This window comes from Crotalus tigris, unplaced genomic scaffold (assembly GCF_016545835.1).
Source record: "Crotalus tigris isolate CLP2741 ecotype Arizona unplaced genomic scaffold, ASM1654583v1 scf7180000024437.13266115, whole genome shotgun sequence".
Classification (NCBI taxonomy): Eukaryota; Metazoa; Chordata; class Lepidosauria; order Squamata; family Viperidae; genus Crotalus; species Crotalus tigris.
The window spans coordinates 6,513,071-6,755,765 of record NW_024100606.1 but is presented as its reverse complement, the minus strand read 5'-3'; the positions used below and the strand labels follow the sequence as shown (position 1 = coordinate 6,755,765).

At 37.8% G+C, this 242,695-nt stretch overlaps 5 protein-coding genes and 1 non-coding gene across 20 annotated transcripts; 3 read left to right on the top strand and 3 right to left on the bottom strand.

Annotated features, from left to right (window-relative positions):
- Positions 1 to 27,761: 27,761 nt before the first annotated feature.
- Positions 27,762 to 39,570, top strand: RNF113A (ring finger protein 113A). 3 transcript variants are annotated; one of them, XR_005555182.1, is made up of 11 exons: positions 27,762 to 27,939; positions 28,664 to 28,740; positions 28,837 to 28,941; positions 29,348 to 29,455; positions 29,964 to 30,073; positions 30,646 to 30,752; positions 30,881 to 30,970; positions 31,839 to 31,932; positions 32,233 to 32,339; positions 36,095 to 36,230; positions 37,973 to 39,570. XR_005555182.1 is itself a non-coding variant. In XM_039331363.1 (10 exons), exons 1-10 carry the CDS (start codon positions 27,840 to 27,842, stop codon positions 34,175 to 34,177), a joined length of 969 nt encoding a protein of 322 aa, XP_039187297.1. In that variant the 5' UTR covers positions 27,762 to 27,839; the 3' UTR covers positions 34,178 to 34,251. The 3 variants fall into 3 exon arrangements, 1 of the variants encoding a protein (XP_039187297.1); XR_005555181.1 differs by having other exon boundaries at positions 36,095 to 36,425; XM_039331363.1 differs by lacking the exons at positions 36,095 to 36,230; positions 37,973 to 39,570 and adding an exon at positions 34,107 to 34,251.
- On the bottom strand, positions 34,684 to 67,171 carry STRADA (STE20 related adaptor alpha). 8 transcript variants are annotated; one of them, XM_039331355.1, is made up of 14 exons: positions 67,002 to 67,171; positions 61,559 to 61,644; positions 59,255 to 59,312; positions 55,152 to 55,180; positions 50,933 to 51,035; positions 44,724 to 44,845; positions 44,205 to 44,313; positions 41,548 to 41,671; positions 41,160 to 41,331; positions 40,731 to 40,835; positions 40,325 to 40,566; positions 38,079 to 38,121; positions 36,953 to 36,960; positions 34,684 to 35,631 (listed from the first exon to the last, which is right to left on the bottom strand). In XM_039331355.1, the coding sequence occupies exons 2-14, from the start codon at positions 61,592 to 61,594 to the stop codon at positions 35,403 to 35,405; spliced, it is 1,380 nt and encodes a 459-aa protein (XP_039187289.1). In that variant the 5' UTR covers positions 61,595 to 61,644; positions 67,002 to 67,171; the 3' UTR covers positions 34,684 to 35,402. The 8 variants fall into 8 exon arrangements, 7 of the variants coding, with proteins under 7 accessions (XP_039187289.1, XP_039187290.1, XP_039187292.1 ...); XM_039331356.1 differs by having other exon boundaries at positions 61,583 to 61,644; XR_005555180.1 differs by having other exon boundaries at positions 35,495 to 35,631; positions 36,831 to 36,960.
- A 2,831-nt stretch (positions 67,172 to 70,002) lies between these two features.
- On the bottom strand, positions 70,003 to 127,894 carry POLR1A (RNA polymerase I subunit A). The gene is made up of 34 exons (XM_039331349.1): positions 127,701 to 127,894; positions 126,057 to 126,261; positions 125,688 to 125,837; positions 125,512 to 125,619; positions 124,747 to 124,832; positions 124,535 to 124,644; positions 123,146 to 123,232; positions 117,442 to 117,544; positions 117,178 to 117,340; positions 116,646 to 116,819; positions 114,936 to 115,058; positions 112,211 to 112,438; positions 108,407 to 108,661; positions 104,701 to 104,892; positions 103,614 to 103,763; positions 102,794 to 102,977; positions 100,435 to 100,517; positions 100,184 to 100,342; positions 98,023 to 98,121; positions 97,683 to 97,835; positions 97,410 to 97,492; positions 97,092 to 97,257; positions 95,920 to 96,144; positions 95,588 to 95,802; positions 94,281 to 94,448; positions 93,060 to 93,195; positions 92,031 to 92,188; positions 87,786 to 87,921; positions 84,807 to 84,914; positions 80,639 to 80,902; positions 80,055 to 80,255; positions 78,674 to 78,791; positions 77,822 to 77,986; positions 70,003 to 70,302 (listed from the first exon to the last, which is right to left on the bottom strand). Exons 1-34 carry the CDS (start codon positions 127,772 to 127,774, stop codon positions 70,202 to 70,204), a joined length of 5,130 nt encoding a protein of 1,709 aa, XP_039187283.1. The 5' UTR covers positions 127,775 to 127,894; the 3' UTR covers positions 70,003 to 70,201.
- A 13-nt stretch (positions 127,895 to 127,907) lies between these two features.
- Positions 127,908 to 183,994, top strand: PTCD3 (pentatricopeptide repeat domain 3). Of its 5 annotated transcripts, none has more exons than XM_039331351.1 (24): positions 127,911 to 128,078; positions 129,454 to 129,503; positions 129,840 to 129,873; positions 135,747 to 135,792; positions 136,370 to 136,438; positions 154,907 to 155,011; positions 156,889 to 157,012; positions 159,235 to 159,338; positions 159,717 to 159,781; positions 161,259 to 161,346; positions 161,435 to 161,495; positions 164,268 to 164,350; positions 165,933 to 166,077; positions 167,068 to 167,118; positions 167,686 to 167,775; positions 169,303 to 169,331; positions 169,754 to 169,860; positions 170,687 to 170,765; positions 170,857 to 170,947; positions 171,503 to 171,588; positions 180,215 to 180,360; positions 181,842 to 181,883; positions 183,042 to 183,200; positions 183,627 to 183,994. In XM_039331351.1, exons 1-24 carry the CDS (start codon positions 127,945 to 127,947, stop codon positions 183,664 to 183,666), a joined length of 2,028 nt encoding a protein of 675 aa, XP_039187285.1. In that variant the 5' UTR covers positions 127,911 to 127,944; the 3' UTR covers positions 183,667 to 183,994. The 5 variants fall into 5 exon arrangements, with proteins under 5 accessions (XP_039187288.1, XP_039187285.1, XP_039187284.1 ...); XM_039331350.1 differs by having other exon boundaries at positions 159,717 to 159,811; XM_039331352.1 differs by lacking the exon at positions 129,454 to 129,503 and having other exon boundaries at positions 127,918 to 128,078; positions 159,717 to 159,811.
- Positions 164,025 to 164,169, top strand: LOC120302821. Its single transcript, XR_005555235.1, has one exon. It is a non-coding gene; the product is annotated as a small nucleolar RNA SNORD94 (small nucleolar RNA).
- A 13,676-nt stretch (positions 183,995 to 197,670) lies between the features above and the next one.
- Positions 197,671 to 241,540, bottom strand: IMMT (inner membrane mitochondrial protein). Of its 2 annotated transcripts, XM_039331304.1 has the most exons (14): positions 241,384 to 241,540; positions 235,389 to 235,462; positions 231,995 to 232,184; positions 231,413 to 231,536; positions 229,345 to 229,467; positions 217,434 to 217,538; positions 216,774 to 216,910; positions 215,676 to 215,779; positions 214,242 to 214,377; positions 212,902 to 213,031; positions 208,127 to 208,350; positions 204,152 to 204,283; positions 201,869 to 201,998; positions 197,671 to 199,119 (listed from the first exon to the last, which is right to left on the bottom strand). In XM_039331304.1, exons 1-14 carry the CDS (start codon positions 241,423 to 241,425, stop codon positions 198,512 to 198,514), a joined length of 2,259 nt encoding a protein of 752 aa, XP_039187238.1. In that variant the 5' UTR covers positions 241,426 to 241,540; the 3' UTR covers positions 197,671 to 198,511. The 2 variants fall into 2 exon arrangements, with proteins under 2 accessions (XP_039187238.1, XP_039187239.1); XM_039331305.1 differs by lacking the exon at positions 229,345 to 229,467.
- Between the last annotated feature and the right edge of the window lie 1,155 nt (positions 241,541 to 242,695).

Below are 242,695 nucleotides of genomic sequence, written 5' to 3'. Positions count from 1 at the left end.
ACTCAAAGCACTGAACGATCACACCTACAACTTCTTTTAATCACTTTTTTATTGATTTATTTTATTACATTATATTCTCACTAATGTTTTTTCAGGGGCTTAAAGAAGTATGTATAGTTAGCACACCTTCTTATAATTTTTTTCCACCCCACAACCCAATCACTTCCATGACTGAGGGAGGACTTAAATTGGGATCTTCCTGGTCCTAGCCCAATACCTTTACCACTACACTGCATTGGCTCTCAATGTTTTTAAAACCCAGTGCTACTGTCTATAAAAGTCCAGTTATTTGTATATGAAATGAAAAGACACAACACAAGTCTTTCCAACATCTCTGAAATCCAAGAGAAAAATGGGTTGTCCAGAGAATGAATACCTGTGTAATTTCTCTAAAATTACACCATCATGTTAACTATATATAAGAATTTAAGATGTATTCCTGGCTCAGGACATATATGATATAAAATTTTACAATCTAAAACACGTGTGGAGGAACAAGATAGGGAATTTGAATTTATTTACAAGTTGAATTAAAATAAATTAAAATTAAAATAATCACCACCATCGCACCCAAGTTAGCACTCTCCAGTTCTGTGGATTTTATCATAATTACAGCCACCTCACACCAGCATTGTTATCAAGTGAGATATATGCACTTCAACCAAGTATCAAAGGCTTTGACGGGGCATATGAACAATATAACAAGGCTCAAAAGCACTGCTGACTGCAACATTATTCAGTTGTTTCGCTATGCTGATTGAATGCAATATTCTACTAATAGGCAACTGCACCAATATGCGCCTTGATTAAATACAGTAGCCATTGTATCTATCTGATCCTTTCCGATTCAGGTATTTGATTAAGTTTTTCCTCTAGTATGCTAATAATTTATGTATCTTAGTTTATCCTAACGGTAATCTTAATATAACGTTATTGATTTGGGCTACATTTTTGCCATATTTGGGAAACTATCTCACCAAGGAGCCATAAACTCTTTCCCTTGAAAGACACAGAAACAGAATTGCAAATATCTCTTTCCAAAACTCACAATCTCTGAAAAAGTTCGCTATCCAATAGCAGAGCCCTCCACACAGATACTGGTGACTTTCTTTCTAGGAGAATATCATTAGCTAGGTAGTATGCTTTGACTATTCTTATACTTTAAATCCTGTAAATAAATAATCTTTCTGCTATAAAGCATGCATTGTTCCAGCCAAATTCCCACTTTCAGAAATGCTCACACAGAATGATTCAACCTCCAATATCTCCTTTTTGCTTTATACTTAATTGATTCATCAGCAAAAGCAAGGTAGAACCGTAAATGATACAGGCATTTTTAAACATTTTGATTCCTTTTAAAAGAGAGAAACTATGTTCTCCATATAAAGTGACTACAAGTCTTGGTTTATTAAACAATTCTGTGTGCTACTTTATATGTTGTCTGGCAGTGTACTTATGAACTGTCCAGATTTATACTGTATTTCAATTCAGTTAACAAATCATTTATCAGTGAGTGAAATCCTAGTATGGACGAAAGACCAACCTAATAATGCTGAGGAAGGAAGTAGCGATATTGCTACAATGCTCATATCTTAGCAGTCATAGCTATCAGGAAAAGTACATACTGTATCCAGAAAAAGGGACAAAAATTATAGGATGCCTTCCTCCTGTGGTATTCATGGGACCTTGCCACCAGCAAATAAATCAGCACTCCTGAATAGGAATACTGCTGATAGAATCTGGACACATTTATTTAAGAGAGGGAGCCTCCACAGTGGTACACACAAAAGGAGGAGAAAAGAAGGTCCAGTAGAAGAGCAGCTGGCAGAGAATAAGGGAAGATCGAGATTGAATATAAACTGGGCAATTAATGTATATAGACACTGAATCTGGATGCTTAGTAGGTGTTGGGAAATGAAAGAGAGAGAGAGAGTTTAGCATCACAAGTGTTCACAAATAGCAAAGGAGTGGGAGGGAGACAGCTACCACTGCTACATTCAGCAAGAACTGTGCTCTCTTATCTGTTATTTTAGTTTTGGTGGGGGTGGGGATGGGGGTGTTGCTCAGTCTAACATCTCAAGTTCTGGGGCTAACACAGTACCTGAAACAAGGATAACCCTGAATTTACAACCATCTCGCCAGTCATAGAACTAATAATAATAATAAAATAAAACAGAAAAGAATCCTGCACAGTTTCCATCTCTACAGTCTAGCTTGCTAATTCCAGCTGAAACAAATCATTCAGATTTTCTTCATCCAGTAAATGTGTTAACATATATATCATATTTGTATATTTTTATACATATCTGCAAAAATTATACTCCAGAAAAGGACAGGGCCAGAGGGAAAAAAATGAATAATTGATTATAATGAAGTGCCTGTAGTTAAAAAAAAAATCTCTTTATAAAAGTAATTGATCTCCCATCTGCCAACCATTCCCTCTCTCTCAAGCATGCACATTACTCTTACATACAGAAATGTGCACAAATTCCCTTTCTTCATTTATCAGAAAGAAAGTGGGGTGAGATGGGGAGAAGAAATACAAACAAAATTGAGATGTTCTAAGATAAAGGAACAATTACATGGGAAAGGGAAAAGGGGGACCCAGCTGGATAACAATATGTTACAAAATGTGTTAAAATCCTCTAGGGAAAATGCCCTACCCCACAAGAGCTAGTCTTCAGGGTAATTTTTAAAGCATCCATCCTTTTCAGAAGATTACAGTAGTGTATAATTATTTGCCCTAACATTTCTCTATCCATTTTTCTATTGATGTGAATGTGCTTGTTTGCTTGACTGCTGGATATAGGCTTAATCACATTGTACATACCGGTATTATACATCTCCACAAGACTGAGATTTGTTTCATGACCACATGCAAATTGAGTTACCTCTCTAGGGTTAGAGCAGGGGTAGTCAAACTTTTTATACCTACCGCCCACCTTTGTATCTCTGTTAGTAGTAAAATTTTCTAATCACCCACCGGTTCCATAGTAATTGTGATTTATAAAGTAGGGAAGTAACTTTACTTTATAAACTTTATAAAGCAGAGTTACAGCAAGTTAAAGCATATAATAATAATTACTTACCAAATACTTTATGTTGGACTTTTGCTAAGTTTGGTAGAATAAATCTTTATAAAACAATTTACTGTAGTTAAATCTATCTTTTTATTTATACTTTGCATACATAGAAGCATAAAGTCTGATGAAATTACATTTAATTAATTAAATTATTAATGAGATCCCTGAGGCTGATGCTGTGAAACTAAATACTGGATATCTGGCTCAATTTTTGTAAGGAACAAACGAAGATCTCCTCTTTCGGAAATATTCAGGCGGTTTCTTTCTTTGGTTATAATATGATTAACAGCACTAAAGCCTGATTCCACAAGATATGAGGTAGAGAAAGGTATCAATAAACTGAATATCATTTTCCACATATTTGGATATAAGACAGGCATTTTTTTACTTTGTCATAGGTTTTCATGTCAAATTTATGTTTACTTTCTTCATCATATCTAATTTCTAACAGTTCCTCTTGGCAAGTTGTATCAGCCTCTTCAATATTTGCAGTAAAAGGATTTTTCATCCAGTCATACACCTTCAATTTCAAAATATCTTCAAATCGTTTTTCCATGTCCAATTTAAGTTTGTTGAGGTGGCTACTGAATCTGTCAATATCCTTTGGAGTTACATCATCTTTTATAGATGATAATTCAGGAAACTGATGAAATTCTCTCTTCAATAGATTATAATGAAATAGTTCAAGTTTGTCAATAAATAATGACATAATACTTTGGCAACCTATAAGAGTTTTATTAGCTCCTTGAAGCTGCAAATTGACATCATGAAATCTCTTGAAAATATTTGCCAAATAAAAGGCATCATTCATTACTGTTTTTAACTGTTGACACAGATTGGTCTCATTGTTATTTTCAAAAAATTGTATGACACTATCATATAATGCTACAAAACGAGCCAAAGATGTACCCTTTGACAGCCACCGAACTTCTGTGTGCAAAAGTAACGTAATAAAATCTTCATTATTGTCCTGGCAAAGCTGTCCAAACATTCTATCATTTTTTGAATTGGATTTGATCTTGTTTATGGCTCGAATTATTATAGTTAATGATGAATGGAGACTTGTACTTAGATGTTTTCCTACAAGATGTTGTCTGTGCGCCACATAATGAATACATAAAACATTTGGCACTTCTTCCTTCAAATAAGCAACAAATCCATGATAGCGACCTACCATTGATTGTGCTCCATCAGTAGCGCATGCAACAATATTATTCAAAGGAATATTATTTTTTGTAAAGTATGATTTCACAGTAATAAAAATAGATAATCCTCTTGTATCTGTAATGAGATTTATTGCGAATAGCATTTCTTCTCATAATGTATTGTTTTCATCAAAATAACATACATATGCCATCAATAAAGCATTATTATCTGCAATGGTAGACTCGTCCAATTGCATGGAAAATGAAGAGTTTTTCAACATTAACTGCCATTTCTTCAATTCATTGCTTTACCGTGCTATTGCTTAGGGGCAACTTTTTTAAAATTTCAGGTATATCCTGATGCATTACTGTTGAGATAAATTCTTTTATAGAGGGTATTATTACAGTTTCTCCAATATTATAGCTTTTACCACTTTTTACAATTAATTGTGAAATGCGATATGCGGCAATTAATCCATCTTCATTCGCTGCATGTTGTTTCTTAAATGATGCAACGATTGTTGAATGATTTTGAAATTTTTTATATATTTCCTGAAAATATTCAATGGGCTTGTCCTTATCATTTGGATGCTTTGTAGAAAGATGTTCTCGCAATCGACTTGGCTTCATTGCCTCATTGGATAATGTTTTATGACACAATAAACACATTGGATGTTGTTTATTTACAACAGATTCTATGAAACCCATCTTCAGATACTCTGGCAAATAGCCATGAGCGTATTTCTTTTTTTGAGACATAGACTCACAATATTTTGTTTGAAGCTGTAGGCACGTGCTCACTCTCGCAAATCTAACTGTGTACTGACCAGTGCAACCGCAAACAAAAGAGCCTGCGCCGTATATCGTTGTCTGCGCATGCCTCTCGCGCATCATGGATTGGGTTTGGGGGGGGCGGTTACCAGCTCTGCTTACAGCTGGGTGGTGTGGGGAGAGATGCGCGAGCTATTCTGAAACGAGGCTTTTTTTGTTTCAAATGGTCGCACGATAGCGCCATTTAGTTTCACTTACGTAACGTGAACTAAACTTATGCGCGGGCGATACAAATAGTATATTTTCAGAAATTTAAATTGTCACGGGGAATTTTATGAAAACCTAATGAAAATGTTTTTAAATAATGCTATGAATTTTTTTTAAAAAGTCAATTAAATTAAAAAAAAAAGAAAGTGTTTCAGTATCGGACAAAACCCCTACCGCCCACCATGAAAGCTGGAACGCCCACTAGTGGGAGGTAGAGACCAGGTTGACTACCACTGGGTTAGAGTTTTAAAACAAACTGCAAACAAGGTGAAGTGTGAACTGAAGCTGAAAAAGGGCATGGTTTGCTCTTGTAATCTCCTTGGAACTTGAAGAAACTGGATAATCAAAATGGAAGAACATTTTATTCAGAAGACTTTTATTCTGTAGAAAGAGATAAAATATCTAGGCTGGAATTTGCAGGTTTCTGGATTTTATTTTCTGATTGATGCCAAATCTCATCTTGTAGTTATAGTTCTCTACAGTTTATGAAATCAGGTGTTCAATACATGCCTTCTGATATATTTTGGTATGTGATGCCTCAATATCCCTAGTGATTGATATGCTATGGTTTCACCCATATTGAACTGATGACTCATATTCAGTTTGCAATTAACTAGCCCAGATAGTTCTCAAATTATGACCATAACTGAGCCCAAAATTCCTGTTCCCAAGCAAAATATTTAAGTGAGTTTTGCCCCATTTTATGATATTTCTTGCTAGAGTTGTAAAGTGAATCACTGTAATTGGTAACACAATTTAATCACTGCAGATGTTTAATGAATCTGGCTTCCCCATTAACTTTTATCATGTGACCATGAGGATGCTGCAATGGTTGTAAGTGTGAAAAATGGTCATTAGTCACTTTTTTCAGTACTGTTGTAATTTTGAACCATCACTAAATGAACTGTTATAAATTGAGGATTACATAACTAAATACAATTTAGTTATTGTGAATATTGAAACAATATATATCAACATTTCCCAAAATCATGGATTTCAAGCAATCAATAACATCATCACTGAAGCTAACATAGTGTAATGTGATTGTTTATTTGCCCATAACTACTTTGCCTTTGTACCTGCAAGTCAGAGACATAACCATGGCACATACAGCTCCTAAATATATCAAAAGTGACCTAAAACAACACTTTCTTAACTCTCACCCCTGAAGCCCCTCTTTTACTTAAGATTCTGTTATGACATTTTAATCAACTGGACCCTAGAAACAAATGAGCGCAATAACTTCTATCCTACTATGTTCTTCCATTGTGATGATAGGAATAGTCATGTGCCAGCAATGCTCCTCTGGATTCTATTTGAGATAAATGAATCAAATGTTGACATCTATAGTCAAGCCTAAGGTTTAACATCTATACTTAAAACAAGGACAAAATAATATTAGGACATTTCAGCCTCTCAGGAAATTCTATAGCAGATCTAAGTGATTGTTTTGGAAAGGTAGAACCTAAACAGTATCTTCAAGGGAGAAATGGTTACTTTCTCATACATCTAAACAGTTCAGATTATCTTAGATGTAATATCCCAAAGGCTATTGGGATGTTTTTCTTTGAAAACATTTCGCTTCTCGTCCAAGAAGCTTCTTTCGTTCTAACTCAGTTCAGTGGGACTCACGTGTGGAGAACCAAAGGGCTTCTGGAGGTAGAAGTTTAAACTTCTAGCTTACCTACCTACAGGCTTAGCTTTCTGTGACTAATTGTGTGCCATCAAATTATTGTTGATTCTTAGTGACCACACAAAGAAATTTTCTCAAAGACATTCTATTTCTAATACAGTCTTTCAGTTCTTCCAGTGTAAGTGAGTCCAGACAGTGTAGCTGTCTTGTTAGACCCATCTTTAGTAAACATTTTGCAAGGTCAACAAATTCACCTGCTTGCTTTTATTTTTCTTTTTTCTTTTTGTAAAATTTTTATTATTTTTTTCCATACAATTCCATACAATTCAATAGTGCTTATTCACTATCATTATCATTCACTAATATAAATTTAATTCCTAATCCTTTATTCTTTTCTCCAGCCATTGATAAAACAAGTCCCAAGTCTGATGGTAAATGAACAGATTTACCTCATAGTAAATCTGTCCATTTCTGAACATTCTAATATTTTTTTAATTATTTTTTCTTCTGATGGTAATTCTTCCTTTGCCTATATTGTGCAACTATGATACTTGCTGCTGTTATCACATGTAAAATCAAATATATACTTTGTTTATCAATCTTTTCTGGCATAATACCTAATAAAAAAAGTTCAGGTTTAAAATCTACATGTTTTCCCAATATCTTTTCTAGCCAAGTAGGTATTTTTTTCCAGTACTTCTTTGCTTCAATACATGTCCACCATACATGATAATAAGTATCTGACTTATGTTTACATTTCCAACGTCTATCTGACATATTTTTAAACATTTTTGCCAATCTTACTGGTGGCAAGTGCCATCTATAAAACATTTTATATAAATGTTATTTATAAGAAGCTGCCATTGTCAGTTTATAATTTCTTTCCCACAAGTTTTGCCATTTTTCTAATTCTATGTTATATCCAAAGTTCTTTGCCCATGTTATCATTATTTCTTTAGCTTATTCATCTTCCATTTTCAAATTCAATAAAAATTTATAAATTTTCTTAATTAGTTTCTTATTAGAGGTTATTAATGTCTGATCAAACAAAGTCTGCTCTTTATAAAATCCATATAATTTGACCTCTTTATCATATCTAACTTGCATTAATAAATATGTTTACCATAATAAATCTACACCCTGATTTTCCATCTCTTGCTTAGATTTTAAATTGCCTTCAGAATTTAGAATATCTCTATATGCCCATATTTTCTCAACTATTTTAACTAAATTTGGATGTATAAATGCTTTCATTGTTGAAAGCCATCCTGGTATTTTCAAATAAATTTTGCATTTTATTTTTTCCCATGTTAATAATAATGTGGTTCTGAAAGTACTTATGCATTTTATTTTTCCCATACCATAAAAAGGCATGCCAACCAAGTTGTAAGTCATGTGCCTCCAAATATAACAACTTTTTGTTTCTGAGAGTTATCCATTCTTTTACCCATGTTAATACAGATGCTTGATAATATAAAACCCACTCTGGCAAGCCAAAACCTCCATTTTCCTTAGCTCCTTGTAGCATAATCAATTTAATTCTAGCTTTCTTTCCTTGACAAATAAATTTCAAAATTAATGAATTTAAGTCTTCAAAAAAAAAATCTCTAGTTTTATAGGTATCGTTTGAAATAGAAACAGTATTTTTGGTAGTATATTCATTTTCAAACCATAGCAATTCTTCGTAACATCGACAGTTGCAAGTTTTTCCATTTTTCCAGGTCCAATCTTATTTGGTTCAATAATTTTATATAGTTATCTTCTTTTATCATTGAACATCTTGCTGTTAAATATATTCCCAAGTATTTAACCTTTTTAACTATTTGTAGTTCTATTTTTTCTGACATTTTTTTTGCTTATCTGTGAGATAACTATCACTTTAGTTTTTTCTATTTATTTTCAGACCTGCTGTCTCTCCATATTGTTCTATCTTTTCCAATAATGTAGGAATCATCTCTAAAGGTTCTTCTAAGATAAACATCAAGTCATCTGCAAATGCTTGCAATTTATAAGTTTCACTTTTTACTGCTAGTCCTTTAATTTCTGTATCTTGTCTAATATTTCTATTTAAATCTTCCAAAGTTAAGATAAATAACAGTGGAGATAATGGACATCCTTGTCTTATACCTTTTCTCATCTCAAAATTCTCTGTGAAATCTCCGTTCACAATCACTTTTGCTGTTTGTTTATGGTATACTGTTTCAATCATATTTATAAACTTTTGTCTGAAGACCATTATTTTTAGCTGTTGAATCATAAATCGTCAGAAAACATTATCAAACACCTTTTGGGCATCTAAAAATATTAATGCCAGTTGTTTCCCTGGATGCAGTTCATAGTATTCCAATATGTCCATTATAACTCTTAGATTATTTTTAATTTGTCTCTTTGGTAAAAATCCATTTTGATCTGGATGTATAAATTCAATTAAAAATCTTTTCAGTCTCTCCACTATTATTGAAGTAAAAATTTTATAATCCACATTTAGTAATGATATCAGTCTATAATTTTTTATCTGAGTCAAATCTGAATCTTCTTTTGGTATTAAAGTAATATTTGCTTCTGTCCATATACTTCAAAGTTTAGGTTCCAACAAAAGTTCATTACACACATCCTTCAACGGTACATTTAATGTGTCTTATAGGTATTTATATAACTCTGCCGGTAGCCCATCTGGTCCCGATGTTTTTTCATTTTTTTTTTGTCTTCTTATAGCCTCTGTTAACCATCATTATTTTTTCATTTAACATGATTTTAAAGTTTTCTGAAATTATTCTTTTCCAAATACTAAATTGTTTTCTCCCATGAAATTTCTTCTATATCATATAGTTTCTCATAATATTCTTTAATTATCTTTTTTATTTGTTTGTTTTTAAATTGTAAAGAACCTTTTTCATCTACTAAGTTATTTATCAGTTTTTTTTCCTTCTGTTTTCTAAGTTTATAGGCTAACCATCTTCCTGGTTTGTTTGCATTTTTTTAAAAAATTGTTTTGTTCTTTTAACTTGCTGTGCCAATTTTTCTGATTCCATTAAATTTAATTTATGTTTTATTATCTCCATTTGTTTTTTCAATATTTTATTTTGTGGATTTATTTGTTGATCTAATTCTAGTTTTTTAAATTCTTCTCTTAATAGTATAGATTGTTGTATTTTTTCTTTGTTTTTTTCTGTATATGTTATAGCTACATCTCTAAAGTATGCTTTGGCTGTATCCCATACATTTTGTAATGTATCTTCTTTTTTGTTTTCTTTAAAAGAGAACTCCATTTCTCTTGTTGCTAATTTTATGAATTCTTTTTCTTTTAAAATGGATTGATTCAATGTCCATCTCAATTTTTTTTTTGTACTCCTTTCTATGTCATTTTTAAGGGATAATGATTTGCCCATGTACCTAATTCTATCTCAATCTCCTGCATATTGGTCCTTAGTTCAGGTGTCATCCAAATCATGTCAGTTCTAGACCAAGATTTATAACTATTTGAATAGAATGTATATTGTAATTTTTTGGATTAGTTTCCCTCCAAATATCTTGTACTCCAATTTCCTCTATCATATTAAAAAAAAGTTTTAGGTAGTCTTTTTCTTCCACTTTTTTCTATTTTACTGTTTTTATAGTCCAATGCCCAATCTACTTGTGTTAAAGTCTCCTATTAAACAAATATTTTGGTATTCCATTTCTATTATTTTTCTATGCCAGTTTTGATAGAATTCTTGTTTATTATTTGGTGCATATATTGTACTAAAAGTATTTGTTTGTGATGTAAAAATATGTCTACCATCACAATTCTACCTTCTTCATCTGAATAAATCATTTTAGAATCTATTGTCTCTCTAGCATATATAGCTACTCCTCTTTTTTTCTGTTGTGCTAATGTATAATAGAGATTCCCAATTTTGGGGTATTCCAAGAGTTTATAATACTGTTTTTTATATGTATCTCTTGCAAACAAATTATATCAATAAATTTCTGTAATTTTTGAAGACTTTATTTCTTTTTGATGGAGAATTAAGTCATTTATGTTTACTGAAAAAAATTATGTTTTCTTTTTCCATTTTGTTTACTTACATTTAGGTTTTGTTGATCTCGAGTCCTCTATTCTCTTGCTATTCCCTCACCCTCTTGGTCAGGCTTCTCTTTCTGTTCTTCTGTTTGTATAGTTGTTTCCTCTATTGTTTGTATAGTTGTTTCCTCTGTTGTTTCCTCTGTTTCTGGCCTGTTCTCTTGTTGATGTTGTACTCTTTTCATTTAGGAATGCTTGGTTTTTTTCATCAAAATCTTGTGTCTTCCAAACTGAGTCCAATCGATATCTTGTATTGTTCCAGTTGATTAAGATCCCTTCTGGCACCAACCATCTGAAGTTTACATCCTTTGTAATTAGCTTTGTAGACAAGAAGTGATATTGTCTTTGAGTGTCTCTTATTCTCTTAGGGATCTGCTTTAACACCACAATTCTTTATTTTTATATTGTAATGGTTCAGCTCTAACTCTTCTCAGTATCTCATCTCTTATTGTTTTCTTTATAAATCTTACATGGACTTCTCTGGGTAATTTGTATTTCCTTGCATAGCCTGAATTCATTCAAAATATTTCATCTATTTCCATTTGTATCTCTGCTCTATCTGTTTTTAAGGCCTCCTGCAGTAAATTAATAATCACTTCCACTATATCTTCTTCTTTATCTTCAGGTATACTTTGGAATCTTAGATAGTGTACAGCTTTCCCCATTTCTAAAGCTGCAACTGCTCCTTCTAGGCTTTGATTTGCTTGTTCTAATTTTTCATTTTCTTGCATTAATGCCTCCATTTTTATCAATATCTTGTGATTTATTTTCCATTTTCTGGATTCTTTGTTCATTTTTAGTAATCATTTGTTGATGGGCATCAAATTCTGTCTTCATATCCAACATTTGTTCATCTCACTCAGGGGTGTCAAACTGCCAGCCCGCAGGCTGGACGTGTCACATGGAAGCCACGTCCACCCCATTGCTGGCAATGGCAAAACAGTCTCGATACGTGACGCGACATCGTGAGTTTGACATGTCTGATCTAACTTGTCAAGTTTGCTTTTTATCTCTTCATGATTTTTCTATATTGATTCTTGAATTAACCGTAATGTGATTTGCATCTCTGTTTGAGCAGTATTTATTTTTTCTCACTGCAACATTGTCTCAATAGATCCCTGACTTGCTGAACTAAGTGTTCCAACAGAGGGTGCAGAAAAAGTTTTTTTCATAATTTTAGTGAGATTTGGTGCACTTATGCATCATCATTTTTCAATTGAATGAGTTTTGTAAATCCACAAGAAAAAAAACAAGATAAAAAAAGCCAATTGCCTTAGGCTATAATCCAACCGTAAAATGAGCCAACTAATTTAGGCTAATCCAAATGTTCCAGTTAGTTTAAAGATGTAAAAAGCCCTCTGTTTCCAAATAGTTTCTATTATAGTTATGACCAGGGTCAAAAATATGATTGTAGAGACTCTTTTCTAAGATAGAGTCATGTAGAGCTTTTTGTTTACACCAAGTGTTATTTCAAGGTCATAGGCTTCTCAGGTTCTTTTAATGTTTTGGTATTGTTGTAATATCTCCTTTCACCACTAGATATCCTTATTTACTATATTGTCTATATCCAGGTTTAGAAGATTTTTAAAAAGTTTTCTTTTAAAGTTCTTTTTAAATTATTTCTCATAGAAACTGAATATAAAAAGATTTTCCATACCATAGGGATTAACTAATTTTTCTCTAAAATATATATATTTTTCTCTAAATATATATATATATATATATTCTTTTGTATTCCTTAATTTCCTTCCCCTATTTGTAATTTCTCGCCGCTTTTAACTCCCTTCCCGGGGTCTTTGCTTCAGAATTTTTTTTCCAATCATGGGATCTCTATTTCCAAGTCCATAAGGAAGAGGAATAAAACAATCTCATCCAGTTTTCAGCACTCTGTTGACAGTCAGCTGTTTGGCGGTGTGGCGTGGCTCCTAGCTTTTTTCCCAGTTGACCATGACTTGGACTGCCTGTGTTTACAGGCAGCCTTTCTTCCATCTGTTTGAAGAAGTTCTTCGGTTCATTTGAACCAACCGCCATCTGGTCCAGACTCCCAAAGCTTCTCTTCTTCTTCGTTGCTTCTCCAGGGCAACTTTCTGACCCCTTGGGGTCACCAGACAGAACCAAATCAGGCTAAGAAGCTGGAGCCTCGATTTGATCTACCCGTCTTGTCATAGCATCAGACAGGAAGTCTGCTTGATTTTATTTTTCATCATGTATGTACAGAACTTGCAATTGTTCCATTTCCATTTTTCCTATTATCTACTACTACCTTTTTGATATATTAGTTTTTCTAATCATAGCTCTTATTATAACTGTCTAGCACAGTGGTTCTCAACCTGTGGGTCGGGACCCCATTTGGGGTCAAACGACCATTTCACGGGGGTCGCCAAACAAGGCTGTCCACCATTTTTCCCCTTTTTCTTTGGCCACGCCCCTGGCACCCAGTGATGTATAAGTGGTTGGGGGTCACCACAACATGGGGAACTGTATTATGGGGTCGTGGCATTAGAAGGGTTGAGAACCACTGGTCTAGCATTTGCTGCAAATCATTCAGGTTTCAACTAACAACTCAGCATTATCTGCATACATACATACATACATACATACATACATACATACATACATTCAACCAATACACTTCTGACACCACTATCAGTATTTCTTATATAATACATTTGTCCATAAATTAAACTAAATGAACATCACATATCCTTTCTTTACTTCCTGCTCAGTGCTGAACCACTGGAAGAAGGTCTATGGAAATTCTCAGTCATCCAGGTCATGGTTGTCCTAAAGGTGCTTTTTCAAGAGGCAACTGGACTTTCTTGTTTTTCTTTGAAGACATTTTACTTCTCATCCAAGAAGTTCTTCAGCTTTTGAAGAAACTTCTTGGATGAAAAGCGAAACATTTTCAAAGAAAAACAAAGAAGTCCAGTTGCCTCTTGAAAAAGCACCTTTGGGGAATTGGAAGAATGCCATTTGTTCTCATACATGTTTTATTTCCAACATATATCTTCTACTCCTGCATAAGTCCATACTCATTTTGTCTGTACTTTCTCTAAATCCCCAAACGTAATAAATTGTTTCTCATATTCAAACATTTCCTAATAATTTGTTGAAAGGCAAAATTCTGCTCTGCCTGCCTGAATCTTAAATGTATTATATTTATTTTAAATTTTTCTACATTGTTCATCTCACCAAAGTGACTTATCTCATAGGATATTATTTCCATGCCTATGCTCTAGAACAAGAAAAAACAGGTCTTTATCTTCTTCTGATTTATAGTCTTTACATGTATTTAAATACATGAAAATTTAGTTTTCAATCTCCTGATTATCCATTTTGCCTTTCTCCAAACCTGTCATTTTGTCTCCTTCTGAAAACGTGGCAGTACTTAAAATCATGTCCAATCATTGCAGAACTACTGCAAGTAGTACTGCTTTCCATAGTTTGAAAAATCTGTTTGAAATTCATTTCCTTTTTTGCAACCATGTTGAATTGCTGACTCATATTCCCTTTGCAATCAACAACTGTTCTTTTTTATAAATAAAAATTACCACATCATATATCTTCCCACATATTTGATTTCTATTTTCTAATTGAAGAACTTTGCATTTGTTTTTACTAAATTCTACCCTATTAACTTCATCTCATGAAATTAACCTCATGAAAAGGATCAAGGGATCCATTTAAATTTTATTTCTGTCTTCTAGAATATATGCATCCTCCTTAACTGATTTTGATAAGTATTCTTTTATTAGGTCCTACTCCAACAGATTTTAATACATTGCTGTAAAATACAGGACACAGCACAGCACTGAACCTTGTGGCTCCCCACTAAGTGATATACTTTGATTTGATTAATAATAATTGATTAACATTCTGTGTATGATTTTTTTATCAGCGGTGTGGATTTCAACAACATTCTCATTCCAATCAGCCCACAATTAACTACTTCGAAATTAGAATTTTATTCTTTGATCCCGCTAGCTAGTTTTTCTGATACCATGCTGGGTTATTTGTATATTCTGTTCCTAGAACCTAATTTCCTAATGTTAGACTACCTAAAACAGCCAGGCTGGGAAATTCAGGAAGCTGAAGTCCACACATCTTCAAGCCGCCAAGGCTGGGAAATACTGCTCCATAGAGAAAAGCTTACTTAAGATTCTGCCTCCATGTGATGTGGGGAGATATTGATTAGAAGGCAGGCCTTTTCAGTTGGGGCCCCTATACTGGGGAACATTCTACTCTTGGAGAAACATTTGATTCCTAGATGGTTTGACTTTGACTCCATATCAGTTAGGAAGAAGATGTATGATCTGGCTTACAATTGGAAGTAGTTACATCCAAACCCTAGATAGAAAAACTCCTTGTTTTCTGAAAATAAAGCTAATCTATGCTGGGAAAAGCAGCCTCAAAATTATCTAACACAGTGGTTCTCAATCTTTTTAATGCTGTGACCCCCAACCGATCGTAAGTCGAGGACTAAATCGGTCGTAAGTCAAGGACTACCCAACGGTCGTAAGTTGAGGACTTTCCCTGCCCGGGAGCGCCGCACATGTGTGGTGCCGCCCTTTGTGCCGGCTGAGGCGTAGCTGGCAAGCGGCAGAGACAGAGCAGGTCGACCACCGGCTGGGCCACCAGCTGGCCCAGCCCAAGGGAGGTAAGGCACCCGCCGGAAAAGGGGAAAAAATGGTGGACAGCCTTGCTTGGCGACCCCCGTGAAATGGTCAATCGACCCCAAATGGGGTCGCGACCCATAGGTTGAGAACCACTGATCTAACACAATCTCTGATGGATCATCTGGAGGAAGGATCCAAAAATAGCTGAGGCAGAGAGAAATCTGTTTCAGCAACTATTACTTCAAGAAGGATAAGTAAAATTGTCAAGCAAGTTATATTGAATATTCATTTTTTTCTCTTGATACTAATTCTAAATTTACAAAATGACCTCTTCCTGGAGATATAGATCATTCCAATCCTGCTGGCATTTTATAAAGAAGCTCAAGCTGTTTTATTCTAGCCCATAGATTACATTAATTTAACAGGCAACTGTGGTGTTTATTATTAGCCCTTGATATTACTTTGATTGAATATACTGAATTTTTACTTTTCTTTTTGTCTATTGCACTTGACTTTGTTATACTTTATTCAGGGTCCGCTTTGAATGAATGAATGAATCTCAATTTTGTATGTGAAATGAATTTCTCAGAGTTTAGGAAAGAGAATGTTTGCAAAATATTATAGGGCTGTAATAGAGTATCTTTACATTCCTCCCAGATCAGAAAAAAAAATAATGATTTTCCCATTGCTTCAAAGTTGGTCAATAAGAGGATCAAAGAATCCTTGCCCTAAGAAATTTACACATAAATTTTGGGGGACATATATCTGCTAAGGGACACACATCTGCAGTTTTCCAGATTATCTAACCCAGTGATGGCGAACCTTTTAGAGATCGAGTGCCTAAATTGCAACCCAAGACCCACTTATGCATCATCAGGTGCTGGGTGGGTGTGCCCAATTGGGTGGGTGTGGCCCATTGGGTGGGCGTGGCTGCAGTGGTAACAGCAGATTGGGTGGGACTAAAAAGTTCAATCAATTCCAACTTTGCAAGATCTTTTTCCCCCTGCGAGAAGCTGATTGATTGAACCTTTTTTTTTTTGCACATGGCGGCAGAGGCCTAAAGCAAAAAGTTTTTATAAAACCCAGCTGAAGGCCTAGGACTGGGACGATGGTGCGCGTACCCACAGAGAGGGCTCTGAGTGCCGCCTCTGGCACCCGTGCCATAGGTTCGCCACCACTGATCTAACCTAATCTCTTTTCTCCTTTCAGTTATTTGGTTAATAAGTCTTTAAGAATCTAGGCTTCTTGGCTGAATGACAACTAAAGGCTTGACAATATATGATGATACCTCTAAACAACAGATTTGATCTTTCTGATCTAGCCCAAATTTATAGTATTTCCCCTCCATAGTTTATATGACAGATCCTTTTAAGAGGTAATTTTAGTGGCTATATCTTTATTTGATCCACCATTTATTGTTTTGATCTTTTCACACCTACAGTTAACATTATTTTTTTACATTAATTCCTTTTTCCTTTTCTTAATAATGTTGTTTTAACATACTCTGTAGTGTTTTTCTGGTTTCCAAATGATGGGTGCTGATTTCTCTAGGCATTTTTGAAAGCCTCTTTTCCTTATATTTGCCAGTAAGACACATAGGTTTTGAAGGTCCTATATTATACACCATAATAGGGTAGGAGGTTATCACTTATAGACATTATTCTGAAAGACAGATGATACTAGCAATAACAACTACACACTTACATTAAGGCAGGAATGTAAATCATGGTGTGCAAAAACAAGGAATTCAGAGAAAAAAAGAGACCTCCAACTAATCTACAGTCTGAGTTCTACACTACAATTATGATCACAATTATGATGGCAATAACATTACCACTAATTATTTACATTCCGTATTATGGTACAATATCCTCATTTGTACTGTATATATTTAAAAAATAAGAAACTTTGTAGATGTAGTGAAATGTATGATAATGTGAATAGGCTTAAGTTATAGAATGCCATGCACCAATGCAGAGGTAAAAGTTGGTTGCTGGATATGATAACATATGATGACAGTAAAGAATGTATGAAAATAATTGAAATGCTTAGCTGATGGTTCAATATTTAGCAGAGAATAAGATAAAGAAGTATGATGGCCACCTGATTGTTTAATGTGTTTTTGGATAATTATGTTAGGAATTTTTTGGAAAACAATAAAGGACTGTTGCTTGGAGATACACATGCTTTTAATAGCATCATATTCTGAATAGTTTGTAATAAATGTGTGATAAACTATATGATAAATTGAGGCGTACAAATGTGAACATTGATATCAAAAGCCAGGGAAGTTGCCTTTGACAGGGAAAAATAGAAAAACAATTGCAACAACAAACAAGTTATACAGAAATGGCAAAAAAGTGAATAAGTAGATTATTCTTTAATTTATGCATCTTTTTAAAAGGTTTACTAAAGATGGAAATGGAGATTTTTAAGACATAAAGATGTTGGTAAATGTGGAAAAAGGTGAGAAGTGTAAGAATGAAAGGCAATGTGTGAAGTATTGTATAAACTGGTGGAAACAAGAGTGATTTGTAAGGATGAAACATCTATTTAGGTGAAATGTGTAGTATAAACTATTTTTGTTATGTTTCTTTTTCCTATCTAAAACCTTGATTTTCTTTGGTTTACTACGTCTTACTTTTCTGTACTCTGCATAATGGTCTTTACACCAAAAGGAATAGTATGATCAGTACAGATAGTCCTTGACTTATAACCATTCATTTAGTGGTCATTTGAAGTTACAAAAGCTCTGAAAAAAGTTAGTCACACTAATGACTGCTGCAACATCCCAATGATCACATGATCGAAATTCAGATGTTTGGCAAGTGATTCTTATTTATGATAGTTCTAGTATCCCAACGTCATGTGATCATCCCCTTTTGTGACCTTCTGACAAACAAAGTCAATGGAGAAGCCAGATTCATTTTACAGCTGTGTTATTAACTTAACAACTGCAGTGATTCATTTAACAATGAGGTAACGAAGGTTTAAAATGGGGCAAAACTCAAAAAAGTTATTTTACCCCCTTTTAAAATTGGGGAAAATAACAAATATCTTTCTTAGCAACATAAATTTTGTGCTCAGTTGTGGCCCTAAGTTAATCGTAAGAAGCCCCCTTCTCCCCAGAATAAAATATTCCACAGAATAAGAAAAGAAGCAGAATCTCCTCAACAAAGGCAGAAAATAGTCCCAGTCTTTCCTCCACTAAAACAGCCTGCAGCAAGGCTTAAAGAAACAAAGTTTCATTCATAAAACAATATATACAGTTTAAAACTGGTCTTTACCAAAGCAGTCTCCAGATAGATGACAGAATAGACCAGAAATTGAAACTGAATATGCAAACAAGATTAAATCAGGAAAAACCCTTAGGATTTACATTTTCTCTTTGCTCTTAAGGAGTGTCATGACCCTACATGCCACAACAGAAAATCTTGCAACGAAAATTAAAATACGATATCTAGTCTAAAGAACATAGGAGGAACACATTTCCATACAATTGCCAACACACCAATAACAAAGAACTCAGAAACATATAAAAACTTATTAACTCACAACCCCAATTTGCTAGCTGCCCTCAGAAACATTTGCTGTTGTCACTGCTGTTACTGGGCCTATAAACCTTCTTTCCAATTGCAGCCTACCTCGAACTTATTTTTCCTTTGCTGCCTCTCTATCCTGGCTTGGAATAAGACATAGACTGGACTTAACTTCCAATACAATGATTACCTGTATGCATGCATGCATGCACCATTTTAAAATCATTTAATAATAGCAGTATTATTATAGAATAGAGTAGAGCTGGAAGGGACCTTGGAGGTCTTCTAGTCCAGCCCCCTGCTATACCATTTCAGACAAGTGACTGTCTAGTCTCTTCTTCAAAACCTTCAGTGATGGAGCACCCATGATTTCTGAAAGCAAGCTTTCCACCAGTTAACTGTCCTCACTGCCAGGAAGTTTCTCCTTAATTTCAGGTTGCTTCTCTTTTGGGTCAGTTTCCAATCATTGTTTCTTGTCCTTTGGAGAATAGTTTGATGTCCTCTTCTTTGTGGCAGCCCCTCAAATAGTTTTATTTTTAAATTTTATTGTATAATTATTTCACATATTTTATAATTAAAAACAACATGCTAGTAGTATTGCTCTATAGAGATCACGTATGATACCATTATTCTGTCTTAGGCCCAGTACTCTTCAATATTTTCATAAATGATTTAGATGAGGGAATAGAAAGGGAATTCATCAAATTTGCAGATGATTTAAATGAAAGAATAGAAGGGAAATTCATCAAATTTGCAAATTTGCTGGTAGGAATAGCCAACACCCTAGAAGACAAGTTCAGGATCCAAAAAGATCTTGATAGACTTGAACAATGGACCCTATCCAATAAAATGAAATTTAATGTGGAGAAAAGCAAGGTTTTAACCTAGGCAAGAAAAATCATAAGAATAAGTACAGATTAGGCCAGTGATGGTGAACCTTTTAAAGATCGAGTGCCCAAAAACTGGCCCCACCCCTGCTCTGCCCCCCATCCCCTGCCCCACCTGCCCACAGGACCAGGGCCAGCCACAAATCACCCAGGCAGCCCAGCAGCGCTATGGCGGCCACACCCTCTGCCCGCACCCTGCAGCATCAACTGCATGATGGAGTGTGAGCGCAGAGTCTTGTCTACGCTGCCTGGCTGCCATGTCCTTGGCTGCGCTGCTCCGTGTGGGCCACGCTCGAGGCCGACTCTCCTTCAGGGGGGCTGCTGGAGAGGAGGGGGTTGTGGGGGGAGGCAAGGCTGGGGAAACAGCACATGTGCCCACAGAGAGGGCTCCGAGTGCCGCCTCTGGCACCCATGCCATAGGTTCGCCACTACTAAAAACCTGGCTCAAAAATAGTAACTGTGAGAGGGATCTTGGAGTCCTAGTGGATAATCACTTAAATATGAGTGTTAGAAGTGAAGTCTTCATCCTGGTTCATCCAAGCCGGGAATAAATAAGCAAACATGGTGACTGCTTTGGGAAGAAGATTACAGTTTATTGCAGAGAGATGGTTCTTCAGGAAAGTGCAGAGGAGAGAAGGGGGCTGAGCACATGGTGTAGTAGGTTTTTATATCCCCTCTAGCCTTTTGTTTGGAATAGTTTCCTGTTCCTGTGGCATGAACCTTGAGGCTGTTTCTGAATGTTTGTCTAGGCCTTGATATCTGTGGTTTAATCCTATTATCATATCCTGCTTCCCAGGTGATGGGGCTAATGATTCCTAGAGTTTGGGTGGGGTATGCAGATCTTCTCTTTTGTCTTCTTGATTGCTCTGGCTCCAACTTTCTGATGGTTTTACATCTGCATTTGTATGGGGCTAAAGTCTTGCTTGGGGCAGAGAGATAGATTTGGGGCCAGGTTTGGTTTTAAAAAATCCTTGAGGAAAAATATATTTTCCTTTTTAATATTTCCTTCTGGGGGGGCTAACTTCCATCAGTCCCCACTTTGTGCCCTAAGTGTGTAAATGTATGACACACTTATTGGCACAACATTAAAATTGATCTGGTCAGGGAAACTTAGTAAACAAGCTTTTAAACTATTAAGCAAAAAAAAAAAAGACATTAATGGAGGCAGCAGAAAAAGATCCCTTTAGTGGCTCCCAAAAGGGGAGCTTGCACCCATAAAGTTCTAAAAGTCAGGGTAAAATTTTGTTAGATAGAAAAGAAATTTATAGTGTCCAATATTCTGTGCCAATGATTTTCAAATGTTGGATATCACCTTTAGCTTCCAGTCAGGTTTGCATACCTCCCAAAATTCTTCACAGCCATGGTTTTCCTTAGTACATGACCACTGGCTGCCCAATTTCAAGGGTTGTTTCCTGCCTTAGCTCTTAATTCAGTGCATCCAAGTTTGTAATGTCCAATATGCCAGGCTATTAAATTTTCTTTAAATTGCACATAATGAGCTCTAGGAATCCCAATCTGAGCCCAACAGTGCAAGATATTCAGGGCTGAAGTTTGGAATTTTTCCTGTTGCTTCCTTAGTCAGGGCATATAAATTGCAAATCACCTGAGGGGGCCTAATTCCCTCCCCCTTGGAATCTGTTGGAAGTTGGTCCCACAAAGCTTTGGTGCAATAGAGCAAAAATCAGCCTGGGGAACTTTACTAAACGTAGGTGGAAGGGATAGACTCAAGTGTGATTCTGAATGGTGTGTGTGCATGTATGTGCAGCTACTTTTATAAAATAGTCAATACAAACATTATGGATAAATTTTCCCTCCCACCAGATAGAAGTCCAAGGTGTTCAGTACTTGTTCTGCCACCTATTCCCAAATGCCATCTCTCCATTAATATATTTCAACTGGCTTGTTACAATACAAATGGGACAAGAAAGAAAAGTTTACAATGAGTTTCCACCCTCCCCTCACAGTCTAATTTTCTCTTCTGAGGCTTCACATGGCACCAGGAATCCTTCCTTCTGCAGCTCTCACAGGCATCTGGGGAATGGTAGGACTTGGGAAGATTTTCCACTCAGATTGCATGGTGGCTTTTTAGTGGATGGCTGGATTCAAAACCCAATTCCATGGCTCAAATGGATGGAGACAGCATCTGGGTCTGTGTGTTCTGCTTCCAAAGGTTTGGGGAGGATTGCAGGGCTGAAAGATACAAGAACAAGGTCTCCCCCCCCTTTCTGGGTGGACTCTCCTAGGAGAGGCAGACAAAAGGTATGAAGAACAAAGGGCAAGAAAAGAATTGGGAAGGGGGGGGTAGCTTGAGAATGCTTATTTGTTTCAGAAAAGTTTCATAGTAGCTTCACCAATTAGTGATAGGATAAGAAAAGTAACTTAAGAAAATTATTTCCCCACACAAGCAGACTTGAGCTTCAAAAGGCTCTTGTAGATAGATACATATCAGGAAAAGGATAGACAGATAAAACCCATTTAGGACACAAACTCATTTGTAACACGTTGCAGAATGATTTTCCAGAGCTTGGGGCAGGAACCCAGTAGGCAGGACACCCCCTCCTCACTCCAATAAAATTTAACACTGGATTTCCCCCTGGAACAAAATTAACACCTTTTAGACAGAATTGAGAAGGAAATTAACCCAACAACAGACACTGACCAAAAAAATCAGAAATGACAATTTTGGAAATCTTGAAATGGTATTCCAATGAAACAATGTACAAGAGAAATGGTTTACATCCATCAAAGAAAGGGACTGAGTTACTTGGCAATAAACTCACAGATTTTTCTGGAGGAATATTTAAACTAAACAAGGGACAGTGAGTTAATTGAGATCAAAAAATTACAGGGTTAGCAGTGCAAGTAACATAGATGTGTGTGGACAAGAATATCAACCTTGCTATCAAGCAACATCAAGCTTCTAATAGTGAGTGTCACACAAAGTGGACTAACACATAGGTGTCAGTCATAAAGAATGAGGGCAAATATGATATAGTTGTCATTATAGAAACATGGTGGGATTAAACCCACAAATGGAACACTCAGCTAGAGGGATTTCAATTGTTTAAAAGAAACAGGCCAAATAAAAGAGGAGGCAGAGTTTCTTTCTCTATATAAGGAATAACTGCATATCTACAGAATTAGGGCACAATAAGGATGGAAACTGTCTTGAATGCATTTGGATCAATATAAAAGTGGAAGGGGAGCACATAACTACAGCAGAATATTAGCAAATAGTCTGAGCCTGCAAAGATGAGGTGAAGAAAGCCAAGGCTCAAAATGAACTAAGGCTTGTGACCATAGTCAAAAATAATAAAAAAAGCAACAGTCCAACTTATCAAAAACAGTACCACAAAAAAATAGATTAGAAGCACAAGTTAAGTTAGGCAAGAAAATGGTAAGTGAGCACTTATCCAGCCTAGAAGAGTTCAAATCACCAAGACCAGATGGATTACACCCCAAAGTTCTCAAGGAACTAGCAGATGTGATCTCAGAACCACTGAACTATATTTATCAAAGACCCTGGAGCACTGGGGAACTACCAGAGGACTGGAAAAGAGCTGATGTAGTTCCCCTCTTCAAAAAAGAAAAAAGAATAGATCTAGGAAACAACAGACCTATCAGCCTGACCTCAATATCTGGGAAGATCCTGGAAAAGATAATCAGCGAGCACCTAGAGGCAAACAAAGTCATTACTAAAAGCCAACATGGGTTTGTTAAACAGATCATGCTAGACAAATCTTACTACATTCTTTGACCCAGTTACAAAATTAGTGAAGTAGAGGAATGCTGTGAATATAATTTTCTTGGACTTCAGTAAGGCATTTGATAAAGTTTGTATAGGGTTTCCTGCCTGAGCAGGGGGTTGGGCTAGATGACCTCCAGAGTCCCTCTAGCAGATGAACTTAAAACATTCCCTCCTGCTAACTTAAGGCTGTTCTTAAGAGGGCACAGAGAGAAAGAGGAAGACAAACAAACAAGCAAGCACTTTTTTTTTCTTCACTCTGTTTGTTGGCCAGACAAACAGAGTAAGGTATTTCCTTTTTGTGGCTTATTAAGCAGAATTTCTAGCAGAATTTAAAATTCTTTTTTCTTTGGATTTGAAACAATTAACAGTCACATTTACGTCTCACACACAGACATTGACAAACATATATACACAAAGACAAGAGAACAGAAGTCTTAGATTTACACATCCTAGTCATTCCCACCATAAATTTCAGATAACTCAAGTTAGGGAAGACACATATTTTAAACATACCACGTGGTTGCATAGAGAAGCGAGCGAGCGAGAGAGAGAGAGAGAGAGAGACTATTTCTTATTTTCCCTTTTAAGTACCTTTATTTAGCCAAATTGGTTTCCCAGCAAGGCCCTAAGCAAAGTCTATTTTTTTTTTCATATAGTTTCTTTACCTACCTCTTTTCCATTCTGGCCTGGACAGGAAGCTGGTTCCTGTCCTAGGCTACGAGCAAGCTTCAACTGGGAAACCTACCTCAGCCCTTGAATTGGAACCTCCAATTCTTATATGACGGGATATTCCCTTGACGCTAAAGGGCACTACACAGTCAAAGCCTCCTTTTGAGACTTCTTTCTTCCACCACGATTCTTTGTGAGTCCGGTAAAAATGGGACTCACGGAGCACTCTGGATCCCTCACAGAGTTCGTGGGACAGCTCCTCTGAGGGATCCTGCCGCGTTTTCAGACCAAAAAGGGGTCTGCAGAGACACTTCCGGTTTCCTCATTAGAAGGTACGGGCTACTCTTCGACCGGCCGGCTTCACACCACTGTTTATGGACGCCTCCAATGTCCGTGGACACCTCCACTTGCTCTCGGAGGTAAGTGGCCGCTCCCTTCTTGAGGCTTAATTTCCTAACTTTGCTTTGCTTACAGGGCCTTACCAACTAGTTGCCCAAATCCAATTCTTTCATTCACTCATTCCATTTCATTTTCACACAGCCTCTCCGTTTTCCCTAACAAAAGGTCCTGCGCTCCAGCCAAACCCCCATGCTTTCCAGGGTCTATCAATTAAACAGATCCTTTCTGCGGCTAGGAAAGACCAGAAGCAGCAAAATCCAACTGTGATTGGGAAAAAAAAAGTCTTCTCACTCACCCAAACAGAAATACACACATTTTCTTTGTTCCCCTGGGCTTTAAACTTAAAATTTAGAGGTACTCACCTTCATCTTCTTCCCAAAGCAGCCCTTGAGCTCAAACTCTCAAAACTCCCTTTACTACCCTAGCTCCACATGGGCAAGGCCTGGGAGACCCATCCACAGACACAAGGGGGTCTGCTGCCGGCAAGATGCAGCTTACCAGTCTCAGTCCATTGGAGAGGTTAGCTTGGAGTCCCATCTGGGGTGCCAAATTGTTAGAAGTAAAGTCTTCATCCTGGTTCATCTAAGCCGGGAATAAATAAGCAAACATAGTGACTGCTTTGGGAAGAAGGTTACAGTTTATTGCAGAAAGATGGTTCTTCAGGAAAGTGCAGAGAGAAGGGGGCTGAGCACATGGTGTAGTAGGTTTTTATATCCCCTCTAGCCTTTTGTTTGGACTAGTTTCCTGTTCCTGTGGCATGAACCTTGAGGCTGTTTCTGAATGTTTGTCTAGGCCTTGATATCTGTGGTTTAATCCTATTATCATATCCTGCTTCCCAAGTGATGGGGCTAATGACTCCTGGAGTTTGGGTGGGGTATGCAGATCTTCTCTTTTGTCTTCTTGATTGCTCTGGCTCCAACTTTCTGATGGTTTTACATCTGCATTTGTATGGGGCTAAAGTCTTGCTTGGGGCAGAGAGATAGATTTGGGGCCAGGTTTGGTTTTAAAAAGTCCTTGAGAAAAAATATATTTTCCTTTTTAATATTTCCTTCGGGGAGGGGGCTAACTTCCATCATGAGGCAGCAGTGTCTGGCAACAGCCAAAAAAGCTAATACAATCCTTGGTTGCATAAACAGAGGCACAGAATAAAAACACGAGAAATATTAGTACCACTTTATAAAACCTTAGTAAGACTGCATCTAGTTTTGGTCACCACATTACAAAAAAAAAAGATGTTGAGACTTAGGAAAAAGTGCAGAGAAGAGCAACTAAGATGATTACAGTCTTGGAGACTAAAACATATGAAGAATGGTTGCAGAAATTGGGTATGGCTATTTCTAGAGAAAAGAAGGACTGTGGGGGGGGGGAGAGACATAATAGCAGTATTCCAGTATTTGAGAGGCTGCCAGGGGATCAACTTATTTTCCAAAGCACCAAAACGCAAAAAAAAAAGAAACGATGGATGGAAACTAATCAAGGAGTGAAGCAACCTGGAATTAGAGAAACTTTCTAAAATTGAGAACAATTAGCCAGTGGAACAGTTTGCCTTTAGAACAGGCGTCTTCAAACTTGGCCCTTTTATGACTTGTGGACTTCAACTTCCAGAATTCCTTGCCAACCATGCTGCCTGAGGAATTCTTGGAGTTGAAGTCTACAAGTCATAAAAGGGCCAAGTTTTTAAGATCCCTTAGAACTTGTGGGTGCTCCAACACTGGAGGCTTTTAAGAAGAAACTGGACAGCCACTTGTCTGAAATGGTATAGGGCTATAGGCTCTCCTGCTTGAGCAGGGGGTTGGGCTAGAAGACCTCCAAGGTTTCTTCCAGCTCTATTCTGATTAATAATTCTGACTTGATTCTGTAGAGACCTGCAGCTGAGCCAAATGGGGTGGGGGACCTTTCCTGTGTCCCATCAAATATCTGAGCAGAATTTAGTACCATAAACTCTGCTAAGATTTTGGACCACCTACAAGGGGCCCATGAACAGGGGATCAGGAGCACTGTTTGATTCTTTCTGTTCCTTTCTGGGTGAGTGATTCCAGTTGGCTTTGATGGGAAAGGAGAGATCAAGCCCTTAAGCCAGTGCTTCTCAACGTTTGTGTGACGGCGACCCCATCACACAAACGTTCTGCGCATGCGCCGGGTCGCGCGCATGGGGGCAGCCCCCCCACGCGCAGTGCGCGTGCACGGCGATGCCCCCATGCGCAATGCGCATGCCCGGCGCTCCCCCCATGCGCGGCGCGCGTGCACGGTGCCGCCCCATGCGCAGCACGCATGCATGGCGGTGCCCCCATGCGCAGCGCGCACGCACGGTGCCACCCCCATGCACAGCGCGCGTGCACGGCACCACGAAAAATGGCAGATCACCGCCTTTGGCGACCCCTGAAAAATGGGCGATCGACCCCAAATGGGGTTGCGACCCATAGGTTGAGAACCGCTGCTTTAAGCACTGTAACATCAAGCGCCCTGTTTTGGCCCTCTCACCTACACATCTCAAAGTTGCTGAGACAGCTTGCTGAGATTGAGAAATACTGTTCCAGAGCATTTGTAAAATTCTCAAATAAAGAAACATCAAAATAAATTTTCATCTGAGCCTCTTCCGAACTATTAGAAGAGTTGTTTACTTTATCTTGGGCTTCTCCTGCATCTTGCCTTGCGCGCAATTCAGATCTTGAATACAGATCATTCGGACAACCAGTCAATGGCTGAAATTGCTGTCATTTAGAGATCACGTATGTCCTTACTTGGGACAGCAGAAACGTTACGTTTTCTTCTTATTTTAAAGAGTGGGACATGCCGTTGCCCAAGGTAGCGAAGGAAAACGGCACAATCAGCAATCCCAAGTGAACTCGGAAGTTTCAAAATGTGCTACTCTAAAGGTACATGTCTATAAGGCATTGCATGACAGCGAAGGATAGAGCGCCGCCTGGCCAGGCGGAAGGGTGGCCCGTAGTCGCGGAAAAGAGGAGGGGCCGAATTGAGCGCGCTTCGGAGTCCTTCTTCCGTGAAGGATTTGATCACCATGGCAGAGGCTCAACCTGTTTGTAGCTTCCTCTTCAAAAAGCGTCGCTCCGCTCCCGGGAGGGCTCAACGTAAGAGGCCGAGCAGCGACCAGGACCCCGGTGAGAAGCACAGCCCGTCACTGCATTCAGTCTCCAAATATATTTGCGGCGGGATGGTGACACGGGCGGGTGGGCCGCGGTCAGCTTGTGCCCTGAAATCTCATGCGGAAGCCACGGATCCTGAACAAATGGAGTAAGAGGTTATGTCGCTTTGGGGATAAGAGTCATAAAAGCGTTGCCTCGCTTTTCCATGACAATTCGGCATGCATGTCTCTTTCCCCGACAAAGAAGCAGCTTTCCCGCTGGGTCTTCCCAAGCTTGTCCCACAATGTATAAACGTGGTTTTCTTTCATCCCTGTCATTGCGTTTTTATTATTTGGTACTTAGGGTGTGTTAGAGTGGATTGGCAAGATTAGATATTCCAAGCCTTATCAGTTACTTTGCCCCCTTTTAAAATTGGGTAAATTAGCAAAAGATACCATAGTTTTAACTATGTTCCATATGGAAATGCACATTTTATTGTTCTCATTAGTTTTAAATTGCTTTAAAGAGATTGAACAATTACCTTCGTTGTCTTTTATGAGAATAAAGGAAAAGTACAATCTCTGGTAGTAGAAAAAAAATTGTTTGGCTTTGTTTATATGAATTTGAACTTGTTGTAACTGAATATAAGGATCTTTTTGCTAAGGATGAGTTTGGAATCTAGAGAGGCAGCTGCATTCTGCTAGGGTTCCCTGTTTAATATATTATTTTCCAATGCTGTGCGATTTCCATCTACTTAAAGGTAACAGCAGTGATGAAGGCAGCACTGTAGTCAGGAAGGAGAGACGAAAGGAAGTTTCCAATCCCATGATTCAGAAGGTGATGTATACTGCCTATCAATTCTCCCAAGTATACATGGATTGCCTCTTGAATATTTATTGATATGATAGTCTTATTCACTCTCCCGTCTTCCAGACGAAGAAAAGTATGAAGACAAAGACTTCCTATGAGTCAAGCAGTAACGATGATGATGACAAACCTGAAGGACTTGGAATTGCATATAAATCAACACGATCCGCGGTATGAATATCCTTAAAACATTGTCCGCTGTAGTAGATTGATGAGAGTTTTGTTTCCCAGCAATTAAACAAGTGCAGGAAAACTTGGGTTAGCGTTAATGGGTTTTCACAAGATCTTTGCTAACATCTGGTGACCATTTTTAAAATTTTGTAATGTAACTTGGATGATACATATTTGTACAAGGTGAGATTGCCATTTGGCTTCATCGTCTGAATCAAAGATATCTCATTTTACTCTTCTTAACTGCTATTAGAATTTTTATTAAAAAAAGAATTAAATCATGTAACTCTGAAATTTAGCTATTCATCTGCTAGAGTGCAGCTTTTTGGTAATATATTCAATTATGTTAATAAAAGCTGAGGTTCATTTTCCTTTTTGCCCTACTAATAGAGTTTTCATATTTCAGAAACCTGTGGGTCCAGAGGACATGGGTGCGACAGCTGTATATGAACTGGACACAGAGAAGGACAAAGATGCCCAAGCCATTTTTGAACGTAGCCAGCAAATACAGAAGGTAGGTATCTAAACAATTGTCTCCATTTTTTTCTTTGCTTGAAGTCTTTATGTATTGACAAACAAGCAATGGGTAGAAATGTCATACTGGTTATCTGTGTTGATGTTAAATATTTTTTCTTTAGTATTTCTTCTACTTAGAAGTCTACTACCAGGATTTTCAGATGATTTGTGTCATATCTGTCATCTCTTTAATCTTGTTTATACTTTTATTTTTGTTTCCATTTTTCACTATGTTTCTGTTGTTGTTGTTCCAACTGTTGTTACCTGGTATCTATTTCAGTCTCCTTTAATGAGCAGCATAGTAGAGAGATAGGTCTCTGAATTTGCAGAAAATATAGTTATTTCTTCTTCATTATCTTGAAGCATGCACAGTTCATTTATTTATGATTGATTTAATTTGTATGGCCTCCTATCTCACCTATATGACTCTAGGTCACTCAAAACACTTAGTGGATGATCATACGGGAGCATGAATTGCCTTGTCACTGATTTTTTTTTCTGTTCAGGAACTTCAAGGAAAGGAAGATGATAAGATATATAGAGGGATTAATAATTATCAAAAGTATGTAAAGCCAAAAGATACATCCATGGGAAATGCTTCTTCAGGCATGGTAAGGTAAGGAGAAAATGTAATGTTCATTCCAAGAAAAAGCATATGTACTTAGCTACCTAAGGATACATTTTATGCTATGTGAAAATTTGTCAGTTTATTTCATTTTTCTGTCTGCTAATTATTTCTGTTCTCAGTTTGAAATGGACCATGGTATCTTAAGAAGTCTTTTATTAACCTGATAGTTTACTTTTAAACAGCTTTGTAATATTTGTAAGAATGAGCTTCACATTCAAAGAAGAAACTTGATGTTTCCAGTTTTAAACACATGAATGTAAATGTAAAACCAGAGATTTCCTGAAAATGTTGCAGAAGGGGCAACCTACATGACTGTCTAGTATGTTAAATTATGTTGCAAGATGGGAGTTCTCATTTTTATGTGTGGTGACCCTGCTATTCAAAAGTGTCCTTTTGTCTGAAAAAAGTGAATCTGTGTTGTCAGACTAATTGTTCATCAAACCATTGTGGTCTCCCTCAAATCTTATTACTTTGGTGACATTTGTGTATTGCTATAGGCGCAACCATTTTTAGCGCTTACAAGTCATTTCATCTTTTCTTGTTTTTGTTGTTTATTTCAGGAAGGGACCAATCCGAGCCCCAGAACATCTCAGGGCCACTGTGAGGTGGGATTACCAGCCTGATATATGTAAAGACTACAAGGAAACTGGATTTTGTGGCTTTGGAGGTAAATGAGTTCTTCATATACTTTCTGATTATTTATTGATTTTTATTGATAGCAGATTATTATTGATTGATAGCAGAACAGAAAGTGTTGACATCATTGTTAAGTGTCCTTTTTTTTCTTCCTTACAGATAGCTGTAAATTTCTGCATGACCGATCAGATTATAAGCATGGGTGGCAAATTGAACGGGAACTGGATGAGGGACGCTATGGACTTAATGGTATGAGCAATCCACTTTCTTCCACTGTTTAGTAAATGTAATTTGTTATGATGAAAATAATGTCTTTCAAATTCATATGTGATATGACAAATAGCAGATACAAGATTGGATTGAGTTGATCAAATATAGGAGTGATCACCTCAGAAAAAAATGTTTCCTTCTATTGAACACTGGTGTCTGTGTGTGTATATAATTGTAGAGTTTGGGTGTGTATGTATGTATGTATGTGTATATATATATATATATATATATATATATATATATATATATATATGTGTGTGTGTGTGTGTGTGTGTGTATACACACACACACACACACACACATATATATACACATACATACAGTGGGGACTGAAAGTTATATGTGTGCATTCATATTGATTGAAAATGAAAGAAGAATCTATGTAGGGCAAATATACATTTCTCATGTTTTAATAGGAATTTTAATAAAGATTTCATATTTTTAAACTCATAATTAAATATAAATATTGTAGCACAACTGCATAACCATATTAGTATTCTCTGGCGTCTTGATGGATTGTATAATGTTTTCAGAGTATCAATTTTCAGACTTCTTCAAGAGCTACGGTCAGCTGTGAACTGTTTTTCTTTGAGCATATGGGCTGCCTTGACTTAGAACAGTTGCCTTACATGTGTAATTTATATCAACTATTTTGATAGCCTCTGATGACAATATGAAGTATATTCTCAGCAGAGGACAAATATGTGCCTTCCTTCTTCATGTGAGAATTGTAGGAGGGAATAGAAGCAATTGTCTTGAGTGATTATTTTAGTAAAATTATTTTTATCTAACTTGTTAATGTTACCCCTTTTGGCAAAAACAACTTCCTACTTTTTCTTTTGTTCAGATGATGAAAATTATGAAGTAGGTAGTGATGAAGATGAACTGCCTTTCAAGTGTTTTATTTGCAGAAACTCCTTCAAGAATCCTGTGGTAACCAAGTAAGATTATTTTTTTGTTAATATTGACATTTTAAAATGATCTTTAATATTGCAGTTTTGAGATTGACAGGTTATCATCATCTGTACGATCACATGTAAAGAAATACTCTAGTATTTATATATAATTTACTATCTTAAAAATATTGATGGACCTAAAGAGATGCTGATGCTGTTCTTAAGAAATGTAAATTTAAAGTGACTAAAATGTAAGATTTTCTTGAAAATTAAATAACTCCACCCAAAAATAAAAATGCTAGTTCTCTGCTAGAAACCTGCAGCAATTGTCTTATGTTGTCTTAGGTGTAAACATTACTTTTGTGAAAACTGTGCCCTACAACATTATCGCAAGTCTCAGCGATGTTATGTATGTGACAAACAGACTAATGGTGTCTTCAATCCAGCCAAAGGTATTTGGCCCATATTTCATTTTTAACTGGAGTGGTGGGGAGTGACTGGACTTGATTTTATGAATTTTTAATGTCAATCATTAAGAGAGTGCTGCAGGTGTTAAGTGAATGCTGCAGTCATTAAGTGAACCTGTCAGGGAATTGTGCAGCCGGTGCCCAAATAAAGTCAAAGATGCTGAGATGAAACAGTTTTATATAAATAAATATATTTTCATTAAATAAGATAGGCAAACAGGAGCATCGTCAGGTAAATCAACACAGCAGGAACATGAGGTAAATCAGAGCATGCACAAGAAAATTCCCTTTTCACTCACATCAACCAATCACTGCTCAGATTCCCTCATGCAATGACCAGTGTTCTTACTCATTGTCCAATTCTTCACTGCTCCTGTTAGTAAATTTTAAATATATTAATAGAACCCATTGTTTTCTAAGGAGCAGTTTTTGCCAAAACCAGGAAATAAACACTGGTTTCTGGAAAAAAGTCATAAATCAGTCATGTGACTGCGGACTCTGCAAACAGCTATAAATGTGGATCAGTTGCCAAAATGCAGTAACATAACTGCAGGGATGGCCAATGTTGGAACTTTGAAACTGAGTCATTAGTAGCTTTGAGGGGGAGGAGTCTGTCATAACTTTGTACAGTCACTAAAGGACAAACCTATGCAAACAAAATATGAAAATATTATATAATATTATATAATTATAGAAATCAGATTGTATATTTTATATATTTATATTTAACTTTTAAAAACATATATGTATGTACCGTATGTAAAACATATTATCAAAAATTTTGGAAAAAGGCTTCAGATTTCTGTATTTCTCAATCATGACACAGAAATAGGTCTAGGAGCAGGTTTGCATATTAACATTTACATGAGCTCAAGGGACAGATTAGTAGGAGAGACCATCTCCACATTCCTTAAAATAATTCTGGTCACTGACTGTAATAAATGATTTGATGCGATTTATTTCAGTCAAGACATATATTAAAGATAACAAAATGCTATTTTCCATACTAAGATACAAGGCAGATAATAGTGAAATTAATTTTGACTCTCAAGTCATGGGTGTCCAGCCTTTTGGCTTGCCTGGGCCACACTGAGTGAAGAATTTTCTTGGGTTGCATATAAATCACGTTAAAGGTTTATGATCTTATGGGGCCACATTACTAGCTGTCCAAGGCTACATGCATCCCAAAGGCTGGACAGTCCTGGTCTAAGTGAATGTTAAGTAGTATAGCTAGATGCTGTTCCAAATAATTGTTAAATGGGATAAATCAGCACTTTGGGTTGCTAATGTAGGCAAACTCAATTTTAATAATGTATTTTTATTTTATGAATATTTGCTTGAAAGAATCTTTTAAAACATTTTCCCCTCTTCTGGGGGAAAAGCAGTCCCCACTGCTTTATTATTGTAAACCTATTTGAAAAAGAGGATTGGGAAATACATAAGCTAGTCTTACTTAAATATCAGCCATACTATTTTAAATGCACATTGCTCCTGAGCTTAAGAGAACTAATTCAATATGAATTTAACTCTTAGGAAAAGAATATTAGAATTACATCTCCAAATCTATGGAAAGTCTGCCTAACTCATTTAGTCATTTTTTTTCTGCGTAGGGAATTGTGTCAAATACATAGAGTTCAGTTTTATCTCTCATCCTGGGCTATGTTCATCAGAATATAGAGGAAGGGAGTTCAATAATTTGTACGGATCATGTTGTGAAGTATTACTTTTTTTGCCTTGGATTTTGTTTTACAGAATTGTTAACAAAACTGGAAAGGCATAAGGCTGAAGAAAGTCTCCCTGAAGATGCTGGAGAGCAAGAATAGCATTTTTTTTTTAGCATTTTCATGTCTTATATCCTTACATAATGTGATTGCAGAATAAATAATTTATAGAAAAATAAGTTGATCCATCATCCTTTGTGCTTCAACATACATTCCAAACAACTTTATTGACCAAGATATATTTATATTACAGATAGTAAAGAACATTATTAAAACAAAGCAATTCATTATTTTTATTGCTTTAATATACTGGAAAAGGGAAAAAACAAAAAATTAACAAGAACAAAAAAAGTACAAAAATAGCAGCGCAAAAACTTTGTATTTCTGAAAGTTAAAGGAAATAGTTCTTCCTGTGCCCGAACAACTTCTGTATTCTAAAAGGAAATAACTAGCAGAAATTAAATTGACTGAACATCTCTTATATTGCTTCTCACAACATCTGAAATTGGTCTTTTGAAGCATGGTATAAAAGAAAGAGTTCAAGACATTTCAGACAGTCTGAAGTAGTTATCTTGTGATTGTAAGTTTTGTTTTAAGTCTGTTTTTTATTTATTGGGGACTGTACTAATTCCAAACCTTGTAATAAATATTTCTACTATGTTGCCTTTCAAGTTTCAATGGCAAATATATCGATTGGGCTTACTAGCCTAATTTAGAGGCTTCTATTTTGTTTTAATTACAGGGAGTTCATAAACGGCAGCATTTATTGAAGAACATTGTGAAAATGTAGAAATCTTTTATTGGCAAGAAAACTATCAAATACAGTTTAAGACATGAGTACTTAAAATCTGCAATGGTACAGCTTGCCAGAAAAGATTTGGCTCAATGTTTGATTGAACAACGATTAAGAAAGTATGTAGAAGAATGAAAGATTACTACACAATTTGGGACAATTCACTATAGGAAGGAATGCCAAAGAAAATACCTTTGTTAGATACAAATTAAATGTGTCTTCATATTCTAACCCTATGTCAATATGGTTATTTGCTGCTACTAAGCAATTCTAAGTGGATTTTTATTGGGGTTTTTTTTTTTTAAAGAATGCATGGCACTCAGTTCCTTGGATCTATTAGTAAACCTACAATAAGACTAGGATTTGGGTTTGATTAAAAAACAATTGAGCCATGTTCCTTTGACTAAACACTGTTATCTCTTAGCATATATATTATTTTATTGTCTTGGAACCAGAATTCAATACAATATTGTTATTTTTTTCCTCCCAAAGTCCAGGCTTCATTTCAATGCATATGTCAGCTAGATCAACTTCTTAAGAAAGACAAACTGCAGTGTAATCAGCAGATTGCTTTGTAAAAAATATTTCACAATGTTCCTCTATTGGTATCCTAGAATTCCCAATCATCCATCTCAAGTTGCTCCATGTTGGAAGCCAATCCAAATAGATGGCTAGGATCTTGTGTCTGTATCCCTTCAAAACTGGTAATTGGCATGACAGGATATAGCAGTTCCGGAAGTGCTTCAGATGCCCGATGTCTGATCTAGAAAATGGAAAAGTACTAGAATTAAAAACAAAATAATGTGATTAGATGCAATTTAACTCAGTCCATGTTTATGTACAACTCCACTACACAGTGTCACTTTTAAATATAGGTAGTCCTTGACTTGTAAACCCACAATTGAACCCAGAATCTTGGTTGTTAAGCAAAAAGCATTAAGCCTGACATTACGTGACTGTCTATATGATGGCTTTGCTCAACAACCACAATCCTGGCATTTCCAGTTGCGGTCATTAAGCAATCCTACAGGTTGTGAAGTAGACAGAGTCCCAGTTAAGGAACATGAGATGCTTGAGTGGGTGAGACCCTGAAATTGAAACAGGATTTTCAGCCCCTGAGCAAAGAAACATTTGTCCGTAGCCTGTGCTGAGGTTCTCCCACCTGCCCGAGGCACCCTACATTCCTAATTTTACCACACCATCTTTCCATTCTGCTTGTATTTCAGCTGCCGTTTGTTTATAGGAGCTAGCTACCAAAGGATGCACAGAAGGAAATGTCTTTGGTGGAATGCAGGACCAGAACTTGGATCCTGAATATCTTATCACCCCACCCAAGGAGATCAGCTCCCTTGGGGTTTGGAAGTAAGTCCATCAGTATGGTACAGAAACAGTTCAGATCATCAGGATTTCAGCTCTATTTCTCTATCCCTTAGAAGGCATTCAACTCCCCTTGGCAGATATCTTTTTCAGCCAGCCCCAAGAAGTGAGAAGGAATCCTTTTGACAAGTGGCAACACCTTGCAATCCTCCCTGTTGGCTTCCCCACTGATTTAAGATTGTAAGTGCAAACAGACTGATAAACACCCTCATTGCAATCATATAACTGTGGAAGGAGAGATGTGACGTTTTATATAAATACCCTTTCCATGGCCATCAAGGTCTACTTATATCTGGATGTTCTTTGCACATTCAGGAATAGGAGATAATTTAGCATCCTAATTATGTTGATAATCACTGAACAAATAAAAGCAGAATGTTACCCCTCATCCTCTCATAACTACTGAAAAAAATAGAGGGGTTTCATCTTTTCTTAATGACTTCTTTGAGTAGCATCCTCTTGCTGAGAATGCTAGATTACATTACAACTGTTTACTAAATAACAGGTTGTTGAAACCAAAAGGCACTTTAGCTCTTGGAAATTCTGCCAAACTTGTGGATTGGGTACAGTCAGATAAAATCAAACCTTTTCGATTGTTGTGAGTTTGAGAAGAAAATCTGCAAAGACCTTTGGGAAGGGATGAAAGGATGGCATACTAGTTCTTACTCTTCTGCATAGCCTGCCATTCTTCCCAGTGCTTTCCTTACCTCCATTCCTGAAAGAGCAGAGAAAAATGGGCCAATTGGATATGTTACATCTGAAACCAAGGACAGTCCTTCCTCTTCCTCAGACCTTCCTTAAAATCTTTCTGTTAGTCTTTCCCCAAAACCATTTTTGAAAGGAAGCGGCATAACTGGTCCTTCTCTCAAATGGAATATAAATATTTCAATCCAGATACAGGCCACTAGAAACTAGCTGTTCTGTATCAGAATGTAAAATTTTATAAGAACCAAAGACTAAACTTAGCCCCTATTTCCATTCCCTACAGAAACTCAACAGACAATAAGGACTCAATGATGGAATTTCCAAAATTCTAGATCTCCAAAATGCTTGCATTTTTACAAATGCAAAAAGGCACGATTCTGCAAAAGCATAATTCTTATTTTAAAATTATCTGGGTATTGTTGCCCACTGCCCCAAATCAGCAAAAGCTGACTACCAAACAGATAGACATCTGGCCCACAATATGCCTGACGTCACGATTACGGAAAAGAAAAAAGTCTAGTTCATTGATATTGCAATACCAGGTGATACACGAATTGAAGAGAAAAAGCTAGAAAAAAATAACAAAGTTGAGTGATTTGCAAATTAAAGTTGAGTGACTATGGAGAAGAAATCAATAGCTGTACCAATAGTAACAGGAGCCCTTGGAGCAATACCCAAAGGGCTGACTAAATACATGGAAATTTTGAACTTATTAGATCTGAATATCCCAACTTTGCAAAAAAATGCCTTACTCGGAACTGCCTACAGTATATACTCAAAAGGCTACCTTAGTAGCTCTTAAGTTCTTGGTTAGGATTTGAACTGTTAAGTTTTTACCAGTCTCAGACTGTGAACTGAATTGAAGATTAAATCAATATTAATATTAATAGTAGTAGTAAAAGTAATAATAGTAGTAATAATAATAATTCCCAGACTGTAAATTGAATATTAACCATGATAATGCAAATTAAATTCAAAATTTCAAAACAGAGTTTCATACTGTTTTGTTTATGTATTCACAGAAATGGTTCCAAAGCAGCAGTACATTCTTGTTTCTCCTACTTACACTCCAACAACACAAGAGTGAAAAAAGGATAAAATATGTCAGAGCAAGTGGCTGAAACTTACCTGTTTGAAAAAAGAATGGTTCAGCAATGCATTTGCACTTGGCCTGCGTATGAAAAAAATGAGAGGTTGTACAGCAGCATGTAAAAGATGCAGAGATTGGAGAAAGGCCAGAAACTTCTCCCTTCAGAATATATATACGATTCAAATATAAAAAAATATGGCTGAGAGAGAGAAAAATGCCAGCATCAAAAGCCAGGATACTGATTTTGCAATGGCAGGCATGCCTATGTTTTTTCCCTCCGTTTTTTTGCATGAATGTTTCTGAGCTTTTCCAGGAAGAAAAGAAGGTGGGCTGTTGGCTCATGGAAAAGTAAAATAAGAGACCTCCTTCAGTTTTGGAAAGCCAGTGTTATGCTCTATAGCAGCTGTTACCTGGCAGTATGTTATTTGCCCTCAATCAGTAGAATGAATAAAAGGGTATTCTCTAAAGCAATGATATCACGAGAGCCCTTCATTCAAGCTCACATATTGATTGGATAAGCAACTGTTTTTCCTAAACATAAAGTTAGTGCTTGCTGGAGATTTTTGTCCAGACACTGGAGGAAGAGTGAGATTTAGTCTTATCCTCTGCTGGTAGTGACCTGACCAATTTTACTATGCACAATAAGGAATAATTCACCTCTGAGCCAGGCACTGTCTCACATTAGCATAAACCCATAGGTCACATAAGCTAAGAGATATTGAATGGAGGCAAACAAGTAGTTCAATTCTGTGTTTATCTAATTACTAAACAACCTCATTTGCAGAGGGATTCATTTGAAAATTCTACAATGAGTGGGACAAAATATCATGCATAAAGTGCATTTGCACATCTAATTTCAGCAAGCTAATAACAGTAGAATTTTTCCCCTGGAAAATGAAGTTTTGGGCTAATTTCAGGAAACAAAACATCACTATGTTACTTGGTTCCTTTGTGATATACTAATATTTATTTTTCTCTTTAAATCTTTGGTTAAAATTATTCATGAAGGAAATCAGACTGTTTTGGCATAAGGCCTGGATATCTGAGGGATCACCTATCCTCAATTGTTTCTCCCCATCTGATACATTCCAGAATAGTGGATGCATTCCAGGTTGCCTCTGATAAATATTGTCATCTTGTGGGAACAAGGAAGTCTGTCTTCTCTATTATGGTACCCACCCTATGGACAGAATTCTCCCAGAAATGCAGCCAGTGCTTCCGTTATGGGATTCTGAAAAGCTCTGAAGACCCATGGTTAATGCGTTTCTGGGGGCCCTATTGTGGCTTTTGCCACTGTTATGACTGTTTCAGTCTGGGCTGCCTAAATTGGTGCAGGTTTTCAAGTATTGTTTTCGTTCTTGGATTTTGCTCACTGGGCAGCCGCAAAAATAAATAAATAAATGGGGGTGGAACCCTGTATTCATGCTGATTTGATTACTTTGGTATATGCATGCACATTGTTAGTGCAGTTATACACTGATGTCATTGTTAATGCTTTTTGCTGCAAAATATATAAGCCTGTTGATTTGACAATTTACTGCAATTCTAAATCCTTTAATTGTAAAAGTGATTCTTTTTTTCAATTCATGGTCATCATTTTTGTTACTGTTGGTGTTGTTGAGCTAAAATGAGTTTTTAAAGATACGAGTGCAGGCAGTTCAGACTTTGAAGTTTTTTCTTTTCAACATACCCTGAGAAATATGATGCTTTAAAGTCCTTTGAGGTAACGATAAACTGCATCCATTTTTTCTAAAGGAAATATTTTAAAGGTTTAAAAATAATTTCTTTGGTTGATTTTTTACTACAAGTTGGTTAGTTGACAGCACCATGGTCTATAATGTCATATAGACTTGCCATCACATGAAAAGCAATGAGCCAAAGGGCTTATTTTGCATTTCCATTTTTTCTACCATTGCTGAAACAATCAGAAAAAAAAGGTTTTCTCTTTAGTTGCATCACTAATCTGAACCTGCTTTTTCATTATTCAAGTTCTTTATCTGACAAATGTATATTTTCATTGATATTTTCAACACTGATTCCAACAGCAACTAATTCCACAAACATATAACACGTTCAATCATCCCAAACCATTCAAAGCCTGCTCATTTGGCATGGAGAAATTGATTTAACAGGGAGATAATAGTTACATCTTTTGCAACACTACATATTATGCTTCCAAGTACCACTGAATGCTGAGGAATATTTTAGCTCTAACTTTAGCTGCACTACTTCACAGTCACCAACAGATTATCATATCCTTTGAATCTCACTCTTTTCACTATACCTCAAGTCCGGGTTCCTTTGCAAGCACTGCTCTACAAAGTTATGAAAATATGATGAGAAGGTACGATGGTAAGGATGCAGTGCTGCTTCACCATTAGAGGCTCTAGTATTGCTGGCTGCCATGCCTTCTCCAAGACTACTGCTAGCTCCAGAGCGTGATGGCTTCATAGTCAGCTCCTCTGGAGGAATAGTAGTTGTGTCTAGTAGACAAGGTACAGTTCCATTGAGTTTCTCCAAAAGCATCTGAAGCATGAGAACACAAAGTTTGGTGAAAAATATCACACTACTGTAGAACAGTTAGTGTTATAATAATTCTAGTGGCCTTGCTGTTAATAATAATTCTAGTGGTTTTGCTATCATATATACAGTCAGGGACTGAATTGAAAGGGAAACAGAAAATCTCCTACCTGTGTTGCAGGCATATCTTTGAACGGGACATGGCCATTTGCTAGCTCACAGGCTGTTATTCCTACACTATAGATATCAGATTTTGCATCATAGCCTTGCAGGTTCTAAAATTAGAAAAGCAAAACAATATTGAATTTCAAATGCTATTCAATGAAATTTAAACTGAAAAATAGACAAGCATATCACAATTACCCCCAAATCAATCCATTCATCAATCAGACAATGCTTTTTTTGCAGAATCAATGTCAGAAAAAAGGTTTTCTTAAGAATGAAGAAAACATATTGGAACTTCTACAGTCAGAATACCAAATAATTTTAGAAAGTCATTATTTGAAGCTGTTCAGAAATAAATTGTAAAATAGGTGGTGAAAACTTATGCCATGCACATTTAAAGGTTGAGAAACATGATACCAGGAAAACTAACATACCTGCTGCAAGACCTCTGGACTAAGCCATGGTAGAACTTTGATGCTAAATTTGGGGAAATCATGAACTACTTTGAGACGCTGACCATGGCTGATCATGCTGAGGTTACTGCGCAAACCAGAAAGATATACTTTTCCATCTGCAGAAATCAGGATATGACTGGCTTTCACACTCCTGCATACAAAAAGGACAGAGAGAAAACAGCCACAAACCCCCACCTATCCAAACCAACTCATTTTATACCAAGAAACAAAATCTCTGGAATTTGATACAGAAGGTATTTTTGAGAAATTCAGCAAATATTTACACAGTGGCAATGCTAATCTGAACAAAAAGCCAAAGCTAGAAATGATTCTTTTACTAGTTAACATTTGCAATGATCTTTCTTACCTGTGAACATAACCCATATGGTGTATATAATCAAGAGCTTTCAATACCCCTTGAAGGATGTAAGCCATAGCTAGTTCACTCATACCATCCATAAAATGTGTACGTATTAAATCTTTAGCAGAACCTTTAAAAAGAAAATGAATATAATATTATGATTTGATACAGTCCAGAAAATCTTAATTCTTCTATTTATAAACATCAAAAAGATGAGAAGCCATTAGATGTGAAATTGTAATTCTATTTCACAAAAGACTTTAAGGTTTCTCATTCTTTATGAAAGCTATTTTCTACATCAGCAATGATGAGAATAAGGAGAGAAACCAGAGACTTCCATGAGGAACAAGAACTAATGGGCTATAAAATCTACTACTGGACTAAGTTCAGGAAGACTTAGGTTCAAATTACTATTTAATTATGAAGCTAAGCTTTGTGAATTTGGACCAGTCACTATTATCCTAACATTACTGTTCAGAGTAATTTTTCAAATCAAAAGGAAAAGGAAAGAACCATGTACACTGAAATGAGGTCCTTAGAAAACATGTAACATATATATTTAATCATTTAGTATGATAGTTAGAATATATTTTTCCTGGAAAGTTCATGTGCAGAATTCTCCCAAGTATAGATGAAAATGGGGGAGCTGCAGTTGTCCTTAATAGATCTTCCTTCCCCATACTGACAACACAAGAATACATCTTCTTGTTTCCTTCACTCTAACCTCCTATTGTCAACATGATTCACAACCAGAACCTTCTTAGTTTGGATTACCAAAAAGTGACTTGGTATCTTGGTAATAGAGGGCATTCTGTTTTTGCTTTCACTGCTTTAGAAATATCTTTGTTTTAAAATACTTGGATCTTTCAAAAGAAAATTTATCTGCTTATCAATGTACATTAATTTGAATTTACTTAGTTAATAACTAGTTCAATAATAAATTCTAAAACACAAATTGACTTAAAAATCATTATAACTGTCTATGTTTAGGCAGTTAATGCAAAATTAGTATATGGAATAGAAACATAGCTTTACGGGTCTTTAATGTTATTTTAATGCTGCAACTAATTATTATTAATGCCTGAATATGTTTTCATTACATCATAAAAACAAATCCTGTATGAAAGAGCCGAGGTGGCGCAGCAGTTAGAGTGCAGTACTGCAGGCCACTTTAGCTGACTGTGTTCAGCAGATCAGCAGTTCAAATCTCACCGGCTCAAGGTTGACTCAGCCTTCCATCCTTCCGAGGTAGGTAAAATGAGGACCCAGATTGTTGGGGGCAATGTAAATATATGTATGTATGTATGTATGTATGTATGTATGTATGTATGTATGTATGTATATATATATGTATGTATGTCTTTGGTTGTTCGGGTTTTCTCCCACGTAAAATTGGAAGTGTCTTGGCGACGTTTCGACGAAGTCCCATTCGTCATCTTCAGGCTGGTGCTTTCAACTTCGTGCCTCGAGCAGCAGTGTGTGGTCTTGGCTGTTTCTTCCTTTTAACTGCCAGTGGAGGTATGAACTGATTGGGTGGGAGCTTGGCTGTGTTCTGATTGGGTGGAGGTGTGTTCTGATTGGTTAGGGGCTTGGCTGTGCTCTGATTGGCTGGGGGGTTGGCTGTGCTCTGATTGGCTGGGGGGTTGGCTGTGCTCTGATTGGCTGGGGGAGTGTTCTGTTTGGTTGTGCTCAGGTTAGTCTGAGTTGCAGAGGGATTCAAGATTTTGGGCTGCCCCTGCCATTCCTTGGCTTCGCGTTCGTGGTCGTGCTTCCTCTTCATGGAGGGTGTCAGTTTGCTTCATGTATGGATTGGGGGGGTTTAAAGTGGCTAATGATGCAGCTGTGGTCTGGCTTCTGGTTTGTGGTCGTGCCTCGTCATCGGTGTGGCTTTGGGTTTGTTTTTTGCGTGGATGTGTGGTGGTGACCTCCTGTGTGGTTTTTGTGAGTGTGGGTCTGGTATCATTTTTTGTGTTAGGGAGTCGTTTGTCAATAAGGGCGGGTTTCCAAATGGCTGGTAGGCGGGAGGTATCATCTCGCTTGTTCATGCTGTGTGGGCGTTTTTCTATCTCGATGGCTTCTCTGATTATTCTGTTATTAAAATGTTCACTTTTGGCAATGGTTCTGGTATTTTTAAAGTCAATTTCATGTCCTGTAGCTTTAAGGTGTTGGACCAGGGAAGATGTTGGTTCCTCTTTTTTGACTGAGTTCTTATGTTCTTCAATGCGTGCACTTATTCTTCTGTTGGTTTGTCCGATGTATGTGGTGGGACAAGTGGTGCATGGGATTTCGTATACTCCTTGATATGTATGTATGTATGTATTATGTATGTATGTGTATATATTATATATATATATATATATATATATATATATTATATATTATTTGTTTTCTGAGGTTTTCGCGGGTATTTGTATATAGTCTTTGGTTGTTCGGGTTTTCTCCCGCGTAAAATTGGAAGTGTCTCGAAACGTCGCCAAGACACTTCCAATTTTACGCGGGAGAAAACCCGAACAACCAAAGACCTATATATATATATATATATATATGTATATCACACATACATTGCTTACTGGTGTACACCGCTTAGAGAGTGCTTGCACTTAAAGCGGTATATAAGTCTCATAAATAAATAAATAAATAAGTCCTTTCCTACTCTTACTTACCATATGCCATGAATGATGTAACAACCCATAGTTCATTGTCAGCTATGAAGGCTGCTTTATATGGCACTAAATTAGGGTGGCTGAAGAATTTTGAGACGTGAAGCTCACCCTGAAACCAAAATTTAACAAGATATTCTTGGAAAATCAGACTTGTAAGATATGGAATAAGATATGACAATCCAGAGTGAATTAAATAATAATAATTAGCTACAAAATATAGTATTCTGTTAATAATATAATTTATTCATTCAGATTTTTAACTGGCAATCACAATTCATGGAGACGTTAGTGACTAACAACAGAGGCAGGAAGTACTACTGAAAGGAATAAAATACTATTATACTTTTTGGGGGTAATATCAAATTGGCCCCTGTGGGAACAGAATATAGGACCAAATGGGCTTCACTCATAATAATTCTTATGTTCTATGTACAATTGTCATATATTAATCTGGGTAAGAACTAAGAACACTTCTAGGAGGAACACACTGAACAAATTTGGCACGATTGCTAATTTTACCTGCAAAAATGCTACCATCTCATTGGTGCAGGCTTCTAAGTTGACTCTCCGGACAGTGACAAATTCCCCACTTGGTTTATATTGTGCCAGATTCACAGTCATTAATTCCTCAAAACCTTTTCCTGAAAAAAATATGTAGCACCTTTACAATACTAGTTCAACCAAAATGAGACAGGAAACAATTTTTGGGATTTATCCATTTTGATGGTTTTAGTTATAGTAGAATTCAGAGAAGTCATCTCCTTAATCTATATTTTAAAGTTGCATTTCTTCAATCACTTTTTTGCTAATAAATTAAGGCATTCATTTATATATTATTACTTTAATGTTTTGATTTTAGTTAATAAGGTAAATCAATAAATGGAGAATAAAATAAATTCTCAATACTCTCTTAATTGTCCCTTTCTTTCTCCTATTTATTTCTTCTTCTTGGGGTCACCTATTCTTCGGTATTCTTCATACAAGTTTTCTCTTTTTTTAAACAATTTTATTTTATTCAAAAGATTAAAACATAAAATCCAATATAAAAAACTGAACAGAGACAAAATAAAACAAAAACACTGAAAAAATGTGAATTAAAAAAAGGACAAAAACAAATTATCTCCCTGAGTTGAACACAATAATAGGTTGCAAAGCCCCCTTGCAAAGTAGGTCCAAAATTTATAAACTTCTACATCTATTTGCAACCCAAGTGACCTGTCATACATAGGTAAAAGAAAAAATAGTTAACGGGTTAAACAACGTTAAAATTCAAAGCATTCTGTTCACAATCTGTTATTGTAATTTACTCATAGAAAGCCTACATGGTTTCTTATTTACTACAAATCACCCCAATAATTATCTCTCAGTCCAGGTTCAAATCCCTTGTTTCCTTCTTAATAGTGAAACCTTTCCTTAGACTTTTAACTGGGGATTTTCCCAACAATTGCATTACATTTTCAAAGTTCATAAGTCTCTCCTGTAAATATCTCTGCAGCATCCATTGTTGAATAATTATCCTTGGCAACATAGTATTCCTCTTGCCAAGAATTCATACTTCATCAACTAGTGATAAATCAAGAGATTGTAAAGCTTCAATTGTAAAGCAATTAAAACCTAAGCGTGCTTAAGAAAAACGAGCAGCTGAAGGGAAAAGATGGCAAGACACTTAACAACTGCAGCGAATCACTTAACAACTGTGGCAAGAAAAGTTGTAAAGTGGGACAAAATCCATTTAACAACTGTCATTAGTCTGAAATGATATAGGACAGTGATGGCGAACCTTTTAGAGACCGAGTGCCTAAACTGCAACCCAAAACCCACTTATGTATCGTCGGGTGCCAGGTGGGCCTGGCCATTGGGTGGGTGTGGCTGTGGTGGTAATGGCAGACTGGGTGGGACTAAAAAGTTCAATCAATCAGTTTCAACTTTGCAAGATATTTTTTTCCCCGCAAGAAGTTGAAATTGATTGATTGATTGAATCTTGTTTTTTTTTTTGCAGACGGCCTAAAGCGAAAAGGTTTTATAAAACCCAGGTGAAGGTCTAGGACTGGGGCAATGGCACGCATGCCCACAGAGAGGGCTCTGCGTGCCACCTGTGACACACGTGCCATAGGTTCGCCACCACGGGTATAGGATATCCTGCTTGAGCAGGGGGCTGGATTAGAAGACCTCCAAGGTTCCTTCCAACTCTATCCTGATTCTGTGACCTTCCAATAATTCCTTATTGAGAATTATGGGCATCCAGACCCCTCTTCTCTATTGTCTTTAGGTCTTCCTACTCTCCCCTTCAAAAACTGGAGTGCAAAGCGACCAAATAAGCAGCTTTTGTGGTAAAATCAGCTGTTAGTTGGCAGGAGAAAAATAAACACCTGTCCATTCAGCACACCATGATGGGGGAGGGGCCTCTTTATACAAGTTTTTAATGATGCGTCTCCAACAAGGAATGTATTTTATGTACCCACTGGTGGCGGGGGCGGGGGTTAGTTTTTTTTTCTGAAGGAGGAATCCACAGTATGTTGGAGTCCACTTCTTTAGTGTATTGTTCACTCAACATTTTTTTCTCTGATTCTCCCACCCATCAGAGTAGGCTCATTTCCATCATGGCTTGATCTAAAACAATATGATACTAAAACAATACTGAAGGAAGACAATCAGGTGCACTACTACAAGCAACCCTCAACGTATAACTGGTTGCCTAACGACCATTCAAAGTTATGATAGACTCCCCAGAGCAACTTATGATCCATTTTTGAAGCTATGATGATAGCTTCTCCCTTGCAGATATATGAGTGCCTGGCAACTAGCTCACCTTTAAGGCTATTTATAGTATCCAATAATCACATGACTGTAATTTGCTATGTTTTTTACGAGTTTCCAGCATTCACTTTTTCTGGCAAAAAGCATCCACTAGGAAAAATTGATTCACCTAATCACCACAGCATTTGCTTAACAACCACTGCAAAAAATGTCAAAAACTTGGGTCATGTGATGCCTTAACTTACGACCATAAGAACTTAATCAATGGTCTCAATCATAAGTTGAGGATTACCTGTATTCAAGTGAAAGGTAAAGTGTCCAACTATAGGGAACAGTGCTCATCTACATGTGGTCATATGCCCAGCATGATTATATACCAAGGCACACGAAACACTGTTACCTTCTCACCAAAGTGGTACCTATTTATCTAGTCACATTTGTACACTTTTGAACTGCTAGGGCAGGAACTAGAGCAAGTAATAGGAGCTCATCCCATTGCATGGTGCTTGGGTCTCGAACCTGGATTGTCAGCTTTGTAACTGACAAGTTCAGTATTTTTAATCCCTGAGCCATTGCGCCTCTGTGTATTCAAACTAAGAGATGTGTTAAGACAGGGGTTCCCAACCGGGAGTGCTCGCACTCCCTGGGGGTACGAGATGATATTCCAGGGGGTGCAAAAAGTTGGGTTTTCAAAATTATAGTGTACATCCATAATTTTTTGCCATTATTTTGAATTTTTGTAAGGGGTGCGAGAATATATAGAAGCATTCTACAGGTGTGGGGTATAGAAAAGGTTGGGAACCGCTGTGTTAAGAGATGATGATGATGTGGCACTTGGTAGTTCACAATCCTAACACAGTTTTTCCCTCATTTTTTTCTTGTCAACTAATGTAGGGATAGAAGGCATTAGGGTACCATGTTGATATTCTTGATTACAATTCCTACATAATTTCATGTTATTACCATACCATAATTTAGGGCACAGGTCAGCAACCCGCGGCTCCGGAGCCGCATGCGGCTCTTTGGGCCTTCCCCTGTGGCTCCCAGCCTCCTCTGCCTTTGCAGAGAGAGACAGAGACAGAGAGAGGCAATTGCGCTTCCCTGCTTCTCTCTCTCTCTCTCTCTCTCTGTGTTTGTGTTTTTTTGTGTGTGTGTGTGTGTCTGTGTGTATGTGTAAAAGAGAGTGCACTCACAGTATTCTCCGAGGAGCTGAAAAGCTTACTGGGCGGAGCTCCTCCCTTTGCTGCGTCTCTGCAGGAAGCAGGAAGGGCAGGAGAGAGCTAGCTAGCCCAGCTAGGCTGACTCAGGAATTCTGGGAGTTGAAGTCCATGAGTCATAAAAGAGAGGTTGCTTGTTGGACAACAGCTTGAAGCTTGCCAGGTGAGCAGCAGATAGGAGGGGGGGGGGAGAAAGAGAGAGAGAGAAAGAGAGGGAGAGAGAGCGGGGGGGGGGAGGGAAGAGGAGTGGCAGACCAAGGGCAGATAGAGAGGGAGGGAGAGAGAGACAGAGAGAGAGAGAGAGAGACCCTTTTGACATCTAAAATGAAGATAACACTGCATATATCCTTTTTTACGTGTGTGTGTGTGTGTGTACACATACATACATACATACATACATACATACATACACATATATATATACACACACACACACACACACACACACACACACCTATAATAAAGGTAAAAAAGGATATATGCAGTGTTATCTTCATTTTAGATATCAAAAGGGTTTTGCGGCTCCCAGTGTTTTGTTTTTGGTGGGAAACGGGTCCAAGTGGCTCTTTAAGTGTTTTGGGTTGCCTACCCCTGATTTAGGGGATTAATTTAAAATATCTGAGGGGAAAATAAGTTACCTAACCTTGTGTCCCAAATGTGCTTTTTCAAAAGGCAACTGGACTTTTTTATTTTTCTCTGAAGACCTTTCACCCAAGCAGCTTCTTTAGCTTTGACTGGATGGTGAGGAATGGAAGGATTTATATTCCTTGCAGACAGCTGGTTATGTGCACTCTTTTAGAGAGTTATTGAGACCACTTGGAATTTTATCTGTGACCTCAAGGTCACCTGAGTAGTACAAATGGGTGTGGGGCTTTCTTGGAATTGCTGAAACGACTGTGTTGTAGACCAGAGATAGATGATGTTGTATTCCTCCCCAGATATCCCTCTATCTTCCTTAATATGTATCCCCTAAGGTACACATTAAAGAAGACAGAAGCCTTAACACTGACATTTACAGACTCAGGCTCCATCCTGACAAGACCGAGTGGCTTTGGATGTTGCCTCCCAAGGATCATGTTAACTGTCCAGTGTTGACTCTAGCAGGGGAAAATATACCCCCTTCGGAGCGGGTTCACAACTTGGGTGTCCTCCTTGATCCACAGCTGAAATTGGAACATCATTTGACGGCTGTGGCTGGGAGGACCTTTGCACAAGTTCATCTGTTGCACCAGTTGTGACCCTACCTGGACCGGGAGGCTCTCCTTACAGTCACTCATGCCCTCATCACCTCACGCCTGAACTACTGCAATGCGCTTACATGGGGCTACCCTTGAAAAGTATTCGGAGACTACAGTTGGTCCAGAATGCAGCCGCGCGAGTGGTTGTGGGTGTTTCTCGGTACACCCACATTACACCTATCCTCCGTGAGCTGCACTGGTTGCCTATTGGTCTCCGAGTCCAACTCAAGGTGTAGGTTATTACCTTTAAAGCTCCATATGGCTCAGGGCCAGGCTATTTGCGAGATCGCCTACTACCTCATAGTTCCCTTCGTCCGGTTAGATCCCACAGGTTGGGCCTCCTTCAGATCCCGTCGGCCAAGCAATGCCATTTGGCTGGGCTGCGGGGGAGGGATTTCTCTGTGACGGCGCCCACGTCTTGGAACCAGCTCCCCCCGGAGATTAGGACCGCTCCCACCCTGTTGGTTTTCCGCAATCTGCTTAAGACCTGGCTTTTCCAGCAGGCCTGGGGTTTATAAAATCCGACCCCTGGATGAATGTTACTGTATTGTTTGTCTTGTTAAGTTTTATTGTGTTTTTATTGTTAGCCGCCCGGAGTCCTGCGGGAATGGGGCGGTCTATAAATTTTAATAAATAAATAAATACAGAAACCCCCTCACACACAGATCAATATTTACATTTTGATTCTCACCACCCACTGGAGCACAAAATGGGAGTTATCAGATGGGAAAGAAAAAGAACTAAAACACATCAAGGAAGCCCTCAGAATGTGTGGCTATCCCAACTGGGCCTTCATCAAATCCCAAAAAAGACCCAGCAGGAGTTCCTCAATAACAGACAAAGAAGAAAACAATAAACAAACCAATGTTGTCATTCGATACATTGCAGGAATATCTGAAAAGCTCAGGAGGATCTTCAGCCAATACAACATATTAAACCCAAGAATACACAAAGGCAGCAGCTTGTCCACCCGAAGTATAAAACATCGAGACACAAGCTGAGCAACATGATATATGCAGTACAATGTGGTGAGACATGTGCAGATCTGTACATTGGGAAAATAAAACAACCACTTCATAAATGCACGGCGCAACATAGGAGAACAAACCCATCAGGACAAGATTCAGAATCTATTTGCATTTAAAAGACAAAGGCCACTCTTTTGAAGACAGCAAAGTTCACATTTTGGAGGTTTAGTTTGAAAGAGGGGTCAGAGAGGCCATCTATCTCAAAATTGAACAACTCTCTTTCAACAGAGGGGGAAGGATATGACATCATCTATCTCTAGTCTACAACACAGTCCTTTAGCAGTTCCATTCCCCAGCACCCAGTCAGAACTGAAGAAGTTTCTTGGATGAGAAGCGAAACGTCTTCAAACAAAAACAAGAAAATCCAGTTGCCTCTAGAAAAAGCACCTTTGAGACAACTATAATCTGGATGACTGAGAATCTCCATAGACATTTATCTATTTGTCTTCAGATTTATCGCACATTTGGGATTATAGGACCAACATTACCTATTATGGTCAGTAACTCATAACAACTGATGTCAGGCAGGTAAGTGCTCATGGTGTCCCTCTTTGGGGAAGATGTTATTGATTCTGAACTTGCCTCATTGGTCTAGAAGATAAAAAATAAGATATAGAAAAATATTATAAAATCTGTAAAACAATATTGTATATATTTGGCACTATTTGTATCAGTAAGGAGAAATAGAAAACATATCCTTTGCTGAAGGTGGTATCATCTCTAAAGCATAATTTTTGGAAAGGGCTATCCACACTTGTAAAATGCTATCCAAGTCTTTATATAATTGGCTGTATTTTTTGCTGAATTTGTCACAAGAAGCATTTGTTCTGCTACAAAATTATCTGTTACTTCTAAATACACATACACATCTTTATTATTGCTCAAAACATGCAATTCAGTATTTCTAAGTATATAATCCAGGGGTTGACATACTATATAGCCTTCAAGAATACCAGAAATTTTTTTCTGCTCAGTTCTGTAGAATATTTCAAGTTCAAACCTTAGCATTTTAAGATAAAATTACTCAGAAAGCAGGATATTGAAGATTCTCAGTGTAATGTAGGAAAACCACTAACCACTGACCACTCTCAGCTAGATGGAAAAATAAATTAGGAGATTCTATCATTTTCATTATATTTTCTTTGCAATACAACAGAAAAAAACTCAACTGTTTTCTTTTAATCTCTCTTCCTTTTTTGAAAAGCACAACATATACTGAGTGCACTTAAGAAAAATATAATAACAATACTTTATTTAAAAAGAAAATAAAATACTAGAAAGGAAAACTTGAGGAGCAGAATAGATATTGTCTAAAAGCTCAATTTAATAAGTTTACTCAAAGTTTACTGAGTCCAGTAAGGCTTAATCTGGTAAGTATATGTTCAATTCCAGTTTAAAACTCTTTTAAGATGCAGTATTCACACTAAACAAATATAATTCAACTTTTGTGCTGCACAAAATAATAAACATAGCATGGTGTTATTTAGAGGAATATAACTTCCAGTAAATCTATTAGGTCTTACAAAACAGCATAAACTAATTTCTAAATTGCCCATGAAAAAAATAACTGCTTGAAAAATTCTATTCATGCAGAAGAAAACTACTGAAGTTTGATGTTTTACAAACATATTAAAAATCTGAAATTAAAATTTTATAATTCCTCCAAATAAATCAAATTACACTGTTCCCCAAGGATTTCAACACTGGATCATTTTTGGTGTAAAATGGCAAACAAATAAGCAAAGGAATTTCAAGTGTCAGCTTTTTATAATATAAATTTGTCTGAATTTATATTTTGATAAAACCTGTTTGGAAAATATGATGTGGTAAAAATGACTAATGTGTTGAAATACCAGATCAAAAGCTAGGGGAAAAATGATACACATTTGCAATTTTTAGGATTGGGCAAATGCTACTTCAGCATCATCTCACCATTCTCTCCCCCCCCCCATTGTCTTCCTATAATTATATTATAATTCCCTCACCTAGATTTTTCTATCAGTTCTTACAGCAAGAGCTCTCTAGTCTTGACACATTAAAATGTTCTTCAGTTTCAATTTTACTTTACCCAGCATGATTTTTGTCCTCATTAAATTTTCTGTTGTTGCTATGCACAATTTTGTTTTATTTTGTCTTTCCTTGATAAGCATATATTTTTCTATAGAACAGCATCCCTTCTTTCCTATAGACACTTCCTTGCTTGAGGTTTCTGTCAATGAATTTTATTTTCCTCTAGTTTAAGCTTCTTCTTTTTATCATTTGTGGTGGACATGTGATAAAATAAAGAAATATTGGAGTAGGATTCATATTCTAATACAGAAGATTCTTAAAGTTAATATAAAGATAAAACCAGAAACTTTGGGGGGGGGTGTAATGGAAAAAGACTTGGAAAAAATGTTTGAATTTTGATGTTATATATGTTGACAGCAGCAAGACTACTGTATGCACAAAAATGGAAGGACACTTCAATTCCCACAGTGGATGAATGGCTGCAGAAACTGATGAAGTTAGCAGAGGTGGCTAAATTGATTGCTTTGATAAAAGAAAAAAAGATAATTACTTTTGTTTCTACTTGGAAATCTCTTCTAGACTTTGGACTTGAGGTGGAAAAAAATGAAACTTTGATTTTGAGTTTTACCAATTAGATTTGCTGATATAGAAATAGATAATTTATACTATTATGTAAAAGAAAAAAGTTGAGGTTTGATGTTACTATCTTATTCTACTGCACCAAAGGGAGTCGGAAGTCAGTCAGTTTGCACCAGTTCGGCAGAACACCGGGATAAATATAGAAACAACTGTTTAATAAATTAACAACTGTTTGATAAACTTAGCTTTCGTCGGCAGTCAGAGTGGAATGCTGGAGGTTTGAAAGCCTGCTCATAAGACTGGCAGTTTGTGCACTCTGCTCATAGAACATATCACCAATCTACCCGCCCCAGTTGACCATATTGCTTCTAATAGTCTCACATCTGTCTGTATACTTGTAAGCTCAGGGATCACCACCTCTCTTATTGTTGCTCTCTTTGCCCGCTTTGGACGTATATGGATACACTTTGCTATAGGATGGTCCCCCAATGCCTCCTGTCCTGTGGCCACCCCCCCCCTTGTTGTGAGTGTGACGATCAAACAGCTTGGAACTAGGATCCATGAACACGAGCTGGCCATTAGACAACATGAGCAACGTTCACAGGTGTGGGTCCATATGGCCAGCAACAATCACACGTTCGACCTTGTCGGGACAGAGGCCATCGCCCAGGATGTCACCAAGGGCGGCCGGTTACTGAAGGAGGCTTGGCTGTCGGATGAACATTCAATTAATCGCCACATAGAGTTACTGCCTGCTTATCAGGCACTAAGGAAGTGGGAACAACAGTGTAACAACAACAGGCGCAAGTTACGCAAGACCAGAACTGCTGTCTCATGCAACAGCAAAGAAATACGACCGGCAAAGGGGAGAAATCCCCAGCATAATTTGTACAGGAGTCAATGATGGGAGGTGGGGTCCCATCACAAGGGGGGGGGGTGGCCACAGGACAGGAGGCACTGGGGGACCATCCTATAGCAAAGTGTACCCAGATACGTCCAAAGTGGGCAAAGAGAGCGACAATAAGAGAGGCAGTGATCCCTGATCTTACAAGTAAGATGCGAGACTATTAGAAGCAATACGGTCAACTGGGGCGGGTAGATCGGTGATGCGTTCTATGAGCAGAGCTTTCAAACCTCCAGCATTCCACTCTGACTGCCAACGAAAGCTAAGTTTATCAAACAGTTGTTAGTTTATTAAACAATTGTTTTTACAGCACAACCTATCATTTACTTTGCTCTTTCTGGTTTTATGATCATAGTTCTGTTGCTTTTTAGGTCTTCTTGATAGCCCTTTCCCCCCCAAACAATTCCACTTATTGTTCCTATGGGTATACCATGGAAGATTTCTCTTGAAAAAAAGGTCTTTCAGAAACTGAAGAATTATCAAGATTGAAACTGATAAATGCTTTACCCTGAACACTGATTTTTTATTGATGACATCTTTACAGCTTATCACTGATGAAAGAATAATAATGACTGCAAACAAGGCAGCAAATGGCTTTATTATAAACATATCTATTCACAATTAAGTGATACTAAACTGAATGTTGATTTCTCCCATATAAATTTATATCACTTATTTAAGAAGAAACCTATTTGAAATCAATGAAATTTCTGAGAAGGCAAATCTGAAGTTGCACCATAATCTCTTAAATATTCTATGTAATTATTCATAAATGCACAAGTACTATTCCTAACGATTAGCAAACAGGAGTTTTTCTGAATCTGGCCAGAATTATGAAAAGTTACAGTAATGTTAATTTGTTTGGGCATGCCTTATTTGGATTTGAATTTGAGTTTTTATTACTTTTTTAAGAGCAGATCAACTATTACTCTTTTATATTTTACTTTTTAAACAAGCATTACACCAATTATCAATATAAAGAAGACCTCATCAGATTAGTCATTTGAGAATCCAAGATTCTTGACCAAAATAAAATACATATGCCAATCACCACAACTTTATTTCCAGGGTGAAATCTTGTGTCCACACATATAAGGCTAAAATATTTGATGTATAAATAAGATAAAATGAAAATAAATTTAAAATATTTACAAAGAATAGAATAAATTTCCATGCAATAAGCCACAACACCACAGCCTATGAAAGGCACTTACTTTTCTCCGAGAATCACCCGGAGGCTGCTCTGAAGTAAAGAAATTTATAATTCAACTTTGTTTTTTAAAACAGATACTCATTAAAAATAAATTTGAATCAATTCATAAACAAGTAAAAATAACCTCAAAATATCTGGTTCCAAATTAACATCTGTGATCAAAAACAGCAAATTCTTGAAAAATATGTAACTGTTATGTGTGTATTTAATAACAACAACAACAACAATAATAATAATAAAGTTGGAAGGGACCGTGGAGGTCATCTAGTCCAACCCCTTGCTCAGGCAGGAAACCCTATACCATTTCAGACAAATGCCTTGTCCAGTCTTTTCTTAAAAACTTCTAGTGTTGGAGCATTCACCGCTTCTGGAGGCAGGTTGTTCCATTGGTTAATTGTTCTAACTGTCAGGAAGTTTCTCCTTAGTTCTAGGTTGCTTCTCTCCTTGATTAGTTTCCATCTGTTGCTTCTTGTCCTGCCTTCAGATGCTTTGGAGAATAGCTTGATTCCCTTTTCTTTATGGCAGCCCCTGAGATATTGGAACACTGCTATCATGTCCCCACTCGTCCTTCTCTTCATTAAACTAGACATACCCAATACTTATGTATACAAAATATACATACATTCACATCTGTATATATGTGTGGCTGGGTGTGTAGGAAAGCGGAGAGATTGTCTACAGAAAACACTTGCTTTTTCTTCCCATCCCACCAATTCACAGAATGTAGAGATTAAAGAGAAAGAGACTTCCCAGAGAGTAAGCTGTTTGCTTTACTACACATTAAAAGCAATGTGATTGTGCAAGTAGCAGGAAAGAATCAGGTAAAGAGAGACTGTCTGCAGAATTTGGTTCCCCTAACCCCACCCCACAAACAGCAGAGAGATTGAAGAAAAAGAGATGAAGCTGTTTGCATAGTGCACCCATAGTTCCAACCCCAGGTTGCCAGCCCGATTACATTGGTTTTAATGTGCAATAGTGCAAAAAGCTTACTATACTTATCTTGAAATCTTTTTCTCCCCAACCTTTCTGGCAGGTGAGAGTGGGGGAAAATCACGCAAAGGAGAAATTGCCTAAAGAAATCTTTTGTTTTTGTTCTACCCCCACCCCCTTCCCAGAGCACAGCATTCAATGTATTGAAGAACTGCTTGTTTTTTTACAATCCCTTTCTCTCCTATCTCTCTATTCTGCAAAGGAGAAAAAAGAAAAAAAGCATAGGTCAGATATACAACTATATGTAATCACCTGCAATGGTGATCATGTCACTGAGGATGCTATGAAGATCTTGAATGGGCTATAAAGTTCTTTTTCCAATACCATCATAGCTTTGAATGATTGCAGAACAAAAGTCAGTAAATGTCAGCTCTACACACACACACACACACACACACACACACACACACACACACACACTTTCCCCAAAGTAAGGCCTACCTTGAAAATAAGCCCTAGCTTGATTTTCAGGGGTGGGCCTAATATAAGCCTACCCCAAAAATAAGGCCTATTTTTGAAGTGAGGCACACACTTAAAAATCAAGCTTGGGTGGGGTGTGGGGCTGCCCCATGTGCCCCGCCCCCACTTACCTTGCAGCCAAGCCTCTACTTACTGGCCCACTTCTTCTGGCCCACTTCTTTTGTGGAGGTCTTTTGCAGCCAGGCCTGCATTTTGCAGTCAAAGGCCTGCAAGACCTCTGCAGCCGAGGACTGAACTATGGACTGAATCCATAGCTTGGTACTCGGCTGCATAGGCCTTCCAGAAAGGCCTGACTGCAAAATGCAGGCCAGAGCTCCATTCCCAGCTGCAGAATGAAATTGCTCCTTTGGCTGCTGAAGAAGTGGGCTGGCTGGGCAGGGCTGTAGGTGCCAGAGGTGAGTATAAAGACATTCCCCGAAAATAAGACCTGGTGCCTCTTTGAGAAACATGGTATACACACATATATACACACCTCACATTTTATCTCCCATAAAGCATATACATTTTCAAAGTTGCATTCTTTCTTTAAGGGAGAAAATAGTTTAAGGTTTCCGCTTGCAGACTTCAAACACCAAAAAATAATCATCGTCCTTAACTGAGGAAGAAAGAAAGCTGCACACAGTAAACATATGAGAATCCCAGGTTTCTGTCACTGAGTTATTAGACACAAGCATGTCCTTTACCCTCTTTTTGTATATATGTGATTTAGGCTAGATAGTTGAGAGGAAGTTACAAGACACCCTAAAACTAATAAGGAAAAGATACTTTGGAAGCTTAGCCAGTTCTTCAAATAATAATAATAATATGTAGGTTGAGAAGTCCAAAATTAATTACATGAAAGAAACATCTATTCCATAACAGACTCTAGCTTGGTGTTAAAAAGTTATTAATCAATGGAAAAAAACAAGGAAAAGAAAAAAGAAAAAGTATCAGTTGTTCCCCAGAACTTATGTTCAGTAGTTACTATTTCTAAACCTGAAGAATCAACACTGCTCTTATAGTAGCCACTGGTGGATATATCCTTCAAAATCTTGATTTCAATTAGAAAATATAAATTAGTGACTTTGTACCCATTTTTGGCAATGAAATCCACAATTAAAGTATACAACATACTTGGAAACTGCTTTATGAAATATATTTTTGTTTGGTTATCTGATTATTTTCATTGAAACTACTCAAGCAGGGTTATTTTCAATCCTTTTGAACAGAAAATGTTAGGAAGCATGGCCAATGCTGCTATCATCATTGCTAGTGAGAAATATCAATTTGTTTCTATTCTCTTCTGTGTTTTCAGCAAAATTAATTTATTTAATTTGTTTATAAGGCCACTCATCTCAGTACATGACTCTCTGGAGCTCACAACACTAAAATAAATATATATACAAATACAAAATTAATTAATCCAACTCAGGACTCATTCTTCCCACATTTGTTAAAAGTACTCAAAAACCTTTGCTGTCAGGTTCATTAATACCTCCCGAACTACCCAAAACAGATGACCATTATCACTTTTACATTTCTAAAGATTAGTAGAAGAGATATTTTTGTAGGTATGATATTATTAGGCAGATATTCTATGATCTGCTTAGTAATTTCATTTTTAATTAAGTTTTAGGAACAGCTTCTTAATTTTCTTTAAAGACTTTGTAAAATTTATAGATATGACTAATTTGACTAAGTTTGACATATGGGGGTAATATGGATTATAAACCAACAGAGGTAACAAAATAGTATAGGTGATTCTCAACAATCATTTGTTTAGCAACCATTCAAAGTTACAAAATCACTGAAAAATGACTTATGATTGCACTTATGGTCATCACAACATCACTACAGTCATGTGCTTGGCAACCGGCATTTATTTAAGACAGTTGCAGCATCCCAGAGTCATATGATTGCCATTTGCAATTGTAAGATTGGAGTCCAAGGACTGTATGGGTTGATGGATTGAAGGTGGAAAGCGAGGCACCTGGTTTTCTTGTTTTTAATTTCATTAGTGTTGTGAGCTGCCCAGACTTGTTTTTTATTTAACAAATGATATAAATAAAGCTTAAAAAGGACATAAATAATTTAATATTAGGGTTTTCTGATCTTCAACAGTTTCAAGCATTCATGAACAAATATCTCCTTTTTCACCATAATGCCCCCTCAGGAAAGACTGCTAGGGGAATTTCTTTTTTTTTAATGAGTATCAGTTTCCCATATTCATGTTGACCTTGTCTGAAGACATTTTTCCTAAATATTAGACTAAATGTATAGATTACAACTTTAACATTTTCCCTGTACACCTTTAGATAATCAATCCAACACATCATCCTGCAAAAAATCTAGCACTCAAAGATTAAAAATCATTAGAAATTATTTTAGAGAAATTCATTAGAAATCAATTGGTAAGTATATGATAACTATTAAGGGATTCCCAGTGAATGCTGCAATCCATAAGAGATTAATGTGAAAAACCTTGAATTATATCCGTAGATTCTGTAAAATAGATACTCAAATGAGGCCATTCCAATTTTGTAACTTTTACAAAAAGAATGCAGGGTGGCACCTTGTTTGTTGCAAATACTCAATTTATTTTCTTTATACTGAAAAATATGAAGCAAAAAAAATGAATATCGTTTAAGCACTTACCTCCAAAGAGCTCCAATTCCCTTAAGCCCTCAAGAATAAATTTTTCAGACATCCACCGCTGTGAAAGAAAATCACCCAGAAGGTAATGTGACATAATTATCATATTTCTACTAAGTAAAAGGGGAAAAAACCAGCATGACCTTTAAACTTAAAATATAACAGCAGAGAAATGTTTAGAGATAACACACATCATAATTTGTTTGGCTTTTTTATAGGTCCACCGAATATGATAAAATGACCATTCATGGTATCCATTTACAAGATAAATTAGAAGTACTTTTATACATTCTACATAATTTTTCTGTAATCATATTCCAATCATTGTATACAAATTTATATACATTCTTTTTAAAGTTATAGCATATTGTAAATTTCAATCCTTTTAACCAGATATTTACTCACTATTTCACTGGTATATTGCAGTGATGGTGAACCTTTTAGAGACTGAGTGGCCAAGCTGCAACCCAAAATCCACTTATTTATCACTGGGTGCCAGGTGGGCATGGCCCACTGGGTGGGCGTGGCTGTGGTGGTCATGGCAGAGTGTGGCCAAGGTCACCTCGATGTTGCTCATGGGAGGGATGCCTGTTGGGGCCAGACAGGGTTCGGGGAGATCCAAGGGGTCTCTGGCAGGTGGGGCAGTGGGCAGGAGGCTCGTCCTATGGGGTAAGGCAAGGCAGGGCTGGGGTGCCATTATCGCAGGGCAAGGCGAGGTAGGGGCCGGGGCGGCTGCTGCCTGACACCATCGGCCCCCGCACACTGAGGCCAGCGAGCGCATGGGGGCCAACAGTGTCTGTCAGCATCCACAGTCTGCCAGCCCCTCGACCGGCGCACTCTAGGGCTCCGCAGCCCGCCACCAGAAGTTCAGAGAAGCCGCCTCTGAACTGGATAGACGGCCGACAGCTGAGGAGACGATGCAGTGGGTCGTGCCCGGGAAAAGGAGAGCATGTGAGGCCAGGAGGGATGGGACAGGGGGGAGGGAAACCAGCCGTGTCTGGGATGCATCTGGCCACATGGGACCTCGGCGAGTTAGCAGGCAGCTGGCTGAAGAGGGATGGTTACCATCTCCGGGGCATGGCATGCGTGCCCACAGAGAGGGCTTCGAGTGCCGCTTCTGGCATGCGTGCCATAGGTTCTCCACCAGAGGTATATTGTGTCCAAAGTTTTTAGCCTACTTTAATTATACAGTCTTTAATGTATTCGTCTTCTGTTCGAATTTCAATAAAAGTTTATACATTTTAGTAATTATATTTTATCCTTTGGTCATAGTTCAAGTTAAAATTCTGTCTTCTGCTACTCAATTCCAAATGTTTATTTATTCGCTAATCAGACCAACTATTTATTTATTAAACAAATTTATATGGCTGCCCAACTCATACATAGTGACTTTGGGTGGCTTACAACATTAAAAAATCCAGGGCATAAATCCCATACAATCACCTTTCTCCCCCCCCCCAGTAGCAACAAATGCAATGATATCAAGTATTTATTTATTTTAAAAATGTCTTATCTACCTTAAATCTTTCTCTTAACTGTGTAGGTGGAAATTACTGAAAACTAAATCCTTCTGTAGTCAAATGGATTTCTTAATTTCATCTTATAGTTTCCATGTTCCTGTTATAACTCTTGATAAGTTAATCATTCTTTACATACGGTTTCTTTTTTATAAAACGCTTTTTTATGCCGAGACCTATAAAGGCATTTTCAGGCACAGACAAACTTTATATCTGTACCATATTCTCACTATGGCATGTCTATTATAATGAACTTTAAGCTTAACTTTATCATACCACAGAAAACCATGCCATTCGAATCTCAGATTGTGCTCTTCTAATTCTAAAATTCTCCAGTTTCTTAGCTGAACCCTCATCTGAACTCTTTCATCTGAACTAACAGCCTGCAAAATGCAATTCCAAATCAGGAATTTTCTTTATTCTTTTGCATCTTGCAGTCTTTGATATTTAAACATATATCATCTATTTAATCTATCTGTCTGTCTGTCTGTCATGGAAACTGCCTATCTCCCTCATAGAGCAATTCTATAAGATAACATCCCAAAATTCTGAATTTTTCTTTTAATATTTCTTTTCTTTTTAGAGGACCTTCCAAAATTAAATTCTTATTGCTCAAATAATACATCTTTATTGTATGTTGAGTTAGTAGCTCAATCCTATCATTACCAGAACAGATGAAATATATCTACAGAAGTATAAATAACTAGAATTACATTATTTGTCATCGCGTGAATCCAAAAAAGAAAGGACATTCTCTTGTTAAATTTTGCTGAAAGTGTTTGACACTCACCCTAATTCGTTCTGGTTTACTTACAAGGAAAGACATGGAATCCACACGTGATAATGCTACTCCACAGGCATGAAATTTTTAGTGTCCTAATAGAAAGGGGAAAAAAAAAGCAAGAGATGTATCTCAAAAGACTGAAAACTAACATTTCTACCAACGTTCTTATTACCTTGCTTCATTTAACTAAGTTAATTAGCTGTATTAAGTGAACTGGATATTTTTTATTCTAAAATTTAAAACAAAAACATACCCAAATAGAATCCATTATGGAAAGATACGATTCTTTTCAATTGTACAGTCCATTAACACATTGCAGGAATAAAAAAACCCCACCCCCAGACATGGTGACTTTCATTACGTCAATATTATTTACACTATTGCCTATAATGGTAGAAGACAGCCGTACTTGCATTCTTCCTAAGCCAATTTATTGAAAGACTGTGGAGTTAAAGTAAAGTATATTCAAACACAGGACTTACAAATAATGCTGAAGAGAGTTTAAGACTACGATGGAAGTCTTATTATCCCTTTATAAACATACTGGTGCACTATCGCCCATCTGTTGATCAATCACCATTACAGATTCATTACTACCAGAACTGGATTTAACATAAACTTGAATGGTATTCTTTCTTTTCTCAAATACTGCTCTCATACTCAGTGTAACATTAAATTGATATAAGAAACAATTTAAAATCAAACTCTCTTTCCAACAATATTCTTAATAAATCAGTACTTAATTGCAGCATATCTACAATGGCCTGAATAAAAACCTACAGTTTAGGCAACAGGAACTACAGTGCTGCTGGTGTACAAAGAATGAAAAACCCAGTCTCTAAACATATATTTTATTATTGAACAACATTTTAATATTATTTTTTTTAGAATCTGTGAATAGCAACTGTCAAGTCATCATTTCAGTGGATGTTTAAAAATAGGACAATACAGATAATCAAAGATAATTTCAAGATTTATCAATGCATGTTTCCTCAGTGCCCAAGTTGAAAGCAATGCTAAGACTAAGGCTGTTCCACAATATCCTTAACCAGATCAGTTATTCTGTGTATCTCAGCATGTGAACACAACCTATTTGACTTATTTAAGATTCAGTGAATTGTGCACTTTTAAAACTCAGTTAACTAGGTTAAATGTGTTGTGCGAACTGTGAGAAGTTTTATATCCAAATATAAAAGGAATGAATTGTGTGTACGTATGTGTGAATTTTTCCCTTTTTTCCTTTCCAATACTGTTTGATTTTATGCTTTGTGCCTTTCCTAACTACACCAAACTCTTGTGCGCTTCACTTGGCTGTGACTAAGAGACTTTGGATAGGTCTCCTCAGGTGTACACATACACCCCAAACTGACAGGCACAAAAGGTAGGGACAAGGAAAAGGGAACTTCGGCTTCACACGGTTCCCCAACTGCTGGAACCATGGACATCTGGATTTAGGCTGGTGCATGCCTGGACATCTGGATTTAGGCTGGTGCATGCCTGGATTTAGGCGAAAAAAGTGAAATACACAGGATTTATGTAAACAAAATGGAGTGTTATGGGATGAGACTAGTAATTTAATATAATTTGGCAAAATAAAGACACTTTCAATTGTATTAAAAGAAAAAATAAAGAAAAAAGCCTTAAAAGAACTATTTTCTTGAAAAGCTGTTATTGAATATAGGAATGTTTCGAGACATTTACATTGAAAGAGACTATTTTACTATTATTGTATATGCATGAATATTGTAATTTTATGTTTAAAGTAAGAAAAGTTACAAAGATGGCTTAATTATGCTGCTTTGATGATCTATGAAAATAACCCATTGAGAGCAATATCTTTCTGTTTCTTCACTTTACCTGTGCTTACCAGCCTGCAAGTAAACGCTAGAGGCTGAGGGGGAAAAAAAAGGAGGGGGAAGACTCTTTAATCCTTCTTCACTCTGCAGCCTATTCTAATTTTTTTTGCAATAGCAAAATATTTCTTCCCTCTAAATCTCTTTATGAAAACTAAGCTACGAGGAATAATCTTTCCATCTTGGCTAGCCTGGCTAGCAAGGCAATGTGGAGAGAAATCTTTTTCTTTTTCTTCTTTTTCTTCCTTTTCTTATCCCTTTCCCCAAGAAATTGGACAAGAATTCTTGTGTCTTGGTCTTGCAATGACAGTCCAATAGATAATTTAATCAGGCATAAATTTAGTCAGCTGATTTCTTCTATTAAATCCTGGTTAACTATTTTTCTTATCACATATGCTAATTAAGAGGAAGAAATTGCAAAACCACAACCCAACAAAAGCCTGTTTCCAAAACTCCATTGCAAAGTATATTAAAAGTAATACTAGCCCCAATCTGCCTTTGTATTTGTAAACTGCATTATAAGAGATGAGTGAAATGTATGGTTAAGCAGAGCTGCCATGTTTACAGCTTTGATTTTCATAAATGTATATGCTTGTAAGAAAGTTAATGATTTGTAACTATGTGTAGAAAGGGGAGTTTGAGAAAGGAATAGTCTAGATCAGGCATGTCAAACTCACGATGTCACAGGACTTTTTGTGCATTGCGGGCCGGCAGTTTGACATGCCTGGTTTAGATGAACAACCTAGAGAAAGCTTATACTCTATATAATCAGTAATAAGAAAGTTTAAGAAATGTGATTCAGAAGATCTGAAGCCAACATATGTTGTGTAGCAAAATTTAAGGGATTTTTGCATTTTAATCTGGATGTATCCTTAATAATGCATTTGGAACTACAAAGTGAAGACTAGATATTGCTAAGTATGTGCTAAACCTGTTTTCTTTACACTTAAAACCAAGGAAAAGAAGTTAAACAAATTTGTGATTAGAGCCAGTTTGGTTTAAGGGACCAACCTGGAAAGAAAAAGAATGTAGATTCAAGTCCTACCTTAGCCATGAAAGTGGGTTGGATAACTTTGGGCAAGTCATTTTCTCTTAGCCATTAGAAAAAGACACATTTTTTGTTTTCCAAACTGTTATTGCCTAATCCCTGTACTGTTGCGTAGTCTGCTGTGCTGTCTCAAGACAAATTTTCATTTCAGCCTCTCTCAATAATCCCATCACAGAATTATTTCAGCATTGTTGATTCCATGTGGGCCAGTAAGGAAAAAAAAATAAAGATTTCCTTTTGCCTATGTTTTACCTTTAAAAAAAATCCTAGTAGGAATGGTAGTGGGAAAAATAGGATATTCATTTTTGTATTTGTAATTATTGGCATGTTCCAATAGATGCAATTATTAATGTACCATGTATCCACAATGCATATGGGCCAAACAAGACCTTAAATGAACCCCCATCTAGTGAAACTCCAGGAAAAACTTGCTGAAGACTGAGCGTGGCAGATTGTGAGGGTTGTCACTTGTTGGGATAATTGGCCTGGTATTGACCCCTCCCTGAATAATTTCTCGTCTATAGAAATTAGGACTCCATAGCTTAAAACACATCATTGTTTTCCTTCTAACAATATTATTTAATAAACCTGTCCTCCTAAAGATGTTTCCTTTATGATGTTGTTGTTGTTAATTGTTGTTAATTGCGAAGTCGTGTCCGACCCATCGCGACCCCATGGACAATGTTCCTCCAGGTCTTCCTGTCCTCTACCATCTTCTGGAGTCCATTTAAGTTCACACCTACTGCTTCAGTGACTCCATCCAGCCATCTCATTCTCTGTCGTCCCCTTCTTCTATTGCCCTCAATCTTTTCCAGCATTAGGCCCTTCTCCAGTGAGTCCTTCCTTCTCATTAGGTAGCCAAAGTATTTGAGTTTCAACTTCAGGATCTGGCCTTCTAAAGAGCAGTCGGGGTTGATCTCTTCTAGGACTGACCGGTTTGAATGCCTTGCAGTCCAAGGGATTCGCAGGAGTCTTCTCCAGCACCATAGTTCAAAGGCCTCAATTCTTTGGCCCTCAGCCTTTCTTATGGTCCAACTTTATTAGCCATACATTGCAACTGGAAAAACCATGGCCTGGATTATACGCACTTTTGTTGGCAGGGTGATGTCTCTGCTTTTTAGGATACTGTCTAGATTTGCCATAGCTTTCCTCCCCAGGAGCAAGCGTCTTTTAATTTCTTGGCTGCAGTCCCCATCTGAGGTGATCTTGGAGCCCAGAAAAATAAAATCTGTCATTACCTCCATTTCTTCCCCATCTATTTGCCAGGAATTGAGAGGGCCGGATGCCATGATTGTGGTTTTCTTAATGTTGAGTTTCAAGCCAACTTTTGCACTCTCCTTCTTCACCCGCATCAAGAGGCTCTTTAGTTCCTCTTCACTTTCTGCCATTAGAGTGGTATCATCTGCATATCTTAGGTTGTTGATATTTCTCCCGGCAATCTTAATTCCAACTTTTGATTCATCTAGCCCTGCCTTTCTCATGATGTGCTCTGCATATAAGTTAAATAGGCAGGGCGACAATATACAGCCTTGCCGGACTCCTTTTCCAATTTTGAACCAATCAGTGGTTCCGTGTCCAGTTCTCACTGTTGCTTCTTGACCTGCATATAGGTTTCTATATACAGGTCAAGAATGATGATGTTATGATGTTACAAATAGACAAAAAATATGGTTATAAACTACACCCATTAATAGTGTGTATGTTAATCAACTAAAATTAGCAAACTTCCTCAAATAAGTTACCCAGACTTAATCCACATATAAAAGGATAAGGTCTGCAAATACAAACGGAGTTAATTAAATTCGGTCTCCCAGAGGAACTGCATGTTCACAAGAATAAACATAGCTACATACCTACACACACACATACACACAAGCCCCTCAAGTGTCCCCCTAGAATCAGTACTTGACACCCGGAACAAGCTCCCCCTATAAAAATCTGCTGCTGTACTTCATTTCTCCGCAGCTTGTCCCTAAATGCGAACTGCTTTGCTTTTAGAAATAAATATTTCTTCTTTCCTCACAGATGCCTAGATCTCATTTTTATTTATTCTTGCGCAGCTCTGGCTCGAGTTGGAACCCCAAATTATTCTTCTGACAGAACTCAGCCATTACGTTGTTGTTTTTCAATAAACCAAATATAATAACAAACGAACAAAAAATCAATCCAGGATTATAGTACTCTTTCTATAATCCTGGAAAAGACTGTTTGTTCTTAAGGAGAATACAAAATAATATCTGCGGCTTCCTCAGATGTCTTTAAGAACAGATCAATTACTGGAGGGTGATCCACTGATAGTTAACAGCCAGAGGGAGAAATAAAAGAAGAAACAGTCACTGCCGGAGCGGCTGCCAATGCCGCGTCTCGAGGTGGTCATTGTTGGGATGCGAGATCCAGGAAATCCACTTGCCCTAACCAGGCAACGGATGTATCCTCGATTCAGCAGCGGCTTCGGAGATGCTGTTAGCATTCAGGGTGCCTACCAGCCCTGTTTTATACCTCCGGCACAAGCATACCCCATGTAAACTGGTTGTGTAATATGAGATACCTCACTCAGACGGTCGGCCCGCTCTAAAGAGCTCCGGAACTTCGTGTCCACAAAGATCGACTCGGAACAAGGACAAAAATACGTTTGAAAAGAAAATCGCGCGAGACTGGGAAAATAGCGAGGCTTCTCCTCTTTTAACTCAGCCTCCGCAGTGCCCACGAGGCCCGAGTCATCTCGTCTGCGCAGATTCCCACAGCAACCTGGAGAGACGTGGGTCGCCTGCGCGCGCATCTCTTGTAGTGGAGCAGGTCGCGATTCTTTGAGGTCAACTCCGCTTCCAGGAGCCCTTTGTCCCCGTACGCCAGTTCTCAGCGCCCAGGCTTGAAGGCGGCAAGAGAATCCGAAACTCGACATATTCCGAGGCAGATTGACGACGCCAGAGAGAGGAAAATGTAGAGTCGATATTCTATAGCTTGAAAGTAGGACCTACTTTCTTCAGAAAATAGCAAAATACATTTATAATGTAGGTTTCTATCAAACAACAGAAATGTAGCTAGAAAAATAAGATTTCTTTGTTTTTAAACTCATTCTTCCATATTTTGAACAATTGATCTGTCTGAGCTCATATATTCAGCTTTTCATCAGGCAAGATGGTTTGTAAAATAAAGCAAAGGTTATAAGGCATAGTGCAGTGCCTGTCCAAAATAATGTAACTTTGGTAAATAAATAAAATGCAGTGATTAGGTGTAAAATCATGGTGTGATTGCTGGTATTAGGTATTGCTGCTGCATTTTTCTTTCATTCCTCCTGCAATATGTTTTCATCCTGTCCAAAGCAAAGAAGAAAACTTCCACAGGTCTTTTTGCTGCACCACAAAAAACGAATCCTGCATAGTTGTTGCAATTATATGAAGGTGGAGAGAGGAACTGCCCTGGAGAGGAGTGTGTGCTGAAGGAGGTTCCTCCAACTTTCCCAAATGGTAAAGTAATCCCTGCCGTTATCACACTTGCTGGGATGGAAAGAAGTGGTGGCAACTGAAAATATCAACCTTGGGATGCTTTTCAATATTCTACTGGGCTTAAATTAGAAAAAAAAAGTGTGGCTTTTCTCCATTAAGACAAATAGCACTGAAGGGAGAATTCCTGCAAGACTGCTACACCTTTCCAGATTCCCAGTTACTTTCCTACTCATCCTCCAGTTCCCAGTTACCTTCCTACTCATCCTCCATCTTCCCACCAATTTACTCACATTTTCATGCTTTCGAACCACTAGATCAGACATGTCAAACACAAGGCCCGGGGGCCAGATGCGGCCCGTGAAGCCATCCTGGAAACAGTGAGGGAACAGCCCCTGCTGCCTTAACCCTGGACCTGGCCAGCCGGGAGCCAATGTACAATTTTATGGTGGCCATCTATACTGAAATGCATTCAATCTTAGCTCCACAAGGCTGTCTGGAAACAGCGAGGAACCAGCCCCTGCTGCATCGGCCCCACCCCCTGGGTGCATACTGGAGAGGTATCACCCTTTGTGAGAAATGAAGAAATGCACCATCACCTGGAAGTGGCCAGCAAATGGCCCTTGCCTACTTCACATATCCAGCTTGATGGGCTCTGGGGGAGGGGTTTCAGCAAGCAACGGGGCGCTCTCATAGCGTTGAGAGGCTGAGCCGGGCGGTGCAAGTCCCAAAAGAAACGCAAGGCCGCCCAGCTCTCAGCCTGCCTAGTTTCAGCAGTTAGCTTTGCACCGCCTGACTCAACCTCTCAGCACTGTGAGGAAAGTGCCCCGCTGCCTGCTGAAACCGGGCAGGCTGGGGCTGGGTGGCAACATGCTTCTTTTCAAATTCGTGCCGCCTGGCTCAGCCTCTCGGCGCTGTAAGGAGAGTACCTCGCTGCCTGCTGAAACTGGGCAGGCTGGGGGCTGGACAGCATTGCGCAGGTAACGTTGACTCTCACGCTGCTCATGGCATCCCCTCCCCCAGAGCCCACCAAGCCAGATATGTGAAGTAGGTGCGGGCCATGTGCATTTCTTCATTCCTCACAAAGGATGACACCTCCCCAGCTGCATTTCTTGCCTGTTTTTCTCCCTCCCTCATCTCAAATATTTTCCCACCACTCTGTACATAGGAAAATAGGAAAGGAGAGGGAGGGTCTGAGGGAAGTCCTGCTTTAGTCCTGCCCTGCTGCCCTTTCACCATTCCCTTGCCCCCTCCTCCTGGCCTAGCCTGGGGGTCTCCCATTCTATTGCTAAGGAAGTTTTGGATATAAAGCTGGGTCTCCTCCCATGGAAACGGAATGGGCTTCCCTCTGACTTTGCCCTCGTACCCATCATGAGCAACCTGGGTAAGGAGAGCAAACAGCAGCAGCAGCCTTGAGGAGGTAAATACAGCTGGGCACCCCCTTGGGAAAGTGGGACTGGGCTTGGTGCCATGGGTGCTCGAGGGCCAGGCTAGGCATTTGACCTCTGCTGTTCAGGACTCCGGGCAGCCCACAGCACCATCGAGCCCCCCCCCCGCATGGCCTGAGAGGAACAGTGAGGCTCCTCCAGTGGACCATGTCTTGGCACTTGCCCTGGTCCCACCCTTCTGCCAGAGACCCTCAGATCTGTGCCACTCCTGCCCAGGCCCCCACAGGCACCCTTGACGCGAATGATGTAGAGCTGGCCATGCCCACCCAGTAGGCCACACCCTCTCCATCCACGCCCACCCAATAGGCCGCACCCATCCTGGCCACAACCATCCAGCCCTCTATGGGCAACTGCAATGCTGATGCAGCCCTCAATGAAATTGAGTTTGACACTGCTGGTTTATGTTGTTGTTTCATTTACGATTTGATAAACATAAGAGAAGCTGCTACCACAAAGATACTTTTTATACTAGATAATCCATAAATATTTAAAAACTGAATTATATAGATCAGACATGTCAAAGTCGTGACGTCACATGACATTGCACAACATATCGGAGCTTTTTCTCCATTGCCGGCAATGGGGTGGGTGCGGTTTTCTTGTAACGCGTCTGGCCAGTGGGCTGATATAGACTGTTCAATAAACTCACTTGCCAAAATTAAAGGATGAACATACCATATTTATTATTAAATATAATCCCTGAAAATCCAAAGATGCAGGTAATTATTAAATTAGAAAGATTAATTGATGATACTTTCAGACAACCAACACTAAAAAAATAAAATATAAAATGAATAGCAGCAAATTTATTCTTTGCAATAAAATCAAGGTTTTTTTTTTTTTAAAAAAAAAACATCTTATTTTAGAGGTTGCTTAAGATCAAATAAGCCAGTTCCTCCCTTGACGACTTTTCCTACCACCAGGCAAGCAGAAGGAGACAGAAGTTCATCATGGGATCCTAGAACAAAAGAAAGCAGAATTATATTTTTGGGCATAAAGTTTCTCACTTTTGCAAAAAGTACATTTTGAAAGGGATTATATTCAAATCTACTTCAAGGGTATTTTTGGATGTACAGATGTATACACAATTTCACATCAGTCTTATGGAAGGATGAAAAGTTTTCTCTTGCTATTCCTACCACCAAGCAGTTTTTAAAATGTAAGGTTGAAAAACATTTTCAGATGTTTAGCTGTCCCTATATATATCCTGCTTCCACACTGATCAGAACTCCATGAAGCTTTTAACTATGTAGAATTTTTTCTTTTTTAGGTGAAACCTGCTATTTATTTATTAATTTGTTGCCCATCTCACCACAAGGCAACTCTTAGTGGCTTATAAGGACAAAAGCAATAAAACTGTGGGATCTGTTATTAGTCCATGAATTCCCTCCTCAGGTCCTTATGGAAGATCATGAGGCTGGGAAATCTCACAAGGAGTGAGAGATTTCCAAATAGGAGCCCATCTTTAGCAAGTATTCAATGCTTGGAACTTTTTTTTTTTATCCCATCTTTCTTTTTAGTCCATTCAAGACAACTTTTCTTCTCTGGTAACACTTTCCTGTTTTTCCTTTAAGTCACCTGGTTTCTATTGCAGCACCGTAGCTACTATACCGAACTGGCTTTTAAATAAACACAATTATTATGGAGACTTGAATAATACTTTATCAAAATCTATGATAACTTCCATTATGGGTGTATGTTATGTGGGCCTTAGCCTCAGTCTTCAGTAACACAAATGCCCCTGCATTCAACAAAGAGTCGTAACGGATGCAATATTTAGTTTCTGAGTGAAATTGAGGAAATGTGTATTCTAAGAGTGACAGGCCATTTTAATAACAGTATGGTGGAGCCCACCTGCCATAATTTGGATCTGAGGAACATGTGATTTAAAAACATGCAGACTGTCTCCCTTCCTAAGACTCCATTTTACGTACCAATGATTTCAGTAGATATGCTTTTTTTTCCAAAAAAGTAGACCTTGGTTAATGACATTGGGATTGGGAACTCTGTCAAACTCATAAAAAATGTTTACTGACTGCAATGGCAATTCCAACTGCAGTTTTTAGGTGACTCTTGTACAGCTGTTAGGAGCAATGTCACATGGTTGCTATTTGCAACCTCCTGTCAGCTTCTCCATTGACTCTGCTTGTTGGAAGCTGACAATGAAAGTTGCAAATGGTCAGTTTCTTCTGATTTATCCTCCATTTTCTAAATTCTTTGTTCATTTTTAGCAATCATTTGTTGATGGGCATCAAATTGTGTCTTTATATCAAGCATTTGCTCATTTATCTTTGTTTTTTGTCTCTTCAACAAGAGGATAGAAGTCCAGAAACAGATAGAACAAGCAACAGAGGAAACAATTACACAAATTGAAGAAGAGAAAGAGAAGACAGACCAAGATTGTGAGGGAATAGTGAGAGAGCAGAGAACCACGAGATCAACAAGACCTAAATATAAGTAAACAAAATGGAGAAAGAAAACAGGATTATTTTTAGTGAATATAAATGGATTGAACTCCCCATCAAAAAGGAAAAGATTTTTTTAAAATTGAAGAAATTAAACATAAATATAATTTTGTCTACAAGAGACATGCACAAAAAAACAATATTACAAACTTTTAGAATGTCCAAAAATTGGGAAACTCTACTATGCATCAGCACAACAACAAAAAAAGAGTAGCTGTATATGTTAAAGGGACAATAGACTCTAAAATGATCAATTCAGATGGAGAAAGAAGAATTGTAATGGAAATAATTTTAAATTAAAAACAGATACTTGGCTTCCGGTTTGTGATTGTGGCGCTGAAGGAAGCGCGGGGGGAGCACTCTTTCCACCGTCCGTTTTTTCTTTGTTGGGAGACCCTGAAAAGGGTCAAAAGTCACCCTGGAGGGGTGATGACCGTGAGGAGTACCCTCGACAGATTGCGGAAGGGCAGCAGTCCTTCCGTTTGATCTGAGGCAGCTCCTTTGGACCGACGGAGAAAAGATCGGCCAGCAACAAGGCCGATCACTAAGCCGTACCAGCCAAAAGCCAAAATCCCCACCAAGCACAACGAAAGCACCGCGAAGGAATTGGGTGAGACCTTGCCTTACCTTTCTTGTATCCCAACTATCTTCCTGTAAAAGCCTCTTGAAATCCTCCCCCCCTTTAACATGGTGGCGTCTGCCTACTTTGGGAAAATAAAGCTTTGAAAAGAAAAGAACTAAACTAAACAACTAAATAACTGGACTTGCACTTTTTGGATATTTGGGGTCCCAAAAAGTTCCCATTTCTACCTTATCTACTTGTAGGTTGGAAAAAAAAATTAAACTGGATAAAAGCCTAACTTGAGTTTGGAAAAAGACCTTACATGCTATCAGGGACATCTTGTGGCAAAGCCTGGTATAGCAACTGAATATCTTTGATTGTGAGACCTGCTTACTGCCTAGATTTGTCCTTAGCACTATCTAAAAAAGATAATAATTTGAAACTGCTGGGTGGTGAAAAACAACTTCTAGGAATAGTACAGGTGGACATTCACTGATTTTTATCAAAAATAGTCTCCACTAAAGGACTATCTTAAACACCATAGAAATGGAGGAATACTACTCACAACTTAATTATAACCTATACTTGAAAAAATCCTTGAAGCTACTGAGCTAATGAATTCCAGATTGAAAGACAAAGGTGCCATCTTAAATTCACAAAATGAAGCCCAGATTTCAACTGATGAACTTACAATCCAAAAAGCAATAGAAGAGGAACAAATTAATATCAAAGAGGACTTTAAAGAACAAGTACAATCCATTGAGAACTTGGACAGTCAAATCCTGATTTCAACTAAAAACTCTGCAATTCAGAAAGCAACAGAAACTGAAGAAAGCAACACTAAGATGGTGCTAAAGATCAACAACCACAGCATATTGAGAACCTAGATCAATGGTGGCGAACCTATGGCACAGGTGCCAGAGGCGGCACTCGGAGCCCTATCTGTGGGCACATGTGCCGTTGCCCCAGCCTCGCCAACCCCCGCAACCCCTCCTCTCCAGCAGCCCCCCTGAAGGAGAATTGCCCCTGAGCACGGCCCATGCAGAGGACATGGCAGCCAGGCAGCGTAGACAAGACTCTGCCTTCACATCTCATCGTGCACAGTTGATGCCGCAGGGTGCGGGCAGAGGGCATGACTGCCATAGCGCTGCTGGACTGCCTGGGTGATCTGCGGCGGGCCCTGGAGGTGGTGAGTGGCCCTGCGGATAGGCAGGGTGGGGGATGCAGGGGCGGGGCCAGCTTTTGTGCACTCGGTCTCTAAAAGATTCGCCATCACTGACCTAGATAACTAGACAATCAAACAACAATCACAACATTGGATATGACCTTTTACTCAAGCCAGATGAAACCGGAAGAAGAAGAACAGACTGAACTGACGACATATATTCTAAACCGAACATGGAGAGTTGAATTACTAGGGTAACAATCCAATGATTATAAAGGGGCCAGTTCCTTTGAAAAGTTGATAACTGGATGGTCTTCCTTGATTCAAATAACATGTAGAAATGAAGGAAGATCCACTTAAGGATTTAAAGGCACTGGTATGGAAGCCTGCTTGGTACAGAAAGAAAGCTAGAGTTAGACTTAAAAAATGGGATTTCCCCCCCTTTTTTGACTTATAATGGAAGAGCCTAAAATTTTACTTAATGGGCTAAGGCGATTTTAAAAGATATTAATTGATTTAATATTTAGGACTTAGATTTATAAGGGAAATGAAAATTAGCCATTAGAATATAGTTTTTGAAATATAATATGGAAGTTGGATTGAGACAATAAAGCATACTTTATTAGTAAGTGATGAGGTACTAGAATGGGAAATAGAATATATTTGTGAAATAAAGTAAGAATGTATTTAAGTAAACAATATGTGTATTTTAGATATGACAATTATTTTGTAATGAAATAAGGGAAATTTAGGATACCTGAAATCTAAATATTGTGGATATTAAAGGCTAAATTGGAACACTGTAATTGAAAATAGGTAAAATTTAAAAACAGGACACAGATATGTATAAGTTAAAATATATTAATAAATGCCTTAATTGATCGAGTTATAATTAGAAATGTATTAATTTGAATGTGATATAATAATCAAGGGAAATAGGGAATTTTTGATGATGTAATCTGAGACATGTACGAAAGATCTTGTTACTGGACTACTGATTACCCAATCACCACACTGCTTCCTAAATACTTGGATGTAAAACTGGAAAATTAATAAAACTTGTTTAAAAAAAACAGATACTTTTGGTAATAATATATGCACCAAATAATAAGCAAGAAGAATTTTAACAAAAACTTCATAAAAAAATAGTAGAAATGGAATATCAAAATATTTGCTTAATAGAGGATTTTAACACAATAAAAAGTAGCAAAACAAGAAAACAAGGAAGAAAGAGACTGCCTAAGACTTTTTTCAGCATGATAGAGGAAGTTGGTGTACAAGATACCTGTAGAGAAACGAACTTCGAAAAGTTACAATATACATTTTACTCAAACAGTCATAAATCTTGGTCCAGAATTGACATGATTTGGATGACGCCTCAATTAAGAATCAATATGCAGGAAATTGAGATAGAATTAGGCACTTGGGCAGACCATAATCCCTTAAAAATGACGTGGAAAGGACTACAGAAAAAAGTAAGATGGACCTTGAATCAATCCCTATTAAAAGAGAAAGAATTTATAGAATTAGCAAGAAAAAAATGGAGTTCTTTAAAGAAAAAGAAATAAGTTCTTTATTTTCTTTAAAGAAAATAAAAAAGAAGATGCAACATTGCAAAACATATGGGGCATGACCAAAGCATACTTTTGGAGTGTAGCTATAACATATATGGCTAAAAAGAATAAAGAAAAATGTGTGTTGTTAAGGGAAGAATTTAAAAAATTAGAATTAGAACTACAAATAAATCCACAAAAGAAAATATTGAAAAGACAAATAGAAATAATAAAACATAAATTAAATTTAATATAATCAGAAAAACTGTTGCAGCAAATTAAAAGAGCAAAGCAAAACTTTTTTTGAAAATGCAAATAAACCAGGAAGATGGCTAGCTTACAAACTTAGAAAACAGAAGGAGAAAAAAAAACTGATAAACAATTTAGTAGACAAAAAAGGCTATCTACAATTTAAAAATAAGACAATAAAAAGATAGTTAAAGAATATTATAAGAAACTATGATATGGAAGAAATTTCATGGGAGAAAATGACTCAATATATGGAAAAAACTAACTTACCAAAACTCCCAGAAAACTTCAAAACTATGTTAAATGAGAAAATAATAATGAGAGAATTGATAGAGGCTATAAAAAGACAACAACAACAACAACAATAATAATAACAACAACAACAACAAAACACTGGGACTAGATGGGCTCCTGGCAGAGTTTTATAAATGTCTATACAAGATATACTAAGTTTACCATTGAAAGAGGTCTGTAATGAACTTCTGTTGGAGGCTAAACTCCCAAATACATGGACAGAAGCAAATATTACTCGGATACCAAAAAAGGACTCAGATCTGACACAGATAAAAAAACTATAGACCAATATCATTATTAAATGCGGATTATAAAATCTTTACTTCAATAATAGCTGAGAGACTGAAAAGATTGTTGATTGAATTTATACATCCAGACCAAAATGGATTTCTACCAAAGAGACAAAATAAAAAATAATTTGAGAATTATAATGGACATATTGGAATATTATGAAATGCATCCAGGGAAGCAACTGGCATTAGTATTTCTAGACACTCAAAAGGCATTTGATAATGTTTCTTGGCAATTTATGACTCAACAACTAAAAATAATGGACTTTGGACAAAATTTAATAAATCTGATCAAGACAATATACCACAAACAAACAGCAAAAGTGATTGTAAATGGAGACTATACAGAGAACTCTGATATAAGAAAAGGCACAAGACAAGGATATACACTATCGCCATTGTTATTTATTTTAACCTTGGAAGTTTTAAATATTAGACAAGATTTAGAAATTAAAGGACTGGAGATAAAAGGTGAAAGCTACAAATTGCAAGCATTTGCAGATGATCTGGTATTCATCCTAGAGCAGGGGTGTCAAACTGCTGGCCCTTGGGCCGGTTGCATCATGTAGAGACCGTGCCCACCCCAGCTCCAGCAATGCAAAAAAAGTCATGATACGTTGCAACATGTCATGTGACACGGCAAATTTGACACCCGTGTCCTAGAGGAACCCCTAGAGATGATTCCTAAATTATTGGAAAAGATAGAACAGTTTGGAGAGACAACAGGATTGAAGATAGAGAAAAAACTAAAGTGATAGTTAAAAATCTTAGAGAAACAAAAAAAAAATCAATTGTCAAAAAAGTAGATCTACAAATAGTTAAAAAGGTTAAATATTTGGGAATATATTTGACAGCAGGATGTTCAACGATAAAAGAAGATAACTATATAAAATTACTAAACCAAATAAAACTTGACTTGGAAAACTGGAAAAATCTGCAATTGTTGATGTTAGGGAGAATTGCTACAGTGAAAATGAATATATTACCAAAAATACTTTTCTTATTCCAAGCAATACCTATAAAACTAGAGATTTTTTTTAAGACCTGAATTCCTTAATTTTAAAATTTATCTGGCAAGGAAAGAAAGCTAGAATTAAATTGAAAATGTAACATGAAGCAAAGGGAAATGGAGGTTTTGGTTTGCCAGGTTGGGTATTATATTACCAAGCATTGGTGTTAACATGGGTAAAAGAATGAATATTCCCCAGAAATAAAAGATTGTAGTATCTAGAGGAACATGACTTACAACTTGGTTGGCATGCTTTCCTATGGTATGGGGAAAGTAAAATTCCAAAACCACTATATTAGAAATGCATTATTACTAACACGGGGAAAAATAAAATGTAAAATATATTTGAAAATTCTAGGATGGCTTTCAACAATGGAAGCATTCGTACACTCAAATCTAGTTAGTCTTGAGAAAATATGGACATATAAAGATATTCTAAACTCTGAAGGGAACTTAAAATCTAGACAAGAGAAAGTTGCAAATGGTGATCAGATCAACACAAGATGCTGTAATGGTGACCCAGTTGTCAAAGGGCCAAATCCAAACACGTGACCGCAGGGATGCTGAGACAGACACAACTCTGAAGACCAATTGAAAGTCTCATTCAGTGCCACAGTAACTTTGAACAGTCACTGAACAAATGATCACTAATCAGGAATTACCTATATGTGAAACTTCCATCACTATTTCCTTTTAAGAACAATGTGCATACATTATTAATTTATTCAATTGTGGCTGCCTGGAACTGGATGTTTTTAATTTGAGACCAAAAAAAGCAATATATGAATATAGAAAAATAATTTTTCATCAGTATATTTTGGATACTAATAATTAAAATATTTATCCTACTATATAAGCTAGTATTTTCATAATAATTGTGAGGTATTTACCCAACATAGTTGCTTCTTTCAAAAACTTGTAGCTTGTCTCAAAAGTCATTTGTTGCAAGGGGGATGAATTGGACTGCATTCCATACCGATTCAAAGGTTTGTAAACACCTTCAAAGCACATGTAGTCTGACACCAAGGAGAGATGTCGAGGATCAACCACAATTCCTGTCAATAGAAGTATCAATGTCTCCTAAAAGAGCTTTATAAAGAAATGCACAAAGTACTCCAATAAACCCATCTTCCATACCTAGCTTGAAACTATTTATTAAGTAGTTTATTAAATACCAACATTGTAAGGTTCATACTGCTGACTCAATAACATAATCTGAAAGGATTTAATGGATTTATCTGTTCTTTAAAACAAGTGAAGGAAGGCTACACTATTAAGCTTTACTTAGGTCAACTGTTCTATGCAACATCCTAAATATAAGGTAGAGTGGAGAGCGTGGACAATTGAGAGATTTCTAGATCTGCTAATGTACTATCTTTTGATCAACAGAAGATACTGTTCTGATAATAGATGGAATTCAATATGCCATTATACTGAACATTAGTGAAAGAAATATGGATTGTAGCTTCATCATCTGTGCTGTAAAAACATTCTCTGAATGAGAAGCTTAATATAGGCCAGTGGTTTCCAATTTATGGTCTGTGAAGTTACTACAAAATGTTTTTTGAATGGGCATCAAAATGTGGCAATCTTCAAATCTTTTGATAGTGATATAATACCAAAATTAAAGAAATATTTAATAATTGCTAGTCTAGCAGAATGAATTGCTTTCAAGCCTGCAATAACAGACAATGCTTTATCTATGCTATCAGATTCAGCTGATATTATATAAAAAGGTGTACCATATGCAGCAAACACATCTTTAATCTCTCTCTCAAGAATTTTCAAAGCAGCTTCAATCCCATAGGTGTTGGCCATTGCATGAATATCATTGCAATAAAGTTTATTCATATCAAAAATCTAAAAGAGACAAAAATGGCAAATGTGGGAAGTCATAGTGAAACAAATAGTAGATTATCTATCTCAAATAATATGTATAGCTAGGGAAAAACAGAATTGAACATTAGCAAAGAAAAATTATAGCTGAAGAAGCACAATATGCAACCAAACAAAACTTTTTTGTAACAAAGCCTGCAAAGTTTTAGAAAAGAATCCTAAAATTCACACTCATTTTTTTCTTGTTCTCTTGTTCTCCTAAATGTACACGCATATTTCTCTATTACAACCTTATTCAATTACTCAGTTGAAGAAGTAAAAATGAAGTGAAGGCTTCATAACATCCCTAAATTGTATAGTCTATTCCCAGAAAGCTGTGCAAATTATTTGCTTCAATTCACTCTTTTCTTGAATTAATCTGTAATTGTGCACAGCAAAAATACATGGAAAGTAATTGTAACAATTTGGATAGAAAAAAAAAAAACAGAAAATGTGTTTAATGCATATTGGTCTTTCTTTTGTAAACCAATATTCTCTTTGGATTGATTCTATATCCAATTATCAAAATCTTCCATTTGTAAACAGTTTAAAGTTCGGAATTCAAATATCCATCCATCCATCTATCTATCTATCTATCTATCTATCTATCTATCTATCTATCTATCTATCTATCTATCTATCTATCTATCTATCTATATGTTTTCTGAGGTTTTCGCAGGTGTTTGTATGTAGGTCTTTGGTTATTCGGGTTTTCTCCCGTGTAAAATTGGAAGTGTCTTGGCGACTTTTCGACGAAGTCCCATTCGTCATCTTCAGGCTGGTGTTTTCAGCTTCGTGCTCCTTGAAGCACGAAGCTGAAAACACCAGCCTCAAGATGACAAATGAGACTTCGTCGAAACGTCGCCAAGACACTTCCAATTTTATGCGGGAGAAAACCCGAATAACCAAAGACCTATATGTGTGTGTGTGTGTGTGTGTGTGTGTGTGTGTGTACATATACATATACAGAGAGAGAGAGAGAATTTTATACTATCAGTTACAGCTCCATTCAAAGCCAAAAGCAAAAACTTTTGTCAAAATTTAAAATTTTGGCATTTATCCAAAAGTTTTTTGACATTCATTCAAAATTTCTATTATATTAATAGCAATTTTAATTGATTTCACTGAAAATGTTCTTCAGTTCTTTTTCTTTGAAATCAATAAAAATGCTATCAATATCAGTATAACAAAAATTATGGATATATGCCAATTATCTTTCAACTTTTTCAAAGCTTTTTCATTACATACATCAGAATAGTAGAAAAGCTCAGGAAGATTTATCCCTTCTGTTTGCAAAGTGAGCACCACTTCTCCATTCTTGTTGCTGGTTTCATTTAAGAGACATCGTGTTATTCCCATTGTCTCCTGGATGACAGTGCTATTTGCCAGAGATGTAACAAGTGATGCAAGATCAAAGTACTCCTTCGTCAGAGAAAGCTTTAGTGAAACCTACAAGACAATACTTTCTGATTATAAAAAACTTTCCATCCATCGTGAAAAAGGTGTTCAAACATCTAAACCATTATAAAATCTTGTTCTTAAACTGATTTGAAAAATCCAAGCATAAATAAATAAATAAACAATGAGCAATTCCTTTAGCTCGCAAATCATCTGGAGTTTTCTCCTTTGGATCAAATTGCTAAATTCTATAGACAGCCCAGTCTGGAAAGACAGCAGACCAAATTTAATGGGTGCCTGAATGTATAGCTGATGTACACGCAATGCAATTGAATAAATATCTACTAAGGGAAAAAAACAATTACATGCATAGTCAAAAATATTGAAGTAATTCTGTAATCCAAAACTCTTCTTCGCTGTTTCAATAACTTTACCTCACACCACAGTTCATTATCAATGTCATATGCATATTTTTCTATAGCATCATGGCTTTCCAGTACAGCATTAATTCTATGCTGTGCCATTTCATTCCATCGTTTTCTCTTGCTTCGAGCTGTTTGACTAGAAGAAGAAGAAGAATAAAGCTTATCCTGAGTTTCCAATGCCTCAGGATTTTGTTCATCCGGTGCAGTCATTTCCCGATCTGGAATATCGTCATCATCACCCATTTCATGATCTTCCTCACTCTCATAATCAACCTGCGAAGAAACATATTTGAATCATATTCAGTTTCACTAAATAGGAAAAGCAAACAATATCATTGATGCTTTTAAAACCATTCAAAACCCTCTAACTATTTTTACTTAATCCTTCCCTCCACCTCCAAAATGCAATAAGAGTCCCAGTGGTGAGATTCAGCTGGTTCACACCAGTTCGGCAGAACCAACACCTAATTTTTTATTGAGTTCAGTGAATCAGTTATGATAAATCTGAGTTTTTCTGCCGCTGCTCAAGGCAGGACGCTGCGATGCTCTTCGCGCTGATAGTGCTGCTACTACTGCTTGGGCAGGACGTTATGTGGCTCTTCATGCTGATCAATCGCTGCTGCTGCTCACAGCGAGATGCTGTGTGGCTCTTCGCACTGATCACTCCGGTGCCACTGCTTGCCACAGGAGGCCGCAAGGCAAGCAGCAGCAGCGGTGCAATGGGCATGATGCACTGCACGGCCTCCTGTTGTGAGTGGTGGCACCAGCGCGAGCAGTGTGATATATCATTTGGCCTCCTGCCGCAAGTAGTGGCACCAGCACAACTGGCACAATGCACCACGTGGCGTCCTGATGCAAGCAGCGGCAGCAGCACGATGAGCTGCGCAACCTGCCACAATGGTGAGATCAGCATGATGCGTTGAGCGGCCTTCTGCTGCAAGCACCAGCATCGGCGAGATGTTTGTGATGAGCCTCGCAGCCTCCTGCCACAACCGGGATCCTACTCCTACAGTGAAAAGATGGCTAAAGATAAATGACACAGCTCATGATGCTCGGATAAAAGTGAAGAAAATTGCAAGTAAGGATGCCAATCAGGAAGCAATATGGAAATATCTTAAATAACAGTTTTATTGTTTTTTGTCAGGTATTATTTAATATTTTTTCATTAATATTTAAAACTCTTTTTAATAACATAATCTAGTTTTGTGTACCTCTTTTATTGTTCTTATTTAAGTATTAAATGCATGAAATAATAAACTACCTTTCGGTATATTGTTTTTTTATACTTAAAATGGTCATTAGAGCCATTGTTAAATTATTTGAATCCCACACTGAATAAGACTAATGTGAAAAAATAAGGGTAATGTTAGAAATTTTACACACACACACACACACAAAGGATTTTTTTTAAAATGTAAAGAAAAAATTCAAGTATTTTGCTTTCATTAATCTTTTCCTTAAAATAAGAAATATATTTAAACAGCATGAGAGAGAAAATTATGCTCAAGTAACCTTACCAAGGATATCATTATATTACTGTACAGGAAATAGGACTGAACTAGAAACCACTTAATGAAACTGAAAGTGAGCAAACTTTGCATTGCCCAAATATGCCACATTGTCAAACTCTCCAATAACTGAAACCCATTTTTCCCCCCCATGGCTATTAAAAGCGGCTTATTGCTAATTTGGTTGCCATTTATAGATACACCATGTATGGATAGACGATTATGCTTTGTCACAACAATATTAATATAATTATAGATCATTTTTAGGAGTTGATGCCTTCAAACAATATTTGCAGCTTGGATACTCTTTTAGTCAACGATTTGTAGCACTTTCTTTGGTAGAAATGACACTTTTAAACATTTCCTATAGCTGCCTACAGAGTCTTTCTTTGGTTTGATTTTGAGTTGTTTTTCCAGCTTCCCTTGCAAAAATTTTCTAGTTCAGAAATAGTTTAAGGTTTCCTCATATACATCAGAAATTGTATGATTTTTCCATAAATTGAATATTCTGCTCAGGGAACTATGGAGACCATTTGAAAAGTTTTATTTGTCTTTTCTATAGGTGTTTCCATTTATTTACTGTCCATGGAGCATCTGTTTCTGGAATATCCTGATATTTAGTTGAATCTTTCTATGTACAGATTGCTATTGTATTCTAATGTATGAGTATCAAGATCATGTGAAATGTTAGTACTGCTGGATTCCTCACTGCGTCCAGTTCTGGTAATGTGATACAAAAATAATGTTAAGATTCTAGAAAAGTGCAGAGAAGAGCAACAAAAATTATTAGGGGGCTGGAAGCTAAACCAAATGCTGAACAGTTGCAGGAATTGGGTTATGTCCAATCTAATAAAGAGAAGGACTAGGGCACCCCTAATCCTTCTTTTTATGATAGCAGTTTTCCAATATTTCTTCATTCCTCGTGGAGGGCAACCCCTACCCTGCTGCATTTCTTGCCTGTTTGTTGCTGCCAGCACAGCTGGCTGCCACAGAAGTTGTAGATCGGTTCATGGCCAGCCTGTTTGATCTCCTCCCACCCTCCTTCAGTGCAGCTAGAGCTGACTCCACCTCCTCCCAAGGCTGCTTCTTTCTCTCTCTCTCTCTCTCTCTCTCTCTCTCTCTCTCTCTCTCTCTCTCTCTCTCTCTCTCTCTCTCTCGCCCAAACTGCTTCCTTTTATAGCCTCTCCTGTCTCTGTCTCTGCCCCCTCCTCCTCTTTTCTCACGGGGGAAAGTGAGCCAGAAGTGAGCCTGGGGCTTTTGCCTTGTCCCAGCCACTCTGCAGCTCCAGAGGACTTTTTCACAGTAAGTCCTTGCCTGCGCTCCCCTCCCCCACTACACTTGGCTAGGCAGGACTGTGTACCACCTGTCACTTGTTAATGTACCACAAGTGGTATGCATACCACAGTTTGAAAAGCTGGACTAGATCTCCAAGATCCTTTCCAGCTGTTATTCTGTTATACTGTGGACAACAATGCCAATGTCATCTAAACGTATCCAGCCAAATATTTGCAGTAATATGTGAGTTTTAATATGCAGATCCGATCAATTTTCAGGTAGTTCTAACAAAATTTCTAGATCTTGCCTTAACTTCTATAGTTTTATGTAAATGTCTAGCTGTAAATATTTCAAGATTTCTTAATAATGTTCCTTTGATTTCTAAAGTGAATTACCTTCCTTTTCAAATATGCAGATAGTTGCTTTAGAGAAACTTATTGAAAATAGACAAAATAACAATAATCTATGAAGACAATCAGAATATTAGTTTTTACCTAGCTATCAGTAAACTAGACCTAAAAAGCTAATAATGTTTGAAATTTATCAATAATTGTATATTTTTTTTAAAAAATAGCACTGAATCAACTGAAAGATTGTTCAAACTGCTGCATCTGGTGTATTCAATTTCTCATTTTGAATCTGTAAACAGGTGCACATAAATTGTTTTCATCCAAATTTGCAGAAATAAATATGTACTATGTAAACCAACTCTGTACCATGCAGAGGTTGCATCAACTTCAGTTAAATTTCATCAACAGTGCCTAAACCTTTGCATTAATAGAGACAAATATTGGGCTTAGCTTTCAGTACCTTATTAAATCCATTATAAATCTCCATCTGGTTTAGAGTATTTAGATCTCCATTTCAAGTATTACTTTGTACACATCAGTCTAAAAAAATAATGGCAATGACATGCACAGAGAAGACTATCAAATATAGTTTACTTTCCATAACTTCCTATATCCACAAGTTCCTTATGAATAAGGTTTGTACAAATATACAAGATTAACATTCTTTTCAACATGGAGATAATTTCTGACTTTTTAAAATTTGAACAGCCTATCTACTCTTTTACTTAATTAAATTTATATCCCATATTTTCCCCAGGAGCAAATGCACAATTTAAAAGCACGACCTCTTCACTTTTCTACAAAAACCGGATGAAATATGTTGGGCTTAGAGCAAGTTTTCACAGTTTAGGGTAGATTTGAACATGGAACTTACCAATCCTAGTCAAATACCTTTATCATTACATGTTACTAGTTATCTACTAAAATCAAGTGTTGATTGTTTGATATTGTTTGACTCAAATTCAATATACTTTAATTCCAAGTTTTTGTGATGGACAGATTTTCTAATGCCATCTTATTAAAACAAAGGAAATGTATCATTACCTCTTCTTCTTGATTTTCCTTTCTTTTTGTATCTGTAGCATCAGCATCACCTTCAGTCATTCCACTATCAGGAAATCTGTCTTCTTCAGTTTCAGCTTCATTATCATTCTATGTCGGTAGAAGTAGGAATCCTTTTACTACATAATATATTTTCTTTTCTAACAGATTTCAAAGTAACCCTAGTTAAATGAAATGTCACATATCATCTTTAATTATGGAAGTTTCCCTTAAGACTCCAACATCCTCAGCAGACATGAAATTTCTCCTCATCCTATCCTAGTTGCTACAGAAACGTGATAGGCAATAGGACCCCAACTCTGGTTTGAATTGTTTGATAATTTAATTAGCTGTTTATACAAAATTAATATAACTATGTGAGAATATATAATACATGGGATAATCTCTATTTTCTAGTACAATAAATTCTGTCCCTCTAAATCAGCAGATTAATTGAGAGGACTGGAATAGGTAGAATTTATCTTTTTATTTCCTGAGGGAGAGGGAGGAAACTATCCAAAATTTTCCTTTTTGTACAAGAGCGTAATTGGTAAAAACTAATGCTTTAATCATTTAAGTTAAAAGCCTAGGAAGGAGAATTTAGCCACTAGAAAATTTTCTGGCTTACCCAATTTCAGAGAAGGAATCTTTTGCCTGAAACTGCAACACAATTATACATCTCTATATTTCTCCACATTTTATAAAATTGAAAAATCAGGAGACAGAAGAAATTCCTGCCTAATAATCTCCAGACACGAGTTACCAGTGAATAATTTTCGTATTTTACATTATATGTACACTCAGTTAATATGTGATTAGTTTAGTAAAGTTAAATGTATTCATCTATATTTGGAAATGTGTTGTAAGAAACAATTGCCTTATTATTCCCTTTTTCCTAATGAATATGTTTATCATTTACAGTCGTGTGAAAAAGAAAGTACATCCTCTGAATTCTATGGATTTACATATCAGGACATAATAAAAATCATCTGGTTCTTAGCAATTCTTAAAAGTAGGTATATACAATTTCAGATGAACAAGAACACATGACATATTACACCATGTCATCATTTATTTTACAAAAAGAAAGCCAAAATGGAGAAGTCATATGTGAAAAACTAAGATTCTCTATTTTTGGCTTTCTTTTTGTAAAATAAATAATGACATGGTGTAATATATCATGTGTTGTTGTTCATCTGAGGTTGTATTTACCTACTTTTAAGAACTGCTAAGGACCAGATGATTTTTATATGCCCTGATATGTAAAAATCATAGAACTCAAATAGGATGTACTTTCTTTTTCACATAACTGTAAGTTTTGTCTTTGTGTAAAAACTGGCAAAGTTTTGCTGGGTTCAATATTGCCAGACTCTAGAACTGAAAATTCAAAGCATTTTTAAAAATTTTCCTAGATCTAAACTGAAAAGAGAAAACTTTAAGAAATCCCCATACAGACAGATTATGATACGCCAGACTGGTAGCTCCTCCTAATCTGTAACAATACTTAAAATAATTTAATAGCTTTAAACAATATTGTTGTTGTTGTTGTTAATTGCGAAGTTGTGTCCCTCCAGGTCTTCCTGTCCTCTACCATCTTCTGGAGTCCATTTAAGTTCACACCTACTGTTTCAGTGACTCCATCCAACCACCTCATTCTATCGTCCCCTTCTTCTATTGCCCTCAATCTTTCCCAGCATTAGGCCCTTCTCCAGTGAGTCCTTCCTTCTCATTAGGTGGCCAAAGTATTTGAGTTTCAACTTCAGGATTTGGCCTTCTAAAGAGCAGTCGGAGTTGATCTCTTCTAGGACTGACCGGTTTGAACGCCTTGCAGTCCAAGGCACTCGCAGGAGTCTTCTCCAGCACCATAGTTCAAAGGCCTCAATATAAACAATATAGTATTGCATTATTTGTTAAATTGCACTAATAAGTGCTAAGGGACACAGTGCTTACAGTATCTTCTGACCCCTGCATGTGGGGTAGCAACTATGTATGCTTCAGAACTTCTAGCACAACTGGATTTAACTGATCTTTTAAAACAGCAAAGCAAAAAGCCTGTGATAACTATCCATAAATAGTTGTTAAGAGTACACAAAATTAGAAGTTCAAGAATAGAGGAAGGCAAGATATAAATAAAATATTTGACACACAAACATCTATTTGGCATTAATATGTCAGGCTTCATTAATATGTCAGGTCATTTAAAATTATTTAATTCAACAAAGGTATTTTTATTTTTATGAGATAAATAGGCATCTTTTAAAAGAGATGTTAATGGCTTCAGCTAGTTGTTGGAAATGCAGCTTTCAGTACCATAGTGTCATATTTGTTCATATGAACTGATCACGATCTATAAAGGGTACTTAGACAAAGATTCTTTCACAAATAAATTTTGCTCAGAAAAAAATATTTTTTCAAAAGGAAGAATCTCAGCATTTTATTCTCTAAATATGACTTCTGTTTTTAATATCCTGTATTCCATATATTTACTATATATAGCAAATGTCATATACACTCCTAATTTTTTTAGCAATGTTTTAGACTTTAAGGCATTTTTATTGTTCTTTCGAGATAATGTTTTTCTAGAAAAGACACATTTTCTATACAATGGTATAAAAACTACCTTTTCTTCCTGTATTTGAATAAGAATGTTGTCATAGAGGACTAGAAATATGGACTACATATATCAATTTATATGCTTAATATGTAAATATAGTATGTAATGTAATTGTGTAGCAGAACATGAAACATTTTCCAAAAAAGGCAACTGAAAAATGAACTTGATCTTTTAAAAAAGCATATGTATGTATATAATTTGAAGAGAAACCAGGGAAAGTACTCTTGAAGAATGCATGTATGCCTGTGGGCCAGTTTCATCATACTGAAGCCATGCCGTGGCAATGCAAAAAGAGTCACGATATGTCGCAACACGTCACGTGACATGGTGAGTTTGACACCCGTGAGCTAAGGGGTTTACATCTTTACCTGGTCTTCCTGTGAAGCACCAATTTCTTCCTCATCTTCTAAATCTTTCTGAATTGCTTTTCGAGTGCTGACAGTGTTATAAGATGCCAATTTTAAACTCTTCCTTTTAATTGTTTCCAGCAACATTTTAAAAAATCTGGGTAGGATGGATAAGAGAAACAGAATACAGCTTCTGGATTCCAGACTATTCAATGCTACAATATACTTTTCTAGATCTATCAATTCAGATGATAAATATAAAGGAAAATTTCAAATCATTTTGTAACAACATTATTCATAACAATATTTTTTAAACAAAATTAGATATTTTTGATTCCGAAGTCTAAATTTTACTTTGTACCCTAAGAGAAAAATATTTTAGTAATACTGAAGAAAAATTATCTCAGTAATGATATCATTTTAATAATAATAATAATAATAATAATAATAATGATGATGATGATGATGATGATGTAGTTGGAAGGGATCTTGGAGGTCATCTAGTTCAATCCCCTGCTCAGGCAAGAAACCCTATACCATTTCAGACAAATGGCTGTTCAGTCTCTTCTTAAAAACTTCTAGTGTTGGAGCATTCACAACTTCTGGAGTCAGGTTGTTCCACTGGTTAATTGTTCTAACTGTCAGGAAGTTTCTCCTTAGTTCTAGGTTGCTTCTCTCTTTGGTTAGTTTCCACCTGTTGCTTCTTGACCTGCCTTCAGACACTTTGGAAAATAGCTTGTCTCCCTCTTCTTTGTGGCAGCCCCTGAGATATTGGAACACTGCTATCATGTCCCCCCTCGTCCTTCTCTTCATTAAACTAGACATACCCAATTCCAGTAGCTGTTCCTTATATGTTTTAGCCTCCAGTCCCCTAAGCATCTTTGTTGCTCTTCTCTGTACTCTTTCTAGAGTCTCAACATCTTTTTTACATCATGGTGACCAAAACAGGATGCAGTATTCCAAGTGTGGCCTTACCAAGGCATTGTAAAGTGGTATTAACACTTCACATGATCTTGATTCTATCCCTCTGTTAATGCAGTCTAGTTCTGTGTTGGCTTTTTTGGCAGCTGCAGCACACTGCTGGCTCATATTAAGTGATTGTCCACTAAGACTCCAGGATCTCTCTCACAGTTGCTACTATTGAGCAAGGTACCACCAATACTATACCTGTACATTTGGTTTTTCTTGCCTAAATGTAGAACCTTACTTTTAAAAAGTCAGTGTTTTACAGTAAGGGAAAAAAGTATTTGATCCCCTGTTGATTTTGTATATTTGCCCACTGACAAAGAAATGATCAGTCCATAATTGTAATGGTAGGTTTAACAGTGAGAGACAGAATAACAACAAAAAATCCAGAAAAACGCATTTCAAAAATGTTATAAATTTATTTGCATTTAATGAGTGAAATAAGTATTTGACCCCTTTGCAAAACATGACTTAGTACTTGGTGGCAAAACTCTTGTTGGCAATCACATAGGTCAGAGGTTTCTTGTAGTTGGCCACCAGATTTGCACACGTCTCAGGAGGGATTTTGTCCCATTCCTCTTTGCAGATCCTCTCCAAGTCATGAAGGTTTTAAGGCTGACATTTGGCAGCTCGAACCTTCAGCTCCCTCCACAGATTTTCTATGGGGCTAAGGTCTGGAGACTGCCTAGGCCACTCCAGGACTTTAACATGCTTCTTCTTGAGTCACTCCTTTGTTACCTTGGGCATTGTGTTTTGGGTCATTGACATCCCGTTTTCAATGCCCTGGCTGAGGGAAGGAGGTTCTCACACAAGATTTGACGGTACATGGCCCCGTCCATCGTCCCTTTGATGTGGTGAAGTTGTCCTGTCCCCTTAGCAAAAAAACACCCCCAAAGCATGTTTCCACCTCCATGTTTGACGGTGGGGATGGTGTTCTTGGGATCACAGACAGCATTCCTCCTCCTCCTAATACAGTGAGTTGAGCTGATGCCAAAGTGCTTGATTTTGGTCTCATCTGACTTCAACACTTTCACCCAGTTCTCCTCTGGATCATTCAGATGTTCACTGGCAAACTTCAGACGGGCCTATACATGTGCTTTCTTGAGCAGGGGGACCTTGCGGATGCTACAGGATTTCAGTCCTTCATGGCGTAGTGTGTTACCAATTGTTTTCTTGGTGACTATGAGATCATTGTCAAGATCCTTCCATGTAGTTCTGGGCTGATTCCTCACCATTCTCATGATCATTGAAACTCCCAAGAGGTGAGATCTTGCATAGAGCCCCAGATCAAGTGAGATTGACAGTTATTTTGTGTTTCTTCCATTTGCGAATAGTTGCACCAACTGTTGTCACCTTCTTACCAAGTTGCTTAGCAATAGTCTTGTAGCCCATTCTAGCGTTGTATAGGTCTACAATCTTGTCTCTGACATCCTTGGATAGTTCTTTGGTCTTGGCCATGGTGGAGAGCTTGGAATCTGATTGATTGACTGTTTCTGTGGACAGGTGTCTTTTATATAGGTAACAAGCTGAGATTAGGAGCACTCTCTTTAAGAGAGTGCTCCTAATCACCTCTCATTACCTGTGTAAAAGACACCTGGGAGCCAGAAATCTTGATTGATAGGGAATCAAATACTTATTTCACTCATTAAAATGCAAATCAATTTATAATTCTTTTGAAATGCGTTTTTCTGGATTTTTTTGTTGTTAATCTGTCTCTCACTATTAAAATAAACCTACCATTAAAATTATAGACTGATCATTTCTTTGTCAGTGGGCAAATGTACAAAATCAGCAGGGGATCAAATACTTTTTTCCCTCACAGTAAAGAGCAAAACTGTACTTAAAAGTGTAAATCAGTAGCTAACCCCCAATCCTAAATAAATGGATGAGTGGAGTGCAGCCTAACTATTCATTTTCTCAGGGAATGACAGTATTCATTTTCTCAGAGTGAAACAACGACAGAAACAAACAGATCATAAGATTGCCACTTAAGTAGAATTCATATATTATATTAATATTTAATATTAAATATTTAATTTAAAAGTGAACATAAAGATTAAACTTTCCTTCTGGGCCTAATGGAAAAAGAACTGGTAAAAAAATTTGGAACTCTGATTTTATATATGGTGATGGCAGCAAGATTGCTCTATGCACAAAAGAGGAAGGATGTCTCGATTCCTACCATGGACCAATGATTACAAAAGCTGATGGAATTAGCAGAGATGCCCAAATTGACTGTGCTGATAAAAGAAAAGAACATAAGTACTTTTGTTTCTTCTTGGAAACCACTTCTGGACTTTGTGCTTGAGGTGAAGAAAAAGGATATCATAATTTTGGGTTTTACCAATTAGACTGATTTGCCAATACAGAAATGGCTAGTGCATGCTACTATAGAAATGTAAAAAGTTGAGATTTGATTTTAATGTCTCATTTTACTGCAACAGAGTCGGAAGTTAATGCCTTTTGTCTCTTCCCCTCCCTTTCTTCACACCTTTTTTGTTTTCCCTTTTTCTACTGTTGACCCTATTATTTTGTATTTTCAAATTTTATGTTATAACTGAATACAACTAAATAAAAAAGTAATAAAATAAGATTGCCACAAGTCCATAAACATACTGATAGGTTTCAAATTTTCTTTCAGCAACACAATGGACGGTAACCATTTTGGTGGGGCAATATGAGATCATCTTTTAGTTTTCTGTGGTACCCAAATATGGATGTGATAAGAAGTAGAAAAGTCAGAGTAGAAATATTCTTCCTCTGATCCGGACTTCTGTTCTCTTGGCAATCGAATAGACATTGCACTTCCATACAAATTTCACTACAGAGGCAGTCCTGAATGCATCAAGTAAAAAGAATGGCAAAATCTTGCTATTATTATTAACATTATTTATGGCAGAATTTCCCAAAAATTGTGATGCTGCAACTCTGCAAGCTAATACATTAATTTGTGTGAAATCTCCTTTTCCAAAATGAATAATGATATTGATGATGAAACCATTGAGAGAAAATACCTAAGAAAGCAGTGGTTACCTAAAGTAATGAGCTCAGTGCTGTATTTTCTTCCTGGCTGCTCCTACCCATGATTGCACCTTTCACTCTCATCAGCCATGCCCCATATGTGACTCCTTTCCTAGTGCCCTAGGAGTGAGAGCTTAGCAAAATCTGCACTTCCTATCTTCAATGCTTCTGGGCTCCCAGGAATTTGTGAGGACCCTCATGACCCCCACAATTTCCTTCTCACTGGTTTGTATCTTCCAGTGTTTAACAATTGGAAACTTTTCAAGAGAAGATACTGACCTCGTCTCCATAAAATGTAAGATGTCCCTTGGCTTCACACATTTTTCTTCTTGATAGCATTTATAAGGCAAAAAACTAAACCTGATGGTGTAGATGCGATGCTTGCTTAATGTCCCTTCCAAACACAAAGTTTCTTCAATATCAACTTTGTGTAACACCTGAAACAATAAGAATATTTGAATGTCTACGAATGCTAACAATTTGTAACATCATACTTTCTCACTCTCTAAATCAGGGATGTCAAATTACCGGCCCACAGGCCAGATACGTCATGCCAAAACCGTACCTACCCCATTGCCAGCAATGGAAAAAAAGTCGCGGTACGTCATGACATGTCACATGACGTTGCGAGTTTGACACCCCTGCTCTAAATCATCTGTCCATGTCACAAAGTTAATACCAAAAGAGAAATATGGACCATTACTTTAAAAAAAAAAAAACAAATCTATCCTCCACAGAAAATTTACAATTTCAAGATGATAAAATGAAAAAAGGCACTAAGGCTTTTGCACTCTCCAGCAATCTTTCTACCCATGAACCAAATATTTAGATTCAATTGGGTAGTGAACCTCAAATTCAAGTGCTTTACAGCACAGCAAAATGGAGTTTGTAAGTTTCACTTCCTGATTTCCCTCAATTAATTCTTTATTTATGGAAATGCACTCTTAAGTGGTTAAAAAACAAAATTTAAGTAGCAAACAGAAATTATTCTAATTAGCATTTCTGTTTAATACCCACTAACTATGCTTCCTTCACCTTGTCACTACAAGAGCCAATGCTGGGAATTTATAAATAACCAGTCTCTGCGAAATTAAGCAAAAAAAAAAAAAAAAAAAGCTAGAATGTTATTACAAAAATGTGCACATGTAATCAGTTAAAATCCATTAGTTCAAATCCTAGGCAATAAAAGAAAGGCTGCCTGGCACATCTTGAGGAAACTGCAACCATTCTGCAGAAAGTAATATGAAAGAACCCTATTTACTTTTTTTAAAAAAGCCTCAAGAGCTGGTGTGATGATACAGGACTTACCTCACCTAAGCACACTCTGCTAAGCTTTTTCTTGAGCCTTTTCACCCTTTTTTGAGCTTTCTTGGTATTAAGAACAGGAATGCTCATCATGGGAGTTTTGATATTAGCACTAGCTACCATCAGAATTTCCCGCAACCTTTAACAAAGAAGTATTGCACATTTAGTTGCAAATACAGTTAATGCTCAACAATATAAGTGACTCGGTTCTTACTTGGTCAACTTTATTTTCCTTATAATTAAGACAATCATTCCAAGTCTGACTTTGTTTGCTGCCTTCAGTATCAGTAAACAGGACTAAAACACTCTCTCCAGAAGGAAGAAACTCATTTATCTAAGCAAGAGAACTATCAAAACCTGAAGTACCAAAATAATAACAGCAGCAGAAAGTAAGGCGGAATCCTACTTTTCTACTAAATAAATCAAAGCAACATGCAGTAATAATAAATCTGAATCAAATAACTCTTTTAATGTAATTCCTATACAATGTAATCAAACCAATTTAAGTGATTTAATTGATTGTTATATGCAATTAAGATTTTTATTCCACTGTACTGAGTGTTTTGGGATAACTTGTGTAAGTTCCATCCAGCTAAAAAAGGAGCTTAATACCATTACAATGAGATGGGCAGCAAACAAATTAAATAAATAAATAAAATAAAAAATTACTGCAAGACCTCCTTGCTTCCTTCAACTTGGTCTGTCACATTTGCCATCTTTTATCTTTTGTTGATTTTACTGTAATTTCTTTTATTGTTGTGAGGTACCTAGAGACATTGGGTATTGGGCACTATCAAAATTTAATCAATTGTTATTGTTAATATTATTGAAAGCTTGAAATAAGATATCCTTCGATTATCTCAGGACTGAACAAGATAATGTAATTTTGGGTACTGTTGGACAGCAATTATTCACCATTAGTCCTATTGGCTGGAACTCATAAAAGCTATAATTTACTAATATCTAGAGAACTATATTTTGCACATTCTAGCACTAATCTATCATTAAACGGCAAAAGCATTTTGTCATATTAAATAATGGAGAAACTCACTTATTTTGGGGATAACTGTTAAAAAAGAATGTTTAGGATAAACAGACTCCTGGGTTTCATGTCTTCTACTTTCCTCATGTTATACTAAATTGTTAATAAAGCATGGGAAGAGAATGAGATGTAGGCATTTTGGAACAGTAAAACCATTAAAAAAAGGTGAGAGGCTACCTTACCTTGGGATACCAAGGGTAACATTCATTTCACCTCTTCCAGCAAAGTGAAAGGTATTCAGGGTCATCTGGGTGGACGGTTCTCCAATACTCTGAGCAGCAAGAAGTCCCACAGCTTCTCCAGGATCACAGAGTGATTGTTGCCATTTTAAACAGAGAAGCTCCTGTAATCTAATGACACCAAGAAAGGATTTGGTAGTTTAATTTATTAATTTAGTTTCTGCCTTTCTGTAAAAATAATATATAGAAAGCATTTTATTGTAAGTGGGATAAAGTTGCAATAATGCATAATCAAAATAACATAATGAAAAAATAGACTAAATAATATTTCCAGAAACAATTCTACAAAACTCTCTAGATTAATATTATCATCATCTGTTTGTGTGGAATATGTTCATAACCTAGTGCTGCAATTTTACTTTCTAATGTAGAGTCCAAATTGCATCTGTTCACAAAGAACAAGACTTTAATGCTTTGTTTCATCATTTATACATCAAATCATGCATCATCTAATTAATTTGTTTTTCATACTTCAATCTACCCGAGTTAAGAACAAGCCCCTTTGAGATTGGCATGGCTTACATCCAAAAGGATCTGCATGACGGAGTTACAAACCTCAGGGGTCTGGTACACAGGCCACGGCATGCCAGCAACCAGCCCGCACAAACAAGCAAAACCCCATCCGAAGGATGCAGGTAGCACACAAAACCACGCCCCCTCCGATCCGTGGAAAAAACCTCTTTCAACCAAACTGATCCCTGGTGCCCAAAAGGTTGGGGACCTCTGACATAGCTAACACATTTGTTTGCTTTATTTCAAAAATGGATAAACACACACTTCATCTTTATATATTTCTCTCTCAAGAGAAAATGCAGCATCTTTTTAATTTAATTTCCAACTTAGAAAAGTGATTAACAGCAATCACAGCCTCCTCATTACAACAATTATTACTTGAAAAAGCAATTGTATGGAAAGGAAGAAGCAAAGATGAAATTCGTTACTTCATTTTTGATTGAAAAAAATCAACAAAATACTATTCACTTATTTTTGAAAAAAAGCTTATATTCTTAATCTTTTAGATTTGAGCAATCTTTTTAGAGACTAAAAGAATTTCTTACTGGATAAAGAAGCTTCTATAATAATAAATGGATTGATACAAACTGAAAATCTCAAATCAATGAGGTTTTGTGCTACTATTCTGTGATAGAAATCCAATGGTTTTTAGAAGACAGATAAAACATAGGTGTGATATGCTAGACTCTAAACAAGAAGCATTGTGGTTAATAAATCAACATAAATGAAATTTCTACCTCTGTAAAGAAAGTTCCGATTTGCTATAGTTAAGCCTATTCTGAGCATCCCACTCTCCAAGGAAATTCTTAACTTCATTTTCAAATGTTTCAGACACTGATGCAAAATAAATATCTGGCCGCCAGTTTGAAAGGCTAGGATCAGGACATCTTGCTGCCCTCTTTTGATACTTCCTCCGGGTTTTTTCATTCAGTTCATACCACATATTTAACAGCTGTAATGCCAGAATTCAAAAAGGAAGTGAACATTTGAGATAGGTGAATTATTTATTTGAATATTACAGCATAGTTCAATGAATAATGAAATATATATTTATCAATTGTGGAATAACCTTAACAGCTGCAGGATCTCGGCCATATACAAGTGATCCTCCTGTAGACATCTCAGCTTTTATATAAGCCAACATTTCTTGCGAAAACAGCAAAAAGCCTCCTTTCCTTCTCAAAGACTGTTGATGCTTCGCTTGCCATCTCTTGATTAATTTAAACTGTTTAGATGCTTGCTGAGGATTCATTTTTGGCATAACTTCATCTAAATGCTTAGATTTCCATATCACCTATAATAAATGCACAAATTTAATTTTTGGAAGGTTGAGTATTTTCCATCATACAAAGTATGTTCCCCACCAGTATCAATTAAAACTGTTTAGCCAGAAAGCAATGGCATCACTGTAAAAGAATGCCCTCAAGCCAGTGATGATACAAAAATACTCACTAAAAACCAGACCATCATTTCCAGTCTTTCACCACTCCAGTGGAGCTAATTATTCTTCTAGTAACCAGAAAGTGATCTGACCATAAAATGGAAATCATAGTTATGATCTCCACCTTGAAATAACATTCCAAATATCCTGAAGAGTAGATTTTCATGGATTTGGGTTTATGCACATAATGTCCCAAAGGCCATGAAATTCCAAATCAACCCTAACTCCAGATTTAAGAAATCTCCAAGCACCAAAAAGTGAGAATTAACCATAACCCTAGCAGTGAAGTCTACAGGGTGGGCAATATACCAGAAGCATTTCCTGATTATCTCTGAAGCTGAACTTCAAAACAAGGCCTCAGATCCAGCCACCTCCAGTCAGGTCACAGTCAGATTCTCCCAGAGAATCATTGCCATCTTACTCCTTAGTCTTAAAATTAAGATTGGGGAAGTGTTTAAAACCCAGTTTTAACACCTCCTGGGTTTTGATCTTGTCCAATAATACAAGTCACATTAAACAATTTCAGCTTGCTGCCAATGACTTGGAACAATCCAGCATGTAGGATCACAGGGTGAAGCTAATGAGCCAGAAGGGAGAACTAGTTTATAAGTACTATTGTGACACGATTATGGCAGAAATGAAACTTCTGGAAAAAATAATATATTTTTCCTTCCTCTCCTTTTTTCATAATCCATAAAGAAAAATTCTGATTCTTTTATGAGAAAGTCTAAAATAGTCTTCTATTTCTTACTTTCATAACAGCCCAACTTAATACACTTTCCTACTATACCCAAACTTACCTTGTGATTATCTGCAATGAAAGGAAATTGCTTGGGTTGCAAGAACTGTGTCTTAGGGATATCCAATCCATCTTCTCCATATAGAAACTGAACCACACTGCCATCACTATCTCGTACAGTCATGTCATAATGAACAATCAGCCCTTCTAAATGTTTTATGATACACCTATATGAGAACAGCCACACATTAAGGAACAGCCATTTAAGATTATACAACTACACACTATATCTTAGTTTTGTTTGTTTTTTTATCCTAAAGCTGCTTAAATTAGGCAGAATCTATATAAAAATCTAAAGCAATTTAAAATACATTTTTACCTTTGAAGGTATCCTGATCGGCTGGTTTTAACTGCAGTATCCACTAAACCTTCCCTACCAGCCATACAATGGAAGAAGAATTCCTAGAAAACATAGATTCTCCAGTGAGTAAAATACACTTTTCCTTATGACAGGTAACAGCATACTAGCCTCTTAAAAAGCCAATGAAACATGAACTAAAATTATTACTTTGAATATTGCATCTTTTTTGATAAACATATTGTATGACAGATACAAATGTCAGAGAAGATGAATCAATATGTGTTAACTTACTGAAGGCTTGATGCCAGTAAGAAATCTACTAGCTACAAATCCTCCTGATTTGGGAGAAAAGTCATAAGGCTGGAAACATGGCAATGATTTTCCAGATGCCATCAAAGGAGGCCTTCGGCCTTCTAATTCAATCTGGCCCAGCAAGCAAGAAATCTTCAAGGCAAGAGAAATAACAAGATATAAATACGAATGTAAAAACTCCACAGCTATAATTAATCAGATAAACCTCTTTTAGACACAATAAATGATTCATTTTCTCATATAACAGCATTAGATAACTAGAAACTGGACCATAAATACTGTTTTAATGACTTTATACCACTAATAAATACATACATACCTGCATGGTATTCACAGTAGAACCTTTGGCTCCTGACTGTACCATCAGCTGCAAATTATTGTCTGGGAAACTTCGGTGAAGTCCAAGAGGCATGCACACCTAGAGTTTTTAGCAAAGAAGAAAGTTAGTCTAAGCCATGGCAAATCTACCCAGTAGAGATTATGGGAGAGCAGAGAGAGATGCTCTAATTAGATGTCACGTAAACAAATAGTCACAGAGCAATAATTATCCATATACCTGAACTAGAGCTAGAAATATTTCAATTTTTTACAATATAATTTTAATTTTATTGAAAGTTTTTTAAAAAAAATAGTAAAGATTAATATAAATTAAAACAAAGGTAAGAGAAAAAAGAAAAATAATAAAAAGAACACTAAATTACAAAAAAGAGAAAATATAAGAAAAATAGAAAAGAAAAATATATAAAGAAGTGGCTTTCAATTCTTCTTTATGGAAGTACAATTGTAGATTTACCTTTTTCTCTAAAGTTACATAATGATTCTCTTCTTTCTATAATCTATTTTATCTAATCATCAAACCTGTTGATCTAAGTTCATTTTTTTTTTTTGTTTTACACAAAAGTCTATAAGGAGTTTCCAGTCAGCAATAAATGTAAATGCTGTCTTTTTTCTAATCAATAGGTTAGCTTGGCCCTCTCATCAAGCTCTATCATTGTCACCAAATATTTCTCCAGTCTAGGTATTGCCAAATCTTTCCATATTTGTCCATAAAACTTAGCTGTGGTTATTATATATAAAAACAAAGTTCCACGACTTTTTTCCAATTGTTTATCCATCTGTCCACAGAGAAAAAAATTCTGATTTCAGTTATATATTAATCTTTAAAATCCTCTAAATCAATGTATGCGTTTGAACCCAAAATCTAGCTTTTTTGCACATATATAGAGAATTGAGCAGATTATGTTACTGTTTGAGTCCCCTACAACATATATAGCTCACAGAAATTTGACAAAGTAGACCACAACTAAGCTAGATAAGCTAGAAAAATGTGGGAGACAGTATCACCAACAGATGGATTTGTAACTGGCTCACAAACCATACTCAATTAGTAGTCCTTAATGGTGCTACATCTACATGGAGGGAAATAAGCTGTGGGGTACCACAAGGTTCTGTCTTAGGCCCAGTATTGTTCAATATCTTCATAAATGACTTAGATGAGGGAATAGAAGAGGATCTCATCAAATCTGCAGATGACACTAAACTGGCAGGAATAGCCAACAACCCAGAAGACAAACTCAGGATCCAAAAAGATCTTGACAACCTTGAACAATGGGCCCTATCCAACAAAATGATATGTAATGTGTAAAAAAGCAAGGTTTTATACCAGGGCACGAAAAATCAAAGGTACAAGTACAGATTAGGCAAAACATGGCTCAAAAACAGTAACTGTGAGAGGGATTTTGGAATCCTAGTGGACAATCACTTAAACATGAGTCAGTAGTGTGCGACAGCAGCCATAAAAGCCAATACAATCCTTGGTTGTATGAACAGAGATACTGAATCAAAATCATGTGAAGTATTAGTAGTGCTTTATAAAGTCTTAGTACGGCCACATCTGGAATACTGAATCCAGTTTTGGTCACCACATTACAAAAAAGATGTTGAGACTTTGGAAAAGTGCAAAAAACAACTAAGATGATTAAAGGCCTGGAGACTAAAATATATAAAGAACGGCTGCAGGATTTGGGAATGGCCAGTCTAGAAAAAAGAAGGACTGGAGGGACATGATAGCAGTATTCCACTATTTGAGAGGAAGGAGTCAATTTATTCCCCAAAGCACCAGAGGGCAGGCTAAGAAACAATGGTTGGAAACTGAACAAAGAGAGAAGCAACCTGGAATTAAGAAGAAACTTTCTAACAGTGAGGACAATTAACCAGTGGAACAACTTGCCTTCAGATGTTCATCACTAGAGGTTTTTAAGAAGAGACTGGACAGCCACTTGTCTGAAATAATACTCCTGCTTGAGCAGTGGACTGGAATAGAAGACCTCCAAGGTCCCTTCCAGTTCTATTCTGATTGATTGAAATATACATATTTTCCACAAAGAAATAAGTACATACACTTTCTTTTAAAAATGTTTCCAAGATCTGAATTCATATTAAAAATAAAGTATGAGGTTTCTCAAATTTGTAAAACAAACCTTGTTGATCTCATTGCTGCAACAGTTGACTTCTTCTTTGAACTTTAAATCAATCATGTTAAAATCTCTTTGATCTTTCTGAAGATGGGCATCCTGCCATTTACTTCGAAGTTCCTCACAAGAAGAGGTTTGGGATAGGTTAAATGCAGCTCTAACAGCCTGAAAAGTTCAAAAATTTTTTAGAGAATATAACATCGCTTTCTTGATGAAGACAGATGATTCACCCACCATACTCCAAAGCAAGAGCTTACCTTTATACCACAGTTGGTACTTTCCTTAATGACGTTGCACCTCTTCTGGTCTGCCTTATATTTGACCAAAATATCCTCAACTCCTAGAATAGAAAGATAAAGAATGTTTTCATTTGAGGTTTTAGAAAAGTAATGTATTCTGTTTTTATTATTGTTAATGTTGTAAGTAAGCCACCATGATACAATCTGCATTACACTGGGAGGGATATAAATATTTGCCATAATTGATGCTATGATGATAAGCAAATTTATGTAATAATGCCTCTCAGAGCACAAAAACTTAGTAATAAATAAAAATAAATACTAGAACATATTCTCAGATTTCTTTTTATTTATTAATATATTTTTAAAATATTTTATTGCATAAGTTTTGCAAATCATTTAAACAGAAATCACACATTTTTCCATGTTTTGTTGTTTCTCATTATTGTATTATTTTCTAATTTTAAAATATGTTTTCTTTATAATACTTTTGCTATATTACACAGACAGGTTTCCTTCTATGGAAAATATTAGAATTATCTATAAGGAAAATATCCTTCCTCCTTGCAAAATATTGACATAATTGCTGGAAGCAGCTGCTAGAGCTTCAAGCCAAGCAAGGATGTGCCACTGGCTTGTAGTTCCTCAGTGTGGAAAATTGCCATCAGTCCCATCTATCAGTCGTTTCCCCAGTTGTTGTATAACATGTGGCTTGTATAAACTTAGAATCTCCTAAAATTTATCAAGACTGAAGAGTTCTTCAAGAGAGAATTCTGCAATGTTTGGCATCAGGATGTAGCTATCTGTTGCATATTTGTCACAAATATTCAGAATCACACCTTAGACACACCAACAAATGAATGGATAAATAAATACAGAATGTCTGTGGTCTGAGATATGAATGTGCCTGTACAGGAGGCAATGTTGTTACCAAGACAACAGTCAGACAAGTTGGGCTTAAGCTCATTCCAATAACTAATTTGAGAAAATGTCTTAGGTAGGCCCCTCCATCATTCACAAAGTTGAAGTGAGGGAAGGGGAAGCATATGCAAACTTGCAGTGCAATGATCAAGTACAATGTCACATGACCGCATTGCTTAGTGACCGCAACCCTATTGCCATTGTTAAGTAACAATTATGGATTAAGTGAGGACCTCCTCACAATGTCCTGCTGGCTTCCAACAACCATAGTCAGAGGTTGAACCAGCAGAAAGTTGCAAATTTCAGTTGGTTGACAAACAGGCCAACAGGCAGGCAAGTATCTTTTACTAGGTATAGGAGGCTGTGTGGATAGCAGGTGCAGTGCCAGAGAATATGGGTGGTTGCCAGGCCTGAATGGGTGTGTAAGGATGTATCAGTGTCTGGCAAGGTGTAATGGTGTTAGGGCTGAAACTGATTGTCAGATATGGGAGGGTGCAAAGATGCCAGTATGGCATAACACAAGGGGACTGGGGGTGATTATTGCCAATTGGGACAGACTTACCCTAGCAACCTGTGACCTTCCCCACTTGTTTCCCTATTGACTTTGCTTTTAGCAAATTGGCAGGATAGATCACAAATGGCAATCACATGACATGAGATGCTGTAACTGTCCTAAGCACAAGAGTTGCTAAGAAACCAGATCACAATCATCTATGTGCAGAGAACTGGTAATACAACTTATTCAGCACTATAATTCTGAATTGTCACTAAATAAGTAGTTTTAACTATATACAATTTGTATATGGAATTGGTTGCTTAGTCTGATCTACCTTATATATCCTTAAGATAAGACGGCAATTAGGACTGGGATTGCTCTCACTAAGCAATATGGCCATAACATGTGACATGATATGACCACATTGCTTAGCAATGGCAACCCAGGCAATCCAATTGTCATCATAATTTCAAAACACATGGATCATAAAGTGGCAAGCAAAGGGAGTCAAAGTGTGGGGTGCCCTGGGGTGTAGGTTGGTGGGTGATGCAATGTGCCCAAGCTCAGGAAGGGCAGGAAAAGAAGGTATGGGGTATGTGCATGTGTGCGAGAGAAGGGAGGATGGGGAAAAGGGGCACAGGGTGCATGCACAGAGAGCTGGGAAAGGAAGGGACTGGTGGTTTCATGCCTGTATAAGAGCAAGGAGGTTGAGGAAGGAGGGCACTGGTGCAAGTGAGTGAAGTGGGAAGGAGGGTGTGGTGTACATGAGCAAAGAAAGACTGAGTTGGAGGGTGACTTATAAGAACAATTTGTGACCTTCCCTGCCATCTTCCTCACTAACTTTGTGGCAAGCCAACAGAGAAAGTTCTGCCTCATTTTATTTTTACCTAATATTCCTTTTTCTTTTGCATAATGTTACTTATCCCAGTTTCAGGGATGAGAAGGATTAGTTTTACTCACCCATTGTAAAACCCCTGTAGAACTGTAGGTAGGCAGTGAAGATTCTAGCCAGAGCTGTTAGCAACTTTCCACTAGTCTCACCCCCATAAACCTCATGGCAGCAGTGGACTAAACCATAGGCAGAGCTCCCATACTGAGCTTTATCCAAGACCCCACAGAGCAGTTCTCCATTTCTAATAAGAATCTGGCAGATGCAAAAGAAATTAATGTTAAATCTTGCCTATATCTAGACTGAAATTGTTCATTCATACAAATGCATATACCTATTTTGCCTAAATAAATAAATAAACAAATACATAAATAAATAAATGCTCCAACTTAAAAAAAGTATGAATAATTAAACAAATAGCTGCAAAATAAAGATTAATGAAATAATTATATTTTAATCATGGAACAGATTTTTCACCCAGCTGGCTGGTAAGAAAGATCCTTCAAATTAAAAGCATGATCCCTTTCCTCCAAATTCTGCTAAAGTTCCATGTTATGGCAGACAAGATCCAAAGAATCCTCAGGATAGAGTTCAATAGCCATGAAATCCATTTGGCTAGCTTACATCTTTTTCATATTTATTTTATTTTATTTATTTATGAGACTTATATACCGCTTTAAGTGCAAGCACTCTCTAAGCGGTGTACACCAGTAAGCAATGTATATATATATTTACATTGCCCCAACAATCTGGGTCCTCATTTTACCTACCTCGGAAGGATGGAAGGCTGAGTCAACCTTGAGCCGGTGAGATTTGAACCACTGACCTGCTGAACACAGTCAGCTAAAGTGGCCTGCAGTACTGCACTCTAACTGCTGCGCCACCTCTTACCTGAGATTCACACATAGAGTCAAGATCTGATCTATGAATTCTACAGGCAGATGCTATTGTCCAGGCTTTTCCGCTGATCTTAGCTTTCCCAGACAGATTTAGTGGAAAGTGACCTTCTGGAATTACATTTAATAACAAAGTAGAAACAACCTACAGAAAAACACAAGACAGAAATATAGCTTAAATGTGCAAGACATACTTCTATATTTATGTACATATGTTTCATCTGTGAAGAAACAGCAGAGCAAAACTTATCAGGTTACATAAATAATAAATCAAACAAGGGCAACAGTGATATTTCAACATGAAAAGTCATTACAGCACATCTAAAACTACAAAACAGAAAATGTGAAATCTATTCAAAAGACCACAATTGGAAGAATAAGGGGAAAAAATGAAACAAACATGATGGGGAATAAGAGAAGGGAAAAACAGGAGAATATGTGAATAAGAGGGTAATAATATCAATAAAAATAAAAGAACAGATAATATGAGAGTTATTCAAAAGTTAAAGGAACCTAGTTCAAGATGACAAATGATAGATTTAATTTTAAAAACAGAAGTAAATATGAAAAGAAAAGAGTCCAATGAAACAAAATTCCAAATAAAATAAAAAAACATAGAAAGAAACAAAATTAGTTTTAGCTTTTAGGTTTCCAAGTTAAAAAAATCAAAAACAAATGAAATGAGGGAGGAGAAAGTAATTTTGTGGCTGATTTAAGTCACAACTGTTAGGGAAAAGGAATGATGGAAATTCTCCAGACTTTTATTCGCATATTATTAGATCATAAATATTAAATTACACCAGAAAACTTGCAGTTATTTGGGTAATCTTTCAAGTTGCCTAATTTTGTTTTTCAACTAACCAACATTGCTGTTACATTTTTTCATAAAATTTTTTTCATAAAATTAAGTCAGAACAATGTAAGAAATATATCCAAGAGTCAAGATTGAAATGTAACCACACCGATACAAAACACATACAAAAGAATGAACTCTTTTGTACTTGGAAATAAATACTAGGTTTTGTTGACTGGGTAAGCAGCATTGTATTTGTATTAAAAAAAACAAGATATTTTTAACTTACCTGCTTTCCTGTCCATAAGCATTGTGGCTTTACAATGGCTGGAGATAGCAGCTTTACTTTTCCCTTTTTGTCCATCAGCCCTTGATACACCAGCTCAACATACTGTTCTCTAGTGAAGAAACAGCCTCGAGTGGTCATGCTAGTACCAGACACCATATGGTCTTGAATCAATCCTGCCAATGGTTTCCCATCCTGAGGAATCAAATAATACATTAGTAGGTCAGTAGTGGGAGTAAAACAAGTTCTTGGAGGAGTGGGAGAATATTAGCAATTTAGCATTAGTATTACATTTTTGGCTCCTAAAAACCAAGAGAATATTGTCTGTGAATGGTGACTCAATATGTTGATTCACTGTTGCATGCTGAAAACTCTTGAGCATGGAGCAAAGTATGGAGCATACTCCATTTCTTTGTTGGGATAAGCTAGTACTGAGTATTATGGATAATTTCAGATTATTCAAGGGACTATTATTTATCTAAGTTTACATTTTTTTTCTAGCATAAAGAAAGTTGCTATTTTTTGCAAGGTAGCTGCTACCCCTCACCTAATGCCAGCTGCATTCCATAATGGTCTGGTTGTTAAGTACTTATTGAAGGCTACTAAGAACTCTGACTCTTTGGTAGTTGAAACAAAAACAAAAGGAGTAAAGATAGAAGTTGCTACTGCAATTTGTTTCATTGTGATGTTTTTGTTTTGTTTGGGGGTTTCCTTTGGTGTTGTTAAACAAACTGGAGAATGCAAGACTTTTCATACCACTGAAATTGCAACTGCTTTTTCTTTCTCCAACTATACAGAAGTTTTTATTATCTACTAGTTTTTATTTTTCAGGGCCTTCAATATATATAATTGCATGCCCCACAAGATTCAGTTTTATGCCTAACCTGTTTTTTAGTGACTCTCACAAAAAGTGTGATACATTCAGTCTGTTTTTACATAGCATAAACAAAACTAATGTAGGATTTAAAAGGTTTTAATGATTTTAATTTAACACCCAGTTTTAATGCAGACTTTAAATTTTACTGTGATCTTAATTTCATCACATAAAGAGTGTAAAGTGCAAGGCAAGATATGCAGTTCCCATAGAGAAGGATAGAAGAACTACATGATAAGTTTTAATGGACTTTGAGGAAATAGTCTTCATAGGAATTTAATTTTCATATTTAGGCTCCTATAATTATTATTTAACTCAATTTATTACATTCTTATTCTTTTCTTTCTGCCTCACAGCAAAGTGATGGTTCTGCTAACACTGTATTCCTGTTATTAATCGAGGTCTATTTATAATTGCTAAAGTGGAGGATGCAACAGTCACTGAGCTGGCTCTCTATCAATAACTTTTATTTAATTTTAGACTACTCCATAATTCTATCTGGAGAGTCTTTCTACCCTACAGAGGGAATAAATTGGATTCTGTATTTAAAACAAGCTTCATAGGAGGTACTCTGAAAACTACCCCAACACATAAACCACTCAGCCTCGATCACTAAAGAGCAACTACTCTTGTATATTGAGCCTACGCTCACCAAACTTTATACAGGGTGGAAACAAAGGACAATTTTGCTAGGATACAATTGTGTACAAGTGTTTTGTTATTATGACAAAAATGCATGCCTTTTCCTACCTTCAAATGAAAATGGCACACAAATAATAGAGCTCAGCTATGTACAAACTCCTCTGTACTTACTAAAGGGATGATATTTGTTGTGTGAAAATTATTCCACTTTCCAGCCCATGCCTCACGAGCCCCTGTGCAATTGGGTGTTTAACCTCATTTCATACAGTACTAGTTGTCCAAACCCACACTATCACAAGCCCAACTGAATGCACAGAAACTGTTACCTCATTGAGGGCTCCTCATTATCACTGTAATTGACATATCAATTTTTGCAGCTTATGCCTACCTTAAGATAAAAAGTCTCAGTACTCCATGAAATTAGCTTACCTTATGATTACCTGGGACAGGCCGGCTGCAAAATCCGGCTCCAGATTGATTAGCTCCTCTAGCTGACATTAGATCTTTTCAGAAATTGTTTCCAGTCCAGTGTTAGGCTAAACTGTGTCTTTTTCAGACATATATTTTGCCCTCTAAGAGGTCAAGAGGGGGAAGAACTAGGAGGAAAACAAGTTCCTGGAGAAGTGGGAGTGTTAGCAAGATAGAAAAGAAGGAATGTGCGCTAATTCAGGCCTTGAAGACCTCTCTTCTCAGTACACTTATCAAAACTTTTATGGCAACACAACTTTATTAAGACACTAACTCTTTTAGATGATACCAACAGAAGAAGGGCAAGACAGTAACTTGAGGTTTTCTAATTATGAATATTTATTCTTATATCATCTATTTCCTATGACCATCATTTTCTCTTCCTTTCCTAAATGTACAAATGTTAAGTGTATCCTTTTATCTGTAGTGTGCACAGAATAAATAATTACTGTAGTGAGCCTTGATTATTGGATTTCGGGTCCTGCACTTGATTCCACAGCAGGAAAATATGCAAGTTCTTCAATGGTTTAACAGATAGCTGACATAGACTAAGATAATATAACAGCTATGTAAACTGATTAATAAAATTTCAGCCTCTGTATTTTATACATTTTTTCCTTTTCACTGAAAAATATTCATATTTGCCTGCCTTAAAAGTATTTACTATGTCAGTGGTTCTCAACCTGTGGGCCGGGACCCCATTTGGGGTCGAACGACCATTTCACGGGGGTCGCCAAACAAAGCAGTCCGCCATTTTTTTCCCCTTTTCCTTAGCTGTGCTACTCCCTTTTATTCTATTGGCTTTTGAAAGCCAATAGGAATTGTCCAGGCTGTCTCTGCCCTGCTGAGACCGCCAAAAGTCCCATTCTGAAAACGGTGCTGCAAGTTGTCTGCAGCGAAGGGGAGTTATCTGGAAGTTTCCACCCCTCCCTGCTGAGCAACTACTAAAAATGTAAGTAAAAGAGGGCCAAGGGTGGAAGGTGGGAGGCCGGTGGGCACAGGGAGGGTTGCTGGCACCCGTGGGGCCCGGCGGGTGCCTTACCTCCCTTGGGCTGGGCCAGTTGGTGGCCCAGCCGGTGGTCGGTCTGCGCCGTCTACGCCTGTGCCAGCTACGCCTCGGCCGGCACAAGGGGTGGCACTACGTAAGTCCTCGACTTACGACCGGTTGGGTATCCTCGACTTATGACCAGTTGGGGGTCGCGGCATTAAAAAGGTTGAGAACCATTGTACTATGTGGTAGTTAATATATGACATTTATTATCATATGACATAATAAAGATAGAACTACAGGATTTATATTTCTAAACCCATGTTATGCTATCACTTCTTCCCTTTTTCATATGGAATTTATTGGAGGTAGTTAGACATAAAGCCACCAGTATAAACATGCTAGACATGTTGGGAAAGGAAAGGAGGGAGGATGGATGGATGGATGGATGGATGGAAGGAAGGAAGGAAGGAAGGAAGGTGGTTCAAGGACTTTTCTTTCTTTTTTCTATGTTCAGTTGCAATTTATTGGCTCCAAGATTTGAAGAAAGAAAACTCATCATGATATAATTGCTAGAGGCAATAAATTACTTCTTTGCCAAGATATAATGCATCCTGACATACTGACTCAGTAAAAACCACCATTAACTAAATTCAAAATGACTATGTGGCTGACAAACAAATATGGAAAATGGCATCTATCATCAATGACGAGTTATACTATGTTTAACAATTTACCTTAGGAACCAGATACTGTTCATCTGTACAGGCCAATACATAGGCTTCAGCTCGGCCCAGCTCATTTTGAGGAAAATGAGCATTCATCTCATCACCATCAAAATCAGCATTATAGGCTTTGCAGTTGGCATAGTGAAGCCTCAAAACTTTCTCTCCAGGCAGGATTCTTGCTCGATGGGCTTGGATGGAGGGTCTATGAAGAGTGGGTTGTCGGTTCAGCAGAAGGATATCACCATTCTTAATATGGCGGCACACCTGACAAAAATAAAGTTCAATTATATAAATATTTTCTTTCAAAGATTATTAGAAATTGCAGTGGACTAAAGAGAAAACCACACTAAGAAAAAAGCAACAAAGATAAACAGATTATTAGATAAACGTATAGCCTCCTGGATATACTGGTATTACAAATCATGAGACATCAGACTAGGGGAAGGTTGAAATAGACAAGCTGTAATTTATAGTTCAAGGTAGTGTTACTTATCTAGGCACCTCCAAAGTCTTTGAGAAAAATCTTTAGGGCCTTATTATTCCAGCATAAAAGCCAGGTAAAAACCTGTAATACAAAGAGTTTTCATTTCATTAAGGTGAAATTCTAGTTATATAAACCCTCTTATCTAAAGAGTGCCTGTTCAGCACTGATTATGACATTTTTTATGCTGGGGTATAAGACAGGACTTCCTCCTCATTCTAATTTTTGAAAGAATAAATTGATTTCCTTGTGGCTAATCATCTGCTTCCCCTAATTCTGTTTCAATGCTAAGAAACTGAGAGTAAGCAAGCTGAATACAAATTCTTTAGCATGGCTTTATTTCAGCTTGTCCTGAAAACAATGACATGCCTTGCTTATCATGGACTGGAAAGATTATGAAGAGCTAATTAAAGCCTAGACAAAAATATCAAAAAGAAAAAAGAAAAAAATGGAGGAAATACACAGAAAGGATTGCCTGGGTAATTTTCTTTCCCTTTCCTCCTAAAAAGAATCTCCTCCCTTTTAAACCATCTCAAAATCAAAAGATTAATAGTGGCATGCAAGAAAAAAAACATTTGGGGACAGAAAATATGGAACTAACTACATGACGTTTTCAAATCAGCAAGATAATGTTTTAAGTCCTCAAAGTGTCTGAGAATTTATTCTGGCCCAATGTGTTCCAAGTATAAATGTGAATTAGAGAACACACACACAGTTTTCAATGTTTTTCTTATATGTAACTATAGAAATTTCAATGGAAGAAAATATTAAATTTTCAGTGAATATCACTTACTGATATACAGCATTCTATCATATTATTACTCAAATATATATTGCTAAAATTTATAATTCATTTTCTAAAAACTATTGAAAATGTAAAATGAAAAATGTATATTTTTTCCGTATTTGGCAGCAAAGCCTAACAATTATAATAGAATGAAACATTCTAAAAGTTGAATTCTCTTCCTAAATTGCCATTTTCTATTCAATATTACTAACTCTTACATTCCTACAAAGTATACTAGACTAGCTTTAATTATAGAATACTCTATAGTTGTCACTGAAAGCAATGTCGGAATTTGTGTGTTGTATTTTAAGTTCTTATGTATCTGAATTTTTTTTCTTATGATTGTAATGAAAATAAAATAATAAAAATTAAAAAAAAAAGAATTTAACATGGAAATGGTTATTTGGGCTTGCAATACAAAGAAAATGTAGGTTCTCCTACTACAAAGTTTTAACATTTAAGTCTTGGATCTGATTTATTTAGATAGAATTTATTGTTAATGTTCTACTTTGATTTATGATTCATATTGTATTATCACTATTGTTGAAACTTAAAGATTAATTGAATGTTAACAATGGTATATATTTTTAAATGACATAATTTTATTTTTATTAAATTTCTGCGCCACCTATCTCCCCTACAAGATGACTTTGGGTAGCTTTACAAATTATTGAAACAGGTGAAAAATAATTAAAAGATTAAAACAAACATTAAAATATAATTTAAAACTGTACTAAATAACACAAGTAAATCAATTATTATTCTGAAAATTTGTACTTAATTTATTCTATTTTATTCATTTTATGATACAAGTAAGCCTTATATATACATAATTTTGCTTTTTCTTACCTTTTTTATTTTGTTACTTTTCTGATTCGGTTTTTCTTTTTTTAAAAAAAGTTTAATAATAATTTTAAAGCAAACCATTTTCAATGTTTCTTCATAAAGGAGGTTGTTGGAAATGTGAAGGCCATCAGTTAATTTTTTGCAGGCATTTTGAGAGCTTTCTCTCTCTTTTAATCTCTATTTAGCTGTATCTTTCATCTATACTATATATTAGATTGGGTTCGAAGATAATGTTATGCCAATACAAATATACCTTATGTCTTAAGTTGATTCAAATTCTGGGCCCAAAGATGGTCAACATTCTCAATATTTGAGAACTCCACTGGCAAGTCAGTTACAGCATCAAGCTGCTCATAAGATAAAGCAGATATGTAGCAGGGAAGCTGGTACAATAACAACAAACCTCCCTGGCCCGTAAGGCCCAATTTCAGAAACAGGCTCTTACATCTAAAAATGGGAGAATGGCCTTGGATGAAAATATTAACTCTAGTGCACTGACCCAGCATTATGGAAAGCTCTCCCTTCACACTCTGTGATGAGAGTTCTCCCTTCACACACAAATAAGTTTGGTCATGCATATTAAGTTGGCCTTCTCAATAAGATAACAGACCAGACAAACCTTAAAATATTAAAAAGATACTTAGCCTATACTCTTGCTGTAAGACAGACTCATGAATCTACCAGTCCATGAAGCAAACTCCACCATCCAGGGTGCAAATGCACCATTAGCTGGGATTTGGGAATTCAAAACCTCTCTTGTGCATAAATATTTTATATGGCTTTACAGTAATATTGTCCTATCAGGGAGATTGCCCCCCTCCCCGATTCCCAACCCTCATGATTAGACAGCCAAGCCCACAGATATGCTAAGCCTATCTTATCCTGTACAGTTAGGTTTGCTGAAGATATAGCACAATGAGGGAGAAGCAAGGGAGAACCCATGGAACCCCAAGATACCTGCCTCTCTTGCTTTTATATCACTAGATGCTATAATATAGCCTGAACCAGTGACATGTCCAAATTAAGATACTAACTACATTAATCAAAATGTCTAAGGCAAATAGCTAAGAGAATATATAGATAGTCCTCGACTTATGACCACAATTGAGCCCAAAATTTCTGTTGCTAAGTGAGACAATTGTTAAGTGAATTTTGTCCCATTTTATGACTTTTCTTGCTACAGTTATTTAGTGAATCCCTGCACTTGTTAAGTTAGTAACACATTGTTAAGTGATCCTGGCTTCCCCATTGACTTTGCTTGTAAAAAGGTCACATAAAATGATAATATGACTCCAGGACATTGCAACTGTCATAAATATGACTTAGGTGCCAAGAGTCTGAATTCTGATGTGACCATGGGGACACTGCAACTATTGTATAAAAAAAGAGCCAAGTCACTTTTTTCAGTGCCATTGTAACTCTGAACAGTCACTATATGAAATCTTGTAAGTCAAGGACTAGCTATAATCTCAATATAGCAGGGGTGTCAAACTGCCATCCCAGATGCATCACGCGGAAACCGCGCCCACCCCATTACAGGCAATGACAAAACAGTCCCAATATGTCACGCGACGTCATGTGATATTGCAAGTTTGACACGTCTGCAATATAGGATTGAGTTGGCAGCATCTCTACCAAACACATGCTATATATACCTTGATACAAATAATACAGATGACTAGATTTGGACACCACTCACAATTTTTATCCCTGGTTTTGGTGCTCCAGTAGAAGGGGTTAAGAGTTGCTTAGCTATGGCTTCCCTCTGAGTCTGGCTAGTTGTACTCAATATTGTGCGAGATCCATCTTCGTTGATAATCATGGAAGCCCCAGGATGCTCATTTGGCCCCTTTATAACTGCTTGCCTCAATTCTTGGACATTCCAAGGAGTGACGGGTTGAGGATAGGTCAATCTGGTAGCAAATACCTGCAAGAGAAGAGGCAAAAAGGAAAATATTGTGTACATTGTCATCACTCTAGGAATATTCGTTTAATCTTTCTCTCTTGTAGGAATCACTTCCACTGTCTAGATTCCATATTATTAACTCTCATAAACCTCTGACTCTCATGGATAACCGACATAACATCTAAAAATGGATTTCCAGTTCCGGTTCGCGGTGACTCCGGTCGTGTGCAGAGATTCGTCTCTCCACAGGCTGTTTTTTCTTCGCCGGTAGACCCCGTAGTGGGTTAAAAGTCGCCCTGGAGGGGCGACCACCGATGAGGAGGCTTGTTGGTAACTGCAGGAATGCGGCAGCTTCTTCCGTGGCTCCAGCTAACTCCTTAGGGCCAACGGAGCAAAGATCGTCCTACAAGATGGCCGATCATCTAGTTGCACCAGCCGAAAGTCACAGGAACATCTAAGCATGAAAGACCCACTGCGGATGATTCGGATGAGACCCTCCCTTCTCCTCTCTTCACCCTATTTTTCTCTCTGCCTGTAAAAGCCTTTTTGGAATCATTTCCGTCTTGAGAGAGTGATGTTTGCTTGCATGGGAAGAAATGCGCTGAACAAAAGGACAGTATAATTAATTTTAATGACTATACCTTACTTTTATTTACCTTGGGGTACAGCAAAAACTTTTTTATTTTTTATCTTGATTTTACACTTGAGGAATATTTTTTTTCCACTTTTTCTTTTTTTTTTAAGAAAAGAGAGAGAAAAAGGAAAAAAGTGGTGTTAGGGAAAGATTTTGTAACCCACTGAGGACATCCTGTGGTGAAAATTTAATATTGCAACTGCCTGTTTTTGTCTGGAGACGAGGTTGGCTTGACCTTCCAACTATTACAGATGGGAAAAGATAAAGAAGCTGATGCAGCGGTTAGAAATTGTGGGGGTGGACATTGTTTAATTTCTAGTAAATATAGCCCCCACTAAAAGATAAAAAGGACTGTCTTCAATTATTATTGAAATGGAGAAACCTTATTTACAATTAAATTGTAAACTTATATTGGAAAAAATTTACGAAGCCACTGAGCAAGTATGCGCTAAAATAAAAGAGATTACTACAGAAATAAGAGCCAGAAACCTTACTCCAAACCTACAAACTGATTCCCAGACTTCAACTGACTATTCTATAAACCAAAATATACCAGAAGAGGAACTAACCGAGATTAAAGAGGAATTTATATTGCCTTATTAGCATCCCACTCACATCCTTGAGGATCAAAAGAACTAGAGATTGAACCTTGAACGTTTAAAGCAACAAGGATCTAAAGACAAAGGAGCCAGGCCCCTAACACAGAGGATGGGATGTCTTCTACTGACCCAAATGATATCACAAGCATAAAGGGAGATCTATCTGCTGAAATAGAGGTTTTATTATGGAAACCGGCCTGGCACAAAAAGAAAGCCAGAATAAGACTAAAAAGAGAAACTTGAAACCATATCTAATGTATTAAAAAGGCCTTGTGGAAATATGGATTGACTTAAGGTTTAAGATTTAGAGTTAAAAGAGAGAAAAAATTAAAAATTGGTGATTATTAGAATATATACGTTAAATAGAGTAAGAATGTATCTTTTGCAATAATATGTTTATTTGTATGAAATTTATTTTGCAATGGAATGAGAATAAGAAAATGGAAGAGGTTTTAGAGATCTGGATTGATTTAACAATTGAGCATGTTAAATTAATAAGATGATGCTTTGTGTAACAATAAACAAGTTTTTAGACATGATATCTATCTGGATGAGATTTGAATTCTTCCTAATGGACTGAAATGATTTAATGTTTTGTATTATTTTGCTTCCTACAGAGACAGATTGAATGATGGATAGTATATGTATGGGGTAGAGTAATATTTTATTTTAATCAGGATAACTATTTTGTAGTGGAAGAAGAAATAAGAGAGATTTTTGATAAAATTAATGACATGAGATTAAGAACTAGAATACATTTGGAAGGAGTACGCAAAGTGATAATATGTTTATTTAAGATTAAATTGGACTATGGTAACTAAATTTGAAAACAGGATTAGGTTTTATAGAAATCTAATGTAGAAATGGATCATTTAAAATATATTATACTATTTGAGGAAAATAGAGAGGGAATATTAAATATAGTTACGAGTTATTCATATATGATTTCGTTTTTGGATGTTTGACTATCCCATCACCACGGTGTATCTTGAGCACTTTTGTTGTAAAAGTTAAAAAACCAATAAAATTTATTTTAAAACATCTAAATATGGTAACTGCACTCAGCTGTACTCATTTCTGGTTGTGGCCATCCATCTTTCTATATTTCCTTCTTTTGTCTGCATTTCTCTCAATATTTTATCATTTTTTTTAATATTCCTGGCAATAGTTTGCAAATAGGGGAGACACTTTTGGGGAGACAATGAACAGATAGCCTTAAGATAAAATAATATTCTTAAAAATAGGAATATATAATAAAAAATGATAGGAAATAATGTTTCCTTACCATAGGAATGCCAATTTCATTGGTCTGAATGTACATGTCAGGGCAAATGACTGATCGGGCAGCATAATCCACTCTCTTTCCCATCATATGTTTACGAAATAGGCCATTCTTTTTTTCAAGTATCTTTCATCATAAATTTAGCAACAAAGACAGCAAGAAAGATACAAACATAAATAGATTCATATCACTTTGAAGATTCTGAAAAATTACCTTTCTAGTAGCAAGATCTGGAGAAATGCTTTTAAACTTTATTTTCAAGTACATGACACTGCAGGAGGAAATTATCAGATTTGAGGATAAAATAAAAATTAGTTATCAATATTATTCACATGTGTGCTTTGTGGAAATTCTGTGAGAGATAAGACTGATGAAAGCTAACACAATTCTGATAAGTCAGAAATTCTGTGGCTATTTAGTGTGCTCTATTTGGACTGTCTTTTCATGAGAAAATTGACAGGTCTTTTGGATGCCAAAAATGTGACTTCTGGGGTTCAAGGACAAACTCCCACTTTTCCCTCTGATTAGTTGAAAATCATTAATAAATGGTTGGCTTTCTCTTGCAAAAAATCAATAATCTGATCTTTGATCAATTTAATTACAGGAAAAGCCCTGTCCTGCCTTTCCCATTAGCCAGCTAATCAAAAATCAGTCACTAGAGAGGATGTTTCCTTACTTTTCCCTTTCTACATAAATCCAGCTCATATTATCTCAGGGATAGGAAGGGAGTTGAGAAAATGTCTTTGTATGCTCAGTATATGTGGGAGAATGCAAATAATATGTGTCTTTTTGCAAGAGCAGTATGCATAGATGCACACATTGTGTCTAACCAACAACAAATATGACCCTTGGGACAAAATATTCATCCTTTCCTTCTCTAAACTCCAATCTTAACATCAGAAACCCTGATGTAAATCATCTGTCATAGGTTGCTTTGTTATTTTAGGCTGATGTGATAATAGTAGTTCTCAATTAGAAATAGCTTAGCAATAGGAACTTCTATTTCAGAACCATCCCAAATCAACTAATGTAAAGTACTGCATATGGAAACATTTTTGAAGAATATGTAACTCAGTGAATTGAGAATACAGATGCTATTTCATTTTAACCAGAGTTAGATACTAAAACTATATCACTAGCTTTAGATTCAATTTCTAAGTTCAAAGTACCGTATTTTCTGGCGTATAAGACGACCCCCGACTTTTGAGAAGATTTTCATGGTTTAGAAAGTCATCTTATACGCCGGAAAATATGGTACTTGATTATTAAATACCTCAATGGCTTGGATTTGGATATCTGAAACAAGGCTAGATCCCAAATTAATCTATTCATGTCAGTACAAAAGGCAATTCTTTGGATGCTTTTATATGATTATGATTAGAGAGACTACAAAAATGTAGTTCATTATGATTACTAAGAGAACCTTTTCCAGTGCTACACTATTTACAAAAATTCTGTAGATTGACCTAATAATTATTCAATTTCATAATATTTTTGTCATTTAAAAGTTCTACTCCTTTTTGTTTCCTAACATAATTTGTCTGCTGCATTGTGCATTTGCTATATTGTATATTTCTACACTTACATGACAACCTTGGAAGTATTTTTCTAAAGAATAATGTACACATTCAAATAATATACTGTATAAGTATATTTAAAAATATTTCATATTCTCCCTTCATCAATAATTTTAAACATCTTTAGAAATCTCACCTGACGTACACCAGGGTATTTTTCAGATATTAGTTTATCCATGTCACTATCAAACAAAATATTCACATGGCTTTGAAGACGAATCCAACTGTTATAAAGCTTATCTGCAGTAGTCTGTCCAGGAATTGTTGCCAAGACAGAATGGTCTAGAGGTTCCAAGGGCTGGTCTATTATCTGTAGAACAAAAAATTAAAATTTTAACAAGAAAAAATCCAGTTTAAAAATACTTTACACACACAGATACACAGACACAGACACACAGAGCTTAATTAAAAAAAAGGGGGCGGGAAGGATTCATAGCCTTGAATCTACAAAGAGAAGGGTGTGAAAAATGGCTGAAGAATTTCTGCAAGATCTTTTTGCTTAAAGATGAAAAACTAAGGACCAAGTTTGGATACTGAGGATCAGTGTTTGAAATAACATTATTACTTTTTCAAATATTCAGAAGGCTGGCTAAAGTCTAAAAATTTACAAAATTACTTCAACTAAAGAGGGGTGTTTTTTTCATCTTGAAGCACTGAAGCAATCTTACTGTCTTGAGATCTCCATTTTCTATCTGTAACGGCTGACTTTGTTCTTGAGCAATGAAAGCCAGAAGTTTCCGAATGAGGAGAGCATCCTTCATAACAGCTTGTAAATTCACTGTTTGGCCATTTGCAAACATCTGATCTCCAACACAATTCACCGGACGATATCTATAGATCAGATTACATTGGTTATGCTTAGAAAATGTTCTTAGTAAATAGGGCATCACAAATGTAGCTATTAGAGTAAAAATGCAAAATAATAGTATTACCTGGAAGGTGGTACAACAAGTTTATTTAGGAAAAACATTTCAGGATTGAAAGTTAAATCACCAGTGACTGTCATCCCAGAGAAAAGCTTGCAAAGGAAAAACCCTGAAAATGGAAAGAACTGAAATAACCAAGATGCAGCTATCACTGCTGTATTTCTCTAGAAACTTTTTATTTGGTTTACATGTCAGAAGCCAAATGTTACTATACATACTTATTTGTGTCTATCTATTTAGATTCTCTTTTCTCTTTTTTATTTCTGTTTTATTTGCTGGTAAAGACTGCATGAATTTTAAAAAATGAAATTTAAGTCAAACATTAGTACAAAACTAAAATATATTTCAGGATGTAGAAGTAGTCCTCAACTTACAACAGTTCATTTAGTGACCATTCAAAGTTACAACAGCACTGAAAAAAGTGACTTATGAATGTTTTTCATACTTACAACCATTAAAGCATCCCCACGACCCCATGATCAATATTCCAATGCTTGGCAACTGACTTAAATTTATGACAGTTGCAGTATTCCGGGGTCATGTTATCATGTAAAATTCTGACAAACAATGTCAATGGAGAAGCCAGATTGACTTAACAATTGTGTATTATTGTTACTAACTTAACAACTGCAGTGATTCACTTAACAACTGTGGCAAGAAAGATAATAAAATGGGGCAAAATTCACTTAACAAATATCTTGTTTAGCCACAGAAATTTTGGGCTCAATTGTGGGCATAAATTGAGCACTACCTGTAGTTTCTTAAATACTCATATGTCACTGCCTGCGAAACTAAGATCTTACACATACAGTAATACAAATTATTTTTGTCTTTCATTAATCTTTTAGTAAGACTTCTAAATTAGTCCTGCTATGAGCCAAAGAGAAAGGAGATATCTCAAGTAGTAGAATTTAAGCTCTATTGAAACAACGGTTAACAACTCAGCATGATTTAGTATGTTCTTAGGTGAAAATGTATACAAATTTTGCAAGAACTGTATTCAACATGTTTGCATAGCTCTCATTTATTTCAGGGATTCCAGCTGAGAAAAACATCCTCTAGATCAGGGGTTCTCAACCTTGGCAACTTTAAGAGTTGAAGTCCACAAGTCTTAAAAGTTGCCAAGGTTGAGAACCCCTGCTCTAGATTGTAGTCATGATAGAATTCAATTTTGCATTCTTAGCATTAACATGCATACTAATATGCATTGATTTGCATAGACCCATCTAAAGATTTCATAGATGTATTCTGCCTCTAGAGTAACTTAGTGCTGGATGTTATTTATAACTATGAACTTCATAGTTCAGGATCTAAATATTGCTGGGGTTGTCTTTTCTCAGCAGTATCTGTTCATCTACTGGAAGGAGGGAAGTTTCCCTCTCGGTCAGAGGTGTTAAACTACCGGCCCATGGGCCGGACGCGTCTTGCGGAAGCCATGCCCACCCCATTGCTGGCAACGGCAAAACACTCCCGATACGTCGCACGACGTCATGTGACATCACAAGTTTGACATGTCTGCTCTGGCATCTATATCAAAACTCAACATCCCTCTCTCAACAGAGGGGGAGGGATATGACATCATCTATTTTCAGTTTACAACCCAGTCCTTTCAACAGTTCCAAAAAGGCTCCAAACCCATTTGCACTACTCAGGTGACCATGATGACACAGATAAAGCCTCCAAGAGAGGTTTGGACTCTCTAAAAGAATGCAAAGGACCAGCTGTCTGCAAGGAGTAAAAATCTTTCCGTTCCCCACCATCCAGTCAGAGCTGAAGGAAGCTTCTTGGTTGAGAAGTGAAACATCTTCAAAGAAAAACAAGAACGTCCAGTTGACTCATGAAAAAGCATCTTTGCAACAACTATGACCTGGATAACTAAGAATCTCCATAGACATTTATCTCCTTTTCTAAAACATCATTCTCCCAATATCAGACAAGCTGATTCTGTTAGCTTTTCCCTAAGCCAGTGATGGTGAACCTATGGCACGCGTGCCACAGGCAGCACACAGAGCCGTCCCTGTGGGCATGCACACCATCATCCTGGAGGGAGGCGGGGCCAGACTGCTCCCTTCCGCCTCTCCATGTGCGCCTGCGCTCTTGGCTCTCTTTCTCTCTGCATTGAGAGCCTGAGCTGGATAGTGGAAAAAGCCTCTGTCGCCTGGATCGGCCATGGGGGGGGGAGCGCAAAATCCCCCACCTGCTGTGCAGATCGCCCTGCTGCCACCGTTTCCCCCCACCCACCGTACAGATTGCACTGCCGCCGTTCTCTCCCCGTCACATTTTCCAAGCCTCGTTGCCCGCATTGAGCCGCTGAAGTGCCATAAAATCGTTCCACGGCCATGGATGTGAATGGATGTGAGTTCCAGAGACTTCGAAAACAGTTCTGCTGCCTAGATCAGCCGTGGGGAGGGGAGCAAAATCACTCTGCAGCCCTAGATCTGGGCAGCAGAAGCAGCAGAGAGAAAGAAAGACTGAGCCAGCAGGGAAGCAAAAGTGTCGGGAAATGAAAGCATTGCAGAGTAAGCAAACGTACAAAAAGGGAATCTCTCTCTCTCTCTCTCACACACACACACACACACCACCCCCTTATTAATCATTTCTTCCCCCACCCCCTTTAATATCATGTTTGGAGTTTGGGAAGGTGCGCGTCCTACGCTCGTCTTCCCAAACTCCAAATTTGCATGTCCTACTTTCCTAGCTTGCCTTCTCAAACTCCAAATTCGCTTGTCCTACGCTCTCCTTCCCAAACTCCAAACTTGCGCGTGCATCCTATTTTCCTCGTCGTACTCCAGTTTGGAGTTTGGGAAGGCGAATGAGGAAAGTAGGATGCGTGAGTTTGGAGTTTGAGAAGGCGAGCAGAGCCTTAACATAAAAGGCTGATTCTGCTTTCAAAAAAAAAAAAGGAGCAAAGATTATTGGGCTTCTTGCATAATTCCCACTTGAAGCCATCCTTTTCAACAAGGAAAAATCCCCCCCACACACAAACGAATTCACTGAATGACTAAGTGGGGAAAACGTAACGTTGCTATTAAATCCCAAGATGACTCCCATGGAAGATGCACAATGGAGAGGGGAGGCAGGGGTCTGCTGTTGTGCGGAGTAGGATTAGAGAGGGAAGGAGCCAGCCTCCCTCTTCCTCCTCCCAAACTCATTCGCGATAAGCACATCCACCAGCTGCCGAATGAACCTTGGTCTTCCTCTGCAGAGACATATTCAGCACCTTGTCGAAGCCGTGGGGGTTTGTCTTGCTGCAACTCTGCTCTCTGCTCAGTGCCTGCTAAGGGCTGGTTTCCACAATTGTTTTTGTGCATTTGGGGAATATAACCACTATTCCCACAGAGTAACTCTCAAGAGGAGGACAGATCTATGGCTGCTGTGGAGAAGTGGTGGGATATAAGATACCAAAAGCAAGTATGCAATAAATTGTACAATCGTTTGATTGGCATTATGCAGTGGTGCCTTGAAGATGTCTAAGATGGCTAACCTCTTTGGAAGACTGTTTAAATCTAGACTCTATAATTAAGACATAACCAATAGTCTTCAAAAAGAATCTGTTTGTGGGCCCATGGACTGTTGCTTGTGCAATTTCTTATTGCCTTCTATTTTCAAGAAGTGATAAAGGAGCAGGAACTAATTGTGTTCTATTCAAGCAGATCCAACCTGTTCATACAAACTCAAGAGTAGCACTTCCTGAGCCCAGTTTTTGGTTGCATCCTTAGAAATATATTAATCTTTTCTGCTGGAAGATCAGTACTACCACATAGTGAAGGGACATGGGCAGCCCAAGAACCAAATACGAACAGTAAATTCAAGAGTAGGTGCTTGCCAAGATTCCCAAGACCAGCAAAGGGATCAGTGTCCCATTTCCTTGCACACAGTTTAAAAAACCAGATGCCACTTAAGCTAGCCTTATATGTACAAGTTTATGCATATTGTTATTTATTGCAGAACAGGGAAGAATGACTGCGCCTATACTGAAGGACCAATGGAGATGGATTTTTCTTTAATTTAAAATTAATATCCATCTCCATTGGTCCTACGGTACAGGCCAAATTAAATTCAATACAAATGAATTATCAATAAATAAAGCAAAGTAGCTTCTTATAATGAACCTACATTCTAATTTCCTATTCATTCAATTAATCCAACTTTCATATTTGCATCACTACACTTGGAGATGGAAAAGATGAATTTCCATACAAATGAGCACTTGGAAACCCCCCCCCTCATCTTTTGCAAAGTGGAGTCTTCTAGGCAACCTGCTGCTTATTTTGGATTAGTTTCCCTATGTGTCTAGAAAATAAGTACAGGTCCTTAAATCCAGTATTTATTTAATGAATTAATTTTATTTATATTTAAATCTGGCCTATACTATTTTTATAAATAGCTCAAGGCAACGAACATATCCAACATACCTTTCTCCTCCTATTTTCCTCACAACACACCTGGGAGGTGGATTGGGCTGAGAGAGAATGACTGGCCCAAAATCACCCAGCTGTTTAATCCTCTATCACAGAGCCTTTTCTGTGGGCATGCACAGCGTGAGTGAGGAAAGTAGCACACAAATGTTTGGACTTTGGAGAAAGGGGGAGAAAGAGAGAGAGGGGAAGGAGGGAGAGAGAGAGGAAGGAAGGAGATGGGAATGAAAAGGAGGGGAAGGAGGGAGGGAGGGAGAAAGGAAGGAGGGAGGGATATTGAAATGAGAGGGAAGGAGTGCTAAGTCCTGCCTTAGCACTTGGCCACCAGCAGCCCTGTGGCCCTTTTGCCATCTCCTGGTGGTCTCCCATCCTATTGCTGAGATGCTTTGGTTACAAAGCCAGGTCTCCTCACATGGAAAGGGAGTTGGCCTCCTTCTGACCCATGCAACTTGCCCTTCTGCACTCACCATGCAACTGGGCATCCCCTTAGGAAAGTGCGGCTAGGGTAGGCAGGACTGTGGGGTCCTGGTGCCGTGGGAGCTCAAGGGCCAGGCTGGGTGCTTGACCTCTGCTGCCCAGGGCTCCAGGCAGTCCGTGCCACTGTCCATGGGCCCCCTGCATTGCCTGAGGCTCAGTGAGACTCCTCCAATGGACCATACCTGGGTGCTTGCCCCAGTCCCACCCCCCCTCCGCCAGAGATTCTCAGATCTGGCCCAGTCCTGCCCAGGCCAGCACAAGTGCCCGACTCAAGTGATGGTGAGCTGGCCACACCCACCCAGTAGGCCACACCCATGCCAGCCATGCCCACCCAGTAGGCCACACCCACCCAGTGGACCACACCCATCTGGCACCCGACGATAAATAAGTGGGGTTTGGGTTGCAGTTTGGGCACTCGGTCTCTAAAAGGTTTGCCATCACTGCCCTAAGCCATTAAGACCAAGCTTTTTCAGTGGGCATTGAGAGCTGAATGAATCATTTTAGCTTCTCCTGATGTGGATGTTGCTGTGATTATTCCTAGGGAATGGGATGTTGCTGATTATAAAGTTATTTTATTAAGTTGTCATTTTATGTTTATATTTTACATTTTAGTTTTAGTTTAGTTATATTTTAGGTTTAATTTTATAATGATGAGATCTATGAGCCACTCAGAATAATGCAATTGAAACAGCATGTAAAGTTAGTAAAGTAAAATAGGTCAGCCACCATAGCTTTCAGCATATTTTTTTTGGTGGGGGGGGTAAATTGAAAAAAGTATTAATTCTTAAAAGCAGCAAGTAGTTTTATTCACTTACCCTCATTCTTCCACAAAACTTCAATGTGTTGTTTGGCAGTCAAAGGTGTCATGTAGCCTCGTTTTCCCAGCTGAGTTTCATCTATAGCTAAGAAGTTTGAATTATTTTATGTTTTGAGGTACTTGAAACAATTTCTGCATTTACTTTTCTCCAGGTATTTTTCAATCAGTAGACAACTGCCATCTTACATTACACTACATTTTCAATTTATTGTGATTATTTATTGTGAATAAATGAGTTATCTGGATTTGTGCAACATGATAATCCAAAGAGAATAATTCATATGCTGTGTCAAATAAGAACTGGATAATTCACATTATGGGTTTACATGATTTGCAATTAAATGTACTTTCCTTACATGGAAAAGTTTCTAAATTCATGAATAATTGTTGGATCAATTAAATTTGGCTACATTCAGACATTATGCTGCTTAGAGTGCTTGCTTTGGTTGTGAAATATGACGTCAGTCATTGCTGTTTGTACCTGTCCTGTTTGGTTGCTGTACCAAATTAGACAGTTTGTACCTGTCTAGTTTGGTGCAACAACCAAACAGGTCAGGTGCAGATTCCAATGCATATTTAAGATGGCAAAGAACAACCAAAACCAGCCTTCCTTTCATAGATGATCTTATATTGCAAGGGTCAGAAGGAGAGCTAAGAAGATATCTGCAGACCCTCCACATCTTGGATATAAACTGTTTCAGCCCCCACCCTACCCCTCTTGGGATGCCACTAGAGTATTGCAAACCAAAACAACTAGACACAGGAACAGTTTTTTTCCCCTTTGGACCATTGCTCTGCTGGACCCCTAATTCTCACAATTCTGTTTAATGTCTATATCGTATAGTATGGCTGTAGTGTTATTATTTATACATTATATTCTTTGCTTTCCCTTCTTATTGGTATTACGATGATTATCATTATTCTGTTGTCTTGCATGTACACTGAGAACTTCTGCACATACACTGAGACTAATTCCTTGTGTCTATAATCACACTTGGTCAAATGAAGTATTCAATTTAATTCAAATATGGCATATGAGTGAGAAGACCCATTCAAGCTAATTTTAGTGAAGACTGGAAATCTATAGGATTTGGGACTAGCTTTAATTCCATTGAAGTTAATGTGTCCATTCACTCTTAAATTTGAGAAAGCCCTGATACAATTGTGTCTTGAAATAGTTTATAAATTCACCTTTTATGAAAGTGTCCATAATTTTCAATTAATTTTTAACCCAGACACAGAAAGCAGATTTGAAAAGTCTGAAAGTTGTACCCACATCTACATATTATATTCTACAACTGTTTGTTCGAATCTAGTGTGACAAAAATATTTCTCAATAACAACTTTTGCATCTATATGTGTGTAAGATATAATAAAATTTACATACTTGCTACTTCCTCCACTACTTTCTGTTTGCCTGACTTCTGAGTTACGACAGTGGGATAAGTTACAGTCAACTTGCTGTTATGTTCTTTACGAATAAGTGATCTTCCTGCTCTTGAAGATGGAGGGGGGGGGGAAAGGAACATTAACCCAACGTGAAGACAAATCCTAATGGTTTTTAAACTTGGGATGAAGGAAGTAGGAGTAAAAACTTACTTGCAGTTTGGACATTTCTTTGAGGTCATGTGTAATTTCCAAAATTGAGAGATAAGTTTACTTCTACATTCACATACATTTTTAACCTACACCAAGAATGAAAAGCAAAGATCTAGAAATTATACTGTAAATGAAACACAAATTTAAATATAGTCAATTGTGAGCATTAACAAGAACAAATTTAATTTAATTTCACTCTGTAGTGAGTTAAGAAGCCTCCAATGTCACCACAAGCATTTGTTATATTATCCATGAATACATTAAAGAGAACAGCAGATCTTCATCACTTATACTCTATTCAGTGTTGAAGCATTCACAAAGTTTCAATTTAGTCTCCTATAAATTGTTCATAGCCAGAAAAATCCTGGATTTATTCTTCCTATTATCTAGGATTTCTAGTCTAAATGTTATCTAGCAAACCATCATATGCTGCCTACATCCACTAACTAGGCAGTAATCCTCACAAATAATACGCTGTTAAAGAGTTAACAGGAAGAATGAATCCAGGATTTTCAGGCTGCGGACAGAAAACCCTGTTTTCTTTTCTGAGCAGCCTGCAATTATATTATATTAGTTTTGCAACAGATGAAATTAGAGAATTAACAGTTTGCCTCAATGTATTAAAGAAAAATGTCACATATTAAGCCAGAACAAATGACGTTTCCATAAAGAACCACTGATTTTACAAGTTAATGGGAAGTGAGAGGAAGCTGTTCATTAAAAGCATGTCAATAACTGCATATAATATTGATTCTTCTTACTTACATGTGCATTGTAGTCTCTAAACTGATTATTTTGGAGCATATCCTTTGTGTGGCAACTTAATACTTCTTCAATTTCAGTACCAATTGCATCTGAGCTTTCATCTAAAAACTGAGAGAATAATTACATTACAAACATATAAAATACAGTCAAAACAGATTAAGCAAAGTAAAACTTACCCTACTCAGGAATGCTTCAAGATCATGGACCTCTTGAATCAGTCCTATTTCTAGTAGCGTTAGCTGATTTAGTAATAAATGAATTGCAGCTCGTGGACATGTTAGATGGCAACAATTCAAACAGGAACCTCGCATCAGAAGGAATAATTTCTGAAAATAAGAAATTATTATTATTACTATTATTATTATACTGCTAATTCACATGTGTTTAATATTGTGCCAATATTATTTTGTTACAATATTGTAATAAAGTGGAAAGGTTATTTATATATTATTATTAGTTATTAATACTTCTATTTACAAATTCTGAATGCAATGATTAATTCACTGCTACACATATATTACTTAACTATGGCTTAATATACTTACATCAAAAAAGAGAGGATTATAAACAGTGAGGGGTAGTTCTATGTGACCTAGATGACCAGGACAATTGTTGAAGTCTTGCATGCAAGTAACACAAACTTCCTTGTTGTCAAGTGGACCCAAAGCCAAATCATATAGTCCATTTGGAGATGGAGTACCCGCATTATCAAGAAAAAGAGGATTGGTTATAGATTTTATACTCAGTTTCCTAAAAGTGAAAGCAAAGGGGGAAGAAGCAAAGAAAATGCCATGGAAATCTTAAAATCAACTACATTTCACAATAGAAAGACTTCAACATGTATTAATTTCCTAGAAGTTTTACAGCTTTCATTATAAACTCAGAAACTTTTCATTCAGAACAGCAGAGATATCTGCTCTTTTTTAACTACTTCAGTACAGAACGCCATACATATGTAAATACGCATTGCTTATCTTCATGCGTGTTGTGCAGCACCTCTACCCATACAGTGGCGCGCCATTAGCCAGAATACGGGAGATATGGGGAAAAGACTGGAAATAAATTATTTACATCAATATGTCCTGATGAACAATTTTAAAGAAAACAAAAAAAGTGTTTGCATAAATTGAAGAATTATTTCCCATGTTGTAATTGAGAGGTTATGTTGGGGGAGGGGGGCGATGGCAACTTCCTCATTGGCTGAAGGGGGCAATTCGTTCAAAAAGGTTAAGAACCACTGCTATAGAGGAAGAACTGAAAATCTTTTGGAATAATAATGGTATTTATGATGTGACTAGATTAAAACCTACAGCAGGGGTCGTCAAATGTGGCCCTTTTATGACTTGTGGACTTCAACTTCAGTTTGCCTGGCTGAGAAATTCTGGGAGTTGAAGTCCACAAGTCATAAAAGGGCCAAGTTTGAAGACCCCTGACCTATAGGCTATCTAGTTGCTGATGTTCCATGCAAGAAAATCTAAAGCTGTAAAGATAAAATTACAATAGGAATATAATGTAAGAAGCATGAACATGCAAAAATTGAAAATAGTTTAAAATAAAATGAATCAATGGACATTTTAGTATCAGCAAATGAAGTGGCTGGAATTGGGCACTTTCAATCAAGACATGATAGTTTATTACAGTACTTGGGACATGAAAAACAAAAGAAGCAACAGTACTGATTTCATAAAAAAGATAGAACAAGGAAATTATTTGGTGCAAACGGTCAATGACTGAATATCAATTAAACTTTGCAAAAAATGGCCCTTTAGTATAATAATTGTCCAGGTTTATATTCCAACCACTGATGCAGAAGACCGATATGCTTTATGATCAAACTAAAAACGTCATGAACTGTCCTCTACAAACAGGAAGCGAGGGTCTCCCCAGCATTTTCGGATATTTATGTTGCACTTTAGCCACAGAATGCCACGGTATATAATAACAACAATAACAATAGGATCTGTAAACCAATATATAGTGAGGCATCACACTGGAGAAGGCTCTAGAACAATGAAATTCGGATAAGAGCAGGGTTTGTCGTCAGAAAAGCAACAAAATATTTTGGCAAAGGCCGACAGATATAACAGGCGGCCTTATTAACTAAATTTCCCCAATGTGGGCGGACTTCGAAGAAACCAAAGTCTGATCGCTGCCTCAAGCAATATGTCCTCCGCGCCGTCCGAATTTACCGTATCTCTGCATCCGTATACATCCCAAACGACAACCCCGTCAGGCGCCTCCACGGCACCTCTTTTGCAGCCATGACTCCGACCAACCGATCTCGGCAACGCCGTCCAGATACCACCGAACAGAGACTTAAGAGGAACCACTGGGGATCCGGCGCGTGTCCACAGCGTGTGCCTGGCGGTGTGGCTGATTACAACTTCCGCTTCCGGTCCCGTCCACATTCCAGCGGCGGCCGGCAGTTCCGTTATGGCGGCCTGCAGGTTGCGGTTGTGTTCGTTTCCCTCCCGAGACTTGTTGCAGAGAAGACTCGTCGTTTCGGGAACATCTGGCTCTTTTAGGTTGGGACGTGAGACCAGGACTCCCACGAATGACTTGGAAAGGTGAGTCAGAAAAATGGCCAGTGAAAAGTACTGTAACGAGGTTGCAGCAGTAATTTAATGCATCGGATTGCATCCATTTAATCTTTGGAATGCCCGCACTCTAGGCTGGATGGCAAATCGTTCTTAATATTAATACTTCCTCATAATTGTATTTTATGGTTGCTGCTATATTAGTAGGTGATCTGAAGCTTTCTAGACGTTTCGAATTACAACGTGACTCAAAAGAAGAGAATCAAAAACTTGCAGCCTAAGTTTTATCTAACTTTGCTCTAAAGCAAATGCGGTTTTTTTGTGAGCATATTAAAGTTCTTTTTAAAAATTACAGTGCAAGAAACAAAAATGGCACACAATAGATAAATTTATAATTAATATTAAGTACAATTATTATTGTTCATATATTGAATAAATTTCCCCTCTTCACGTTAAAAATAATAACGAGCTCTTAAAAACTCAATGGTTCTTGGAGATGCATAAATCCTTATAACATTTTATTTATTCAGTTTCTATATCCTGTTATGGAATTCTGCTGCCTGTTGTAAATAATCATGCCTGAATGTTAGGAAGTGCTTCTCCACAATAAGAACAACTTATTCAGAGAAGTGGTGGGTCACACAGTTTTTATAGTAAAATTTCAAAAAAATTTAATAAAAAAAAATATTTGTGGGTAATTGAGAATAGCTAGTATATATGCCACCTGAGAAAGATCTTTCTATGTTTCCTGATTTTCGAATAATAAATGATTGCTGAAATGATGATTTGCTAGAAGTGCTTTAGATAAATTATAAAGACAGTCTCAAAAAAGCCAAATTTTGTTTGTTTTCTATTTGAGATAGTTTTTCAGAAATAGATTGGATTCTTATATGACAGCAATAATATGCTTTGATTTTAACTTAAGATGTTGCACAGATTTAGTCTCTGTAGTTCAAGAATTATGCTTTATAATATAATGTATTATTTAGCCAGCAAACCATGGCAAATGAACCATGGCTAAACATTGCAGTACAATTGCTTTAAAAATGTATTTGTGAATATTGAAACTTGAAAAAGAAACTATCTTACAATATTAAATGATACTATATTTGATCTTTCAATGAATATGCCAATTGGGAATATTGATTACAAACCAAGAGGTCCAGTTCTTGTTTTCTTTAGGCAAGAAGGTCAGCTGGGAGACTGTGGGCCAATAATTCCCTCCCAGCTCAATCTACCTCACAACATTGTTGGTGTAAGAAAAATAGGAAGTATAATGAATATATGGTATCCCATAATGCTGTATATTCAAGAGGATTCTGTTAAATTATGTAAACTATATATATATATAAAAGACACATGTATGTATATATATGGATTTATCCATATAATTTTTTTTCCTTAGGCACTATTCAGAAAATGCAACCTTTGCAGAAAAATCTCCTATCAGGAAAGGTATAATATTTTGTTATGTTCATGCATGTACCATTAAAATGCATATTTGCAAATGATAAATTTATTATTTCCCTTAATATATGTCATATATTCTATATTTGAAAATAAACCTGAAGACCCTGGACTTGATTCTGAATAAATTGTTCTTAGATAGGACAGCTTCTTTATGTGGCAAAATTTGCTTCTCATACAGACAATACTTATTTAAAATTGTTGGTTTAAAATAGTCAAGTTTACTGACTAATATAATTCCATTCATAATTAAAATTTTATAAACATTTTCAAGATGTATATAGCCTAATAAGTTATAGTTATTTTTGTTTTTCATAATTTCAGAAGAAACAATTTTCCTTCCAAGAAAAAAAACCTGGTGAGTTGTTTCAGTTAAATTCTCCCCCCCCCCCCAGGAAATATCTTACTATCCTTCCATGGCAACTTATAATGTTTAAAATAACCATAAGCCATAAATATAAATAAAGATGTATACTTTATAGAGCCTTTGTGAAATGATTGTGATATTTCCCCATAAGCCATCAGGATATCTATTGCACATTCTGAATCTATTGAAGTTCATAAACATTTTGGGGAAACAGGTTTGTTGCATAATTTCTTGTATAGGATATCTGTTTACTATAGAAAGAACATGCCTAGTGTCAACTCTACAACAAACCTGGCTGAAGCCATCTTGCTTGTTCTAGGTTGCCACAGGAATGGGAAGGGAGAAGTGGAGATTTTTCAATAATCTAAACCAGGGGTGTCAAACTCAATTTCATTGAGGGCCACATCAGCATTGTGGTGTCCTCAAGAAGGACATCAGACGTGGCCTATTGGATAGGCATGGCTGCAGTGGTCATGGCAGACTAGGTGGGCGTGGCCACCTTTTTTTAATAATATATTTTATTAATTTTTTAACAAGCTTATGTCACTTAATAATTGGTAAACAGTGTGTTGTCTGGGTTACATTTGTAAAGACACTCCTTAACAATTGATTTCTATACTCTGTATTCCATATATTAATTTTAGTTGATTTCCTCTTTCCCCAAAACATTTCTTTTTTTTTCAAACATTGAGCTAATACAATTCTTATTGTTTTAATAAATGACAATTAGGTATATACTTTTTTCAACATTCCTAAAAAAATAATAATCATATTAGTATATTTCTTTTCTTTCCAGTCGTTTGGATTGCCTTATCATCAACCGTTACAATCCTTATTTTAGTTTATTTCTCCCACCAAATTCTAAATATTCTTACTGATAAAGGTTTTCTCAACGATTAGTTACATTTATATTGATAGACTTAATTCTGTTTTTCCATATAAGCCATCTCACATTTTTACATTTCTTAAGTAATAGATAAAAGAGTAAAAAAAGAGGAGAAAAAAGGAGAAACGAAAAAGAAATAAAAAATAAAAAAGAAGAGAAAAAAGCAGAAACAACGGAACATAAAAAATAACATGCTACATAGAATATATATCCCTCCTAGATTAATATGTATTTATTTCCTCCAATTTCTTATTCTTTTTAGTCATAGTTAAGAATATATTTACTCTTTAGACAATCCATTCAATAGGTCTAGTCATCTAATCCCCTAACTCTGATTCAAAACATACATATATATATATATATACACATACATACACACACACACACACACACACACACACACACACACACACACTCAAGAATATTGGTAAAAATGCGACTCCCGGGCATAATTATGAATAAAAGAATAAAACACGATCACCGGGTGGGTTGAAGTAAGAATACTTTACTAAAAATATACTTATACTAAAAAGTTGCCAAGCTTTCGCTGGGGGAACTCCCCAGCATCGTCAGGGCTAAAAAGCCATTGCAATAAAGGTGGTTTAAGTAGGTTCAAGTAACGTTTGCGCACGGCTCCTAGACCGTGTTACTGGCCCTGATTGGCCAGCTGATAACCAAGATGTGTCTATAGCGTTATGTTCTTTTCTTTGGATGCCCTTCCCTATCCCTCCACTACTGATCTTTGGAGGCGTTAGTGACCTTGCATCCCCTCCTCTTCGATAATATCATCGCCTGCCGTGTCGGGGGGAGGATTCGATCTGATATTTTCTTGTGTCTTATGATGGGGATAGGGTTCCACTAACTGTGGGTTAATATCCCTTCCCAATTGTCATGTCCGCAGCTCTTATCTGAGTATGGTATGCCTCAGTAATCATGTCTTTATTCCCCACCCGTCTTCCTTACGTCCGTTCCCTCCCATTGTTTGGCACTCAAACCGCTCTCATTACTCCTCCCCTTGCTGATCGAGCGGGTTGTCATTCTATGCTTTCTCTCCCCTGTCCATGTGAGATGCTCCTCGTTGCTATGGGCAACCGCACAATCCGAGATTTTAACGTTAAGTCTTTTAGGTGTTCCGGCTCCACTGGTATCGCTTCCTCCCTCCTGGGGCGGTGTGGGCCTCACATGTGGTTGTTGGGCGGTGCGTAGATCATCCGTATTGAGCGCACCCTCCCTTTCTTTCTCCGTGCGCGGGGAGTCCATAGCCTCTATTCCACCATCCACATGTTGGGGTGGGAGACTCTCTCGCCGCGCGATCCGATGACGGTCACCTGGCAAGGGAGTGTTGATGGTATAGTTATTTACATCCGTATGCAGGCGTTCCCAATGATGGGGGGGGTGCGGCTTCCTGTCCATAATGCCGCAAGTGTTGGTATGATTGCTTGCGATGTAATGAGTGGTAATTCGAGTCCCATTTCCGCAGCGCTTCCATGGCCCCCCATGGAATAGAGGTGGCTCACAAGCCAAATCAAACTTTACGGTCTAAAGTCATGCGCCCAAAAGACCCCCTACCTCCTATGGAGAAATCATCTGTTGTCTATAAGATCAATTGTAGGAATTGCCAAGGCAACTATGTGGGGGAAACATCCAAACGCCTGAAGACTCGTCTCCATGAATACCAATTGGCTATAAAACGGGGCGAGCAGCATTCACAACTTTGGATGCATATGGCTCAGGAGGGCCACCAATTTGACTTCGCTAATACCTGTATCGTAGCTAGTGATGCCACGAAGGGAGGCCAGCTACTGAAAGAGGCCTGGTTCTCGAATGACACCTCAATTAATCGTCGCATTGACATGCATCCAGCGCAACAAGCACTGCGGAAGTGGGACTCAAATTACCATTCATTACATCGCAAGCGATCATACATATATATATATATATATATATATATATATATATATATATACACACATATTTCTTGAACTCAGTCACATTTAAGTATCTAAAACATTTCATCCCTCTTAGAGTAATATATTCAAGAATTTTTCCATTTCTTTAAGCATATTCAAACACATGCTTCTTTTTTTAAGTATTCCCTCTGATATGTCCCATCATCTATTTTCTTAGTTTCCATCTTAATCTTTTTTCTTTGCCCAAAGTCTTTCTTAATCAATATACTTTGCTGAATCAAAAGGTTTTCCCATATGATCATAGGTGTTGCTGTTGATGTAGACCAGTGGTGGCAAACCTATGGCACGGGTGCAGAGGCAGCACTCAGAGCCCTCTCTGTGGGCACGTGCGCCGTCGCCCCAGTCCTAGGCCTTCAGCTGGGTTTTATAAAACCTTTTCGCTTTAGGCCTCTGCCCCCGTGTACAAAAAAAAAGTTCAATCAATCAGTCAATTTCAACTTCTTGCAGGGAAAAAAAAGATCTTGCAAAGTAGGAACTTTTTAGTCCCACCCAGTCTGCTGTTACCACCATGGCCATACCCATCCAAGGGGCCATACCCACCCGGCACCCAACGATGCATGTGGGTTTTGGGTTGCAGTTTGGGCACTCGATCTCTAAAAGGTTCACCATCACTGATGTAGACAGTAAATCAATGTCTCTGTCATGGGCATTTGCCTACTTCTTTTTATTAGAAATCTTCTTCCTTCCTTTTCTCTCCACTTCTTTTGTCACGTTTTGTCTCGATGATGAAATGCGAGTTGTCTTTTCTTCCACTTGAATTAAATCATACTCTTTTATTTTATAGAAGTCCATCTTTAAGTCTTTAACCTCGGATTTATATTCAGTCATCTCTGCTGTATTCTCCTGGGGGTATTTTTGGAGTAAAATTAAGTTGAGGATAAGTTGATTGATACTTTCAAGTTTGTTTTGTATTTCTTTGTAGTTTGAGATCATTGTTCTTTGAATTGCTTGCAGCTTATCATATATTTCCTCTTGTAAAGCATACATTGTTTCTGTAAATCTCACTTTATCTAAACAGCTGTGTTTATTAAGACTTCGAAGGCCACAGGTAGAGATTTTATAGTCCTTATCCACCAGAAGGTGTCAGCGTTGGACTGGCCCCCCAGTCCCAGCTAAGATTGCGTGACCCCCCCATCTCTGCTTCGCCTCCTTCGTTCTGGGCGGGCCTGCAGCTATGGGCGATGGCCTAATGGACCTGCGTGAGCGGCTGGCAGCTGTGGCAGGTACCAAGGTGCGCTAGGGGAATGTGCTCCACCCACGGGCCAAGGGCAAGACCTTCAAAGGGACTGAGATGATCAGTGGTGGCCTGTTCTCCAACCAAAAAGAGATGGGACAGAGTAGGCATGTCCAATGGTCCACATCACATGACCCCCTGATTTTGCATGCTGCCGCTGCCGCCTCAGCACTGCTGCTGGAGATCTGGCCCAGTATTCACAGTGAGCTATGCAGCCTTTGCTGCCGGATGCCATTGGTCTCCGTGCATTTACTGCCTCCTGTACACATGCTTTGGGGTCCGCCGGGCTGGCAGGGTGGCGGGGCCAGTCCCTCACTGTCTCCGGGGCATCCCCAGGCCAAATATTGGCCAAACGCAGGCCGGATTCGGCCTGCAGGCCTTGTGTTTGAGATGTCTGATCTAAAGAATTCTTTGTCCCATGGGAACCAGGGTCATTTCAAACGGTTGGATGAGGAGGTTGGTGTACTATTAGAAAGCCCGCCAATTATTTTATTGGAACATGTAATTGATTGCACAGTATTGGGGTGGGAAGTTTAACTTTGTAATAGTGTAATTCTTTGGAGGGGTTTTCAGGCTTGGTTTCACTTTTGAAACTCTAGCTTTGGAGTTCTGATTTATCTGGTCTCATCTGTCAGAACCATGATACCTAGATACTACCCCAAATGCTTAACATGTGCAGTTGTAAACAATATGTGAATATTTGATTGTGAGATTACCGTGTTCTAAAGCAGGGTTCCCCAACCTTTCTAGATTGGAGGCCCAAAGGGAAAGGGAGGAACAGAGAAATATGTATGCACGCGCATGTGCAAATGGGCATGCACACAACAGCAGCGCCAGTATTCGTGCACAAGCGGGCCACTAGTGACCATGTGCAGATGGGCTGATAGCGACTGGGTGACAGAGATGTTTGCACTCCCACACATGCGCAAATGGGGCCATTAGTGTGAGTATTGGGTGCACACATATGTGCGTTCACTTGCCAGCCATTCCCACTGGCCAACAGACTGCGGCCTGGGCCGCAGCCCACAGGTTCTAAAGTAATATATCTTCTTGCAGTTTTCTCCCTTTTTAAAGTAGTACCAGTTCAAAACAGAATGTGAGCCACATCTAAATATAAGTCATGCTTTCCTATCCAAATGTTGTTGTGCATGTTACCATAGCCAGGCCTTGTCAGACATTTCTACTATAAATGCAGTTGTCATTCCTCTGGCATAGCATATCTAATATAACTATAACCTAAGTACATAAGCTTAGCTTCTAAAATAAAATATCTGCACCACACAAAATATTTTAAATTAAGAAACTACTATTTATTTGCACAAAGGGGAAGTTTCACACTGGAGGTCGCTGCTGAATTGATAGCATGTTCCACCTCCCAACCTTACTGTCTGCTATTGACCCATCCATCTTTTTTCCTTTTTCATTGTTTATTTTATGGATTCTATTTTACGTATCCTCCTTTCTTATCCTCCTATTTATTCTCTTTATCCTTTCATTTTCTTCCTTATTATTATTGTAAACACCCTAAAGTAGGCCCATGTAGATGGCAAATAAATTTAACAGATACATAAATAAATTTAAATAGAGACTTATTTATTCAAGCTTGTTTATTGACAAATTGAATTGAATATTTAGGATTCTAAAGCATTGTTTTAGATCTCTGTATCCTTGAAGTTTTGTTCAGTAAATTACACCATAGTTTCTGTTGAAAACAATATGCAAATTAAAAATAATACTGCACATTTAAACTTTAACACATTTTGCTTAAAATTAGGGATAAATCAGCAATTCTTCGAGCACTTGCATTAACTGTAAACAGGGTAAGTACTACAAATCTTCATTGTGTTACTAGTCCTCTTTTGATATGAAATATCCTATATATGGCAAAATATATTTTTATCTTTATCATATGTTGCCTTTAATATTATTTCATGTTACATTTGTATTCCTTTATATGAAGGAGAAAAAGTATGGTATTTCAGCTAAATAAGTTTCAAATTTGAAATGTAAAAACAATCTAAGTGAGATGTAAATATATGTACATAATATTGTGTTCAGGATTGAAAAGAGCTCATTTTTTTCTTAGATAAACAGTAGCACAAAGATGTTATTTACAAAGTTATTAATCTTTGATACCTGCAGTTTCCTTCCAAGAAAAATCTGCCTAAATATTTTACTAAAGATTAAATCATATTGCTGATTATCCTAAAGCAATTTTCTCTCTTATCAAGTCTTCTTTTGCAAATATACAATAATAGAAAGGAGTACAGACATGAGTTTTTCTTAATAAAAGAGCTTTCTATTATTAAATTATTTGATTAAGTACAGGAGAAAGATGAATCTACTGTTCATTTGAGCAGAATCTATACATTAAATGCTTTTTCCTTCTCCTTATAGGATATTACAGCTGTTCCCTACACATTTCAAGATGATCCTTATCTTATCCCCAGAAATTCTTCAGAGCATGTAAGTGACTTTTCTGAAACTTTATTTGCCAGAAGCAAACAAAAAAATGGTTTACTTTCCAATCATTGCTATTTGTAGGTATTCCATTATTTCTAGTGTACTTTTCCGTATTCCTTATTTTTACACAGTGATAATCTAATAATTGAGGCTCAGCTGGAAAAGGAAAAGCTACCGTGGTCCCCCCAAAATAAGACTGGGTCCTTTTTTTTTTTGCCTCCAAAAGAGTCACCAAGTCTTATTTTGGGGGGATGTCTTACCTCCGACTCCAACAGCCCCGCCCAGCCAGTCCACTTCTTCTGCGGCCAAAGGAGCAGCTTCATTTTGCAGCTGAACTCCGGCCTGCATTTTGCAGTCAGGCCTTTCCAGAAGGCCTCTGCAGCCGAGTACCGAGCTTTGGATTCAATCCATAGCTCGGTTCTCGGCTGCAGAGGTCTTGCAGAACCGAGCTATGAATTGAATCCACAGCTCGGTTTTTGGCTGCAGAGGCCTTCCAGAAAGGCCTGTGACTGAGAAATGCAGAAGACACCTTGCAGACACTGGCTGCAAGGTAAGTGCGCGTGGGGCAGCTCCACATCCCTACCCCCGCCCTAGCTTTATTTTTAAGTGTGTGCCTCATGGTACATCCATCTCCAGTGCATCATATGGAGAGCTGCTTACTAAATTTCACATATTCTAAACCAAGGGAAAAAATCATTAAAAATTAGATGTTTAATAGAAGATCTTATTTAAAGTTAGTAAAAAAAATGTATTTGCTTATAGGGTTACATGTAGTCCTCGACTTGGGACTACAATGGAAGCTGGAATTTTGCTTGTAAATTATTGCAGTCATAAGTCAAGGCATCGTGTGATCGGACTCAATTTTATGACCACTTTTAATAAAAATAACTTTATTGTCATTTTGAATGTATACCAATCGGCATATATCAAAATGAAATTTTGTTGCATATCACTGTAAAGGACCACCATCTCCGATATACACTCCTTGTTCATGGCCAGCTCAAATTTCAGAACATCCATTTTAGTCTCTAGGGAGCGAACGATGGCAAACAGGACAGATGGAAACAGAGCTACATGTGGATTAGCCCTCAAATTAACTTGTATTCCTGCACAACAATCTTGCCTCCTTTCCTTTTTCTGATCCTGACTCTTCCACCTTTTCCTTAAAGGGGCCTCACTCCTTTTTGCCCCTGGAGCATGTTGCTGCCACCTCTGACTCTTCCAAAAGCCTCTCTCTCTTCCTCTGGGCCTGCCGACAGCCTCATCCAGTTCCTTTACTCAATAAGCCCTGGGACTTCTCCTTCTCTGCCTCCTTCAGAAACAGCCCTGATTTGCAATAGAATCCATCACTGTGCCAGTAGTCAGATCGTGCTGCGGGCAGAACATTTTCAAACAGCGCAAATGACTTTTTTTTGTATAACAAGTTTTATTAATTTTCCATTTTTACAAACCTTCAGGTATTTCAGGAAGCAACATGGTGGTTGGGTAATACATAATCCAATAACACACTTATCCATACATATATCAGTTTACATCATCAAAAGTTTTCTCTGTTTCTCTTTATTATAACAAATTCAAATTGGTAGGTTGCTAGTTATAACTCAATCATTTAATACATTTATAAACAGCTTTTAGGTTATATATCTCCAAATTCTGTTTTTAACTTTTGTCTGGTTTCAGTTGGAGTATTTGAGTTGGCTTACTATCCAATAATGTTTAGATTTCGGATATCCCATGGTTCCTTAATTCATACAAAATAGTATCATTTCTAAGGTACACTTATTGTTTATTCCAATAAATTCTTAATTTATTTCACCATCATATTCTAATTCTCATTTTAATATCATCGCTTACTCATAAAATAACATGTATCCTCTGAATCCATCTTCTATTTATAATTCAAAGTCTCCTTAGCTCATTAGATAAAGTTGAAAGCTCTTCCATTAGATAGCAAACAAAGAAAACCATTTTTTTTAATCTAACTCTGGCCTTCCTTTTATGCCAAGCTGGCTTTCATAAAAAAGCTTTTTGGGCCTCAAATGGCTCTCCCTTCCTTCCTGGATATATCATTTGAAACAAGTGAGATCATCCAGTCATCAGCCTATCAAGGAAGCCAGTCCCTTCACAGTCGTTAAATTGTTGACCCAATGGTTTAAATCTCCATATCTGAGTTAATGTGTTTATCATGCGTTCAGATTGGTCTTCTTCTAGTTCAGGCATGTCAAACACAAGGCCCAGGGCCAGCCCACGAAATGGTTTCATGTGGCCCGCGAAGCCATCCTGGAAACAGGGAATGGCCCCCGCTACCTTGGCCCTGGCCCAGGCTGGCTGGGAGCCAATGTACAATTATGTGGTGGCCATCTATGCTAAAACACATTCAGTCTTAGCTCCACAGGGCCATCTAGAAACAACAAGGAACCAGCCCCTGCCGCGTCGGCCCCACCCCCTGGGTGCATGCTGGGGAGGTGTCACCCTTTGTGAGGAATGAAGACATGGACCATGCCTTGGCGCTTGCCCCGGTCCCACCCCCTTATGCCAGAGACTCTCAGATCTGTCCCACTCATGCCCAAGCCCCGACAGGCACCCTTGACACAAACGATTTAGAGCTGGCCATGCCCACCCAGTAGGCCACATCCACTCCATCCACACCCACCCAGTAGGCCACACACACCCCGCCCCCCGCCCCCCGAGGGCAACCCCAGTGCTGATGCGGCCCTCAATGAAATTGAGTTTGACACCCCTGTTCTAGTTTCAACTGAAGTAGATGAAGATTCATGTTCGATGTTGTAGTTGTTTTTGGATCATCCTAGACTTTCTGAAATTTCAGTGTATTGTCGTAAATCCTCTGGAAGTTCCATTTTAGCATTGCTTTGATCAGTTTCTGTTACTGTTGTAGTTGTCAAGTCTTTAAGTAAGATCAAGCTTTGTGTATTAAAGGTCTGAGTAGATTGTTCCTGACATTCTTCCACTTTGTTACTAGTTCCTTCTTCTATTGCTTTTTGAAATGTGGGTTCCTCTAATGGGGTTAAAAGCTGCCTTTTGTGGCTTTAAAGTGGCATGTAAGACTTTCATTGTAGACTTCATTAGTTCAGTAGCCTCTAGAATTTTTTCAAGTATAAGTTTGACATTAAGCTGTGGGTGGTATTCCTCTATTTCTGTAATGTTAACAGTCTTTTACTATCCACCTCCACTATAAAGAACTATTTTCACCAACCAGCTGTTTCAAGTTCTTATTTTTTGGTTGCTGTCAAGGACAAATTTTAGTCTCAGAGATCTCCTAGTCAGAAGAAATTCATTCCACTAGTTGTAGCAAATTTTCACCACTAGATGTCCCCAGTAGCATACAAAGTAGGGCTTTTTCCGATTCAAGAGAGGAAACAAAGAACATTCCGTTCCCCCCCCCCCCTGATTAACAAAAAAGTAAAACAGGGAGCCCAGGTATCCGGATATAAGTCCAGGTAAGTAGTCATTTAATCTTGTTGTTCCTTTTTTTTATGTGTGTGTTTCTTGGCTTTATATTCCTGAAGTGAGCAAGACTGCGAAATTCAGCTGGTGGAAAAGTGTATTTCAAAAATTTTTACACAAAGGTAGTTGGGAGGAAAAAAAGGGAAAAAAGCAACTCCTCCAGTTGCTTCTTCATGCTTAGTTGGTGCTTTGGGCTTTCAGCTGGTTCAACTAAGTGAGGGGCCATGTTAATGGCCTCTCTTTTCGGACCTGGGAAGTTACTTCAGATCTAACGGAGAGGCTCCCCCCCCCACGATCCAGCAAGAGTCCCCCCCAACGGTCACCCCTCCAAGGTGACTTTTAATCCTTTCCAGGGTCTTCCAAAGGAGAAAAACCAGACGGCGGGGAGAGGAATCTCTCCGCATGTCAGCCAGTGTCGAAAACCAGAACCAGAAACCGCAAATGACTGTTTCGGAACTGTTAGTAAGACCGTTAAAAGTCAAAAAGCAAATGACTTTTTTTAACAAATATTTTATTGAGTTTTATAAGGATAACAAGGGAATAAGGTCAACAAAGGTAAAACAAAGGGAGACATACAAAAGGGTTAAACCAAAGGAAAGGGGTAAACACAAAAATGGGATTAATCCTACAAAATAACATCGCTTCAGCAAGTAAACCCGTCCAGGTATACATATTAAATCTTAATAATTATTCTAGTATTAAACAGCTTTCAATATAGTCATGTAAATAACAAGTTAGTCAATATATCTCATTCATTTTAGTAAATAACAATGCTTAATACTAATTAGTTGTAATAACTTTAAAATAGTAATATATTACTTATTGATTATAATTTATTATATTATTAAAATCACAAATACGAAAAAAGACAAGTTCATAAAATAATCATAAAATGTAAATATAAATTATCAATTATCTCTTTAAGTTTCACAGCCTTTTCTCATTCTATCGTGTTGCTAACCATTGATAAAATTTTTCCCATGTTTTAAAATAAATTGTGTCTTCTTTCTCTTTCATTAATCTATCCTTTTCTGCACATTCAAGTATTTTTGTTATTATAATCTGATCAGATGGTAAATTTTTCCAAAATTGGGCAAATATTATCCTCGTGGCTGTTAACACATGTAATATTAAATACTCATTCTCTTTTCCATAATTCAAGCTTAATATTCCTAGCAAACAGAGTTCTGGTTTAAATTCTATCTGAATTTTAATCATCTTTTCTAGCCACATATGAATCTTAAACTTTAACCAAAATTTCTTAGCATTAAGGCATATCCACCAGAGGTGGTAATAAGTGCCTGGTTGTTTACATTTCCAACACATATTTGATACATTTTTAAATGTTTTCTCTAATCTAACTGGTGTCGTGTGCCATCTATAAAACATTTTATATACATTTTCCTTGTATCCAGCTACTTTAGTAAGTTTAATATTTCGGTCCCATAGTTTTTGCCAATCTTCTAAATCTATAGAATAACCAAAGTTCTTTGCCCACACTATCATTGTTTCTTTCACTTGTTCTTCTTCCATTTTCCAGTTTAACAAAAATTTATACAGTTTCTTAATCAAATTTTCATCTGTTTTCAATAGTATTTTATCTAATGGTGTCTGTTCTTTGTAAAATCCTATTACTTTTACATCTTTTTCATATCTTGTTTGAATTTGCAAATATGACCACCATGTTAAATCAATACCATTTTGTTGAAGATCTTGCCTATTTTTAAGTTTTCTTTCTTTATCTAAAATGTCTTTATAGACCACAAGTTTATCATAGTTAATTAAGTTTGGATATGCAAATGCTTCCATTGTTGAAAACCACTAAGGTATTTTCATATAAATTTAATTTTTAATTTTCTCCCATTCTGAGAGTAGTACATTCCTTATAGCGTGCGTTTGAAAGTATTTATGTGCTTTATTTTTCTCATACTATAGGAAAGCGTGCCAACCCAGTTGCAAATCATGTCCCTCTAAATCAGCGGTTCTCAACCTGTGGGTCACGACCCCTTTGGGGATTGAATGACCCTTTCACAGGGGTCCCTAAGACCATCGGAAAACACATATTTCCAATGGTCTTAGGAACCGAGACACCGCTCCGCATCCGTCTCCGCATGGCCTCCTCCACCATTTGCAGAGAGAGAGACAGAGAGACACTTTCGCTTCCCTTCTCTCTCTCTCTCTCTCTCTCTCTCTCTCTCTCTCTCTCTCGGACTTACCTCCTGCAGGGCTCCTGATTGGCCCTGCACCCGGGTGCCCCACCCCCTGGGAGAAGCATAGCCAGGGCTTCGTGGCCTTGGAGCCGCCTGGGGAAGCCCCGGGATCCCTGCTGGGAGTGGCCCGCTGGGGGCTCCGCTGAACGGGCCAGCCCTTCCGCAAGCCGCGGCCCAAGGGAGACCAGTCCCTGCGATCCCCAGCCAGCCCGACCATTGGCCCCGCTGGCTGGGAAGGCGCGCCAGAGTCCAGGCTGCCAGGAAGGAAGAAGGAGATGCAGCAGTGGTAAGAGAGGAGAGCCTCCTCCTGGGGCCCAGCACTGGCGGCGGCTTCCTTGCCCTCCTCTTCCTCCTCCCCTTCTTCCTCCTGCTGCCCCCAGGCAGCTTGGGCAGGCGCCGGGACAAGAGGGGTGCCTGGGGGGGAGCAGCCGGGCTGGCGGATAGGCTGGCAGGGGCCGCGCGGCACCAGCCCCCACTGTGGCTCCATCGATGGGTGGAGGGCGAGGCTGGGCGACGCGGAGTCCCGGCTGGGGCAGCTGCTTCCTCACCCTCCTCCTTCCTCCTGCTGCCCCCCAGATGGCTCGTGCGGGCGCTGTCCCCACCGCGGATCCATCGATGGGCGGAGGGCAAAGCTGGGTAGCGCAGAGTACCGGTGGGGGCAGCAGCCGGGCTGGGGGCAGCGGGGACCCTGACAATGCAGCCGTAAGAGAGAGAGAAAGAGAGAGGGGGAAGAGAGAGAAACAGGAAAAGAGAGAAAAAAGAGAAAGAGGGAGGAAATGAGAGAGAGAAAGAGGAAAGAGAGAGAGTGGAATGAGGGAAAGAGGAAAGGGAGAGGGAGAAGAGAATGAGGAAAGGGAGAAAGAGGAAAGAGAAAGAGAGAAAGGAAAGAGAAACAGGAAAAGAGGAAAAAGAGAAAGGGATGAAAGAGAGAGAAGAGAGAAATGAGAAAGAGGAAGAGAGGAAAGAGAAAGAGAGAGAGGAAAGAGAGAAAGAGGGAGAGGAATGGCGCTTCTCCAACCAGGTTGGGCGGAGCCGGCAGAGCGGCCTTGCTGCCCCCCCTCCCCAGCCAGCTGGATGGGGGGTTAGGGGTCACCACAACATGAAGAATTGTATTAAAGGGTCACGGCATTAGGAAGGTTGAGAACCACTGTTCTAAATAAAGCAGTCGTTTATTTCTCAGTGTGATCCATTCTTTAAGCCACAACAAAATAGTGGCTTGGTAGTAGAGTCTCCAGTCTGGGAGCCCAAAGTCCCCTCTATCTTTTGAGTCTTGTAACAGTTTAATTTTAATTCTTGCTTTTTTCCCTTGCCATATAAATCTCTTTATTGTTGCATTTAAATCAGTGGTTCTCAAACTTTTTAATGCCGTGACCCCCAACTGGTCGTAAGTCGAGGACTACTCAACTGGTGCAGCACCGTTTGCAGAATGGGACTTTTGGCGGGCTCAGCAGGGCAAAGACAGCCTGGACAATTCCTATTGGCTTTTGAAAGCCAATAGAATTAGACTCTATTCAAGAGAGTCTATTCTTTTGGCTTTCAAAAGCCAATAGAATAGAAGGGAGTAGCACAGCTAAGGAAAAGGGGGGAAAAATGGCGGACTGCGTTGTTTGGCGACCCCCGTGAAATGGTCGTTCGACCCCAAATGGGGTCCCGACCCACAGGTTGAGAACCACTGATTTAAATCATCGGAAAATTTCTGGCTTAGTTTGACAGGAACCGTCTGAAATAAAAATAGCAGTTTAGGTAAGATATTCATCTTAACAGTCGCTATCCCTCCTAATAGTGATAATTGAAAGTTTTTCCACTTCTCCAAATCTTTTTTATTTGTTTCAATAGTCTTTCATAGTTGTCTTCTTTTATTGTTGTATATTTTGATGTTAAATAAATACCTAGATATTTAACTTTTTTGGCTATCTGGAGATTTGTTTTTTAGATTTCTTATTAGTACTTTAGTCTTTTCCCTATTTATTTTCAACCCAGCCACTTCTCCAAATTCCTCTATTTTCTGCAACAGTTTAGTGGCTGTTTCCAAAGGCTCCTCCAAGATAAAGACCAAATCATCTGCAAAAGCTTGTAATTTATATTTCATTTTTTTTTATCTCCAGCCCTTTGATTTCCACATCTTGTCTAATATTCCTGGCCAACACTTCCAATGTAAGAATAATAACAAGGGAGACAATGGGCATCCCTGTCTTATGCCTTTTTTAATATTAAAGTTAACTGTATAGTCTTCCTTTAAAAGTCATCTTTGCTGATTGTTTATTGTAAATTGCTTGAATTGTGTTTATAAAATTTTCACCAAAATCCATCACTCGCAGCTGATGAAACATAAATTGCCAGATAAGATTATCAAAGGCTTTTTGTGCATCCAAAAATATCAGTGCCATTTGTTTCCCCGGATGTTTTTCATAATATTCTAATACATTTAAAATAATTCTTAAATTGTTCTTTATCTGTCTTTTAGACAGAAAACTATTTTGATTTGAATGGATAAATTCATTCAAAAATTTCTTCATTCTTTCCGCTATTATTGCTGTTTTTATAGTCCACATTTAATAGTGATATTGTAGTTCTTAATTTGTGTGAGATCAGTATCATCTTTAGGTATAAGAGAAATATTAGCTTCTGTCCAGGATTTTGGTATTTTCATCACCGAAAAAGTTTCATTACAAAGATCTTTCAATATCGAGCTTATTATATCTTGTAATGCTACATAAAATTCTGCTGGGAGACTATCGGGTCCCGAGTTTTATCCTTTTTTTTTTTTGTCTTTTTATAACCTCTGTAATTTCCATCATTGTTATTTTCTCATTCAACATATGTTGGATGTTCTCTGGTATCTTTGAGAGGTTTGCTTTTCTTAGATATTCCTGTATTGCCTCCTTAGAAACCACCTCTGCCTTGTAAAGTGTCTCATAATAAGTTTTAACAATTTTTTTCAGTGCGTCATTATGACAATGTATTTCGCCTTTTGAATCTTGTAATTTACCTATCAGGTTTTTTTCTTTCTTTTTTCAGTCTATATGCAAGCCGTCTTCCTGGTTTGTTGGCATTTTCAAATAAATTCTGTTTTGAGTATATTATCTATTGTGCCCTTGTCTCCCATCTTCAATAAGTTTAGTTTATGTTTTATTAATTCCATTTGTATCTTCAGCTTCTTCTTTTGTGGATCATTTTGTAACTGAAGTTCTAAATTCCTAAATTGTTCTTTCAAATTAAGCTGTATTTGTCTTTTTTCTTTATTCTTTTTAGCAAGGTAAGTTATAGCCAAGCCTCTAAAATATGCTTTCGCGGTATCCCAAAGATTTTGAATAGAGGTTTCTTCTTATTTATTTTTTTAAAAATTTCCATTTCTTTTGTTGCAAACTGTAGAAATTCTTTTTCTTTCAGTATTGATTTATTCAGTGACCATCTTAATTTTTTCCTGGTTCCTTTCAAAGTCATTTTAATTGGATTATGATCAGCCCAAATATTAGGTTCAATTTCCACCTCTTGTATCATAGTCTTTAAATCATATGAAGTCCGATCATATCAATTCTTGACCAGGATTTATGCCTATTTGAGTAAAATGTATATTGTGCTTTCTCTGGATTCATTTCTGTCCATATGTCTTGTATACACAATTCATCTTTCATCTTTAAAAAAGACTTAGGTAGGGTATTTCCCCCTTTTTTCCTTTGTTTATAACTTTTATAGTCCCGTAATGCATCAACTATTACATTAAAGTCACCAAGTATGCAAAGATTTTGATAATTTAACTCTACTAGTTTATCATATAATTGCTGAAAAAACTGATCCTGTTTCTCATTGGGAGCATATATTACAACCATCAAGATTTGTTTTTGATCCCATGTAATTTCCACCATTAGTATTCTCCCTTCTTCATCAGCATAAATTTGTTTTGGATTCCTCTTTTCTTTTATATAAAATGCTATTCCTCTTTTCTTTTGTTGTGCTAAAGAAAAATAAAGTTTACCTATCTTTGATTGTCCTAAAATTTTGGAATGTTGTCTTTTAATATGTGTCTCCTGAAGACAAATTATGTCCATTTTCAATTTTAGTAGTCTGTTAAGTATTTTACTCCTTTTTGATGGGGAGTTAAGACCATTTATATTTATTGAAAAAATTCCAATCTCTGGATGTTGCCAATAATTAATGGAGTGTTTTAAATTACTAGGATGACTTTTCTGTATGACAACAAAGATGTGATAAGGCATGATAAGTAATTGGAGAAAATTTGAATTTTGTTTGATGAATCTGAATGAATTAAGATTTAATATTATTTTGTTATTTTAAAGAGATGGATTGATTCTGGGATTACATATATATAGGGCTGATTAATATTTTATTGCTATTAGGATAATTATTGTGTAGTGGAAGAAGAAATAAATGAGATTGGTGATAAAATGAGGAATGTGGGAGATTAAGAATTAGAATTGATAATTTGTTCTTTTAAACTTAGACTATGGTAGTAAACTGATAAAGTTATAAAACAGGTTTAGTAATAGAAATTTAAAATAGAAATGGAATATTTAAATGTATTATGTTAATCAAGGGAAATAGAGAGGGAATAGTGAAATGTATTGAGTTGACTTGTTTATATATGTTTTTACTTTTGAATGTTGGACCACCCAACCACCATGGTGGGTCTTGAGTACTTTTTCTTAAGAATTTTAAAAAAACCCAATAAAATGTATTATAAAAAAAATTCCAATCTCCTCCATAATTTCAATTATATCTAGACCTCAGTCTTCTAGGGGAGCTGATCTGTCTCTGCTCTTTTGGCTTTTTTCAGCCGTCCGCCCTGGGATGTGTCAAAGCCAGCTGAGACAGCGAGCAACAGCTGTCTCGCGGCTTGGAACCTCTCTCCCTGGGCGAAGGGGAGGAGGTGAGCTTTCCTCAGATACTGTTAGAGCTCCCTGAGACCCCAAAGCTTTCTTTTTGGTGGTCGGAGGGTGAGAGCTCCCACGGAGTCTGAGGTGTCCTCCACATTCCAGGATGCCTTTTCCCTGATTTTTATCCAGGGCAAAGCTAGACGCTGCTTCCACATCTGCGCTTAAAATGAATTTGTGAGTAAAATTTAAAGCAGACAGAGCTGACCAGGAGAGATTAAAATGGTGATTATTTCGAGACTTTAATTCTGGAAAAGAATTTATCTTTTCCTTTTTTTTCAATTAAGAGTGGTGAAAAATGGCGGTGAGATGTTGATTCTTTGAGTGAAAGGACCGGAACTTTATTTGAAACAATGTAACAGATTTTGTATTTATATAAAATGCAAGAAATTTCTTTTTTCTTTTAAGGGGGCTTTTGTCTTTTTTCCTCCCCCCTTTTTTTGGTATTTGTTGATTTTATAAGATTTTAGCAGACTTTTTAACAAGTGGTCTTAAAAATAAAATGGCTTCAAAGCGTCTCAGAGCTTCTATTGTTTCTAAAGCCTCGATCTTCCCGGTAATGCAGACAGCTCAGCAAGTTAAGTTTAAGTTACCACCACCTTCTCCATCGTTACCAGCACGTATACTTAAAGATTTACAGGATGCCTTGGGAAATAAGGCACGACAGATTAAAGAAGAGATGGAGAAATTTCTTGAAAATAAAATTAGGGAACTGAGAGAGAACATTGCATCTGTGTTTCAAAAATTTGTTGGTCATATAGATCGTCTAGATGATCGTATTGATGATGTTGTGGAAAATTTTGAAAAACTGGAAGATCGAATTGATAAAGTAGAAAATAAGGTGGAAATAACACAGGATGAAATTACTATGTTACAATATAGAGACATGGAATTTGCTTTAAGAATAAGGGGAATGAAGGAAAACACGTAAGAAGATTTGAGACAAGTGGTGGTAAAAGATATAGCTTTCATTTTGGGGGCTGAGTCTGAAGAAATACTGAGAGAGACGGAAGAAGTTTTTAGGGTTAATTCAAGGGTTGCGAGGCAGAGGAATTTGCCATGAGACGTAGTTATTTATTTTTCTAGGAGATCACTTCGTAATGAAATTTTACAGGCTTTTTATAAGCAGAGATTTCAAATTGCAACTTAAGGTGTTATAATTTTAAAAGAAATACCTTCAAAAATTCTTAGAAAAAGAAAGGATTTTGCTTTTTTGGCTGATGAGCTCAAAAAACGACAGGTCCGGTTCAGATGGGAGATACCGGCTGGAATAGCGGTGAATTATGCGGGGATTTATCATAGACTTAATACAATTTCAAAGGCGAAAGATTTTTACACTTCTGTTTTGAAGGCGGGTTCTCCATCATCTTTGCGACCTGAGATTATAGAAGAAAAGTTGGAAGGGCAGCCAGTTGATGTAGGAGACATGCAGGCTGAACCTCTGCCGCAGTCTCTTGTGACAGAAGATTTTTTAAAGAAACCGACAATGACTCGTGCAGCCTATAGACGTAAAGTAAAAGAACAGCAGAAGGCGGATGTTGGAATAAAGAAAAGGATATGATGAACTTTGTAGTAGTTTTTTTTTTTTTGAGATAGAAGATGTTTTAAAGGAATAGTGAATGATTTGTGTAATATGTAGATGTAAAAAAAAGAACAATAAATGTTAGTTTAGCTGGTAGTTTGATTTAATATGTTTTAAAGGAATAGTGAATGATTTGTGTAGTATGTAGATGTAAAGAAAAAGAATAATAGAAGGTGACAATTTAGTGGAAAAGTTTAAATATTTGGGAGTATATATATTATAAATTTTTAATTTAAAGTGTATAAAAATAATTATGAGATATTATGGGTAAATGTGTAAAAGAATTTAAATTCTAATGATCTCTGTTGGTGAGAATTTTAGTGATTAAGATGAATGGTTTGTTGAAACTTCTTTTTTTTTATTGAGAATTTTTAAAAGTTTTTACAAATAACAAAAAAAGAACCAAAAAAACAAAAAAAACCAAAACAACCCTCACCCAACCCCTCCCAAACCCCCCCCCCCGCCCCCCCGAGCTTCCCAGAGCTGAATAGAGGCTTAATTAAAATTTTAAAAAACCTAAACAAGTTTTAACAACTTATAAAATAGTTAATAATAAAATATAAGTGACATAAACATTAAAAAGAAAAAATACTTAAAAAGGAAAAAAGAAAAGAAGAAAGAAAGAAAGAGGAAGAAAAATAGGAAAAAGAAAAAAAAGAAAAAAAGAGAAAACAATCCATAAAATATCAAAAATTATATACACGTTATAAAAAAGCTAAATGATATTTTTTATATCCAATTTATGTTGTATAAAATTTATCCATTTTTCCCATACAACAAAAAATTTCTCTTGCGATTGCTCCTTTAAAAAAGCCGAAATCTTTGCCATTTCCGCCAGATAGGAAACTTTAAAAAACCACTCTTGCAAGGTAGGCAAAGATTCCTTCTTCCAATATTGCCCTACTAACAGCCTTGTGGCTGTAATCAAATTTAACATCAATATAACCTCCTTAGCATCACAATCAGTAACAATACCTAACAAAAATAATTGCGGAGTAAATTTTACCCTTCTTCTAAAAATTCTTTGAATATTCCACCATATCTTAATCCAAAAAGCTTTTATATTTTTGCACGATCACCAAATATGATAATAGGTGGTTTGTTGAAACTTCTTAAGTAGGAGGGTATTAATAGATTTACTTAGGGGTGGGGAAAAAAGCAAATAGCCAAGTTTATCGAATGTAAGTTTGTTGGTTGGGTCATATTGGAGGGGAAATTTTGTGTTTATTATGGATGAATGGTTGTTTAAAAGAAATGTACACCTCAGTGTGGAGAAGATGGATAAATTACATGTAAAGTAAATATGGGTTAGAGTTGATATGGGATTAAAAAGTATTATTTAGATTATGAATAATTTTTAGTTTTTAATTTGGAATTGCTTATATTGTTTTTTTAATTTGCTTAAATTTGTTTTGTATTTGAGTTAAAGCACATTATTGATTTTGTTATTTGTATAGTTGGATAAGTTTATTTAGAATTTGCTTGTTTATTTGTAACCCTGTAATCAGCTCTGGGAAGTGAGGGAGGGAGGGAGGAGATATTATTTTAGGGGGGGGGGGATATTGTTAAAAACTTGTATAAAACTTTTCAATAAAGAAAAATCTTCTAGGGGAGCTGATCTGTCTCTGGTCTTTCGGTCTTACATCTTCCTCTGATTGCATCTTTTTTGATTCTCCCTCCTCTGATTGTTTTGATGCTCCTGCACCCATTGTCTCTTCCGATTTCTTGGGTTCGGCATCACCTTTTTCTAAGAAGGCTCTGTGATTGTTAAAAAATTCCTCTGTTTGAAATGGAGTATCTATTCTGTATCTTTTCAAGTCCCAGAAGATTAGTAGTCCTTCTGGGACCAGCCATTTAAAATTCACTCCCTTATTAAAGAGTTTCCTCATTAAAAATTGATATTCTCTTCGCTCTTCTCTTATCCTTCTGGGAATCTGTTTGAGAACTACAAGTTCTTTATGTTTATATTTCAGTGGTTGATCTCTTATCCCTCTCAAGATCTCATCTCGTATAAATCTTAAGAAATCTTACATGGACCTCCCTAAGAATTCTATTTCTTCTTGCGTAGCTTGAGTTCATTCTGAAAACCTGATCTATTTCTCTTTTCATTAGATCCATTTCCATTCCAAGCAATTCTGCTAATAATTTACTCATAAACTCCAACAAATTCTCATCTTTCTCTTCTACAATATTTTGAAATCTTAGAAAGTGTGATGCATTATCCATCTCCATCATGGTCATGCTGTCCTCCAATTCCACATTCACTTGCACCAATCTCTGATTTTCCTCTTGCAACGCTTCAATTTTCTGGTCAACCACCCCTGCCTTATCTTCTATTTTTTGCATTCTTTGTTGCCTGTTGAAAGTTTTCCATTTTTTGATCCATTTTAAGAAGATCAATTTTCAAATCTTTTTTCATTTTCATTTTCAAATCATCAATATTTTTAGATTGAGCTGAAATTGCTTGGAGTATCGCTTGGGTATCTATCTGATGAGAAGTAGTGATTGATTTCTGAATAGCTGGACTCACCGAGGTAGAAGCGGGGGCTGAGGAACCCTTCCTCACCCCTTTGGCTCAATTTGAGGCATTCATCTTTTTTTTTTTTTTTGAAACACATTTTATTGTTTTTTTTAAATCATCTTCTAAATGTTGTACAGTGGGGCAAAAAAGTATTTAGTCAGCCACCAATTTTGCAAGTTCTCCCACTTAAAAAGATGAGGCAGGCCTGTAATTATCATCATAGGTAAACCTCAACTATGAGAGACAAAATGAGAAAACAAATCCAGACAATTACATTGTCTGATTTGGAAAGAATTTATTTGCAAATTATGGTGGAAAATAAGTATTTGGTCAATATCAAAAGTTCATCTCAATACTTTGTTATATATCCTTTGTTGGCAATGACAGAGGTCAAACGTTTTCTGTAAGTCTTCACAAGGTTGGCACACACTTTTGCTGGTATGTTGGCCCATTCCTCCATGCAGTGATGTTTTGGGGCTGTCGCTGGGCAACACGGACTTTCAACTCCCTCCAAAGGTTTTCTATGGAGTTGAGATCTGGAGATTGGCTAGGCCACTTTAGGACCTTGAAATGCTTCTTATGAAGACACTCCTTCGTTGCCCAGGCGGTGTGTTTGGGATCATTGTCATGCTGAAAGACCCAGCCATATTTCATCTTCAATGCCCTTGCTGATGGAAAGAGGTCTGCACTCAAAATCTCACGATACATGGCCCCATTCATTCTTTCCTGTACATGGATCAGTCGTCCTGGTCCCTTTGCAGAGAAACAGCCCCAAAACATGATGTCGCCACCCCCATGCTTCACAGTAGGTATGGTGTTCTTTGGATGCAACTCAGCATTCTCTCTCCTCCAAACACAACGAGTTGTGTTTCTACGAAACAGTTCTACTTTGGTTTCATCTGACCATAGGACATTCTCCCAATCCTCTTCTGGATCATCCAAATGCTCTCTAGCAAACTTCAGACGGGCCCAGATATGTACTGGCTTAAGCAGGGGAACACGTCTGGCACTGCAGGATCTGAGTCCCTGGCAGCGTAGTGTGTTACTGGTGGCTGCCTTTGTTACGTTGGTCCCAGAAGGGTCATTCACTAGGTCCCCCCGTGTGGTTCTGGGATTTTTGCTCACCGTTCTTGTGATCATGTTGACCCCACGGGGTAAGATCTTGCATGGAGCCCCAGATCGAGGGAGATTATCAGTGGTCTTGTATGTCTTCTATTTTCTAATTATTGCTCCCACAGTTGATTTCTTCACACCAAGCTGCTTGCCTATTGCAGATTCAGTCTTCCCAGCCTGGTGCAGTTCTACAATTTTGTTTCTGGTGTCCTTCGAGTGGTCTTCACCATAGTGGAGTTTGGAGTGTGACTGTTTGAGGTTGTGGATAGGTGTCTTTTATACTGATAACAAGTTCAAACAGGTGCCATTAATACAGGTAATGAGTGGAGGACAGAGGAGCCTCTTAAAGAAGTTACAGGTCTGTGAGAGCCAGAAATCTTGCTTGTTTGTAGGTGACCACATACTTATTTTCCACCATAATTTGCAAATAAATTCTTTCCAAATCAGACAATGTGATTGTCTGGATTTGTTTTCTCATTTTGTCTCTCATAGTTGAGGTCTACCTATGATGACAATTACAGGCCTCTCTCATCTTTTTAAGTGGGAGAACTTGCACAATTGGTGGCTGACTAAATACTCTTTTTGCCCCATTGTATTTATTTGTAATCCACCAAAAAGCCCAATGGCTAATTATAATTCACTACATAGCCTGATGGCCACTTATAATCCAGTGCTCTCCTATTACCAGGAGACAAGGCCAGGCGTAGTTTAAGGATAAAAAAAGAAAAAAAACCCAAATCCTTTAGAGGAATAAAAAATAAATAAATCTCAAAGCCATCCACTGAGGGAGCAGAATGGGCAAAAAAAGAGGAAAAAAATTAGAGAAAAAAAAAACCCGCCACAGGAAAAAACAAACAAACAAAAAAGACAATAGTAATAAATCAATCTGTAAAAGGCAGAAAAAAATCAAACTGTCAAAAGAAAAGGGAAGAGACTTCAGATAGACAGGCAAAAAATAAAAAATGAAAATAAAAGTTGTCAAGAAGAGATAAATACTATCCAAATTATAGTCCAATCAAACTTTAACTGCAACCAAAATAGAAGAGAGCAAAAAAAAAAAATTTTTTTTTTTAAAAAAATTCCCTTCTTCCTTTGTATTTTCCCTTGCTATGGGAAATGTACAGCTAGCCAGGCAGTCAGATAAGAAGCTGAACAGTCTCTCACAATAACTTTAAAGAGAGATAAGGATATCTGGGCATACAGCTAAATGTCTGGGCGTTGAGCCAAGCTCCACAATTAAATACACAGCAAACAAAGGAAAGAGAAAAAAAAAAATACAATATAACCACCAGGGGAAAGCTGATTCTTTTCCAGGAGTTTTTTGAAAAAATATTCAGAGTAAAAACACAGTTTTGAAGTTATAAAAAGAAAAGAATAATTAGAGTAACTTTCCAAATAAATTCTCTTTAATTTTTTAGATTTCTCCAGCCAAAAACAAAGTTTAAAATAGTCCCAATTAAATTTCTTCCTTAGCAATGGAGTCGCTTAAAATGCCGCCTGTACAGGAGGGGGGGTGAGGGAAAAAATCCTCCTTCCTCCCTCAAGCTTCCAGTTTTCCAGTTAAAGATAGGCTATTTCATCAAAAGGTCCACTTTCCACAAGGAATAGAAAATAATCTCAACAACTGGCTACTTGCTGTCAAAATCAGCTGTTTTCTGTTCCCAACATTCAGCTGTTGATAGCGACTCGCATAAATGCAATCCGCCTTTCTTTTGCTGGTTCCAGGTGCTGCTTTGGGTTTGGAGAGCCAGCTACCGCTGGCTCCCGTTCCCCAAATATTCACCCTTCAACAGCCACCCCTCCAGGGTGGCTTTTAGCCCAAACAGGCTCGCCAACAAAGGAATTTCAGACCCGGGAAATGGACAATCGTTCCCCCGGGTCTACACCCAGCGGCAACCGGAAATCCTCTCCAAAAAAGCAAATGACTTTTAACAGTCTCACCAACAGTTCCAAAACAGCTACAAACTCGCCATACCAGCAAAGATTGTTGGTCGTATGTTAACTTTGTCCCACTATGTTGCTCAAACACATTAAAACCTTCCTGATCATGTGGCTTACTTCCTTCCCAAAACTTTTCACCTTCGAGAGACAATGTAGCTGCGCCGCCATCTTCACTAAAGTAAAGTGAATGACAATTTTAAAGTGAGTCACCATGGTCATTAAGCAACTCATGTTGAATCATATAGTTGTTAAGCAAAACAAGCTTATCTAATAGATATTTTTTTGCTTTTTAAAGTTCATTGTAACTTTGGTCATTAAACAGCTGATCAGAAGGCAAGTAATTATTTACTTCCTTAATTGAAAGGACTTTTGCCAATATACAACATTGAAAAGGGGGATTTATACTTGTACTTATGACCATTGTAGCATTCTCATGGCCATGTAATCATGATCCGGGTACTTGACAAATATATTTAGAGTGGTTGCAGCATTCCAGGGTTATATGATCACCATTTGCAATCTTCCCAGCCAACTTCTGACAAGCAAAGTCAGTGTGGGAAGCTGGATTCAGTTAACTGCAGTGATTTTCTCATGGCAAAAAAAGATAGCAATATCAGATATGTCTCACTTAGCAAATGCAACAAAAATTCTGGTTCCAGTGTGTTCGTAAGTCAAGGACTATATGATGAATAGGATACATTATATATTATTTTTTTCCAAAGTAATACAGGTATATTCTTTTCACAGCATTTCTTTTCCATGTCAAAAACATCAGGACAAAAGGCAGCCAAATTTGTTATTAACACACATCCTGAACTTTTTGAGAAAGACTATGCTGAACCTCCCATTCAGGTAAACTTTACACTCTTTATCTAATACATAATTCACATTTATTACATACAGTGATATATTTCATATGCATTGAACAACATCACTTCCTCAATTAATCCACTGCTTGAATACTATACAGTAAAAATAATTTAACTTGAATTAGTTAAATTCATAATTTCTCTGCTTAGGCACAGTCCTTTGTTCTGTACTAGGATAAAGGCACTTAAGCCCATCCTTGTCTTCTATCTTTCTTTCTTTGCTACGTATACATTATTGCATAATTTTGTATTGTGCTGCCTGCACACATTTATGTTCAAGAATATAGATAATCTAGCAATATTGTGAGATCCTCACTCAGGGCATAGTCTCTCCCTAAAAATTCCGAAAGTAAAGAATCACTAGTGGAAGAATCAAGAATAAGGTTTGAAGGGCAAGGTCACTTTTACAATAAACATAAGAAATCTTAATAATAAATAATATTATCTGCTGTAAAATCTAACAAATCAGCCCATTATATATAGAAACCACAGGGTTTAAATCTGTGTTTAAATAGTTACGAACTTGCTGGGTCTAGCTGCCACAATTAGCAATTTGTATATTTTTACCTTTCAGCGTGGAAGATATTTGCAATGATACTGGTTCTGACTAGGGTTAGGGTGAAGCTTGAACCCAGCAAGATCAAAAACAAAGAGCAAACAGAGTTACAATAACTGTGTCCAGATTATAGTTGCTTCTCTTGCCCCAAAACATGATACTCTTAGTCTGTTGTGCCATGTAAGCAGAAGAAAGAGTCATAAGATTGAATCAGTATGTCTAATATGTATAAGATAGCAAGAGAGCTAATTCTGCTTCAATGTTTTTATTGCCAGAATAAAGATCTAAACATGGATTTATACCTGAGTTTGGTCATTCACAGAATTCTGTCATTGCTAGGGGTCATTTGATTTACTGGAATTCCGTAGTGGTGGAGCACATTAGGATTGCTAACTGAAAAGAGGTCACTCAAGAACAAAATGGTTTAATATCAAATTTAGTAAATTTTCAATTTATTCTTATTAGTTATGTTTGAAATGGCAACATTCAAATTAATTTTCACCATGATGACATATTCTTTATGTATGGGGCATGGCATTCCACTGGGAAAGGAAAAAGTACATATAAAATTAAAACCACTATAGTATATAGATAATGCTTATGACTAATACTTTTGGAAAACTGAAACTTCTGCTTATACACCCCTACTGTTTTCAATTATCCCGGTAGTTTAAGATAGAGAGCCTAAGTCCCAGGCCCAGTGAGGAAGTTTGTTCCTACAATCGTTGCTATTTTCAAAACATGCATCCATCAAAATTAAGAAAGAAGGAACTTCATGCTGCTGTTCCCATCCTGCTTTTCAGTTAAAAAGAACAATAGATTTTAGAATTATAAAATACTTAGACTTACCGATCTCCTTGCAAGTGGCCAAATTCACAATGATATCTTTGTAGAACAGTGGTTCCCAACCTTTTTAATGCTGTGACCCCCCCCCCAACCGGTCGTAAGTCGAGGACTACTCAACCGGTCGTAAGTCGAGGACTACTCAACTGGTGCAGCACCGTTTGCAGAATGGGACTTTTGGCGGGCTCAGCAGGGCAGAGACAGCCTGGAGAATTCTTATTGGCTTTTGAAAGCCAATAGAATTAGACTCTATTCAAGAGAGTCTATTCTATTGGCTTTCAAAAGCCAGCAGAATAAAAGGGAGTAGCACAGCTAAGGAAAAGGGGGGGAAAATGGCGGACTGCGATGTTTGGCGACCCCCGTGAAATGGTCGTTTGACCCCAAATGGGGTCCCGACCCACAGGTTGAGAACCACTGTTGTAGAACATTTGATCCTAATTGTATTGTGTTGTTTCCTTTAGAGTCTCATGCCAAAAAGGTTGGTGTTACAACTTGAAGAAGTGAGTGAGATTGCATTAAAAAATCTAATTCAGCTAAGAAAAGTAAAAGCATCTGTGAATATGTATGATCAGCTTCTACAAGCAGGTACTAGCCTAAATCAGCAGTTACAATAAACAGATTTGGGTGGGTATAAGCTGTTTTAAATTTGCCAAAATTTAACTCCTAATTTAAATTGCCAAATTTAACTTATGAGATGTAACTCATTAGTAAATGCTTATAAAATTAGAGTACCCATTATAATGATAGGTATTATATAAGCTATATAGCTTATATAAGCTATTTTGAAATCTTTATATTCAATTTTAATAATAGAAACTTTTTTTTTGGAGGATTTATACTAAAGTTCATAAAGACCAGCAGGGTTATTGTAGTATATGCAGTTAATTAGACTTCATCACATTTGTGGAAGATACAAAATATTTATGCTAAAAAAAATAGACAGGACAAGATGATCCAGCTGGTTCTGACACTTGTATAATTTGGTTTAGTAAAAAAACATATTAGTTGATTAAATATAATAATTTGAATTATTTTGTGTACATTTACATCCATATTACTTCCACATATATCTCATCTTTTTAAAATTCAGGCTGCTTACAATAAAAATCAGAACTTAAAACCTCAGAATATTTACTGCTTAAATATAAATATAAAATCTATAATAAAACTGCAATTTTTATCAACTGGATCATCAGATATATCATATCTTTGGTATACTAGTTTCGGGCCTTTTTAGTTTGGCCTTTACTTGCATCTATAGTGTCAATTTTTACAACAGAATGATCAGTCTTTCTAAAATAATTGTGTTATGGTATTAATAGATGGCTAGAATGTAAGACAGAACATAGGCCTATGCCCTATCCATAGGCTCATTGTGTTGTGATTCACAAAACTTGTGACAAACTCTTGAGACATAGTTGTTGAACTTTATTTTATTTTGAAAGTGTTTCAGTTCGCCTTTGATTTATTTTCTTCCTTGCACCTTCAGGTAATTTTGCTTTTTTTACTTGTTTGTTCACTGCAACGGATAACAAGTTCCCCCCCCCACACACACACACAATAGCATAACATAGCAGGTTTTCTTTTACATATAAACTATTGGTACACTGGGAGTATCTTAAGTTAAGTCTTTGCTAATATACTGTGGAGTATTTAAAACTGTTTAAAATAGCAGTCTTGGCAATGTTACTAGTTTGATTATGAGCATACTACATGGCAGGGCAATCACAAAATCATACTTTTTTCATGAAGTATAAGTTGGTTGACATACTACTGTAGTCAAGAATGCATCATTCACACACACTGTATAATATATGTGTATAATGTATGTATGTCAAATGTAACAATTGTGACTGACCGTTGATTTAGTTTTATGATATGGCAGTATGAAATATTACAGATTTACTTGGTTTATTCTATAGGTACCATGTTTACCTGAAAATAAGCCCTGGCTTGATTTTTACATGTGCATCCAATATAAGCCCTACCCCAAAAATAAGCCCTAGTTTGGGGGCAAGGGAGGCCTGGCTGCAATGGTACGCTCCACCCCCACCCTAGCTTGATTTTTAGGCATGCACCTCACCCCAAAACTAGGGCTTATATTAGGTCCACCTCCAAAAAATCAAGCTAGGGCTTATTTTCAGGGAAACATGGTACCAACTACAGTGATTCATTTAATAACAAAATGTTTTACAACTTTCTTGTTGCAAAAGTTGCAAAATTCACTTAACAACTATCTCATTTAGGAACAGAAATTTTGGGCTTAATTTTGTTCGTAAGTCAAGGACTGTATATTTTGATCTGTATTTTCTTGTTTATCTTGTGATTGGGACAGCGTACAAATATGCTTAAATAAAGTCCTTTATTTAATTTGTCTTTAATTTATTTGCCAGGCTTTCTTTTACTTAATCCTTTGAGAAAAAAAATTATACCTGCATACTATAAGGACAGTTACATGTATATTATTACATTGGTACAAAGCTTTGCTTGTTACAGGTAATCTTCCACTTACAAGCACAATTAGATCCAGAATTTCAGTTATTGAACAAAGCGTTAAGTGAGATGTGACATGACTGCCTCACTCAGCAACCACAATCCCAGCTCTCTCCTCTGGAGAGGAAAACAGTGGTAAATGTCAGCCTTCCAAAGCCATTGTAATTGCGATCGGTCATTAAACAACCGAATGTAAGTGGAGGATTACTTGTTCTGTTTGTTGTGACATTTCATGTTTATACATCAGCTAATATATTTCTGCATCAGCTAATTCCACTTCTGTGATTTACAGTTCATGGTTTTTGCATTTGTAGGAACAAGTGTATCTCTGGAGACCTCGAACAGTCTTCTGGATCTTCTATGCTTTTATGGAGATAGAGAACCGGATCAGGAGAATGATAGCAGTTTAGAAAAACAAGTAAATAAGGATGGGTGCATTTTGAATAAGGGTATATTTACTATGTATAAAACACAAACAGTACTTTGGATATTTCCAATTGCTGTGAAAGGGAGGTGCCTACCCTGTTGTCCTAGTTTTTTATAATGTATAAATAGAGAATTAGAAATAGCATCGAAAAGTTGTGAATGCTCCAATACTGGAAGTTTTTAAGAAGAGATTGGACAACCATTTGTCTGAAATGGTATAGGGTCCCTTCCAACTGTGTCTATTCTATTCTATTCTTTGGACATGAATTCTCTCTATATAAAGACATTTTAAACAACCTATTTAAGAGAGAATTATGTTAGGCATAGATGTACACATGCTAGAAGGCTAACACTTGAAGTTCTTATGCAGGAAGAAACTCCATCAAGAAGGCAGTGTGCAAGGAACTCTTCTAATTTCCAACAAATTACATGGAGGTATGAATATACTAGCAGCAATGCCTTGAGGTACATTTGCATGAATTTTAATTGGAAAGTCAGGATTTTTCTTATATGTTAAGTAGCTTATTCAAAAATATATTAAACAGATAAATACTATATAATAAAAGTATCTTAATATAACTGTAGCATATTGATTTGTATTTTCAGACTTGCAAGATTTAGTTAATGAATCTTTACAATAAAGTAGAACTAGTTTACTGATTGTGTTTCCTGTCTCATCTGTCTCACTGACATCAGTCTTGCAAATATGAAAGTACAGATTTCCTACCATCTCCTTTTAGCCCAAGAAACTAGGGAGACTACCTGCTGAGCCACTTGCTCCATTCACTATCCGGTTGCAGGCTATGCCCTCTGTTAGATGATTGTTCCCTAGGCAGCATCTCTGTACCCTGTCTCTCAAGGTCTTTCCTATATACCAATGGTCCTCAATCTTTCCACCTTGGTGGACCAGCCAGGCATGGGGGGGTCGTGTGAGTGGCAGGTGCATGCATGCACAGCTCCATAGGTGCAAGTGGATAGAGCTTTGTATGTGAATAGAGGGCACTCACACTCGAAGCTCCACTTGCATGAGTGGAGGGTTTTTGAGCAGAGGTTGGAACTTTGCATGCACTTGACTTGCCCATCACGTGGCCCAATTTCAAATAGCTGCAGTCCGGTAGTGGGCCACAGCCCAGGATTTGGGGACCCCTGCCATATACCATTACAGGTTATGAGCATATGCAAATTTTTGGACAAGTTATTTAAATGGGTCCCCAAACCCCAGGCTGCGGACCATGACCCAGGCCACAGCCCATTAGGAATCGGGCCACTGAAGTGTCAGGCAAGTACATGAAGCTTCATATGCACATGCACAGGATTTAGGTTGCATGTGTATTTCCTCCCCTGCTGTCGAAGTCACTGCCACAGATCCGCAGAACTAAAAATTTGCAGACCCCTGATTTAAAATATTTAATTATGTTTATTAGATTTTTATCCCCTTTATTTTATAAATATTTCTTCTTCCTATTTTCCCCACAATTAACCCTGTGAAGTGGAAAGGGCTGTCAGAGAGTGACTGGCCTAAAGTCACACAGCCAGCTTTCATACCTAAACTGGGATTAGAACTCTCAAGCTCCTGATTTCTAGGCCAGCATCTTGATCACTACATCAAACTGGCTTTATGTTAAACCCCCCAGAAGAAAAGTGAGGTATAAACGTGGTAACAAAAATAATGCTAATGTTATAAAAAAATAGACATGGCTACAAAATTGGATATTGTATACACAGTTTGTCAAAAATACAGTGATGTATAATGCAATGTATGTTTATATCTTGGGAAAAAAACCTGCATATGTGCTGTGCTTAAATATATAGTAAGTATGTAGTAGGCAGACAGCATGAACAGATTTTATAATCACACATTAGAGAATATCTGTTATTGTCAATTAGTATGTTATTTTTTTCTCAATTCTAGGGAAAACAACAATGCTGAGAGAATATTTCACCTAATGCCAGAAAAAAATGCACATTCCTATTGTACAATGATAAGGGGAATGGTGAAGGTACAATTGTAATCTTTCTAACAATTTTGCTTCTCTTTTTTCCTCCAGGTCAATATATTAATAGCTTATACATTTTTTGTCATTACAGCATGGGGAGTGCCAAAAAGCTTTTAACATGTACGCTGATTTGTTGAATAAAAATCTTAAGGGTAAGCTTTAGAACCTATTGCATTAAAAAATGTGCCAATGAGAAAAGCTAGAAATAAGCTGTGCAATGCAGAATTGGTCTGTCCACAGTATAATTACTGCAGTCTTTGCAAGTAGCTTTATAGCTTTGGTTTGTGTGAAAATGATAGATGCTGTATGAAAATGATAACACAGATAATACAGATAGTCCTCATTTAATGACCATTTATTGAACAATTGTTTGAAGTTACGATAATGCTGAACAATGGAATTTAGGCTCAGTCACAAAGTTATGTGCATTTCCACACCACCTACTCTATTTCCCCCCTTCTCTGCTCTTTTGAGCCCCTACACTCCTGGCCCCACCATCCTGCGCGCCACCTCTGTTTTCCTCAAGACCTTGGGAAGAAGGCTTCATTGGTCAGTAGCTACCTTGCAAAGAGCCAGGCTAGCCATGTCTTGTCAGCAGTGGTAACAAAAAGATACTGGCAACTAATGAACCTGAAGGATTCCAGAGGGAACTAGGGGTTTGTTCCTGAGGGTCTGCTGCATGTCTTAGTTGCTGTTTGGAATGAGAGGATGGTGGATGTGGATGAGGATAGGATGATGTAGATCCTATCCAATCTCTCCCATTCTGGGCATCCTATTTCTGTCTATGATTTACAAAGGAGCTGAGGAAAGTGAATGGGAGAAGAAATACCTGGAGAGTCACTGAAGGTCAACAAAGAATGAACTTCACCAACACAGGTCAATCTGCTGTTTAGGCCTATCTTGTGGCAAAAAGACCAGCAAAGCAATAATATTTCTCTGCCGTATTGTGTCTGCAAATTGCCATCCAGCAGTTTTGTTTCAGATGACACAAGATCTTCCAGGCAACAGTAACCTGAACTTTTATCTTCAAGGCCAAGCAGAAAAATTTTCAGAGCATCTGTTAAGCAAAATTGCTGAAATTCATTCTCCGTTAGATATCAGGTCTGGTGCAGGTCTGGTGGAGGTGTCTGGGGCACAATCTTGCCCTGTTTACTGAAAGTAGTTTGAACTTGTTGGGCCTGAGGAAGCAGATAGGATCTTTATGACTATGAGTTTGGCTATCTGCTCCTTATATGCATACCGCTTCTGGCTTGCTGAAGTTGCCTTGAAGGAGGCATGTGGCTGGGTTCTGACAATGATTAATTCATTTTTGAGGAAAGGGGCGATTCTTTTGTCTTTTAAAGAGACATTGGTTTGCCCCCTCAAGAAACCATGGCTGGATCTCAAAGATTTCCAGATAATCTGTTTCATTCAGGGTGTGCTGAAGCTGCTGTGTAACTATCTTTCTTTTTTAGGGAAAGTTTAAGCAGACCTTGAATGAAGCATATTATCTGGACCTCTTTGAGTCAGGATTCAGACCTGGAGGTGGAAAGGAAACAACGTTGGTTTTGTTTATTTGAATAACCTTTTGGGGAGAACAGGGTAGGAATAATGCATCCATCCTGACTATGCTTGACCCTCAATAGCTTTCATTAACATTGACCAAGGTATCTTTCTGAATCAACTTTGGGGATTGAGAGTGGGCAGCATAGTATTGTGTTAGTTTTCTTCCTTCCTCAAAAGCCAATGCTAGTTGGTGCTGATTGGGAGTGACAGATTCTGCCTTTGGCCTCTACTTTATGTGCTGCTGCAAAGTTTGATTCTTTCCCTGTTTTTATTTAATATTTATATGAAACCAGTGAGAGAGATCATCTGCCACTAAGGATGAGCCAAGAGGACTTTTGCACTTTTGTATTGCATGCCAGTTGTGTCCATTTCTGAACCATGAGGCTTTTGTCACAGTTACCTTTCCCTGGTCACCTTTGCATAGACTATTATAATGCACTGTACATGGGGTTGCTGTTGAAGGATAACCAGCAGCGTCAGCCAGTACAAAATGGAGTGGTGTGGGCAATTGTATTGATCCCTAAGAGGACATATGTTACACCTCTGCTTCATCAGCTGCTTTGGCTACCAGTTTATTTTCAGGTCCAGTATAAGGTGCTGGTTTTGAGCCCTACATGGCATGGGTCAGATTATCTGAGGGATTTCCCCTTCCCATTTACATCTACCCATGCCATCTGGAAGGAGAGGAATGTTGTGGGTCCCATCTGGGAAAGTATTCCATTTGATGGGACTTAAAAGTTGAGCTTTTTCTGCTGAAACCCTCTGCACAACATGAGATGATGCTAGCCCCCACCCTCATAGCCTTTCAGAAATCCCTTAAAATGTAGCTTGATTTTTTTTTTTCAGCGTTGGGGATACCTGGGAATGTGTTGGCTGTGTTATATATAATATTCTCCCGCTTATGGTTTTTTTTAATCTATGTTCATTGTTTTAATTGGTTGTTTCAACAGGAGGTTTTATTGCCACTGTGTGTGAGATGAGCATCTCTATAAATTTGACAAATAAGTGGCCATTCTTTAAGTAAGAAGAGAGGGGAGAGATATAACTGATAACATGGCAATGCTGCTTGTGGTCTTAATACATGTCTTCCCTCCCTAGATATAATACTGGATTTCTGATTATTGGAGCATTTGTTTGCAGCAATGATGAATGGCGCAGGGGTACGGACCTCAGCTGAATCATGGGGGCTGAGTGTGAGTTATCTGTGTACCACCATTGCTGGCAAGTGGCTGGCTTTCTGGGACCTGGCTCACATGAGAATTTCGCCTTATACTGAGCTGCTTCAACCATAATATAACGAAATACTGACTGTTTCAACCATAATACAAACAATATACATGCTATTTCTTATGGTATAACTGACTTTCTGTTTGTTTCAGCTGATGTGAGCATCTTCAATGCACTTATTTTAGCAGCTGTAGAAGTTAAGGAAAAATACATTGAGAAATGGGCATGTATTGAAGTAAGGAGAAACTGTTGATTTGAACTTTTCCATAGTAAATATGTAGCTAAAGTTAAATCATATTGTTTTATTATAATTTATTATTAATGCACTTTTATAGTTACCGTATATGCTGGCGTATAAGGCGACTTCCGCGAGCGCTAAAATTGGCGCCAAAGACAGGGGTCGTCTTATATGCCGAGTCGTCTTATACGGCGGAAATACTGGTAGTTTCCGGCGTATAAGACGACGTTCTAGGAATGCGGCTCAGCGATAAAGACGGGGGTCGTCTTATACGCCGGGTCACCTTGTACACCGGCATATACGATAGGTATCATCCACATTTGCTCATTTTCTAATATTCTATGGTTATATACCTAAATTCTGTTTAATCAGTTCAAAGGTTTTAATAATATGTCCTCATCGGTGAGACAGAGTAACTTCTTTTATATAATGATCAGTACAAATATAATGACATAAATTTCAGTATGTGGCATTTGCATTCAATGCATGTGAGAAGGAGAAGTATGTGTATTCATGACGTTTTTTATCTCCCCAAGACCCAGTTTTATCTTATAATTTACTTGTAGAAACAAAGAAACAAATATATTATCTGGCATAAAACTACAGAATACATCAAGTCAAACCCAGCATGAAATCTAATGACATCGTTCTCATTGCATTTATGTCTAAATAAATAAAATTTATTGAGCACCCAACTTATAAAAATGGCTCATGGTGGTATATAAGTTAAATTACTTCACTATATATTAGAAACAAATTGAGACTTAGGGGGAGGGTCAGTTGAAAGGCTTATTTTTGAGACTAGAAAAGGGCTCTAATTGAGTGGCAGATGTTGAGGATGCTATAAACAGATACGTTGTTGCAAAAAACTCAGTGTTACTGTATTTAACTTTGATAAAGCACTTATATTTTGTTATTAATTAGCTCTTATTAGGTGGGGTTTTTTTTCTCAAAAAAATTAGTGATAATGGCAGATCTTGATTAATAATCAACTTGCCCCAAGGCAGAAAAAACGTGTTTTACAATTGTTAAGTTCAGTGAACCTAAAAACTCTGGAAATCTTATTCAAAACTACATCTTGAAAAAGCTCATTTAAAGCAATACAATTAATGAAATTCGATTTCCAAGTAATTTCCAAATGACACAAGGAAACTAGTTACAAGAAAAAGGGCCTTTCCTACTTCTGAGGAGCACTTCCTCAGGTTTACCCAGTGTCTACATTATTTTCCCTTCAACTGTGGGCAGACAACTTTCTTGGGGAGTAGTATTTTTAACACTTATTTAACTAATTATGAGTGTTAATTTTGTGCTATATTTACTATTGGGGGGATTTGCCCATTTTATCAATTTTACGTTCTATGCCAGATTTATCTTTTATCTTTATAATAATACATTTTAAATGATCAGTGTAATTATAGAAGGATATGGTTGATAGTATTCTAGAATGACATTAAACAAATATACGTGTAAATGCTAAGGATTTGTGTAGGGGGACAAGATATAAATACACAATTTGAAGGAATGGGAACATTATTTTTACATAAAAGTTAAATCAAATTCTTGATATTTTGGTTAATAGGACGTGCTGAGGCAAATGGCTGAACAGGATATACAACCAAATTTACTAACCTTTAATTCTGTCCTGAAAGCATTGAAGCAGTGTGGTAAGGTACCCCGGGCTAAAGCTAGATTGATCTTGAATGAGATGAGAGCACTAAATATAGGTAAGAATTTTTATGCAATCTGTAAGATTAATCCAATACTCCTTTTCTGTATTAAACCTTAGTAGTAATATTTCTGTAACTAGGATTATATTTTGAAATTCATCCATTTTGACCTGCAAAGTTATTGTTTAACTAATAATAATAATAAACTTCAGTAAAATTCCTTTTAAAAGGCATACAAAAATATATTGAGACTCTAGAAAGAATGCAGAGAAAAAGCAACAAAGGTGATTAGGGGACTGGAAACTAAAACATATAAAGTACAGTTGGCGGAATTTGGTATGTATAGTTTAATGAAGAGAAGGACATGGGGTAACATGATAGCAGTGTTCCAATATCTCAGGGGTTGCCATAAAGAAGAGGGAGTCAAGCTATTCTCCAAAGCACCTGAAGGCAAGGCAAGAAGCAATGGATGGAAACTAATCAGGGAGAGAAGCAATCTAGAACTAAGAAGAAACAGAACAATTAATCGGTGGAACAACCTGCCTCCAGAAGTTATGGATGTCCAATACTGGAAGTTTTTAAGAAGAGATTGGACAACCATTTGTCTGAAATATTATAGGATTTCCTGCCTGAGCAGGGGGTTGGACTAGAAGACCTCCAAGGTCCCTTCCAACTCTTTTTCTATTCTGTTATTCTGTTAAATACAGTACCTTAAAAGCAGTATCACAGAAAGGATAGAAAATAAAGCAACATAAAAATGTAACCAAATATAAATTATAACTTGAGACCACACACCCCATCTTCCCCCTACACACCAGCATCTTCAATATGGTCCCCCAGGAGCTCTCAAAGATTGCCTCCATTATAACTTTAAGGGAGAGAGGGAACATTACAATATGAAAAATAATCAATTTTACTTTTAAATTATATCAAGTCATTAACTCAGATATTATCCCTGATATGAAATGTTACATACACCTAATACAGTGTAATATATTTTTGTATGTCAATCATGTTCAGCTTTGATTTGTTATATATTTATTTCAGAACCTAGCCTTGCAACATATTACCACTTGCTGTGCATGTCACATAACATTGGTATGTAGTGTCTGTTTTTATAGTCTTATGAATTTGTATAAAATTCTGTTGGAATAATATCTTTCCTGGCTTTTGCTGAATAGAATTTGCTCCAGATTTGCTCTGAATGTGTGGATTTTTTCATACTAAACTCTAAAATAAAATGTTGAAATATTGAGACTCTTTTTAATTACATTATATTTAGCAGAAATTTATGATGCATGGTTCTGAAAGTCTTTGAGAGATTCAGAGACAATCAGGACAATTAAGTCGATTTGCACTTCCATACCTGATTTTAATGTACTAGTTTGTTGTTTTAAAGCCTCAGTACCTTGAGTCATAATAACTAGTCAGATTTTGCAGTGATATGAAGCACAACTAGTCTCTTCAATTATGAGGAACAATCATAAGCAAAATTATTATGGAAACTTTCTAATAATCTGCTTATAATTTGCCATTTAATTTATCTGTTGCACCTGACTTCATAGTCCAATCTCATTTTCATAAAAAAAAATATTTTACCTGCCTTTTAATTATAACACTAGTTCAATAAAAACTTAACTCTTAATTCTGCTTTTTGTTGTACAGCTGGATTTGCTGAATCCCAATCCCATGTGCTATATGCTATAATAAATGAAATTGAAAGAAAAACTTTTTGTCCTCAGGATCCAGATGATAGTATGTACTTCTTTTATTTCATGGCAGTTTTGCATAGGGCATGACTAATGTATGACAAAAGTAATTTTTGAACTGTATGAGAGTTAGCTAATAAATAGCAATGTTTCTTGGTATTTGTTTCTATTCTAAATAATTAATATGTAAATCAATTGTGTCAGTAATGTACAACAATATTTGTTGTTTATGTCTCCTAGAAGTTTTTGAAAAAAAGCTAGGATGTTAAACAATGAATCCTCCAATTATAAGAAAGAAGTATCAAATAATGAACTAGTCCTTGATGTGGCCAGATAATCTAATCATTTTGTTCCTTGTGGTACAAAACCACTATTTTAATATTTTCACTTATGATAAAGCCCTATGGTTCAACTCAAATTTCATTCTAAAATGCCTTTTGTCACCCATATTTTTTTTTAAAAAAATAAAGAATGGCTCTTCCCTTATTTTTGAGTTTGAAAGAAAAGTTTCTTAGTTTGAAGACAAAATTTCAGACCTCTGTTTTGAATAAAAAAGAAGGCCAATTCAGATTGTACCTATGGTACAAGCATTCATACTGTGCTTATTAATATGGTCAAACCAGTGGTGGGATTCAAATACCTGAACAACCAGTTCTCTGCATGGACGCCACTTCTGGAAGTCCGTTCTGGGCCTTGTGGAAAAGGGTTAGGCCATCAGCCGATTCACCAAAGTCAAAACATTAGCAGCTAGTTCTACCAAACTGGTGCGTACCAGCTAAATCCCACCACTGGGTCAAACCATACTGAAGTATCTCCAAAATCCACATGCATGAGCTTCAGAAATTTCTAGAGAAAGAACACCTTTAAAGTTATTCATCCTTTCTCTAATCAGACTATAAATAGTTCTTTTCAGAACCATAAATGTGCTGACATTTTCTTCTCCATGTTCCAACTTGTACTAGTTCTCTTTTGGTTTTTTTTCCTTTGGGCTTCAGTGGTTCAGCCCTAGATTGCAATTTGGGAGGGGTCTAGCAGCACATCATTCCTGGCTTTCTGGGCAATAGGAAGATAACTCCTGTTGCTGAATGCCTCAGCATACCTCATGTATCTTTAGGGTAAGGCTGAGTTTATGTGCTTAGCCATACTGTGCTTGTTTGATTTAAGCTTAGTCTGTTTGAGGAATTTGAATGTGATGTTTTATGACTATAGTTTACCTTAATCAGACTTAACATACACAAATCAGTTAGTTGTAGTTAATACAGTACAGAAGGGTTTAATCAAGCATGAAGAAATGTAATATGTTAACATAGTTTTAGTATTCAGTGTTCTCAACAATTGATTAGGGTATAGTTACTTGTATTCTGTGGTCAAAGCCTTAAATATTTAAATATTATGTCATTATGGCTTTAAATGGTATGTTGGTTTGAGAAGCAATATGCTAGAATTCTTTGACTTGATACATTTGTTGAATTGTTATTGAGTCCTTTGAATTTGTTTCAGTAATCCTAAGAAACTCTTTTTTGGATTGCTAGAGAATGCCCCAAATTAATAATCACTACTCCTTCTTTTCCAGTCCACTTCTTTCCAAGAGCGATGAAAACAGTAAGTGGACTTGATTTCTGTATATTGAGGTAGATACACATTCACACTTGTTTAAATGTAAATATATATTTCAGTAATTTTCTGGCTATGTATTAGCTAGATTTAAAAGCAGTTTTTAAAATAGTGTATGCTCTCTGTAGTAAAATCTTAGAGAAAATTTGTGGAATAATCTTAGAATCCAATGTGAGACCATCAAAACTTTGCTATTCTGCTGATCTAGAAAATAAGATATCAAAAATCAGCCCTGCTTTGCACTTTATCTTAACTGGCACCTGCCCCTTATCCTAAAGATATTTTATTAATTTGTAACCCTTTATAAAATGAATTGGGATTTTGTGCTTCTTGCTAAAATGACACTCTGTGTAGCAGAATAACTGCTATTGCTTGGATTCAAGGATTAATATTTTGTACCTTTATTGCAGTGTCTGGAACTGAAGGATGTTCAACTTGCTTATCGGCTACATAGAGTGTTGGAGAAAGCAGACAACAGGATAATGTTGGGAGATACGACACAGAAGAACTTTTATTAGTAATTGTTATTTAGAATTCATAATTATAGAAATCACTGGTAGTCATAAACAAACTTTCCACAGGGAGGTACTATATGATACTTTTCTTGGAACAATTGTGCAGGGCAGGCAGATTCTAGGTGACAAATAAGGTTTTGAAAGGCACCTGGTATCAAACCATGGAGAGCCTTGTAGGTTAAAACCAAACTTTAAATTACATCCAGAAGTTTATTGGTAGCCAGTACAGGGCCCTAGGAAGGTATAATGTGCTTCCAAAATCAATAAGCACAAAAGCTGCTGCATTTTGATCATCTGCTGCTTCGAAGTGCTTTTTAAAGGCAGATTTAAAGACAGCATGTTACAGTAGTTAGAAGAAGTGATGAGGACATCATTAACTGTAGAAGGTCCTTCTATCCCAAAAGAGCCATGAGTCCAGGAGAACCCTAAAGTTGCAGATCTTGCTTCTCCATCAGGAAATAATACTGGAGCAGAGAGAAAGCCCTGATCACGTCAGCCTTACAAGATCAGATCTAGAAACAGACATGCATAAGCTTAAAACTGCTTAGATTAGAATGGCTACAATAACAACACCTAGAAAGAAGTAAACAGTGATCTAATTCCAAATTTATAAGTGAAGTTTTACCAGCAGTTGATTTTAATTTTGTTAGGTAAAGCTAGGCAATTTATATTAGTTCCTGCATTTTCTTTGAGATTCATAACATTAAGATTTTATTTTAAGTTATTTACAGCTGTTTGAGAAGTGAGAACATAAAGAAAAATTACATGGTAATCTTTTTCATGTTGAAGTTAATAGGGTTTTAATAACTGATTCTTTCTTTGCTATAGTATGTCATTTTTTGAATTGTTGTCTATAATGGAACACCTTGATGTTTTGTTGAAGTGGTATAAAGAACTGGTTCCATCAGTAAGTATTATTTGTTAATTTGTGTTTTGTGACTTTAAAATTTTAACATTTAAAACTGTGATTATCGAGAATTTTGCATTTTTTTCCTCAGGCATTTTACCCAAATATTAGAACAATGCTGTTGCTTCTTCAGGCACTGGACACTGGTGATTGTTTGGAATTGATTCCCTGGATCTGGAAAGGTTAATTATACTTATTTTCCTGTTCCCTATGTTATAAGCAAGTCATCTTCCCAATTTAGTCAGAAGAACCAATATTAGGCAGATTTGCTCTGAGCATCAGTAAAATTTGAATATGCCTTTAGTTCAGAGCCACATTGTGATGTTGCCAACTTGAATCAGGAAAACTTTTATCATGGTGCCTCATTCTATGAGACTGGAATTTTATTGTTTAGATTGCAAACTTGCTAGTGCAGTTTGTAAAATTTCTTAGCAATCCCCAGTGACAGATCCCATTGTAGGAAAAAAGATCTAGTCAGATTGGATGTTTAATAATGTCACTGCTGATCAAAACAACATATCTGTCACTCTCTCTTTAGCTTAACTTTCATATAGTGTGTACATTTTCCTGCCTTTGTGATTTACAACAAATCTATAGCCACAAAATAATAGTTAATTAGACTCAGTTGAATTTAAGGATTAAACATCCATATATCTGTTTTAGTAAAATCTCTAATTTCATTGATCAAGAACTGCTTGCAATGATTTTATTTCTGATAACTTTTTTTTCCTGTCCAGATATTAAGCAATTTGGATTTAGTCTCAGAGACCCTGTTGTACAAGAAGTTCTGTCTCTTATGGCAAGAGACATACATTCTCCGGAGGTGAGTCTTGATGGAACATGGGATGTGGAAAATGTTAACACAGGGTTCCCCAACCTGTGGGCCGCGGCCCAATACTGTGTGCACACACTTACCTACACTTGTGCTAGCACCACCGCTGCTAGGCAAACAGGGCACCCTGCAGCAAAAACAGTGGTACTAGTGAGTGTCATGCGGGCACTAGTACCACCCCGTTTGCGTCGCACGTGCTCGTGGCCCCATTTGTGTGCATGCACATAAAATGCTTCCCCCTTCCTTTCCCTCCCGTCCGCCAACCGAGAAAGGTTGGATGCCTCTGTGTTAACACATAAAAATTGCAGAGGTCAATGGCATGTATTAGCTAGTGCTGAAATGAATCCAGGAGGCCTCCCCTTACTATTTCTTATTGTAACAAAACATAGAAAAATGTTGCAGGATTAATTTTGATGGAACTGCAATAATATCCATGTTTGCAATAAAATAATATACATTAGGGAAGTTCCTCTATTTTCTCAGCAGAGCAAGCCACTGGAAGAAATCTTATTCTTTTCCTTTGCTTTCCTAAAACTTTTTCACTTGGCATATCTCATCTTCATGCACTTCATTCCTAACACATAGCTACTTATTAATAGAAAAAGTAATCTTCCAAAGTGGTTTATGATTCATCATATAATAAGTTAATCATTTCAAAGCTAGAGCAACAGAAAAGTCCAGTGCATGTCAAAAAGATATTGAAAATATATGTACAATAAATCAGTGGCCCCCAATCTTTTCAGAACCATGGACCAGTTCCATGGAGGTTTTTCTGAGGACTGGAAGGACCATGGTTTCACACACTGACTGCATTCCATGCATGCGTGGATGGGGCTTCACTCGTTTGCATGGCCCAGTTTCTGGTGCGTCATGGACTGCTGCTGGTTCATAGCCCAGGACTGGGAACCCTGCAATACGTAACTACCATATAATATTATAAAATGAAAGCAATATAGGTACCATATAGCATATTTATATAATATTAAAATTCTCATTCCAGTATTCTTTAACTGTGTGAAACTGTGCATCATAGGAAAACAATTTTTGAACCAATGTACCTTAAATAGGCTAGGTTACAGAATGTCCAAGGGAATGAAATTTGAGAAAGTTATGGCTGCTTCAGTGCTATTTGGCTACTGCTATGGTTACATAATTTTTATTTTCAAAGTTCTGTGACAGTTTCCTAGCCAGTCTTGCAATCCCTTGTTTCCTCTCCCATGCAACAGCAACCATTTCTTTGCCTGCTGGAAAGGAAAGAATGCTCTCTGCCAGTCTGCATAAGAAACTCAATGGGAAAACTGGCACCTATTCAGAAGTTGCTCCTTCTCCCACTCATTTTTCTCTACTTTTGGTCATTCTGTTTCTCTATTTAAATAAGGAAATACCTCTGAAATAATATGGGAGCACAGATTGTCTGGTATAGTTATAAAATTAGTCTAAAATCTGTAGAAAGTAACGCTAATCTAAATGAGTTAAGAAAGTTAAAATGAATTGTGCCATTTAAGAATAACTAATACATAACCATTTTAGTTATATAGACTTACTATTGTTTATACATTTCTTACGGTTTTGGAGTTGTAACATTAAGAAAGCTATCTTTTAGAATATGTGCAAAGTAGTCTGTGCTTCATGACCCTAAGAGGGACTGGGATTTCTGTTGTGGAGCAATTACATGACCAGACTACTTAGCAATTGCAATTTCAACAATCCCAATTGCAGTTTTGGACTGTGCAGTCATTAGGCTAGGACCTCACACTTCTCCTTCCTTGCTGCACTTGCCTGCACCTACCTGTTCTCCCCCATCTCTGCTTTTTTGAAGGCAGTGAATGAATCATTGCAATGATTAAGCAGGATATGGGAATGCGATTTTCAGTTCTCCAGCAGGATGGCTGTAGAGTCCACTGGATGGGTTCTATGACAGCCTTCCCGCCCGACAGACTGGGTAAAAACTTTGGCCACACCCTTCCTTTGGGCGTGACTCCAGTTTGACTCAGCCTTGAAGCCCGTTAGCAGCTAGAATCTTAGCTCCTGACAAAAATTTTTACAATTAGGCCTAAAACCCTCTTCTCTCTCTGCCAAATTTACAATCTAATTAGAAAACTCACAGTGAGTCGTTTTCTCTCAGCCTTTGGCTCGGGGCTCCGAGCAGCCGACAGATCGCCGTTCCCTGAGGGCGTCGCTCCGAGGAGTGGTGAGAGTATCAAAAAAAAAAAAAAAAAACCTGAGAGAAGCTGCAAGAAGCACCGGAGGCATTAGGGAGCGCCGGCTGCCCTTTATCTCCCAGATCAGCTGGGGCGCGCAAGATTCGAAGCCCCCAGGGCCAGTTAGAGCCGCGGCGCCCAGGACTAAAAGCAAGGTTGCCAGCAAACGGCAACTCTTCCCTTGGTTAACGGCCGTTTTTTTTTCTTTTCAACCCGCGGCACGCCAGATCGCCTGGGAAAGCCGCGGTCCGTTCCGGAGGGCTTGTGAGAGGTTTTTTCACGCCTAACTTCTGCCACCTCCAAAGCCTCCTCAGCCGACGGAGCGACCGTTGGAGCCAAACTCGCCATTTTGAACCTCGTAGTTCTCCTTGGCAGTTAGCAGGAAGGCGTGGCCTTCACCTAGACTCCATTTTGGGTGTATTTCTTATAGCCTCCATCTTAGGTGGCTCATATACTTGGAGGTTTTTCACAAGGAGAGAGGGACAGAGAGAGAGAGGGAGAGGTAGAAAGAGCGAAAAAGAGTTTATAAGCACACCCTGTGGACTGTCTTTACAGCCACATATTGGGGAATACATACTCACAACGCCAGCAAACGATTTGTCTTCTAATCCGGGCCATTGCAATCACCCTTGGTGAAGGAGAGGGAGAAAAATTGGAATTGCTCCACTGTTCTTCAAGGTGACCTTTAGTCACTGCCCCACAGGGTCCTTGCAAAGGGACCTGTCTGTCCGGCCATTGTTTTTTCTTCTGTGCAGAATAAGCCTTGTAGGCTTCAATTATCTGCAACCGATCTGCGTACAATTTATTCCCCACTCCAGGTATTGCCTACTTGGGATACCTGGCCACAATGGCAGACAATGTCTCGCATTCAGCTATGCAGGGTCCCCAATTGCCCCCCCCCCACAACAACAAAAACGCAGATCCTCAGAATCTGAGGTGGGGGGGGGAGAAGAAAGCTAAAACAAAGCACCTTACCCAAAGGGGACCATCCAAAACAGCTGAGCGAGAGGCCTCAAGGAGACATTTGGCTCCAGAAAGACAGTTTGCCAGGGCCCAGAAAACTAGTTCCAATGGGACAAGCATGGTTTCCCCTGCCCCATTGGTGGCCCCTACTACAGAACCTACTCCCCAGGAAGTCCTCAGAACTTGGTCTCCTCTGGGGGAAACCGAACAGTTGGATTCCTCCCACTCCTCTTCACCTGCCTCCTCACCAGACCATACTCCTATTGTAGCTGCGTCCATGGACAGAGCTCAGGAGGACATATGGTCTGCCCAATTTCAGGCATTCATGCAGGATGCCTTTTCCCAGTTTATGGCTTCTAAGGGCCAAGTAGCCTTTCAACCATCCCTTAAGGGACGAAACAAGGCTCCGGCTACAAACATTTCTGAAACTTCCTCTCAAATAGGAGAGGGAGAATCACTAGACCTAGACATGACTGACATGCCCCTTTCGGAGGATGAGGGGACCGCTCCTGAGCAGACGACAAGCTCTGGCCTCTTTGATCCAGCTCTTCTTAAATCACTTTTGATAAAGGCAGTCTCTACGGTCAATTTGACCTCAGTTCAGGAGGAAAATCCTTCCACAAGCAAGGAGGCAAACCCCCTCTTTGCTAAAAAAAGTACCACAGGACAAGTACATTCCTTGTCCTGAGGTTTTTCGCACCTCTGTAGAGGAGCAATGGGTTTCCCTAGCAACGCCACCTGCACCTAACAGCGTGGAAAGGAAGCTATTCAATGTGTCTCCTTCCTTTTCGGACATGCTAGATGTCCCATAGTAGATAGTCCCCTGATTTCATTATTCTCTACTTCTGCGATTCCAGGAGACATGGCGGAGGCCTTGAAACCAGAGGAAAAGAAATTTGAGCACTCCCTCCATCGTTCCCACATGGCCGCAGCCTGGGCGGCCAAGGCGGCAACATCATCGTCGTTCTTCGCCAGGGCCTGTATTATGTGGCTTCGCGAGCTACAAACCACTGTACCTCCAGATCAGGTCAGAACTCACCAAACTTTGGCCAAGATACTGGCTGCCTCACAATTTATGGCTGACGCCTCACTTCACGCAACCAAGTATGCAGCAAGATCAATTGCGGCCACAGTAGCCTCTTGCAGATTACTGTGGCTCAAAAATTGGAAGACAGACCTAAAGGCCAAGTGGCGTCTATCGACCTCCAAGTACAGTGGGTCACTCTTGTTTGGATCCATTTTGGATCCACATGTAAGTGAGAGTAGGGACAAAAGGGAAATTCTAGTCCACCCATCAAAGAAATTAGACAGGAGAGGTACTCAGGAATTCCGGAGACAAGGTTTCCGCCCAGGCAACTCCTGGAACTGGAGACAACCCTTTCGATCTGGGCAATCGTGGGACTGGTCTAGAGGCTCACGATCCTTCTATTCAAGACAGGATCGTTCCCAGGATCGCCCAAACATGGGAGCCAGAGGCCAATTCCAATCCAGGCGTCCCTTTAGAGGATCGGGAGGCCGACCCTTTAAACGCTCCAAGTGACGCCATGCAGGACACTCCCATAGGAGGTCGGTTAGGGAATTTCATTGAGGTCTGGGAGCAGACCACTACCGATGCCTGGGTATTGGAAACAATCAGGCATGGCCTGACCTTAGATTTTTGCTCTCCCACACCAAACCCATTCATCAGATGCCCCATTCCCAGAAAGACACACAAGGCAAGGTTGGTAACCTCGGCCATTGCACACCTCTTGTCAATTCAGGCCATAGAAAGGGTACCAAAGGAAGAGGAAGGAAGAGGATTCTACTCCATCCTCTTTGTGATCCCAAAGACATCAGGAGGGTGGAGAGCGATACTGGATCTAAAAGGCCTGAATTATTATGTAACCTACAGGAGGTTCAAAATGCAGTCCCTAAAATCCATCCTAGCCAGTGTCAGGAAGGGCGACCTCCTATCCTCATTAGATCTCACGGAGGCGTACCTGCATATTCCCATCCATCCCAAATACCGCAAATTCCTCAGATTTACCTACGCACACCGGCATTACCAGTACAGGGCTCTACCCTTCGGACTCTCCTCAGCCCCAAGGGTATTTACCAAAATTCTAGCAGTAATAGCGGCCCATCTCAGGTTGATGCCGGTGCGTGTTCAGTTTTATCTGGATGACATTTTGATTCAGTCCAGCTCGCAAGAGCAAGCAAAATTAGACCTTCAGACCACAATCCGCATTCTACAGGATCACGGATTCTCAGTCAATCTAGAAAAGAGCCATCTCACTCCCGCAAAGAAGCTCCAGCATCTGGGAGCGATGATAGACTCATCCCAGTGCAGGGTATACCTTTCCCAGGAGCGTCGAAGCAGCATCTCGAAGCTGGTTCATCAGCTTCAGAGAGACAAGAGAGTACCTTTGATACAGCTCTCGAAGCTCCTGGGGAAAATGATATCTTGCATGGGCATTGTTCCATGGGCAAGACTCCACTCAAGGGAGTTGCAGTGGTTCCTCCTCCCTTATCAGAGGAGGAACCTCAGTACCTCCAGCAGGAGGGTCTTGGTACCAAATCACTTACTGAGATCACTGAATTGGTGGATATCGCCCATGATGCTCAGGGGAAGCATATTCAGGGAACCGAACCGGGTCACGCTCACGACAGATGCGAGTCTATTTGAATGGGGAGCCCATCTGGGAACTCAGATAGCGCAGGGCCAGTGGAATCAGTTGGACCTCACTCACAGCATCAGTTGGCTGGAACTTCGGGCCATTCACCTGGCTCTAAGTCAATTCTCCCACCTAGTAACGGGAAGGCACGTTCTCGTTCTAACCGACAATGTAGCAGCAAAGGCCCATGTCAACAAGAAGGGAGGAACACGATCCGTGGAACTGATGCAGGAGGCATCAGCTCTGGCTCGGTGGGCGGAAGCAAAATTGGGTTCCATCAGAGCGGAACACATCTCAGGGGAGGCAAATCTCCAGGCAGACTCCCTGAGCAGAGCCAAGGTGGATCAGTCGGAATGGCGTCTGGATCCAGCTCTGTTCGAGGAAATCTCCCGGAGGTTCGGGCGACCGCACCTGGACCTATTTGCCACTCCGAAGAACACGCAACTACCCAGGTTCTTCTCCAGATTCCCGACTCCGGGATTGGAGGGAACGGATGCTCTCAGGTGTCGGTGGCCGGCGCAACCCCTGTATGCCTTTCTACCACTCCCATTAATACCGGCAACCATATGCAAGTTGATCCTGGAAGGTGCAGAAGTACTCTTGATTGCTCCACACTGGCCACGGCGTCCGTGGTTTGCCGACCTTGTGGATCTCTCAATATCACCCCCGTGGAAGATTCCCCCGGACCGAGTAAGACTCAGTCAGGGCAAGCTTCTACATCCAGACCCTCAATGGCTACAACTAGCCGCTTGGCATTTGAGCGGCAGAGTTTAGCCATGCAATCCTATTCCTCGGGGGTGATATCGATCATTCAAGCATCGAGACGACCTTCAACAAACAGGATCTACGACGCTACATGGAGGGGGTTCTGCAGGTGGTGCTCTCTACATCACCTAGATCCAATTTCGGTGACTATTCCCAATATCTTAGACTACCTATTAGAAGGTCTTAATAAGGGCCTATCAGTCAATACCATTCGTAGACAGGTAGCAGCCCTCTCAACCGTCCTTTCCTGTGACAATTCAACTTCTCTGTCGCAACATCCGGCGATTAGTGCCTTTTTAAAGGGAGCAGTCAATACTAAGCCTCCTGTTATACACAGATATCCTTCTTGGAACTTGTCTAAAGTTCTTCAAGCCTTGACATCAGCACCTTTTGAGCCTCTCGACTCATGCTCTCTCCATCACCTATCATTAAAGGTAGCCTTTCTAGTGGCTATCACTTCAGCGAGAAGAATCTCGGAACTAGCAGCATTATCAGTCAGGAAGGATCTCTGTACCTTCTTCAAGGACAAGGTGGTCCGCAGACCGGACCCTGCATTCATTCCGAAGGTAAACAGCATCTTCCACAGATCTCAAGAACTGACCCTTCCTGATTTCTGTCCGAATCCCAGACATAGGCTAGAACACAGATGGCACAAGCTGGATGTGCGTAGAGCGTTGTGTTACTACGTAAAGCGCACTTCGTCTTTCCGTAAGACGGAAACTCTATTTGTTTCCTTCCAACCATCAACTATGGGGAAGAAGGTATCATCTTCTACCATAGAAAGGTGGATCAGAGCTTGCATAGCCCAAGCCTACGTCTCTCAGGCAATCCCAGTGCCACCACAGGTAACTGCTCATTCAACGCGCAGCGTGGCCACATCAGCAGCGTGGTCCACACAAGCCTCGGTGGAAGAGATTTGTAAGGCCGCAACTTGGTCTTCTCCCGCCGTATTTGTCAGACATTACCGTTTAGACTCCTTTGCGGCAGCGGAGGCTGCCTTTGGAAGAAGACTGCTACAGCAAGTTGTCTCTGCTCAGGATTCAGTGGCCTAGACACTCCCTCCCAGGGGGACATGAGGGCTTTGGTATGTCCCATCCAGTGGACTTCACAGCCATCCTGCTGGAGAAGGGGCGTTGTTTTACCTGAACGCCTTTTCTCAGCAGGATGATGTAGAGTCCACACCCTCCCAGGTATTAGGTCTAGGCAGGCATTGGACAAAGAGCTACTATATAGAATTCAACAAACAACTCTCGTCTCAGTCAAAACTGGAGTCACGCCCAAAGGAAGGGTGTGGCCAAAGTTTTTACCCAGTCTGTCGGGCGGGAAGGCTGTCATAGAACCCATCCAGTGGACTCTATCATCCTGCTGAGAAAAGCCGTTCAGGTAAGACAACGCCCCTTTTACCTCCACCTTCTGCATTAATTCTACTTGTCAGAAGCCAATTGTGAAGAATGTGAATAGCGATCACAGGATCCTGCAACAGTTGTAAATGCAAGGACTGGTTGCAGAGTGGGTTTTTTTTTTTTTTTTACACTATTGTAAACTGAACGATCATTAAATGAGGCAGTAGGTGAGAATAGAAAATTGCATTGGTTGAAAATTAACAAAATAGTAAAAAGTTTTTGATACTGATTGTTTAATCACATTTGATTTACTTGTATTAGCAACAGTTAAATACACAAATGCCCTTATAGACAATAAAAATAAATAATCTTAAAAGTTTTACGGGGGGGGGTAAAACTTTAAGTTATGGGGTTGTTGTTGTTTTTTTTTGTCTTACTCCTGTGTTGTTGGGGGTTTTTTTATGTGTGTGTGTGTAGGGGAGCATTATGTGATAATTATTTTCTATAGACATTTTGGAGAGGCCATGGGCATGCCACAGTTGGTGGTTTCTCCTATAAAGAAGGTGCTGTCTAGCACAGCAGGTGTACCTAGACCTGCGCTAGCACCACTTTAGCTTCAGATCTGAAATAATGTTCATTGCTATATTGCTACTGTTGGCTGCAAATGCTTTGATATCTTAATGTTTTACAGACCCAAGTTGCATTTGCTGACTGTGCTGAAAACATAAAATCTCTCCATGAATTAAAGAGCAAGAACATGCAACTCCTGTGGACAGACACTTCTCTTAATAATACCACAACACTTTTCGCCAGGGCTGGCAGAACACAGGAAGCTTGGTAAGAAAAAATAATACCAATAATTTGTATTTCATTCTAGAGATAAATCTTGAAATAAACCAACTTACCCCAGGTTCCTGAACCAGAGAAAACAAGTCTGTCTAGCTCAGGGGTAGGCAACCTTGGCTCTTTTATGACTTGTGGACTTCAACTCCCAGAATTCCTAAGCCAGCATGGCTCAGCTTGGAAACCTCTCCATTTCTCCTCAGCATGGCTGGCTCAGGAATTCTGGGATTTGAAGTCCACGAGTCATAAAAGAGCCAAGGTTGCCTACCCCTGGTCTAGCTCAATTAGTTACCATCTTTGACTTTGACTCATTTATTCAGTGTAGAAGCAGAGAACAACTTTTTCTCTAAAGAGCCCTCAATTGAAAACTTAAGCCCCAAAGCACATTGGAGGAGGGTGGAGAGAAGAAAGAGAGAGAATATAATAAAAAAATCTAGACCCTTATCTATTGTTATGTTTTCTTTTTCCTTCAAACAGTTCCTGGAGGAGGAAAATAGATAAAGGCATGGAGCCTGCTCTAATAGTTTAAGGTTGTACTAGAAAGTCCACTAATATTTTAATGGCCTCTGACTAGCCTTCTCATTTCTTTTGCTTCACTTTTAGACTAGAGCAGATATATGTAGCATCTGGGCAGAAAAAAGCCTTTATAACTGGTGGATTTTTTATCAGCATAATAGAGGTATTGTGGGCTGTATGAGATGAAGGCCTTTTTTCCTTTGTTGAAAAATATTGACTTGTTCAAGGGAAAGGTGTGAGTGAAGCTGCTACCACACTTAATGAGCCAATTTCATCTTTATTGTCATCTTTATTGCTATAGTTGTTTCCAAAGGCATCGCCAGTCGTTATCACCATGAGAAACTAGTTTTTATAGTACTTTTTATTCCATTGTTGTTAAAATTACTTAATTTCCATATTCTGTAAACATTTTTTCTTTTCCTAAGTGGAATTCTATTTGAGTCAATAAGTTGTTTTTTTTTTTTCATTTTCTAGTGGGATTTTGGATTTCCTTGGAGAATTAGTTGTAGTTCTTTTTTTCATTGACTACATAACCTATATTGTCTTGTCAAAAGACAAGATTTGGGATTATAAATTTACAGGTAGCTCTTGACTTACAACCATTTATTTGTGACTGAAATAAACTGCATTGTAAAAAGTGATGTACAACTGGTCTTTGCACTTAATTCCTCAAGGTCACATGATCAAAATTTGGATTCTTGTCAGCTGGCATGTATTTACAATAATTGTGGTATACCTGGATCATTTGCAATCTTTCCTGCTGGCTTAAGACAAGCAAAGTCACTGGGGAAGCCAGATTCACTTAACAACTGCAGTGATTTATTTAACAACAGAAATTCTGGTCCCAGTTATGATTATAAACTGAGGACTACCTATAAGGCCTCTTGACAGACTTCTAGTCATACCTTTTTCATTTCTACACTCAAATGTTAATTTTTATTTCTTTCATCTCCAAATAGGAACATGCTACAGCTTTTTAAAAAATACTCTCAAGTTCCCAGGTAAGCTTTTACCTTTTGACATTTGCCCCTCGGAAGTCCTGATAATAAATATTAATCTTTATTTGCGATTTGATTTGTTCATTATCATTCAGTCTCATTCGACCCTTAGCTTTCTCCAGGGTTAGAGTGCTGCTTTCTGCCATGCTTTGTCCTGTGCTGGCCTGATTCCATCACCAAATGTCAGCTTCTCAGTCCTCAGAAGGACTGATGGGTTTTGTTAGCAGAGCAAGCAGAGATATCAAGGGAACTGCTATAGTTGTAAGCGCAATAAAGTCTGAATGCTCTGTGGAAATTTACATCCACTGCTTGAATACTGAGATTTTAATTAACTTTTGAAGCTTTTAATTCACTTTTAATGACTTCTGTATTAAAGACTTCTCTGTATTACTGCAGAGAAGTAGCGTTTGGACAGGAAGTGTATATTTGTTTACCTGTTATTATTAGCATTTGAAAAAATACCTATTTCTTGGTCTACTCTTCAGTATAGAAAATAATATTGTGATAGTATTTTCTGTGAAGGGAAAACTGAGCTGCATTGCATTGATAATTTGGAATCTACAGCGATCCTTTTCTTTCAAAACTTTTGTTACAGTATTGCTAATTTCTGCACTGTGCTGTCACCTTCTTGGATCTACAGTTTGAAGCCCTACACTTGTGCTGATGTAGCATAAATAAAGCAGTGACCTTTATACTATATATCACGAGAAATTCAAAAATCAGAAGGTGATAGCACAAGTCTACTTTAGCAGGTTTTTTTAGAATAGAAAAATATAATTATTCAAGTTAAACTTTCCTTTAGTAAATGTGTCCTTTTCTCAAATTAAGATTCCCTTCTTAGACTTTTTAGGAAAGCTATTTTGGCTGGATAGATGCATCCCTGCTTGCTCATAGAATTCATCTAATTACTAGGATTATGAAGAAGAGGTGCCTTTAGTGTTATTGACAATAAATATTGGGTTATCAGGTTCAGAAAGAACTGAACTTGCTCACATCACAATAGTTTATTAATTATTCAACTTATTCTCCCACCCTCCCAATCTCTAGGTAGTTTACCATCTCTCGGTAGTTATCATCATAACTTGGCAGATAAAATGTTTTCCCATCAAACTATGTTACAGATGCCACTGCAGTATCCATATTCCTTTTTCCCTTATGCAGCGATTTGACAGTGAAAGAAATGTTCAATTGTATTAAACAAAGTAGCCAAGCGGATAAAGCACTTGAACTACTAAAGCTGACTGCTGAATACGGTATACAATCAACTTCACTGCTCGCCAAGACAATTCTAGAAGAATTTGAACTCTCTGAAGAGCAAAAGTAAGTTTCAGCAAGTATGTAGCTGTAATGGTTACTGCTCAGAGCACCTGGAATATATCACTGAAATTCACTGATGTAGCTGGAATAAATCGTCTTGGCCTATTTTATTTGAATTCATACCTGGTTTTCTACAGGAATTCAAGGCAGAGCACTTCATCTTTTCTCCCTTTGCCCTTCCCACTTTAACTGGCAGCAAACCCTCTAGGTAGACACAGAGACTAGCCCTCGCTGTCAAGTGAGTTTCATACCTTGGTTCAGCTTCCCTGTCCTAGCTGAAATATTTTGATCAATACATCATATTTTGTCTTATGCAGGCTCTGCCTTATCCTTTTGAAACAGACATTTTTTTGCCAATAACAAGTTGTAGGTTGTGCCAGCAGTTTGACAGATTTGTAATTGTGCTCGTGTTGTTGGTTTTTTTTCCAGGAGGACTCTGGATGATATAATAGAAGGAAGCTGTGGTTAGAAATAGGTGTCAGAAGGGAAACCACTTTCTATTTTCTGAATGAAAAAGCAGCTTACCTGATTTCAGTACAACTGTCAAGGAGTGGCCCTGAAAGTCTCTGTGAGCCTTGTACATACCTGTATTATCATCATGTGGATTCTCATCTGATGGCAGTTGGTAGGAAGTTCTAGTTTCACCTGTTTTTGGAGTGTTCTCATTCTCCACAAGCTGTTTTGAAAACCCAATTGTCTGCCAAAATCCTAGAATTATTTTCTTATTATATTGCATCTACGTTTTCCTTAGACATGCTAATAAAGTAATAAAGAGTAATCCACTTGCCTCTTTTCAACAAGTGTTTTTTTTATTTGAACCAAATCTATTAGAAATAACTAAAGAGCTTTAGAATACAAAAGAGGAATGTTACAAACTTCTACAGATGTATTTTTTTTAATGTATCTCAAAACTCTAAACAGATAGCCCAGAATAGAAATAATCACCATTGTTAGAATAGCATGTATTTGTATCAATATTATAATGTAAGTCTGCAGATTTAATAATTTCGAAAGCAGTATGGTGTAGAAAGTATTTTTCTCCTTAATTAAGTAGATGTTTCTTTTAATAGTGGCTTTATATGTGTATTTTGGCTTGTTTTGAAATAAGGCTAATTTTGAAAATAGAAGAATATTCTTTTTCTCTAGAAAGGAATCCTAGGGATAGGCTATTTCTCCCTTGTTCCAGTAGGCAGAATCAAGAAGTTAACTCTTTTTTGAGGAGGGAGTACCCATCTCTGAATTCACTAAGAAAAGTCAATAGAATTCCAGCTGTGATCTTGATCCTTCTGGAATTTATAGCCATTGCTGACTTATGGTCCAACATAGCTTGCTAAAAATGTACAAACAAAATATCTCTTACTTGGAATTCCTCTTATCCCAGGTAGATTTGATCATGCTACACTTGTCCAATTAATCAGTCAATTTATTATTACAGCCGAAGGCCAACACATAAATTAAACATTCAAATAAAACAAAACCAACACAAGAAGACATAGCAGTATATTACCATTAATGATGTAATCAATGGGTGACCAAGGGCTGCCTACAGACAGTATAAAAAAACGAACTAGCTTCAGAAAAACAATCATACTGACCTGACAATAAAAATACTTTGACTATAGTCTAATGCTGAATAAAAACACATAATAAAATTGATTATAAAAGATTATTAAAAAGATCTAAAATGTAAAAGATTATTAAAAAGATCTAAAATGTTTATGTTTCTGGCGAATCCCCAGTGCTGCTGCGCAGAATCTAACCACCTGCGCTGTGATCACTGCCTGCTCATCCTTAAGCAGCCATTGGAGATAAATATTTTCCGAACAACCAGGATACCTATCAGTTATGGGAGGATATGATTTTTCCGAATAGCTTTATAGAAGGAACATCGAAGGAGTATGTGTCCAATGGCTTCCACCTCTCCTGAGCCACAGGAGCAGTCTTTCTGCCAATGGAATCTTTTTATACTTGCCGTACAGAACGGCTAATGGAAACGCATGGTGCCGTACAAACAAGAATGCTTTCCAGTGATTTACTGACTCCAACTGACTAAGATACCTGGCAGGTGTAACCACATATTAATAGAGTCTGGAGCCAGAAACAGCGGAACTATACCTAAGTCCACTTGCCTCTCGATGTCTTCTACCCTTTGACGCAAAGTTTGTTTTGCTTGGTAGTCCAATTTAAGAATTGAGGCTAATGAGAAGCCTAGTTTGGCAAGGTTGGACTCGACTGCCTTGATCCATGAAGAGGAGAATTTTATCTTGAAGAATTAATGGAGCAAGGCCTTGCAGAAAGCAATTAAGCCATAGCCAGATGTTTAAGGACGCTATACAGATTCTTGCTTCGATTTTTATCAATCCTGTCTCCAGGTGCAGAAACGCATTTGGGATACAGCGCGGCATCTGGAGAATTGTTCTGATAAATTTGGATTGAACTCTTTCCAGTGGTGTAAAACACAAATCTGAGGGTCCGAGCAAGGTCCTGTAGAGAAGCTGTGCTAGCGACTTGGCCAGAAGAGCTTAACTGTAACTAGAATATAGTGTCCTCCCTTTGTGTGGAAAAATTAAAAATGGCATTTACTGATCGTTGGCAATAGGCAGCCGTGTATTTTCCATGGGCTTTTTGTGAGCCAGTGGCATGGATGACCACCCCTAGGTATTTAAAGATGGTTACCTGCTCTATTTTGTGGCTATTTAAATACCATGAGTACTGTTTTGGCCTTTTTGCAAATGCCATTACCTTTGTTTTCTCATAATTTATGTCCAGTTTATTATATTTGCAATACTGGATAAGGGCTCATAAGGCTCTTTTAAGGCCAACTGGTATCCTGGAGACAATCACAGCATCATCTGCATAGAGCAGCAGAGCAATGCTTTGGTCACCTATTTCTTGGGGGTGGTAATTTGGATTATTTAACTATTTTACCATATTTATGTAAAAATTGAAGAGCAAGGAGGCCAAAATGCACCCGTTTAACCCCCTTTTGACCTCGAGAGAGACCCTTGCATATTACACCTCACCTTGAGGGATGTTTTGGTATGTAAGGCCACTCAGGTAAATCCTTCATTATAAATCTTGTACTCTCACTGGAAGGGTCTTCATACATTCTCTGAAAATTAAGTTCCCAGATTATAGGAGATATATGACAGTCTAACGGGATATAGATGCTTTCAGAGTGACAAGTTATTAGACGCCAAAATAAGGAAGAGTTATTTTGCTTTGCTGCCACGATGAGCTGTTCCCAGGAAGATCTTGTGTCTTGTCTCTTCTTGAATGCAATCAATTGCTTGAATTGTTTTTGGAGTGTAAGTAACTGTTTAAGAATTGCTTTATTGCCATATCCAGTCTCGCTTTTGTCTCCTTGCATGCCAAATTAAGGGCTTTCTTGGCTTCTATGCAATCCTTATCAAACCATGGTTTGGAGGAGGTATAGGACCTCTTAACTGAGAAATTTCAGTCATGTGTTAATGGTTGTAGCTCATAAACTAAAGTTTTATATAGTTCTAATAAGTCTTGAGTTAGGTTGGCTGATATAAAGGCTGTGCGGGTTGTTGTTTTTTTTTTTTTAAATTATCCTCTGTTAGGGCTCTCCTTGCCTTCTGATCAAGTTGTTGGGTCCATTTGATCCAACATCTTGTTAGGCCTGCTGTAGAGATTGTAGGGATAAAATGGTCCTTGGAGGGTATCTGCCTGATAAAGGGCTTTATGTATATACACAGAGGAAGATGATCACTTTCTAGGTAAGGCAGGACTTCAACATTTTCTATATAATGTACTACGTCCATAGAAGTTAAGATGTAATCAATGGTGCTGGTTTTGGACCCTGTCATAAATGTAAACTCGCCAGGATAGTCACCAAGCCATGAGCCGTTAGATATGAAGAAGTTAAATTTATTTGCCAACTTGGCAAATCAGAGGCCAGCATAGTTAGCTCTAATGTCTTTAGAGAATCATATGATGGATTGTATAGGGATCTCCAATGGTGGGTATTGATGGTGTTTCATGAATAATGTTCATGGTTCCGACTAATGAAACACTTCAAAGAACTTCCAGACATTTTATCCTAAAAAAAGTTTATTTATGTGACAAAATGTCGGCACAGGCATGATGAAAGGAATGCTAAGATCTGAAATTCCCACCCACCGAGCAGTTATTTTTGCTAGCATTCCCCTCCCTATTTTGCTGTCATGATTTACGTTCTCCAATTAGTTTGAAAGGCAAAGGTTCCCTTCCTTTCCCTTTCGTGGGCTTTTCCCTCCTCCCTCCTTCTCCTCTGCATTAACTCTAAAAATACCAGACAGTTCTGTATATTTTGTCAAAGCAAGAATATTCAATATTAGCAGCATGGACATCCGGCCCCCCCTTAAAAAAAGGACAGATCCTGTAATGTAAACAAAAGCATGTATTAATGACTAGTTTTCGGTTTGTTGGGGTATTTCGCATGAAACCTTTTGACAAGCCTGTCAGCTTTCACCTCACTGGATTTCACCCATGTGGCTTCAGACAACGGGTATCCCTTCCATTGTATTAGGTACTGCAATTTCCCTTTAAAGATTCTAGAATCAAGAATACATTTCACTTCATAGTGGGTCTGTCCCGCAACTACGAAGGGCCCAGGTGCCTTCTTCAGGGGAGGTCTTAAAGTGGAGCCCCGATAAGGTTTCAACAAGCTGCAATGAAAGACTGGGTGAATTCTCCCTAAAAGTCTAGGGAGTTTTAGTTCTACAGTGACCGAATTGATGATCCTTACTATGAGGAAAGGCCCCAAGAATTTTGGTCCCAATTTCTTGCTGGGCAATTTGAGGCGTAAATATTTAGTTGACAATAAAACCTTTTCCCCAACTTGGAATGTTCTTTGGGGAGCTCTCTTTCTATCAGCCTGCTTTTTATAGGTTTCAAAAGTCTTTTTTTAAAGCAGTTTTTGTATTTCTCCAAACTTCTTCCCACCCCCTCACCATTGGTCAAATGTCTGGGAACCGAAGGGCACCTGAGGATATTCAGGTATTGGGTTGACCTCTTTTCCTGTGGCCACTCTGAAAGACGTGTAGCCAGTGCTGCCGTGCACAGAATTATTGTACCCCACCTCTGCAAAAGAGAGGAGGTTGGTCCAGTTCGTCTGTTGGTAAGAAACGTAGCATCTAAGATATTGTTCCACCATTTTGTTAGCGGATTCTGCAGCCTCATTGGTGGCTGGATGAAAAGCAGATGATAGACCTTGAGATGATCCAATTAATTTAAGAAAACTCTTCCAAAACTTCGCTGTGAACTGCACCCCCATCTGAAATTATTCGCTTAGGGGTGCCATGCAGCTGATAGATATGTTTCAGGAACAATTTGGTCAGTCGTTGGGCAGTTGGGAGTCCTTTGCAGGCGATGAAATGAGCCTGCTTCGAGAACAGGTCTATAACAGTCCAGATGACAGTATTTCCTCTACTTTCAGGTAGGTCTACTATAAAGTCCATAGCTATTTCTTTCCATGGTTGAGAAGGGTCTGCCATGGGTTGCAGTAACCCAAGGGTTTTCCCTGGGATTCTTTTCATTGTGGCACATCCAGTACAACTTTTTACATAGTTTTCCACATCCCTTTTCAGCCCCGGCCACCAAAATTGCCAGTGGGTGAGGTGTAGGGTTTTCAAATATCCAAAGTGTCCAGCCTGTTTTACATCATGGCTGTGTTTGAGAGCATTAAGACGGAGGGCTTCTGGCAAATATAGTTTCCCCCCTTTGTAAGCCAAGCCATCCCTGCATGTTAGGGAGGTGTGATTATCTTTGAACCATTGATCGGTGAGGAGCTCTCATTTTATTTTCTTTACCCCAGGGTCATCAGGATTGGAGACCTTGCGAGGCGTAAGTTGAGCAGTAGTTTGTGGATTTGGGATAATTGCCTCGTTAGCCTCCTCCCGTTCACTTTTGTATTGGGGTAACCGGGATAGCGCATCAACTAGGAAGTGCTTTTCTCCTGGTATGTACTTTAGAGTGAAGTTAAAGCAGTTAAAGTACTGTGCCCACCACACTTGCTTTGGGGACAATTTGCAGGGAGTTTTCAGTGCTTCTAGATTTTTGTGATCTGTCCATACTTCAAATGGCACCTTGCTCCCTTCTAGATAGTGTCACCAGTTTAATAGCGCCCATCTACTCGCGAAGGCCTCTTTCTCCCAGATTGCCCATCTCCGCTCGCTTTCAGTAAATTTCTTAGAGGTGTAGGCGCAGGGTTGCAGGACCTCACTTTTATCCTTTTGCAGTAACACAGCTCCAATTGTCACATCGCTGGCATCGGCTTGAATCACAAAGGGCTCCCCTGAGCAGGGGTTCCTTAGGACCGGCTCAGCAGCAAATAGTCTCTTTAAATTCTCAAAAGCTGTTTGACAGCCATTGTCCATGCTAGTGGTTGGCCCAGTCGTGGCTTCCCTCCTCCTTTGCCTGATTTGAATAGTTCAGTAAGGGATAGGGCAATCTCAGCAAAAGAGGGGAGGAATTGGCGATAAAAGTTGGCAAAACCCAGAAAGCTCTGGAGCTGTTTGCGAGTCTTTGGGGGCTGCCATTCGATTATAGCTTTCACCTTGGCTGGGTCCATTTCAATATCCTCGTTGGAAATTCTGTAGCCAAGATAGTCTAATCGGGTCTGGTGAAATTCACATTTCGACAATTTGGCATAAAGCTTGGCATTCAATAGTTTCTTTAACACTTCTCTCACCAGCTTTATGTGATCAGTCATATTCTTGCTGTATATCAGGATGTCATCAAGATACACCAAAACCCCTTTGTATAAGTGATCATGTAGGACCTCATTAATCAACTGCATAAATACAGCTAGGGCCCCCTGTAGTCCAAATGGCATGACCTTGAATTGATAGCTCCCCATGGGGCAGTTGAAGGCAGTTTTCCACTCATCTTCCTCCTTTATTCTCACCCAGTAATATGCCTCTCTCAGGTCTAATTTAGTGAAGACAGATGGGTTAATAAGTCCTTTAGGAGGGGGAGGGGGTATTTATTTTCCACACTCACAGCGTCTATGCAGAGTCTATGCAGAGATGAAGAGACCCAATTTTTTTCTCTTTGAACAACACGGGCTCCCACGGTAGATTTGGTCCATTCGATGAACCCCCTTGCTAGGTTTTTGTTCACATATCACTGCATCTTCTCCATTTCGAGGGGGGACATAGCATACATTCTCAGTCATGGGAGTTTGGTTCCTGGCACCAGTTTGATCGAGCAGTCATTGGGTCTGTGAGGGGGTAGGGCATCACATTCCTTTTCACTAAATGCCTCCGCCAGGTCCCGGTATTCATTGGGGATGACTGGTTCGCTTGGCGGCAGTGAGACGGCCATGTGCACTCGCTCATTGGGTGGCCTAAGGTGCCCTGCAACATCTGTTGAATCAATGAGGGGATTAGGCCCTATAGGTAGTCTCACGGTTCTCATTCCTTTCTCCCACCAGATAAACATCTTCTATTTGTCTAACCAGGCTAGCCCTAGGATCATTGCCTCAGTCATTTTTGGAGCCACCAGGAAGCGAATAAACTCCCAGTCTGCACCTATTTCTAGGCATAAGGGCTCATTTAATTGTGTGACAAGAGTCCCTCCCATCGGGGAGCCATCGGCTTGCTCAAACCTCACAGGTTGGGAAAGCTATTTTGCACATATGCCCATATTCATGTCAAAGGGTAGAGCAGGGGCGGGTCCCCCTGGAGTCTCGGCGTTCTCATGTGTGGGGGGTATAATTGGGCAACAGATTCCTGCATGACCTGATTGGATTTCTCTCTCATTAGCCCTTGGGCAGGTTTCCTTCTCGCCGCTGGTTCCGATCTGCTCTGCAGTTGGGGGTAGGGGACCAGACAGTTTGCTGCTTGATGTCCCTTCTGTCTGCAACAGAAACACTTAATTGATGGGGCTGCAGGTGGCCTGGGTCTCTCAGCCATCGCAGTAGTCAGAGGGTTTCGTTGGGGTAATTGTTATTCGGGTTGCTCTGGCTGCTGCTCAGATTCGGGTGGGGTGGCTTCTTATAGCAGGCGAGCTGAACGTCTAGCTTCACTGCTGCATGGTACCATTCTCGCAGCTGATCAGGTATTGCTCGATAGATGCAGGCCTGAGAGAGGTGATCATCTAATCCCTCAATGAAATGATGGATTAGGGACTGCTCTGGCCACCCCTCTATTCAACTTGCTATCTTTTGAAATTCTTGCACGTACTCCAGGGCAGGCCTGCTGGCTTGTTTTATTTTGTGGATTTGTTCTCCTGCTTTAAGAGCAATAGATGGGTCCTCAAATCTTTCTCTCAGCCTTAGGAGGAAAAGGTGGGGGTCCTCCAATTCGGGGACTTGCTCCTGGTATAGATTGTTCAGCCATTTGGATGCTTCTCCCTCTAGCCTGGACACAATCACATTCACCATGGCCCCTGGGTCTGGGTAGAGATAGGCCCAGCAATTCAAATGAGAACGCACTTTGTTGAGGAAAAAAACCAGCTTCTCTGGGTCCCCATCAAAGGTTGCTCTGAAAAGTGGTGCAATCATAGGCTGTTGCTGCTCCCCCCCCCCACGGCTGCAGATTTATACCCAGGGGTTACACGTTCGGGGGCTGTGGCCAATCTTCCACCAGCTGCTGATCTCCTAGCTTCTGCACCACCCCAAGCTGTTGCAAGGCCTCTATTAGCTGTGGTATGCTCAGCTGCTGCTGATCATCTACCTGTGGGGGTGCCAATCTGCCCATTGCTGCAGAGGCCTCAGTCTGGGACTCCCTCTGTTTTCAAGACTGCAGTTCCTTGCCGGGGGAACCAGGGTCTGATCTATGAGGGAGAGGCTGTAGGGTTCTCTCTACAGGAATCGGTTTCTGCTTTGAAATCTTTCCAGTGACTCACCCAAAGCTTGAGTAGTAGGCCATTCATTAGCTCTGTACTATTCTGCTTTTGAAGTCTTTGCTCCCAGCTGGGAGATCTGCCAGAATTCATCTTCCCACAGCTATCTGTTATTTCCTCCTCTGGATTATTGGCCACTGCTGGGTCTTGAAGCAAATGCATGTGTTTCATGATAGATTTTTCTTCCCTGGATCTTTACCAGCTCCTTTCAGGCCTAGAGACAACAGATGGAGTTCAGGACCCCAGGTCAATTGAAAAGAATTTGAGATCTTAGCATGTTGTCATGGTTCCAACTAATGAAAGACTTCAAAGAACTTCCAGGCATTTTATCCTAAGAAAGTCTTTTTTATTTATGTGACAAAATGTCAGCACAGGCACGATGAAAGGAATGCTAAGATCTGAAATTCCCACCCACCGAGCAGTTATTTTTGCTAGCATTCCCCTCCCTATTTTGCTGTCCTGATTTACGTTCTCCAATTAGTTAGAAGGGGAAAGTTTCCCTTCAAACAAAGTTTCGTGGGCTTTTCCCTCCTCCCTCCTTCTCCTCTGCATTAACTCTAAAAATACCAGACAGTTCTGCATATTTTGTCAAAGCAAAAATATTCAATATTAGCAGCATTGACAAATATATAATCATCTGGTCCCAATCTGGCATTAAAGTCTCCCCCTAGTAGACCCTGGCATTTGAGTATTCCATGAGTTGTTAATTAATGTAGTGTTCCAACTCCAGCCATGTAGCAGTGGTTTCAGCTTTTCTTAATGAAGGAGGGAGATAAACATTAATTATCAAAAGCAGGACTGAGTCCAACTTGAGGAGCTGAATGGTTTAAAGGGGGAATAAATGTGGTCTCTGCTCTCAAGTTGGTAGATATAAATATACCCAGCCTTCCTTTCAGTTTCCCTGGGCCTCTGCCTGGTGTTGCTTCCAGCTTATATGAATAATATCCATTAAGCAGGAGATCATCAACAGTCCAAGTCTCTTGCATCAACATAATATCCTTACCTTTCAGAGGATCAAAGTGATTAAAGCCTCTAAATCGATACCACCTGGCTACATTCCATGACATGATGTTTAAAGTGTTTTTCTTGCACTGGCCTTCATATAGTCAGTTCAAATTCTCCATAGGGGCACTTATTGGAGGATAGTTATAATTATTATTATTTGATGCATTAGATTGAGTAGTTATTGTCAATGCTTCTTTTAAACCATCCAGTCTGTGTGTATTATTATCTTGCTCAGGTTCTGGCAATACATAGTTAAAGTCTATCAACATTTCTTCTGGCACATCCTCAGCAGAATCAGTGACTGTGGGTAACTGTTTGTGAATCACTTCTCTGTTTTCTCAAGGTCGATTCAGCTGCCCCTGCACAAGCTTATCAGTATGAAGTCTGTTGCCATTTGGATTTAAAGCAATAGTTCCCTCATGGAGAGATTGAACCAGGAGTGGGCACATGTTCCCTGAGCAGAAGACACGTATTGGAAATATTGAAAAACTGTTCAGGAAGTTCTTCATTCTAAAAAGCATTGAGGGAATTATGGACTGCTTGAAGGATAACAAAATTAGCATACATTGCCTTCTTGCTGGCAACCACTCTGCATGTAATAGCTGAGCAGCTGGCTCAGAGATTGCTTAACAGCTTTTCTATCACTCCAACGTCCTCTATTCCCTCTGTTGTCGTAGATTTGCAAGGTAACCTGGTTGGTCTATAAACTGAGGTTATAATGGTCACCTCTAGAACTATCTGACTAAGTGTTTTCTTTGTGGATATTCTTTCCTCTCTCGTTTATAGAGAGAGAGGGGCCTATTTTAGTTTCCATTTCTGCATTAGCTATCCCATGTCTATCATTATGTGTCCTCCTGGGTCCTTCTGCAATATTTGTTTAACTGCTGATAAACTTTGCAAAAGACTCTTTCAAGCAGTCAACTTTATTTGTGACAATTGATAAAAGTTCGTAGATTGAATTTACAGTTTGAGCTGTGAGCAAACATTGTTTGGAAAGGAAATCTTTTTCTGCTGCTTCAGTGGCTTGAAAGAACTCTGTGCTACCGAGTGAACATGCTGTCTCTTTCTCCTTTTCCCCATTCTTGATAATCCTGGCTTGTAGAGTTGTTAAAATATAGGTAAAACAATGGAAGCCTTTCCAGTATATATCCTTTATAAAAAGTCTTTGGCTATTATAAAAAGTCAAACAAGGGTTAAAACATTTAAAAATAGGTTAAAATGGGTTAAAAGTAGGTTAAAATGCAGGGTTAAAAGGGGTTAAAAAGTTAAAATAAAAATAGAAAATAAAAGAAACTGTCCAATTAATATTGTTCCTTTACAAATGCTCCCTTGGGTTTTGGATAGAACAAAAGCAGTGTTAGCTCCTGATTTCTGTAGAACAAGAAGTTCCTTTTGGAATGAAAATATGACTAATACGGAGAATTATGAAAATCTTCATCATGATAGTCTTTTTTTGAAAGAGGGAAAAAATGCCTTTTTCCTGGCCATCTCCCAAGAAGGGAGATGGGTTAAAATCATCAAAACCTAATCAGATCCCATAGTGGTAAGTTGTGTACTATAAAGGAACACTTCACAGAAGTTGTGGGATTCCCAACCATTTGTCTGGAATATTGAAAAGAGTAAAACCTTACCTGTTAAGAATATTTGGTTATAGGTCCAATCATAGCCTCTTTCAAGACCAAACTAGGAAAATATTTGTGCCACAGGACCAAAAAAAAAAAAAATTTTTTTAAGAAAACTCAGTGCTGTTATACCAACAATATAAGAGCAATATGACTGATAAACATACTTTGTGGATCCACAGAAAGATGAAAAAATAATGGCATTCTAACCAATGTCACATAATTGCAAGACAGTCAGGTATTGTTGTAATTATGCAGTCCTTGGTTCTTTTTGAGCTTGGATGTTTGCCACTGTTTTACTGCACAGCTAGGTAACATCATCAATGTGAGTGGGACACTACTTATTGGGTGCCTATCTTTTGTTGGGAGTACAGAAGAAAACATCATCTCGGTACCCATTTCTTTGACTTACATGCCTAACTGTTCATAGTCTCTTGATTTTTTTTTTTAAATATTTTGAGTGGCCTCTGAGAGGGCTGGACTGGATCTCTCTCATTTGATATCTAACTTGTTTTTGTAGCTATGGAATCAGTATTGGTGATAAATGGGGTGAAAATTAATGAAAATATAACAGTGATGAGTGTGCCATCTTTAGTTTCAAGAAGCCAGTATTCTGTTTTTTGGTGGTTCATTTGCTCTAAGCTACCCTATCTTTTAAGTTCATTTCCTGCTCCCCAAAACTAGCATCTTTAGGGAAGGTGAGAGCCACCAGGGTAGTAAGGAGGTGTTAATGCGACACCTATTAATGCTCATGTTGCTGCATATTGGACTAAATGAAGCTTAATAATTAGAAAGCAGTATTGCAGGTTAACTCTGGTGGTGCAATGGCTAGAATGCAGTATTGCAGGCTAACTCTGCCCACAGCCTGAAGTTTGATCCTGACAAGACTCAGTGTTGCCTTAGCCGTCCATCCTTCTGAGATTGGTAAAATGAAAACCCGGAATGTTGACATACAGCTCAGAGATTGCTGTAAAAAGCACTATGGGGTGATATATAAGTCTAAGTGCTATTGCTGTTATCAATCTTAGTTAAACCAATCAGTGCTGCCAATGTTTTGTCCCAGTGTATAAATGTAGAGCAGGCTGGATAGAGACTAACAGATTCAGGCTCAATTTTACCAAGACCAAGTTGTGGGTATTTTGGTTACCCAGTCTTAGATAATTTCTATAATCAGTCATAGAAGGACCATTTCCTATTCAGGACAAGTGTACAGATGGAATTTCCTTGACTAACAGCTGCTGATTGAAGAGCATGTACCAACTATAGCTTAGAAGGTCTTAGCAGAGGTTCTTCTGTACCAGTTACATCAGTTCCTGGACTAGGAGGCCCTCTAGTTACTTATATGCTGGTCACCTAATGTAAGGATTTATAATGGGCTGTGAGAATAATCCTAGAAGACAGGAGGAAGAGCCACATCATAGGCAATGGTCTGAATCCAAATGAGGAATGGGGTTGAAGGAAGCAGAAGGGATCCTCCCTAGTTAAATAAAGGCAGGAGAGCAGAGAAATGCTTTTAGATTGGGAAGATTCTGTTATTGTTGTAATAAAAATATTGATACTCATGGCTTTTATTCCTGGACTACTTGGAAGGGCTGACATGATTATTGTGATGTGCTCTGCAGGGGCTGCCCTTGAACCACTTGGAAACTTGTCTATGGAGATTTTCAATCATCCAGGTCATAATTGTATCAAAAGTGCTTTTTTTCTCCACCCATCCTATCAGAACCTATCCTTTCATTCCTTTGGCACCCAGTCTCAATTGTCAATAACTATCCTTCCATCCCTCATGCTATCAGAATTGATGAAGCTTCTTGGATGAGAAGTGAAATATTTTCTTCTTCCTCAAGGAAAAAAATAGTCAAATTGTCTTTTGAAGAAAAAAGCACCTTTGAGACATTTAGAAGCTTCATTTAGTCCAGTATCCAGCAACATGAGCATTAATAGGTGTACCATAGCATGCCACATTAACACTCTGCTTCATGAGTTGCACTAGTTGCTATTTAGTTTCTGGGTGTAATGGAAGGTGCTGTTTACAACATATAAATCCTTTCCTGACATAGGCATGACTCTTTGAGGGATCATTTATTTTCAGTAACTTTCCCGTCCAGTTAGAGTCACTCCATATCCCATTGGTCAAACATTAACATGATGAAACCCAGAAAGGAGGACATGTCTGCCAGTCCACTTTCCCTCTGGAATATTTCTCCAGACACATGGCTTAGTTTACTTTCATTTAAAAATGTTTTTAAAATGACTCTTCTTCCAAGCCTTGGTTAGGGTGGTGAGCATGTCCTAAAATGTTTTTTCAATAGTTTTTGTGTTTTCTGCTTTATAATTTTGCATTGTTTTTTTTTTATCATAAGCCATCCAGATTCATCATGTAGTCAAGTGGCATTATAAATCTTGTGCAACTAGACAGTATTGGCTATTTTAAGATTTATAAATTGTTTTTTTGTGCCTTTGAATGAATCTTGACTTTCAGTGACTGCTTGGACGAATCTCTCATTTTTTCAAAGTGGTTTGGTCATTGCCTCCTTTCTAAGGCCAGGAGAGTGTGACTTGCCCAAGGTCACCCAACTGGCTTTGTGCCTAAGGCAGCATTAGAACTCAAGTCTCCCAGTTTCTATCCTATGCCTTAATCATTAGTTAAGTCAAGAGAAATGTTGGTTGATGATTTTGAGAAGGATTGGGTGATGCTATATTAATGTAGATTGTTAGTTTGAGGAGAATTACTCTTGAAGTATTCCAGAGCAAGTCCAAAGATTGCCAGAGGTGCTGATTAAAGTATGGGTGAATACTGCAAAACAGAAGCAGGAATTTTCCTGCCCTTTGCAAATATTTCAGAAACTAAAGATAGAAGGAAGAGAAGAGGTCTGGCAGTGTAGAGTAGAAATCAGACAAATTTGCACAGCTCTTTTTCTTACTATCAGATACTGGAAGCCAAACCACACATGTAAATAGAGCAAAATTTCTTCAGAGCCAACAGAGTCTCATAGATGTGACCTCAATTTATTTCAAGACTATGTAGTCTAACTTACAGAGTTGACCCAGCTAATGACAGCATTTGCTCTCAATAGAGTGATATTATTTTTTTTTCAACATAGGAATAAATGGAAAAACTTTCTAATCAATTTTGAACACAAATACTGGAGAGAAAAAATAGTGGTGTTGCCTTGCTTGCTACGGAAATAGCTCTCAGGGCTTGTCATGCAGAATTTTCTTGGGACAAATTATTTTTGGATCAAAGTTTTCATAAAGAAAAATTTGTGAAATATACCATTGCTAAAAGCACACACACTATATGAAAATCAAAAATCTATCAATACTAAATATGAAATATTTATATTTTCACTTTGGAAACAGATAAAGGGAAACAAGACAGTTTCCACATAATTCTATCCATTTTTCATCTGCTTCTGACAAAATCTGATTGTGTTTTTTTTAAATCTACTTTATCCAAGCAGCAGTGAAAAATAAATCTTTTAAATATCATTTATTTAATTGAGCCAAATGGCAAATCAGTAAGAGGTTATAAACATTATTTGGTGGATTCACAAGCTCAATCAGTAATACCTGGAAATTGTGTTATGTAGATTAAAACAAAAACAAAAACACATTCCAGACATGATAAATGCTGAAGGAAAAAATACAAATGCAACAGGTGCTAAGATTTAGAAGAGTACTAGAAGATGGAACTTTTTTCCCAATGACACTGAGTTTCTTGTATGATTTGGAACCAACTCAGGTCTCCTACCAATTCTCAGTACTGTTGCAAATCTTGTATATTGGTTGACTAATGTTAAAGATATAGGAGTCCTGCATAGCTGGCTTATATTAGTCCACCTGAGTTGTTCCCAAGCCCACAGCACTAGCATAGGTAGTCAGGATATCCACCACTTGTTTTGTCTCCAGGGTCATCCGAGCTTCATTCAGCCAGTCCTGTGCCACCCTTCTGGGTTCTCCTTTCAGCTGATTGACAAATTTAGCTGCCAATTCTAAATCTCCATGTTCAATGCAGTAGGATGCATAAGAGAGCAACTTAAATGTGTCCAGGTCTTCGGGGCCAAGCTCAGTTGGTGGCTTCAACTGCTGAGGATAAAACAAGAGAAGGGACTGCAGATAAGACAGAAAATACTGATACAAGCTGTTTCTTGTTTCATCTATCAATGCCACTCTTTTAGCCAGCTTCTGGACTGTATGAAAGCGTGCCCTTAGTGCCTCTTCCGTATATATCCCACGATTGAGTGATTCTTGAGGAAGGGTAGCTGTTAAGGCCTGGGTGAATGCATCATCAGGACAACTGAGTTGGATGGACTGTACTGCATCCTCCAAAGGTTCTGTGGGACTTTCCCCAGCAGCAGTTTCCATGCTTTGCTTTAAAGCTTCAACTGAAAGCCACAACTGATGGGCTTTCCTGGCTTCTTCTGCAGCAACCACATGGCCTGTAATATAAAATCCCACACATTTAATGGAAGGAAAATAAACTCTAGAATGCATAAAACATTTTCATTTATACTTTGAACACCTTCTAAATCAGTAGATATACCCGAATTTATAACACATGTACCCCATCAGCTCATAGCATCTTACAGTGAAGCTAAACCACTGACATGAAGAATGACAGAAATAATTTATTTTCTTTCACTATTCTAAAATGAAGAGATTTTGAGAGGCCAGGCTACCTGAAAATTGCCTAGCAACTGAGCTGTTGTTGCTCTGCCCCTTTAAGACCCCTCCCTAGCTAGCCCAACTGTCCAGCAAACAGCAACTATAAAAGCTGAGCAGGAAAGCAGGTGGTGGCACTGGTGGGTATTGGGATTTGAGAAAGGAGCTGGTTTCTGTTACTTGATGGAAATGGAGCCACTAGAAGCAGTCTAAGGCTAAGAGACAGAAAAACTGTTCTTCAGCAGTTGCCTCACCAATTTGTAGTAGTTACTACTAGAAGTAGAAGTAGACCTGGGGGTGTAAGAAGCAACTGTATTACTTATGTCCTTGTGTGTGGGTTGCCTAAACGCCAAGGGGATTTGTGTTGGCCTTCTGGTGTTCTGGCAAATATATGACTTTAGATGTAGATAAAAGAACTGGTGACAGTGTAGTGCTTTTTTTGTAATAAGCTACTGTAAAAATGTATTTGAATTATTTGATTTACCCGGCTGTGTTAAAAGACAAAAATACTGACAAATACAGAAGGGGTTTTATAATCCACTCAAGCTCAGTACTGCCAATAGATATTTAAATTGCTTTCTTCAGCATTACCTGGAAAGAATAAGAACTGAAACTAAGGTAATTTGCATATTCAATGTGCTCATGCTATTCCATTGCATTATTTGTTCAATTTATAGTTTGTATAAGTGGAGCCAAACAAGGCATATGGTGTAGACTACAATATTTCCCACTCTCAGGTAAATCTACTAATGGTCAAACAGCAGCTACCTCTTTCATTTTTCCTTTTAAAAAATGGTGTATATCTAGTACAAATATACTACCACTTTTGTAGAATTCTTTTGTATTTCATGGGTGAAATAAACTATGTAAAATTACTACTAAAATAAGACTAAAATAATAAAAGCACAATGGACACAAAGGAAGTTTTACAACAATTGAAGAGCCAATGGAAGTTATACACCCTTGCTTAATATGTTATGCAAATATAATCAACTGTAACTTACTGCAAAAAAAAAAAAATCAAAAGCCACATTTTAGAAAGTGAACAAATCCAGTTGAAATACTTGCTGCTTTTCTATTGCTATATGGCTCTTCCATTAAAATAGCTTAAAAAGTATTAGATCACACTGTGAACAAATTGTTTTTCATTCCAATTTTGCAACTAAATTTAAAATAGAATAGAGCTGGTAGGGACCTTGGAGGTCTTCTAGTCCAGCCACCTGCTCAAGCAGAAGAACCTATATCGTCTCAGACAGGTGAATGTCTAGTCTCTTCTTAAAAATCCCCAGTGACGGAGCGCCCACGATTTCTGGGGATAAGTTGTTCCACTGGTTGATTGTCCTCACTGTCAGGAAGTTTCTCCTTAATTCCAGGTTGCTTCTCTCTTTGATCAGTTTCCAACCATTGTTTCTCGTCCTTCTATCTGGTGCTTTAGTGAATAACATGACCCCCCCCCACCCGCCTTCTTTGTGGCAGTCCCTCAGATACTGGAACACTGCTATTATGTCTCCACTAACTTTAAAAATGCTTTTTAAAGTTAAAATAAATTTAAAGTTTTCAATTTTTAAAGTAAAAATAAAAATTCAGGTACTTGACAATTGGCATGAATTTACCGTAAATACCGGCGTATAAGGCGACTTCCGTGAGCGCTGAAATCGGCGCCAAAGATGGGGGTCGTCTTATACGCCGAGTCGTCTTATACGCCAGAAATACTGGTAGTTTCCGGCGTATAAGACGACGTTCTAGGAATGCGGCCTGGCTATAAAGACGGGGGTCGTCTTATACGCCGGGTCGCCTTGTACGCCGGCATTTACGGTATTTGTTTCATTTTTATTTATATTGTGTTCACTTTTATACACAATTAAGGTGGCTAACATAACTAATACTTCTTCCTCCTATTTTCCCCACAGCAGCCCTATGAAGGGAATTGGGCTGAGAGAGAATGACTAATAGATCATCTAACTGGCTTTCATGGCTAAAGCAGGACTAGAACTTCCTCGTGTCCTGCTTTATAACCAGATGCCTTACCATTAGATGAGGTGTCAAACAACATCTGGCCTGATAGTAACAAGTATGTTGGTGAGAGTGTCCTGCAGTCATGTGATTGCCATTTATGACTTTCAGCCAACTTCTGACAAGCAAAGTGAAGAGGGGAAGCTGTATTTTCTTAACTGTGATTCACTTAATGACAATGCAAAAGGAAAATAAGGTGTGACTCACTTAATGACCACCTTGCTCAGCAACAGAAATGACCAGATTGTAAATCACAGATTACCTGATTTAGCATACAATTTAATTCTTCCACAGAGTTGAAAGTTTCCCATTAGAAATGAAAGAGCAATCCAGCAATCCAGCCTGTTTATAAATACTAGGTTATTTTACCTATTCTAATTCATGATAAACTTTCTGGTGCAGAACTAGATTGTTAAAATGGAATTACCATCTGCAAAACAAGCAGATAAATAAACCACCCAGATTTTACTAAAAATAAAACATCCCTGTTACAACTTTACATACTGCACTCACTTTCAACTGCCTGTTCGATTCCCCTCAGCCTGGCATAGGCTGTATTGATATCCAGAGTGAAGTTATCAATCTGTTCCTGATGAAGATGTTTATGTTGAAGTTCTTGTTCAGTGAGTTTTTCAGATAAATTCTGAAAGAAAAAAACTTGGTGAAAAAGTGTTCACATTATGAGGGGCAAGGTTGGTGCTGTCTGAGCTTGGTTATCTTCTTGTAGACATTTCTTTACCCAAACTAGGTATCAGCATCAATTCTAATAAGGAGTAGTTTTTGCTCTCATTTATATTCTAGTGGCTTGCCCTGTCAAGGACTCCTAATTTCAATCCTGAGCTACAAATATTTGCTTTACTGGTGTTTTCATTATATTATATCCATGTTTGCAAAGCATTCTTGTATCCTTAATCTTCATGCAGAGTAGACAATCTTAAGGAAGAATCTTCTGACATTCAGCAGAATACATTTTCTATTCTCCATATATTCAAGAGCACTAAAAAGTTTAATGGCATGGAGATTCAACTTCAATTTTTATAAATACCAGCCAGTAGGGACTTTGTCATTTGGAGCAGAAGAGCAGATTAAAATGATAACAGACTGAAAATTTAATTTGAAAGTTGCCCATCTAGACCAATGCTCAAAGTTTCCTAATTGTAACTAATATTTTATAGAAATATTCATCTCAAATAACTATTTCCCAAAGAAAAAAATGTTAAATTTATTAAATATTTCTGGGAATGTTTAAAAACAATTATGAAAGATCCTATCCTATTAAAAGATAAAACGTTTATTCCAAAGATTATCTGCTACTTTACATTTTTTCCCCATTTACCAGATCTACCATCCAGGAATATGCCTGTACTCTGGATGTTTAGAATTTCATCATGGATTTGATAAAGGAAATTCCAAGAAATCCACAGATGAATATATATCTGAGTAGAAGCATACATGAATTAGCAAATGCATTTTGTCTCAAACTCCGAACAAGCCTGAGACAAAATACATTTGCTGATTCAGAGCTCAGAAATTGAACTGAAGTACTCTAATGAGGACAGAGTCCAGACAAACCAAAATCTGGAACATCTTGATTGGTCTGGATTTCACCCAAGACAAAATTTGGAAAGATAATGAATAGAGTGAAGTATGTCTCTCCATTGAAGATGCAGAGCTCATCAGCTGGAAATCTGACAGCTCGGGTTCAAGACCCCAGCGCACTGTGTGATGGAGTGAATACATTAATTTGCTTTAGCTCCTGCCCACCTAGCAGTTTGCAAATAGGAATAGATTAATAGGTACCACATATAGCCATGCTTGCCACATGACCACAGAAATATCTTTGAACAATGCTGGCTCCCTTGACTAAGAAACGGAGATGAGCACTGTCCCCTAGAGTTGGACACGACTTGCAGGGGAAACCTTTATCTTATCTTTTATGTCTGTCTCCACATTCTCTGCATGGCTGTAGGCCATACGACCCACTGATTTTCCCAATGCTTTCCTTTCCTTATAGTGTCCTCTTAGCTGCTATGCTTGAATTCAAGCCTAGCTTCTCTTTCTCCCTTCTTCCCAGCAGCTTGTTTTTCTTATCTCCCTTTAGACATTGCCAGTGTAGTATTCAAATCCAGCGGAACCAAGTTTTCTTATAATCTTCCTAGCATCCTCTTTTCTCTTGTGCCCATTTTTCCTCTGCTGATGGTGTCTTTCCCCATCCCTCAGAACAGCTCTACCCAGATTTAGATACTTAAGTTCCATGCCCAGACCAAGCATGCTTCATGTCCGTGACAAGACAAAGCAGGTTTCTTTCATTATGGATGTGCACCACTCAAAACTTGTTGTTTCACACATAGGATGAACAGTGCACAGAACATTTTGTAATTCCTCAATTCTAAGAGTAGTTGAACACAAGTGAATTCAAAGGAGATTGCTGATGTTTACTTGGATTATGCAAAGTATTAAAAAGTGTTGCTTTACAATGGATCAGAAAGTCTGGAAAAGTAATTTTACTTTTTTTTCTGTAAAAAATTTGGAGAAAACAGGTAGCCGTATCTTTCAAGAACTCAGCACAGTTACTTCAGGAGTTTTCAAGATGTTCTTACAAATTAGTGTTTCAGGATCTCTCCCTGAACTGCTACTAAACCAAAACAGAGAAAGACATAAAGAAGCCATCCATTCTTGCAAAGTACTCCTTTCAATGTTTTCTGCGGCCCTAGAGTTTTCTTATTGCATAATAAGGACAATTTCTGAGAATGAGAGACTAGAAGCATCTTTCACTATAATAAAGCAAACTCCCACCTGGTCATATTGTTGATTCAGTTCTTGTTCTTGAATTCTGAGAACATCTCTTAGATGATCAGCATGTGCAGCAGCTTGTCGGCGCAACTGAGTTCGCATTTCACTTTCCATAACAGCTTGAGCTTCTTCAACCTGTTAGAAAACTCACTAGTACTTCCATTTTTAAATATTACCTGTGAATCTGTAAGCTCTATTTGTAGTTTAATAATATTTTTGTTAGGTAAACCAAAAGAGCACAAAACAATTCTATTTTCCAGAATTCATCAAGTTAAATTTGCCAAAAAAAAAAAAAAACCCGGAATGGGAAGATGCAAAACCGCTTTTAAAACTAGATATGGTATTTCAGCCAAGAGGTCTGAAATCATAATGTAAAACTTAATCTCAGTGTTTAGACTGGAATACATAGTTCAAAGATACATATTTTTCACTGAGACAAATACCACAATAGCCATGGAACAACAGACTGGTGTGCACTACAAATGGGCATTGTTAAACCTATCATTAAGAGATAAATCTACTTCCATTCACAACTTTGAAAACACATTAGTCTTCTATCTGGATGAAGCACAAAGTATAAGAATATTTTTTTTCTTACATTTGGTGTTTGGAAGTACCGTAATTTCCGGTGTATAAGACGACTCGGCGTATAAGACCCCCGACTTTGGAGCCGATTTGCATGCCCAGAAAGTCGTCTTATACACCGGAAACTACCGTAATTTCCGGTGTATAAGACGACTCGGTGTATAAGACGACCCCCAACTTTGGAGCCGATTTGCATGCTTTAGAAAGTCGTCTTATACGCCGGAACATACGGTACTTTTCAGGATACATGTTTAACTCTGGATACATGTTAAATTCTTTAAACAGACTAGAACATAGAACATCAGTGTTGGAAGGAGCCTTGGAGGTCTTCTAGTCCAACTGACTGCTCAAGCAGGAAACCCAATACCATTTCAGACAAATGGCTGTCCAGTTTCTTCTTAAAAGCCTCAAGTGATGGAGCACTCATAACTTTTGATGGCAAGCTGTTCCACTGGTTGATTGCTTTCAGTCAGGAAATTTCCCCTTAGTTCCAGGTTGCTTCTCTCCTTGCTTCTTGTTTTGCCTTCTGGTACTTTGGAAAGTAAGTTGACCCCCTCTTTGTGCATGAAATATTGGAAAAGTGCTATCATACGCAATTCCTGCAACCATGTTTTAGCCTCCAGCCCCCTAATCATCTTTGTTGCTGTTCTCTGCACTCTTTCCAGAATCTCAACATTTTTTTTTATATTGTGGTGACCAAAATTGAATGCAGTATTTCAAGACCTTATAAAGTAGTACTAACACGTAATATTGTTTCTATCCTTCTGTTAATGCAGCCTAGGATTGCATTGGCTTTTTGGGGGGCTGCAGCACACTGCTGGCTCATATTTAAGGATTCCACCAGGAATCCAAGATTTCTCTTGCAGTTATTGTTATTAAGCCAAGTTTCACCTAATCTGTACCTGTACATTTGGTTTTTCTTACTTAAGTGTAAAATCTTGTTTTCTCTACATTTAATTTCATTTTGTTAGATAGGGACTGGTGTTCACATGTGTCAAGATCTATCTGGATCTTGAATATATCTTCTGGGGTGTTGGCTATTCCTGCCAGCTTGGTGTTGTCTGCAAATTTGATGATTTACTCTTCTATTCTCATCTAGATTATTTATGAAGATATTGAAAAATACTGGGCCTAAAACAGAACCTTGGGGTGCCCCACTGCTTACTTCTCTCCATGTAGTAGTTCCATTAAGGGCTACATGTTGAGTGTAATTTGTTAACAGTTAAAAATCATCTGGTGATGATGCTGTCTATCCCACATTTTTCTAACTGTCCAAAAAGTAGGTTGTGGTTTACTTTAATGCCTTTCTGAAATCCAAGTATACTACGTACGTTTACAGCATTTTGTTGGTCCACTAATTTAGTCATATTGCATTACAATCTGGTTTGGAAGCATCACTGCTTCAGACAGGAAGGCAGTGCAGAGTGGTGAGGATGGCTGAAAAGATCATTGGCAATTCCCTCCCTTCCATCCAGGACATAGCATATAAGCGTTGCTCGAGCAGGGTCCGCAAGATTATCTGGGACACCACACATCTTCTTCATGACCTGTTTTCCTTGTTCCCTTCTGGGAGGAGGCTCTGTGGTATCCAAAGCAGAACATCCAGATTCAGTCACAGTTTTGTTCCATACAGTGTTAACCTCCTTCCGTTATGTATTCAAGATGTACAGTGATTAATATTTATGTTACTTATATGTAACGGTGTAGGTCTATACATATGTTGTATGTTTAATTATGTGTTGTGTATGTTTACACTTTGAGAGCAACTAAATTTCATTTTTAATGCGTGCCACTGTGCCCAGTCAAAAATGACAATAGATTCATTATCTATCTGTCTGTCTGTCTGTCTGTCTATCTATCTATCTATCTATCTATCTATCTATCTATCTATCTATCTATCTATCTATCTATCTATCTATCTAGTTACTTTGTCAAAGAATGAAATAAAATTTCTTTGACATAATCTGTTTTGACATGTGGGTTTCTGGTTATAACTTTGCTTGCTTCTACATGTTCGCAGATCTGTTTTTTAATTATCTTTTCCAGGATCCTGAAAATGTCAGGCTGATTGGTCTGTAGTTTCCTAGATCTGTTGTTTTTCCTTTTTTGAAGATGGGAACCACATCATCTTTTTTCCAGTACTCTAGTAGTTCCCCGTTGCTCCAAGATCTTTGAAAGATATGGTTCAATGGTTCCAAGATCATGTCTGCCAGCTTCATCAGAACTCTGGAATCAGGTCCTGGTGATTTGAACTAACCTAGGGTGGATAGGTGTTCTCTTACAATTTTTTTTTTTTTTTTTTTTTTGCTTATTTCAATTTGTATTCCTATTCTGTCTTTTACAGTTCTGTTTTGGTAGGTTGGGCTAATTTTTTCTTTTTGCATGAAGACAGATGCAAAGAAGGAATTAAGCAGCTCTGCTTTCTCTCTGCTGCCCATCACTTTCTTGCCATTGTCTCCCATTAGTAGTAGTATTATATACATAAAAATATGAAAACTCAGCTGCCAGTTCTTTACCTGGTATTGACCTTCGTATGCAATCAGTTCTTCCTAAGAACCTAGGATGTAGTAATATATTGATGTACTATATGTGTAAATTCAAGCAGTGTGGCCTTTTGTAATTAACAGATGAAATTTTTGTCATCATCATTATTCTCTCTCCATGAAAATTTGTGATATCATTTAATGGTGACTGCTGCTTGAAAAATGATCTATGTAAGAAGCTAAGGTTTATGAAAACAAAATGATTACTTGAAATATAAACTAAGGTTTTAACTACATATATAATCCAATTCTTCACACATGTTTAGGATGACAAGCCACTGAATTAAGAGCATAAAAGCTTCTAAGAGGAAATTAACTTCCTTGATTCTGTCAGTCTTGTAGGAGTTAATTCCGACAAGATCTCCCAATTCTAGAAGGTCAAACATAATGCAAAGGAAACTTCTATGGCTGCTGTCTACCTGCTTTTGAATGTGTTTGACAAGTTTTGTACTAACTTTTTATTCTTGAGAAATCATACAACTCTTTTCTTTTGAATAATTGCCTCATGGGAATGGAGCTACACTTCTTTTCTGAGCGATTTGTAACACAGTGTTTATCTCAGGTTTGTCAAACATTACTCCAGTTAATCCCACTAAAGCACTGATTTGGCAATACACACTAGAAGCTGGACTTTGTGGTAAGGATACATTCCAGATAATGTAAACACTGTAGTCTATATGAAAATCTGTTCTCAAAGCTATCATAACCAAACCACCATTGTCTTGAGGTCTACTTTAATGTAGTATTATTAAGCAAATGAACACTAAATAAGAATCCTTGCCCCAATTGCTGGCCAATACTGCACAGATAACTTAAAAGTATGTTAGAAAATTAAATACTCATTAGTTACCTTCTTCTCCAGTTCAATTTGGATTTCATTCTTATGACGTTCCAATGCCTTTGCTACTGCTGACTCAAAAGCTTTTTTTTCTTCCAATTTTTGCTTTTCCAGAGCTGTCTTAATATGTTGTTGCTCTCGGACTTTCATATCTACCAGCTCCTTATTCAGTTGGTCTATACGGCGGTGAGCATGAGCAATGAGAGAGTTCAAGTCATCTGTTGTCAGCCGGTCAGCTGGAGAAGACAGATGTTTAGACAGATAAAAATTGTTAAATCTTCACATATTACTTAACTGCATAAACAAAGTGAGATTATTTCAACTTTTCTCAACCTAATGCCTCCAAACAATTCAAGCTTCAGTTCCCAATCCTTCCTAGCCGACATGGCCGACATGTAATTGAGACCTGATATCCAATATTACTAGGAAGAAGCAAGAAAAGGCTGATTCAAAATTCTATATATTTCTTTCATTTATCAGAACCAAATATTGCAAACTACTTGAGGAATTTTTTTTGTAGCAAGAAGCAGTATAGAAATACAAAACAACACAAAATAATTGTTCTATGTTTTCATGTATTCTGAAAATGAAAGTATTAGTGAAATCTATTCATTTACTCTATGAGCCGAGGTGGCGCAGCAGTTAGAGTGCAGTACTGCAGGCCACTTTAACTGACTGTGTTCAGCAGGTCAGCGGTTCAAATCTCACCGGCTCAAGGTTGACTCAGTCTTCCATCCTTCCGGCGTAGGTAAAATGAGGACCCAGATTGTTGGGGGCAATGTAAATATATATATACATTGCTTACTGGTGTACACCGCTTAGAGAGTGCTTGCACTTAAAGCGGTATATAAGTCTCATAAATAAATAAAATAAATAAATAAATTTAAAAAGACTTTAGGGTAGAAAGAACAAGTACAGTGCTTTTGCAACAGTAAATAAAGTGTTTATCAAATGAACCTTTTCTCATTTGAGTGCCCCAGTTAGAGATAGGAAGAGGAATTGATTTATGCCATTTCTTAAACATTCAGAATCCTGAGAGACTACACATGAAATAAGAGAGAAAATACTCATTGGACTCAAATTCTTTTACACAGAGATCTTTACAGTAGGGATAATCTAACAATTGTAGCACCATTAAAAAAATAACACAGTAAAATAAAAAAATTAATATCACTGAGTAATTTTATTGATTTGATTAAACCAAGAAAAAAAAATTTTTTTAAGTAATAATCTACATTCAACAAGTTTTGTGTCACCCTGTTTAGATCAGTTGTTCAAAGAAGCTTTGTCTATGTTCAGCTCAATAAAGGAACCACTAATAGTTATTTTTAAATTTCAGTGTGATCTACTATCAAGAATTATATTTTTAAAAGTTATTAAGTCAAAAACCATTTGATGATTTGTTTTTTAAAAATGCATTTAACATTTTAGATTTTAATGTTTGGTTTTAATTTGTTTTTGTTTTAATGTGTAGATAGATAGATAGATAGATAGATAGATAGATAGATAGATAGATAGATAGATAGATAGATAGATAGACAGACAGATAGGATAGATAATAGATAGATTTTTATGACTAAGCTGCCCAGAGGTATCCTATGGTAAGATGGGTGACCAATAAATCAAGCAAACAAACAGACATTCTTAACATAGACAATACACAAAACAATCTTTAAATGTAAAGAAAAAAACCAAAGCAAAAAGATTACTTTCTTACAAATCCATACAAATTATTTATATGTACATAAACATTCACATCTAAACTTTATAAAATAATAATTTGTAAGACCATGATTCCCACCTTAGACACAGAATAAGCTAGATCAGAGATCACCAACCTTTGTCGGTTGGCAGACCGGAGGAAAAGGGAGGAGGCAGCAATTTACATGCATGCATGCGTACGGGGCCGCAAACATGCACACGTCGCTAACGGGGCAGGGCTAGCTCCCGCGTGATATTAGCTCCACCTCGTTCTTGCAGCGAAAAAAGTTTGGTAGTGACAAAAGTGAATCTTAGGAATAGATATTAATAAAAAGAAAAGAAGTAAAAGAAACTAGAGTGAAATAAGTCGACTGCATAAAGAGAATGTATGATTCATATAGAAGCAAAGAACACCTATTACTTCCTCCAAAAAAATGTAAAATAAGTAGATGTGGAAACAGTTGGGAACATAGTGAAAATAACAACATTACAAGTACCACAGAAGCGTGTGGAAATACACTAATAGAATATATGAGAAAGGATTCTTGATGAAGGGAAAGAAAAAAGAAAGAAGAGCAGACAAGAAAAAAACGCATTTAAGAGAATGACTGCTGCAATTGCAACAAATAAGGATGGCAAAATATACAATATGTATAGGGTCAAAAAATGGCAACCAAAATGCATGCACAAAATGAATAAAATATCTGATATAATCTGATCAATATCTGATAAATAATCTGATACTGAACAAGTAATCGGGAATTAAGAGAAGGATATATATCGTTGTATTGATGGAATAAATATTCAAGGAATTCTTGTGGGATATTCATATATTTGGAGTCCTGAATGAAAACATATATGACTTTTGTGTGCAAGCAGTATGGCTTGCCTGCCTGAGAATCCAAAGAAGTGCAGTAAATGTCAAATACATTGCATGATGCAACAAGGAGAATGAACCTGAAATATAAATGCATTGAAAACCAAGGTAGCTGAATCTACCAGGGAACTGGAATGAATAATTTCAGATTACATGTAAGTGGCAAAAAAGAAGGCAGGTAGGAAAATTTGTGCAGGTAATAGAAGGCTTAGTATAGTATAGATAAGAAAAATCTGGACAAATGTTAAATGTACAAATTTGTATTCTACATGTGGTTTGTTAGAAAAACAAGTATTTGTTGAAAGAATTGAAAATACTTCTGCCCACCTTGTTATATGGAAATGAGAAAGAAAGGCATCTCAGCATGAAACAAAATTGAATGGAAAGAAAATGAGTGAAGATTAAGGAAGTTAAAAGGAAGTGACATGTTAAGAATGAACAGGGAAATTATGAGGATGGAATATAAAATCAATTAGTAAAAAAGAAGTAGACATAATTAGTCACAGAGGCAGACTAGATAAAGAACAACATGCAAAATAAGGATGGATAAGTTGAAAGAAAAGAGAAAAATGAGAAAGTACTGCGACATAGTTAACAAAATCTTCAAAAAAAGAGGTTAGAAATTTAAAGAATAAAAGGTATTACATTAATCATTATATGCATATGATGAAAGAATATGATTGATATTTGTGTAAACTATAAGTACTTGTTATTTCCTTTTCTTTTATCTCTGATCTTTAATTTCTTTTGCTTACTACTTTTTCTGGGTTTGCATAACAATGTTTCTCTCAAATACAATATCACAGATATGGATTTACTGTATGTCAGCCATTTAGTACTGGAGGATTTGGTACTGAGGAACTTACATCTAACTGCTGTTTTAGTGAACTACTTTGTATTATTTATTTAATTTATACATGCTGTTTTAGTGAACTATTTTGTATTATTTATTTAATTTATAAAATTAATTTAAATTAAAAAAAATTTCCTCATCCAAAGCTAAACTACAACAAGTATATCTTTATTGATTTGTTTCAGTGAACTTATATTTACTTATGGCTGAACTATTTACTTTACTGTTAATAATTTAACATTATCTGCTTTAAAAATCCAATTTAATATATGGTAAAGAATGTCTTCAGCAATAATAGCTTATTATTAGGAGTTTTTGTTCCTTAAAATAGCTCAATAGCTGATTTAAAAGGCAGACAGGTTAAACAGCAGAACAATAGAAAATACACTAGATCAGTGATGGCAAACCTTTTGAGATCGAGTGCCCAAAACCCGCCCCCACCCTGCCTCCTCTGCCCCCGCTCCACCACCACCCCGCCCCCCCGCCCTGCCTACCCACAGGGCCACCCACCACCTCCATGGCCTACTGCAGATTGTCCAGGCGGCCCAGCACTACCATGGCAGCCACACCCTCCACCTGTGCCCCACAGCATCATCTGCATGCGATGGGGCATAAGGGCGGAGTCTTATTCCCACTGCCCGGCTGCCATGTCCTTGGCTGCGCTCCTCTGCATGGCCGCACCCCGGGACGACTCTCCTCCAGGGGAGTTGCTGGTGAGGTGGGGCTGCAGAGAGAGGTGGGACTGGGACAACGGCGAGTGTGCCCACAGAGAGGGCTCTAAGTGCCCCTTCTGGCACGCATGCCATAGGTTCTCCATCACTGCACTAGATGGTGTCACATTCAATCTGACATTCTTAGAACTTTAAAAGATATTAGGTAGTAAGTAGGAATTACCTCTGTCTAACTCATAGAACTGCTGTCTGTCATACATGAAGGTCTCCTATACAACTAACTTTGAATAAATGTCATTCTTAAAAGAACCATGTGCCAGCAGGTGGTTTTAATTTAACTGATAAACTTGCACATTGTTTTTTCTATATTTTAGTTTTTCAGATAAATATTGGAGGAGTATGAGTTTGTTTGTTTATTAAATGCAAATTTACACCTTCTCAAATTTAAGATACATTGTATTTAGATATGGCAGACTATTTTATTGATGATGGAAAGAAAAATATACCCATATGAAGCCCAAATGAAAATATCCAAAATTAAGAGTGCACAGAATTAAGTAAGCATCAATTTAAGGAGTTAACAAGGGGAAAGTGTCAATCAAACTAAATCAGTGCTAAAAATCAAGTATTTAAATGGAGATGATGGTTATGACATCAGCTATTTATATATTTTGATCTTACTTACTTAGCCCCTTCCAACCAGTCTGAATGTCAGGAGTAACACTATCCAGCTCTCTCTGAAATTCTTCTCTTGCTTTGGTTACAAGATCATGGTACTGTGTTACTATTTTAGCCTCTGACTGTGCTGCTTGTACCTACAGAATAAAAAGAAAAAGGCGTAAAATCTCAAGCAGGTGTTCAGTCAGTAATTTTATAAACAATGCCTAGATAGAAACATGCAGGAATAGGAATATCCAGTTAACAAAACAGTTAAGCAATGATTCCATGGCAAAAGCTTATCAATTACTTCAGTCCTTTGTGATTATATTCAAAACTTCTTCTGCATTATTATTCCAGCTGAATATTGGAGTTGAGGTGAATCACGTGTCTTTTGGAAGCACATACATTTAGCCCCGCCCAATAAGCTTGTCAGCTTGTTTGAGAACAGCGTGAGGCCACTCTCTTTTTTACAGGGGGGGGAGGGAGAGAGAGAAACAGAAGGGAAGCGCAAGTGCCTCTTTCTGTCTCTGTCTCTCTCTGCAAATGGCGGAGGAGGCTGGGAGCCGCAGGAGAAGACTCAAAGAGCCACATGCGGCTTTGGAGCTGTAGGTTGCCAACCCATGACCTAAGGCATAGTAGTCTAGTTGCCCATTCCAGGACCACAGAGAATATGAAGAAAAAAGCCAGATTCACTATCAATATTTGTGGTTCTCAGAAGGGTAATGAATGTTTTTTCCCCCACTACTGGTATATCTTAGCTTCCAACTGATGGAACCAAGTAGAAGTTCCAAAGAACAAATATGAAAGATTCAATACCTGCCCAGGTAAAACATGAACATCCATTCTCTGTAGTTATGTGAACTTCTGATGAGTTCTATGTGCATAGAAACTACCATGTGTCCACACAGGCAATCACTCAAATAGCACCAGTTATAGTTAAGGAACTTGACTTTTTTGCTTTTGAAGAAGCAGCAATCTTTCACATGTTCTCAGTTCTTGTCCTAGGTTCTCATTCTCTATTCTCTGACTATTTTAAAGGATAATTTTAAAATTCCTCGTTAGAAATATACAAAATAGAGATGAGATACTGATAGCATAGAAAAATTCAGTCAACAGTAATTATCCAACAATTCACAAAAATGAAAGAAAATATTTGAAAAAAGGATACTGAAATTAGTACATATTTCATGTATTTCTCAGCTAAATATTACTTTATTTATTAGATGTACTGTAGTCTATTATGGGGAAATATATCAACTTATTTCTAAGATATCAAAAAATAAATAGATTTTTAGTATTAAAAGTTCACTGAAATATCCATAACATCAGTGAAAATCTATAAAACCCAATTTTGTATGAGTTTACCTTTTTGACCACATTGTCCAGATCAGTGATCATGCGATGGAGTTTCTCTTCTGTGTCCTGTATGTGAGGCTTGACTCCAGGTATACGAGATTTCTTGGCACTATCAATCACACCTTTCATTTTCTCTATTTCTTCTCTAAATGAAACCAGAATCCATCAAATATACCAGCATTCATTGTTTGTTCAAACAAAAAAAAGTGATGAAAATCAAATCTGTCACTGCTATGTGCATTGTTTATAAAGCAGGAGTTATCTTCTTTAGATAGGCACAATTTCACACAATATTATAGGTGCTAAGATGTAAAAAAATGTTTAATAAAATGAAGATTACAGACATTTACATATTTACATCATCTCTTCCAGCCTCTGGAAAGTCCTTAAAAAAATTTTTCCCAACAAATCCCAAGAAGAGAAAGCCTGTGAGATCTTTAGAATGTTGCCAATTTCCCTGAAATCTTGTTTTTTTATTTCTAATTGTTACTTATAGTTGTTTTTGTTTGCTTTTAACTGTTTTTGTTGTACACTGCTCAGAGTCGCATGAGGGTGTGATGAGAGAGCATATAAATTTATTTCAATAAATAAATAAATGTTTTAAGGCTGAACAAAATGTCTATTCTAAAATGGGAACAAAGATCTTGCCAAATAAGGTAGTATGAACTTTTAATAAAATGAAATAATTCCTTTTTAATGAACTCGTTGAGCAATATTGACAGGCAGTTCTCAGACCACTCTTTCAGTGACCGTTTGATGTTATGGTGGTTCTAAATATATAATGTGCTTACAACTGGTCTTTAAAAGACCAGCTGTCCATATACCTGTGGTCACATGATTGTGATCTGGGTGCTTGTGCCCTTGTGACAGCTGCAGCATCCCACAGTCATGTAATTGCCATTTGTGATCCCCTCTGATTGCTACCTATGAGTAAAGTCAAGAGGGAAGCCAATAGGAAAGGCTGTAAGTCACTTCAGCAAATCTCCCCAACCCAGCAGCAGGCATACTTAGCCTGTGGCCAATGCTTGTGTTATATCTCACCAGTCACTGTGCACCCTTCACAACCCAGCAGCAGTCATTCCTGGCCTGCAGTCATTCCTTGCAGCATCTTGCCAATCACTGGTCACACCTGATCCAATAGCACCCATTTACCTACCTATTTGCATTGCCTCAGATTTGCAAATTCCTGATGGTTTCCCCATGGACTTTGCTTTTTGAAAACCAGCAGGAAATTATAAGGAGGCCCTCGTCTATCCTCACTTAATGATGGTAAGAGACTACTAACATAGTTGTCATTAAGGAATGCAATCAAGTGACATCTTGCTGCATTGTTTAGTGACAGAAATTCCAGTCCCAATAACTAACACAAAAACTCTACAATTGTTGTTTTTATAGTACAAATATTTTTAAAATCTTTTTTAATATTAAAACTGGAAAACTCACTTGGCCTTTAATAGAATATCTGCAGCTTCATCCACAGTTTTTCTACGATCCTTCAACGCTTCTTCCAAAATTCGCCACTGAGCTGCCTTTTTCTCACTTGGAATCTAGCAAGATATTCAAGATACCCAATCATTTCATTATACATTATTATTATCATCATTATTTTTATTATTCATTATACACAAATTCCTTGTGTAACCAATCATACTTGACCAATAAAGTATTTTATCCTATCCTAACATATCAGTGGCACAGATTAGCCAAACTTTTGTAGATGTTTTCTCCTACGTTTTAGTAGGAGTATAAATGCACTAGCTAAGTTCGAAAAAGTGGCTTTCATTCAGCAATGTGATATATATGTTTGCAAAATCAAAACGTATCTTGGCTTCTTTCAAATCAGACAGTCCCCAATCAACAGATTTGCACTGTCTTGGTTCAAAATATATCTTCAGAGCACACCACTGAAAAAAATGCATTAGAGTACTTTGATACTGAACATCTAGTCCTGCTGAATGAAAAAAGTACATCAATTTCCCAGGCACAATTGGGACCAGAATTGCTAAGCAAGGTGGTTGTTAAATGAATTGTTTCTATTTTTAAATTTTTGTAACAGCTGTTAAAAGAATCACTCAGGTTGTTAAGTAAAACCAACCTCCCCATCAACTGGTTTGTCAGAAACCAATTAGGAAGGTTGCAAATGATGATTACATGAGCCTGTGATGCTGCAGCAGTCATAAATAATGCTGGTTGCCAAAACCCCAAATTTAGATCATGTGACCATAATGATGCTGCAAATGTCATACACAATGACCAGTCACAATTTACTTTTTTCAGTGCTACTTTCACTTTGAATAGTCAGTTAATGAATTATTGTTAAGTACAAACCTATCTCTATTAACTTTTCATCTCTCGAATAGAAAACACCCTTTCTATTGTTGGTAAGTGAGGACTACTGTACTGTTGAATAACTTACATCCCACCTCTCTATTGGTTTTGATCTTAGAGATGCATGCCACGTTTAGCAACTTTTCCTTAGCAATTAAAAACTGAACAAAACTTACAAAATTTTAACATATAATAAAGATAAAGCATGTGCACCTCAGAGTTATCCATAGCTTCTTTCAATTTCTGAGCATGAAGATTGACTGCCTGCACAGCAGCTTCCTGGAGAGTAACTGCTTGCAAAGTGATACGAGCAGTGCTATTCAAAGCGCTTTCCAAGGATGCTGCAAGTACTAGAAAGGGAAAGGTGAAAACCTGTGATACATTTTATTGATCATTAAGCTTACATGATTAACTTATAGTTAATTTCATCAAATGCAGAACTGGCAGTATGGTTAACTATTTGCAGACAAGTCCAGAAATCAGATTTAAATACTTAAAGTTGGCTGTCTATCCATTCTGACTTATGCTGAAGCACTTAAAAGTTCCAGATTCACTTATCTTGGCTTTGTATTTATGGGGTATTTCTACATAGTATTTATGAGGTACTTCTACACCATTGCCATGGTTCCAAACTATATTTTGGCACATAACTTTGCCACCTCACAAGAAGCAATAAGAATTAAATCAAATAAAATATATATTAAAATAGACCATAAATCTATTTTTAATCAGAATATCTTTAAATGCTGTAAAATGGATATGAACCACCTAATTAATTATATTTTCAAAAGGTAAAATGTTTCTTTTAGAGCTACTGAAATTAAAATCATGTTTTTGGAATTGTATAAAAGCCACATTATCTGCCCAACATACTTTTAATTCTATCTTGTTCTTCTTTCTCTTGTTGTGCTAGACGAGCTGCAACCTCTTCAGGTGATCTTTCTTTTACAACAGCATCACCATGACGATGTTCTTTACCTAGATATAGATATTTTTAAGCACAATACTGAAAAGAAAAGCAAGACTAAGCGAAACTTATTTTTAAGATAGTGACTTCTTTGTTAGATTTCTATAATGAACTATGTGCTTGAAAAGCATTTTGCAGGTATATTAAATGTCCTCCTAATACCTTGTCTTAAACCAAATAGCAATGAGGGTTTGATGACTGAATTATGCCTTCAGTTATTCTAATGGCATTAACATACACATTAGACATAAATCTTGAAATTATAGTGTGAACAACAGAGATCTGCATTTCTGCTCACCCTGAAAACAGTATGAAGATACACTGCAGTTTTTTACACTACTCTGGATCTGGGGAGACAACAGTAAAATCTATGCACTGACACTGAGTTTTGGAGAGTTCAGTATAAGTATGGAAAATTTTCCACTTCTTCTAACACCTAAGTAAAGAAAGAAACAGTAATTGCTTTTTTGTGCGTTCTTCTAGTTGTAAAATAAAATTTAGGCCTGTGTTTTCATAGTACGAATTGAAGTATCTTAATCAGTTGGTCAGTTTGATCAGCTAGTATCAAAATGAAACTCTGCTTGTACCTTCAATTCCAAAATTGAGAACACAGAGCATAATCTGAAATTGGAGATTATGATTGCCTGAGGGGAAAGCCTTACAAAATATAAAATGTATTTAAGAAAACATATTAAAAACAGATAACAAAAAAAAAAGCAAAATCCTGATAACCACAAATTTTAGTTTACTATGAAAGACAGTTAGTAGCAGTGGACCACAATAACTTTTATGAACACTACCATAATCCGTAAATGTATTCCTCTTTGGAACTTTAGACTAAAAAAATTGGTAAGGCCAGAGGAAACCAATGAAATAACTTCAGGGAAAGATCCTACCTACATACCATCGGCAATGGAACAATTGTTTATCTAGATAAAATAGTAAACAGTATTCTTTCTTATTGGTAATGAAACTGATTTTCTTATCATCTAATTTCAAAGAGGACATTCATTAAGTTAAGAAAATACACATTCAGGACATAGGGGGAGAAATATACAAAGTAATTGTATTTCATGATGATATCTAAATACTGTGACAGATTTACTGAATTGTTACAAAATTACACAGAAGAATTTCTTTCTCAATAAGATTTCACTAAAGAGAGATTTAAGAATAGTAACAAAAGCAGTAAGTACAGTGAAATTGAATATTCTGAGGTTTTTGCGGGTATTTGTATGTAGGTCTTTGGTTGTTCGGGTTTTCTCCCGCGTAAAATTGGAAGTGTCTTGGCGACGTTTCGACGAAGTCCCATTCGTCATCTTCAGGCTGGTGTTTTCAGCTTCGTGCTTTGAGCAGCAATGTGTGGTCTTGGCTGTTTCTTCCTTTTAACTGCCAGTGGAGGTATGAACTGATTGGGTGGGAGCTTGGCTGTGTTCTGATTGGGTGGAGGTGTGTTCTGAATGGTTAGGGGCTTGGCTGTGCTCTGATTGGCTGGGGGAGTGTTCTGTTTGGTTGTGCTCAGGTTAGTCTGAGTTGCAGAGGGGTTTAAGATTTTGGGCTGCCTTGCTATTTTTTGGCTTCGCGTTCGTGGTCGTGCCTCCTCTTCATGGAGAGTGTCAGTTTGCTTCATGTATGGATTGGAGGGGTTTAAAGTGGCTAATGATGCAGCTGTGGTCTGGCTTCTGGTTTGTGGTCGTGCCTCGTCATCGGTGTGGCTTTGGGTTTGTTTTTTGCGTGGATGTGTGGTGGTGACCTCCTGTGTGGTTTTTGTGAGTGTGGGTCTGGTATCATTTTTTGTGTTGGGGAGTCGTTTGTCAATAAGGGCGGGTTTCCAAATGGCTGGTAGGCGGGAGGTATCATCTCGCTTGCAAGCCACCCAAAAGCAACTTACCCAAAGAGGAACAGACAGCACTACGTAACCTGAAAGAAGACACCAGCATAATAATCCTACCAGCAGACAAGGGCAACGCCACGGTGGTTATGAACACATCTGACTACCAAACCAAATTAACCAACCTACTCCAAGACTCCACATACAAACCCCTAAATACAGATCCCACCACCTACCTGGAAAAAACCACCAGATCCAAAATAAAAGCCTCCCCCATTAGCGAAGAGATCCAGCAAAGAATCATTCCCAGAGAGAAATCATCCAGATGCCCCAAACTCTATGGTCTCCCCAAGATACACAAAGAAGGAACCCCACTCAGACCTATAGTCAGCTCCATAGGCTCACCTCTACAAAACCTAGCCAAATTTCTCGCCAAACAATTACAGCCCTATGCAGAATCCATCACCTCACACGTAAAAAACTCATTCCAGTTTATAGAGATCATAAAGAAACAAAACTTACAGCCCAGCGACCTACTAGTGAGCTTCGATGTCATATCCCTCTTCACCCAAGTGCCTATCAAAGAAGCCTTGACAGCTATTCAAAACAAATATAACCCCCCCAAACACATCTTAGATCTGACCAACCACTGCCTATCCAACACATACTTCATCTATAATGGACAAAAATACAAACAAACAGAAGGAGCACCCATGGGATCACCCCTCTCACCTGTCATTGCCAACCTCTACATGGAACACTTTGAAACCCAAGCTCTAGAAAAATCGGATCACAAACCCAAACTCTGGCTCAGATACGTAGACGACACCTTCATAATCTGGCCACATGGGAAAGAAAAACTGGACAACTTCCTCACACACCTCAACAGCCTACACCCCAAAATACAGTTCACCATGGAAACAGAAGCTAACAACCAACTTCCCTTCCTGGATGTCTTAGTCTACAAGAAATCCAATGGCTCCCTAGGACACACCATCTACCAGAAGAAAACACACACAAACCGCTATCTGCACGCTCTCTCACACCACCACCCAGCACAGATCAACTCTGTAGCCAAAACACTCATCTCCAGAACAAAACGCTTAGCTGACGAACAACACCTAAAACCCGAACTACACACTCTCACCAATGTACTAACATCCAATGGATTCCATAGAAATAAGATTACAAACCTAATCCAAAAAGAAACCCCCACTAAAATCCAAGACAAAGAACAAGAAAACGGCAAAGCCATCCTCCCATACATAAAAGGCATCACAGACAGAATCAGTAAGATCCTCCATAAAACACAACATCAAAACAGCATTCTGCACAAACAGAAAAATATCCACCATCCTTAGAAACCCCAAAGATAAAATTGAATTAGAAAATCAAGGAGTATACGAAATCCCATGCACCACTTGTCCCACCACATACATCGGACAAACCAACAGAAGAATAAGTGCACGCATTGAAGAACATAAGAACTCAGTCAAAAAAGAGGAACCAACATCTTCCCTGGTCCAACACCTTAAAGCCACAGGACATGAAATTGACTTTAAAAATACCAGAACCATTGCAAAAAGTGAACATTTTAATAACAGAATAATCAGAGAAGCCATCGAGATAGAAAAACGCCCACACAGCATGAACAAGCGAGATGATACCTCCCGCCTACCAGCCATTTGGAAACCCGCCCTTATTGACAAACGACTCCCCAACACAAAAAATGATACCAGACCCACACTCACAAAAACCACACAGGAGGTCACCACCACACATCCACGCAAAAAACAAACCCAAAGCCACACCGATGACGAGGCACGACCACAAACCAGAAGCCAGACCACAGCTGCATCATTAGCCACTTTAAACCCCTCCAATCCATACATGAAGCAAACTGACACCCTCCATGAAGAGAAAGCACGACCACGAACGCGAAGCCAAAAAATAGCAAGGCAGCCCAAAATCTCAAACCCCTCTGCAACTCAGACTAACCTGAGCACAACCAAACAGAACACTCCCCCAGCCAATCAGAGCACAGCCAAGCCCCTAACCATTCAGAACACACCTCCACCCAATCAGAACAAGCCAAGCTCCCACCCAATCAGTTCATATCCCCACTGGCAGTTAAAAGGAAGAAACAGCTAAGACCACACATTGCTGCTCAAAGCACGAAGCTGAAAACACCAGCCTGAAGATGACGAATGGGACTTCGTCGAAATGTAAGAGTGTCGATTCCTGAGTACATACATATTTGGCAAATAAAAGACGATCACCAGGAAGTAAAAAACAATCAAGTTTTTAATAAATAACCGAGCTTTCGATGGCTGTACTACTGCCATCATCGTCAGGGTGTAAAAGCCAGAGAGTGGGGAAGTTCGCTTATAAGCACAGCTGCGCCCGCATCCGGCTCATGGACCTCGTGACGGGTCCTGGCCGACTGATCCTTGCATTACTCATAGTATCATATAGTGCATCTTTGGATTTTATGCTCCTATAGCTGATTCCTTTCTTGTTATTCATGACTCCTAAATCGGGGGGAGAGCATCCCGTACCACCTTGCACTGAGGTAACCTACATAGTACTAGATCGATCATCCAGCAGGGTCTCAGGTCCGACCACCTCTCTTCCCCGCATTCGTTGTACTACTTTCTGGGGACGCATAGTCATGTCTGTGTCTTCGCTTTCATTCCCTCCTGCAACCCTCAATGCACCACATGTCTGTGTATGGGGTTCGCGATGTTTCGCTGCGGTCAGCGTCCGTATCAGCTTGGCGTCCGAATGACATTTAACATCCCCCCCGAGTGTGTTTTGAGGGAGCTTCAAGTCTGATTGGCGCGTTTTCACTCCCCTGCATTCGTCGTGCCATCTTCCGGGAGCATGTGACCACACCCTCAATGGGGTGGCTGCAACCATTGTATGATCCGGGAGCATCGATGTTCGAACGAGTGCCCAAGCAGGTCATAACGGGGGCATCCTCAGGAGCGTGCGCGCCAATATGATCGTAAGAAGAGCAATCCTGCTTCGTGTCAAGGGGAATATACACCATATACATTTCTGAAGATTGGGCACGATGTTGAGGAGGGGTATCCGGAGTATCTAGGACACCTAGGGGTGGGCTACTATTGTCAATGAGTTCTTCGATTTGTGACGGGTACATGCGGAGATTATTAGCCAAGGGCGCTCTAGATGGTAAGGTTCCCCTCGCCCCATTATCCATCCCTTCAGATGAAGATTCGGGATCATTAACGCTAAGGGGTTTCCTCCGCACTAAGCGGGTACGTGTCTCCCATGTCCTCATAACCTGATGAGCTGGGCGTAATTCCACACACCGGTTGATAGACCTGTTGTCTGAGAACCAGGCCTCTTTAAGCAGTCTACCACTTTTAGAGGCATCACTGGCAATAACCTGCACACCGTCAAAATCGAATCCATGCCCAAGCTCCATCATATGGATGAGAATCTGAGAATAATGCTCCCCTCTTCTTATTGCCAGCTTATGTTTCTGTATTCTTGTCTTAACTCTTTTTGAGGTTTCTCCCACATAATTACTTGGGCAATCCATGCATTGGATCTTATAGATCACCCCAGATTTTTCAGTAACGGGGAGTGGATCTTTCAACCCCATAATACAGGAACGCAACGTTTGATCAGGTTTATGTGCCACCCTTATCCCATAGGGGGCCAATAGCCTGGCTGTAGCCTCAGAAACGTTGCTAGCATAAGGGAGGGTGATACGAATTGTCTGTGGAAGCAATACCCCAATAGGTGGATTTTGGGGAAGCCTGGATAGAGCATTATGGCGCCTAATAAACTTTGTAGGGTACCCATTACGTCTACAGGTGTGAAAAAGATGTTTCCTTTCTTCAGCTTTAGCCTTGGCCGTATTTCAGTGTGAGTCAGCTCTTTTAAAGAGCGTTCTAATACATCTGACTTTGTGGGCCACCGGATGATTGCTGTTGAAATGCAAAATCCTGTCGGTGTGCGTGGGCTTGCGGTAGACCCTGGTAATAAGGGTCCCATCCGGCTGGCGATGGACCAAAACGTCAAGAAACGCCAGCCTGCATTGATGTTCCTCCTCCTCCGTAAACTGCAAGTCCGTGCACACCGAGTTAAGTATGCCCACAAAGTCAGCCTTCCGACTCTTTTTGATGACAACAAAGGTGTCATCAACGTAGCGGGCCCAGAATTTGGGACAATACTGGGCCATCGCTACATGTTCTATCCGCTGGTATATATATGCTGGTGACATATATATATGTATGTTTTCTGCTACGATCACACATTGCTCCTCGAAGCACGAAGCTGAAAACACCAGCCTGAAGATGATGAATGGGACTTCGTCGAAACGTCGTGTGTTATATATATATTTGTTTTCTGAGGTTTTCACGGGTGTTTGTATGTAGGTCTTTGGTTATTCGGGTTTTCTCCCGCATCAAATTGGAAGTGTCTTGAAGACATTTCGACGAAGTCTCATTCGTCATCTTCAGGCTGGTGTTTTTGGCTTCATGCTTCTAGGAGCAATGTGTGATCGTAGCTGTTTCTTCCTTTTTACTGCCAGTGGGGGTATGAACTGATTGGATGAGAGCTTGGCTGTGTTCTGATTGGATGGAGGTGTGTTCTGATTAATTAGGAACTTGGCTGCGTTCTGATTGGATGGGGGGTTGGCTGTGCTCTGATTGGTTGGGGGAGTGCTCTCTTTGGGTGGGGGCTTTGTTGTGCTCAGGTTAGTCAGAATTGCACGGGGATGTGAGATGGTGAGCTGCATTGCTATTGTTTGGCTTCACGTTCGTGGTCGTGCCTCATCTTCATGGTGGGTGTCAGTTTGCTTCATGTATGATTGGAGGGGTTTAAAGTGGCTAATGATGCAGTTGTGGTCTGGTTTGTGGTCATGCCTCATCATCGGTGTGGGTTTGGGTTTCCTTTTTGCATGGACGTGTGGTGGTGACATCCTGTGTGGCTTTTGTGAGTGTGGGTCTGGTGTCATTCATTGTGTTAGGGAGTCGTTTGTCAATAAGGGCGGGTTTCCAAATGGCTGGTAGGAGGGAGGTATCATCTCGTTTGTTCATGCTGTGTGGGCGTTTTTCTATCTCGATGGCTTCTCTGATTATTCTGTTATTAAAGTGTTCAGTTTTGGCGATAGTTCTGGTCTTTTTAAAGTCAATTTCATGTCCTGTGATTTTAAGGTGTTGGACCAGGGAAGAAGTTGGTTCCTCTTTTTTGACTGAGTTCTTATGTTCTTCAATGCGTGCACTTATTCTTCTGTTGGTTTGTCCGATGTATGTGGTGGGACAAGCGGTGCGTGGGATTTCGTATACTCCTTGATTTTCTAATTCAATTTTGTCTTTGGGGTTTCTTAGGATGGTAGATATTTTTCTGTTTGTGCAGAATGCTGTCTTAATGTTGTGTTGTGGAGGATCTTACTGATTCTGTCTGTGGTGCCTTTTATGTAAAGGAGGAGGGCTTTGCCGTTTTCTTGTTCTCTGTCTTAGATTTTAGTGGGGGTTTCTTTTTGGATTAGTTTGGTAATCTTATTTCTTTGGAATCCATTGGATGTAAGTACATTAGTGAGAGTGTGTAGTTCGGATTCTAGGTGTTGTTCATCAGCTAAGCGTTTCTTAACATAATTTATTCTTAACATATATTATTCTTAACATAATATATACTATGTTTTGGGCAGCTTTGAAAATAGCAGTAAAGAGATAACCAAGTTTAAATTGTCATTCTAAAACTGTTATTTGCTAATTAATAGGAATTATTCACCTAATAGAAAGAAAGGCTATAAGTAGATAGCTACTAATTAGTATTGCAGCTCTCTGAGTTGAAATTCTGAAAAATTTTTTAGATAGATCTAGATCATGAGTTGGACATTGCAAAATAGCATGGCATTATATTGTTACATGAAATCTTTACAGGCACTCAACTTCTGCCATTTGTTTAGTGACTGCATGAAGTTATAATGGCACTGAAAAAGTGACTTACAATCAGTCCTTGCACTTACGACCACCATCCTAAGAAACCCCAAAGACAAAATTGAATTAGAAAATCAAGGAGTATACGAAATCCCATGTACTGCTTGTCCCACCACATACATCGGGCAAACCAACAGAAGAATAAGTGCACACATTGAAGAACATAAGAACTCAGTCAAAAAAGAGGAACCAACTTCTTCCCTGGTCCAACACCTTAAAATCACAGGACATGAAATTGACTTTAAAAAGACCAGAACCATTGCCAAAAGTGAACACTTTAATAACAGAATAATCAGAGAAGCCATCGAGAAAAAAAACGCCCACACAGCATGAACAAGCGAGATGATACCTCCCGCCTACCAGCCATTTGGAAACCCGCCCTTATTGACAAGCGAGTCCCTAACACAAAGAATGACACCAGACCCACACTCAGAAAAGCCACACAGGATGTCACCACCATACGTCCACGCAAAAAGCAAACCCAAACCCACACTGATGATGAGGCACGACCACAAACCAGACCACAACTGCATCATTAGCCACTTTAAACCCCTCCAATCCATACATGAAGCAAACTGACACCCACCATGAAGATGAGGCACGACCACGAACGTGAAGCCAAACAATAGCAATGCAGCTCACCATCTCACATTCCCGTGCAACTCAGACTAACCTGAGCACAAAGCCCCCACCCAAAGAGAACACTCCCCCATCCAATCAGAGCACAGCCAAGCTCTCATCCAATCAGTTCATACCCCCACTGTCAGTTAAAAGGAAGAAACAGCTACGATCACACATTGCTCCTAGAAGCACGAAGCCAAAAACACCAGCCTGAAGATGACGAATGAGACTTCGTCGAAACGTCGCCAAGACACTTCCAATTTGATGCGGGAGAAAACCCAAATAACCAAAGACATATATATATATATATATATATATATATATATATATATATATATATATTATATATATATATAAATGTGTGTGTGTCTGTGTGTGTGTGTGTGTTGTGTGTGTGCGTGTGTGTGTTGTTTGTGTGTGTCTGTGTGTGTGTGTGTTCTTTGGTTATTGGGAACTTATATACATAGTATATTATATTTATTATGGATATATATATATATATATATATATATATATATATATATATATATTCTAAGTCATGTTCATGTTAAATTCTTCAAAAGAAAAAATTAAAAAGGATGAGGCTAGCATTATCAAGAAAAGCAGTCTGTCAGAAATAACGAGGGGGAAAAACTTTATAAGAACAATATTTATAGTTTTTTTATTTTCTCAACTTTGTATTTTATTGCTTAAAGTTTCCCCCCAAAAAATCTATGATATTTTATTGAGAAAAATGTTTCAGTTTTTAAACTGAACAAAAATAAACCCAATAATGAGACCCCTCCCCAAAATGGCTGCTGACCAGTAGGAAGATTTTTTTCTCTCCCGCCTACAATCTGCTGTTTTTTGCTGCCAAAGCTGGTTCTTTGGCAGCGTTGCTCTCTGGATTTGAATCATGGCACTTAGAAATGACCCAAGATGACTTTTAGAGAGCTGTGGATCTAGCAGAAAGGGAATCTTGAAGATAGCAGTTCCCTATAGGGGTAGCCAGAAGTTTTTTATTCATCTTTTTTTCTGAGCAGACCATTCTTATCAGCAAGACTGGGTTTTAACTTCACTTTTTTTGAAGGCTTTGTTTTGCTTTGTTTTTTATCTTTAAAAGTTATCTAAGGCTGTTCGAAGGCCGATTTATTTCAATCCATGCTCAATTTTTTCTGTTCTTTTTGCTTTTTTCCTTTGAACTATTTGGCTATTTTCATTAAGTCCTGATTTTCTGTAAGGATTTTCTGTAAGGAAAATCACAGATTGTTCCTGGATAGTAAAACTGTTTTCACTTGATTTACATTTTCATTGGACATTCACTACAAGGATTTTATCAATTTGCAAAAAGTTTGGAGCTTATCTTTCTCAATCTTTCTTTTAATTTTGGATCGAAATATCCAGAAAATATCTTCCCTGCTCCTCTGTCTATTTCCTTATTCTGCTTTGAAGAACTTTATCTACTATATAGAGCAACAACTTATCAGATTATAAACAAAGGAATAATGTTGACACTCGGGAAAAAGACCATTTGATAATATGCAATTCCCATCTGAAAGTTTTTTTAAAAAGTTTGATGAATTGATAAAGGTTGAGGAAAACATTCAGACTCAAGTAAATGTAGGTACATTAAACCCACAAAGGAATGTGATTTGAAAGCAGTGGGTTCGTTGGGAAGAAATATGGATCCCACATTCAAAACTAACTGAATCAACTCCATACGCCTCCTTAAAGTTCAAGCCTGCATTCTTATACAACAGCAGAAAACCGAGTGGATAAGTGATAAATTGATCTTCCTTAAGTGGACTGAAAGAGATTGGGGAATGGATTTATCACATTTAACTGGGAAACAATTTCATCTGGACTTTTTGGGGACGATAGACTGGCTTTGGAGATTGGACTAATTATATTTAATCAGATAACTATTGATAAGAAATGGTATTAAGAAACAAATGCGGATATTTGCTCCAAGACAAACCAGTGTTAATTTTTGAGACAATTTGGGATCATTAAGAAGCCGTGCTAAATCTTTTATGAATTGATTACCAGACAGTTTGTTAACAGAGGCTTTTGAAATTTTAATGTTATCTTTTTTATATTATTATTGTTCCTCTTGTTAACTATCTTTTGATTAATAGGTCCTAGTATACAGATGGCAGATTATTAACCTGCAAATAGAATTAGTAGTTTAATATTTTAAAATTCTTTAGGCCTATTTTGCAAAGGGTGGGAAATAATATTGGTGTCATATATTAATCAGTATTCAACTGGTGTTTTGTATTTTAACTTATTTTGAATAGTATAAAGATAGTTTAAAAAACAATAAACCTAGTAATGTATCAAGAATATAAGATAATATATGCCCATGTTTTCATTAATAGGTCCTAAAATCAAATATTATTTGTAAAAATATGTAAAAATGCCAACAAAGGAATATAGCAGTGGTGGCGAACCTATGGCACGCGTGTCAGAGGTGGTACGCAGAGCCTTCTCTGTGGGCACGCGCATCGTCGCTCCAGCCCCATCTCCCCCCACAACTCCCTTACCAGCAGCCCTTGTGGAGGAGAGTTGCCCCCACGCAGAGCAGCGCAGCCAAGGACATGGCACTGGGCAGTAGGGTCACCTGCAGGTTTTGAGTGGAGGGCATGGCTGCCATGGTGCTACAGGGCCGCCTGAGCAATCTGCTGTGGTGGGCTGTAGAGGCAATAGGTGGCCCTGCAGGTGGGCAGGGATGGGGGGATGGAGCAGGGACAGAGCGTGCGGGGCAGGGGGTGGGGCAGAGGCATGCGGGACGGTTTTTAGGCATTCAGTGCCTAAAAGGTTCGCCATCACTGGAATATAGCAATAACAGAACTATAGAAATTAAGAGGGATGTTATTTTTTTGTTAACAAATAAAATATCTCTTTAATTGTTTCAGTCTCTAAAATAAACTTGATTTGAACTGAAGAGAGATGTTACCTTCATACCAAAATAAATAAGAGTTTTGTCACTTTCTATACAAAACTAATATTTTTATGACTTTTTGCTACATTGAAGTTGAATATATAAGTTAACTGTTTTGGTTACTAAAAGCAGCAATTAGGCAGATGACAATGTGGAATTTTAAGTTATACAGTCATAAAAATTAATAATCTTAAATCAACTGATATCTTAGATATGGGACAAAATTATTAATCTTCATGTCACTAAGTATCTCAAGAAAGTAAGCACAATCAGTAACAAAATATTAAAAGTGGTTATACAAAACTCTCAGAATAAATATTAAATAAATCATTTGTCAATCAATTGAGGAATTCTTGCTCAAAAAGGTGGCAAGAATCTTGACAGTTAACATCCATGTATAATGGAACTAGCTCTGCATTTCCATAATTATTTTTTTTTTCAGAATTTTTCAGATAAACAAAAGATACCTAAGTCAGGAGGTTTTTGCTGAACGTGACTTTTGTTGCATTCCTCCTCCTGCTGCATTCCTGGAGCTGGTACTGACAATGCTTCACCTGTTGCTGAGATTATGTGAGCAACTTCTGAGCCGGCTGTAAATATTGATGATACATAAACTTAAAGGGTTGGATGCTGAATGACTGAACTATCTTCTTAGGGATGTGATCCAACAGTTAATAGCCAGATCACTACTTTTACAAAGTACAATAGTACTGATTTTTATCTTAACTGTCTTTCTTTCTTTTTTTCTCTTTCTTTTTTTCCATCCATCCATCCATCTTTATTATTTTATAAATAATTCAAGGAAGTGAGCATACATAATATTCCTTCTTCCTCCTATTTTCTATACAACAAAAACCCTATGAGGTGGGTTGGGCTGAGATTAACCCTAACCTTAACCATTATACCAAACTGGCTCTCAAACTTAATTATTTTATATGGTTTGGGGTTGGGGTTTTTTCTTATTTTTCTAATTGCATTTCTTTAGTATTCTATGTCATGACTTGTAATCACAATGAATTAATTGAACGATTGACGCTGTAAACATGTACAGAAACTCCATTCGTACATTATTCCATGTCACTCTATTGCCACTACTCTCCTTCTTTGCTTCTAGCAGGACTTTGGAAGCTCTTACAAAGCCTTATTTGAGGCAGAGAAGAAGCTAACCTCTGTCACTGTGAAAAACTTGCAACAATTGTTGAAAATCCAAAAGCAGTCTTTTTTAAAATATTCCAATTGCAATTAAATAGCATCTAAACACAACAAAAGAAGTGCTTTAAAAACCAAGGTATGACATGTCATTCTTTTTCCATATGGAAATAACAAATAGGCAAAGCTTTACTTTGCGCCTAGAGTATTCAAAAGTAATAACCAGATAGGTATACTATAGACAGTACATTTTTTCCAGCGGCAATTAAATTTTATAGAGCTAAAGTAATCTAATTTTTACTCCATGGTGTGCAATTCTGTATTTAAAAATAAATGTTGTCCCATGCTTTTCAATTCATTTCTAATGTTTTATTTTAAATTAAACCAGAAATTCTTCTAATAACTGTTTTGTATGTGAGGCCACTACCTGAGATACTGACTGCAATTAAATTTTGGAAGCAAATCTCCACTTGTTCTTGGAGAAAAATTCAATTCCTCTTGTAAAAAGCCATAGGAAATTATCTTTCCTGTTATAGCCTACCAACCTAATTACTAATGATCTTGATTTACAAACTGGCAAATCTAATGTTACAAATTATAACTTAAAGAATTTTATCTCAATCCTTTTGCTATTCCTAATTATTTTAAGAAGCTTTCTCTGTCATGCCAAAAAGTATTCAGATTAGCAAGACTTAATGCCCTGCTAACAAATATGCAGGAAGCCAGTTTAAAAATATTTCCCAATGAGATAATAACTGCATTTGCTCAGAAATAGTTAAATCAGTAATTTCTACTATCCCTTATTTCAATACTGGATTCTAATATACTCTCTTTCTTGCTAAGTTTAAGGATTACTCTCGGTGCCACTGATATTTCTAAATCTTTTTTTATTGAAGCTGCTGTTAAGAATCCAAAAAGATTTTTGGGAATCCAAAAAGATACCCAAAGCTATTTACTTTCTTACTGCTGCTGTTTGTATACACATATAAAAATACTTTATCTTATTTAATTTAACCTATTCAATCTATTACATAATTTTCCTTCTCTTAATTTATTTAATTAGTTTCAACTATATCTAGGTATTTTCCTTTTAATTTGTTCTTTGACCATAAATATGTAAAGAAATAATTTTCTGAAGATTCATGGTTCTTATATTTGTTATATGCTTTTAACCTTTTAATAATTTTATACATAAAATATTTTTAAAGCATATTTCAACAACAGAAGTTATCAGCAAGCACTGAATATAAAAGGATATGCAGGTATTAATACTCTCAAAAGAAAAATAGATTAGAGCTAATTTAAAATAACAGCTAGTTTCAAACATTACATCCTTCATAAATAAGATACTGCTGCCTAGTAGGATTTTAGGGAGATAGTTTTTACCTTCTTTTTCTTCAATAGCAGTTGAAGTAGTATCTATTTTGCTCTTTGGAGATCTCACAACTGGTTGTTTAGATTCTTTCTTTACTTCTGCTACAGAAGAGATATTTAGTGGAGCTGACTGTATCTGGGGGGGGAAATATTTAGTTCCTTTAGTTAGTAGATTTTCTTGTTACAATTTTAATCTTTTTATTTGTGCTTTGCCATCTGGAGTTTAAAAAAACTCCATTCTGACATGAAAGAAAAAGAAAATTCCTCTTGCTTTCCCAGTACCTAGTAATATGACCTACCTTCATCATGAATTTCATCTTAGCTATGAAATAAAGTTTACGAAGAAAGAATTTCATTTTCAAGGACAAAAACTGAACCCTAAAGTTTAGACAAGCTAAAAGCTAACAAACTAAGAATAGTATCAGAAGCCAGCAAAACCTTCAACCAGAGTTTCATTAAAGGGATTCTCAAAATCTAATAAAATTTTTGAGATTATACATTCTAGAAAAGGAATGGTATCCTGAAGAACGTTTTGAATTACATATTTATAATATGTTCCAAATCCCAAGTGCAATTTTAAAAAACAAAACTTACTGGTTTCTTTGGTATTGAAATATTATCAGGAAGAGGACCCAAAACTATTTCAAATAAGTCGCTGGAATAAGGAATTGTCTTCTCTATATTTTCTCGGAAGCGTGGATCATAATTTGCATATAAAATAGTTCCACCTATCCCTCCGCCAACAAACAAAACACTGGCACCAATTATTTTCCCTGCAGATACACTGTTAAAACAAGAAAAAAAAATCTTTTAGATGTGTATTTAAAAACAGAAAGAAGAGTATCAGATATATGTTGCAAAGCCTAGTCTTCCTAGGTTAACAATCAAAAAGCCTTAAATATCTATAGGTAATTATCTGCATCATATATCTTTGAATGCAAATGAGAGAAATGTCAAACTCCTATAAACCACAACATAAACACTATTCCCAATAACATATAAAATATAACCCAATGTATTATAACTAAGGCTGGATTTGAAGATAAAAAAGTGCTTGGGAGCAAACAGAGACACTAACATATCATTTGTCAAAGCAGCTTCTTCTTCAGAACAGCACAACTGCTCTTTGCAACGTTAGTACAATTCAAAGTAAAGTGGGATTTTTCCCTTTCTCAACTTTATATACATAACAGGCAAGCCTTGAATAGAGTTTCCCCAAACATAATTTATGAGTACAACTAGTCCTCGATTTATGACTCGTCGGTTAGCAACCATTCGAAGTTATGACAGATTTCTCTCCCCCAAAAGTACTTAAAACCCAATTTCAAGGTTACAATGGCAGCATTATCCTGTGATCATGTGATTGCATTTTGGGTGCTTGACAACAAACTCCCCTTGATGGCTGTTTGCAGCGTTCTTTGGTTATATGACCACATTTTTCAATATTTTTGTCTGCTTTCCAATATTTATTTCTCGTTTACAGAAAAAAGTGCCCAATGGGTATATTGGATTCACTTAATGACCACAATATTTGCTTAACAACCACTGCAAAAAATGTCATAAACATGGGCCTGGTCACACAGTGGCCCACTTAATGACCACAATGACTTACGACTATAATTCTGGGCTCAATTATGATTGTTAATTGAGAACTACCTGTAGTCACAAGAAATGATTGGCTCTTTTATAAAAGCAGTAAGAAAATCAATGGGTACACCTAACGGAGCTTTTGTGTTTCACTGGTTCTTCTAAAGTAAGTTCTTGCAACTTTTCTATCAGAAGTTCCTTGCATTAAAGTATTCAAAGAGCATCAGTATGACACTAAATATAAATTGCCTTTTATAGAAACAAAGCAAATTTCATATTTCTGCACTGTAAATCACAATATTAGATGTGATTTGAAAAAATGTATTTTCAAAACTATTAATGTCTTTGAGATGTTTAAACAGCACCCACTTCCTTTAAGTGAAAATATTAAGTAAATGGAAAAATAAGAATATGGCAGAATAGCTGTTATTACAAAACATACTCATTAGTTTCTAATTTTATTTCTTCTAAATTAGATTTTACAAATTAACCTGAAGGTAAACAAATCTTTATGAAAATTCAGAGTATCAAGAACAGAGTTATACTATGTATTAAAATAAAGTACCCATTATCTTGCCATTGTAACTTTTATAATTGTGTTTTTATTCCTTTCATTCAATAAAGGAAGATACAAAAAATATGTATCCAATGCACTGCTCTTATCAAGAAAAATATCCTAGATCTCCCACCTAGCATAGCAATTGTATAGTATGCTTAGAGCAGACATGTCAAACACAAGGCCCGGGGGCCGGATGCAGCCCACAACATGGTTTCATGTGGCCCGCGAAGCCATCCTGGAAACAGTGAGGGAATAGCCCCCGCTGCCTTAGCTCCGGCCCAGGCTGCCCGGGAGCCAATGTACAATTTTGTGGTGGCCATCTATGCTGAAACGCATTCAGTCTTAGCTCCACAAGGCCGTCTGGAAACAGCAAGGGACCATCCCCTGCTGCGTTGGCTTTGCCCCCTGGGTGTGCACTGGGGAGGTGTCACCCTTTGTGAGGAATGAAGAAATGCATGATCGCCTGGAAGTGGCCAGCAAATGGCCCTCGCCTACTTCACATATCTGGCTTGATGGGCTCCGGGGGGAGGGGTTTCAGCAAGCAGTGGGGTGCTGTCCTCACAGTGCTGAGAGGCTGAGCCAGGCAGCGTGAATCCAAAATGAAGCATGCCGCCGCTCAGCCCCCAGCCTGCCCAATTTCAGCAGGCAGCAAAGTGCAAAGCTGGCGAGCTTTGCATTGCCTGGCTCAGCCTCTTGGCGCAATGAGGAGGGCGCCCCGCTGCCTGCTGAAACCTGGCAAGATGGGGGCTGGGTGGCATCATTCTTTTCAGATTCGCACTGCCTGGCTCAGCCTCTTGGCACTGTGAGGAGAGCGCCTCGCTCCTGCTGAAACCAGGCAGGCTGGAGGCTAGACAGCATTGCGCAGGTAACATTGACTCTCACGTTGCTCATGGCGTCCCCTCCCCCAGAGCCCACCAAGCCAGATATGTGAAGTAGGTGAGGGCCATTGCTGGCCACTTCCAGGCGATGGTGCATTTCTTCATTCCTCACGAAGGGTGACACCTCCCCAGCTGCATTTCTTGTCTGTTTTTCTCCCTCCCTCATCTCAAATATTTCCCACCACTCTGTTCTTAGGAAGGAAGGAAGGAAGGAAGGAAGGAAGGAAGGAAGGAAGGAAGGAGAGGGAGAGTGTGAGGAAAGTTCTGCCCTGCTGCCCTTTCACCATCCTCTTGCCCCCTTCTCTGGCCTATCCTGGGGGTTTCCCATCCTATTGCTAAGGAAGCTTTGGATACAAAGCCAGGTCTCCTCCCATGGAGATGGAATGGGCCTTCCTCTGACTTTGCCTTCATACCCATCATGAGCAACCTGGCTAAGAAGAGCAAGCATAGCAGCAGCAGCCTTGAGGAGGAGGTAAGTGCAGCTGGACACCCCCTTGGGGCAGTGGGGCTGTGCTTGGTGCCACGGATGTTTGAGGGCCGGGCTGGGCATTTGAGCTGCCCAGGGCTCCGGGAAGCCCACGGCACCATCCAGCCCCCCCTCGCATGGCCTGAGAGGAACAGTGAGGCTCTTCCAGTGGACTATGCCTTGCTGCTTGCCCTGGTCCCACCCCCTTGTGCCAGAGACCCTGAGATCTGTCCCACTCTTGCCCAGGCCCCCATAGGCACCCTTGACGCAAACAATGTAGAGCTGGCCTTGCCCACCCAGTAGGCCACACCCACTCCAGCCATGCCCACCCAGTAGGCTGCGTCCACCCTGGCCACATGTATCCGGCACCCCGAGGACAACCGCAATGTTGATGCGGCCCTCAATGAAATTGAGTTTGACACCCCTGGCTTAGAGGAAGGCTCCTTATATCATCTCTAGTGAGAATTAATTTTAAAAACCCTTTTATAATCTACATACCCAGGTTCTTTAGATGAAGCATATCCACGAGATAGACGTGAAGAACGGAGTGAACTTTTACTACAAAGACAATTCTAAAAAAAATACAATATGTTATGAATAATGACTTAATTCAAATTCATTTCATTTAACTCATATTTTACCAATCTTTAAAATTTTGTTTATTACAGCAGCGTTGCAAATAACTATCTATTTATTGGCTTCTGCCCACCTTTACTTTCTGTGAAGATTATGTATGATATTTTGGTAGCATAAAACCAACATTAATGAAGTTTTTTTCCTGTGACCTGGAAACATTCTGTTCTTGCTAGGACAGAACTTAATCTGATTAAGACATCATATCAAGAACTCTAATTTCCAACCCAGATTCAGAAATCTCTTTGGTTGTTATTAATTTATAATCTTTTTAATGTCTTGCTTACATTCAATTGAAGTACTATAACACAATATGCATTAGGCTAGCCTAATTTTCCCAAGCTTTAAATGGTTCAAAATAGAGCAACCAGGCTACTGTCAAGCATTATCATGTTTATAATATTATCATATTAAAACAATCAAACCAGTTCTCAATTTTCAACATCACTTTAAAGCAGGATAATATAATTTAAATAACTGGGATTATTTTTTTAATTTTCAAATTTAAGCACCTATCTTTTAAAAAATGAAAAAAGTTCGTTCTTTTGTGTTGCATAACAAAGCAAATTTATGTCAGAAAAAAAAGTTTTATCCTCTAGCCTGAATTAATGTTCAGTCAACATTATTTTTTATTTGTGAAAAAAAAATGCTAGAAAAGACTCTCACATGTATACATTGACAATGGCATTAGGAATCTGACTTTTTCAGATAAATGTGAATATTCATTTCTACAGTTCAAACACAAATCTACTGATATTGCTTACAATGCTTTTAAGGTGCAAACACAGAATATTCAATTAATGAATCTCTTTCTAATGCACTGCTTTTTCCAACATTTCTTCATTTCAGCACCAACAATGAATTGATTCCTAGTCACATTTTACTCGTAGCAATTAGAAAGAAAATATTCAAGTTTTAAGTTTGATCAAAAGATATTCTTTGATTGCTGCAGAAACTGCATCCGATTTAGAAAATATATTTCTCTTGTAATTCTGTTAAAGAAAAAAATTAAACTTTTTGTTAATTTTGTGTCAACACACCAAGTTTTTAATTCTTGATTTAACTTTTTATGAACTTAATTTTAGCATTGTGTACAAATAATCCTCAATTTACAATCATTTGTTTAATGACCGTTCGAGCTGACAATGACACTGAAAAAAGTGACTTATGACCATTGTTCACACTGACAACCGTTGCAACATCCCCATAGTCATGTGATCAAAATTTGGAAACTTGGCAATTGGCATGTATTTATGCCAGCTGCAGTGTCCTGGGGTCATGTGATCATCTTTTGTGACCTTGACAAGCAAAGTCAATGAGAAAGCCAATTTCACTTAATAACCATGTTACTAACTTAACATCTGCAGTGATTCACTTAATAACTTTGGCAATAAATGTTGTAAAATAGGGCAAAACTCACTTTTTGTGAGTTTTGGTCATAAGCTGAGAATTACCTGTACAATCAGATTTATCTCACTTAAAAGAAAAAAATGTATTGCTTAAGTAAGTTATTATTGTTAACTAATCAAATGTTGAATTGGTTTAAGTGACCCATAAATAAAAGGTTGGAGGTTTCAAGTTTTGAATAATATAATACAATATAATAGTATATAACAGGATAATATAACAATAATATAATCACTGATAAGTTTACAATTTCTGACTATTATTCTTGTTAGAAATTATTTTGATTGGATCCTTCACTATCCTAACAAAAACATCAAACATGTCTGCTGTATCAGAACTTTCATCTACTTGTAATGAAAAAGTTCATACTATTCTGCAAAGGATGTCTGAGAATTGTATTAATCTTTCCTGCATTCTTAGTCATAGCTTCATTTCTCATCTAATTGAATTGAATTGTTGGATAAAAACATTATGCCCAATTTGCTTATGTTCTTCCATAAAAGTAGAATGTAATAATGTTCAATGCAGAAAATAGTTAATCTGCATCACAAGTTATCAGACTGGAACTTCATATTACACTAACATACTTTTCACTGAAGAACACAGATAAAGTTTCCTTTTTAATTTTTTTAAGAACATGAGGGATATCTGCATACAGTACTAAGGAGCATCTCAGTTGTGATGGTTTCATGCCCTTATTAGATAGACTGTCATACAGATCTATCCAATGAGTGCATGAAACCATCACAACTGAGATGCTATTTGGTATGCAGATATCCAGAATATGTATATCAGTCCATAGATTTTTTTTTTCCTAAATAAATTGAAACTGGGAATAATATTTCTTAAGCTTCCTGAGAATTGTATATCAGCTTATAATGAATAATAAATTAAATTATTAAATATTAAATTTCAAAGAGTAGAGGGCTAAAAACAACAGTGGATAAGATTTAGAGGAAAAAAGGATATGACTACACTGACTATGGTTTTAAAACTGTTAACCTATTTTAACTATAGTTTTTTAAATTATTCTCTGCTTAAGAGATAGAAACCATGCTGCCAAATTTCAGCAGCAGTTAGATAAGATTTCAGATATTAAAAAAAGAAAACAGAAGCAACATATTTGCCTATCGTGTAAAGAATAATTCTTTTTATATTGGATTGAGGATATTGCCTTTTTATTATTACATTTCTGACCTTCAAGATTTTTTTTAAATTTGAAAGACATTTAAATTAGGTTAATGTAGAAGTATGATGTGTATCAGAAAGATCTATGCCAATTATGTGTGCAATCCATTTTAATTTTAGGTGAATTTTAAAATAATGGAATAACCCTATTCAAATCTACAAGCATTAAATAAAACTTGACATACAATACATGTGCTAAAATAAATATTATAGTTAGTATAATATAATTATAATTAGTAAGCATCATTATTTTAAAAAATAACTATAGTATAAATACATTTAGATGCAAACCAGGTCTTTTTTCAGTAATATCTAAAGTCTTTTATTTGACCATACTGCTGCTTACTTTTGAGGCGGAAGCTCAGATTCCACTTCAAAGAACTTTCTTCAATTACTAGAATCTGTAATTTTCTTCTAAAATATACTAAGTATTTAATATTTTTAACAAATTACTGCAAACCAACATTAACTGCAGCATCTGTAAAAAGCCATGATGATGTTAAATTGGCCACACATGCAATGATTATGTGATGACATATCACTTAGTTTGTATGATGCAAATTAGGCATGAAATTTTTCACCTACCCCTCATGAACTAAAACAGAGTTCCCCAACCTTTCTGGGTTGGCGGCCTGGAGGGAAAAGGAGCAGAGAAATGTTTGCATGCGTGCACGATGGAGGCACCAGCACATGTGCACATACGCAAGCGGACCACACACACCCGTAGTGTTGGTGCCTGCGCGTCCACCCAAGCGGGCCACTAGCACCCGCAAATGTGCTAACAATTGTGCACACGCGCTGCTAGCAGCTGCGTGACACGCGGCACGCTAGCACTCCCATACATGGGCAAACGGGGCCACTAGCGCAAACGGGGGTGCACACACATCTGCACGCACTCACCAGCCATTTCTGCAGCCCACTGGCCAATAGAAGTCAATTTAGCTTCTTCGTTTTCTATGCCTTCTCTATTTTATAATCCCATCAGTTCTTGCTTGCAGGCAAATGATATTTCTTGCAGATTTTGAAATGCACCATTGTTGCTACTTTGTCATGCCATTGCTTGTAGTCAGTCTGTGCGATCTTCTTGCAGCAGTTAACCAGGTGGTCTGCTGTTTCTTCAGCTTTTTTGCTGAGGTGGTCCTTGCTATCTGTTGCTATCTTCTCAAATCTGGCTTTGTATACATTTGTTAAGGCTTGATTTTGTGCATCCAAAATTAGCCCGTTTGTTTTTCTTCAACTTATTTGGTTTTAGCTGTTGCCAGGTCTTGTTATTATCTACTTTCACTGCTATTTTTTTATGCACTAGCCATGTAATGTTTTGTTTTCTCATGCCTCTTTTCTGTTCTTCATTGGTCCTTCCTGTAAGGCATTTGATCTCTCCAGTATTCAGTAAGCCTTCCGGGTATACTAGCTTCAGTAAATCTTCTTCACTGTCCATCATATATTCTTCCACTGCCCTTTTTTTCTTCTTCAACCATCTGATGGAATTCCAACATTCCAAGCCCACCCATTTTCCTTGGCAAGTAGAGTTTGTCAACATCATTGCATAGATGACTCATGATTCATTTTCATTTTTCTGGTCTTCCTATCTGGGACCTTTAGTTTTGCTTGAGTCCAGTCCACTATTCCAGAGGTGTGTCTAATAACTGAAATTGACCAGATGTTGATTGCCTTGATATTTACTCCACTGAGCCCATTGACTTTGAAGATCTTCTTCATTCTCTTGATGTATTCACTTCTAATCTTTTTTTATTTTAGTGTGCTTGATGCTGTCAACTTTAAGGACACTCATATATTTACAATGATTGTCTTTATTCAGACTCTTGATATTATTTTCACAGCACATCTTGATTCCATCAATTTTCACTATTTTTACCCATTTGATGATAAGCATGGCACATTAGTCCAGTCTAAATTCCACTGCAATATCTTAGCTATGTATATGGACAGCGTTGAGCAGAGATTCTATTTCAGATGGTATTTTTCCATACAGCTTCAAATCATCCATGTAAATAGCCTGGCAGATGTTTTGAGGTTTGGTAGCTATGGCTCAAGTTATTGGGTATTGTTGACAGAAGGATCAGTGCAATGACAAACAGTAATGGTGAAAAATTCCTCTCTTGATATTAACCTCTTCTATCAGCATTGGTCAGCAACTGTGTCTTCCACTGTGCCATCGATCTTTGCACAAAGCTTCTGATGTTTCTACTGACTCCCGTTATTTCTAAGCACTTGATTATCCAATTTGCCACTTTCTCACCATGGGGCTATTCTAATTTAGGGGGCTAAAGTATGTTGCATGTTTGCATCCTCCAAAGATACAATTGATTAGAATTCTAAGACATTTTAAATGAAAAAAGAATGAAAAATAGTAATACCATAAAGGCTTATTTTGCAACTAAACTTAACAGAATATCAGAACAAACTAAACTGACATACTGGATGTTGTTTTTAATACTAGAAGCAAGTTGTGGAATATGCTAAATCGAATTGTTACTTCAAAAGTATGTGTTGAATGCACCCAAATCACCTCTACCGGTTTCACAAGTCATCCAGATTACACATTCTTTCTCTTCCTAAAGAGCAATACAAGTAATTTTAATAAATAGCTTTTCAAACAGGGCCATGTCTTTCTATGTTGTCACAAAGTCTGTGCCCACAATTTGACTGGCATGGATGACTGAATGCTGTTTAGCTGCCTCTCACGACAAAACACAATACAGTACAGGAAGTCCTTGAAATACCAAGAGCTTCCAGGAGTTACAGGCCGAGCTTCGAATTAGAGGTGATCCAAGGAGCCTATCAACCCAGAAGCCCTTACCTATCACCTAGCAGACAACGAGAGTGATAATATCCGATTGGCACTTGACCTTGCCTTTTCGCAAGGCTCTCATCTTTCTTATTAAGCCTGTTACAGAACTACAGTTAACTGCAAGCCGAGGCAGTAAGAAATTCGGAGCCGCCTCCCCTTGAAAAAGTGCACCAGCCCGCATTGCCTGATGGGAAGCGTAGGCTTAATTTAAACGCACACACACTAGCCGCATCCCACCGTATTTCTCCGATCGCCCTTCTCCTGCACCGTGTAGGTAACTGAATAGTTCCCACATATTGCTCTTTCCTCACGGCTGAGTTTGAAGCCGAGCTGGAATCCTGAGGCCTCTTCCCTTTCTCCTGCCCATTTGTTACGAGAGGTAGGCGCCGTGACAAAAGGCTGCAACTGGGATCGGAGCAGGGCCGGAGGCACCAGCTCTCTCGTGTTGCTCACCTGAGCCGCTGTGGTCGCCACGCGCTGACAGACCCGCAACATGATGCCGAGGAAAGACCACCGAAGCGAAAAAAATGTGTCCAGAGCCACCGCCTGTCTGCCCCCGCACTGACAAGGGCCCAGGGCACGTTAACGAGGAGGGAGGAGCTTGTGTTTACCAATCAAAATGGACTAAACGGCGAATATGCTAATATCCTCCCTCTATCATACAGAGACTATCATGACTGTCAATTGGAGTATAGACGTCATCAGCCACGCGTACTAAGAAGCGCAGAATGAGTCGCTCTTGGGCCTTGGGCTCAAGGAACGGTTTTGGCGCCATATCTGCGATTTTTTTGCCTGGATGGTAGCCCTTAAAACTGAAGAAAGATTTTGTGTGTACTTTCAAATCAAAGAAAGAATTATATAAATAATTCCGTTTTAATTTTTCATATTTAAATTGTTCTAATGAAAATATGACTTGTCTATGTCAATAGCCTTGCAAAACCTGCTGTTGTAAAGGAGAGAAGCAAAAAATAAAATGTGTAACAATTTTGTATTGGAATAATATTTATTCTAAACATTAAAAGCCAGTACCACAGCATTTTCATGGAGGCTGTGAAAAGAATAAAAGAATTAAAATGGATTATTTTCGTGTTCAGGCTTAACATCATAAAATTAGATCAGTATAATGTCAACCTGTTAACGCTATTAAAAGATATAAAAAGTAAACCAATCCTCATGGTTCAGACAGGAACATAGTTTGTTCAATTATGTTGTCTGAATCCCATAAGATGCTATTGTTTTCCCCCTCTCCTGTTCATTTTATGTATATCTTAAAAAAAAAATCTGGTGGCACTGGGATAACAATCTTCCTCTAAACTCGTCATTTACTCATATTTCATATTTGTTGACATACTGCTGCTAGCACTTCAACTATCCTGCAATTTTTAATTCTTCATAGAAAGCAGGATATAAATTAAATAAATAGAGTATGTTTGTTATCTGACATTTGTTATTTTCCTGTTTGATTTATGTATGTTGTCTCTTGGACTTCTCTTTCCGGCATAGCTGATTCCTGAATATAAATGCTTCTGTCATTCAATAATCCCATTGTAAAGGTTTTCAATACAAACCTTTTATCTTTGTTCATTTACTTCTCTTTTGATTACTGTTGCTAATCCCACTTTAGCTGTAGATTTTCCTGTAATATTTAATATTTTAAAAAATACCTTTCATTTTTCTATTTGTTTTCTTCTAATGGGTGACATAATTGTGATATATTTTTAACCTATTCTTCCTAAATGGCTATGAGATTCTCAGTCATTCAGGT

Excerpts from the sequence above, each read along its gene's own strand:
- PTCD3 (XM_039331350.1), top strand. The coding sequence starts at position 127,945 with ATGGCGGCCTGCAGGTTGCGGTTGTGTTCGTTTCCCTCCCGAGACTTG. Across the intron at positions 157,013-159,234 it reads TGATCAGCTTCTACAAGCAG|GAACAAGTGTATCTCTGGAG; the intron begins GTACTAGCCTAA and ends TTGCATTTGTAG. Across the intron at positions 166,078-167,067 it reads GATGAGAGCACTAAATATAG|AACCTAGCCTTGCAACATAT; the intron begins GTAAGAATTTTT and ends TATTTATTTCAG.
- RNF113A (XM_039331363.1), top strand. The coding sequence starts at position 27,840 with ATGGCAGAGGCTCAACCTGTTTGTAGCTTCCTCTTCAAAAAGCGTCGC. Across the intron at positions 28,942-29,347 it reads ATAAATCAACACGATCCGCG|AAACCTGTGGGTCCAGAGGA; the intron begins GTATGAATATCC and ends TTCATATTTCAG. Across the intron at positions 30,074-30,645 it reads GCTTCTTCAGGCATGGTAAG|GAAGGGACCAATCCGAGCCC; the intron begins GTAAGGAGAAAA and ends TGTTTATTTCAG.
- IMMT (XM_039331304.1), bottom strand. The coding sequence starts at position 241,425 with ATGTTGCGGGTCTGTCAGCGCGTGGCGACCACAGCGGCTCAG. Across the intron at positions 208,351-212,901 it reads GACTGGTTGGAAGGGGCTAA|CTGACCGGCTGACAACAGAT; the intron begins GTAAGTAAGATC and ends TGTCTTCTCCAG. Across the intron at positions 204,284-208,126 it reads AAATTGAACTGGAGAAGAAG|GTTGAAGAAGCTCAAGCTGT; the intron begins GTAACTAATGAG and ends GTTTTCTAACAG.
- POLR1A (XM_039331349.1), bottom strand. The coding sequence starts at position 127,774 with ATGGCTGCAAAAGAGGTGCCGTGGAGGCGCCTGACGGGGTTGTCGTTT. Across the intron at positions 117,341-117,441 it reads CTTGTTGTACCACCTTCCAG|ATATCGTCCGGTGAATTGTG; the intron begins GTAATACTATTA and ends TCTGATCTATAG. Across the intron at positions 115,059-116,645 it reads AATACCCTGGTGTACGTCAG|ATACTTGAAAAAAAGAATGG; the intron begins GTGAGATTTCTA and ends TTATGATGAAAG.
- STRADA (XM_039331355.1), bottom strand. The coding sequence starts at position 61,594 with ATGTCTTTCCTTGTAAGTAAACCAGAACGAATTAGG. Across the intron at positions 41,332-41,547 it reads CATATGGGTTATGTTCACAG|GAGTGTGAAAGCCAGTCATA; the intron begins GTAAGAAAGATC and ends TTTTGTATGCAG. Across the intron at positions 40,836-41,159 it reads GTCCAGAGGTCTTGCAGCAG|AACCTGCAAGGCTATGATGC; the intron begins GTATGTTAGTTT and ends TTCTAATTTTAG.